Genomic DNA, 229,410 nt, shown 5'->3' with positions numbered 1-229,410 from the left:
ACCATGATTAGAGTTATTAGCATTTGGGAGGCATCTCTGCCTTGGTGGAGAAAGGCAGTTGGAGGTCACTTTTTAGTCAGGGAGGAAAGGTAAGATGGGAAAAGGATGAAAGGATGTGAAAACAACTTCAGAACATAACAGACCATCTGGACAGAGGCACAGTGGTGGTGAGCAATGGGGTTCACAAGATTTCAGCTCTCAGTTTGGAAATGAGAAGCCAGCCTGGTGCCCCATGGGCCGTTGGGTGACCCATCACTGCTCAAGGCAGCCACAGCACCAATCCACAAAAATCAAAATGCAAATGGCAGAGCTCTTCCTCTAAGGAGGCTGGGGTCACTGATGCATTGAGGTGGAGATTTTTAGGCTTTTAGTGGTTCCTTTCTGTTCATAGCACCAGGCAAGGGACCTTTTGGTGGACATTTGCACAGTTGACTGGTCCTTTTGGCTGCCTCATTTTCTGATGCCTTAAAGGGCATTTCTCTTTTTCTGTGGCACAATCTCTAGCTCAGCACACACATCTGGTGCAGCTGGAAGTATAAGGTGAGTGCATTTACACCCCTGTCCACTTCTTCTACCTTTATTACCTCTAGTTCTTTACAGCTAGTGGACACAAGCTCTTGTCACCTGCCCTGGGATGCATGTCACAGCTGGAGAAGGGCAGGTCCATATCGTCACCCACCCCAAACACTGCTGGGATTGCAGGTGGAGGGCTTGGGAGAGGAGTTCTCTCCAGCCACAGACACTAAACAAAGCTCTACACGAGCTGAGTTATTGAAGACAGGCACTGAGTAATCATGTTCCTACCTGTATAAACTGGAATCAAAAGTGAGTTATTCAGTCAGCGGAAATAAATGGATTTTTCCAGCTGGTGTGGCTGACGTGTACTGTGTATATCACATTTATATATCTTCCTTCCACCAACCAGCTCCCCTTTCAATAATCAAGCTCTATAGCTATAACAATTCTACTGACTGGAAAGAAATGTGTGTTCACAACATGCACCAAGAGATAAATCCTGATACAGCACTGGGAACACATTCCGTGCATTACATGTGCCAAAGGAGTAGGATTTATTCGGGTCATTTATGCTCCACTGGAGTGGAAAAAGGAAAAAAAATAAAAATAAAAAAATAGGCCTTGCTATAATGAATCGGACTCCTTGAGTCCTGCAGAGAATAATCCCTATGCATTGGCTAACAGGGATTGTCATCTATCTAGGCAGCAAGGGCTGGCTTTGTAGGACAGGTCTATTTGGACCCACAGCCATGTATATACGGGCCCTGCATTGCTCATCCCAGCAGCAGCCTCCCAGACAACCAGGCCCAGACCCTTCCCATGATTTTGGGTGCACAGGAGCACCCTGCAGCCTGTCATGCCCTGTCCAACATGGAAATCTCTGCCCTGTCTGGACAGGCTGCTCTGAATGAGTTCAATTTTGCCCAAGTCATTGTTCTTCCTGAAAAAATTTCCCAGCAACTCCAGCATGACCACCTTCCCCTCTGTGCAGCCACAGAGCCACAAAGGTCCTGTGATCTAAGCAGAGCAATGGGGAGAAGGAAGGGCAGAGGAAGGAGAGTACAGCAGGCCAGAGCTACAGCGGAGACCAGAGATGGCTTCAAAGCCACTGAGCCATCATCAGCCCCTTCTGCAAAGGAAGAAACTAAATTGTAAACTTCTGGGAGTCGCTGTCTCCTTCTCTATTTATCCCTAGTGCTGTGAGCTCTCAAAGCAGAAAGCACTCCTTGGTGCTACGAGAACAGCTAGCACATCGCAGCTAGTGCTACAACTACAGAGTAACCCGATATACGTGTGCAGGCGGCTGGCTGGTATTTCACAGCTGTTCTAAATAAACAGTGTGTCTATCTGTGCCCTTAGGCAGAAGTGTGCTTTGTTTCTTCATAGCTCTTACAATTTATTGACACTGGGGAGGGAAGGTTGAGGGAGAGGAATAGAGAGCAGGGAAAAAAGGCCACAGTTGCGTGTTTGTGCTTCACCCCCAAACAGAATAAATAAATCCACCAGACACACCAGAAGAAGGAGCAGCAAGCTCACCACAACTCCAACGGGAATAGCATCAAGGGTGCATGTAACCCTTGCTAGGCTGTGACTCCCCAGCAAACACTGAATGAGGCCAAAACAGCAACAAATTCAGACAGAATGCAAGAAATGCAGTTGGGGAACTGTGTTCATGGAGAAAGTATATAAATCCAACCAGGTCTGTAGTTTTTGAAAGGAAAAAATTAAATGTCTGGATTGCTGTCAATGTAGTGATGTACATACATATCCAAAAGGATGCAGTCTTTAGACTTTCACTGAACAGACATTTTACATACACTGAAATGTGGAGTTTTCCTCTTTTTGAGTAAAAAACTGCAGACTTTTAGGCCCATGCATTTCAAAGAAATTCAAGCTACGTAAGAAGTCATCAATTATGTGTTTTCCATTCTAGCTCTTTACTCAACATCTGTATCAAAACAGGGAGGAAGAAACAAGAACTATTACAGTGTGGTTAAAGCAATCTGCTCCTGGAAGAGTGACAGAAATTGTTGTACAGTTCTTGGGTGTTTGGGGTCACTAAGCTTCCCTGGTCTTTCCAGTTTGCAGCACTTCATACATATTTAGCACAGAGTTCATATAAGAAGCTCTGAGGGATGGATGGTTAAACAGATCACACCATGCTGGGCATGGGGAATTTAAAAATTCCCCACTTATGAGCCAGCCCAGACCTAGTTTGGGTTGTCTTCCCATCATCCCACCAGCCGCACTGGTGTGGCCAAGAAAAATGAGCAGGAAATATGTGGGTATGCAGAGGTGAGTGAGATGAGGAAATGTAAAAGATTGCCTCTTCTTTGTCATTTTCTCAAGAGAACAGAAGCGGGAAACCTGTCTGAAAATGTTGTACTTTGAGAAGAGGCAACAAAATGCCCAGGTAGCAGGAAGGAGGGAATGGTAGATGGCAGAGGACCAGCAAAGGAAGGGTGCACATCTGGTGGCACAGGACTTGGAGTGACCTTCTGGGTCACTGACACCAGTTGGTAACAACCCCTGGAGGTTGCATCATGTAATTCCACTTCCTACACAATTTCACTCCATCCTGAAATGTTGTAGGATGCTCCCGTTGTAGAGGAAAGCTGTTCCAGTAACCCCTGGTTCTCACAGTCAGAAACCCAACACTTTTCTGTCTGATCTTATAGCCGCAGGTTGCTATTTGTTCATTCAGATCTCTGCTCTTGCTTATCCTTCCCTCCTATTGCCCTAACAAGTCTTAGTCCTAAAATGGTTTTCTGAGAAAAAAAGAAAAAGAAAAAAAAAAAAAAGAAAACAGTTGTTAAGTTCCCTCCTGCTTGATGCTTCCATTTTCAGCACTAAGTTTTATTGCCTCTGGTCATTTCCTTACACATCCTACAATTTTTCTTAAAAGTGCCTACTTTTTCCCGTTTAACTAATCTGTGTCTGTGAGCTACAGAAACAGATTTGTCACAAAAAAAAAAAAAAAAAGCGAGATAGATGTGACAGACCAATTTCCTATGTCTGAAAATCTGCAATTTTTTACCGAAAAAAAATGGCAACAGTTTACTGTGACAAACCCTGTTACTGCAAGTTGCATATTATGATGCTTTCTCCTACCCTGTTTTCTCCTGCATTCAGTCTTTTTCTCATTCAGAAGTAGTGGTGTTTGTTTGTTTGTTTGTTTTCTTTGCACTTTATTTATTTGTTTTCAGTTTGTTTTTGCTTTTGTTTTAATTTTGCATGTTGCTGATGTGAAACCGACAGGGTAGAGTTGCTCAGGCTACCCCTTCCATTTTCCTTAAATACATGTACTATAGGTTTTTACTTTCTGGGAAGATATTTGAAAGCACAATAATGACAGAGGTAAAGAGACTAACACAATGCAATATACAGCTTTGGGGTGGGAAATGCAGTTGTGAAAACTCACATAGAGGCATACACTGATCTTCATCTCAGGATGAAATATGAATGATATATATCTATACATATATATGCACTTATATATGCATATATATATATATATATGCACTTTATATATGGTTTTAGAGACACAGTTATGGAAACTGTTTAGAAACCCAAGGGGTTTGAAATTTTTTCTTTCCTTTTTAAAGCGAATTAGGATTTAGTCTTAACACAGAATATGCAAAGCCATACAAAAGACAAACTGATTCATATTTCATGATGCATGTCATGCATGTTTATCCTTTAGATGGTAAACATATTACCGTTTATCCTTTAGATGGTAAACATATTACCCAAATCAGTACATTAAAAATAGTTAAAGAAGATTTTGTGAACATTTGTGAACATCCTCATACTTCTGTGCTGCTGAAATCATTAGGAAAAACAGAACAGGAACCTAGAGCTGGGGAACAGCAGTGGCTGCAGCAAAGTCAGCAGAATACAGTTGCACCACCGGAGCAGATGGCTCAGAATAAACAAAAAGAGTTGTCTGTGGCTTCAGATAGATAGATCTGAGTAAGCAGTTACTGATGTATTTTTTCAAAAAAACCCTTCCAGATCTTATAAATATGCCACCAGTGAAGTAACTGTTCCATTTCTTATGCAATCTTAAGCACAGTGTCTTTAATAGCAATCCAGTTCTCTTCCCTAAGGCATTATGTTGAATACGATGACCTAAGAACATCCAAAGGTTGGGAGGAGATCTTTGAAGTTTTCCATGGATAATTTACATTCAGGCTTCCATCCTACCACACAGTTCAAGGTCTGCTCTTAGCACGAGTGTCTCCACAGGCTAGGGTAGCTGAGAAGCATCACTGTCATCAAACAGAGCCCAAAAGTGATAAAGCTATTGTTACTCATGCCATGGGATCCCTCCAACAGAAAAGTAGGGCTCTCTCAGGTGATTTTGATAACAGGATCAATAGTGAAATGTTGTAGTTTTTCTTCTACCACAACCTCAACGCATATATTACCTAGACGAATTACCCCAGTAACAGGAGACTTACACTCTTAATCAGGATAGCATATTAAATATTCTTGATGCTTCTGTGGGGAGGAAAAAAAAAAAAAAAAAAAAAAAGACAAATGTAATTGTCCCAAGCAGAATATATTTCCATAACAATGAAATCTTAAAATCAGTCTCCAGCTCATTTCAGCAGAGGAAAAATTAACATGCCTCCAGATATTTTTGGTCAGTGGGGATACCGTTATAACCTTCTGAATCTGCAAGGACCATTTCAAGCTGTATTGTTTTATGATGACTCTGTCACTGCAATGTGACAAAATGGCACAGGGTTTGGTTTAGATCAGTAGAGGGGATTAATCAAGCCATTATTCTTGCTCTTGTATGCCACCAGTAAAGGATTTCAACTAACCAACTGAGAGACTTGTGAGTGTGGATTTTTTTTTTTATTTTTTCATTCATTACAAAGGAGAATTTAAGAAGGAGAATTGTTCTCTTAGCATCTTTAGCAGAACAGTCTGCAGAAGAGCAAAGAACCAAAACTTCCAGTGGAATCAGGTGAACAGCCTGGTTATAAGTGAGCCAAATCTCTGCCACTGGGAATGGGATTTTCCATGCTATGACAGTCTGGACTGCTCAGTAAGTGGGGGATTTTCCTTGCAGAGTCCCTGCAGAGTTCAAAGGGACAACAGGAAGCATTAGATTTTCTCCTAAAGCCATATAAAAATCAGGTGAAAATAGAAGGATCTACTGTGCACTCTTCTCAGCTGTAACCTGGAGAACATTACCTCTACATCTGGGAGAGAATAAATGTGAAAGAGGCACACAACAATTTATAATCTTTATCAGTATCCAGGATAAAACACTGAAATCCAAGGAAGAAACTTTAAACCGCTGCTGGGAATTTGCAGTTATGCTTTGGAGAAGAAGAAAGGGAATCCAGGTCTCTAAATGAGACAGTCTGGTAGTCAAAAAGTCTGGCCATCTGAATGAGTTGCATGAGATCGTGGCCTTAATAATTAGCTAACGAATAGTCAGCACCAAAGCAAATGTCAACCTATCACGTAGTACGTCTGACACATCAGATGATCAGTGCTCCTACATGATGTGTGTCTCTCCAGCACCTTTAGCTCCCAAACACTCCCTCCTAACACAGGCATGGGAGCATGCTTTTAGAGATCTGAAATTCAGTGAGATAAAGCCACCACCTTATCATTAAATCCAAATATGAGATGAGATCCTCAGAGAAATGGTCTTATTGTGGTCTTTTTTGCAGCCTCTTCCATTGTTTCAAAGACCTGTGCTGAGTACTCCTACAGGACACAAACTTTCCAGGATGGTGTGGGGATGGGGTGTTTAGTGCTGCAGAAGCAGATGCCCTAGACCAAATTCTGAACAGTAAGTGGAAAATCATTGAATTCAGAGATAATTTATGATGAAGACAAGCATTTGTCAGGTTTATACTTTTAAAAATCACAGCTCAGACTGGGCTTTGAGAGTCTCTTTCTTCAATGTCAGTTCCCCTAGGAGTATAATTTCCAGAAATGTTTAATGACTATTTAATAATAGCTGCATAAAATATCTGATCATATTTTAGTATTCCCAGTGATATAATTGTTCAGTGCTATTTTATAGTTATAAAAAATACATAATTCCTTTTTCAGAGAGGTGCCCTTACAGCAAATTCTAACCATGCAGAGTGACCCTCTCCTCCTGGCTGAAAGCGTAGCCTGGGTGCGAGCCACAGAAAAGCAGAGGCAGATGATTTGCTTGTTCATAGCTGTAGGAGCTCAATGAAGCACAGCCTGTCAACAGGTTTTTAGAAAGGCTGGAAAATATTACAACTTCAGCTTTTGCAGGTGGGCATGTGAAGACACAATGTAGGTAACCAAATTCCTTGCTTGAGGGCACCAGCTGAGTGCCTCTGGGGTGCACAGCAAAAATTTATCTCCCTGCCAGCTGCCTGAAGAGCCCAGAACAAATGCAGACGTATGTTACCAGAGTGCTTGGTCTTTCCTTGAAACACAAGTTGTTGCCCAAAGGTGGGATACAAACGTCTCTAGGAGGTTTCCATGCCCCAGCTGCATCTAACCTTTCCCTGGTGAGAAAGCAAGGCAAAGCAGACCATCCAAGACAGTGGGTGCTGCTTACACCTTTCGTTTGATTTGTCTGGACCTGTCAAAGGAGCACAGGACTCCTTGTTACCTCCGTCAGGATTGCTGCTGTCCTCCCAGATCAGACTGTCTGCCCCTAGACTTGCTTTTAATCATGGAGCCAGATCCTTCACCTACACCTCTGCTTTAATTCAGCCTGTGAGAGATGCGCACCAAGTTTATGTTGACTCAAGCCACTTGCCTGTAGAGATGTCATAATACAGTTATGTCTTCAGGACAAGAACTAGAAGGCCAATTTTTCTGTATCCAGATATCGCCTGGATCCAACCGATGACAGCTCCTTGCTCACAGGCTCATAAAGGAATCACTTGGGTATCACTACTGGCCATGTACCCCATTTTGTGTAATTGCTACTGAGGCCCGTGCTTGCTCAGTAGCTAGAAACATAGGGACATCTGCAGTAATCCTGAGTGATCTCTGGTCATAAAAATGACTACCTGAAGGTTACAAATGCTAGCATATATTCAGCCTTCATGTGGATGAAGGAAATTCATTAAAATAATTCATTTGCAAGTGAAATATGTGTGCATGCAACTATATATGCATGTGTGTATAAAATAAAACATAAAGAAAATTTACTTGAGTTTTCAGAGCATTAAAATCCATTTTCTGGCAATCAGATTATCGGCCTAGTTGACTCATATTCTTGGCTTCAGTAATTTATTGCTAGTTTCAACAGCTACCATTCTTCTTATGATCAGGTTCCTGTGAGCTAGGGAAGTAAAATATGTTCTTAAGGCCCTTTGCATTCCTAATGGGAACCAAAGTAATCCTAGACCTTGTTACATTTCCATTTTTAGCTAAATTAGTGAGCTTGTTAATATGTGTAGCAATTAGACTTTTCCTTGCAAATAGAGAAGGTTTCAGGATAATTTTATTTTTTTTTTAATACATCTATCTTCACACTATCAGGAAACCATTTTCTCTACATTAATTGTGTGTACATTTAAATTCTATTTTGAATGGGCTTCAAAAATCTAAGGCCCTTGAAGGACAGCTATCTCCAGGGAGAAAAAACACATAAAAAGTGTCTGTTGCAGAGTATCGATAGGGAAAAAAAATCTGTTGAGAGCCTTGAGGGTTTATGCTTGTTCTTGCATGAATTTCTATAGGGTATTTATGTCTATTTGGAACTGACATTTTCTAAGGTTGTCTTTAAAAACAATCCATAGCAACCTGGAGGTTTCAGTTTATCTATTCTATTAGTTTTTTTGTTTTGTTTTGTTTTGTTTTGTTTTTAAAGGGAACGATGTCTCTTTATATTTACAGCATTTACAGTAAATCTGAGTGTACATACAAAAAGCATTGATAAAGTCATTGATTAGGTATTGATCATTTCACCTGTACGAATGGAAGACTAAAATCTCCCTGGGTTTGAAGTATTTCTTTGTGCACTGTCTGTTTAGTACAAGTTGTATATCAGTTCTGTAGAATTTACTTGTATTTTTCTTTTATGTGAGGTGAGTGATTGATGTGACTGCTGCAATTCATGTAATCCAGACTTCTTTCTTGCTGTGTTGCAGGAAGCAACAGGACATAGAAACCTCTCCTTTTTGTATGTGGAGATGCTTGGTCAGTCAACTGCATAAGGAAGCTATTGTTGTATAGATTCTTAAAATACCTTGATCTATCATCCTTTTCTAATAGCTGTCTGACAGCTTACACTTAATGAGCCTTATAAGACAATACCAAAATGAATATGGTTCTAGTCTCATCCTTTGAGCAGCATCCAAACCACTATGAACAAGAAAATTCAAATAAAACCACAAAGAAGGTTATTCACTGCCTGAACAGAAGCAGGCTGTCCCTGCTCTTGTAACTGAAGAGAAAAACCTGTCTAAGCTGACCTGGGTTTTGTATCTGGCCATAAGAGATAAGATTAGATGAGGCCAAGAGTACAAGCACACCACTTGCTTATTAAAATTCTGTTTTCTACATCATGCTGTTTCAAATGCTGAAGAAAAACGTTTATTTGCTTGAAAAAGTAAGTAAGCAGAATTACATTGTCTCAAAAGTGGAAATAGATGTGCCAAAGCCCCAGCAAGACACCCCCGAGTAACAAGCAGTTGCAGTCTACAGGTGCCAAAAAAAAGAATCATAGAACCATAGAACCATAGAATATCCTGAGTTGGAAGGGACCCACAAGGATAAGTCCCTAGATAAATCCCACTCCTGGCTCCACACAGGACCACCCCAAAAGTAAACCACATGTCTGAGAGCACAGTCCAAACAGTTCCTGAACTCCAGCAGGCTAGGTGTCATGACCGCTTTGCTGGGGGTCCTGTTCCCATGTCCTCTGGGTGCAGAACCTTTCCCTAACACCCAGCCTGACCCTCCCCTACCCCAGCTCCATGCTGTTCCCTCAGGTCCTGTCGCTGTCCCCAGAGAGCAGAGCTCAGCTCCTGCCCCTCCGCTCCCCTCGTGAGGGAGCTGCAGGCCGCCATGAGGCCTCCCCTCAGCCTGCTCTGCTCGGGGCTGAACAAACCAAGGGACCTCAGCTGCTCCTCATACATCTTCCCCTCTAGACACTTCACCATCCTTGTTGCCCTTCTTTGGACACTCTCCAATAATTTTATGTCCTTTTAATACTGTGTTGCTCAAAACTGCACACAGTATTCAAGATAAGGCCACACCAACACAGAGAAGTCCTTCTTGTCTCAAAAGTCACAGTGGCTCTTTGCTCCTCCTTTCTTCCACTTTATTGAGAGAGAAGTTACAGGCTTTTTTTTAGTGGCAGAGTTAAAAACTCGGAGGGTGTATGGAGAGAGGAAGGGAAACTGAAACAAATTTGAGACTGGACAGGATGCATGACCAAACACCTGGGTTGAGTTTAGTCAGATCCAGGAGGAGATGAAAGATTCTTTAACATTTTGATCTCTCTATCACCACATACACGAATATTATCTCTCTTCTTTACTCAAAAAATAATCTCCAAAGATGTTGATTAAATTATGCTGAATTTACTATCTCAGAACCCTCTTCCCCTCTAAAAAATTTTAATGAAATCAAATACTTTCCAAAATTGATACTGTAGTGTGGGACAGAAAATGGACAGGTGAGTGTTTAGGCAGACAGCATGACCTCAGTAAATCACAGAATCATGAGGTTTAAAGAGACCTCTGGAGGTCAACCCCACTGCTCAGACAGGACCATGTCCAAGTAGCTTTTGAAGAGCTCCAAGGAGGGAGACCTCACAACTTCTCTAGGCATCCTGTGCCAGTGTTCTTTCACCCACACAGTGAAGTGTTTCCTGAAAACCCTGAGAAAACACAGGTGTTTCCACACCTTCATAACTGCAGCTGTTACTACAGAGGCAGAGATTTCTGACTTCCCAGTGGAGAGATGGTGGTGCCAATGGATGCCTGTGGTGCAAAGTAATGAGGTACGATAGTGTCTTTGCAGACACAGATGCTAGAGTCTTGCTTGGAGAAACAAAATGAATTGGATGGGGGTTTTCACATACTGAGCAAGACAGGTTTACCTGTTGCTGCCCAAAGCCTACCTGATATCCCTAGGTCCAAATGGTCCTTTCTTCAACGCCAGACCCTGGTCCTATGCTGAAAAGACAGTGTGACCTCCTATGTAGATAGACTGTGGGATCAACACGGGCAACAAGCTCCTTAATGGCTGGCTACAAACCATGATCAAATGATCTTCATTCATCCAGAATGTGCCCAGCATCAGCTATGTGAGGCACACAGACAAGTGTAGAGATGTTTGCTCTGCTGTAGCTTCCGTGTGGCACAGTGATTCTGTGACCAGTGATTCCCTTCAGAATATCTTGTCAGGGCAGAAAGAGCATTTTTTAAGTTATTTGTGAGCCAGCCATCCTTTGGTCTGTTTGCATGGGAGACACATTGCTGTTTTGAAAGCAGCCTAAATGGGATTTATTTATTCATATGATCTCTAAGAGAATCACGAGATAGCTTCTGCATTGAGCCTCCAAGGACTTGTCCTGTCACATTGTCTAAATCAAAATACAGGTCCTAAACCTGTGTGACTTCAATAACCTTAGTGGAGCCTGTTTGGCTTTGATGGAACAAGTGGAGATGACATCAGATGCCTAGGATTTGCTTGTCATCTCCATTGTAGCTTCACTTTGGGATGCTTGCTGAGCTACAGAAATCTGTCACAGACTAATCTGCTTGGGACGTCAAAGAAGCTGGAGCTGAAGCCTTGATGTATGAATCTTCTATGCTGATAACTCTCTGCTGAGCTTTGATGAATGCATAAAGAGTTGGCAGATGAGTAGAGTTTTTGATTAACTGTGCTAGTCTATGCACACTCAAGCTTCAGTGAGATTGTATATTGTCAGCCTGCTGTCTCCTGTGTGCTGAATTCTCATTTAAGCTTTTGTATTTAACTGGAAATTCTGATTTCTCTTTCACTATGGAGTTTAAAATGAAGTTCAAATCAGACATAATTTACAACATTATAAAGACCGTGTAATATTTTCTGTCTCTGTAAGTAGCTTTGAGATGGAATTACCTTTAATGTTTATAACTTCTTGTATTCACATTTGCATTAATGCTTTTTCCTTAACAAGATAAAAATATTTCTCCACCAAGCACATCCATATGGAGTTGTGCTCATGAATATTTTTGTCTCAGGTATCAAGTTCCTGCAAGAAGAAGGTAACTTCTGCTGTTTTAAAGGGTGACTTGAATATAATTGAATCATCCAGACACAGATGAAGATTTAACAATCTCTAGGAAGATGAGCATTTAGATCACAACATGCAAAGATGAATAGATACAACCTTAGCAAGGCAAACAAATATACAGCAAATTATGTATTCCCAAACCTACAAGAGAATAGAAACAGTGAATCCTGCTCTTCTTGTAATAATGTTGTTTACTAAAGCAGTGCCTAGACAGCCACCAATATGGGGAGCCATTAACTTAATCATGGACAAACATAACAGGTTATACAATTTCTGTTCTGCTCTGCTTGCATACAAAAAGTAAAGTGACACTGTAGGAACGAGGGCAGACTTATAATAGAAAACTCAATATAGAAAGGCACAAATATGGTTCCATGGTGCCTTGCTGGATTTTTTATTTTTTTTTTTTGCTTTAATTTTAAAGGCTGCAGTTTTGTTTTCCCAAGTACCAGAGCTGTTCTTACAGTCCTTAATTTTCATGAAGTTTTCATTCACAGTCAGTGGGTCAAATTCTATGCTGGCAAAAACCAGACTGCTTAACTTCAGGGTTTTTCTGACTCATGTTAGATGCACTGCATAGAAACTTTTCAAACCCAATGTCTGATCTCATTTTTGTAGCATAACTATGTTGACTATAGGAGTTAACCCAACAGTCCAGTCATGCAGGCAAGGTGGTACTCTGTCTGTACCTTACAGGCTTTCACTTCCTTTTACTTGACCTAATTTGTCTCTTTGAGGTGATGGATTTACCTGATGATTCAGGTAAATACAGGTCTGATCTACTGTATTCTTAAACACACTCTTCCAAGCTGCTATTCATTTCCTCCAATAAAATCACAATGAAGGTTTCACCCAGAGCTATGTGTGATTTTAAAAATATTATATTTTTACACCGCAGTATCTTGAGACTCCTCTCTCTGTTGGTGTTAAGAAGATTTTATTTGTAGGAATGCCATCTCCTTCAATTATTTTTTGTGTACAGGAAACCTCTAATCTATTATTTTAGTTCAGTTAAACAGAGCATAAAATCTAACTCAATACAACATAAACCATCACAATAGAGCAATTTGTTAAGGCAAGTCATCTTCACGCTATGATAGTCCTGGAGAGAGAGGGACAAGGCAGGAATAGCATGCAGTGGGTTTTATCTGCCATGTTTTGCATTTCTCACTGCACAAGTTTCAGAGAAGCCTTTCATCCTCTTTTTACTCCTTTTCACTGTGGTGGCTAATGGTAGCACTTACTGCCCACACCCTCTCCTGTACCATTTACGATTTCTAAGCTGTGCAGGACTCCAATCAAAATTTATGGTCCAGGAGTGCTAGTGGGGCTTTGCTGCTGGTGTGGTTCTGCAACCTGATGTATTTACAATGCTTAAATGCAAGTGTTTACTGCCTCTGTACATCCCTTAAGCTGTTCTCTCTGAGGAAACCCCCAAGAGGTCTTTAGGACGCATTGGTCACAACTGAAGGTTTTTGAAAACACAATTTCCACTGCCCTTTATGGGGACAGTGCCTTTTACAACTATTTCTGGCAGAATGCCCCTCTGTGCCCAACAGAGCCTGGTGAAATTGATGAGCTGTGGCTGAAATCCTTTTTTTATCACAATGGGGATCTCCAAGTTTGAGGTTAGACTTAAAGCATTAGAGAAAACAATACCAAAACATTCCAAAGCCAATTAATTTTGCCTATGTTGGGATTTAAAAGACATTAAAAGGTCTGTGTCTCCTACAACCAAAGCTTGATAGGCGTGATCCATTTGCTTTTAACAGTCAGTCTGGCTTTACAGAAAAGTATGCTAACCATTAAATGGAACTGGAGAGAGTGAAAAAAGGGAAAAGAGGAAAAATCTCACACACTTTGAGCTACCAAAGGCTTTAATTCACTACTTCTGAGAATAATCTAATATTTCCAATACACCAGTCTTCAGTGATTTTTAAGATATTTTCTAATATGACAGAATTTTCTAATATTTCAGGGCCCAGCCTCCTACTTTTGTGGAGCCTGAGCTCTGGGGACAGCTTTCTTCAACTGCTGAATGTTGCTACCTTACTCAGTTTAAGCTATACTTTTGTCTTGAATCTTCATCCCTTTTTAAAGAGTTTTTAAATAATTTGTGTATTTGTCTACTTAAGCTCTATGCAAATTTTGTGATTTTATACTTTACTTATTTAGTTAATACAGAAAAAAAGCAATAGAAGAGCACATTTTCTACAATTCCCAATGCATTGGTTATCTTGCTCAACACACCTCTAAGGTGAAAACTCACTTCCTTTGTGCAGCACTCCCTTCAAAAGTGTCTCAGTTGAAGTAGCAAATGCCTTTTGTCACCAAGGATGTGATTCATTTTACATAAATTATTGCTCACAAAGTTAGGTGTCAAAATATCATGGCTGGTCATGTAGACTTTATCTGAAGCAATTGGAGAGAAAGAGGCGTCTCTCCAGATTGCAAAGAGACCTTTAACTGAAGACTTCACAGAGGAAAATATTTATAAATTCATGAGATGGTTCATTCCACCTACTTCACATACTAATTTTATTGTAGATGAAAGGACTGCTGAAGGGTTGTTTTTGTGGGCTTTTGGTCTCTCTCTCGCTCTCTCTGTCCATTCCTAATTCTGAAACAGCTAGAGTTATATGAAGTGAGACAAATAAAAATGGTAAAATATTTTTCTATTCTGCTTCATGAGAAACTCTCACAAGTGGTTGCTTGGAAGCTGATTACTAACTGATGTAGTTCATAGGAGCAAGAAAAAGTAACAAATGATGTCAATAGACAAAGAAACAGAAATCTGTTTTCCTGCATTCTATGTCAGAGTATTCTCAGATGTGAGTGGTAACAAAATATGTATGAAAAAGGGAAAATTCAGACAGAGCAGAGGGAATAAATCTTTAGCTATGGTAATGCTCAGAATTAGTTTTTGAAAAAGTATTTGGTACCCAGTGGCTTATATTTTTCCTACCAGCCTTGTACTGTGTTGAATCCTGTTCTCAGTGCCCAAGGTGTTGACTTGGGTGCAGTGTCCGCAGCTCTGACGTGGCATGGCTGAAGGTCTGGGCTATGGGTCTGCCATCCACCACTCATGTACAGATCCTGGAGAAGCAACTTGGAAAAGCAGGGTCATGGTCAGTAAGACCTGTATGTTGGTCAAGGGGTAGCATCCTGGCTATGGGGAGGACAGGGGAACGGTGTAAGGTTCTCTGGACCGATAGCTGCAACTAGGATTTCAAGTCATATTGTGACTTGCCAGGCAAAGTGAGAGCCTTATCTGCTCCTAGGTTGGACCAGATAACTTTAATGGAAAACTCAGACATACAGATGAGAGTAATTCTATGTAAAGAAAAATACCCTGGTGTTACTCATAAGTAAAAGCTTATGTTGATAGTGCAGCAAAAACACGGAAGATCAGCATTTTGCTGAGCACCAAATCCTCATGAAAACCTTAAAAGCACAGCACAAGATTTTTCAAAAGGTTCTTAACTCCACGGGATTTTTGAGCCTGAGGCATTCCTAAAAGCCCTGTTTATAATTATCAAAACATCATATACCATATTCTGAATTCTGAGGGAAAATGCTAGTGTCTATGGTTTCAGCATAACCCATTGTATTTTACACTGTCGGACATATTCATTTAGTAGCTAAATTTAAATTTTTTAGTAGGCTCCTTGTCTTTCTGAAAATATATATTCTTAAAAATTTGTTCCAGCACCCAGAACAAACGCAGTAAACTGTAGGAACAATATATTACGAAAAGAACAGGGCATGTGACCTAACAAACAACAGTGAATACAATCTCATATCAAAGGCCTATTTCACTGTGCAGTGCTACCTGTGCTAAAAGAGTCTGGGCAAAGAGTTTCAGATACCACAGGCTTTGGAATCTTAATCAGACAGATAATTTTTCCAGAAAAATATAAAATAAAATTTTAGTGACATTTTGGATGAAAGGTTATGCTTCATATATTCAGTTTGCCCATATTCTGGAAGCCAAGTTCTCCAACATCAGAAGTGGGTCCCTGAAGTCCACAAAAATATATTCATGTGTCTTGAATGGAACCACGTCCCATTTACAAAACAAATTAATTCTCTTGACATATAATTTTGTCATTAGTTGATTGAAGACACTTTATTTTATGATTGGGTAACACGTAAAAGAACTGGATCAGGTTCATCCTAGACATTTCACTTAATTATTAATTATTTTGGTACTAAGTTCTTAAACATTTGCATAGCCTCTCAGACATGAAGAAATACATTCAGATTTTGAAACAGAAAATTGCTTAGAACTGAGTAACACCTTTTTTATTGCAGCTAAGTTAGTGGGACTCTTTAAAGTGTTAAAAATCTTTTGTTTTTTATTATTTCATTTCGGACTGGCTTCAATATACTTTCTTTCTCAGGAAAGCATTGAACTATCATTTTCCAATGGGGAAAAAAAATATATATATTATATATATATATATATATATATATCATCACCAGTTTCTTAAACAGCCCCATGAAAAATACCCAGGCCAATAGCTTCTGCTGTTCACCATAACCATGGCCTAGTACACAGTGCCATTTAAGATTAAATTAATACAGTGAGACATTTGATCAGCAGGTGTGAACCAGCACAATCTCCCTGAAGCCAACAGAGCTATGTTGATTCAGGCTTGCTGAGCATGTTCATGTAACTGATTTCTCAGTTTTTCCATGATCCTTTACTAGGATCCTTCTGATGGTTAATGTGAATGATGCTTCCCTAGATAGGTTTTCAAGATGGTCGTATTGGAAGACAGCTAGCAAATTCTTTGATATGAGATCTACTATAAAATCCTACATGGACTGAACAACCCACATAATGGGTCAGGCCAAAGACCCACCTCACAGTCTTCTGTCTCCAGCAACAATTATCAGCAGATTCCTTAAGATGAGAGCAAAGATGGTCCTTCAACAGAGGATTGCTTCTTTCTTGGACCTCCATGAAAACTACCCAAAGGCTTTTCCTATGCTTTCGAAATATTAAATATATTATGATAAATTGTATGTTAAATATAATGTTAAAATAATGTTTAAAGTATTTTTATTATAATGTTTAAAAATGATTATGTATAAAACACTAAGAATTGAAAAAAAAATGCAGACAGAAAGTGTATCTGCTGTTTGTCTTTGTTTCTTTTCTGTTAAAAGGCTGGGGCCTGGCAGCAGTGGGAAAAGTTGTCTGCCAGCGCTGAAAGCTGGAACCACTGGAAAATGGAGGGGATCTTCTGCCTTGGAAATAACCAAAGATTTGTAGCTGCTGGGACCTTCTGGAGAACAAGGCAGACAAAGCAGACAGAGGACAGGGAACTTGCAACACCACCAGATATATGGCAAGCTCTGCAATGAGCAGAGGAAAGCCCAGGCCTCAGAAGCATGCCTCTGGCTTTGAAGGAAAGCCAGTTCCCATGAGAGATCCAAAGAAAACTATGCAGTTCAATCACAAAATAATTTAGAATTTAATTCAGAGTAATTTTTGCAGAGAAATTAAGAATGACATCACCTACCTCTGAAGCAGTTCCATCTATAGTTGGGAATGAAATGTGATCTAAAATAGCTTTAAAATAAAAAGGTATTAAAAAAAAAAAAAAAAAAGTAAGGTGCTTTAAAGTAAAATTGTGAAAACTAAGAAAGTATTAACTTAACAGAACTTGGCAACCTCTCCTAGTCTAATGAAACATAATAACCTCTGCTGTTACAATAATTGGTTTATCTTGTCAATGAAGGAATGAAGGAGCACTGAAATAGCATTGTTTAACAGAATGTGAAATGTGTATGGAGGCAATTTCCTTGAATGTATGGATATCAAATGAAATAAATTTAAAAAAAAAAAAAAAAAGAAGATTAAAAAAATAAAAAAAAGAGAGAGAGAGAGAGAGAGAGATCATTCGGATCGTTCAGAGTGAGTTGGAGATGATAAGCCAGAAAATAGCAAATTTTATTCATCAAGAGACTTTGGAAGACCATGATTTTTTAGGAAATTCTACATTATTCTACTGCACAAGTATTGTCTGTATGGAAAGGCACAGAATTTTTCATCAAGTCAATGTTTTTACACTCCATGTTTTTACACTCCAAATTTTTTTAAATTCCATTCTTCGTGGCAGCAGGCACCATGCCAGTGGCTGACTGGGTCTTCAGTAACTGCATCAGATTCAAGTAGTGAGGCACCCTCCAGCATTCCTCAAAAAGCAGGGCAGATTCATTATTCAGGATTCTTCAATGACTTTATATTTTCATTTCATTTTTAGCTTTCAGTTTTTAAATCTGATTCAGTTTTACTGACAAATTTTCATTAATTTGGGAATTATCAATTTTCACTTGTTTGTTTGAAGGGTACAGCCATCTTGTACTTCAGTTTAGATGGGTTTCCAGTTTCACCAGTTTGGACCTTTCCATTTCCATCCAATGTATCAGAATGCATTCAATGAGTAGCAGAATAAAATAAATTTAAACTTCTAGTTTAAGCTATTTAAAAATGAGCTTTACTGGGATTAATTACATTAGCATCACAGACACATGGCAGGGTAATTCTGCCTTGCCTGTGGCAATACAAATTTCACATCTCATCAGTTCGCTCCCAAAAGCAGCTTTGTGCTAGGAAGTGACCAGCTTGAAACCTTCAGGTCTGTTTCTTATTACTTCAGGAGTCCATCAGGAAGATCAGCCAGGATACTTTTGTTCATATTAATTCTAATAATTACTTTGTTTCTGCTCCAAGCAATACCTAGAAGCGGGTGTGATCCAGCCTATTGTTTTTATACAAGCTGAATCACAGATGCCATGATAAAAGAAAGATCCTTCATTCTCTCCTAACACTTATTTTGGGTAGCTTTTCCCTCATTTTCACTTACCTTACTGGACAACCAATAACGGACAGCTTAGTGAAATGAATGAATGAACAAAGACGTGAATCTCCCTTCGTACTGTTAACATGTCTTTGCACCGATTATTTGACAAAGCAGCAGCATCTGCAATACAGAAATTGGTTGTTTACCTCTTAGCCACCTTTCAGGATGATTAATTATACAGTGTTTGAGGGAGAGGCACAGAGGGTACTTGGGTTAAAAGATAACCTACCCTTGGGGATGGTGTGGCTGAACATAGCAAAAACAGTCAAATTAATGCAGACTTCTCCTTGAGAAGTATGCCATTGTACTGAAGAGGGACATTAAATATTGTGGCCTGGGATTCCTGCTTTGGCAAAGAACAAGTAAGAAATTGACATCCTCAGCTGGTGGAAAATGTCACACCACCACTTTCTCCCTCCCAACCCCACCTCTACCCCCTTCTTCTTGTTATGCAGCTTAGTTGTTTGTTTTTTTTTTTGTTTTGTTTTTTTTCCAGCATCTCCTACATTTTGCAATTCCCTGTACATGCTATAAAAATAATTTTCTTGATTCCTTCAAAGAAGCTTGAAGCTTTTTTTTTTTTTTTTCTTTTTTTTCCAAAAGTTAGCAAACAGTTAATCTCAGTATCGACCTAAAATCCATGTTGGCCTTTCTTCATTTTAAAATCGTTGAGTATGCAGTTTAATTGTTATACAGTTTCAATACATTTTGTAAAAATAGTAAGATGTCTTTATAGAGGACTGTTAAAGAAAGTGAATCTTTCATTCCTCTACAACCACAACCCGCATAAATGATGGGTAAAACGGCATGTTGAGTAGTGAGGTAACAGTATATGTGAGTTCCTTGAGTTCCTTCAGAACTCTTAGATGAAGAGTATCTGGCACTAACAACTTGTTTCTTACTAATCATTTTATCCGTTTCTTTTAGAATTTCTTCTAAATTGACAGGACAATTTCACAGAATCACAGAACTGTTGAGGTAGGAAGGGACTTCTGGATCCATCTGGTCCAACCCCTCCCTGCTCAAGCAGGGACATCCAGAGCAGGCTGCCCAGGACCACATCCAGGCAGCTTATAGAAATCCCCAAGGAGGAGACCCCACAGCCCCTCTGGGCAGCCTGTGCCAGGGCTCCGTCACCCGCCCAGCACAGCAGTGCTGCCTGGTGCTCAGAGGGAGCCTCCTGGGTGCCTGGCTGTGCCCATGGCCTCCTGTCCTGGAACTGGGCACCACTGGGCAGAGTCTGGCTCTGTCCTCTCTGCACCCTCCCTTCAGGGATTTACAGACAAGGATGAGATCCCCCTGAGCCTCCTCTTCTCCAGGCTGAGCAGCCCCAGCTATCTCACAGGAGAGATGCTCCAGTCCTTTCATCATCTTGGTGGCCCTCCACTGGACTTTTCCCAGTACGTCAATGTCTCTTGAACATTTGAGTTGTATGTAATCCCCTGTAAGAAAATAAAATAAAAAAATCAGTGTGAGAGCTTCCCTTATCCTTTCTGGAATGAATACTGATTTAAAGAATTTAGTTTTGTATTGCGGTATCCTCTCCAGTATTACTTTTACACCTCAGTACTCTAATAACCCAATACTCATCTTGGCAGACATCCTGCTTCTGAAGTGTTCAGAACATTTATTTTTTATTACTTTTTATTATTATTATTATTTTTATGCCTTAAGTGAGTAGTTCATCTAAATTGCTTTTGGCCTGCCCTGTTATGGTTTTACATTTCATTCATCCATTTATTCTGTGAACTGCTTTGTTTTCCATTGACTTACCCCTGAACTTTTTGATAGCTTATGAAGCAGCAGTAAAACTGAAGGACTTGTAGGTCATTTCTATATGGAGCACAAGGTGGAAAGAATAGAGTGGCGTTATGTTCTGTGATTTATATACTTTGCTTAGAATGATGAACATGTAACTAACCCAACACTCTTTTGTTAAGAGACAGAAGCACAGTATAATTTAGGCTGAAGTGCACCTTGGGAGATCCCCAATAGCAGGATCACCTCTGAGATCAGACCAGGTTGTTCAGCTTTTTATCCAGTCAGGTTTCCAAAATCTTCAAGGGTGGTGACTGCACAGCTTCTCTAGACAACCTGTGCCACTGCCTGACTCTCCTCATGGTGAAAGTATTTCTCCCTGTACAATCGTAACAACCCTTATCCCCTGTCTTCCTGCCATGGACCAATGAGAAGACCTTGGCTTCATCATCTTAATAACCTCCTTGTAGACAATGACAAGCTGCTAAAAAATCCTTCATCACAAACCTCTCTCTCCTCAGGTCTGAACAAAGTGGGTTCCTTAAGCACCCTAGTGGCCTCCACTGAACTGCCTCAAGTTTTTCATTGTCTACCTTGTATTGGAGGACTCAGAACAGTCCAGTCTTTCTTGGGCTAAGCATTCCTGTGTTTCCCCTGCAAGCCGCTGGCTTCCACCACTCCCTCTCAACAGTAAGCCATAATTTTTAGTGTCTGAATGCAGTTCCATTTCTCCCACTGCAGATTCTAAGTATCCCACAGCCTTAGCCAAAAATGGGATCTGTGAAATAGATCTGTGCCTAGGTCAGGGAAGCTAGGAGTGTGCCCTTATTACTGTGTACACATTCCCATTCCCTAGCAGTGAGCATCTGGCACTCTTGCATGCTGATTTCTACAGAAAAGAGCAAGGAACCTGGATGTTGGGTTGCCATATGGTGTAGGTGCAATCCATATGATGTGAAGGGGAGTCGGGACTGTAATTCACAATCCCTGTTTGCAGATGCTGAAAGTACAACTCCAAAAGGTCTAATGAATCAGTCAAAACAGGATGTTAGCTTCTTATTAATATCCTTGTACTGCTTTGAGAGGCAACCATGTCATTGTTTCCTGCTTTTATTTAAAAAATTTAATCATGGGTACCTAACTTTAATGTGTGACTACCAGAAATGAAGTACCTTCCCTTGACAATCCTACTGATGTGTTTGTGTTTCCCTTTTATTATCAAAGGCACAAAAACAATTAACACATTTACTTAGGGTCTTACTTGTTCCTGCTGATCATACTTCATGGAATTCTGACAACAAAGGGAATTATTTGTGTGAGAAGATGTTTCTTTAGTGCAAATGTCTTTATCAACAACAAATTATATCATTTAACCTCTCATGCCAAAAGGAAAACTGTAATCTCTCTTCCTCAGGCAGAACCTGGGGAGGATGGTGCTTCAGGAAGCCCTGTGAAGTAAACCCTAGAGCAAGTCCTTGAGGGAAAAGCTTCTTCAACCTCTACAAAGAGGAGAAAGAAAAAAATAGAAGCAAAAAGCTGGAAAAGAAGAGATGGTCTCATAAAGGTGGCACTGGAACATAATTTGCCAGCATCTGTTTTCATTTAAACTCCACTAAGAAAGTAACAGATCACACAAATCTTTATGATAGGTTTGACTTTGACTCCTTCGTATCCCTCTGTGTCTCATCCCCTCTTTGTCTTTTCTGAAGACTATTTCCCAACATCAGTGTAACCATAGGTGAAATTTTCCTTCAGAGGACATTGGCTAGATGTCCCAATGTGTCATCACTCATGTTCAAGGTGATGAACAAAAAATGTTTCTGAATGGAGGAAAACCAGGAGTGCTTTTACAAGGGACATTTCATGTTTTCCCAAGGCCTGACACAGTTCCTTCCAATGGAGAGAGCTCACAGTGAAACAATTTCAAGTACAAGTATCTACTCTTGAGTACACCTTGAAAATGCTGAAATTGGAGTAAATATAGGCTGGCTTTTGACTTCTTGTCTTCTGACATTTTCTTTGACATACAGTCTTCTCATGATTTGCAGAAATTATTTTTATAGATGCTAAATATTAGTGAGATACACAAATTGTATACCTAATTAAAGTGCTGTCTTCACAGTATAAGTGAGGTATTTGTTATTTTGTTAGAAATGTGCTGGATTCCAAGCACACTTTTAAATTCTAGTTTTCTAAGTTCTCTTAGTTTTGATATGGAATTTTGTAATGAAAATCACAAAGAAAAAAATCACTGTGAAAAAATAAATTAAAAAATTGAGTGGGCAGGGGGGTAACAGTAGATTATATTGGGATTTTCACTCATCCCATCCTTAGTACCCAAAAGATGGAAGCATCACTTCAGAAACCTGCATACAAAAACTGGAAGGCTCAGTATTTTTGCACTTGTCTCACTAAAAGGTGTTTCCTGTTCTCAAGTCACAGTGTTCCTGATACCAGTAGCTTACATGCCTCCTCCCTGTTTCCAGCTATTGCACTGCAATTACAGAATCACAGAACAGCTGAGGTTGGAAAGCACCTCATACTCAAAGCAAGGACATCCAGAGCAGGTTATCAAAGACCAGCTCGAAGTGGCTTTTGAAAGTCTCCAAGGAGGGAGACTCCAGAACCCCATAACCTCTGGACAATCTCTGCCAGTGGCTGTTCACCCTTAAGTGTAAAAAAAAAATAAAAAAATAAAAAGTATATAAAAAAATAAAAGTTTTTTATGATGTTAAATTAATTTCTATGCATTTCATTTTGTGTCCATTGCCACTTTTTCTTTCCCTGGGCACCAATGAGAAAAGCCTAGTTCCACCTGTCCCTCATCAGAAGCTGCTCAAGACTTCTTTTCTTCAGCCTGAACAGTCCTAGCTCCTGAAGCCTCTCCTCACATGTCTAGTTCCTTAGTGACCTTTATAGCCCTTCTCTGGACTCACTTCAGAGTGTGTCCATGTCTCTTTCTTGTACTTTGGAGCCCAGTGCTGGACCCAGAACTCCAGGTGTGCCTCACCAGGGCTGAGTAGAGGGGAAGGATCACCTCCCATGACCTGCTGGCAATGCTCTGTCTCATGCAGATAAGGAGGCTGTTGGTCTTCCATGCTGCAGGGGCAAATGTCTCCTCACTGTTCCTTCTTCCCATGTGGATGCTGAAGACCTGCAGAAATAGCCACAAAGAGGCCAAAGTGGACAGTCAGTGCCTTATCCACTCCCACAACCAAGGTGTCTTTCAGTACTGAGAAATTCACTTAGTGAAACACTTCTTTTTTATTTCTACAAAGAACTACATCACAACTAAGTATAAGCATTTTTTAAGACACAGCTGCTTATTCAGCAGTGCTGATAAGAAAATTTCCTTTGGAACAGGCTGTTGATGTAGTGTTATGTATCCTATAAATTGTCTTTACCTTCCAAACCCCAACTTTGTTTGACTCTGTCTCTTACGAGGGTCTATGCCACAGTACCATCTAGTGGTAGGCGTTGATATGACCTTACCCATAACAAAAAAAAAAAAAAAAAAAAAAAAAGCCCTTAAGTATTGACATTTCTTGGCAATCTCAGTAGAGAGATAATAGGAAACATCTTCTGCCTGGAAATAGTACCATGTGGGATAGTGTGAAAAGAACTCACCTTGTCAGTGAGTGAGATGAGTTAGAGAGCCATGACGATCAAATTACCTATCCAGTAGATTTCATAAGCACAATTACTAATTACTTTTCTTCAAGATGACCTGTTAAGATTCTTCTTTGCTGATCTGAAAAATATACACAAAATTAAGTCAATCTAACAGTAGATAGAGATATGAGGAACAACTCTGAGATTCCTTGTCACAGGACAACCTGGGGGGCTTGCTTTCTCCTGAGATGAAAAGCCAGTAGCACTTCTGACATACTCATATTTAGAAACAGCTCTGTTAGAGAACTTATATACCTGATACTCATCTTAGGCATATGGATATTGCTGTTTAGGTAACGTCCTTTACAGGATCATCAACTTAGAATGAATGACAGTATGTTTACACTGTGCTCAAATTATATGTGCTTTCAGTTAACTTATGTATTGAATGAGAACACGGATGGTTTTGATTACCAAAAGTATAATAGCAATGTAATGTAACACCACTTGAGTACACATTTTTTGTATTGACTAGACTCTTAAAATAGCATCTTCATACCTAGAGTGCCATTCTAGGATCAGACTGCAAAGCTTTCATGAAATTCTGCAGCAATTCCTTACATGTTATTGTTCTGAGGAGAGGAGAGGAGAGGAGAGGAGAGGAGAGGAGAGGAGAGGAGAGGAGAGGAGAGGAGAGGAGAGGAGAGGAGAGGAGAGGAGAGGAGAGGAGAGGAGAGGAGAGGAGAGGAGAGGAGAGGAGAGGAGAGGAGAGGAGAGGAGAGGAGAGGAGAGGAGAGGAGAGGAGAGGAGAGGAGAGGAGAGGAGAGGAGAGGAGAGGAGAGGAGAGGAGAGGAGAGGAGAGGAGAGGAGAGGAGAGGAGAGGAGAGGAGAGGAGAGGAGAGGAGAGGACAATTCATTGGTATTTAAATCTGTAACCTAGGAACTATTCCTCAGGCAAACTGCCGTCCATGCAAACAGTAGTCATTGTAAGGCATTATTTAAGGAATCTCCCTCCTTGGAGATCTTCAAAATCTGCCTGGACATGGTCCTGGGCAGCCTGCTCTGGGTGTCCCTGCTTGAGCAGGGGTGGGACCAGATGGACTCAGAGGTCCCTTCCAGCTTCACCATTCTGTGACTCAGTGATTGTCATGAAGCTGTTCAAATAAGTAACACAGATTTCATTCCTCTAAAACACATTCGTGAAAAGGCTTTCTATATCAAACCTACTGAAAGTGAAAAATAAAAAGTTCTGTTGCTTTTTAAGCATCTTACATAGAGGTCATGAGAATTAGAAACAAAAACCCCAGACTTTCAAGAGAGGCATTCCGTGAAGTACATCAGTTGAGTTCTGCTATAAGCAATTTCCGTGGCTAAAATGAAACGAGGACACAGGAAGCAGCGCTGAGCTGAGGCCTCACACACAGTAGTCCATGAGCTGAGGTGAAAAAGGATAAAACTGGCTGAGTTTCCAAGAAAGTTATTTACACATGATGAAGTCAAGCACAGTCATGATGTTGTACCCCTCAGAGGAGAATGTAGCTTAAGGACTCATAGAGGGTGAGCTTATTTTGTCAGCTGTGACTCAGACTTTGTCTTCAGACTCTTCTACACCTATTTTCTCTTTCACAGCTTTTGTTTTCAAATGATTACAAAATGTAAAAATTAAAAGGATTCAAATATAAATGTAAAACTTCACATAAGGATTTCTAGCCCTAATTAAGCCTGCATATTTTTAGTATGGCAACCAGTATTATGTATATTTTATGTAAACCCACTTTTGTTGCTGAAAGATGCTACATCAGTTTAAGAGGTCGTAAAATGATTCATAAGTGATCCTTTTGAGCATAGTTCATTTTTTTCCCTCCAGCTCTAATCATTATATTGCTGTTTTGGGAGAAATTGCTGCTCTTCTGAACACTGTTCTCTGAAAGCTGAAATAAGGAAATAGGAGGGAACAGCTATTTTGCATGATCGTTTCTATTTGTACTTGGCATAACTTACATAACTTCCCTTCCACAGCAGTTTTTAGATTTCAGTGAAAATCTAAAAATATTCTGGAAAAAAATCTTAAATCAACCTTAGCACTACAGCAATTTGAGGTATTCTATCATAACCATAGGTCACTCACTTGATAAAATTAGCATGCATGCCATTAACCAGGCAATCCACTCAATTACTTTTCTGTTTCTGAAACCTTTCACTGGGAATTCAGTATCTAACATTAAGACTTACAGGCTGTGAAAAGAATTACAAAAAGTAAGTATTTTTCATCTTTTGTAAACTACAGAGAATTTGAGAACAGCTAAAATGTGCTTCTTGTTTCTGAGAAGCAGTTTATCTCAAACAACAACAAGAAAAAAAGACTAGAGTTTGACTCTTCAACAAATGTGCCTTCTGTTTGGGAACATAGCGTGCCCTGTGACAGTAGACTTGTTGTTAACTTGCTAAGTGCACCAAACAGCTTGTCTTCTGACAGATGACAGCACCAATACTTGACAAACACTTGACTGCTATGAAGTGTAAAAGGAGGAAACTGTTTCCTTTTAAATATAAGAGAAATAAATTTGTAATATATGTGTGTATTTTTAAAGCAATATTACAGCAGAATCTTCATTATTTTCACAGATTTTGTATTTACTCGATGAAGGCTTCTTCACTTTGCATTTTGTAACTTTGATTCCTAATGGTAACAATTTGCATTTACTTAAGATATGCCTCTATTTCAAGTCTTCAAAAGAGGGTGTTTGCAGAGCAGAAATTTGTGTTTTCTGAGATCTCTCTATTTTAGGCTTACAAGTTCCTTTACCCTTGAAACTGAAAAGCAGCAGGCTAGTGGGAACACTAGCGAGACCATTAAGGCTTTTCTGATGTTTTTATTTCTTATGTTTCCTGACTCATATTTCTGACTGGCCTGTGTTTCTGATCCAGGTGCACTTTGGCACTCATAAATATTCCACAGTTCTGTCTTTTACTACCAAAAATGCAATCCCTCTCACTTAGTAGCTATAGCTACCTAAAGTATCTTTCATTTAGACTACAACATTGTGTAGAAAGAAAGCACATCATACGATCTTTACAGAAAATAAATATCAAAGAACACTTGATAAATAATCTCTTTTTCCTCCTTAGGTCACCTGGGAGACATCCCAAACATCAGGATTATGTCTAGAGTACTGCAAATGAAACCAGTGAATTAGTCGAAATAGATATAAAACCTACTGCTTAATACACTGTAACTGTATGATCTTGAAAACATACAGGTCTAATTTATTTATTTTTTCTGTGATGATAATATCACTAAAAATTTACTAGATTTCAAGCTGCCAGACTATCTTGAGATTTACTTAACTCAGCATTTTGTCCTGTACTAAAAACTGACACATCAAAGAATGAAATAAAAAAGCATCTAATAAGAGAAAGTCTTTTCTACTTGTAACACCAGCCTGTCAAGATGAGCTCCCAAAGGACTTCTATCCAAATAAAAATACAATTCAGGGATTTAGCCATAGCTAAGCATTAGAATCATAGAATGGGTTGGGTTGGAAGGGAACTAACAAGCTAGAGCAGTAAGAAACAAAAAACAACCAACCAAACTAAACTAAATAAACCTTTCTCCCAATCCACCCTCTTCCTCCTCCTCCCCCCAAGCAGCACATGGGAGCAGCACAGGAGAACGGCAATGGGAGCTGCGGTCAGTCCATGGCGCTTCGTCTCTGCTGCTTCCTCACGGTCCCTCTCTGCCCCTGCTCCTCATGGGGTCCCTCCCATGGGATGCCGTCCTTCCCGAACTGAGCCTGCGGGGGCTGCCCACAGGCTGCAGCTCTTCAGGAACTGCTCCCACATGGCTCTGTACCACAGGGTCCATCCCCCAGGAGCAAACTGCTCCAGCACGGGTCCCCCACGGGTGGGCGGCAGCTCCCCCCAGACCCCCTGCTCCTGCGTGGGCTCCTGTCCACGGGCTGCAGCTCTGGCCCAGGGCCTGCTCCTGCGGGGGCTCTCCATGGGCTGCAGCCTCCTGCAGGCCACATCCACCTGCTCCACTGGGGGCTTCTCCACCCATGGGGGGGCTGCAGCGTGGAGATCTGCTCCATGGGGGACCCATGGGCTGTAGGGGGACAGCCTGCTCCCCGCAGGGGGACTTGTGCTGCCTTGTGCCTGGAGCACCTCCTGCCCTCCTGCTGCACTCACCTTGGGGGCTGCATGGATGGTTCTCACTCCTCACTCCCTCAGCTGCAGGTTTTTTTTCCCTTTCTTCAATCTGCTCTTTCAGAGGCTCATACATCATCACGTATTGGCTCAGCTCTAGCCAGCAGCAGGTCCCTTTGAAGCCAGCTGAAACTGGCCCTTATCTAACATCTACCAGCTGCTGGATTCTTCTCACAGAAGCCACCCTTGCCACCCTCCAGTAACAAAACCTTGCTACATGACCCAGTGCAACATCCACCCTCTAGTTTTTGTTCTCTTCCCCTTTACCAATACTGTAACCCCATAGTAGAAGGCCACCAGGTTTGCCAGGCACAATCTGCCTTGAGTGAAGCTACGTTGGCTGCCACCAGTCACCTCCTTATTTTTTGGTTCCTTGGCATGGTTTCCAGGAGGATCTGCACCGTGATCTTTCCAGGCACAGAGGTGGGACTGACTGGTCTGTAGTACCCGGGTTTTCCTTTTTTTTTTTTTTTTTTTTTTTTTCCACCTTTTAAACAGTGGGGGTTGTGTTTCCACTTTTTCCAGTCTGTTGAGAACTTCACTGGAGTGCCCCAACTTCTCGAATATGATGGACAGCAGTTTAGCAGCTTGTTGTGGTTTAACCCAGTAGGCAGCCCAGCACCACATAGCCACACTCCCTCCCCACCAGTGGGATGGGGGACAGAATTGGGAGGAAAAAAATAATAGTAATAAAAGTAAAAGCTCATGGGTTGAGATAAAGACAGTTTAATAGTACAGAAAAAGAACTGGATGATGATGATGATGATGACAATAGGCTGTACAAAGCAAGGGATGCACAATGCAAATGCTTACCACCTGCTGGCCGATGCCCATCCTATCCCAGAGGAGTGGTCCTCCTCAGCCTGGACAGCCACACCATATTAATTGTTTAGCATGATGCCATGTGGTATGGGGCATCCCTTTGGCCAGTTTGGGTCAGCTCCTGGCTGTGTCCCCTCCCAGCTCCCTGTGCACCCCCAAGTACCTCACTGGCAGGGCAGCACCAGGAGCTGAACAGTCCTTGGTTCTGTGTGGGCACTGCTCTGTAACAACTGAAACATCCCTGTGTCATCAGCATTATTCTCATATTAAATCCAAAACACAGCACCATGCTAGCTACCAGGAGGAAAATTGACTCTATCCTAGCCAAAACCAGGATAAAACTTAATCCGCCAGTTCCCTCATGACCCTCGGATGCATCTCATCAGGTCCTGTGAACTCGTGCACCTTCAGGTGCCTTAGACAGTCTTGAACCTGATCTTCTCCTACACCATGCAGTTCTTCAATCTCCCAGTCCCTGCCTTTGCCTTCTGTGACTTAGACAGTGTGTCTACATTAAGAATCTATCTCCTGTCACTCATGGAAAGACTCAGAATGAGCATAAGCAAGTAAACAGTTTGTTTAGGTAATATCAAAGAGCTCAAAAACAAGATGTGAAGAAATCAAAAGGAGATTTAATCAAGGTGACTAACAGTATTTTCTGCTCACAGAAAGAGGTCACTGACAGAAGGGCACTGATGATTGTCTCTGAAAAGTCTTGGTGTGAGCTGAGAAACATTCTGTAGTTCTAAATCTTGTGCAGTAGGTGCTCATAGATATAACAGGTAAAGAGCAGGCCAGTTCTAAGGAGGTAGGATACTGGTCAGTTAATGGCAAGAAACTCAATTAGTTTGTCATCACAAAATATAAATAGTGTGGTAGGCCTAGAAGAGCTTCTTTTCTATCTGCTTTATGTGACAGGATCAGTTATCTATATACTAATAAAAGTTTTCCTGACTAAATATATAAAACAAGGAGACTTGAAACAAGCGTGTCTAAATAACATGTATAGCTGCATATAGGAATAATAATAATAATTCCCCAGAATATCCTACTGATGTTTTTCTTTCAGGGTTTCTACATCCCACCACAGTATATTTTCTTTCCTATAACAAGCAAGAGAGGTTATCAAAACCACCTACTACATTTCTGATCTCCACTTTCTCTGCTAGGTAGCTTAAATCATTGACTTTTATTTTCCAGACATCTTTGCCATATGTTAGGTAGTTATCTGAATAGCAGTATTTCTCAATCTGTAAAAAAAAAAAAAAAAAAAAAAAAAAAAAAAAAAAAAACAAACAAAACAAAAAAAAAAAAAACAAAAACAAACAAACAAAAAAAAAACACTAGCAACAGCCAATGGACCCTCAGCTTTAAGTGAATTGAAAGCACAGTCTCCCTCACTAAAACTTATTTCCTCTCCCAGTGATGTTTTACCAAGAAAACTTAGTACGACAGAATTTTTGGGGCAGGTACACGCTCCAAAAAATAGAGTGATTTCTGATTTGTTGGAAACATCATCATTTTTTTCCAAAATTTTCTTAACAGACAAGTATTTTCTAAATTTGCTACATTTTATTCTTCATATTCAATTTATCTGTATTCAATAATCAAAAGAATTATCTGAAAAGCTGCAAGGAAATCTATTCTGTTGTTAGACTGGATTAAATTTTAGAAATGTATGTGCACTTGTAACAAATTATTTTAGAACATCTTTTTATTTGGAGGAGAGTTAAATTGGGCATCAGATTAATTGATCTTCAATTAGGAGAAAAAAGACCAAATTTAAGGGAAAAACAATAGAATAGACAGAGAAAAAGACTTTCTTTGGGAAGCTAACCTGGACATACAGCCAACTCTTTCACTGCCTTCCTTCTCCCTCCTTCAAACCACTAGTGAAAGATAGCATGCAAGTGAAATACAGTTTTAATTTAAATGCTACATAAAAAACAAAATACAAAATCAGAAGTGTCAGAGCCAAGACATATATTTTGTTTTCCAAGCAAAATAAAAAAGTGTTTTCATGTTATTGCCAAATAACATATCACAAACCAAGAGCATGATTATATCCCTCTGTTAATCACCTAACAACTGAGTGAAAACCTCTTTTGATCATCGATGGCATTGCCTAACTTGTTAATTTATGTGCACATTCTTACTGGAACTTAGTGCAGTTTCATAAAACGAATTTTTTTTTTTTCAATAACTCCTAGATAACACCCATGATGATAATCTGAGTCTGTAACTTCACATAAAGTTTATGAAGCCTCTGTTATTTACTACCAACACAAAGAAATAGCATTAGAAGTAAAACACCATTAAAACAGAATGAAATATTTATTCTCATTTTTATATTCAAGTAAAACATTCAATTTCAATTAGAACAGGTAAGTTTTATCATATGCTTTTATTAAATGGGGTTTAAGAATTATTACAGGTTGGTAAGAATAATAACAGTTCAGAAAGTATCATGAAAAAATGATCAAAAACACTGGCTTTGCATTTATATAAAATATTTATGGGACTGTACCGGGTAAAACAGTGCAGATTACAACAATTCTGAGAAAGAAATACATTACATTGCAGTCTAAAGAAATAAACCAAATTAACAGCTTGCTTAGTAGTGCTGTTTTAATATTTACAATATCTCATAAAGATACAATGACATTCCATTCAAGTAGAGTTTTACGAACTGTTGCTTTAAAAATCTATAAGCAATGTAACTAAAGGATTTTTTTAAAAACAAACAACTGAAATGTTTAAACAATTCTTAACTTCAAGAGTTACTTTAATGCATATTCAGATTACTGATTTTTTAAGAATAAAGCAGCTCCACATTGAATCCACCTGTCTTGGTTTCCTCCACAAGGTACATCAATATTTGTCACCACACGGTCTCTCTCCATGCTACTGTAGACTGGTAAAGTTATACATTCCTCAGGAGAATATGGACCGTATGCATCCTGTCAATAAACCAGCACTTAGTTATCACTTGGAGAACAAAACATGAGAAAAGAGTAATTTTCAGTGATGTGGTATCCAAAGTTGGATCCTAAGATAAAGTCTAGACACAGCAGCCTTTGATACACAACCCTTGGTCCAGGCTACAAAGGAGAAGGATTATTAACAAAGCAGAGACTAGAAAATTCACTAGACTACTCTGTAACTAAGCCTCTTAAGTTTGCTCTCCAGTTCATTAAACTGAAAACAGAAGAATGTATCTAACAGGAGTGATATTTTAAATTGCATATCAAAATCTTCATTCAGCCAAAAATAAAAAATAAAAGAAAAATTACATGTCATAAGCTTCTGCAAAGCAGAGACAAGGGAACAGTTTCCAGGGGGTAGAAGCTGCTCAGCAGCACCAGTGCTGTACTGCCGGGGCAGTTCTGGGGCACCAGTGGTCTTGGCAAGCCCTGCTGCTCCTCCTGCAATGCAGCCCCAGGTGTGATCTACACCTAAGCTACTTCAAGTGGGATACTTCAAGAGCTGCACCAAAAAAATCTTAAGCCAGTCTTCCCAAGCTACCTTCCGTGTTTAACAATGATTTTTAAAAAAAATTAATCCAAATAAAAAGAAATTATCATCTGATACAGAGCTACTGTACCTTACATCAGAGCCTCAGAGGGAAACTAAAAGTATTAACCACGATTCAGTCAGACAAGGACTTTAAATAAAAATAAAAAGCACAAATTCCCCAATCCTTTCCATATAATTTTTGCTCTTCAAGACACAGATGCATGTGTAGAAATTTCTCTCTTTTTTTTTTTTTTTTAATTCCTTTCATACCAACACTGATCACAGTTGCAGCTGGGGTTCTTTGGCACTTCTGGGGAACAGGTTGTATCCATTAAGTGACTAAACAGGAAATTTTCAAGTTAAATTTAAGCATTCAGATTTGAACATTTTGGCTGAGTTCATTTATAATTTTGTATTCTCCTGTGCATGTACTTTACTACTGCACAGTATTAACAGCACTGCTGCTACAGAGACTACAGCTATGCTGTAAACACTACTTTTGGAAGGACATCAGTTGGAGCCACAGTGTTACCTCTCAGTCTGTACCCTGATACTGCACTCCTGAGAACAATTCCAGTTCCTCTCCACTTTCTGTACTACGAAGTGTGTGCACCTTGGACGTAATTTCCTCCTCAGGCTTCGCATAGGTCATTGTACCTCTGCATGATTATAGAACTGAGTTCAAAGACTGACTAGACTTCCTACAGCATGTAACTCAGGTTTCAACCCATCATGCACTTATTTTGTATAAGTAATGCAAGGTTTCATTCAATTCATATATATTAAGCATGTTTTCCTCAACACTCAAGATTTCCCTTCTTGTCAACAGGAAATTGTGAAAATGTTTTCAAGAATCGATCAATAAAGTAGCACATGTCTCATAAAGGAATCTGACATAAAAATTAGTTGCTTTTTTTAATGCAAATTACATCAAATGCAAGTTAGTTAAGCTCTATTATTAGAAAATAACTAGAAACAGAAAAAGGAGACATGCAAACAATGACTGTTTCGAGCACTTTGCCTTGCATGTTAAGTGTTAAGCCATTTCTGAAGGGTTTTGTTGTTCCTTTTGAAAATCAAGTTCCCTTGTCTTTTGAACACTAGTGTTTAAAACCTTACCACATTTATCCCTTGGTTAACACTACAGAGAAAGACAAAATACTGGCAAATTTGAGAAGAAAATGTCAGCCAGAGAATGGTCTTTAAGTACAGCCAAAGCTGGGAAGCCCGAAGTTGGCAAGACTTCTTTTTACACCCTTTTTGTGTTGAAGTAGCTGCTCACACGCTTTTCTCAATTCCACTGATGTTTTACAGAATCACATTATTTGAGGGTTAAAGCCATTCTGTGAAAGGCTTTATGAACCACAAATCCATATGTCCTTTCCTTACATACACTCCAAAATGTTCTTTGTCTAGACTGCCTCACACATTTTTATCCTATTTAGTCCATTACAGCTTGGGATCAATCCATGAATTAAAACCAGAAAAGGCCCTCACAATTTAATAAGTATTATGTTATTGCTTAAAATACTCCGTTTTTAACATTTTAGCATTTTGAGCCTTTTTCTGGAGAGGTATATCAGAGAAATCCTGCAGACCATTATTTTTATTTTATTATTTCACACAGTTCACATTGTTTTAGTTTGGTTGAAAATGATCTGAAAGTGTTGCTTTATAAATACACAGATTTTTGCTCACTAGATTCCATAAGAGAATTCCATATGGGGAACAAACCATAAGATAGCATGTTCTACTTCATACTCTTCTCCTATGGAGAGGATAATGAGATCAGGGGAAGTACAGAATGATGCCCCAGATCTACCTTTCTGTTTGAAAGCATGATGTTTGATCATGGTCAATTCCTACTGCGAAGCCTATAGCAAAACAACTAAAGGGCATAGAAAATCAGAAATACTTTCCTTAGAGACACATTATATTTAAAATCTGGGCAGTTGACAAGTATTGGCTTCTGTTGTAAAAAAAAAAAAAAATCAAACATTTTTTTCCAACACAAAAACTTCAGCTGCTATTCTTTTCAAGTATGAAGTACATTGGAAGCAGCATCATTCTCTAATTACTGATCTCACTTGTACATCGTTACAGGCAGATCTCTGTTACTGCCACATAATACCTTTGAAGTCTGAAGAATATTGACTTTTATTCAGAAAAACACTTTAGGAATCTGTTTTATCTCTAACAGAAGCTAAATGCTTTTCAAAAAAAAAAAAAAAAAGATAGGGTTACTTATAATCCTCATCTTCAGTGAGCATAAGATAAACATTTGCTGTTACCACTTAAAGTATATTGCCATCTTCTCCCTCCCATCACTGAGTCAGGTTGCTGGTTTTTGTCTGTGTGTGTTTCTTTTTTTTTTAAAAAAACAAAACAAAACAAAACAAACAAACAAAAAAAATCCAGTCTTTGCCATCAAAGCTGGAAGCAGTAATGCAGACATTGGCTAGTATCTACTTGTGTGTTCTCAGGCTAAATCTTGACTGTTATACTTCCAACGCTGTACTAGCAAGGAATGCCGTGTTTACAGTGCTGGAAATAACAGTGAGAACAAAAAAAAAAATAATTGTAGGGATACAGCAGTGTACTAGCAATGGAGCTCCCTACATATCTATTACTAGATACTATAAATCTCAATATCATCATCATTTTTTTTTTATAATTACCAAGCTAATTCTAACTGAAAAGTCAACTACTGGAGTCCAGTGAGCTTTTTTATTTAACATTCTGACCAAACCTAGCATTATCATCTAATGAGATTCATCCCAGGTACTTTATGATGGAATGAACTTCCTGTGATGCCCGTCTTTTTCTGAGACCAAACAGGAGCCTAAGGTAACTAAGTCACATGGGTAAGTAACTTTTACACAGTTGTGTGGGTGAGGGAGCCCTGGCACAAGTTGCCCAGAGAGGCTGCAGGGTCCCCTCCTTGGAGATCATCAAAATCTGCCTGGACATGGTCCTGGGCAACCTGCTCTGGGTGTCCCTGATGGCGCAGGGGTTGGACCAGAAGGCCTCCAGAGGTCCCTTCCCACCTCAACCATTCTGTGATTCTCTAAGTATAGATGAGATGAATTCTACAAAAAGTTTTCTTTTAAGAATGTAAGTATATGAAATTGTAATGCTATATATTCTTGAAGAAGTTCTACATAACTTTTTCCTTTATTTATTGAAGACTGCTATTATAATTAGAGAGTAGAAGCAGTAACAACTTTTACTGTTTGGATTGCTTAATTTTCATCTTACATAGTCCTCCAAGTGTTTGCATTTTTTTATATCAGTGTAACTAGGGGAAAGGCTTTCTTTGGTTACAGACCACATTCTGTTCTCTGACTCTTTATTGCCGTTATGTCTTAGTACTATGTTTAAAATGCTAAGAAAATATACTCTACCTAGATATACTCTCCCAAACTCACGTATACATTTAGTAAATACATTTTTGAAAATGTTAAAATTCTTTAAAAAGAAAAAAGTATGACTGAAATAAAGTTTTGTTTTAATCTGCACAATAAAAATAAAAAATATTGACAAAGTGGTAATAAGTTCTTGTTTTACATAAAAGAAGTAACTTATTAAATATACAGATTTTTATTTTAGGATGAGGGAAAAAACAGGTCAGCAATGTCATTCTAAAAAGCTACTACACAGAGAAAAGCAAATTATGGGTCTTGAAAGTTTAGGGCTTTTAATAATTTAGTACCTGTGGAATCCAGGCCATGTAACAAGGGAGAACAGATGACACAGTGGGAGAATCATGCAGATTTTCTGAAAGTCGATTTCCATCAAAACTGCAGCCTTCCATTTGTAAGCCACTGATCTGCCATGGAAATATGAAATATTGAAACATATATAAAAGACTTGAAACGTTAGTAATGATTACACTGTGCTTCAATAAACAACAATCCTTTTTACTGTGACCAAATTTTTAAATAACAGGAAGGCAATTATTGTAACGTCATGTGTGAGAATAGGAAACATGATTTAAAGGCTCAATCTGCATCATGCTTCGGTGTGAACTTCCTCTGATTTGGATTCACATTCTTTGAAATGCTAGAGAAAAATACCTGTAAATGTCATCACTTATGAAACTGCAGTAGCCTGGCATTAGATTAATGGAAATATGATAGCAACAGCCAAGTCCACAATTATTACCATGTTAAGAATAAGAAAAGAACAATCACTGAAATAAGCATGACTTCCTGCTTGGAAGTCTGAGCATAGCTTTCAAAGAATGCAATGAACTATTGCACAGTTTTGCAGAGGGAAATAAATAATATTCAAATAATATGAGAGAAAATGTTATTTATTACAATTCAAGATTTCTTAGTTAAAGCATTAATTGAAAAAAAGAAATAATTAAGAAACATTTACATAAGTAACTGTGCAATGCTTTAAATGTAACATATTTTAAAGATTTTAAAGTGCTTACTTTTAATAAACAAGTATTTTCAGACTCTGAACTAATTCTTTTTTTTTTTTTAACTGAAGTCCTGAACAAATTAATGACAATGATATCTATTTTGGATTTCTTAAAAAAAATAAACAAAAAAACCATACCTGTTCACCATTTTATTTTGCTAGTACAAATAATAATAGTTTGCCAGTATAAATAATAGTAATAATCATTTTGGCCTGCTAATGTGGTAACTTCAATTTTAGTACTAGTAAGATTTAACTCAGTAATAACTTTCATGCAGCTTTTCAAAAAGCTAAACCTAAAACTAGAGCATATGTCTAATGAAACCTACATCTGAAAATTGCTTGTCTTTTGTAATATCATATTAAAGTCCTGTATTAAATACAATAAAAAATAAAAAATAAAAATGAAGCAGGCTTTCACCAAATACAACGATCATGAAGTGGTGCTGGAACTAGGCTATACAATGCTATTGGAAACTGGATGAGTCACTGTATAACCAAAACAACAGACAAGAAATAGAGAAAACTATCATTTTCTAATCCATTTTCCCCTGCTAGAATTTTTAGAAGTGTACATGGCACAGATGTGTGATGTTACAATGAAAGCCAGGAGTAGACAAGATGCAGTGAAAATACTTTAGTTAGGTAACTACGGTGTTCTAAAATTATTTATTCGACACAGAAATTGCAGATAAACAGTAATACAATGAGGGTTAACTGTCATGCTTCAAAGGCAATGTCTTCCTCCCAAGTGATGGGTGTTATTTCTTGGTTTTGTTTTATGTCAATACTCTACTAACTGTACAGTAACTACGAATACATTCTGCATTTTTAATAAATAATTGTTCTCTTGATTGTAGTTAGACTAATGCAGTCTTTACTTCAGAAACTTGCTTCTTTAAACTTGTGTTTTAACTCTGGGCCAAGGGCTCTTCCTTACAATGTACAGGATATATACACATGTATATACATATTCTAACATTTGCAAATGCATTTAAAAAAGCAATAGGAAAAAAAGCTTTGTTTGGTCCTTGGGCAAGATAGTGACTGCAGTAACATCCTTTGAAGTAACATGGGCTACACACGGAATAAGACTCACAGTAAAGCTTTCAAAACTGTGGCAAACCTGACTCTTAAGAATCACAAGAGGCAAGCCCACAGCAGTATGACTTTTTCTCTATCTTCATTAACTTCTACGAGTGTTATAACAAGGCCTCACTGAAATGAATTAAATTTTTCAGACATTCTGTTTGGAACTGCAAAAACATTTTTTCCTCCCTTCAACCTCTTGTCAAAAGCTTAAGATCTTTTCTTCTTCGTGAAAGTGTGACTCTCCTCTCCCTTCTCCTGCCAAGTTCCTTGTGACCTTTCCTTTGAATCTTCCCTAAGATTTTCAGGTCTGTCACTTTTAAGGTAGTGTTAACATTTGGTATTTTGTACCATTTCCTTTCAAAATCAAAACCTCTCCACGCAGAAAGGCTGGAAAAGGCTGCCTTTATCTAGAAAAAAAGGCAGTTTGGGTGTCAATAGTCTTTAATGATAGCCTATGTACATTCCAGTACAACCTCTTCTGTGTTGCAAGGACAAAGAACATGAAGGAAAACATTATAAAGGCACAAAAGGAACAATATTGTACTAATGATTATACTGAGATTTGCCACAGACTTCTTCCTACTGCTCCCTGTTGTTAACCTTGATACCTAAGGCCTCACTTTATCATATGCACAATTCCTAGAATACGCTTTATCTAACTACACTTCTGATTGACTGCTTTCAAAGCACTTATTTATCCCTATCATAAAAGTATTAGAAAGATTCATCTCTCATGTTTTTTCTTTCTGTCCTTCATGCATTCTGCAGGAAGTTTGGTCATGGACGTTAGTTTGATAAATATGTGTGTTTGGCAGTTATTGAGGGAAGAATGGTCTGATGAAGAGGTTTTACAATTTATTGTTAGTGTGTTCAAAGGTCTGGTCATCCTGAACATCTCTAAAAGAAATTTCTGTAGAATTGGGTCGCCTATTGAAAAATCTCTTTCTGTAGCACACACATTTCTTCTCTTGATATTGGCAGTTCCTTTGACATTGTAGTTATGTAAAATAACATTGCTTGATCTCTTGGAAAGTTTCAACCAATCATAGAAACTCCTTTGAAGCTGAAGACCAAAACTTTGACTTTGATTCAATATTAAAAGCTATCGGAAAGAAAAAATACTGGAACAATGCATTTTCAGATACCGGTTGGCTGAGTACACCCATAGCCACGTTCCCTTTTCTATGATAAATGGTGCAGAGAAACTACAACTACTATGAAGTACCTGGATTTCGCAGTATCTACAATTAGCATGTGTAGTATTTTTGCAGTCCAGTTTGGAGCAATGGCTTAGAGTTGACCATGATTTTAAAAGTTTTAATTCTCAAAAAGATAACGTAATTGGCATTTGCAACTATTAGTGCTAGTTTAGTTTTGAATCAGGCTGTTACATGAAACAGATAATTCTTTAAAATACATTTGTAGAAAGTGTGCTGATACAAAGTTTCAAAAACTTCAAATTCCACACAATTATTTTTTTCCTTAATATTTAATGCCGCAAATTCCCATGAAATTATACAGACTACTGCAGAGTTCAGGAAGTCATATTTTTAGTCCATTACCTCTCCAGGCTTGTATCATGAATTTCCTGATATTCCAGATGGAGGTATACTGTAAAAAAAGACCTCTCAGGAAGCCCTGTAATAGTATTTCTGACAATTGCTAAGAGCACAGCTTTGATATTAATGCTGATGTTATGTATTTGAATATGGTATTCTCACAACGCATTTTTGTTTTTCATTATTTATATTAATCCATATCCGAGCTCCTAGCATTTACTACCCAGAAAGTCTTTTATCATGTGTCTTTTTTCTTTCATTTTTTTTCACAATGACAGAAAATGAGATTCTAGTATCAAAAAGAATGAATACCTGCTTTTGTACGATAGAGCAATCAGTGCACACAGAAAATAAAAGAGGTATTTGCACATCAATTATACTGGAACAGATACACATTCTCAGTACCTTTTGTTAAAGTAACCATAAGTGATGTTAAAGAAGGTGTAATTTCATGCAGATGATTCTAAATAAAATATTCAGCACATCCTACTAGGAGGGATCTACTCTGCATCATACCTCTAAACTATCATCTAAATTAATACCGATACATTAATATCAGGTTTGATATATTAGTCTGTCAGATTACTAGAGCAGTTAGAAACTAAAAGCAAACTAAAAACACCTTTCCTCCATCCATCCTTTTCTACCTCCTCCCCCCAGGTAGCACAGGAGAATGGGCAATAGGGCTGCGGTCAGTCCCTGGCGCTTCGTCCCCACCATTCCCTCACGGTCTCTCTCCGCCCCTGCTCCCCATGGGGTCCCTCCCATGGATGCCGTCCTTCCTGAACTGAGCCTGCGGGGGCTGCCCACAGGCTGCAGCTCTTCAAGAACTGCTCCCACATGGTTCTGTACCACAGGGTCCATCCCCCAGTCCCAAACTGCTCCAGCACGGGTCCCCCACGGGTGAGCGGCAGCTCCCCCCAGACCCCCTGCTCCTGCGTGGGCTCCTCTCCATGGGCTGCAGCTCCGGCCCGGGGCCTGCTCCTGCGGGGGCTCTCCATGGGCCGCAGCCTCCTCCAGGCCACATCCACCTGCTCCACCGGGGGCTCCTCCACCCATGGGGGGGCTGCAGCGTGGAGATCTGCTCCATGTGGGACCCATGGGCTGCAGGGGGACAGCCTGCTCCACCAGGGGCCTCTCCACGGGCCGCAGGGGAACTTGTGCTGCCTTGTGCCTGGAGCACCTCCTGCCCTCCTGCTGCACTCCCCTTGGGGGCTGCAGGGCTGCTGCTCTCAGCTCTCACCCCTCTCTCCCAGCTGCTGTAGCACAGCAGACTTCCCCTTCCTTCTATCTGCTCTCCCAGAGGCCCATCCAGTGTTGCTCATGGCTCTGCTCTGGCCAGTGTCAGGTCCCTTTTGGAGCCATCTGGAGCTGGCTCTGATCTGACATGGAGCAGCTGCTGGGCTCTGCTCACAGAGGCCACCTCTGCAGCCAACCTGCTACCAAAACCTTGCCATGAAAGCCCAATACAACAGATCATAGTGAGATTTCCACCTTCTTTTCCTTATCAAGACAAATTTCAGGCCACAAAAATTTTTATAATTGAAGACAATAAAAGCCTGTAGTTCCCTGTGTCTTCCTTTTTTCCCTTTTTAAAAAGGGGGGGGGTCCCCATTTCCAGACAGCAGGAACTTCACCAGACTGCCATGACTTCTCATATATCATGGACGGTGAATTGACAACTACACCCACCAGTTCCTTTAGGACCCACAGAGGTGTCTAATGAGGTCCTGTCAACTTGTGCACCTTCAGGTTCCTTAGCATGTTTTGAGCCTGACCTTCTACTCTGGGTGGTTCATCATTCTTCCAGTCCCTGCCTTTGCCTTCTGGGGTCCATGCCATGTGGCTGGAGCTCTAGCCAGTGAAGACTGAAGCAAAATAGTCATTAATTACCTCAGCCTTCTCTATGTCTCAGGTGACCAGGTCTCCCATTTCCTTCCAGGGAGGGCGCACAATTTCCTCAGTCTTCCTTTTATCACCAATGTACCTATAGAACACTTTCTTATTGCCCTTGATGTTCCTGGCCAAATTCAACTCTAAAGGGGCTTTGGCTTTCCTAACCTGATTCCTGGCTACTTGGGCATTGTCTCTGTATCCATCCCAGGCTATCTGTCCATGCTTCCACTGTCTACAGGCCTTCTTTTTCAGTTTAAGCTTGGTCAGGAGCTCCTTGTTCATCCATGCAGGTCTCCTGGTATTTTTGCCCAACTGTACTAGGTCTGGCTGGAATGTTAACTTTCCCTGCAGCAGCCCATACAGTGCCATACTCTGTACTTGTAGCTGGAACAGCAGTGTTATCACACCAGTGTTGTGTCTGCTGCTGAGCAGTGCTGGCACAGCATTGGGCCTCTCTCTAAACCTCCTAGGGGGTGGGCAAAAAGTGAGAATAGAAACATCACCAGGGCAGCTGACCTAAACCAACCAAAGGGATATTCAATACCATATGATGTCACACTCAGCAATAAAAGGTGGAAACAGGAAGAAGAGGGGAGGGGTGGGCTCTCGTGAAAACGTTGGTCCTCCTCCCAAACGCCAGCTATGTGCGTTGAGGCCCTGCTTCAAGGACGTGGTCAATCATCGCTCATTTGTGGGAAGTAGAGAGTAATTTCTTTCCTCTGCACTTCCACATAGCCTTCATTTGTTTTATTTGTTTTATTTGTTTATTTTCCTCCCTTTTTTCTTTTTTTCCCTTTCCCCCTCCCTTTTCTCCTTTCCCTTTTTTTCCCTTTAGTTAAATTGTTTAGTTCATAATAATCTTTCTTTAATTATTATTATTATTTCCATTTAATTAAATTATCCTTATCTCAACCCGTGAGTTGTTCTTTGCTTTACTTCTCCCCCTCCTCATCTAAAGGAGGGGGAGTGAGAGAGTGGTTGTGGTGTTTAGCTGCCCAGCACAGTAAAACCACCACACCAACTTCCTCTTTGCTGGGACACATCACTCCTGAGTTTGGAGGAGGGGATCCTTGAGTATTAACCAGCCTTCCTGGTTTATATTTTCATATAATAGAATGACTTAAGAAAGAGAAACAAATTCGAGTTCATACTACTTCAATAGTATCATCTGAACATCTGACAGGTACCAAGAGGAAGAAAAACAGCAGGATTGGGTATATCTGCGTTTATCTTACAGACAGACAGCTGTATAATCAGGCAGGTTCTGAACTGAAATGGTAAATCAGAATGAGAGGAAAATTCCCAAAGGTAACAAAAAACATTTTTCTATGCAGACATGAAAGTATGTCTATGTCCATACACTATTAACTATTTACATTTATAGATGCATACACTATAGGATGCCAGGAAACATTTTGCATTTATTTTTTATATTCTGCACGGAGCCAAAATGGAAACAGATTTTCTTTTGCTTATTAACTGAATTTTCTAAATGGGATAAAATTCTTAGCAGTCCTGTCTGTGGTAAGAAGGCTATCAAATGAGGGAATAACAGTAAAGTGTATGGCTGAGATACACAGTGTCAAATTTGTGGCCCATTTTGGGGATCCATTGAGGATCACATGTATTTAACTAGACCATACATAGCCTAAGCTAGCAAAAGTAGACACCACTTTTTGCTAACACTTTCCACCTTGCTTTCACAGGACAAAACATCCTGTTGTGATTGCACGTTTTATTCTATTTGAGTCCTATGTAAATGTTTGTATTGGTGAATTGCGCTCTGTAAAAAACTGTACATTTATTCTAGTTGGAATTTCCTGAAAAACCATTCCTGCTATTTTGTTACACCTTTTCTTACTACATTAAAGACCTGTGTACTAGAAGAGATCATCTTAATCAGCACTGTTGCTTTTATACAGTGATATAATCTTTATTAAAGTAGCTAAATTGTGCTTCTAATAACAACAATGTATAAGCTTAAGTCTGGAAAGTCTTAAAATAGCTCTTTCCTAAACCCTATGTCTCCTTGATACCTGTTTACTTAAACTTCCAAAATGTGGCAGGGACTTAAAAAAAAAAAAAAAATTAATTTCAGGCAAATGACCAAAATTACTGTGGCAGGACCACCACAATTGCATTCTTTCTCCTGTCGGAGGAGAAAGATGGTTATTTCATGAAAGTGGTTTAGCTACTCTAAGACCTGAATTGGTACACGTCCTTTCCTTGACAAAATACAGCTGATAAATTAAAATTTCTGATTTAAGCATCTAAATGGATGGGATATAATAGGGCCCCAGCTACCACACTACAGCATGTGTTCAAGGACTGATGTATTCTGCTGTCTGAATTGTACTTTTTGAGTCCATGTTCCAAAATAGAGCTTCCCATTCTGTAAGATTAGCCTGAAATCTTGAAACTGTATAAACAACACTAATTTTAGAAGGATTAAAATTCATATTGCTTATGTGAACCAAGCTTAATGTGTAATTCAGAGGATCCTTAGCAAAGGAGACACGTTTCAGAGGATGATTTTTCTGTATCACTGACATTCTTCTGCCTTCATTACAGCACATTTTAAATAAATAAGATGCTTAGAATTTAGCTTTACTAATGCAAAAGTTTGTTCCCAGTTTTTCACGTCCATGTGAGAAAAGATTCATGGAAAGGAATGTTCAGCATGGCAAAGGGTCCCAACACCCTTTTGTACATCAAAGATTCAATGTAGCAGTGAAGATATTGGTGAATACATAATAGTACAGATTCAATGAACATAGCTCTTACTGGGGAAAGGAAAATACTCAGAACAAGCAACACTGACAGGATTCTTACTTTACTAGTATTTCTAAAAAAGTGCCATATAAATTTACACATTAAAAAAATGATAACCTTCAATAAACCTAGATATGAATGTTGTTGACATTGACTTCTGACATTTGTCAAAGGTGGAAGGATGATTTTGAAAAAGTCCAAGCTTCTGGGATCTGCAGTTGTAAATTAACCTAGAATAAATGGTCTGAAAAACAAAATTCAATTTTTGCTCACTTCTATGGACTTAGAAGTCTTGGGTGAATGTGGAACTGCAAAACATGTGATTGGAAGGCTGTCAGACTTATAGGGAGATAGAGTACCCTGAAAGTCTCTTGATTTATTTATCCACAAGTTGTAGGTGCCTGTTTGATTCTCATTAAATGAGGTAAACAACCATTATTATTACTAAAGCAATGATTCATTTTCTAAGTGATATTTCCCAGTGTCAACAGGAAATAATTTGAAAATGTTGAAAAGACTGTACTGGATAAAGGACAGATTAGATAATTACAGTTATCTTTGCTGGATGTACAATCCCTTAATATTTTAGAAACATGAAATTCTCATGCATTTTGTATTAATAATTCTGTATAGTGTCAGCAGCTGACTGAGAACTCTGATATCTCCCACAGTCTTGCATCTGCCTGCGTTATCAGACTAGACAAGGAGTCCTGCCACTTGCTTTCTCTCTCCTAATCCCACAGAACTCTGCTGTAGCAGTACATCAGTACATAGTCACAAGATGAGAGTCCTGCATTATTCACTCATCTTTCTGAAAAGAATGCAGCTGTAGCTTTTGTGTTTCTTTTATTTTTGTCGTGCATATTGTGTGGAGCAAATCTGGAGGACTTCTACAATGGGGTTACAGCATTCGTGGATAGAGGAAGAGCAATGGACATCATTTACCTGGACTTGTGCAAAGCATTTGACACTGTCCCCCACAATATCCTTGTCTCTGTGTTGAAAAGACATGGATTTGATGGATGGATCACTTGGTGGGTAAAGAATTGGCTGGATGGTTGCACTCAAAGAGTTGTGGTCTCAGTGTCCAAGTGAACATCAGTTCACCAACAAGTGGGGTTTCTCAGGGGTCAGTATTGTGACTGGTGCTGTTTAACATTTTTGTTGGTGACATGGACAATGGGATCGAGTGCACCCTCCGCAAGTTTGCTGATAACACCAAACTGTGTGGTGCTGTCGACATGCTGGAGGGAAGGGATGCCATCCAGAGGAACCTGGACAGGCTTGAGAGGCATGAGTTCAACAAGGCCAAGTGCAAGGTCCTGCATCTGTCAGGGCAATCCCAAGCACAAATACAGGCTGGGTGGAGAATGGACTGAGAGCATTTCTGAGGAGAAGGACCTGGGGTTGTGGTTCATGAAAAGCACTATGTGAGCCAGTAATGTATAATGGCAGCCCGAAAGCCAACTGTATCCTGGGCTGCATCAAAGGAAGCATGGCCATCAGGTCAAGGGACTTGCTTCTCCCCCTCTAGTCTGCTCTCGTGAGGCCCCACCTGGAGTACATCATTCAGCTCTGGGACCTCCAGAAGAAGAAGGACATGGATGTATTAAAACAAATCCAGAGGAGGATCATGAAGATGATCATGGGGCTGGAGAACCTCCCCTATGAAGACAGGCTGAGGGAGTCGGGGTTGTTCAGCCTGGAGAAGAGAAAGCTCCAGGAAGACCTTACAGCAGCCTTCCAGTAGCTAAAAGGGGCCTACACCAAAGCTGGGGAGGGACTCTTTGTCAGGGAGTGCAGTGATAGGACAAGGAGTGATGGTTTTAAACTAAAAGAGGGTAAATTTATATTAGATATAAAAAGAAATTCTTGACTTGGAGGGTGGTGAGGCACCAGCATAGGTTGCCCAGAGAAGCTGTGGATGCCCCATCTGTGGAGGTGTTCAAGGCCAGGCTGGATGGGGCTTTGAGCAACCTGGTCTGGTGGGAGGTGTCCCTGCCCATGGCAGGAGGGTTGGAACTGAATGATCTTTAAGGTCTCTTCCAGCCCAAACCATTCTGTGATTGATTCTATGATTCTGTGCTGAACATATCTCTTTGAGCGGTATTATCATGGGCCCAACATATCCACTGGAATCAATACTCAAAATTCCCTACAAATTTAAGCATAAAACAGGTGCAAAGAGATTTGGATTTAGCCAAAATGACAGTGACATCTGAAATGCTAAGAAGCTAAACTAATCATTTGAGGATTCATCTGTACCTTGCTGTCTATGCAATCAGTAGTGACTTTATAGCTGCTGGCTGTAGCCTTAAGTGTTCATTAACAAATCGTTGGAACTTTGTCATATCTAAAGCTAGTCATATCATAGTTCACTTTGTTCTGTTTACTTCCTGAAAAGTCTCATTTCAGTGATTCAAGAGTTGCTGAGACATGGCCTTTGACTTAAACTTCTATATGTATTTCCCGTTGCTATGTGCCACAACTCTTTTAACTACTTTCCGGACAACAGATATTAGCTAATGTAGTATCACCTTCAATTTTATATAAGAGGCCGGTGAAGATAATGGAGCAAGAATAATTTTGATTCTGAAATTTTAAATAAGCAATCTGACTAAGGAGGGATAAAAATATAACCCCCTTTCTTCTCTGCAGAATTTACTACAGAATTTTTGTACTACCATTTTTGTAGCTGTCTACAATTAACAAGCCTTTGTATTCCTGATACACCACTATATCGCTATATATTTATAGTTCACTCTTCCAGAAAGTTTATAGACAGATGACTTGGACTAGGACTACGACTACAACTTGGACTACTAATAAAATATCTCAGTAATACAATACCTCTAATAATCTTTTTTTTTTTTAAATTATTATTATATGCAAAACATTTAGGAGCAAATGAAAAAGATAAATACTGCTAAACACAATACCTTCACTTGGAGTTTGCCTTCCTGTATTCGCCCTTTCCATGATGCTGTAAATTTAAGACTGTCTACTGAACAGCTCATTACTCTGCAAGGGAAACACATATACAGTAAATCTTAGAGACATATAACCACAGAAAATAAAATACAAAACAAAACCAATGTATTTTCAGTGTGTACCATATCATGGATTACTCTGAAGAAAAATAAATTATGAATTTTATCTATTTAAAAATAATAATAATAATAAGCACTTAAACAAGAAACTCTTAACTATTCTACTTCAGTGCAAGTGATAAAATAGAGATGACTAATGACAGTAATTGACATGATTTGTTGGGTATGTGTCCTGAAAATAAGGTAACCATCCTCATGATGTGGAGTAATGGCACATTTGTACACATAAGTAGGTAGATTATTTTTCCCTCACCTTGCAGTCTCCTGGCGTAAGGCATTGAGAAATGTGTCTGGATGAAATAGCTCTGAAAGGTCAAGGGTATCTGACAGTAGTTTCTGTCTCTCTGATTTTTCTACCCAGTTCTAAAAGAGAAAAAGAAAAAAAAAAAAAAAAAAAGGAAAAATTAATCTTGAAGTTATTGCCTGATTTTTCATCATTTTGAGTTGATGTGGATTTGTCGAATGGTATGATTAATGACAAATTATTATGTAAATATACTGTAATGTCAAAGATGAATATTGATTTCCATTACTTCAAACTGGCAAACAGAAAATTAACACAATTTGAAAGAAAGCTAGCAGTTGTGTAATGTGCAATGTGACTCACCTATTCTAAATAAATAAGCTTCTTTTCCATTCTTTGTGCACTGCAGCTTACTTTGTATGATGAAACTTTTACCAAGTTCCTAATAGTCTGTTGAAATGCTATTTCACCTTTACTAAAAAGCAAGTTCATGTTTTCCATAAAAATGGTTATCATTACCGTCTTTGCTTTAATGAGTTCAGACAAATAATTGAGTTCCTTTCAAGCATGCTTTAAGACTGTCCTTCTCTTTTGTGTAAACTGCATATTAAATTCAAGAAGCACTTAGTTTTCAATCTGCAGCAAAAGTTTTTGTAAGTAATAGCCAACAATTTTTTTTGAAATCTCACAGTATTGAGCTGACACTGTCATTTTTAGTGGGTGAACTTTCAAAGGATGTTTCAGATGTACTAGTTGAAGACATGAATTCACAGAATTTCTGATAAGGTAAAAACTGACCTCTTTTACAGCTGGTTGTAAATGAAAATAACAGGAGTGGAGGGAATAACTAGTATCATTTATCCTTACCAAACATGTTGCCCCAGCCTACTTTTTCACACAGCTATGTAGCCTGTCACTACAAACAGCAAGCCTGAAACTTCCCATCAACAACATTACCTTTTGTGCCATTGAGAGAAGAAGACACACACATTGTACCTTACTTTGCAATCTCGATAAACCATGTGTATTAATAAATGAAACCTCAACTGCTAACTCCCACATTTTCTATCACTTTGTCAAGGATGCACTCTGTTTCTATAAGTCTTGTAACAATCCACCGTCTTCCAAACTAAAGAAGCAAAGTTTGCCAAAGTCTGTTTCGCAGCCTTCTTGTAGACCAGGTGAGATGTGGAAGATCTACTCCCATTTTAAACAGTCTATATGAAATTCTTTCCCAAATCCAGAAAGCTAGGAGGATGGGAAGGAACCTCAACCAAAAAAAAACTCAAATAGCTCAGTATACATAAACAGGTAACTTTTCATCAGGGAGGACTATGTGCTTTACTGTCTTGTGAAGAAAATTCCAATGGTTGTTTGTGTTTGCACTAAGGACATGTTATTTTCCCACTCCTGTAAATATGCAAACAGTAAGCTCTAAAAAAATTACCAATGTATATAGTCAAATCATTAAATTTTATTTATTAATTTTCATTTACTTTAAAATACCTGGATTTGGTTTTCAACTTGAAAAAAATTATCACTACCTACTGTTTTCTCACATTTGGCACTCTTATTCTCTATTTTTTTTTTATTTTTTTTTAAAGTTTAATCCTCTAAACACTAACAATCTCAGACTAAAGAATTTGTTCAGACCAGTTATTTATGTACACAAGTGGTATGTAACCACAAGTGGTTACATAACAGTCCACACCCAAAATCTGATGTTTTGAAAGTTTTGAGTCATATACATGTATTGTATATGCTTGGTACAATTTCTTTACAGAGTATACAGCATGGTATAACTGTGGTACTGTAGGATAAACATTAAGTTGCCTCCCTGAGTTCCAGCAAGTCATATGCTTCTGCACAGGTTAACACTTCATACTAAGGCAAAAAATACTCAGATACTAAGTTTCCATGTGCTATCACTGAACAGAGAAAGATAAAACGCTCTTCTCTAAATTATCAGTTACTAGAAGATTATGAAACTACTCTAGTTACTGCATATTAGTGAGGCTATGCTCTCATTACACAAAGCACCTACCACGCATTCATGTCTCATTTGAAAACTACTTTACTATACTCTTTGAACTGCTGATAACCTAATTTAATAGAAGCACCTCAGACTGAAAAAATCATCCAAAATACAAGTGAATATCACACAAGCATTGTGTTGTGGGCTTTGTTGTTTTTGGTGGTGGTGGTGAGTTGTTTTTTTTGTCACTATGTCAAACACATCTCCATAATTTTTCCACCATGCACAAAAACTTAATTGGTGACCTTTTTATCTATCACATCACAGCTTATGAGCCTTCAACTCAAATGATTATGAATCAGTTAGGAGATTCTTGCTTTCCATTTTCATTAGCTAAATGTACACAGTTAATGGTTCATCTGCCTGATTTTTCAGTGAGTTTTTATAACAACAATCTCTTTTATTGTATAGCAGTAAATCTGCTATCAGGTTAGGGCATATTTTGTAAATTGTTTTGTATAATACAAGTAGACACAACTATTTCAACTTGTATTTAATATAATCATTCTACTGCTGTCATCAAATAAACTTTTAATGTAATTGCTAAAGAGAAACACCATCAGGAACATACGTGCCTATGTTCCATCCAATTAAAAGACCAGTATGGGAGATATTAATTCTGAACTCATATAATTAAGTAGCACTAGGAAACTCACAATAGCAAAAACTCTCATTAGATCACAAAAGCAAAGTCTATAATTGCTACTTGAAATGGTCTACATAAAGCAGAAGACATAACTCATTCACATTGTTTAATAAATATTTAAGACAAATATTTAAATATTTAAGATTTAAATGTGTTGTGGGTTAACTCCCATAGGCATCTCAGCACCACAAAGCCACTTTCTCCCTCCCCCCCAGTGGGATGAGGAAGAGAATGAGGAGGGTATAAGGGAAAAAACTCATGAGTTGAGATAAAGGCACTTTTAATAGGTAGAGCAAAAGCTGCATGTGCAGGCAGTGTAAGGTAACGAATTCATCCACTACTTGTCATTGGCAGGCAGTTGTTCAGCAGTTTCCAGGAAAGCAGGGCTCACTACACTTAATAGTTACTTCTGAAGACAAACACCATAAATCTGACCATGCCATCTTCCTCCTTTCCTCCAGCTGTTATTGCTGAGCACAATGCCATATGGTATGGGACATCCCTTTGGTCAGTATGGGTCTGCTGTCCTCGCTGTGTCTCCTCCCATCTACTCACTGGCAGAGCAGCAGAAGAAGCAAAAAGGTTCTTGACTCATGTAAGCACTGCTCAGCAACAACTAAACCATTGGTGTGTTGTCACCACTATTTTAATAAGAAATCTAAAACAGAGCAGCGAACTAGCTAATAGAAAGAATATAACTCTATACCAGTCAAAAAGAGTGTTAAATGCAATAAAAATGATCAGGTTTTGAAGGGGAGGAAGCTTAGGCTGAGCTGTGGAAAGACTGAAGTAAAGTTTCTTGAAAAGGAGAACTCCTTAACTATTTAGCTATATCTTAATTTCCCTCTCCTACCCCCACTGCAACAAAAATACACATTGTCTTCATTTGTCAGATTGACTTCTTATTGATCTTGGATGGCCATGTACCATTTCAGTCTGAGGTGCCTTCTTCTATCACCACTTCAGCAGAAAACCTTGCTTTTCATGCCAGGTAGGCCAAAATAATGCATTTGTCACTTGCCAGCTGGATTACAACAACACTATCATCAGCGCCAACGTGGTGTAAAATTTAGCTAATCACCCCTTTATGGTTCAGGCCATGATCTCCCAACTGCCTCCTCCCTCCCACTGCCCATAGTATGGTCTATAGCGGGTTTGCTGCAACTGAGGATTTAGTTTTCATCTTCAGAGCAGTTAATAGCCGAGATCTAAATTCACTGAACACAGTATTCACCATATGAATTAACAATACAGCTTTTGTTCACTGTGTTATATCTGACAGTTAATAAAGTCTGGGAAAACGCATATGAAAGCTGAAATCAAAGCACTATTGATAAACAGCATTTAGCTATGAAACTAAATTAAATGAATCCCGAGTCTGTCTTGGGAATGGTATATAAGTTATTTTTAAAAGTAAATTCCCATTATATCAATAATTTCCTGTATTCCAGTAATGTGGTCTAGAAGTCTGAAGATCCTAACACCAAAAGCATTTATATCACATGCACATGCAAAAAAAATCTATAATACACTCTTCTTTTTAACTGTTAAATTAACACTATTTTAATATTTCCCAAATGTTTCTCGAAATGTTACTGTTACATTAAGTGAGAATTTAAGTTTGAGCTGTCCACAACAGATTAATATAGGATACGATGATTAGAAATATAGTATCAAAGTTTATCAACAGTACCCAAAAAGCTTTGCAAAGCAATTCGTATCAGAATGTTTCAATATTTCAGTTAAGGTGAGTTTCTGTTTTGTATAATAAAAGGAATTTATTTATTTATTTATTTTGCCACAATAAATCTGTATGCACAGTCTCAGGTGGTTCAAATACTATTTTTTTCACGTAACTTGACATCCAATATCTATTCCATTTTCAGGAAGAAGTCTTCCTTATCTTCTATAATCCCAAAGCAAACTGAGCACTCCTTACTGAGCACTGGAAGGAATAAAGAGGCTGATGGATTTTCACATTATCGTTTATGCAATTTTAGGCTCATCACAGTACTCCTCAACAATGAATCAAGTACTTCTCCTTCACCTGTTTTAATTCATTCTGATTATATTCTCTTCCACACTATTTTTCCCTTGCTGTGATCCCAGAAGAGATTTTTTTTTTTTTATTTGGAAAGAGAAAATAATATAAATCACTACAGAAGTGATTTCATTTTTTGTGCCTAAGCAGAAAATTGTATTCAGTATTAGCCAGGAACTGCATATAGTACAATTCTGTTTTTCCGCTAGCTTTAGAGGGAAAGTTTTAGATTCAAAGTTACTAGGGAAAAAATGCAGCACTATGGATTAGTTTGACAGCAAACGATGTTGAGTAACTCTTGAGTAAGTGGCATACAATTTGTCCCCTTGAGGTAATTTTTTTGTGTGTGAAATCCTTGAGCTGTTGTAATTATTCTTTATTAATTGAACACATGAACGCTGCAGAATTTCAGGTATATGTTAAGGTGTTGGCACACACTACATTTTGAATGGTAAATCACAATGGAATTTAGTTTGGAGACTTAATTTATTTTGGTTTTGGATTTCAATATGCTATTTTGGAGCATACCGACCAAAATTGCTGTTTTGCTTTAAATATTATTTCTTCATTTCAGTTTGACATGCCTCAGAAGCTCCATGTTTGTTCAGGGAGTCTGAATGCTAACACAGCAGCACAGTGTAGAGCATAAAATTTCTGAGTCCATTAGCATCAACATGCGAGCTAACAATGTGCCAGAAGCAGATGTGCACCAAGGCATGGCTGAGGGAAACATTAGCAAAGGCAAACTCATTCTAGTTACTGTATTAATTAATTTTTATCAAAACAGGAACTTAACTTTCCAGCAAGTTGCAGATTCCTACATAAAAAAGGAATACCAAAATGATTGCCCTGCATAAGGGCCGGGACATCATTCTAACAAGTTGATGATCAACATATGCCCAAAATACCTACTGGCAGCTATGTCCTACATGATCACTAAACACAGACTATGGTCCTACTTCTTATCTTCACTGATAAGAAGTTGCAGGACACAGGAGACGGTCACACATAACGTTTATTTGCAGATAACAGACAAGTCTGCCTACCATAGTGCAAGACCACAAGGTGAGTCTTAATTCCCTTGCAGAGCTCTGGAGTAGGGATGCTGAAGTGTATACAGTTTTGATGGTAATAGCATGGCTGTACAGAATACTCCGTGTACTTGGCACTGTCAGTGATGGGATGCACAGCAGTAACTTTTATAGTACCACCTTAAAGGCTATGTTATGATAAAGAGAGCCAACAGAGAGATGCTTCCTTTGCTCCAGTTCATTTTCTCTGGTGAACATCTCATGAGATACAGATTCTCCATTAAGCATGTCCCTCACAGTCCTTGTTCCTCTTCAGAAATAACGACTCCTTGGGCTGCAGTCATCGTTCCCTTGGATTTTTTTTCTATGTGTTTACCAGAGTCATTTGTTTTGTTAACACCCTCTCTGGAGGCTGCCAAAATTAAATTCAAATAAAATCTCTTAACCATGCCTGTGTAATGGAACTCTTCTGTATTAGTAACTATTAAGCCTGACCATACTCTCATGTATGTACAGTAGGATTATCAGACATACTAAAGCAACCTAATCAGAAATTGTTTAACTGTGTGGGGTGCATACCCCAAAACACACAACAGTGTAAAAGCAAACAAAGAAATATATTTTTCTACAAAGAAAAGGAGATCACAGAACAGAAGCTGTGTCAGATGCAGCTCTAGTGTTAAGAAAGGAACCACGTGGTAGCACAGTCATGTTGTGACACTGCGTCCTGCGATGCACCACGTCAGCTCATGTTAATGCTGCCCACACTCCACTGAGCAGAGCTCTGCAACCTGGGATTCCTGCTCAGACTATCAAGACATCGGTTTAACCAAAAATAACTTTGTGTAAACACAGTGATTAAGATTTTTATATTTTTTTACATTATCACAGAATCAAGAATAATTAGAGTTGGAAGACCCCAGTAATTTTCTGGTCCAACTACCCACCCTGAAAGAAGGACTGGGCTGCTCACAGGCTTTATCAGTGATATTTTAAATATCTCCAATGACAGAAATTCTGCTATCTTCTCTGGCTTACCTGTTCCAGTGTCTGACCACCCTCACCACAACTTCTTTCTTTCAAATGCTTAACCAGAGTTTCCCTTTCTGCAAATTCTGTCCATTTTATCATGGCTGATCTTACTAAGTGCCACTATGTATGTCTAAGCAATACGTGAGAAATTTTAAATTTTCAGGGCATATAACTAGCTATACCACTATTGAATATTTAACATTTATGAGAGACATGCAATATTGAAGTGGTACAAATCAAGTGTATATTCCTTAGAACAGATTTGACAGAATTAAGAACTTAGCTGATTCATTAGACAATCTTCTTTGAGGCACTGATTAGATTACCCCTTCAAAAACAGATCACATCACAGTACTGAAAAAAAAACAACAACAACAAAAAAAAACAGTACCTTGTGCAAGATTTGTTGGTGTTGCAGTTAAAAATAATTTTTAAATGAAGTGCGTAAGATCTCTTAAAAGGCATAGTGGAGAGGTTCTAAATTTTAAAATTGCATCAGAATTTAAGTTGGAAGGGGCTGCTGAAAGTCATCAGATCAAACCCCTGCTCAAAGCAGGGCCAACTTCAATGTCACAGTAGATTGCTCAGGGCAATGTCTACTCTAGTTCCATATATTTCCAAGGACAACAACATTTCTTTTTATATACTGAACAGCCAAAAACTGGTCAAATTCTTCAGATGTGGTTTCAAAAGTGTAGAATAGGAAAAACTAATAACTGTCCTTGACCTTTAACAGGTTCCTTAAGAATTTTGCATTTCTATGATATCATGATATCAAGGATGATGCATATTTTTAATAAATGTATGGCTAATAAGCAATACATAATTCTATTTCTATTATTCTAATATGTTTTACTTGATGGGTTCTTCTGTTAATATATTCAAACCATCAATTTTTACTTTCTCAGTCTGATGAGAATGAAATACACAAATACACATAACCGAATAAATCTTTTTTTTTTTTCTAGCTTGATAAGTTACATATCTGAATAACGAACAGTATTTGTTTTAATTTTGAATTATTTACTGCATTTTACCAACTATGTGGATAATTTCAGTTGATTAAATTTATCATACAGGATCATGAAATATTAGACATGGTGTTGAAAATGGTAATTACAGAGGGCCTGCAATAAAATACATTGTCCCTATAAGGAAAATCATATACAATGCTACAGACCTGATGGGAATTTTGAAACTCAAGCCTAGATGTAGAAAACAGATTCCTCAGTGGATCATAAATCCTAGTTCAGAGGTGACTATGTGGAATTAAAAATACAAAAATATTACCGCCTGCAAATGTGCTCTTACTCATTCTCCTCCAGGAAGGGCAAACATTCTAAATTATTTGCTAATTATATTATTCTGATGAATAGACTGAATACTACACTCCCTACTAAAGACCATCAAGGGTTTTATCCTTCCTGCCTGTAAGCATCTCTTAATGCCTAACATGGGATTCTAACCTTCCCATCAGACTTAAGAACTCTTTTCCTTTGACTCAATCTTTTGTCTTTTGTCTTTTGTCTTTTTTCCTCGATTATGTACCTTGCTGAACATTCAGTGACACAGGCCACACAAAGAAGAACACTACTAAGACCAAAAAAAAATAATAAAAAAAATAGAAGACAGGAAAGAAAATGCAAAGGTACAAAGGAATGCCTTTGTGTTTATCCATGTTTTAAAACATAAAGATGATAACAGTGTGGCTAAATACACCTAAACTTGCACCGGTTGCTTCATTTGAAAATGAATTCTCTAGAGTAAAACTACTGCACGCACAACAGATAAACAATGATTTAGACAAAAATGACTCCCATGAAATTCTGCTTTTATTTCAGCAGCTAAATTCCAAATGGCAGCTCTGAAACTTTAAATCATTTTTTATATTTCTATAGGAATACAATATGAAACTTTGCTATCATTTCAAATTCACTTACATGGAATATCCTTCAAAAAGAAAGATGGGTTAACATATAGCTACATTTCTGCTATTTAAGGATGATGTTTGCTTGTGGAATGGCAATGTTTGTCTTAGAAAACTGGCTTATGTTAGATAAATGTATATATACATATATAAATATATATATGCAAATGCTATTTGAGTAGTAGTTATATCATGTTACCAATGATCCTGATGGATTAAAATCTCAAATTAAGAAATGAAATATTTTGTTTATTTCACCAAACTGCCATGAACAAATCTAACTACTTTTTAGTTTCAAAGCTGTCATTACAGTAAAAAAAATATTTCTGTGTATGTATGACTATGAAATCAAAATTATAAATTAAGCAACAGAGGATTTTGAATAGATTGCTAAATACTAGTAGACCCAATATGTGTGGCAATAGAGTGGTAATCAGAAGAACAAGTTACTGCAACTGAATTGCCTAGAAGAAAGAAAAGCAGATTTAGGGAATGTACCTGCAAATTGATCTATTAGCATGTATTGCAGGTTTCTCATTTACTAATGGCCAGAATTTAATATTACCAATGTTTTGGCAGCATTGGAGAGAGAATCATTTTCACATGCAAATGATAATAACCTCTTCTTCTTCCACTTGTATTATAATTAACATTTTTTTTGTTTGATATTTTGTTAGACTAGTCTATCCATTTTATTCTCTTCTTTGTATTTTGCAGCTCAGTTTTGTCCATGATGAAGGAAGCAGATATAGTGAAAAACAAGTTATTCAAAACTGAACAATCTACACTTTAATTTCTATCGGTTTAAATGCATATAGTTTATTTATATTTATCGTTTAATCTGTTCGCATTTTTTCCTGTATTGTGGAAATGTATCTTGCATCTTAAAGAGAAAAATCAGTAAATGCTGTTTATTTTATTACATTTAATAAAGTATATAAACTACATCTTTAAATCATATACATATATATGACTCAGTTTCTTGTAAATTATGGAATATATAAAGAGTAACTTGCACCTATAGGTTGGAAAAAAAATAAAAACACTAAATCTAGGGGGTTATTTAAACTGAGACATTTAAAAAAGGAAAAATAAAAACAACATTTAATTTCTTAGAATGTGCATAGAAACAATAACTTGCCGTTTTCTTTTTTATGTAACACACAAGTCTTTTTATGAGTGATCACCTTTTGCAATCGATCTTCTACAGTCAGAGAGCTGAACTACTGTTTAGTGGTATGATAAAGGATGCTGTTCAAACTTCTGCTTACAAGGTAGTATTTAATAATGAAAAAAGAATAGCCATTCTCATAAAGCATGCTTAGAATTGAGAACTTAATCAACATGAGTTGAATTCTATTGAAACAGATTACATTTCAAAACATTTAAGGCTGAAGTTCAGAGAAAAGCTCATAACTTGTGAAAGTCTCACTTAACAGAGGGTCTACATTTCATTACAATTGAGTTTCAATGACTCACAATGAAAGCAAACAGCATGCAAGTTGAGATATCTTTTCCAATGCTGCTTTTTAAAAACTGTTTTCCCATGCATAAGACCAATATTTTTTCCCAAACTTGGGATAATCCTTGCTCATTGACAAACAAAAAAAATATTTCCATTTAAAACTGCATTGTTTGTAGATTTAGTGTCAAAAAGTCAAAGTAGTCTGCAAGAAAAGTTTAATTAGAAGAAACAGTGATTTCAGATATCTCTGGAAAATAAAGCCTGCAACTAGTGCACAGAGCAAAAAAACAAACAAATAAACAAATAAAAAAATTAAGGAACCCTTCCACCTCAGGCACCAATACATGATCTGTGAGGATATGAACTCTCTGAACATAAAAAAACGCTTCAGCTTCCTTGGAAGCTGGACCTTATTCCAGTGGACAACTTCCTCTGACCTGTAATAATTTGATACTTTCATCCTACATTACATGTATGTGAGGCAATTCACTGCAGCCTTCAGACCTCCAGTTTGGACAAATCACTACTACTCTATACAGTCTGCTACTAATCTAACTGAGCCAGGGATTGAAAAGGGATAGGACGACACAACAGTAGGATCTATTGGAGCTTCAAATTTGGCTACTTCATGAGAGAGAAAGGAAACATCTACATTTTTATTGTGGTGCTATTTCCAATTTTTACCAAGCAGATAGAATTCAGAAAAAAAAAAAAAAAAAAAAAAAAAAAAAAGTCCTTTAAAGCTGAACCCTGTCTGATAAATTCTGAACAAAATGAAAAAAATACATTACTGAAACATGATGAGAGCTGTGGGAACCAATTAAGGCTCGGTTTCTTAGCAGATAATGTTGTAAATGCCTGTGGTTGTATTTTTGTTTTTGTGACAATTGAAAAGAAGTCAAGAGAAAGAACAGGAAAATGTTAATTCTCCAGAATAAAGTGGACTCTTCGCAGCATTTTGAACTTTGATTTAAAATAATGGAATGAGTGGATTTAAAACAATATTTCTATGAGTTTTTGCATTTGAATATTAAATACTAAATCTGAAGTATTCTGCACTGTATAGATACCTGGAAACCAGCTGTTCAATTAGTGAGTGATGAGAGGAACAATGATGAGGTGGGGAATGCAGCCAATATAACCCATCAGAATCAGCTACTCCTAAGATTTTAAAAGGTAAACTATTAAGACATTAAACTATTGTCCCTGCTGCAAAATCCACTAAGGCAATTTATCAGAAGAAACTCTGAAATGCTATGCAAACTAAGCAGGATACTTAAAGGGGTATAGGACTTATGGAGTGCCAGGGTAGGTGAATTTGGGGAATACAACAGTTCTGATATTGTACAGGATTTATTACAAGATACTTAGGGGTAGGAGAAAAGATGTGGAAAAGGGGCAATCAGAGTGGATAACGAATGAAAAAGAATGGGATCACCAGAGTTTGTCCTGTCCTATCCTATCCTATCCTATTCTATCCTATCCTACCCTGTCCTGACCTGTCCTATCTTATGCTCTAACTTAATTATTTTTTCTGCAAGTGTATTTTCTGTTTGCAGAGAGGGAACCCACTAATAAACTTCAAGCCATACCAGCCAGTAAATAGGATGATAGGTCTGGGAGCACCTCCTGCCCTCCTTCTGCTCACAGAGGCTATCCCTGCAGGCCCCCCCCTGCTACCAAACCCTTGCCACATAAACTCAACACAACAGAACATGTTTAAAGGATTCTGCTCTCCCTTCCAATGTCCTGAACCACACACCAAGGCACCAGCTCAGAATCCTTTTCAAAGATACAGTCTCTAATAATGTAACGTATTAACAGAGATGTTATTCATGTGCAATGAATTACTGTTCAGCCATAGAGTGTTTTTTGCTTTGAAGCGGCATTCCCTTACTTTCCCTTCTCTTACATTTGTTTTGCTGTTATGGCAACAGCTGTTCAAACAGACCCATATATATATTTTTTCCTCCCTCATATCTTTTAGTAGGTCACATCACAGAAAACCAGGGCCTCTTGAACTAAAATGGAAGACTAGTATATAATGAACAAAAATAATAGCAGACCAGCCCATGTATCACCATTGTGAACAGTGCAAAACTGTGCTATAGAAATTTCTAAGATGACAAGTCACCACAAGAAAGACAGATAAGTAAGGTGTTGCAATAAAAACAAAATGTTGTTAACCAAATTCATTCATTGTGTAAATTTAAGCTTACAGCTGTAATATTTATTCAAACTGACAATTTGTAAGATACAGAATAATATATGCTTTAATCCTAATTTAGCTATTTAGTACTAGATTCCTAGAATTTTTATAAGATTGGAGAAAAATTTATGGATCCAACAGCAACAAATGCAGTGAATAATGATTTCAAAACATCTTCCACTGGGAATTCCCATGTCAGTTTGGATTTACCTTGTGTTTCAAAAAAGCCTTTGATGCTCACTTTATCTCACTTTTTTCTAACAAATTAAGCTTTTCCAGGAAGCTATCACTAGCAGCCTCTCCAAATTTTAAAACGTCTTCTCAAAGAAACCAAGATATTTAACTAGATATAAAAGAAACCTATTTTTCTCCCCATTCTATTCCTCAGAGTTTATGTGCATATCATCTACTACTGCATTAAGCCTGATTTATAGGCTGGTCCTGAGTTCTTTAACTCAGTGAAAATGGAAATGACTTGACTTTTTCAGCTTTCTAAGAACAGATTTTCTGCCTGTTACTGGTGAATGAAAATTGAACCTCTTTGCCTAGATGCCTTGGGTGTGAAAGAAGAATCCTGTGTCCTTTTTTTTTTTTGCTGTGTTTTTTTTTTTTTCTTTGTTTTGTTTTCAGAAGAAGTGAAATTAAGCTCTGTATTTAGCTGTTCAAGAAACAAAAAGTATGTTTCAATTTGTTGACCTGAAATGTTTGTGTTTTTTTTAAATGTTGACATTCTTCTCACATTTGCATGGGACTGTGTTTTGCCTCATAGTATCTGTACTTCTGAGTGTCTTCTCTCTTTTCTCTTCTGCTGATATCTATAGCCATGAAAAGATGCTATCTTAAGACTGGGATAGACTTCATTTCCATTGTACACTGATATATATTATTGCTGAGCTACAACCACGTACCATGAGAGAGGCAAACCACAGAATATATTAAAGATGCCACTATGAGGAAACTAGAACTATAAGGACCACAAATAAATCACTGTAGACAGACAAGCTGAAACAGAATTTTTTTCAATGTCAGCTTTGCTGGTTTTAATTATTCAGAACACTTCATTTTACAAGAATAAATATTCAATACACAAAATTTCTGCTCTAATTTAGAGGAAAAGCTAACATCCAAATATTGAACCTCCAAATGCTAAAAATCATCTATTTCCATCAGCTCAGTCACCAAAGAATAATACAATGCAAATATGCCTATTTAGCATTTTGTATATACCAATTTGTTCATTTGTTTATATGGGAAAATTTCCTTTAAAAAATAAAAAATAAAAATCTTTTACTGAGTGAATTCAGATCTAAGAAAATGAAACACCTGCTATTTTTCTGCCTGTTGTTATATAATGCTCTCAGAACATCTCTACACTTCTATAAATTCTGCTATAACTATTCTACCATCTGCTCTATATTTTGGGTTCCTCCCCATCCCCGTTCAATTTCTGTAACAAAGCAGATGCTTTTATTTTCCACACTGGCAGCAAACGTCTTGACAAGGCAGCCTTTAACTAATGCCCTAAGTATAGACTTACTGCATCCTTAGCAGATGCAGATGTTCAGTACCACTTTCATGTTTCCATGTCTCCTTTTACCTCTTGAAGTACTAAATCAAACTGTATCAAATAGTGAAGGTAGAAGTCATTATCTTATAGTGAATAAAATAGAGCAAGGTATGAGTAACTATGAAGAAAAATGTAATGATGGAGTTGGTCGTATAAAACTAAACCAATCCAAAAAATGGGGCCTTCATTGTAATATAAATCTGAAGATGATTTTCAGAATGGTGAGAACATCTATTTCTCTTTATTAAATTCCTGAAAAACTAAAGTTATAGTTAAAAAATGATTAATTACAGTTATAAAATTAATAATGAAAAGTCAGGGGAAAAAAAGGAAAGCTAATTAAAAAATGATTAAGGCTAATCAAAATCTTGGTGTAATATGCATAAAAATGAATTGGAATAACATTTAAGGAAAAAGATTATTCAACTTAAATGCTTAATTAGAAATAATCTACATTCTCTGGTAAAATTCAGCAAAAATAAAAACACAGAAATTTAGATGAGATCTGACTAGAAGCTTGAGAAGCAAAACAGCCTGGTTAAGAAATGCTTCAAATAAAACAGTATTATATATTTGACATCATAAAATCATATCAAAAAGATAATAGTCAGTATCCGTTCATCCGCCACTATTTTCTGTTGTTGCTAACAAAAAAACAAACAAAAAAAAAACATAATTCACTGCTTATGAATACAATTAAATATCTACTGTAAAAGTCTGCCTTAATAATCTGTCCCTCCCTTAACAGTAAATAGGTGTTTAAAAATTGTAAACAATTTAATCATAACAGCTTTACAGAAAAACAAGTAATTCAAATGCCCAACATTGTCAGCATTTTGAACAATAAGAAAGAAATATTACTATCATGGTAATAAAATGCAGTGCATTTGTTAATAGTTGGCTGGAGTAATACAGGCAAAATTTTGGAACATGCTTGCTTGAAAACCATCTATTGCTGTTGCTTACCAGTAATTTCATTCTGTTACACTGTGCTACATTATCTGCACTTTGTACGGGGAGGTGTACTCCACACACAAGCTTGTGCTCTAATCTTAGGTTTCTACTTAAAGAAAACTCACAGAGGTAAAGAAAATCTCATGCTACTTGGTCACAACCAAATAAAGCTAGAAGTCATTAACTGTGAGGTACTTTTGAAGGATTATGAGCATCAATCAGAGTCAGAAACAGCAACAAGTGATGCCTTTTTTTTTTCTTTAATAATAATGAATATAAAAATCAATCAAAAGGCCTAGGGGACTATGTCCCAGTTTGAATGTACGACCAAGTAACACCTGAACATGCACTATTACTTATTGCTATAATTTTTTACACTTTATTGTTTGTAATTTGAGCCTTTTTGAGCCTGAGGAAAAGATTTAAAAAAAGTAAAGCCAAATGAAATGGTTTGCATAACAAGAATCTTATGAATACTTTGGAAACATCCAAATCAATAATTTCTTTAGAAAAACATAAGGCCTAGAAAACATGTTCCCCTCTAATCTTCCTTCTAAATATGACAGTCAACATTAATGTTCACAGAAATGTGTTTCATATTGTATTATATACAATATGAATATTGTACAGTATTCATACTGTATTACTAAAGGTCTAACAACTGCTTTCTATTTTTCACCTGGAGGTAATACTTTCACTCCTGAAGAAACTTTCCTCTATCTATATATCCACAATACCGAAATATGTTTCCTTTGACACCACCCCTCATGGCATTCTTCTGGATAACTTGCCCAAGGTTCACCTTACAAATCTGGCTGGCAGCCGATCACTATCGGTGCTCCCCAGGGCTTAATTCTAGGCCCAGTCCTGTTCAACACTTTTATCAGTGATCTGGATGCATGAGTGGAATGCATCCTCAGCAAGTCTGCTGATGATACTAAGCTGCAAGGTGCTGCTGTCTCTCTAGAGGTATGAGAGGCCTCACAGAGGGATCTAGATAGACTGGAACATTGGACAATCATCAATGGCATGAAGTGCAACAACAAAGGTAAATGCCGTGTTCTGCAGCTGGAACAGAGTGGTGCCAGACAGATATAGCCTGGGAGATGAGGATGGAGAGCAGCTCAGAAGAAAGGGATTGTAAGAAGAAAGAAGAAAGGGCTGCCCTGGCAGCCAAGAGGGCAAACCGCATTGTGGGATGCATTGAACACAGCATGTCAGAAGAACACAACCAGTCAGAAGAGGTAATTCTCATACCATATTTAGCATTGGTGTAGCCTCACCTTGAATACTGTGTGCAGTTCTGGGCTCCACAATAAAAAAGTATGTTAAGGTGCTTCAAAGCACGCAGAGGGCCACAAAGCTGGTCAAAGGGCAGGAAGGCATGTCCTGCGAGAACAGGCTGAGGATCCTTGGGGTGTCCAGTCTGGAGAAGAGGCAGCCTTGCTGCTCCCTGCAGCTCCCTGAGGTGGGGAAGCACAGAAGGAAGTGCCGTTCTCTGCTCCCTGGGAACCACTTTCAGGATGTGTGGAAATGGCACAAAGCTGCACCACGGGAGGTTCAGACTGGACACGAGGAAAAATTTCTTTACTGTGAGGTTGCTCAAACACTGGAACAGGCTTCCTAGTAAGGTGATTGATTCCCCATGCCTGTCAGGGTTCAAGAGGCATTTGGATAATGCCCTTATTATTATGCTTTAATTTTTGGTTAGCCCTGATGAAGTAGTCAGCCAGTTGGACTCAATGATCTCTGAAGATCTCTTCCATGTGAACTATTCTAAACTCTAAATTCTCAAAATCGTCTTCTTCATTGTCAGATTCTTGACTGATAAAGTTGTCAGACTCTGCACTGTCTGTTATATCCCCTTGTAAAACTGGGGGATGCAGATGTTATCTTTATTTGCTTTGAAAACTAGTTTTTTCTTAATTTGTACATTACCTCTATTGGAATTGCTTTTCTTTATACACGTTTCTCCAGCAGACCGAAGAGTGTGTCTTTACTTAGATACACTCAAGTATCTTCTTGTCCCACAGTTCATCAGAAAGACTAATGACTAAAATCTAAAGTGCAAGTCTATTGTGAAGTAAACAACACCATTACTCTATCTGGTAAACTGTGTGTAAAGTTAATGACTTCAAATTGATTTGTCTGCTGTCTCCACATATATCATCCATCTTCACATTTCAACATGCCTTTTCACACAGCTTCGAAAACTCTTTCCGATTCAAGTTTGGAAAGGCCTACTGTAATGCAACGTCCATAACATAATATACAGTGTCACTGAACAGCAGTATACAGAAGTAAAATGACTCTTTCAAATTACCTGTATAGCAAGTGCTCGAGCTACAAGGCTTCTGAGATACTGTAAAGGATCTTCTGGACCTTCCCACTTGCTTTGCCATGCGAGGGGACACTGAAATAAAAAATATACTTACTGAAAGTACTTCCAAAATTATTTAATTTTAATCTAGCAATCTGAAGGAAACCAAATAATCTGGAAGTAAAATATTTCTATAAAGAAAAAAAAGCAATACAAGCAATAATTGATTAAAGCATATAACCACTAATAGGAAGCTCTTATTTTTGCAAATTCTTTATGTGGCCCACAAAGACACACTGCTGATGGAAAACTTACAAGACACTCTACTATTCAAAAAAGAAACATCAGCAGATTGCACAAACACTTCAAAAAGGCCTAAATTTATCATTTCTCTGAAGCCATAATATGATCTTTTCAGCTGCAGTCACACATTCCCATTCCTTTGCTGCTGCCTTCTCATACAAGAATAGGCAGGTGTGTGGCTCTGGTAAAGTGAATCTTCATACAATTCCTCTACATGATAACTTATTTATGATCTTAAAGAGCTTGTAGAAAATGACCCAAGAACAAAATCCTGAAAGATTTCAACATACAAATTTCTAATTGACTTAAAAAGAAAACCTTGCAGCATTGTTCGGTTAAAAGAACAAAAGCATTAATTATACCAACTCCACAGGCATCTGTAAAGCACACCGAAATTAACGCTGCAAGATTCTTCTACTTAAAAGAGAATTAGTGTAAATCATTACTTGGTGAATACTGCACAATACTCAAGATGTTGAATGTCTCAGTTTATACTGGTTAAATTTGCAGCTGCATTTTCAAGGAGGTTCCCAATGTAACTGTGTATGTGCTGAACAGATTTTCAAAATCTGACCACAGAAGTTCATAAAAAATATATCTTCCAAACAATCTTTCACATCTATGAAAATATCTATGAACAATAATAATGAATTGATAAACTAGAATACATACGGAAAAAGTAGATAAAGTAGGTTAGCTGCAAACTTTTTTGCAAAACTATGATTTTTCAGAATAGTAAGCACTATCTTTCAATTTTTGCAGACTCTTGCTAGATATTTACAGGCAGCTCCTCTATCTGTCATTTAGAAGGCATTCAACTTAGATTGCTAATATACCACTCCAAGTTACTCTAAGTTTAAAAGAGCTTAGCTAATTATTAGTATGGAAGCATATTTGAGATATACATTAACATAAATAAATGCATAAATAAAGAACATTGTTGAAACCATTAGAAATCATACATTTATTGAGTTTCAAACTTTCATTCATATTCTAGCAGCTTCTTCAGGTCCTATAATCTTAAAAGAACTGCAATTGTGGTTCTTTCAAAATTTATTTTTTTGTAAATAGTCCTTTATTAACCAATGCATGACCGCATTAAATGAAACAAGAACTGTGTATAGAAAATACATTAAACAAATCACTTTAAGATGATAAATTTACTGAGGTCTATCTGCAATGGTTATATGAAACTAAAATTAGTCTCTCTGGAGGGCTGCTGAAAAGGTTGCTTTATGATCAAAATCCAACAAAGTGATCTGTGTCAAGGTAAATGGGTAAGTATGCAGATGAAACACTTTGTTCATTATATCAGGAAGCACTGAATTCATATTTGAGAGGAATAAAAACACAGAATTTTTAAGTACATTTTTGTGACAGTGATTGGCTTCACGGTTCCTGCTGCTTCCAATATAAGTGTATAACTTAAGCACACAAGGAAGCCATACTCTTGCTCAGTAGCAACAAATGTGACTGTAAATACTAAAAAACAGCCATTACATGTATCATTTGCATTCACTGTGACTTATCTGTAGCACCAATTTCTACTACACAGTCAAAACGTGTTTAAAAAGGCAATGAGATTGCTAACACGAAAATGTTAATTTGTTCAAATTGTATTGCAATTTTGCTCACAAATGCTATCTTGCTGATCTAAAAAGACAAAGAATTTAATTATTGTTTTAATTAGAAATTTGACAGATCAACAAATACATAACAATACTTGATACAGTACTTGTTCCGCTCATGAAGATAAACAAAATATGTTAGTAGGGACTACTTTTCATTGTAGGGGCAGTCTCAATATCTATGCATTAGCAACTGACAAACTGCTGCAGGTGAAAAAAACCACTGAGTTTCACATAAATGTTTGACTATCTTTGCATTCATTCCAATTATTTTTCTATTAATGACAGTGTGTGAATATTTGCATTCACTAATTGTACTTGCTTATAAACATAACCAGTTTGATACCAGAAAACATGGAGAAAATGTGTAAATTTTTGATATTTTTCTAATATGAAGAATATAGGGTGAGATTATATTTGATATGATGGCTGCAACTGGTCTGGTGTGATATGGCAATAATCCATATTGAATAAATGCAGAGTGCAAATAGTGATTATGACTGCAGTACAACTTACATTTTAAGAAACTTTAAAAGTAGAGAAAAGGGACAGATTTACATGTTTTACTGGCTAATATATTCAACTTATCTAGCCCAATTTGGTATTTGAAATGGAAATACTATTTAGCAACTTCTAATCTTATCGGATTTGTTCTTAAGAGAAAGCTTGATGAAAGTATAATAGACTCAGAAGCTTCTGCAAATACTTGAAGCAATATTCTTCTGTGTTTAATTCAAAATAATGGTTCTGTTAGTAAGTACATTAAATATATTTATATATATAAATCTTTCACACACATATATATAAGCAACCTTTATATATACAGTTAAATGAGGGCTTGTTTAATGGATAATCCTTTTTTTTTTTAATATCAAAAAAGCATTCTGAAAACTCAATGTCATCTAGAAGGTTTCCAGATAATGAATTTACTTAGCTCCAAACAACATGTAGCTTATCGAGCAGCAACTTGTCAACCATAAAAGCTGCACAGCACATATGCCTAAACTCCAAATCTGTAAAACAGCTTTGTTTAAATTTTTGAAGTTGCTTATGACTGCTTAATAATAGCTGTTTGTAATGCAGACAGTCATTCGTTAAAGAAGACAGAAATAACCTGCTCTGTACAAAAAACGTTGAATATCTTCAGACTGTAATGATTCCTCATGGTACATCTGAGAATCAGTTTTGAACTGATTATAATCACCACCTGGAAGATCCATAAAAGAACAAGAACCTCTGGAACTCACTAATTCATTTTACAGTGACTATCAGTAAAGGAATTTAGAGCAAATGGTGACATGAAAATATGTACCAGAATTTTGTTATATTTTCTTGTTGTTTATTTTTTTCATTGCTTATAATATAAATTCATTAAAAATTACTTACCTTCTGATTTAGCAGAGCATTCGCTAGTTTTTGTACTTCAGGACTCAGTAATGAGGTACCTCTAATAACTTTACTTAAAGAAGCAAGTGACTGATGGACACTTTGCACGAGGCGAATGGCACTGAATTGTTCAAGAGTAATGAATGATGAGATTGGAGATCCTTGCTGCTCCACAGGAAGAGAAACCTTCCGATGAATCAGGTTAGAGTTCTAAAAAACACATGTGATAACCAGTTAATAAACTCAGAGAAACTATTACATTATATGCCACATATTCTTTGTTAATTCATAATACTTCAAATGACTTTATGTTGTCTTCAAAGTAGTTCAGACATAACTCTTGTTTTGGATCAAAACTGTAATAATGCTTTCAATACTGTCCCTGAGATGTTCAGCAAAGGCACCATGCTTCTCAGACAACTCTGTCTACCCTATTACTTTAAAAGTACTGGGATTCCTGAAAATTCTTCATTTAGCTGAATCACTGCTTTTAGTATTGAAGTAATAGTGTGTAGTAATATAGTGTAGTAATTACTGTGTAGTAATATTTCAGTATAATTATCAGTAGTGTACTCAGCATAACATGACTGCATTGGGTACTATACACCATAGCTTTCCCATTGATGAGACTACACATTGATTGTATAAATTATGACACGTAAAGCAAAGAACTCACACACTTCCTTCCAAAACTGGTTAATTGGATCATTGTATCTCTATATATACAATGAAATATAAATATATATATCTTGTATATACAAGATATATACAAGATATACGATATATATATATATATATATACAAGATATATATATATGGCTGTGTATATATCTTGTATATACAAGATATATACACAGCCATATAGTACTTTATTTTAGGTATATACAGTCTATATATTTCTTTTTCTTTTCATGTTCATTTAGTCTCTACACCTGACATTTATTATCTAGAGATAGAAGGAAATGTTTTACTTAGAAAATTACATATGGTAACAGGAAAATGGAAGCAATTGTTTCTATAATTAACATATCTACATGAGAGAAGTGGAAACTTCAGTTACACTTCAAGACAAATCCCATCTCATGTGACAAAAACAGATCCACTGATACTAACTGATCAGCAATTTTAAGAAATGCCATCTAGCAAGTTATTTATCAAACATTAACAGATGGGGAAAAAAAAAAAAAGACACCACACACTCAAAACAACTGATGGACAGGAGCTGTGCAGAGGAATCTCAGTTCAATACAGCTTTTCTGTGATTCACACAGTTGAACCTGTGCTGCTGTAGGGGGACTGCCTGGAGAGGGTGTCCCTTCCTCTCAGTCTTTAATCTGGGTTCCCACCTGCCGCTGAGCCCTTGGACTCCTATGGGGTTGTGATGTGCCTTTGACAGGCTTCTGCGATGGGCCTGGGAATAGTAGGGTACTACTAACAATACTACTAATAGGCAGGGTAAAATTTGAGCTCCGCTACTTGCCGTTGTCTCTCTGTGCTCCTTTGTGGGTGAGTGGATGGGTTTTATCCTATAATTTAAAAATTATTCCTCCTTAATACTATATTTTCTTAAACTTGTAATTTAGCAAATTATTGTTAAGTGAACGTAGTAGCAGAAATTACTCTGCTACAGTTTTCTAAATGTCTTGTTGATGTTTTTTCTTTAACTGTGCAGTGAAACCACAGCACTAGCAAAAACAATACTAAAAAGTGGGAATAGCAATGTAGAAAGTTCAGTATCAGTTGGAATGTGTTGTCTTATCCGTAGTTACGGAGTAACAGCAGGTATTTTAACAAGCTAATATGGTACATAATAGCTTTAGAACACACATCTATTTCACTAAAAATAAAATATAGCAAATTTTACTGAATCTCCAAAATCAAATACCCACTATCTGAAAAAAATGCACTTAAAAACAAAACAAACAAAAAAAACTGTACTGAGTGACTAAAGAACTTAATCAATCTTGAAACAGTTAAACTTTCCTCAAGCACAACCAAACAGAGCGGTGATGAGGACTTCAATGGATAGAGTTTCATGGTTTACACTATGAAACAATGGACATAATCAGTTTATTGCATTATATTGAAATATTTTAAGTATTTTATGGAACAAATCTTACATAGTCAAATTTAATTAGCTTTTGTTTAGAAGACAAACATTTTCAAACCTAGCTTCCACACAAACCGCAAATACTTCTGATACAGTATTATGTATAAATCCTGAGTGACCGAGTAACTAAGACTCTGAGAGGTACTGCTGCTCTCATTTTCACTGCCATTTGTTATTACTTACTAATATTCCATTAGAGCCATTGAAAATCTAAATTTACTCATTAATTCAAAAGCATGATACCATTTTGCAAATGTTAATTCATATGCAGATTACAAAAATATATTTTAGTATGTGTTCTGAAACTGCCAGCTAGATGTGAAAAGAGGCTGCACTGAATTCCATGGAGTTTAAATCTTTATTGAAAAAGTCTGCAAGTCACAAATTGAAAAAAAAAAAATCTTAACCCTGGGGAAAAAGTGTTTTGCCATTTCAATTTTTAGTAATAGCAATTTATATTAGATAGTAATTTATTAAAGATCAATAGTAATTTATTAATGATAAAATCAGATTCTTTCTCTTAAAAATTATTGTTTTTCACTTTTATTCAGATGAACTTCTGAATTGTAACTGAACATCTTGCTTTCCAGAACATAAGGGATGTTTACCTGCAACATCACAAGCACTCTAAGTTTGTCAGAACCTTCATGTGCTTTTCATTTCCAGCTTATGCTGCACCCAACTACCAAACAAAAAATTGAGAAAAGCTAAATGAAAGATTAATAAAGATACTTTCCTTTGCGACTCACAGAAAAGTGAAAAATAAGTCTTCCTTCCTGCACTATGAAAAAGGTATACAACAAACATGATTCAAAGTATAAAATACATACATCGCATTTATAAAAGTAATGTTTTGAATTTTGTCTTTGTATGCACCCTGAAATCACAGGACCAATTGCACTTCAGTATTTTCTGAGACCATAGTTTCAGTATATAAAAATGTAATTAACTCATCTGGGATCCAGATCATATTTGATATCAATTGCTTCTTGTTTCTGTGGCACAATCTAGTTGATTAGTTCTTGTTGGAGTATTTAATTGCATAAAAAGGACAGAAAAAAAAGACATTGCAACTTACATGCTTTGCTCAGTCTTTCACATATACTGTCTTCATTCATGAAAAGCTTACTAAAGGAGGAGTCCTGTAAGTTCCTCAGTACTGCCCTTCACATAAGTCTCTTATGAACTGCATATTCATTTCGTAACGCTTTTTAATGACTTCTCCCGGGAATTTGTTAAAACAACCAATCTGTTGTTTTTATAGCAAAATTAAACATGAATACCAATATCATCTTATACATTTAATATTCTATTACATTTCCTTAAAATCCATTACGTATATAACTCACATCAGCTTTAAAAACATTCTCGTGACCTGCCTGAAAATTAAGATGAAGAACTTCTGAAGTAGAGTGCTCTTCCTAATCATAAGAAACTTGAATATAGATTCTAATCTTTAACATTAAAAATTGTATTATATTACCAATATTAAATTAGATCTATTTTGAAACTTTGATCATTTTCCCTTTTTGACTTCTGTACTTGTTACTATGTCTGTACAATTTTAGTTTTCATACAGCCTCACCTAAGCTGCTCTAAGCTTTTCTTCATTACTTTCATAAACAACTGTTTCAAACTCCTGTATGTTCTGAAAACTGCTCCTCAGAAATGAAATATAATGAAAATATATTTTCTGCATTTGGTTAGTTCTGTGTTTGATTCTAAAATTCTCTTTTGTTGTTTTTTGGTTTTGGAATATGCCACTGGTCTTTTGATACACCTATTCTGATTCTTCCTTCCTTTGCTGAAAATCCCCCCCCCCAAAAATGACCCTATACTCCCATTTTACTGATTTTCTTCAGTGAAAAAAAAGGTTGCTCTTTTGCTAAAGGTGAGGTTCCTAATTTTTTAGATAAAACAGCAGCAACCTGTTGATTTTGAAAACTTCTGCAATTGTCTTTCAGCATTATGCAACTTTATGAAAATAATTGATTAACCTTCAATTTACAAACACAACAGATGATAAGGCAGAACAGATGATGATTTTGGCAATCATGACAGCCTGTGATCTTCTATTCAGCAAATATCATTTTGAAACAGTTTCAACACTTTTAGCATGAGTGGGCCTTTTATATTTCATTAAGGCACATAAAAATTTCCCTGAAACAAGGCAGAAAATGTATCCACCTTGCAAACAAATTACAGCCCTTCCTTCTGTCTCTCTCTGTTCGTAACAGCCATTTGGACATGATGGAACACTTACGCAGCCCCAGATGCAGCCCAAAATGTTTGTGCTTCCCTGAAAACTAAAATATGGTGCCTGCATTATGTTGGACAGTGATGCACATTCAGTTATGTGACAATTAAGTGCTTATATGGGGCCTGGTCTACACTGTCATGGCAGAAGGTTGTGTGGGAAGAGAACGGACTCCAGGACACAAGGTTGCTGAACTACTCTGATGGCCCTGAACTGGCCAACAGGCTCTAATGGGGCATCGCCCTATCAGTTTTGGGACCAGTACTGTTCAATGTCTTTATCAGTGACATAGACAATGGCATCGAGGGCACCCTCAGCAAGTTTGCAGATGACACCAAGCAGTCTGCACCAAGTGGTGCGGCATCCAAAGGGACCAGAACAAGGTAGAAAAGTGGGCCCATATGAACCGAACAAGGGATGTTCAGCCTGGAAAAGAGAAGGCTCCAGGGAGAACTCATTGCAGCTTTTCAGTACTTAAAGGTGGCTTATAATAAAGATGGTGTGATTTTTTGGTCAGTCAGGTAATGACAGGACAAGGGTGAATGTTTTTAAACTAAAACAGGGGAGATTTAGATTCAATGTTAGGAGGAAGTTCTTCTGTCAGAGGATTCTCATAGCTTGCCCAGAGAAGCTGTTGGTAACCCATCCCTGGAGGTGTTCAAGGCTGGATGGGCTTTGGGCAACTTGTTGATCTTGGGAGATGCCCTGCTCATGGCAGGGGGATGGGAACTGGATGATCTTTAAGGTCCAACCCAAACCATTCTATGATTCTATGATCCTTCAACATCAAGGAAGATTTGTTTTAAATTTTGTGTAACAACTGTTTGGCAAGCTATTTAGCGATGCCTTCATTTTATTCAGTAAATAATCTTGAATGCAAGCTTATACTGAGCATCTGAGTGTTTTGTGGGTTTTTCTTGTTTTTGTTTGTTTGTTTGTTTGTTTTTAACTTAATGGCAGGTTCATGAGAGTATAATTAATTTGATTAGTATTAAACTGTTATTAAATCATGCTGAAAGGCACTGCAGAAGCAGTTTTAGGACTGCATTTATTACCAGGATATTCTCCAACAGCAAGAATAAAAAAGTGTATTTTCAAATGACGCTAACATAAATGAAAGTGTCAAGAGATTCTGCATTAGTCCCAAACAGCTAAATAGAAAGGGAAAGTTAACTTGTGTAACTTTGAACACATTGATGTATTGATTTGCACCCGATTATAAGTACCTACTTAATTTGAAGTAAAAATCAATGAAAAATTAATTACAGAGTCTTCATCCTGGATAGATTAATAAACCATTATGAAAGAGAGGCAACTTCAATGATTCTGTTGCTATGGATAGACTAAAAATAATAAACTCCCCATCTCAACAGTTGCAGATTGTCTGAATAAGTGGCAGTTACATTTAACTGGTCTTTGTGAAATGTATGGCACTAACGGGAAAAACAGCCCTTCAAGTTTCCAGAAATATTTTTGGAAACGCTAAAGCATTTAAGATCTCATTGCTGTATTAATATATAATAATGATTTTCTATTCCAAAATATCTAAAAGGTTCAAACCATATTTCCCATTTTGCTCAGTTTGTGTGAGATAGCTCTGAAAACTGAGCAGGAAGGGTTGCTATTCACAGAATCACAAAATATCTTAGCTTCAAGAAACCTCTGGACATTATCTAGTTCAACTTCAAAGCACAGTCAGCTACAGCAGGCTGCCCAAAACCGTGTCCAGTCAGATTTTGAGTATCTCCAAGGATGGAGACTCCACAGCTTCTTTGAGAAGCTTGTTCCAGTGTTTGATCATCCTCACAGTACAAAAGTTTTGTCTTGTGTTTAAATGGCATTTCCCCTATTTCAATTTGTTCCTATTGCCTCTTGCTGTCAGTGGGCATCACTCAGAAGAGTCTGACTCTATCTTCTTTGCTCCCTCCCAATAGCAAATACACAATCTGATAAAATCTCCCTAAACCTTCTCATCCCCAAGGCTGAATAATCCAGGCTCTCATCTGCTCCTCCTATCACAGAGATCCTTAATCACCTTCATGGTCCCAGGAAACCCGTGGAAATGGTTTCCTGGGTTATTTGCTCAAACACCTTCACAGGGATCAAAGTAAGACTAACTGGCCTATCATTCTCCAGATTCTCCTTTTTGTCCATTCCTTCACAAGAGTAAAATTTCCTTTCTTTCAGTCTTCAGAAACTTGCAATAGTCACCCTGATCTTTCAAAGAAAACCAAGAGTGGTTTCACAGTGGAGGCAGCCAGCTCCCTCGGCACTCATGAGTGCATCTCATCAGGGTCTGCGGACTTGTTTATATGCAGTTGGTCTCAACATTCCCTAACCCGATCCTCCTCTACAAAGGGTAAGTCCTCCTTGCCCTGTACTTTCCCATCACTTTTGGGCACCTGGGATCGCTGAAGGCTGATCTTACTAGTAAACAGAGGCAAAGAAGACACTCAGTACTTCAGCCTTCTCCTTGTTCTTTGTGGCCAGGCCCTCATTCCCACTCAAGCAGTGGGCTGATACTTTCCCTAATCTTCATTTTATTGCTGATATACCCATAAAACCTTTCTTGTTGGTCTTGTGGTGGGTTGACAGCACCATTACTGCTGCTAAGGTTATGGGCTGGAAAGTTAACTCCATGGCAGCCATACCTAGTACAGCTTTTTATATCCCTCAACAGATTCAGCTCAGGATACGCTTTGGCTTCCCTAGCCTCATCCTTGCATGCTCAAGACAGCACCTCTGTGTCAGCATTTCCTCCCATGCCAGCTGTCCCTGCTTCCACCTCTTCTACACTTTTATTAATGCTTGAGTTTTCCCAGGATCTCCTTGCTCACCCATGGAGGCCTCCTGCTGCCATTGGTTTTCTGCTTGTTGAGATTGACCACTGAGCTTGGAGGAGGTTGGACTTGATGATCTTTATGGGTCCCTTCCAACTCAGGATATTCTATGATTCTATGAAATGAACCTTGAAAAGCAGTCAGCTCTGCAGGACTACTCTCCAGAACAGTGTCCCATGGGATTCCTCCAAGTAGTCCACTAAACTGTCCAAGGTCTACTTTCCTGAAGCAGGGTTGTAATCCTGAGGGTGCTACTGCCCGTGGGGAACCCATGCTGGAACTGTTTGCTCCTGGGGGACGGATGGACCTCATGGTACGGAGCTGTGTGGGAACAGTTCTTGAAGAGCTGCAGCCTGTGGGCAGCCCCTGCAGGCTCAGTTTGGGAAGGACAGCATCCCGTGGGAGGGACCCCACAGGGAGCAGGGGCAGAGAGGGACCGTGAAGGAGTGGCAGGCACAAAGCGTCAGGGACTGACCACAGCCCTATTCCTCTTTCCCCCGTGCTGCTCAGAGGGAGGAGGTGGAAGAGGGTGGATGGGGGGAAGATATTTTTAGTTTACTTTTAGTTCTCGCTGCTCTAGTCTGTTAGCAGTAAGCAATAAATTACATTAATCTCACTTACATTGAGCCTGTTTTGTCCATGACAGCACTTGCTGAGTGATTTCCCTGTCCTTATCTCAACCCATGAGGGTTTTTTTTCAGTCATATTTTCTTCCCTTGGACTGCTCAGGAGGGGGAACGAGAAAGCAGCATGTTGGAGCTTAGCCAGCCATCAGCGTAAAACCACTGCATTAGCCAGTATCAGGTATAATGTGTGTTTTATGATTGATTTCTCAAATTTACTGACTGCATAAATTCTATCATTCTGTCACAGGCATTCTTTCAATTTGTCTTTCTTATATATTCTATGTCAATTTTTATAGGATGAAGCATTGATGTTCAGTTTAGAAAAATATGCAGTCAATTGCTGTTCATGGTACCACCTAAACTTGGACAGTGTGTCACCACATACAGAAGTGATCACTACATTATATTAAGAGTGGACGGACAAACATATGTCCACACTTGAAGACTATGATAAATTATTTCAGCAGAAATTCTATAGGTCAAACCTTTGTGAAGTGGATATTTTTGTTATGCTTCAGAATCATCAGCACTTAAGTGCTGAATAACTATTTTCAAGGCATTTGTAAGAAAAACTTTTTTGAATTAATCCTTGTTTTATATTCTCTGCACTGGAATAAAAATGTTTAAAACATAGTTAATCTTTGTCTACATATTAATTCTAACAAGCTTCTGTAGCTCTTTTGCCCTTTGGAATAAAAAGTAGCTGATTTTAAAAACGGCTTTGAATTTATAAATACATTAGCTAGAATCAATTCAGATCTATACTGGACACTTCCTGAGTTTCAGACAGTTTGAAACAGACAGTTAATCATTATTCACAACTACTGCTGGTAATAATTACATTTGACAGGTAGAAGACTAACATTTGCTTTTTGTAAATGGAATAGAAGGTCTTTTCAGCATCTATCCCATCTGCTTCTACTTTAATATTATCTGTATCCAAGAGATAAAAGAAAAATGATAATAGTCTGCAGCTACACATAAATGATATGCTTCCAGAATTGAGAAAACAAAAAAAATAAATTTACAGGTTTCAGGAATAAAAAGTTATTTCTGATTTTACTTCATTGTAATTGGGAGATCATTTTAGCTCATATTCTGTACCTATTCATGCATAAATAAAATAATGTGTGGATGTTAACTTGAGTAGCAATTCAACGATTTTATTTTGATTTCTAGGACTTTATTTAAAAATTCTGAAAACAAAGGTGATGCCTTCTTCGAGCAATGAATAAAGAATTAGAATGTAAATCTGTATGGAATATATGTAGAATTTTTATACATGTCCAGCCTTTTCAAAGCTTAAAGCAAACAGCCTATGAAAGCAACTTTTGATGAAGGGCATATTTATTTATATTTTTGAAACTTAGTCAGAAGTTCTCTCCAAAAATGCTACATCAGGTCAGGGGCCATCCTATTCTAAATGAGATCTACAAATGATATATATATATATAAAAAAAAAAAAAAGAGAGAGAGAGAGAATCTGCTAACAGCATAAAAACGTTATAAAAAGAAAAAAGTTCCAGATGATACAGGAGTCTTTTTTTTTTTTTCCCAAAAAATATTATGAGCAATAAAAATGTAGGTCAAATACAGATTCCTTTCTAGATGCATATGGTGCATCTATTTAAAATGACACAGAAGGACAGATAAGCACTACAGGCTTGATTCAGGCAGTCATCTAGTGACATCTGGGATGTTTCACTCTGCCTCTAGATGCTACTCCAGCAGATCACAGGTCTCCTACAGTTTCTGTGTTATACCTGCCAGGCCATAAATATTTGATGGTTTCTGAAATAGTACTGGAAGCCTCATTTTTAGGTAACTAAACTGAGCCCTTATTACAGCACAGATCACAGAGAACATTTTGCATTTCTTAAAAGTTCTCAGGTGCAGTGTAACAAGAACAGAACATCAGTAAACCCAAATGTCAGAGAGAAACTATCTGCTCAGTTCTCTGAACTAGACAAGCTATATGGTAAAGTTAAGTTTTCACATGGGAAAACTTAAGAATGGCAGGATGGTCAGTGATAAGAGATCTTACAGACTGTGTAAATCAGTAAGGTTGAAGCTAATCCTTAGTGAACAGAATGGTTCTCTAGCTAAACCAAAGGTTTCCTGCATCCATAGAAGCACACTAAGCACAAGATTTAATCAATATTTATTTTTTTGTTTGTTTTTTCTGAACTCAAAGAGAATATAGTAAGATTGCAAACAATTGTAACATTTTGTACCCTGTAGTCCTGCACAAATAAACTTGCTGTTGCTAGGAACAGGCCACAGTAACTAGGCTTTATGTTAATAACTGTGTGAGGCCCCAGTACTGGCCTTCTAGTCTTGGTAATCAACCCGTTAAGAGAGCTTGCTGTTTGATGTGGAATTCAGTACCAGGTCTCCTGATATGATGTGAAGTTGAAGCATGGGATAACAGTAAAGGCTATGAAAGTATTGTGCACAGGTTAAGAAGAGTGGTCTGAGACGTATGAACAACTAGCTGATGGTTACCTACTAGTCACTGGGGAACGGCAATGTTAAGATCTGACAAGACTTTTGCTTTAAGACAAGAAGATGCAGTTAAGCAAGAAAGATAAACATCTAAGTCATAAAGTAAGGTACCACCTATAGCTCACCACAGCACTGTGCAGTCCGTAGTCCAGGAACAAGGGTAAAAAGGCTAAGAGCCCTCCTGAGAGTGAAAACTCTTACAAAAGGAGATCGCAGATTTGAGACCAATGGGCAAAACGTGGTTCAGGACCAGCTTTCCTTGTCAAGGAACATTAAGGCTCGATTACCCCCATGTCTGTGACTAAGATCATCAAGGACCATAGCAATCAGCACCAAATATGTGGCTTCAGCTTCCTGGTACTGTATGGTCACAGCTAATTTATGACACAAGTTATAAAGTACAAGTGCTAATGTAGTGCTAATGACTAGCAACACCATGGAACTAATCGTTAGCTATGGGTGCTGTTAATGTATATTTATGTTGTACAGTTTAAAACTAGTCTCATTTATCAATCTTCCAAACACTATAATCAAAAATCTCTAATTTTCTGATTGTTTGTGTATACATATATGAAACTGTTTCATCAGAGCTCTTGTACGGAAGGATTGTAGACTTAAATGTGTAGTTACTAAAGTATAACGGAAAGTGTCACATTGAAATATATTCCTTTTCTTTATAGGATGACAGACCTGGTTAACAACAGCCCATTTCAGGGGCGGCAGATTCATCACAAAGTTATTTAGTAACAAGAGATTATTTTAACAAAAAGTTGATTTATCATACACTTAGCGTGTAATAAAGAAGAATGTAGTGAGCAATTACAAAATGTAATTGTGAATTTTAATGTGTAACTTTTTTGTGTCACTTTTTTTATGCAGTTAAAAGGAAGGTTTTTTCTCATTCTAATGTTTTGTGTAAAAGATATGTTTTTAGGTCATGATGTTTCTGGTCACAATGAATCATCAATCTAAGGGTAATGTACATATTTCAATATCATAGAAGAAATAATTCAATATTTAAAATCATTAAACATTGCTTTGTGAATATCAGAGAAATGAAAAGACTAAGCTAAAGGCTAATATATTACTGTTCTTTTTGTAAACAGATACAAGATGCTAGTCATATCTTGTGCGTGTGGTTTCACTTCCATATGAAGGAGAAAGTGTAGGCTATTACCCCACAAGTAGACTTCATATTTAATTACATACATGTAACATTATACTTCCCATCTCAAATGCATTTCATTGACCTTTTAACTCCCTATGTTTCAATATTCAAGATAATTTCTTAAAGATTACTTTTAATGTAGTTGCTGGGGGAAAAAAATAGTTGTCTTTTCAAATAAACTACTTTCCTACCTGATTAAGTTTCTTCCATAGATTGAGAACAGGAGAAAGTTCAGCTGACCATATTTCTCTGTCAAACTTGCAGCCAGCACTTACTGACCTGCTCAGGATCCGAAGCTGTGAAATGACCTGAGTGATGGGAATACAAAAGCAAAGCTTGAAGAAGGATAAACAAAAATATACAAGAATGCAAACAGCAAATACTCTTAATTTATCTATGGACCACACTTTTCTGCATGCTTAATTACTAATCATGATCTATTTGAAACACAAGCAATACCCATATTCAGATACTTACTAGAGCCTCACTCATAGTAAGTCCATACTTTTCTTATCACTTTAATTGTCTCTGCTCAACTATAATTTAAAAACTAATGAGGTGTATAATTCATTAAAAATCTTATTTTCCACAAAATCTACATAAAAATATTTTTTTAAAAAAGTCAATAAAACAACAGAGTGTGTTACTAAATACACAGTACTTATCAGGCATCAAAACACCAAGAGAATTCTCCCATGGATCTCCTTTTTACTTAGCTACTCATGCTAGCTCAAATTACTTAAATGTATATTTATTCACTTAAAGAAAGAAAGAAACCAATTAAAAGAATAACTGCAAAACTCTCATGAAGAAGAGGAGTGCCCAGCTCATCAGATTCAACTGCCTTTTCTTCTTAGCAACCCTGATAACTCCACACAAACTGGTCATATACATACATATATATATATATATTTATACAGAAATAATACTTCAGTAAAAAATTCTATGATAATGTCCATTAAGCATCTTAGCTATTTTAGGTAAAATTTTAGTTAATTTTCACAGAACATTATTTACAATAAATTTTAGAGAAAGATTTATTAATTTGATTCTCTTTTGCTTAACTTATAAAACTTGATAACAAAAAATTCATTAGTCTTTCAGAACTGTTAGCCAGAATCAGGCACTTGACGTCAAGTTGTTTCTGCTAAGTTTGGACTTATTTTCTATTATTGAAAGATATGCAAATGTTTGCTTTTCTTTTTCTGATAAATTGTTTTCATTTTCTTTAGCTGAAGCAAACAGCTTTTGTTTATCAGCCTTGATAGGGACTATGAAGCACTACAAGATGACAGTACACTGAACTGTTATTCTAACTTTTATAACATTTACTATAATTGATTCTTATGTTAAATGTTTTACAAGACATAAACCAAAAGATATATATATATATATAAACTATAAATATATACAAATCTACCTGTAAAATATACAAACCAATTTTTACAATAAGTTTGAAACAAACAAAAAAAAAGCTTTTAATTAAGCTATAAAAGTCTAAACTTTTTCCATTCCTTCTCATTTCTTCTCTCAAGTGTAACAGGTATGATGGTAGCATAACTTACTTACTTACTTGAAATTTTTAAAAAATAATGGGCTGTGCTGCAACTTTTTATACAGGTGGCTCTTTCAGCCTGAATACTTTCTGAAAAATGTACCTTAGAACAGTCATTCATCTTCAAGAGGTAAATGAAAATGTTTTATGGGTGTCAAACAACTCAGGTTGACCTTCTCATTGAAATGCTCCAACAGTCCAAACTTTTGGTAAGGGACTAAATATGATGGACATTGTTTAGTGTGCCATTTTTTTGCACCCATGAAACCAAAGCCTGTGAGAAGGTTTCCTCAGTGCTTTCAAATCAGTCTCTTTCTGAATGTTATACAAATGAAAAGACAAATTGAGTTTTTACAGTGTCATAGAATAAATCAGTCTGGAAAGGACCTCAAAAGGTCTGTCCTCTTGAAGCAGGGTGAGCTCTAGGATCGGACCAGGATGCTCACTGCTATATCCAGTCTGATCTTGAAAAATCCCCAGTACAGAGACTGCACAATCTCTCCCGAAGAGAGATTGTTCCACACTGCTTTACTGTTCTAATGATGAAAAAGTTTCCCCTAATATCTAAACTGGATCTTTCTCTTTTCAATTTAGGTCCTGTACAAACAAGAGGGTCAAATACTCACATTGGTACAAACAATGTATTAAGATTGGGAATGACCTGACAAAAACTAGGAGTTAAATCTATTTCTGTATTAGTATTACAAGGTATATCACAAAAGCCTTCCAGGTTACATGGTATGTTTGCAGCTCCTGCACAGGAACTGTTTCCATCTCAAGGCAAAACAAGTAAGTTTTGTCTTTTGTGTGGGAGTCATATGAAAGACAAAAATGGGTCTACGATGTGGCAGGACAGAAATGAGTACCTAGCATGAGACCTTGACTCAGTTGCAAAAGGGAATGTGATTAGGAATCCGTACTTACAGATAAGAAATAATTTTTGTGCTGTGAGAGGTCACTATGTATAGACATTTAAATTGAACTTAGAGCAGACAAGTGCAAATTCAAATTTATCCTAGCTACTTTTAGGAACTTACTAAAAGCATCTAAATTGCAAAGATTACCACCTTTGTCTCCCTACATAACGAACAGACAGATATTAAGTGGGCTAAACTGTCCTTCAAAAGTCCTTCCTAGTGTGTACATAGGAAGACTAAGTTCCTTACCTAAGTATCTCAGACAGATGGGTCTATGTTGTAGAAATTAGAATGGTTTTTATTTCCTGGAAACCTAACTTCAAACCTCAAGCAGAACTCAGCTCCTCTAGCTGTATTATAATAATAAGTGAGGCAGTTAGCTCAGCTTGCTTTACAATCAACTTCAGATTAATCATACTTTAAATACAAGATTAATCATACTTTAAAAATGATACTTCTATGACCACAAAGTGACAAGACCCAGATATAGACATCTAGGTCTGTTGAATCATATCCTTTGTACTCTATTTTGGAAAGTTACCAAGCAGTTACAGATGTACTTACAATACTAAGCAATGTGAAAATCTAATCATATTTGTATAAAACAGGGTACTCAAAATCCCAGTACTTTTACAATACCTTTCAATGCTTACCTTTGTTATCTCAACATATTCTTTTAATATATTTTACATTAAAAGCTCTTGTATGTTGTTCTAGTGCAGTCCAAATACAATCTAAATGTTTTGAATAAATGAATAAGGGGGGTGGGGGAGAAATCCACCATAAAGAGGAGAGCAATACCATGACTGAAAATATCATAGAATCATAGAATCATAGAATATCCTGAGTTGGAAGGGACCCTTAAGGATCATCAAGTCCAACTCTTGACACCGCACAGGTCTACCCAAGTTCAGACCATGTGACTAAGTGCACAGTCCAATCTCTTCTTAAATTCAGACAGGCTCGGTGCAGTGACCACTTCCCTGGGGAGCCTGTTCCAGTGTGCAACCACTCTCTCTGTGAAGAACCCCTTCCTGATGTCCAGCCTAAACTTCCCCTGCCTCAGCTTAACTCCATTCCCGCGGGTCCTGTCGCTGGTGTTAATGGAGAAAAGGTCTCCTGCCTCTCGACACCCCCTTACGAGGAAGTTGTAGACTGCGATGAGGTCTCCCCTCAGCCTCCTCTTCTCCAGGCTGAACAGGCCCAGTGCCCTCAGCCGTTCCTCGTACGTCTTCCCCTCCAGGCCTTTCACCATCTTCGTAGCCCTCCTCTGGACACTCTCCAACAGTTTCATGTCCTTTTTATACTGTGGTGCCCAGAACTGCACACAGTACTCGAGGTGAGGCCGCACCAGCGCAGAGTAGAGCAGGACAATCACCTCCCTCGACCTACTAGCAATGCCGTGCTTGATGCACCCCAGGACACGGTTGGCCCTCCTGGCTGCCAGGGCACACTGCCGGCTCATATTCAACTTGTTGTCTACCACGACCCCCAGATCCCTCTCTTCTAGGCTGCTCTCCAGCGTCTCGTCGCCCAGTCTGTACGTGCAGCCAGGGTTTCCCCGTCCCAGGTGCAGGACCCGGCACTTGCTCTTATTGAACTTCATGCGGTTGGCGATTGCCCAGCTCTCCAACCTATCCAGATCCCTCTGCAAGGCCTTTCCACCCTCATTCGAGTCCACAACTCCTCCAAGTTTGGTGTCATCAGCAAACTTGCTCAAAATGCCTTCTATTCCTACATCCAGATCGTTTATAAAAATATTGAAAAGTACCGGCCCTAAAATGGAGCCTTGAGGGACCCCACTGGTGACCGCCCGCCAGCCTGACGCAGCCCCATTCACCATAACCCTTTGGGCCCTGCCCGTTAGCCAATTGCTCACCCATCGTATGATGTTTTTATTTAGCTGTATGCTGGACATTTTGTCCAGTAGGATCCTATGGGAAACCGTGTCAAAAGCCTTGCTGAAGTCCAAAAAAATCACATCAGCTGGTTTCCCTTGGTCTACCATACGGGTGATCTTATCATAAAAGGAAATCAGGTTAGTTAGGCAGGACCTACCCTTCACAAACCCATGCTGGCTGGGACCAAGGACTGCTTTGTCCCCCAGGTGCGCCTCAATACGTTCGAGAACCATCTTCTCCATGATTTTACCAGGCACTGACGTGAGACTGACAGGCCTGTAATTGCTAGGGTCTTCTTTCTGACCCTTCTTGAAAATCGGCACAACATTTGCCAGCTTCCAGTCTACCGGGACCTCTCCAGACTCCCAGGATCGTTGAAAAATAATTGAGAGAGGTTCCGCGATGACGTCCGCCAGCTCCTTCAGCACCCGGGGATGAATCCCATCCGGACCCATGGACTTGTAGGGATCCAGGTGGAGTAGCAGATCCCGCACACGTTCAGGGTCGGTTGGGAGTTTGTCATCCCCACCGTCCCGGTCCTCCAGCTCGGGGCACCCTGGGTCCCGAAGCCCATCATCGGCATTGAAGACAGAGGCAAAGAAGGCGTTAAGCGTCTCTGCTTTGCCTATGTCATCGTCTGTGAGAAGACCTTCCCTGTCAAGGAGCGGCCCTATGTATTCTTTAGTTCTCCTTTTTCCATTCACATATCTAAAAAAACCCTTTTTATTTTCTCTCACAGACACAGCCAGCTTCAACTCTAGGTGTGCTTTAGCCACACGAATTTTCTTCCTACAGACACGAGCAGCATCCCTGTATTCTTTCCATGTCACCTGGCCCTCCTTCCAGTAGCGAAACACTCTCTGTTTCCGCCTAATCTCCATAAGAATGTTCCTGGTCAGCCACGCTGGCCTCCTGCCCCGCCTGCCTGACTTGCGATATTTAGGAATTGCCTGATCTTGTGCTTCTAGGAGGCATCGCTTAAAGAGTGACCAGCACTGGTGGACATCAAGGCCTTCAAGAGCAGCTTCCCAGGGGACCTTGCTGACTAGTTCCCCGAGCAGCCTGAAGTCCGCCTTCCCCATATCTAGGGATGAGGTTTTGGTGGCACTTTTCCTTCTGTCACCGTAAATTTTGAACTCAACCACTTCATGGTCGCTATGACCGAGGCGGCCACCAATCACCACATCTCCCACCAGACCCTCTCTGTTTTCTAGCAACAGGTCTAGGAGGGCACCTTTCCTAGTTGGCTCCGTTAGCACCTGCACCAAGAAGTTATCATCTAGGTGCTTCATGAACCTCCTGGACTTGCTCGTGTCAGCCGTGTGGCACTCCCAGTTAACGTCTGGCAAGTTGAAGTCCCCCATAAGGACAAGGGGAGTTAATCTCGAGGCCTCTCTTAGTTCTGTAAAGAATAAGTTATCGGCGCTATCGTCCTGGCCAGGCGGTCTGTAATAGACTCCCACAACGACATCCCCTTTATTCGTTCTTCCCTTGATCCTTACCCAGAGGCTCTCAACTTTGCCATCGCCGACCTGAAGTTCCACACAGTCCAGCCCCTGCTTCACATACATCGCCACCCCACCACCTCGCCTACCCTGCCTGTCCCTCCTGAAGAGCCTGTAACCATCTATCGCAACACCCCAGTCACAGGACTCATCCCACCAGGTTTCGCTTATGCCGATGATGTCGCAGTTGCGGGACTGGGCCAGGACTTCTAGCTCATCCATTTTATTCCTCATACTGCGTGCGTTTGTGTAGAAGCATTTCAGGTGCGTCTCCTTACACTCAGCACCTTGTGGATCGAACCGAAGGACCTCACTGGCACACAGCCCCTCTGATTCTAGCGTACCATCCCTTAGGTCTTCACCGGCGCGCCTGGTTTTAGCCCCTTCCCCCTTCGACTCTAGTTTAAAGCCCTATCTATCAGCCCTGCCAACTCCTGACCCAAGATCCTTACCCCTCTCCGAGAGAGGCCCATCCCATCCTGTGCCATCAGGCCCGGTGTAGCATAGACCTTCCCGTGATCAAAGAACCCAAAGTTGTGCCAGTCACACCAGTCACGAAGCCAGGAGTTTATGCGAACAGCGCACCTTTCAGCTTCCATCCCCCCTATCGGAAGGACAGAGGCAAACACAACCTGTGCGCCTGAACCTCTAAGTAGTCGCCCCAAATCCCTAAAGTCTCTTTTGATCGCCTTCGGGCTTCTCTTTGCTACTTCATCGCTACCAGCCTGAAAGACCAATAGCGGGTAGTAGTCAGTGGGCCGTACCAGGCGCTTGACCTTCTTGGCAATGTCCCTGACCCTGGCCCCAGGGAGGCAGCAGACCTCCCTACGGGTAGGGTCAGGCCGACAAATAGGGCCCTCTGTTCCCCTAAGGACAGAGTCACCCACAACAATCACCCTTCTTTCGTTCTTGGTGGAGGCAGTCCTGATGCGTGGAGTTGACCTCCTCACCCTAGGAATCCTCCTGGGAACACTTTCTACCTCTTCCTCAGTTGCTGTTGATCTCTCATTCTCCAGGGCCTCAAACCTGTTTTGTAAGGGCACCTGGGAAGGTGGGGCTGGAAGGGGAGGGCATCGCCTGCGATGTCGAGCAGGGACCTGTTTCCATTCCTCCTCAACTCCCAGATCCCCTCCCTCTGCCCGACGGCGATGATGAGGGATGATATGAGAGGGATGGAAATAAATATAATCAAAAAATAAAAGCAATCACAAATAATTGTCTGCTTAAAGAGAGGTGAGAAGATTACTCAGAAAAATCAATCTTCGCAGAAACTGCCTGTTTTACGTAAGGTAAACTAATCATAAAACTATTTATATTTAAAAATTCAATAGAGTAATTTATTTGTGAACAGAGCATCTAATAACTATGGGCAGTACACAGAAACTATTACCTAATACTTTTGGCCTTCTTAGTGGAAAATTCATGCACTGTATGCTTTCTTGCATTGTCAGCATGGGAAAATGTAAATTGCATATATTAGTAAAGGTGGGGTAGTAAGATTAAAATGTCAATATTTATTGACCCGGTTATTAAAACTAATTGACCAACTCAGTTTTTACATCTATTTCACCCTTTATGGGTTTCTCTGGATATAGGCTGTTCTAATATTGACCGCTGTATTATAGTAAAAGAAAACACATTTAGAGAAATTAAGAGAGAATGAACAGAATGGAAAACAATAAAGATAATGAATGATCCCCATGTACCTTCAAATGAAATGACAAGAAAGTCATGTCAGACTTGAAAACAAATAATAAAAATGTGATTGAAAAATAAAAATGAGGTGATGTCAAGATTTTAACATTTCCTTCTTTTAATCTTGATAAAAACAGAATTCCAGGAAAACAGAATTCCAGCAACACAAAATCTGTTTCGGTTCTTTACTCATGCACAACATGAAGAAAGTCTTGGCTTCAGTAATTCACAGCTACTGCAAAAACTGCTACCACAAATTCAATAAATAATAAAAACCAGGCTTATATCTAAGTCTTGTATTTTTTCATAAGCAATTCACTCAAAAAATTATACTACAAAGTCAAATTTTACATGTGGTTTTATAATTTGAAAAAGACAAATGAGTTAAAACCTAAAACATATTAGAGTGGAATCACAGAATGGCTCAGGTCGGAAGGGACCTTGAAGATCATCTAGTTCCAAACCCCCTGCCATGGGCAGGGAGTGTGAAATTCCATGTCAATAAATTAGAAAAATAAAAAAATTCTAGGACACATCACTTCTGAACTTAATACGTTAACAGCTCTAAGAATACAAAGCAGAAAGGATTTGCCAGTCAGATAGCTACTTGTTCTGTTTTTTTGTTTTTTTTTATTTTTCTCCAAGACTACAGAACAGATAAAAACAGTTTTATTCTTGAACAAAAAGCTAACAAACTCTCCATAAATATATAGAAAATATCAAAATAGATACTCTACTGCCATCTACCAGCTTTAAAAGGATGTAGTCTTAGCAATGAAACCACTTATACCTTTAATTTCTCTGAATAAAACCTGATCAAACCTGAGTAAGACTTGTTCAATGAGATATTTAGATTTTTATAAGACTTTACAGCTTAAATTAAAATAGGAAGTTATAACAGTCACCTTGATAAATACTGGCAAAGTAATAACTCAGGGCAATGTGACTATTTTTTCATTGATCATAGTGTATCAAGGCAGGAATAGACTCCAGTTTGATACAGCTTCTGACAAAACTATATGCTTCGATATTGTTCCTTGTAATCTGACTGGTGTTTGAAGTTGTAGAGGCCTCCAGGATACGTTGTTACCTGGAAAATATACATAACTAAAAGGAAGGCTAGAAGAGGTGGATGACCTCAGCTCATTACGTACCCTGAAAAAAAATAAGAAATCCGGAAAGCTGCAGCCTGTTCTTAGAAAAGAACAAACTTTTCATATACAGGGTACAAATATATTCTCATATACACAGTGCCAATGCTGTGGAATTAATAAGGTTAACTGAAGTACTGCATTGTTAAACTACAATGACAAAGGGCTGTGTTTTCCACTGGAGCACAGCATTGTGGGTTCCATTCCATTATTTGGCACAGCACATCTTTTATGCAGCACCATTGATATATATAAAATACTTCCCATATTTTAAGAATTCTAGTTAAGTACTCAAATTGCTCAATTACAGGGTAATAATAAATAGAGTTTGGAATTACTCATCAATTTCTGCTAGAGCCTATTAGTCATATATTTGTGATGTGGGATGCATTTAATAAATGTCAATAATTATATGCTCTACACAGTTGATACAAAAATTATATAACACAAAATTATTTTAAGAAAACAGCTTTATGTTCATCCTGACATCAATAGCAGTAACATAATAAGTTCAGAATAATTTCAATTACATGCTTTGCAGTAATTACACTCATATTACTCTATGTACCATGATTAGAATTATGGGGGTGTAGTAGATAAAAAGTTAAGTACTAATGCTCTCAAACCCTTTAAAGATCCAGAGTTTGAAAAGGAAAATGTAGTCTGCTGATGAACAGACAAGAAGCTACAGCTATCGTTATATTACAATTGCATCTTGAAAAATAACCACAACCCACAGCCCCAGTATTCTATATATAGTAAAAACACTGCAGTTGTATGTATAACTTAGTACTAGGTGGATGTATTCATCTTAACCTCGAGCATGACCTAGCAGTCTCAGAGTTCCAGGTGGCCTTGTCCACCCTCCACTAACCATGTTGTTTCTGCTGCTGTCATTCGTAAGGTAAAAACCAGCACTGAATCTGTGCTACCATCATGAAACTGACTGCAATTTAGGAAGATACCAAGAAGTTAGAATGTAAGCCACAAGGTTTATAAAGAATCGTGGGATGAGGTATAGGATCAGTCAGTGACTTGCTAAAAATGAGAGCAGGGCAGAAAAAAAAAAAAAAAAAGAAAAGAACTAAAGGATAAAATGTTGTTTTCCTGAAGTCAGGGAGATTATTGCAACTACATTTAATGAGACAAGATACACTTCATGTTTCCTGACCCTGGTTCATACTTGCTTATCTTACTAGATTGCTTTTGCACTGTTTTCCATTATTAGTTTACCATTCATTTTAACTCCACAAGTGTTCTCTATAAAATAAAAAATAGCTATAACAAAAGGTTATAGAGTTTTTCAACAAAACTTCTAATTTTCAAGCACAGGCTGAATAGCAACAGTAATTATTTTAAATGAGTATTATATTTTGCAGTTATCTAAGTTGCTATTTGGTTTGGGTTTACAGGACAAGATTTTGGCAAGGAGCTGCAGGGGTGGCCTCTGTGAGCACAGCCCAGCAGCTGCCCCAGGTCAGATCAGAGCCAGCTCCAGACATCTCCAAACAGACCCGCTGCTGGCCAGAACTGAGCCATGAGCGACGCTGTTTGGGCCTCTGGGAGAGCAGATTGAAGGAAGGGGAAATCTGCTGTGCTACAGCAGCTGGGAGAGAGGGGTGAGAGCTGAGAGAGCAGCAGCCCTGCAGCCCCCAAGGGGAGTGCAGCAGGAGGGCAGGAGGTGCTCCAGGCACAAGGCAGCACAAGTTCCCCTGCGGCCCGTGGAGAGGCCCCTGGTGGAGCAGGCTGTCCCCCTGCAGCCCATGGGTCCCACATGGAGCAGATCTCCACGCTGCAGCCCGTTGAGAGGAGCCCACGCAGGAGCAGGGGATCTGGGGGGAGCTGCCGCCCACCCGTGGGGGACCCGTGCTGGAGCAGTTTGCTCCTGGGGATGGACCCCGTGGGACGGAGCCGTGTGGGAGCAGTTCCTGAAGAGCTGCAGCCTGTGGGCAGCCCCTGCAGGCTCAGTTTGGGAAGGACGGCATCCATGGGAGGGACCCCACGGGGAGCAGGGGCAGAGAGGGACTGCGAGGGAGCAGCAGAGACGAAGCGCCACGGACTGACCGCAGCCCCCATTCCCTGTTCCCCTGCACTGCTCAGGGGGAGAAGGCAACGGTCAGTGGATGGGGGGGGAGGGTGGTTTTAGTTTGTTTTCAGTTTTCACTGGTCTAGTCTGATAGCAGTGTGTAATAAATTACATTAATCTCCCTTCCAGTGAGTCTGTGTTGTCCGTGACAGTATTTGGTGAGTGATCAGTCTCTTCTCCCAAGCACCAAGTGATAAGACAAGGGGAAATCAACTCAATTTGCACCAGGGGAGGTTTAGGTTGGATACTGGGAGAAATTTTACTGAAAGGGTTGTGTGGTATCGGAATAGGCTGCCCAGGGAAGTAAGTGGTTGTGTCACCATCCCTGGACTTGTCAGTACTAGGTTAAAGGTTGGACTAGATGATCTTAGAGGTCTTTTCGAACCTGAATGATTCTATCAATCCGTGAAGATCTCCCTGTCCTTATCTCAGTCTACAACTTTTTTTAGTCATATTTTTGCCCTTGTCCTTTCAAGAAGATGGAATGAAAGAGTGGTGCTGAGCTACCTACCACTGGTAAACCACCAGACTACTCCTCTAGGCTTCTAACAGATCTTGTTAAATTGTTTCTTTTTAAGCAATCTCTTCTACAATGCATTCAGTGTGAGGTCTCTATGATTGTGTAATTTCTCTGGAGTACACAGGCAAGACACTTTTTTGCCAGAATTCGTGAATCTGACTTTGTTCAGATACCATAATTTACTTAAGTCATTCTGATATAATATGTGAATGCTATTTTGGTATGTTGAGTTTCTTCTAGAACAAGCTCTTAAATTTTCAAGTGATTCAGCTGCCACTCCTGCTAAGTATGAAATGTCATGGTATGAATATATGAAAATAAGTGTGAAATACAGAGATAGGTCATTTCTACACACTTTTAAATACTCCCTATAACAATGTGCGTTCTACTACAGTACATATCTAAATTGATATTTATGGCAGTGATCTGCAAGATGAGATTTTTACTGAGAAATAAAACACAAGCTTTATATTATGTCAAAGAATCGCATCAACAATTCTTTTATGGGAATCATATCTTAAAAGCCTGAATAAAATTCACAGGAGACCTGCAATTGTATTCAATTTTAACTTGAATTAAGAGTTACCTTTCAGTCAGAGAAGCCTTTTTAATACCATCATTTGTAAATGTGTATCCTTACATTTCAAAGTGAAAAAGCTGCTTATTGTACTCTATTCATTATGACATCATTAAAGGAAATTTCTAAAGCCCTAGTTAACAGACAACTTTGCAAATACGGACATGAATTATTTACTTTTTTATACATATTAACAATGGGCATAAGGTAAACTGCAGAGTTAAGATTTTGGACTTTAAGAAAGCTGACACCAGTCTATTCAAGAAATTGCTATCAAGATCACCTGGGAAGTAAACATAAGGGAGAAGTAAAATCAGAGACAGCCTAGTGGACAACACATGACTTTCAGCTGATTAAAAAGGAGGAAAATGCAGGTTTTTCTGAGCAAGACTCAGAGCAAACCATCTCAATGTGCAGAAAGACCTGGATTTTCAGAAGTCTTAATGGATTCTTGGGAGCTTCTCACTGGAATAAATACTAAAAAGGTAACAGACAAGAACCAAAATCAAAGACAGACAAAGCAGGAAGATAGAAGTACTACTAGAGCACTTTAGGATGAAATAAGAAAAAACAAAGCCTGTCTGTGGCTAGCAAGTAACTTTAATGGTAAGGTGTGTTTCAACACATATGCAAAAATTCAAAGAAAACATTGGGCTTTTCATGAATGGAAGAGACCATAAGTGAGGGAGGGTCTGAAGGTATTCAATGGCCTCCTTGCATGGAAAGAAATGGATAGCAAATACTGGAAGAGAAACAATACTTAGGAATCATGAATGTATTCAAATCGATGAAATCTAGATGAGATTTGTCTATGGCTGCTGACCAAAGTGATGGAAAGGCTGCTCTGTACTGCACATGAAAAGTCATGACAATCAGGGAAAATCCTTACTCATGGTAAGATGGGTAACATGCCCAACTCAAGAAATTGGAAGGAGAATTCATGGAACAACAGCTTATTTCACCTTATCTCTGTCCCTTGAGAGATCAAGGAGAACATGCATGTGGAATCCACTTCCAAACACCAGAGGGAAAAAGAAGAGAATAAGGAACAGTCAAACATGGATTAACCAAGAGCATAGGATGTTTGATCAACTGAAATGCCTCTTGTGATGAAGTGACTGACTATGTGAATGAGAAGAGTGAGGGATAACACTAATAAAGCTGCTGACATCCTCTCCTACCATGTTTCTATTTGGAAGCTGAGGAAGCACAGGCTTGAAGCATGATTTCAAAGAATGGACTGGGTTTAAAGCTGGCTGGAATGCTGGAAGGAATCAAGGGTTGGCATCTGGCTTGCAGTTAGTGAGAAGGAAATGTGCAGGCTGATACTTGAGCCCACATTGTTCAATTTCTCCATGAACAACCTGGACGATGGCATACAGTAAATATTCGACAAATCAGTGGATTACACTAAATTAGCAGGAGTGCACAATACAATAAATTGAGAGCTTTAAAATCAGGTGGTGCCAATCTTTTGATGATATCCTTCATAAAATGGAAGGCTGAGGATATTATCCATTTCTACTTATACAGGCAACATCTGAAAACCATTGTTCACTTTGGGGATCCCTCATTCAAAAGGTATGTTAAAAATCTGGAAATAGTTTGTAGCAGAACTATCAAAATAGTCAGGATCCTACTACATGTGAACCTGGAGAAGCTGAAGGGCCTGTTTATTCTAGCAAAGAGGATTCTCATTTATAACATGATAGTTGCCTAAAACTATTTGCAGGGAAACTGCAAAGCCTGTGGAGAAAATCTCTTCTTACTAGTTTCAGACTACATAAAAAAAGACAATGGCTATAAGCTGTGGCTTGGGAGGTTCAAACAGGACATGAAGAAGTGTTCACAATCTGTGAAGTGTAGCACTGGCACAGACTGCCCAGAAAGGCCGTGGAAGCTCCTTCCTCAGAGGTCCTCCGAGATGTGCCTAGACAAAGCTATGGTCAGTGTTGGCAACAGGTCCACTAAGGGAAGGAGATTGGACTACATAAACTCCAGAGGTCCCTTCTAAACAAATTTCTCTGATTACATGATCTAAAAAACTTTCTATCCCAGACTCCAACCTTTCATGCCATTTTATATCGGTATGCATGGCTTTCCCTGTTTCTCATGCATCAATTTCAAATTAAAGTGTCATTTACATTTTTTTGAAATAAAGTTTTGGAAAAAATGTGTCAATCTTAAACTTCACTCTAGAAAAGTTCCTGACAGTGGACAGGTATCATCAGGTCAGTCTCAAAGGCCTATTCTCTTTCGACAATGTGAATGATGGCCTTGCCTAAGGATGCCACAATTAGTTGAGTGAACCAGTCACTTGCTTTGGTAGTTTGTCCTGGTCTTGGCTGGGATAGAATTAATTTTCCTCCTAGTTGCTGGTATAGTGCTGTATGGTGCTGGATTTAGGACAAAAATAATGCTTACAACACACCAATGTTTTAGTTGCTGCAGAGCAATGCTCACACAGGGGACTTTTCTGTTTCTTGTGTTGCCTTACCAGCGAGATATCTGGGGGTGCACAAGAAGCTAGATGGGGACAGAACCAAGACAGCTGACCCAAACTGGCCATAGGGATATTCATATCAGGAGTGGATGCAGCATCCCACGAGTCACAATACCTGTTTGCACAGCTGGGATGTTTCCACAAGGCTTGTTAACCTAATAATTAACTAGGTTTGTCAGGCAGCAACAACCAAAGTCCAAAGAGAATGCCAGAAGAAAGCACTCAGAGAATAACGTGATGGGAGAGACATTCCTTTAGATATGTCAAATGTAAATTTGTCTCTTTTGTTAACAATAGAAAAAAGCACATTAAAATTACAGGAATTGTTCAACTCAACCCTTTTTAATGGTGTCTTCATGAATACCAAATGGATTCATGAAGACATTCTGAGGTTATTTAGATGGGACATTAAGGCAGAGTCAATAATTACCAAAGGAGCTGAGATAAGTATCTCTGATTAAAAGAAAAAGGAGTATCTCAAGGAACCATCCTTCTGCAAACACCTTCAGATAATAAAGATAATGGAGTGGCTAACTGGGAGCAGTGAGAGTGATTCGCATCACTCTCTCTGAAACAAAATAGGTAAGACAAATCTAAAGCTGGGCTTGAGAGAAATGCATCTGGGGAAATTAAATTATCTTATATTCTCTACCTTACCACAGAAAATGCTAGTCAGATTTGGACGCTATGTAAGACTACAATATTTTTCTGAAACTGGTTGTTGAAGCAAGCTATTGCAAAGCTATTGCAAAATCATTGGCTAGGTTCAAAGCCCGTAAAATGAAGAAGTACAAAAATAGCAGGTGAAAGACTTCCAGCAATGTCAGTTTAAATAAATCAGAACCCAATTATTTGAAGTTTTAAGTATTCACAGCTCAACATTTTTAATTGGTATATAAAGTGTCAAATAATTTTATAGTATTTCATTGCAAAGTTGGCAAGAAACTACAGTCTCTGGACTCTTCAACAATTTGAAGCTCAAAAGATTGTTTAATTTTATAAAGACCTTAAGCACTTTGAAGAACTTTAAGAAGTCAATTATGCATATACAGCCCTCCCAACTCTGCTCACTAAAGTTCGTAAAAATTGAACTGCAAAGCCACTGACTTGTCCTCCATTTGCTGTTTCTGAGATGGCGAACACAGAAGATTCAAGATGCTGTACTAGTGTATATGGAGAGACTGTAATTATTCTTTCTCCTTGTATGATATGTGTAAGAAAAGTGTACTCACTTGTCCATGAAAATATGTTCTTCAACCTCACTGAGATCTGTCTCATGAGATATGATGGATACGAAATTTTGGTGAATAAAAAAACAAACATGAGCCAGAAGGCTGCAGCTGCAGCCCAGAAAGCCAACCATGTCTTGGGCTACATCAAAGGAAGCATGGCCAGCAGGTCGAGGGAGGGGATTCTCCCCCTCTACTCCACTACCGTGAGACATCACCTAGAGTACTGCATCCAGCTCTGGGGCCTCCAACATATGAACAGCAGCATGGTCCTGTCGGCGAGAGTCCAGAGGAGGGCCACTAGGACAATCAGAGGGCTGGAGCACCTCCTCCTATGAAGAAAGGCTGAGAGATTTGAAGTTATTTAACCTAAAGAAGGCTCTGAGGAGACCTTATAGCAGTCTTCCAGTACTTAAAGGGAGGGACTCTATCAGGGTTTGTAGTGACAGTGTAGGAAGAAATTCTTCACTACAAGGGTGTTGAGGCACTGGCACAGGTTGCCCAGAGAAGCTGTGGATGCCCTATCCCTGGAAGTGTTCAAGGCCAGGTTGGATGGGGCTTTGAGCAACCTGGTCTGTCTGGTGGGAGGTGTCCCTGCCCATGACAGGGGGCTGGAACTAGATCATCTGTAAGGTCCCTTCACATCCAAAGCTTTCCATGGTTCTATGATAAAGCCTAACTTATTTCTGTGAAGCATAATGAATCTACACATGTAAAAGAATCACCATTCATCAACTCCTGATACAGAGATATTATTATTATATACAGTATTCTATGAAAAAATTAATAGTAAGTAAACTAAATGCTAGCTGTGTTGATTATTATTGGCTGTCATATCTGAGGAGTCTTGGATAACCTGCTGGCTACTGGACGTGCCTTTTTGACAAAGTGATTTACTATATTATTAAAGAGTATTTTGATTAACCGCTCAGCTGACCATATATAGCTACTGTGTAGGCTATATTCATTTGCAGGCATAGCCATTTGACAGGATTTGATGGACTCATGAAACAGAAGACTTTCTCCTAAGAGTGCCTGTAACGAGTAAAGTCTGCTGTCCAAAGAAGGGAAGGAGACAGAACAATGTCTCTGCATTTTCATTTCATCTGCCCATGGTGTTTAGTGGTGATAATTCACACTTGTTTGCTAAGTCCTGCACTGAACAAGGTAGCTCTTAATTGCTTTTCCAAGGTGTAAAAATACGCACAGAGGCCTGTACATTTCAGTATGGAGAAATTCTATTTATCTCATACAATAAATGGTGTTTTGTTGAATGCACTTCATTATTATTCTATTAAAATTACAATAAAGAATTAAATAGGTTCATAAGGATTCATAAAAATGAGAAATATAGTCCCAAAATAAGAGACTACAATGGAGTCAAGAGGCAGCTCTGTAAGAAGGTGACTAAAGAAAGATCCAAATTATGGGACCTTATACTAAGCAGACCTTTACATAGTTTAATAGACTGCTGTAATCATTAGTTATAGGTTAGACATTATAGGTTAGACTGGGAGATTAAACCATCTGAATACAGGCCAATACACAGGCAAAAATACAGTGTTCATCAGATCACAAGAAAGGAGCATGACAGTAACCTAGTGGTAACTACTCCTGGTGAGCGTGAGGGAACTAGAGTTGCAGCTGTGCCTGAAGTCTCTGCCTGAAACAAAACAGGATGAGCTATGATGACTGTTGTAGCTGCATTGTCAGTTGAGCTGTTTTCTATTTTGCCTGCACTGTTCTGCAGGAAAAACATCGCAAGAGACAGGAGATTACTCGCAGTCATATCCAACCTATGGGATGCTGTGTCTTGTAACAGTACGTGAGGCAGAACCAAAGAGACACAGTGAACTCTAGAAATACAGCCACTAAAAATTAACTTGGCTCTATCTACAGAAAGCAATTAAGCACAAAATCTAGAAAAACATTTTAAGTCATGCTGCTGAAAAGATCATATATATACTTAAGTCAAATATTTTCTAAAAAGAAAATGGCTCTTACCAGGATGCTTGCAGTATTAATATGCTCTGAATTGAGCAGAACAGAACATTTTAAGACATAACTTCTAACAATTAAATGAGTAATGAGCAATATTAAAATAATATAGCTAGTGTTATTCTGGTCTTAAGTTAGAATTGAAGTTTCTTGTTGGAAAAACAAAAAAAAACAAAAGCTATAAATATATTCAATAATTGTGTTAATAATTGTGTTTTATATTGCTGAAAAAAGTCCATTTCTTTTTAATGCTATGGTTTAGGCTTACCCAAACACTAGCAGTGCAGTAGGAGATCTCTGCATAACTGCAAAATGCTGCACTGTGCTGCAGCAAATTTCTACTACAGCAGAAAAATGTGATGCTGTAGCAACATAAGTTATCATTCATATGCACGAAACATAAATAATATTCATAGAAAGTCTATGGCAAATGTACATGTCTATTATCTAAGCTCTCTGTCCTGTGTAGTGAAAAAAATGATAAAAAGAAATTAGATTTCTTATCAAAGAATTGCATTAGTACAACTTCACAGTTAGTAACATATATCAGTGTTAAGTATTTTAATATTTATTTTGAAATATTTTGAAACAATAAAAGACTGCTAAATGCAATTGACTTAAAAACAGTGTACATCTGAATAGTCTCTGAGGTTTGAAGTAAACACTTAGATGAGGAAGTCACAATTGCTGTCAGTTGGTTTAGACAAATGACTTCAAAGTATGTCTGTTTAAATAAAACTGCCTTCTATAATCTCCAGCTCAGTAGGATAGACAGTACAACTCCGTGCATCTCCACATAAGGAAGAAGATGTTAGTAAAAATATAGACTGAGATAGGATAATGTCTTGTACATGAGAACCTATATGGGATAGTAGATATAAATTATAAGAGAATACACCACATATTTAGCATGGATTTGGTGAAGCACAGGACACAGAAGGTATTAAATTCAGTCTTTCTGGTGTTAGTAACAGGGTGATTGTTTGGGCTGGTGCCAATTTATTTCTCACTTCTGTAATTCATTCAGCTTTTCTCTGCTCTGGCTTGCTGACCAAAAAGAAACCAACCATCAACCAACCAGGTTTTAGAAGGCAATCATCCAATTTTACATTGTGTGCCATGGAATCATCTGTGGACCTAGGACTACCAAACTACCAGAAATGGAATGGCGGTACAATGATAGTTTTATAGAAACTCAGTTTATAAAAAATATCTCCCAGTTTTGTTACTTAAATTGCATAAGGCTTAAAGAAATACAACAAACTATTATTGGAAGGATGAGAAAATCTCTCATTTTATCTACATCAACAATCTCATATTTTCAAGATTACAATCCAGAATTTATAAATTATAATCCATGCTTCAACAGAACAGTTCAGTAGAGTACAAATTTGGATGTAAGGGAGAAGTTTGCCTTCTATTTCCCTTCACACAGTAACTCTGAATGTATTCTGATTTTGTGGAGGTTTACTAAGGATTTATTTTCAAATACCAGCATGTTTAACAACTGAGAAGTTTAACAAGTTATATAAGCATAGCTGCAACATATAAAAAAATCAACAGTTTATAGCGTATCTGACAGTATTCGAAGTTGATGTCTATGTAAATGATTTTAAGAAGCTTTTAAAACAAAATCTATTCACTGTTAAATATAAAAGAAGAAATATTTAGAACATTTAGTCAGTTTTTCAATTTGACAGCATTTTTGCTACCACATTGTCTTCTGTAGTGAAGATTACCAACCACTTCATTTTCAATACACTGCATTAGAATCTAGGAGAGCAGCTACATCAAGAAACTTTCTTGATGTTCTAAGTAAATATTTAATATTTGTCCACTTTGTAGTGATGCAGCAAAAAAATAGATACTGTAACTGGTTTTGTGTATAAAAGAGCCTTTCAACTCACTCTTGTCAAGGGCTTGTCAATAGCAGTAGTTCTTGGATTCAGTATGTTTAGAAATAAGGTGTAAAAAAAATTGTTCTTAATTTAATAAGCAGATAAGCAGTTGAATAACCAGTACATTTTCTCACTTTTTTTTTTTTTTTTTTTTTTTTTTAAGAGGGGCAAATGTTTTAAATTCCATAAATTCAGTGCTTCCACTACATAGCATAGGCACTCTGAAATTGCATCTAAAGGCTTAGGATGCAAAGCTATCAATAGAAATACTCAAAGAGAAATATTAAAGTGATATTGAATAAGCCTCTCAGAATCGATTTAATGCTAGCATAGGTATAGAATAATCCAGGATATAAGGAAAATATTTTCACGTGTTTTCAAATTGCATTAAAAACCACTGTATTTTGTGGTCTGTGTTCCATCTGGTATGAAGGCATTTTTCTAACTGAGGAAATGTTAAATACGATTTCAAAGAACACAGATATTTGAAATGGGTATTATACAAGATAGCATTTTGAAGTCATAACACTTTCTATCAGATAAAGACAAAGCACTGAGGTACATTGAGACTCTGTGCAAGTTTTGGCTTTGTTAACAGAGGAGGAGTCCTTGAGCTCAATGTATTATCCTATGCACCCTGATTGTACTGATATCTTTGTGAAGCTTTATAGTACCATATCCTAATAATAAAACAAATCATTTGAAAACATAGCTTTCCATGGACACATTTAAACAAATTTATCAGTGATATATTTGGTATTCAAGAAATGCAATACTCAAAGGCAAGATTTATTTACTTATTTTACAGTTAAAAGGTCTCATACCAATTTTAAGCAAATGCGAGCAAACATTTTTTATATATAACAAAGTAACTTTAAATCTTTAAATAATAGGGGATGCACTGTACTTCCAATTAATTTAATCTTTTTTTTTATTTCCCTGTAACTTTTCCCTATAAAAGACAACATGCTATGGATATGCAGAAAATTAAAGTGAGTCTTGATATACAGACCAGGTCTCTTCACAGCTCTGATAATAAGATTCACAATTCAATCAATTTTCAATGTTACCTGACATAATTCATTTACCAGGCAAATAAAATACTCTAATCACTGACGATTTGTACTTATGCAGTAATTGTATGCTCTCATCCATATTTTCTTCAACAGAAAAGCAATGAAAACAAAAATTATAGAACAAAAAATTAAAGCTTCGTCTCAAAGTGCAAAACTTTTTCCATATTGGAGCTGAATATTACTGGAATTTCCAGCATACCAGAATAAGCAAAGGATGGACAACATTAATTTGATCTGCCTATAAGTATTGCCTAACTTCAACTCAGACTGAGGTACAGCCACTGTTAGTCAAACTCCTTCCAAAACTAAAGGCCTTAGTGGCTTAATCCAACTGTTACACATACTGCCATTCGAGTCTCTGTATGTTGTCTAAGAAAATGGTGCGGATAGGCAGATAAAACACAGGACCTGCGGAAGATCCATGCTCTACTGCATTATGGTACCCTAGTAGTGGGAATCAGATGCTTGAACACTAGCTATTACTGCCATTTTGGCCTTGACTTCCCACTGCTGGTACAAGAAAATGTATTCCCTTGGGTCCTGTGTCGTATCTAGGAGCTCCTATATATTTATGTCTTAAATACATAATCCCTCCATTTAGTCTTTCCTATGGAAATCCACGTTTATGAACAGGTGATTGGATTCTCTAGTTTACATTAAAGGCAGAAAAAAATCAGAGGTAGATGAAAAACATAATTTTACCTGGGAACTGATCATACGTTGTGATGAACGTGCAATATTAGCAGGCAGGCCAAAAAAATCTGGTTTATCATCTTCTGGAAGGCTTTCAATAATATGACGATAATCCTACATTTGAAATAACAGAATAAACATAACTGAGGATATTGTTTTTTTCATTTAATGAAATTAACAGTGTACGTTAACAAGAATTTTGTTAAGTGCTGCATGACGCAAAGATTAAAGTGCATGTAACCCATGTATCTTGGATTTTTTTTCGTTTATTAAAAAAAATTTTTTTAACAGTGTTTCTTTTTCTAAAAGAGCAACAAGAATTTAAGCATTTAAAAAGCAATTAAGAGCATTAATGACAATATAAAACAGAAAGAAAGATTTCAGCATTTGGAGTTTGAATAGCCTATAAAAATATTTATATAATGAAGAACACACTTCTATTTAAATCTCTGTGAAGATATTATCATTCATATAAAGTGAAATAATTTGACCTCCAGAATACTGCATAAAAAATTATTTTTATCTCCAAATAAAATGTCATACGTTGTCCACAGCATGCCAACAAATTATGTCAGAATGTTGATATATTTTGTAAATAAGGAGATACATTAATATTTTCCTGTTTCATTCAGAAGTTGTAGGAATGCCTAACAGTCCGTACAAGGTATATAAAAAGTTATATAAATTTATATAATAAATTTACTGAGGTCCTTCTTTGTCATAAGATGACCCAATTTCTTTTATTTAGTTCTCCATAGCTATGCTGCTTTGCACCACAGTCCAATCAGGTATCATAAAAAAGTCTGATTGAACAGACTAGCAGAATAGTTCTGACAACTTAGGAACTACTGATATGTGCAAAAGAATCTCAAATAACTGGAGAATATATCATATATATCATATCTCTGTCCTTCTTTGCAAATACAATGGTTCTTGAAAACAACTTACTTCAATGCATATATAAGATAACAGGAGATGTATACATACCAAAATACTGCAGGAATTTGGTAAAGAGATTGAATGTAGGAAACTAATCTTCTTGCCTCTAGCATTTAAACTGCCAATGACTCTTGAATTGAAAAGCTGCTCCAAGTAGGACCGAAGAACTCTCATATCAAAGTAATTGTCTACACGGCCTCCATAAATTGCATTTTCAAACAAACCGTGCACAAATTCCCACTGAAAATCTTTGGAACCTATAAATATATCAATATTAGTTTGGTATCAATTAGAATGGCCTTATAAATACTTCTTTCTGACATTGTAGTTATTCAGTGAAAAAAAACTACAAAAACATGTAACATTTCATTTCTAATTGTTCTTCATCTCCATTGCCAAATAATAAAAGTTGCAGAAGCTTCAATAAGTTTGTAAATATTTGTAATTGATATAACATTTGCTATGTTTCAAAACATACTAGAAATATTACATAATTCTTGCAGTATTTTTTCTTATAATGCGCAACACAATAAATGATAAACAATACACAATAAAATACACAATAAAAAAATTGATTTATTCATTTCAGAGATTATGCTATTCAAGTTTTAATTATGTGCTCCTTTGCTGTAAATAATATATTTTCTTCAAAATTTCTACACATTGATCTCATAAAATAAGCTCATTGAACCAAACCCAGATCATGTGTTAAATAGATCGCATTGTTGGAGATGTCATCTTTCAAACAAAAAAGGTTCAGTTTAGGTACTTTTTATATCATTATAAATCATACCACATAGTACATAAAACTAACCATGTTGTAATTAATTTTCTGGTCAAACTTCTGTTGCAATTACATTTTTCAGGCATAGCTGTATCTCCCAACTTCAGAATAACTTATTTTGGACAACTGTGATAAAAAGAAGGAAAAATAACTACATCTATACCCTATAGCTTTCTAATATGAAAGCTTGATCAGAAAGGTACTTCTCAAAATCTCCAGAAAAAAAAAAAAAAATATTATTTTAAGTGTTTTTTGGTGTTGTGTTTTTTTTTTTTGTTCTTGTTGTGGTGGTGGTGACTGGTGTACTACTACAAGCACTTTGATCATTCCTTTATAGGAAACCATATCTTCTCAGCAATAGTTAATGATTAGATTAATGATTATCATTGATAGTTAATGATTCAAGCTTTTTATAGCATTGTACATTTCAAGTCTGTGTAGCTAAGGTCCAATTCCAGAATTACTAATCGTCCATAAATCTCATTTAAGTCAAAGATTGTAAACTTTCTCTAAATATCAGTTCCTAACTATTTTTTTTGAAATTATATAAAAACTAAATATTAATCATTAACTATAATGAAGAATTACTAAGCTACTTAACAGATAAATGACTTGGGTTCCGTTAAAGAATGAATTTCATTACAAAGGAGTTCATGCTCACTCAATTTACACTCATTCAACGTATGGAGGAGCTCATACTGGGAAGGGATGGAGACAGATGACTTCATCTACGCATTTCCTACTTATTCCTTTGGACTTGGGAGATTAAGTGAATAGTTCTGGGTGTTTATATTTTTGAAATGGTCCACAAGTGTTCCAGTGAAGATTCAAATGCAAAATTTAAATACTTCCAAAATAGCCTTTAAGCAGAAAAACACCACTCCAAACAAAACAATCGTACAAAGAAGCCAATCTATAAAAATTACTGTGAAAAATTTTCACATTATAAAGAATTCTAAATGAGAGACATTCAGAAAGGTTAGGCTAGAAAGGTGAGAAAACTTTCCTTAATAAGTGACTCACCCTCAAAGAGTCCATCAATAATGTCAAAACCAGCACGGAGATCAGATAAAGAAAATTCATAAAACTTTGTCCAACCCTGCCATTTAAAAAGAAATATTAAGAATCAGTTAGTCACACAATGATGATCATAAAGTAAAATGCAGACATGATATGGCTTCTGAATACTGTATAATGCTTAGTGCTAAGTGAAAAAAGGAGAGAACCTAGGTCTTATAAAGTGCATCTTTAGAACATTAAGTGAAGTTATTTAAAAAAAAAAGAAAAAAGAAAAAAGAAAATAAGATAATGCTACTATTTCATTTAATTTTACTAGAATCCATGAAGAATAAGGAAGGTAAACTTAGGATTCTTTTCTTTCCTAACAGTACTTAATGCAGTTCAAACCTGCTGACAGCTTTATCTAGGTCACTCACTGAATTATGTCTTTATTTTATTTCTGAAGACTTCTTTTTATTTCAGTTTCATTTAGATTTCAATAAAGAGGTCTGATTCCTCAAATACAGTCTACATTATACTTTAATCATCTTACTCCATATTTCACATCACTTCTCTACTGACAGAAAAAATTGTAAGGACAAAAACAATTACTGCTACTATTACAGCAAGAATGCTGACCACTGCATGCATATTTTGATCACTGTCAGTTCATACTTCTTTTGGTTCTTGGTGGCATTATTCTTTATATAGCATTACCGTGTACAGTGTAATTCTGACAAAAGTCTTGCAATGTGAATGGATAACTACACATAAATATTGGTATATAACAAAGAACTTAGGAAGTCCAGATCTCAAAGGCATCTCCTGTTGCTGTACCTTCTTATGGTTGTACTTTTGCATATTGATCTTAGGAACAGGTGTGTATGACTTATGATGAGAAAGGTTCTAATACATCAGGTAACACGCACATATGCAGTGAGATTAATTCAGTCTCAGGTCAAGACTTCAGCTGCACCACACATCACAATTTAGCTATCAGCCAATCACCCTAAAGGTCATAAACTGCCAAGATGCTGCAGTCTCTCAATATTTTTATCACATTTGATTTGACAGATCTGTATATGAACCCAAAACAAACTGGTAATCTTAGGGAGAAAAAATAAAATAAAATAAATGATAAAATCATCACTAAGTCTGAATGAAGCAAACATAGTTATACATTATGGAAAGAGAACTAACCCTATCTTGCGTCAATTGGAAAGCTTGTGGTAAATTAACATTAATTTGAACAAAGACAACGAGATCATATAACAGATCACTACTTTAAGTATTTTCATCTATTCTTCTTTAAACACTATGTTCAAAGCCTGTTCCTGCAAGAGGCAGACAGCTCTATAATTCATAAAGTTAAAACAAACAAAAAAGCCCAAACTCTTAAACATTCCAGGCTCTGTCAGACTGAGTCTTTTGAATGACAGATTACTTTCATCACTAGTCTAAATAAAATAAACAAGACATAGAATAGTTTGCTGGGTATATTTGTTCTTTTTTTTTTTTTTCCCCTGTTTAGCTTAAGTGTGAACAAAAAAAAAATGTTTGTTTAAAAAAAAAATCTAAGCAAATTCCCTTGTTCTTCCTTTGCTCTGAATAGGATTTGTGTGCATAAAGAGTAGAAAACATTGCATCCTCCTTTCCACTGAAGTGTCTCTTTTCTTATGACTTTCATTCATTTGTTTGTTTCCAAATATTTTTTCTATTCCAAGCAAAAAAGATTCACAGGATATTTCCAATGTGACCTCACTCCTCAGCATCCATTAGTATACAAATCACACAATAGTTCCATGCAGACAGTGGCAATTTTCAGAGGAACAGGAATTTAGGCTACTAAGATGTTATTCTGAAATTAATTCAAAGACAATAATAAAAGCAGGCACCAGAAGTATCCAAGTTTTTCTCATCTCTGAGCATGATCCAACATATACAAGATGAAAAACACTTCTCGATATAAAAAGCAGTAAATGGGGTAAATTTTTAAAAAGCCATCAAAAAAAAATATTACCTGAGGAATGTAATTTCTTCTTTCTTGGCACACAGCATGAAACCATGCTAAACAAAAGAGAGAATGGGCTCGAGACAAATTTCCCTTTCTGTTAATTTGCTCTGGTGTCCAAGATTCATAGGTTCGCAAGAGGTTCTTTTTAAGGCCTGGAGGTGACTGCAAAGGAGATAAAAACACTTTGTTCTAATAAAAAAATTATTCTTTTATGTTTTATTTTCTTAAACTCCAAGTTATAAATTATAACTTAATGATATGACAAGTAGTACTTAATCAAACAAAATTCAAGATAAACAACTGCCTATAATAAATCACCTAACAACAGAATCTTATACTGAAAATAATGTAAGCATACTCAACTAAATTATAACCAGAACCAATTGTTAGGAGGACTGAACTACAGTAAAACAACTTAGTAGAAGGAATAGTAATGTACCAAAATATGTAAATTTAAATATTAATTCTTTTTTTTCCCATGCACAGGAATCTTTCTTCTGTTTTACAAACTCAACTACCAATTACTATTTTTGTGACCAGAGCCTTATGCCATCACAGCTCTCTGCTAGCTAGCATATGGTAGATAAATATGATAAAATGTTGGTCTTCTGACTTAATATTAGGTAGTGTTTTTAGAGATTTAAATCACATTTTCTTGTTTATAAAGATGTTTTTTTCTTTTTGGTTTGTAAATAGACCACATTATCCAAACTTCAGTCTATCTGAATATATAGCTTACTATGCATTAAAATTTATTCTTTTTAAACATCCAATACAAGCTTTCCAAACAGATCTTACTTCATAGGTTATTTTCAGACTTGATTGAAGCAAAACTGGAGTAAATTCTGGATGAACTTCAGTAGTAAGCCAAAGGCGAAAATTTGGTTGAGGCTGTAATGTATTCAGTTCCTGTCAAAGATAACGTTATATATTGAGGTAGGTTTTGTACTTTGTTTTTCTTTTAATACACAGAAAAGCATTTACAAAATGATATTTTGAATTAAAAAGTTATGCTTGTCTAAAAATTACTTATTTGTTTTTTATAAGTAAAGGTTACTTAAAAGACTACAGTTCAAGGTGTGTCTCCACATAATTTATGTGCTTGCTATTCTCAAGTTCAAAGTTCATCCTAGCTGTGTCAAAATATTTGCAACTCCATCCTAGATTCTAAATTCAGAGCATAAAATATATATATCAGTTCTTTACTTCTCTTCAGTAAAGAACACCAAAACGCTAGGTCTCAAAAGAAGGCTTGGACTGTCGGTTGCGTATCAACCACAGATCTCAATTAATTTCAGTAACTCTCCACCTATATTAATTTTGGTTGTTGTTTAAGTGTTTATGTTATATGCATACTTCATGTATTATGATTCACAGAAAACTGCGAATCACAGATGCGTTATGTATGAAGCCAGCAAAGTTACTTGACGAATGCCTTGAGAACAAAGGCAACAGTTCTGTGCGTGTGCCTTAGGAGATTCATATCTCAATAAACACTAGCAGATTTGCTTAAAATCCCTTCATTTTGGTAATCTCTAGGACATAACTGTTTTGTATTCAGTATTTTAGCAAAGAATATTCTCTTAACCCATTAATCATTCTTCTCTTTAGGCAAAACAAAAACACCTCTATCTGGTATACTGAATGTCAAAAGGAACCTCTGGAGATTGTCTAGCCCAAACGCTGCTCAAAGCAGGGTCACCTACAACAGGTTGCCCAGAACTGTGTCCAGTCAGGTTTCCAATATCTCCAAAGACACCTCCACATCTCTGGGTGACCCGTTTCAGTGTTTCACTATCCTCACAGTAAAAAAAAAAAATAAATTAAAAAAATATCTCATGTTTAAACAGAAATTCCTGTACTACTTCTGTATTTCAGTTTGTGCCCATTGCCTCTTGTCCTGTCATGGAACACCAGTGAGAAGTCTGTCTGTCTCCTTTAATGTCTCTCTGATACACACACTGATAAGATTCCCCCAAACCTCTCTTCTCCTGCCTAAACAGTCCCATACCTTGTAACCTCTCCTCAGATGACACATTTATAATGCAATCATAGAATCATCTAGGTTGGAGAAGACCTTCAAGATCATCAAGTTCAACCATCAACCATCAACCTCAACCTCAACTACTTAGTCCCAAACTACTTAGTCCCATCACTAAATCATGTCCTCTAGTGCTGCATCCACATCTCTTAAATACCTCTAGGTACACTCTAGTCACTTCATTGCCTTCAGGGCCCTTTGCAAGACTCACTCCAGTATGTCCACTGTTTCTGTTGTGCTAGGCAGCACCAGAGGCTGTTGGCCTTCTTTGCTACAATTGCAACTGTTGGCTCATAGTCAGCTTCCTACCTGCCAGGACTCCCCCCCTCCGGCTGTCCAGGTGGTTTAGGATTTTTATGCCCCAGTAGAAGCACTTGACTCACTTCTCTTTGCTAAATTCATGATGTTCCTGTCAGCCTGCTTCTCCAGCCTATCAAGGTCCTTCTCAATCCCTCCTCCCAGTTTTGTATTACCTGTGCTTACTGAGGATGCTCTCTGTCCTATTATTAATGTAATTAATGAAGATGTTAAACAATGTTGGCTACACTATCCATCTCAGGAGGGCACCATTGGTGACTGGCCTCCAGCTGAACTGTGTGCTGCTGACAGAAAGCCCCTTGAGCCCCATAGTTCAGCTACTTTTCAATCTACCTTGCTGTGGTACAACTGTATTTTCATCATCTTGACTATGAGGATGTTATGGGAGACAAACTAAGATATGAAAATGATCCACAGCCTTGGAAGCAGGAAAGAAAGCATTTAAGAAAAAGGGGGGGGGGAGAGATTTATACGCTGGTTTAAGTGAAATTGTCAGCTGCATATATCCTCTGGTATACCGTGTTTAGCTAGAAGACAGCTGAGGGCGGTCAGCTGTTAGCAGTGAGACTTTAACCTTCATATTGATAAAGCTCACATTGACCAGTGTGTTAGAAGATATATTTCATCTGCTCCAAGGGAAAGGCTGTGAGAACTAAATTTAAGTACTTGGATGGAAATGAATTACAAATAGGCAGATCTCTCTTAAAATGTTCAAATATATGAATAAGATAGCCTCACTTTGTTAACGGCGTGCAGAACAGAAAAGTGGCTGTGCTGAGTCAAACCTCAATGAATCTCAGTCTATATTAAGTTCAGCAGAAACTTTAACACCTTCAGAATTTTGTTCTTGTGGAAGGAATAATTTTTGATTTATAACCATATGTAGTTATAAGATTTAAAATTTTACTCTTATAATTAGTAAGAGGCTTACAAACACTTCCTTGCAATTCATTACCATATTCAAATTAGATTAACACACATCAACATTATCTTGCTTTGCCTGTCCATTTTTTCATAATGGATTATAAGAATGTTAAAGGTACTTGCACATTACATGGTTCTCACTGGACACAAAGAGACTTGTAGCTGATGTGCATGGAGTACACTTTATGAACAACTGTTAGAAATAGGACAAGTAAGATTGTAGTAATTGTTGATAAGAAACCTCTTTTTTTGTTCTGTCTCTTTGGATTTTAGACATATAGGTAAAGCTAGCAAGTCAATGCACTTTTGAGTCAGTAAGTGCGTTTTTATAAAAAAAATAGTTTAATTTCAAATTTGCAAACACCTCTTAGTGACTGAGAAACAAGCTATATTTAAAAATAACAAGAAAAGAACTAATAAGATAGCTCTAGAACTGAAGCGTAAATATATGTATAAATTTATAAATTTTACTATATAAAGAAAAAAATAATCAAGTATACAAGGATTCATCATTCAGCAAACACAGGCTGCATCCTGTAAAGTATCAGAAATCCTAACAGAAGCATTTTTACACTCACTGTGGCAGAAATACTCTATGTTGTATGAAGATTAAAGCAATCACACAAAAAAAGCAGTTGCTTAGATATGAAGCATTTCACCTTATTCATGACTGAGAAACCTGCAAAGGTTTATTTTTCAATTGCTGAAATTCTAAGCATCACCATGGAAATGCATGATTGTTTCAAAATTGCCTCCTAATTTTGTCTTGTTTCCAAAACATTCTTGTCTAGCCACAATTACCTTTTCCAATACAGGAAGCCAAGGTATAACAAGATGCAGGTTCTTTAAACACAGCCATTCTCCATTGCGTGCACATTCTTTTAAAGTGTGAATAGCTAGGTCAGCTTGACCTTGGCCCATTGCAATCTGAAACAGAAAAAAAAAAAAATTGTATCGGGAATTTATCATGACTCATTTAACAGCTAAATACAAAACAGTTTTTCCAAGTATGTGTATGTATATATACTGTATATGTAAAAAAAAAAAAAAAAAATTAAAAAAATGATTTAACCATAACCATAATTTTCTCTAATGTAATAGGGTACTAAAGTAGGGAAAAGATTGATGAAAGTGTATTTTTTTCTTTGCAGCATATCTAACCAGAGCTTCTTAAGAAACAACATTACCTAACCGTTTTACGGAAAAATACATACATCACTCAGTGACAGTGATGGCGTTCCCTGGGAACTCAGAAGTAATTTAAATATCAGTGACTGAACTATATTACTGTAGAACTGCTGATATGATAAAAATGAAAGATAAATGGGAACAAATTTCCTTTTGACTTTAAGTTAGGAGTACTTCCTTTGAAGAGAAACTATCAATTTCATATTGACATGACTGAAAAACTAAGGTTTTTCTCTTTCCAGCTGGGAGATATGAATAACTTAGCAAGAAGTCTTTTCTTCATATTTTTTATAGCACAATATTGCTGCTAGAATACATTTGGAAATCAAATGGAAAGACAAAGATTCAAAACTGAATTTTCAGAGAAATCAGTGAAAACTGGAAATAATAAAAAGATTTGTTTTGCAGCACAATTACTGCAACAATTAATGTTGGACTAATAGTATGTTCACCTGTTCACCTTAATTCTCCCCTAGAATTTAACTGGAAGCTGTACATAACAAAAAACCCTGAATGAAACAGGTTGAAAAGAAAGTGGCTTTAAGTGATATGAAAAATCTTGAATTGGCATTACTGCTATAACAAAATAGAACCGTTATGATTAATATAACTTTACCAAATATCTTAACAATAAATCCATTACATCTTTTTATCAAATAACTCCACTGAATCAAAGAAGTTTGTGGCTTTAGCTTTACATGTTGATACAGGCATGTACTCTGCCTACACAAAACTGAGTATCTTGAAATCACTTTAAATAGATAAAAGAAGATAACTGAAAGAATAAAGTCACCAGATTTGTGTACCACACAAATTTAGGTGTCTGTTCTTTATACCATAAGAGACATTATTCCAGAGAGAAAAAAATAAATAAATAAAAAATAAAAATAAAAATCAGATACTATACATTCTATTCAAAATGCATGAGAGAGTACAGGAAAAAAATACCACCAACAAAATATTCTCATTAATAGGAAAACTTTCAGATGAGTACCCCTTTGAGTACCCCTCCTTAATCAAATACTGTACCATGTTACATTTTACATGTTGAATATGTAAAGGACATTTAGACATAAACACAAAGACTTGTGTGGCAAAGTAAGAAACATGCGTTCTTAAACACTCACAAAACTAGACCCAATGGCAGTAAGATGTAAATCTTTACTATTTGATGGTAAAAACGTATTTTTCATCAATGCACTTTCCAGGAAAAGAACAATTACAAGTATCTAAAAGCAACATTAAACTTCCTATTTCTATACTAACCAGTGATCAGCTAGGTAACTCCCCTCCCACGAGTATTTCAAATGAAAGAAGGAAAGAATGTTTTATTGACAGGTATACATTCAAGTTGGAATGGATCTTGGAAGATCCAACCTCCTGCTCGAAGCAGGATCAGCAATGAGTGATAAGACCAGGACCGGCCTTAAGGCTTAAGGAAAATTCCAAGGGCTGAACCAGACAATCTGACTGTCATTTTTTCCTGACTGAAAACATTTCTCCTTACATGAAGTCAGAACCAGTCGTTACAATTTATGCTCAATGCTCCTTGCCTTCCCATCATGCCTTACTGCAGAAAGTCTGAATGCATTTTCTCAGTGACCTCCTTTGCAAGTATTGAAAGACTGTAATTAGGTCACCACAAAGATTTTCTGCTGCCAAGGCACAGTGCTGGCTCATGTCCGGCCTCCTGCCTACAAAAACCCTCCAGATCTTTTTAAGTAGAGTGGCTCTCCAACCATTCAGGTCACTGCCAATATCACTGCAAAGGGTTCTTACTGTCGAGGCCAGGACTTTGCTCGTCCTTCTTGTTGAGTTTTGTTCAGTTCCTTTCAGCTAAGGAAAGCTAAGGAGCATTGTGAGCCCATTGCTCAGCCAGCATGACACTTAGTGACAAGGCACACGGAAAAGGTTGAGATACTCAATGGCTTTTTAGCCTGAGTTTTCACAGGTAGGTCCTGTTCCCAGGCCTCTCAGGTTTCCCAAGCTTACTAGCAGAGTGAAGCACTGCCCACAGTAGAGACAGAGAGATTTAGGAGTCACTCTACACACTTAGAAATACACAGGTCCTCAGGAAAAGATGAGATGCATCAAAAAGTGCTGGGGGGCCAGCTAATGTCATTGCAAGACTACTTGGTATAATCTTCTAAAGGTCATGTTGATTTGGGTGTTTCCTGATAAAAAAGCAAATGTTACGTCAGTCTTCATGAGGGATAAGATGGAGGAAGATCTCGTTAAGTACAGGCCAGTACTATCAGGCTTCCTCTTAGAAATTGTTTCCTGGATGGTCAACCTTAAACATGTTTTTCAACAGACATGAAATGTAAGAGTTCTGTTCAGGAACTCCCATCAATTTAATTGGTTAACATTTACTTCCAAAGTTCCTCAAAATATTTTCCAGAATTTCACAAAATACCAAGATATTCACAAATACTTGACGTCTTATTTACATGTATGTTTTCTGTCGAAGAAAAAATACATAGGTTCTATAAGGAAATTATGAAGTCTTGTTTTGAGTGGATTTTGTTTCATGGTTCGATTATTCCACACTAAAGATTCTCTTTTGTTCTCTTCCATCTACCTTCTCACGTTTCCCTTCTCCAAGCCAGAGAAATGCCTCTGATGTGGATTCTGTTTCTCTGAGTATCTCTGACGGCATTTCTTTTCTCTACCCTATTTGGCCAATGGATTCAGAAGGCAGAAATAACAAACACACAGACACCAAACTATGATTTTACATAATAAATTGGGGAGGGAATGTAAAACAGATATTACTACTGTAAAATTTTACATTACACATTGTGTTTTTTAATCATTTCTCCCGTTTATTCTCATCTAAGACTGACCTGGTGGTAGCATTCAGTATCTCTTTCAACACTGGCAAGTTCTTGCAGCTCTTGAGAAGGATCAGCACCAGGAGAAATAATAATCAATATGGGCTCAATTTCTAGAGTCTCTTTATACAGACGTTTCAGATTCAGAGGTGAAGGAGATAATTCTTTTATTCCTGTAATCAGAAATATTATGAATATAAAGTGACTACACAGGATGGAGTGCTCTTCAAAAGACTTTTTCTACTATTCAAATAAAATCAGCTAGCAAATTGCTGGAATTAAGTCAGATTTCTTCGAAGCTCTAAGACTTGTACTGTTTCTGCTTTGTTTTTTACTTGATTTACAATTCATAAAAAAAGACCCTTTTGGTATACAAATGAGAATATTAATTGACTATCAAAAAATTAAACTGCAGTATGACACATAATTAGGTATTATTATTATAGATCCTGGCGTGCCACGAATCCACAGGCCAAAATTTTGGTTCTAAAATTCCATTAATAATCTATTACTTTAGTATGGTTAAACAGTAATATACATGTGTACATACTCAAATAATTCAATTATCAGGATCTGAGTGAGGACAATCCGAAACTTTCAAAATACAAGCACATATACAAGCTTTAAATTGAGGAATTACATTACTTGCAAGGGAAAAAAAAATTGCTCCAAAACATCCTGATGTTGCTAAAGTTGTTCTTTAAGAGTTTAGAAATATGGATGCATTTTCAGAAAACAATGGTCACTGCAAAAGGTTTCACTACTGGTGTGTGATGTTCTTATACTCTTTCCTTGGCATTTATCTTTTGTCATTGCCAAAGATGGTAACATGCTAGACCAACCACTCTTCTTCATTTGTTCAATCATCCTTAAGTTCTTATTCCTAAAACTGCTTAGCTTCTATAAACAGATGCACAGAATATAATACAGCCAAAACAAACCAGAAGTTAATGGCAGTGCTACTATTTTTAGCAGTGGAAGTAGATGCACCCAGATTCCTGAAAAGCTTCATTGATAAGTTTTGATATCTTACATAATTTTATTTAACTGGAGACTAAAACTTGGCCTTGCATTAACAGAGGAATAGCATAAAAAGCCATGATTGGGCAATGGACTGGAATCTGCACACCTGCAACTTATGTTATTACGTAATATTAATGTATTCCACATTTATGGAAATGGTGATAATTTAAAAGAGGTGCCTTGTAAATGAGTAACTGCTTAGCCGAATATGTTGTAGCACTTTTGAGATGCACCACTTATGAAAATAAATTGCCTAAGTATTCTTCCATTAAAAAGTTTGGGTTTTAGAAAGTTGGACACAACATTTAGAACACTATGCTTTAGCTTAGTGTTCAAAAATAAATTCATCTCACAGATTCTTAAAATCACAATGCAGCAAAAAACAATTTTACAAGTACTTTGCAACAACACTTTACAAAAACAAAAACAGAAATTCCATTTACAACCTATTTTTAAATTATAAAACTTCTGTAAGAACTATAAAATAAAATGTATGACCAAAATAACCACAGTATTTAATTGCTGCGTGGAGGCACCCTGGTGAAAAATGAACTTACCTAGGGTTTTACATGCAAAAAGAGCCATAGCACTCTGTAGTCTATCTGGTCTAACAGCCTGGACCACAAGTACCTTAAAATAAAATATATTCAGGAGAAATTTGTTTATAAAAATACACTGTAACAATTAAAAAAGCAAGACTCTTCAAAGAAAACTTTAACTTCACTCTAGAACTAAGTTATTTTCTCTTTCTATATACATGTATAGCTATCCAATCATTCCTTTCCAATATAACCTAATACAAACATCCTTTGTAAGCAGTTTGTCTTCTGAATGGAACTGGAGGGTAGTTCTACATCAAATGCCTATTTGTAAGCTGGAACTTTTTATATCATGTTTTAGAATAAAGGTATACACCATGTGGGTAGCAGGAACAACAAAAACCAAACTTGACAACTTGACTTTATACAGCTCTTCTGAACTATAATTTTATACATATATTTACACCGTAAATCCTTAAATGGAACATCAATGTTTCTGATTTTAGTGCTGTAATAGAGTAAAATAATTAATTTTGAAATAATTTCTTTTGTTTAAGAGCAACTTTAGAGCTTCATATTTCTTTTAACTTACTGAGATACTCAGACTTGCAAACCTCCTACTTAGGCAGATGCTTATCACAGAATCACAGAATTGTAGGGGTTGGAACATCAAGGGACCTCGCGTCCAACCCCCTGCCAAAGGGAGGTTCAAAGTTCTTCAAAAGAACATTGGGTTCAAAAAGAACAAATGGGTTCAATGTTTTTCTTATGTTCTTCAAAAGACTACAAAACACGAACACCTAAACAATTTGGATAAAATTAAATTAGCAGTTTCCCCACTAGCTACCTCTTTTTCAGCAACTTCCATCAGTACAGGCAACACTTCAGTGGAAATGATTTGTTAAAATCACCACCCCTTCTCCCACCCCTTTACTTATCCACAGACTTGTACACAAAACCACAATTCTGACCCAGCCATCATATTCCAGTTTCAAAATTTGGAATACCTCTTGTTGGTTTTGAAGGAAAACATACATTTTGTTAAATTTTTAGGAAAGCACTACTTTTTAAGCTTGAAACTATGCTGAGTGTTCAACATACAGTTTGGAAGAAAATAACTTATAAGTTGCACATAAATCTGTACTAGGTTGTTTCAGTAGACTTCATCATGACAAACTTTCTTAATGCATCCTATGCAAGGAACTAGATATATACTATGTCGATCATTCCAGACTTATTTTCCTGTATGTAGAACTTCAATGACAGTACATTGCACACAAAAGACTGTTTTGCACTTCATCAAATCAAACATAGCTCAGACAAGAACCTTTGCAAAATGATTCTTCCTACATTCTGTGTACAGTATTTTAAAAATTCTCTGTTTTCCTCCACAAAAATGACCAAACAGAGAGCTTTCAATAGCTAGCCGACATGAAAATGCATTGTCTTGTACCCCCATCCCTTCTTCAGATTGAGAAGGGCAATCATTCTACATGGAGTTTCTTCAATAGAAAAATGACTGTAAGAAAATTACTTAATTTTGAAAATAATTAGCAACGCCCTTTCTTTCATAAACGCAAGAGGGATAACATTTTTGCCTTCCTGGGAAGAAGGATCCTACAAGGGAGTAAGGAACCTGTCTCTCCAACATTCTAGGTGAGTTTTTTAATCAAGGAAGAGTAGTATTTCAAGACTACTTTTCTAATAAGCAGTGGCTGCTACAGCATTTTATGGGTTTCAGTCAGGTGACTAAGTTTGCATTTAATGACAATCTAAATTAATGATGCTCAACAAGCTGAGAAATTTTGCAGTAACAAAGCAACTATGAAATAATTTCAATACCTATTCATAAAATCAATTCTGTGTGTATTAACAAAGATCTTGTTACCCTGCAGGGTATGCTCAGCTGCAGCCAATACACTAACACAAAAAAAAATTAGACTTAGATATGAGAGAACTAGATATATATTGTAGAAATAAATCCTTAGATTAAATAAACTATTTGAGCTATAAAACAGCATAGATATTATCACTGCTTATAATTCATCCAGGTCTGAAGCCTAAATTTCTGAGATGTAAAACTTACATTCAATGCTGAAATCACAATTATTTTTAAATAATTTAATATGGTATGTTACCTGCTGAAATAAAGAAATTCTTTTTACAATAGTAGATGGAAATTCTTGCTCGCAAACAGAGCTCTGAGAAAAAGTATGCCATAGACCTTCATCTTCAAGGCAAAGTGTCTGATAGAGACCTGGGAGAGATGTCTACAGAACAAATAATGAATATTTAACAATAAAGAATAGTCATTTAGACATCATATATTTTAAGTCATTCACAAATATGACTGTGATCCTAAACCTGTAAATAACTGTGCATATCACATAACTCCATTTAATTTTAATCTTGGAGTTCAAAAACAAAAGGTTAGAACTTAAAATTAACCATTTGTTTACCTAGTTTCTGCGAATGCTAAGTCTGTATTTGCTCTGTATTTCAGTTTTTAAACTTCTAGGCTCAACTTCAAACTTTGGGCCCTACCTAAATTTATTCCTTCCTTTCATCATGACAAGGTTCTTTTTCTATTAGTGCATGTTATTGATTGACCTAGTTAGGGTTTAAAAAAAAAACAGTGAGCACCAATCATGCTTGCCACACTGTTATTGTAATTGTTTTGAGTCTGGTGAACAGAACTGAAAAATAATCATCTGTAGATTTAGCACCAAAAGTCCTTGCATACTAGAACAGAATTTCAGGGACTAATATTTTCATTTAATTGTCCTTAGATGAAGGGATTTCAACAACGACCATTGCAGGATGAATCAAAGCCAAGAAAGTGTTGTATTGTTTTAATACGAAATTACTTGATCTGAGCAATTACAAACTGTGAAATACGTCTAAATGTTTGCATGAAAATTTGGTAACTACAAAACTAGTTTCCCAATTAAAGACCTATGGATTTTAATACAATATAAAGTGGTTTCTGAAAAGACATTATACAAGAGAAACCTGTAACATAAGTATTCTTTGCAATTTTTCCTTTGTATAATTTTCTATTTTTACAAATTATAATATTTTGGGTAGGCTTAAAATATTTTCTAATCTAAGATGATATGTTCACTCATGTATTTCATTGTGAAATTGGGTAGAGATGCACACAAAAGATTTCAGAACAAATGAAATAGCAAATCAATTTAGAATTTTGTTCAAAGAGATATATCACAATTTCTGTAAGATGTAACAATTTAATATAACAAAATGCTTCCATTTGACAAATGCATACATGAGTACTCAAGTCCAAATTACATTTGCTAAAAGCAAAGACATTTAAGGTAAATTCAAACTGCTATGTGATGTATACCTTCAAAGTTGCTACTGCCCAGGCTCTCTCCTGTTCTATCCAAGAAGGAATCTGGTCACGAGCACTTCTTTGTGAATCCTTATTGAGACAAGTTACATTGGACAAATAAGTTACACTTTTTTTTTTTTTTTGTGAAACACCATATTCAGTAGCAAGACTGCAAAAAACACACTTTTAATAAAAAATTTTGCTCCTAACAGGAGTCTTTCTGTGGGCTGTTGCTAAAATCATAAATGGCATAAGGAAATAAAAGCTACCAATTTAGAGATACACTGATCACATCAAGTTTTGCTTAACTGCTTGAGCATGAAAATATAATTATTTAGTGTATCTGTAAGTCCTGCTCAACCCTAAGTAGTTTTCTTTTGTATAAAGACAAGTGACCCAAATGACTGACTATTTGCATATGCACTCCAATCAACTGACTTCAAAAAATAACTTAATTACATTTATTCACAGTCATGAAAAGGATGGCTCTTCATACAAAGGGCAATTCTGGGGTAATTCACCATGCAAAGTATCATTTTGGACAACTCTGCACTAGTAAAGTTTGGCCACAGCTTTATGTTTCTATTTCTTAGTTGTTGGCGATGAAGGAAATGTTAAGGATGAACCACAATATAGTCTAAGCTGCAGTGGAATCTCTTTCATCAGGAGGCTCTTTATTCACTAAAGGACAATGCCACCATATGAGTCACTACTGTACCCTGTCACCTGACCCCACAGATCTCCAAAAGTATACATCAGAACCAGAAAAGATGCAAAAAAAAAAAAAAAAAAAAAAAATGATAAGGAAAGTTATGGTACAATTCCTGTTAATAACTAGCTGCATAGTCCTCATATAGATATGTAAACAAGATTAAAGGTTAAAAGTAATTGGGAGTAATGAAAACTGAAGCCAAGACTGATAGAAATAAGCTAGCCTGACCCCAAGCAAAAGAAAAGAGATTAGCAGCAGCAGAGGCGAAGACCAATCTCTAGTTTCTTCACACCCCTTTCAAAACTGCGAGAATATCTGGTTCAAAGAATGTCTATAATGGTTAAGTCTAGGAAGTGCTAGCTTTTCCGTTTCTCTACCATTTTCTAATGAAGGTTATTTTGAAAATATACAGCTTCTGTAGAATTGAAAGACGCTTAATAACTGTAGAATAATTATTCAGGCAAGAAACAGATGCTTCTAGCTTATGTAAACTAGGTGTAGGTAAGTATATCTTCAGATGCAAAACTGAAGCTCTGGAAAAAAGCTAATCAAACGTAGTAAAGTGTGGACAATTGCATTAACCCATGCAAAGACTACAACTCATGTATAACCCTGTAGAAAAGAGGGATAAAGAAACACTTATTTTAGTTATAGAAGAGGGTTTAAAACCTTTTTAAATACACAATTGAATAAAATGAATAGTAATCATGCTAACAGTAATAAAAAGAAAAAAAAGGCAGCAAAGACAAAAAAGATATGGATAGAAAACAAGTTGCCATATTCAGATAGGTTTATAATATTACTACCTCAAAGGTTATCTGTTCCTTTCAAGTATTAATACAATTAATAAAACAATGTAGAAAGCACATAATCTTAACTTCTCTGGATTTAATTAGATGTTACTTTTTTCAAAAAAACACAGAAAAAAGTAGCTTACTGATTTTCTTATGGTATCTCCAATGATCACACCTGTAAAAGTCTCCCATTCCTAGGGGGAATAAACGAACGACTCAGATAAATGACCAGACATCTTCAAGAATAAAAAAGTAATGCATAGTAGCATGTAGGCAAAACAGAAATAATTCAGAGGATAAGCAATTAAAACCTAGATTCTGAAAGAGTTATACAGCCTTTTTTAAACTCCACATAATAGTAACAGTATGCCCCTTTTGCAGAATTCAAGCTAAGGGACTGCAGTGCTTTACAAGCAAATAAACCAAAGGAGAAACCTTATTGTTTCCAAGACCCACAGCCTCCACCCAGATCATCCATGTACAGACTCTCGAGGAGTAACATGCCTGGCTTACAAGGACACGTACTGCCTGACTGGTTATTGTCAGGCCCATAAATATGGGCCTCATGTTTCAGTATTGTTTCATGTTATTGCAACCAAACGATGCAGTTACTAGAACAAAAGGAATACTTAGTAAAATAGATTGGTATTATGAACCCCTTGGTTACATTAAGAAAGGGGTAATGTCAAGTGAGGCACACCTAGCAGCACAGTTCAGAGACTTCTATTCTCATCACATTAAAAGCTTTCAAAGAAGTATTTAGGAAGAATTTCACCTTAATTTTCCTCAATAAATATTTTGCACAAGAACTCTTTTCTTAGCAATTTTAATGAAAATAATTTCTACCTTTCAGTGAAGTAAGAGGATTATTGATATTATTTGTTTTGACTTTTGAGTACTGAGATACTTGGATACTTGAGTACTCAGGAATGTGCATTACATGTAATCTGTATCAAGTGGGTTAAGAACTCTAACAGTTGATGGAAATACATGCTCAACAACAGCAATCAACAAAAAAAATCAGTATCTACAACACTTAAGAAGTCTAGGCAGTCAAGCTTTAGTTTAGTCAGAAAACTACTTGCAAATTGTTGCCTTCATGACTTTATAAAGTCAAGGATTAGGAAGATAAACCAGTATTTTCAGAAGCTGAAGACAAGTAATGTATATGAATTAGGAAAGTCCTAATAATAAAAACCACAACTACCACCAACATGACAAATTCAAGTTAATTTTATCAGGCAGCTTCACTGAGGAAATGAATCCCACAGACTATGGGATTTCACTTGGTCAATCCATACACCTTCAATAAAACTAGACTGCATTCATAACATCAAAAAGTTTCAACCTTGCTAATTACATCCACATACTTCACATAACAAAGTTCCATAACTTGCTTCAAACGTATTATCTGGTGTTTACATTCCTCCCTTTACTGAGTTGACTCTCTAGCAAGTTGGTATCTACTAACATTTTGTACTCCTTCTGGCCTTCAGCTTCTACTATAAAAAGCCATGGATGTCCTGTACGCTCTGTATCTCCTTTCTGCATAGGTATTTTGGATAATTAAATGTTGACTTGTGCTAATCAGCCATCAGCGTTAATCTAACACCCGAGGAGAGGAACATGCAGGTCTTAGGAAGAGCAGCTGAGGGAACTGGGGGCTTTTCTTCTCTAGCACTTACATTCTCTTGAAATAATTCAGGGTGCATTCCTCGTACAAAATGCAGAGCAAACATTAGTTGATCAGCCTGAAACAAAAGCAGAAAAAATTGCATTTGTATGTTCATCAGACATTACCTTTATGCTTTCTTATTCATAACGTAAGAACATTTTATTAATAAACACCTCTAATTCTATAGCAGAGACTTAATTACACCTCTTAATTCCAAACTGCTAATTATTTCCGCAACTTAGAGACAAACACTGACCTGAAACCTGTATCAAACTACATCTAAAATTCAAGGGAAGAAGAAAAAACAGGTATTTGTAACAAAGCAATCATACTAAACAGAGTACATTATTTTTGAAACCATAGACAGTAAAGGCTTCAAAACTGCCAGAGAAGACAGAAATTTGGAAAAAAAAAAAATCCTAGATCTGTTGCATCACTTAAATTTCTGCCAGTTTTGAGCACTGGAGCAATAAACCAGGAATAAGGATCCTTTGGAACTTTTGGATACACCACACAAACACTTAAAACAATATTTATGAAAATAATCTTGGCTTATTAAAACTGGGATTCTTATGTCCATAGACAGAAACATTCACAAAAAGATCAGTTTTTCCAAAGCGGTACTGTTAAGCACAGATTACCACATAGTGAAGTTGATGTGAAACACTGAAAGTAAATACTCTTTAAAATCAGGAGCACCCAGAAACCTAGATTGAGGCCTCGAATTTCCAAGGACTGTCCTGTAACCTGGAAGATGTATTTTACCAGACAGTAGAAGATACACATATTTTCTTTCATTAGAATGTAAGTTAGCATGAAGCATATTGAAGCTGATACTTCTTTTCATTTTAATAAGGTGAAATGTAATTAAAAATACAAAGCAGAGGTGACAGGAAAGAACAAGAGAAGGAAACAGAAAACAACGCATAGCATTGTATTAAAGCTGCAGAACTTAGCAGTCTCAGCGGATAAACACAACACCCCTGCACTCCTGTACAAATTAATTCTGTTCTTGACTTCTAAACAATGCTGTTTGAATTTTCCATAGTGTGGTTTCCCACATACCATGCCTTATGTGTACCTCAAAATGACAGCTTGATTGTCCTTAGCTCAAGGGCATCTACATAAGAATCCTCTTACTTTCTCCATGTAGTCCTTAAAACAATAGGGCAATAGTGTATACTCAACACCTCTGGAGTCTTTTGCTGTTGAGCTGTAAAACCAAATCTCACAGATTCCTGAACAGGAATGGTTACCTGCATCTTGTGATGGCTCTGCCACTTGGTGGACACCTGGCACTCAGATCCCACAAGGGATCTAGACACACCAGAAACACTGCTACCCTGGACCCAGAGGTGCACACTAGTCATGTCTTGTCTGCATATCAGAGAGTGCCTTAAACATTTACCACTCTTGCACGCTGGTTTTGAGAAAAAAAAAAAAGATGCCTGAATACATGAATTGAACAGAAAATCCACTATGATGCCTCCCCACAACTGAAGAAACCGGTCTGTAAGGTTAAACCACATCATATTCCGGTTTGTAAGGCTGAAGGAGCAGACCACTTCATCATATTATATTAGGGGAAGAAATAATAGCAAGTATTTCAGATGACAGAAATTCTGATAGTGATGTCAGCAAATGAACCAGTCTCTGCAATCTGTAACAACTCACCACGTTTGTAAATGACATCAAACTGGGGGGACCAGTGAATACATTTAAGGCAGGGCTGCCATTCTAAGGGACCTGGACATGTTGCAGAAAGTGGCTGACAGGAATTTTGCAAAATTCAACAAGTGTAAAGTCCTGTCCCTGAGAAGGAAGAAGCCCTTGTAATGATACAGGGTCTTGAGATAGGAAGCTGGAAGTAATGGAACTAATTATCCACTCTTCACTCAACAGATGCTAGACCTCATCTCTAGAATGCTGCATTCAGTTTTAGTCCCTCAGTACAAGAAAGATGTTGATAAACTGAAGAGTTTGCCTGATGGTCACCATGATTATCAGGGGATCCATCTCAAGGAGTCTCCCTTCTTGGAGATCTTAAAAAGTCACCCAGACATGGTTCTGGGCAAGCTGCTCTGCTTGAACAGGGGGTTGGACCAGATGGCCTCTAGAGGTGCCTTCCAACCTAAACCACTCTGTGATTCTGAAAACTGCATTCTTTTTTTGTGTATCTTATCTATCAATACATTGCAGAATGTAAAATTATTTGTTTAAATAAGTGAACAACATTAGGCTGAAACTTGAAGACAAAAATCTAAAATGATTTCTTATTTAAGTATCAGAAAATAGTTTAATAGCAATGAGACTTACAACTCCAAAGAATATTAGGTTCCCAAGACTACTACTGAAAAATGAATTGCATGAGACATCAGAAGAGACAGGACTAAATTTGAGACAGCATAGTCTGGGAAATATTACTACATGTTATGAGGTATAAGACGAACTACTTGACTGATACTGTCTTCCTCATTTTAATGTCTGTTACATTTTTAGGTTCAAAATTACACAAGAGGGCCGAACTATTTTTGTTTTCATTATTACTGTTTTCTCATCCAGATTCTTTTTTTATTAGCCTGATACATCATGTCAGATACAGATGTAAAAATTTTATCAGCTATGCAATGTATGAAAACTCTAGTACAGCCTCAGTGCCACAGTAATCTTTAAAAACATGAATAAAAGGCTGAATTAGTAGTAGATTGCCGATGGCATGAGGAGCTTATTATTTCTCTAAATCCAGTATCAGAGCAGGATACTAAGCTGATACTAGTCTGATACTAATTCAGACTATTAGTCTGAAGCTGCATCATAACTCTTACACTTCCAGTATCTTCTAAACCTTAGCCTGATCATTCATGGTGAAAATCTTTCCTACTAGAAATCTATCTGCACCTTGTTTTTGAAATCTTTCATCTTTTCTGACATATAAAAATAGCTTGCCTTCCAACATTGAAAAGATGTGATGACTTACTGGAAGACTTCACAGAGTCACCACTTCAAACACAGACATTAAATTATTATGAGAATATTACATAAGAGTCCAGCTGAACTTTGATAAATCAAAATCCTTAGAAACGTTGCCACTTCTGCATCCTCAATGTACTGTTGCTAGATTTTGAAGGGGTAAAATCTTCCAAGATTTATCCATTTTTTTTCACTTACCAAACTTCAGTCTTGCATAATTTCTACTACTGCTCATATGGTCTATGCAGACCTACTGTGTCATCTTCATCCTAGTACTATGAGACCTCCTGTTATAATTGCTCCTTGTGAAAGTGAAAATGAAAAGTGGAAGTGAAGAGCCTATCTATCCTAGGTTTTCACCAAGAAAGCAATAAGAGAAAAGCCATCTGACAGAGATGCAGAACAAACAATAAATACATTAAGAACATTGTATGGAGAAAGAGGAGAGAAATGGAAAAACAAACAAGCTATCCAATAGAGATTTGGGTCATGAGGTGAAAAGAGGAAAGAAAATATTACAATTATTTTTTATTGTCGTTGTTTGTTTGTTTTTGCTTCCTTTTTTAAAAAAAGTAGCAAAGATCATACACAACCTTACCACAACAGCTAAGTCAAACACTCATACTTTGGAAATGCTAGACATAAAACTGAACAGAATGAAGAGTACTCTAAATACTGAGTAGCCTGGAACTGGCTATGTGGACAGAATGATAGAGAGATGAGAAACCGGAGGTAAAGCAGAAATATGACTGCACTGAGAATAGCCTCACCCATTAGAACACTGCTCTGTGGAAAAAATGTGCATAAGCAAGCTTAATTTTGTCGTAGTCTAAATTTCTGTCCTCATTTTTTTATGCTAAATATTACAAGTGCAAGTTTTTTATATGTATTGCATTTGTACTGACACAATACTGCTTATCTGAACTAGATCAGTGTTGGTTGCTGAAAGAATACTTTCAAACCCAGTGCACTACAATCTTACCTTAAACAAACAGCGACAAACATATTCATACACTGTATGTTTCAATGCATCAATAAGCAGCTTGATTCTTTCTTCAGTATTACTTGAATCCTAAAAATAAAGTTTGGATTTCTAAAATTCATGTGGAAGTAAAAACACTTTTATTATCGAGTGAATTTCACCAGGGGAAATAAAGGGGGGGTGGGGTGGAGAGAGAGGAGGAAGAGAAACAGGAGGGAATAAAGGTGTCAGGAGGATATAAAAAGGAGGTTTACAAGGGGGTTCAAAGGTACTGTGACGTTTATCTGAAAAAAAATTCCTTTCTACCTTTCTGGAGATTATAAAAGAGGGTAATGTGGATTCACAAGCTGATTTCATTAACCCCTTCCCTAAGTCTGAAAGACAGTGTAGGAAAAATGCAGAAGTGTATAAAGGAGGAATAAAAAGGAAGAAAGTAAAGAAGGACATGAATAGCAAAGACAGAAGTTGAGTTTTAAATAGGTTATCATAATAGGAAGGAAGGAAGAAATTATGAAAAGTTGTGAAAGTAAGAACAAGAAGTTAGAAATTTCATGTTGTGGAAAAGAAGGAGTAGGTAAAAAACCTTAAAGAAGGCAAGTTTGCATAGTTGGAAGGACATTTCTGCGAGTGATTGGAGCTGAAGGAATCTTGTAAGCATGGACATGAGAATAAAGGGCAATCCAAAATGACATGATAAAAGGCATGTGAATTCATTTTTGAAGTGGAAACAAACAGGAAAGAAAAAAAAGATGAATTTTGGAGATGCTCAATAAAAAAAAAAAGCACATCATTAGTCAGAGTGGGTTTTTTATGTCTAAAGAGTGAGGTGACAAAGGATAAATCCATAATTCTGCACTTCGGTAAGAAAAATGTAATGGCCGTGAGAATACAGAAAAGTAAAAGTGACATTTTCCTAAGACATGCATGCTTACAAACTGTATCAAGATAGTTTTTTGATCTTCCTTCCAATAACTGAACCATGTAGAAATATAGCTCTTTTCTTATTCTAACCCTTGTTGCTAGAATTAATTGGATATTGTTTAAATAAAGCCTGCAGTAATGAGCTGAAGTTATAGTCAAACTTGCATGTCCTAATTCATTTACCTCAGACAAGGCGCAAGCCTGAAATAACAAATAAGAGCAACTTTGGATTTAGATGGCTTAGCGATTTTACAATTTATATGTAATGTAAATGGCAAAAAAAAAAAAAAATCCATGTGTATATATTCTGAATATGTAAAGCACAACAGTTCAGCATCACTACTTATTATACGTTATTCCCTAAAAATGTTCAGAGCAACTAAAAAATTCAGAAGATCAAAACAGAGTGATTCATCTGCAGCACTCACAGCTTTAGAAGAAGAGAAAATACCTGTTCGCTTTGCAGGGCCCTTTGAAAAAGCCGTAGGAAGGCCGCCAAACTAAAACGGTACATATTATTAATTTTGGACAAGTCAGAGATAATAAAATACATCTTGCTAGCACTCTCAGCTAAAGGGAGATAGGCATCCCTCTCCTGTGGATAAAGAAAAAAAAAGCATATATATATGTTGTGTATATATATGTTGTGTATGTGTGTGTGTGTGTGTGTGTGTGTGTGTGTGTGTGTGTGTATAAATAAATCAAAACAGTACATTGCTGCCATCTACTGGATACTACACAAACATTTTTTCACCCTCTTGAAAAATTCAGATGACTCCCACTACTGCTTGAGAAAACACAATCCCTTCCAACTTTTCAAACTGACGGCCATGTACTCAAGACTTCAACACTATCTTTAGGTTTTAAACTTGGCAGAAAACACTTTGGTAAAAAGCTTTTTAAGTTATGCAGAACACCTTGGAAATTAATTCTAAGGGCACTGAGGTCTCCTCCCACCACAAAGCACTTCCCATAACTCAGCAGCAAATTCAAAACATAACAAATAGGACACAGGAGAAAAATTTGTAAAGTGTTACAAAACCCAGCCATGCCAGATGAATAACACCACCAATTAATTTTTTTTTTTTTTTGCAATAGCGAGGGATTTATTAAACAAGAATGTCCATTTGAGCCTTGAAAATCAGTCATATGCAATAGCTGATGGTTAAAGTAAAAAAACAAAGTCAAAACCTAATACCCGCCGATAGGTCCTTGGGAAAAAAACAAAATTGAACTCAAACTGGCAGGCTTTAAATTGTGTAACATTCGCCAAATGCAAATTAAAGACATTTAAGTACTGAAAATGCTTTCTGTACTTGCATTATGCAAGTATCTCTTACTTCAAAAGATGAATTCAGTATGTTACTGATCTTTCTCTCCTGCAGATGTACATATACTCTATTTACACACACAAGATAACTTTTCTCAGCAGGAAAAGAGCAGCAATAAAAGATCTTTTTTTTGTCTACCTGATCAAGGGAACTCTGAAGTCTGTGAGATTCAGCAAGTGATTCTTGGATGAGGGCACTACTTGCTTTAGTCTGATTCAAAGATTCAATCAGATCTTTATTTTCTAGTATGTTGCCTTGTGATGTTGCAAGTGTCTGCAGAAAAAAAAAAAAAAGAAAAAAAAGGTCACCTATGTTACATTTAAAAAAAAACAACTGTGAAGTAAGCATTTTAGAAGCTGACATGCATATTTCTGAATAGTGAATGCAGGTGGTTTACTCCAAAAACTCAGATGATGTATTAATGAAGGTTGGAAAATAAAACTCAGGACCAAGCTCTCAGAATGCTGATTGACAAATTCTGAAACACGCTGTCATTAAGCCTTTCAGAATGATTTGTATGATCAGATTCTTCTGCACTAACATCCCAACAGCAAATACAAATCAGATTTTTTTTTTCAATTTCACTACCAATTTAGCCTGAAATTGGCTTCTTGCAGTAACTTGCTGTACCTGATCAATCATAAATTTGTCTTCCCTTGAAACAGTAAAATCCAACATTCCCATACAATTTTGTCCTCATTTCCAACTGAGAGATAAATATTAATGACTACAACATTCCAAGTTTTGTAATCAGAGATCCCTTCAAAATGCTTTTGATTGCCCCACCTCTTTCCTGAGTTCTCCTGTACAAATACTTTCACTTTTAATAGGAAGAGGGAAAATGAGTGATTCCCTGGCATTTAAGGTTTGCTTTTTTTTTAAACTAGCTCTCGGTAAACACATTTCATTTTGTGGTCAGACAACAACACAAAATTGGCTTTTTTTTGGTTAATTTTTACTCTCAGGTTTCATCTGAAAGTGAAAACTAAATGGGTTTTAAACACAGTAGACAGTTAATTTAAAGTTTTATCTTAAAAAAATAAAAATAAAAATATACCTGCAACTATATTAACTTACTAGGCTATGAAAATACCTTAATATGCAAGATTTGTAAAGACAGACAAGGGAAAAAAAAGAGCCATGAGCTTTCCTCATCTTAATGCAACACACACCTAGTATTTTAAAATTAAAATAGTTACTATATAGTTAAAAAAAAATCAGAAAGCAATGCACTTTAGACACCACATCAAAGATTCAGATCTGCTTAACTGTCTGCAAACTGTATTCCAGATCTGCTTAACTGACTGCAAACTGTATTCCCTATTTCCATATTTTAAGTCAAAATCAGTATTGAGCAAAATGTGATGGATTATTTTGTACAGCTGGTTTACAGGTTGTATATCCTGGCATGTTTTGAGAAGTCAAACCAATACTTCCTAGGATAGCACATCAGGATGTTTGGATGCAGAGATTCACCAGCTAGAATAGAAGAACGCACTAGGTTATCTAGTTGAAAAGAGTAGGACAGGATCATCTTGGTACAAGTACTAAGGGAGCCATCTAGTAAAGGTGACTGATGTACATATTTATATTTCTTTCTTACCAACATGCCCAAGTAAATAATACTTTTATTTTCTCAAATCAAAAATTCTGAGGGGTCATGATTTCGGTACTTTCTTTTTACATTGAAACATATAAAATATCAAATTTATCTTATTGACCTAACAGATACAGCAGGTAAATTTATTTTTACCTCCAAAAGAGATTCCTCCAGCTTAGCTAGTTGTATCTTCTTATCTTCTTCTTGTTGCAACAGCTTTGTCTTCTGCTCTTCCAAATTGGGCTTTTCATGCTGAATTGTTAAAGCCAAAAGCTAAAAAGAAAGGAGATTGTTTAATGTAGTAGAAGATATTTTAATATTTCATAATATATATCAATTAATCATATAGCATTCACTGTATACCAGTTTATAGTCTACTTTTGAAAGTAGACTTCTGAGGGTTTGAACAGAGAACAGGAGTGTAGCAATTAATCTCGTGTAACTCAAATCAATGAGTTTCTATTTTCATTATTGGACTTGCTCTTTGGTTCCAAAGTGCATAAAAACAATCTTCTAAAATTTTAATTTAGTATCAGCGTTGATTAGTATAGCGTTGATTTTTCCATTTATAGTTGTGTCCTATAAAACATCTCTGTGACCATTAACACAAACTGCACCATGGGGCTTCTACCACAGGCTGGATGTATCTATAAAAACCTATATTATTTTTACTCTAAATGCATACCTGACCTCTTAAGCCACTTCCTGTTGTCGTAAAGTTTACTTCCGTAACGATAGAAGAAGCATCAGGTGGAATGAAGGGATTTGGGTTCCTCGTTGATAGAAAAAGACGGAACTCTTCATTATAATCTATAATTTTTTCACCTATTTGTATAGCATAGCGGGGTCCTGTAGATAAAAAAAATATATGTATTATAGCCACTCTGATTTGAGATTCTAATCGTTCTAGAATTATCTGAAAATAATGGTATTTGTGTTATACTTTATACCAATAGGTTAAAAGATACTTTACAAATAATTTATAAATTATTTTTATAAAGAATAATAAATAAAAACGTAAGAAACATAAGCTATTCTGCATTGCTAGACAGAAAAATGCAATAGTGTAACAACAGTGTGTGAAAGTTATATGGTGAAAATTGACGAGTTTCATTTAATTATCACCCCCAATAAAAACGCACAAATGGCAAAAAATGGACTTGATGTAAAAGTAATATGAATGAATATTTGAAATCTTCTAGCAATGGCAGGAGACAAAACATCACAGAAGACACACTAGATAATTCTGCTTTTGTCTAAGAATCCTGTCATTATTTAAACATATTCATTTAATTTGCCATATAGGTATACCACTCTATAAAATCACATTTGCCATAAATACATATAGGCTAACTAAGATGGTGCAATATTTTCTGAATGCAACACCAAAACATCAGTCTTTATTTCTGAATCTGTTACATTTACTTGCAGAAATGTGATGCTTCTCTACAATCATAATTCCATTAAAATACTATTTTCTGTGATATTGTTATGGAGAAAGACTATAAAACTGAAGATGTTGGAATATCTAGTTATTAGATTAAAAGAAAACTGTTCCATTAAGAAATAATGTAAATTCATTAATTACTATAAATACACTTAATTTACTCACAGTGGGAAAAAAATAATTTATTCATTTTTGTTGTCATGTATTCAATCTATTTTTATACTATTGAGATTCTGACATTTCTCAATACACTTCTCACAAAATTAAACCATATATATGGCTTCTCACCACTCTCCTTCCACCACAGAAAATTTCCATTACAGCCATGTCAGAAAATAATAAAGTTTAACCGTCACGACTAGAATAAGATTTTTGCCTCCTGATACTAAACAGAAGGAAGAAAGAAATGGAACATTAAAAGTTTCAAAGTGAAAATTTCTCTTCCAGAGAAATTTCTGAGGTGGCAGTTAGGTACTTCTCTATTATTAGCACTAGGAGCAGAAGATCAGAAATGTTCCAAGTATAAATCTCTTGCTAAAACACTGGTACAGATGAAAAGCACATACCAATTTTGCTTCTGTGCCAAGGATCAGAATAAATTTGAGGCTTATGTTGTAAAAATGTCAAATAGAAAATGGAAGCTGTACAAGGACAAAGTAACTGCAGTATATAAATTCACATTTTTTCTTAACTTCATTTCATTCCAAGTAGTGAACAGATGCACAGTCATCACAAGCAAAATAATACAGAGAGGCCTCCACTACCACTTCCACATTTTGACAATTGTGCGCTTCATAGCCAAATGACTGAAATGGCTCAAAGAATGACCAGCTCTCCCAAAGAATGACCAGCTCACCCATTTCAAAACACAGCTCCCTGGTTTGGACTTGCACAGATCTAGAGTTAACGGAGTTCATATGGAAGAGGCTGCCTGAGGTATTATGAGCAATTTCCCTGAATAAACTTGTATTTTTGATTTAATCTGCTTTCTCCACAGTTCTGCAAACACATTTATCTCTTAATTTGATTCCTTTTGAGATGTATCTCTGATAATACTGTATCTCTGCTTTCCAAAATTCAGCAGAAGCTAGTGAAATAAAACAATTGTCAAGATTTTCTATCTGTCTCCTACAGAACCTTGAAGTCGCCACTCAGGTAGTGCTCTCAACTCTTACTGAGGAGAAAAAAAAAGTAAGCACATCTGTAATGGAAGAATGATCTAAACTAACAACTTGTTATTTTACAGACCTGTCCCCGTATAGGGGATAACTACATCTAAGAACTCCACAAATATTTTTATTCTGCTTCACTGCATCAGTAAAGGGGACGTATTTCACTGAATTCTATGACCCCTTACACTCCCATTCTAAAGTCACATCAGGCATAGATCTGAGCATCTTCTTTAGTCTTCAGACAAACAAAAGACAAAAGGCAACATCAACTTTCTATAATTCTGATTTCTAACTGCATAATCAGTAGTGTAATTTCTGGTCTATTCATTGTCAAAATTCCTAAGAAAGACCATGTGTTTGAAATTGCCATTAGAAATTAAGTTAAAATTTAAACTCTGCAAGAATTCATAAAGACGTTTTATTCTAATTCCAGTTGCAAAAAATCTTTAAATACTTCTCAGTATTTTTCAATTTAGCAAACAAGAGCATAACTCCAACATAACTAATGCACTGAAGTGTTAGCAGCATGTATAGTAGCTGCATATTAAAGAGGAAAAGACAACGGAATACTCATGGTTTCAGAAAAATCAGGTATTATATGATGTATATGGATCTAACCTTCACAAGGCTTGAACAAGCATTTTTAAAGATTTTGGTTTTTTACCTTGGACTACAAGATCTTTTCTTAGCAACGGATAGAGTACAGGTTCCACTCCATCCATTTCCTGTATAATAAGTGTTTTCCCAAACCTCACTGCCAGCTCAAGAGATGTTAGGAAGTTGGTGTCCTATGCAAATGAAAACAAATTTATTTGATTCATGTTATTTTGAAATATCAACACTTCGACAGCAGTGTTAAAGAGTGAAAACTCTATAGACACTTTTAATTCATTTTAGGAATGAACAGTAAGTCATTATACCAGGAATCTGAATATAAATATCAGTAGTATAACCAAAGAATTCTACTACATGCATCATATGGTAGCCACAAGTATTTAATTTAAATTCGTTTGATACAACTAAAGGATTGCTTCAGCTACTGGCATACAAGCAACCAATTTAACATGCCTAGCTCTCCTTGTGCTACATCAGAAAAAAGCAGGTCTGCAACAGGTCTTGTGTCATGTCTGTCAGGTGTACCTGGCTAGTTAGTACATCTCAAATATTAATAGGTAGCTGTGCCTCAAAAGGGAATCAAGACCTAAAGCCAGGATTCACAGATACTAGGATACCTAAATGCAGGCTTTTGCCTGTAGGTATCTAAACACACACTTGTTTTTTAAGATTCCATTAAAGTCAGTGGTGATCCTGGATAATGCAGTCAACAAGCCCAAAAGTTAATCAAGCCAACCTGCTAGCAGGTTAAGTATTCAACTCTTAACTAGTATTCTGTGAGTATCCAAAGTGCCTACATATGACTGGCACAGATCTCTAGAAGACACACATTCTGCTGAAGCAATACTCTGAGGCCAGATGGGATCCAATAAGGGACTTTAGAATGGCACCACAAGTTCGTCTATGTTTGTGCAAATGAAACAAGCCTAGCCACTCATGTAAACTGACATGGTGTCTTAATCTTGAACTGAAACCTATCCAAGTACTTCCAATGTAGATAATAAAACACAAAAATCACAAGGAAGAAGCATATACATACTCCCAAAATCCTATGAACTGCAACAAATAAAAAAAATATATAAATAAATACATAAATAATCTATTTTTAGAAATCTTTTACTATCTCTCTCCCAGCAGGGAATACTGATACTCTTGAAAAGGGCAGCACAAAGGGACAAGCTTGTAGAAATAAAACTACAATAATGCTGACCCTCAACTTTAAATACTCTGATTTCCTTCTTGAGTAAATGCATTATCAGTAGCATCTGATAGAATCACCATAAACAAAAACTGTGAGAAATTTAATGCTTCATGAAATATGACCTCATATTTGGTGATAGCTTTCACAACAAATAAACTGCTCTCTAAAGTCTGGAACTGAGGGTAACAAGCAGAAAAATATTGTAAGACCAAGAGTAAATACTGGACCTGCTGGTTAACAACTTCCAAACGTGATTCCTTCAAATGTGTCTTCAACCATTCTGTAGCCCGGAAAGAAGGGTCTATCAGAAATGGGCAAACTTTACTCTAAGAAAAAAATCAGAAAATTACATAAATCTATTTTAAGAATTAAATTGAATGGGTAAAACAAATGAATACTGCACAATGAATTAAGTCCTCTTTTATTTCCCCAAACTGATGTTATGCGCATTTTAATATTTTTTCATTAACAAACTGTTTAAAGAAACACTAATGACCTAACAACAAAATGACAGTAAACAACAACAGTATAAGAACAGTATAAGAACATTATTTTCTTGTCCTTTTTTTTTATTTTGTAAAATATTGTGTTTAATTCCAGTTTAAAAGATGCTGAACAAAATACATGCACAAGCAAAAGGATTTGAGCTGAGGAAGGGCTTGAAAAAGTTCTTAATGCACAATGAGATTTTTAGGAGCTCAATCTATTTAACTAAGAAAAAGATGAAAATAAGATTTGATTACAGCATATAAGTACTTTTGAGAGTAAAAAATCATATTTGTTGAAGAGCTTTTTAATCAAAGTGAGAAAGTAATAGCTAGATCTAATATCAAGATGATAAAGCAAGACTTATTTAAATTGGAAAAAAGCTGTAACTGGTCTGTGCGAATTATTAATCATCCAAGCAAACAACCACTGGCAAATGTAAATTCTCCTCTCCTAAATGGTATTACATTTTTATTTTCTATCAGATAGAAGAAATAACTACATTATAACTGCAGTATTATGTTATATAAATGTGCAATTGCATAATATGTGCATTTATTGTCATATATATCTATATGCTATTATGTGGTAATACTGAATCATGGTTATAAGTACAGTATTATAATTTATTATAATTATTCTATCTGGTATTAGCAACTGGCCTTAAGTGAATGGCATTTTATGTCCTATATCACAGAGATAAGCTAATGATTAGCTTTAAAGATTTCAGATCTAGATATTTTGAAAGGCATCTGCATATAGCTTTTTACTTTTTCAAGACCAAAAAAGTATGAGAAATGATACGTCAAGTGCACACTTATAGGACATAATCTTCCTTGTATTAGTGTTTATGATTAGTAATAGACTAATAGCAGGTCTTGTCTGTTCAACATCTGGAAGAAAACCGTAAAAGCAGAAAAATAAAAAGGATGTTCTTTCACTATATATTTTCCTTTTGGTACGGAGTACCCAGAGTTAGATAAATATTTGTTTCTCTGTGCATGTTTTATGGTGCTAATAAAACAATGAAAATGAAATTGTTCAAAATTCCAGAAAGCTATCATGTTACTGAAATTTGTAGAAATTGAAATACTTCTAAGATAAGATAGAAAAGCAAGTTTACCTGCAAGATAACAAGAGCATTTTCTATTGAAAGGTCATCTGAAGGTAAGCCTTCACTTTTCCAAACTAACTCCTCACTTTCTGTGCACAGGAACCGCCGTAAATCAAACTCTGATAAATGAAAGATCATAAGTTTGTGCTAATATTTATAGCTTGCACATTTTAAGCCTTCATCACTTTATATACAGTGGAGAGTCTGCCTTAAATCAGTGCAGGTCTGTTAATTGCCCTTACATTATTTCTTGAGTGTACTGCTATTTTCTATCTGATGTTTCCAAAAAAAATGATGCTGTTAACACAGATAAAAATGATTACTGAAAAACAAGAAGCATTCAGAACCCATAGGCAAATTTCCAACATTTAATGTGAATACTTTCATTCATATAAACTTTACTTTTTAAGCAAGGGCTATGGAACAAAATCTTAAATATATATATATATAAGTAGTTATAATCTTAAGAAATAACAGAACAATCCTAAGAAATAGTTGTATCTGTATGTATAACTACTTCTTGAATAAAAATTAATGTTGTCATTTTTCATATGGGAACACCAAGACAAAGGAGTCTGTTCATCAGAACTCACTGGCATTTCTCACTTTCTCAGTCAAGCTGACTTACACACCCACACCCACACAAATTACTTTCAAGGCCTGCTGATTTGGTCCATTCATCCAATCTGGTTTTCCTCTGATCCTCAGGAGCAGCAGAAAGATAGGTAATAAATGCAGCTGCTAACTGAGCTCTCTTAGGCAACGTAGACAGTTCATCTGTTATCTCTGACACCTTCAAAAAAAAAGAAAAATTACAAAGTGTGTATTATAAATAAAAACTATGTTAATATTTCTCATAATTCATTTAATAGTCAGAGTTACATTGTCTGCCATTAAGAATACAACTGAGAATGAGTTTCTCTCCTTGCATTTAAAGTATCTGTATTTAGCTAACTCACTGCAAAATATAAGTGAAAATATAAGTGAAAATGTGAGGAAAGATTTTTAACTCTCAACTACAATGTGGACAGATGTTTCTAAGAATTTAGCTCCTACAAACTATGGATTTGATGAACACTTCAGGTTGTCACTTGTGAGCAACTGGATAAATCATAACATTATAAGAAAAATAAGAATATGTGATCTTATAGTATCAGCTAGTGAATGCTACTCATAATACGTATGTACATACCAAATACCGTACTCAGAAATTTGATTCACTGAAGACTCACAAGATAAAATACATTTAACATGTACCTTTGAATAAGCTACCTGCAATTTACCGCCTATGCTTTGAACTCTTCTAGTATTTTGGAATAAAAATACAGCATAGCAAAACAACATAGAAGACTGCCATAATTGCCTTGAAAAAGTAATGTCACCTTTGCGTCTAATCAAACTGACCTTAAAAATAATAAAAAAAAAAGGCTTACACACACAAGAAACTTTTTACTACTATCTCCTTACTTTAAAGGGAGATGAACACAGCATTTTCAGCACTAAATAAAGCACCATCTTCAACATAGAATGACTACCTGACTACCACCCACTATTCTGCTAGGTATGCTAATATATCTACACCATACCATTAATAGAGCAGGGTATACTTCTAAAGAGAGGGATAATGTACCAGGGTGAAAAATGTGAAGGGTCATTTTTAGAACTCAGGTTCAAATATGCCCATACCTTACTGCAGCAGATGGAGTATCTAAAAGGCTACTTGCAAAGGAAGATCTTCCTTTTCCTTCAATCCTGCTGGTCATCCTGTGAGAGTATTCATCCAATACTAACTCTAGTTCTTCAAAATGAAGGCATTCAACCTAAGCTAATTGTTTATGCTTTTTCTAATGTCTATGAAGAGACAGGCAACTGTCTCTCAGCAGGGATATTTATCCCATCTTAAAGTACCAAAGAAAGCTAGGTATCACTTTCTGGAGGTGGCAGCTATTTTCAGCTTATATGTATCTTGGAGTTTTCCTTTTCTGCTTCTGACTGAAGAGTTGTGTCCAAACAGTTGCCAATTTCTCCCAAATATAACATGATTTCACTTTAAAATAGTTATCAACATATCAGCTATAAGAAGTATGCTATGAAAATTTTCACTAACCTGGGTGCTCCATCTTTTGTGTTCCCTATCAAGTTGATTTATCAGTACCTCTGCAGCTTTCAATGTTTTCTGAGCTTTACTTAGTTCTGCTTCAAGTTTTGATGCTTCAGTTGTTCTACACTGGAACCTGTAAAACAATTACTGTTTAAAATTGCTGTCACGAACTACTAAATTTATGGACAGTTACTTCAAAGGCAGCTTAATTGACTGAACTTGTGAATCCCTCACTTATGGTTCATGAAGAATACAACAACAATTGTTCTTTATACCGTCTTCTACTCTTTGGTAAATGAGCTTGTTAGACTTTCCACTAACAAAATTTAGATACACAGGTATAGACTATAAGGTCTGAAAATCATTCCTTCATCTACTTAAACAGCATGACTTTATTTTAGTGGTTGATATTTTGTTCCGCACATAGTCAGAACAATAGCAAACTCAACAACATGCTACAAATCTGTAACTCTTTGGTAAATATTCTCCTCTAAAGGAGAATATTGTTTAACTGTTAAATTTAAAGTCCAATACACAGTACTCTATTTTGTGAACAACTCTAAAACAGCAATATGCCCCACACAACAAGCAAGGTTTGGATATTATGTTGTAACATTTAACACCTTAATAATTTAATACTTATTTACATTAGGATAACTAATGCATTTAACACATAATCAAAGCTTTTAAAATTAATGTATTTAATTATAAATAGATACAGCATCTGAGACATCATTATATAGTTGAATGACAAGAAGAATTGTTTGGGTTGGAAGGGACCTTAAAGATCACCTTCTCCCAACACCCCTGCCATGTCCAGGGACATCTCCCACCAGACCAGGTTGCTCAAAGCCCCATCCAGCCTGGCCTTGAACACTTCCAGGGATGGGGCATCCATAGCTTCTCTGGGCAGCCTGTGCCAGGGCCTCACCACTCTCTGAGAAGAGAATTTCTTCCTAATATCTAACCTAAATCTCCCCTTTTGTAGTTTAAAACCATCACTCCTTGTCCTATCACTACACTTCCTGATAAAGAGTCTCTCCCCACCTTTCTTGTTAGGCTCCTTTTTGGTACTGGAAGGCCACTCTAAGGTCTCCCCAGAGCCTTCTTGAGATGGACAAGTCTAGTCCTAAGAAGACATTGAAGTCATCTCAGATTTAAAAGGTGAGACACACACTACTCTATTTTTGATATCTGCTGTGTCTACACTGGAGGCTTCCAACTCAGTAGTAAGAAACAAGTACTTTGAAAGAGCATTCCATCTGATCAATGAGATGACCTGCTGCAGATAGCCTAAGTATGGCTTCTTCTGATTTATACATCTCACAGTGTAGAGAGGTGCATTTCATAGAACCAGAGAATCATAGACTGTTTTAGGTTGGAAGGGACCTCTGGAGGCCATCTGGTTCAACCCCTGTTCAAGCAGGGACACCCATAGCCAATATCTCAGGACCACATCCAGGTGGCTTTTTAAGATCTCAAAGGAGGAGACTCCACAGCCTCTATGCCAGTGCTCCATCACCTGAACAGCACAGAAGTGCTTCCTGGTGTTCAAACAGTACCTCGTGTTCCAGTTTGTTCCTGTTGTCCTAGCACTGGGCACAACTTACAAGAGCCTGTCTCAGTCTTCTTTGCACCCTCCCTTCAGGTATATATTGACATTGGCAAGATGCTTCGCAGAGCCTCCTCTTGTCCAGGCTGAACAGTCCCAGCTCTCTCAGCCTTCCCTCAGCCCCTCAGTGGTGCTCCACTCCCTTCATCATCTTGGTGGCCCTCTGCTGGACTCTTTCCAGTATGTCGGTCTTTCCTGTAACGGAGGCCAATAACTGGACACAGTGTGGCCTCACCAGTGCTGAGCAGAGGGGAAGTATCACACTTGTCAATCTGCTGACAACACTTTGTCTAATGCAGCCAAGCATGTTGCTGACTCATGTTCAACTTGGTGTCCAACAGGACTCCCAGGTCCTTTTCTACAGAGCTGCTTTCCTGCTGAGTAGCCCCCTGCATGTACTGGTGCCTGGGGTCATTTCTCCTCAGGTGCAGAACTCTGCACCTCTCCCATTTATTTATAATAAATATCATTATTCATACTGTAAATTCATCAATGTTTTTATTTATATCTTGAAATAAACAAACACAACATACTTATCTTTCAGTTCTGATACTTTTTGACCAACAGAGTTCAGAAGATCTTCCAACTTTTGTTTTCTGCTTTCAGTTTTCTTGAGATTACTGAAAGATATAACGCTTATTTTAAGAATATGCATCTCGAAAAAAAAAAAAAAGGGTGGGGACTGTAGCAGAAAAATTGTTTATATACAGATAGTCCAGAGATAATTCTTGTGATTTGTATTAATAAAAATCTGTTTTCATGTTTAAAAGCTTTGAGTAATTCTTATCACATATCTTTAGAAATGCAAACCAACCACATGCAAGTGTATTCTTAAAGATCAGATCAAATTCTTCCAATATTTTATTTTAAGACAATCGGTATATATTTCTCAAATTACAGATGGTCGTAAGAATATTTCATATCTTTGTAATTACAAGGAGAAACCGACACTGATTAGTGATGCCTGAGGGAAAAAAAAAAAAAAGAGAGAGGAACCACACTTCTTATAGCATAGCTTTCATTGGCAGAGTACTTTTTAAGCATATCTGCAATGTTCACATCTCACAGACGTATTTCAGCATAGACTGGTAACTAGTGATTGGCAAGAAATATATATATGTTACACACTTTTTACTGTCTCAGCATGAATATTTTAATACTTGTTATTGAGCTACAGTTTCTTATTTTTAACTAACTTGAGTCCTCTTAAGTCTCTCCTGTCAACAATGGAATTGAGAACATTTATCCTGAAATAGTGTCTAACTCACGCTTCCAAGCCAGCCTTTTCTTTTTCCAAAGGTTGAATTCGCTCTAGGACATGGGAATACTGGACATTGGCATTTACCCAAGCAGCCAATGGAGCAGCTGCAACACTGGCTCGTTTAGCATTCTGAAAAAAAATCAGTAACAGTAAAAAGCAAGTCTTTTAAATATGATGTACATGAGAAATACAAGATAAATAATTGCAACAGATTTACCACTTATCAACTTTAATATGCCAGTTAGCCAACTCCTCTCTTAAACTTATCTTTTATATTATATAAATTTATATAAGAGATTATATTGTAGGCCATCAATCTGTGTAAAGAAAATAATGTGTATCTTTACAACTGTGAAGCTCCACAGGAGATAAGGAAGTTCTAAATGAGTGCAAACTCATTGTGTTCCTTCCCAGGGAACAACTGTCCTCTTAAAACTAAGGAACTAGTATTTAAGAATTCTACTAGCTAGTGAATTCCATATAGCTACTCCCAAATTTGTTCTCAAAGATCACCAATATATTAATTGTCATTAGCTCACCTTTTTAAAAAAAAAAACAAACTGCATGTAATGTTAAGACTTAAGAGTTTTTTTGGTGATGGTGGTTGTTTTTGTTGTATTTTTTTGTTTGTTTATTTCATTTTATGTAATGCAATAAAGAATTACCTTAGGATCAAAAGATGATCTGTTTTTGTAAAGAAGTTCTTCAACACTCTCTCGGATTTCTTTTGGAATGTTACGGGCATCAAAGGTTGCTATGTCCTCCCTCACTCCTCTTTTGGCCAAGAAACTGTAAAAAGTAAAGAAAATACAAACGTTCAAAAGATTTTTTCCATATGAAATATAAAGAATTCTGCACACACATAATTCCTGAATATAACAGAAAGCATTTCATATTGCAAATTACTGTCTAAGGTTGAAGCTTAAATAAAATCCTCACCTCTTCATGCTCACCCATGATGTATCAAAAATCCCCATCAGCTGTAAAACTCCTTCTAGGATGTCTCTGATTATGTCAGGGGGCATCCGTAATGACCGAATTTCTGACAAAGACTCTGGTTTTATATTTCCAACTGCTAACTTAGCTTCATTAACCAGTGGCTTGAAACATAAAAACATATCAAAAAATGTATGAAGATACGAGAAACCGAAAGTTTGCCATTTTGGCTTTCATACATTTTCATGTTAGCGTTAAATATTTCATTACCTAACCAAATACTGTTGATATGTATTCATGTACACAAGTTACTAAAATAAAAATGCTACCTGTGATAAGTACGGTTCCATATAAAACACACTTCAATCCTAGCATTCTCTAAATTTACATTCAACACTGTATTTCATAAATATTTGTATATAATACCATTAATTATATTTGTTCTTCCACTGCTTAAAAGTTCATTGTGTTGTTGGTATGGTTTAATAACGATGTCAATTACTGTTTGCAAAAGCACCTAAGAATATCTATGTACAAGAAGTACAGTCACAAGAGCTTGCTCTTTTCAGTAGCTAAGCAAATCCAGGCACCTTTTACCCTTACCAACAAAGCCAAAAAATAATGAGGAAACAGAAGTTAAGGAATTATTAAAGATTGTGCACACCCTGCACATCTTGCATATTTATCAAAGTCTAGAAAAAGGGTTTTAACCAAACCCTTTAGTTCTATGTTACTTTAATAGAATCATAGGATCACAGAATGGCTTGGGTTGGAAGGAATCTTAAAGATCATCTAGTTCCAACCCCTCTTCTCAGGCACAGAGGAGGGGATCATTGGTCTGTAGCTCCTTGGCTCCTCCTTTTTACCCTTTTTAAAAAGTGGAGTGATGTTTCCATTTTTCTAGTCACCAGGGACCTCAACTGCCACAACTTTTCAAATATGATGGAGGGAGGCTTAGCAACTACATCAGACAGTTCCCTCAGGACCCAAGATGTGTGGCATCAGGCTCCACAGACTTGTACTTTCACTGCAAAGATGTGATCCCTTGGTACCTATGATATTCAAAAGTAAAGAAAAATAATTTGCTGTACTTTTTTCTTATTCTTTAGTACAATTTTAAAATGGATGGGATGAAAAATAGAGACTAAAATCAATGGCTCGAGACACATACCTCTACCAAAAAACTGATGCATAAAAGCTGTAAAGTCTCTTAAGAACAGTATGCAACAGAATCACAGAATGGTTTGTGTTGGAAGGGACCTTAAAGATCATCTAGTTCCAATAACCTTGCCGTGGGCAGGGGTGCCACCCACTAAATCAGGTTGCTCAGAGCCTAACCCAACCTGGCCTTGAACACCTCCAGGGATGGGGCATCCACAGCGTTTCTGTGGCAAGTTGTGCCAGTGCCTCACCAATCTGAGTAAACAATTTCTTTCTCATAACTAATCTACATCTATCCTCTTTTAGTTTAAAGCCATTACTCCTTGTCCTATCACTACACTACCTGACAAAGAGACCCTCCCCAGCTTTCCTGCAGGCCCCTTTAGGTACTGTAAGGTTTCCCCAGAGCCTTCTCTTCTCCAGGCTGAACAACCCCAGCTCCCTCAGCCTGCCTACATAGAAGACCACCCTTTACCATCTTCATGGCCTTCCTCTGAACTCATTCTAATATGTCCATGTCCTTCTTGTGCTGGGGGTCCCAGAGCTGAATGCAGTATTCCAGGTAAAGGAGATATAGGATTTTATATATATATATATCTATATATAGTACATATAATTGTTAGAATTAAGTAGTAACTGGAAACTCCCTCATTAAACCATTTCCCTTCAGCTCATAGTGTAAGCTTTATGATATTACCAGCTTCATCAAGGAGAATAAATACAGTAGGTCTAAAGAATAGATTAGTAATTCAAAAATATTCCATTAGGTCTGCAGAGATCAGCTGTAGTACACCATGGCACCACAGAAATAGCAACTGGAGTTGACCTGAAAAGTCTTTCTTCAATTAAGATCAAATATAATGCCAATTTAAATGCCAAAGTGACAATCTGCATTCTGACACACAAAATTAACTTTTTTCTAATACCAAAAGGTTTTTATATTCAAATAATTTAACGCAAAATTTAAGAAATATTAGGATAAATTGTACAGAATCATTTTGCGTGGCAGAACTTAAATAAGCCAAATAAAATCTCACCACAAAATATTACTTTTCTGTATTAGTTCTTACCTGAACCTCCTTTAGTTCATCTTCAATTTTTCTTTTTCTTTCTTCTATTTCTGCAGCCTCTTCTGCTATCCTTTGTTTTATTTTTTCCATTTCTGTTTTTTGCTCACTAGCGCTCTGTAAAAAATATCTTTACTTTTCAAATTTACACAGATTTTATCCTACATTTTGTTCTCCTTTCTTTTAGTCTTCATTATAATACCATAATACCAGTCACAAATAGTATCTGAAACTATTTGATAAGAGAGAGGTAGTTTCAAAAACATACATAAGCTTTAAATACATACATAAGCATTAAATATTAATAAGCATAAGTATTAAGCTTATATTAATGTAACTAAATGATACAGAATAAGCACCTTTTACTTTTACTGCATCTCCTTCTTTACTGTACCACAGACAAGATCTGTACCTGTTTTTTATGCTTATTATACCTTTGTCCCCTTGCCTATGATTCTTCATTCCATATGAATATGTTAGACCTTCTCTAAAAGTTTAAGACTGGCAGCCTCTAACATACTTAATGCATTTGGGAGTAGCATCATCCTGTCTTTATTTTTGTAGCTGCTCAAATTTCTACTTCTTTCATGACACCACTGAAACTCTCCTTCTCTGTGACATTCATAAAAGCAGCAATTGTTCTGTTCATGCTACAGCCTGTTAGCCAAAAATACTATTGCAAGATTTACTTGTAAAGTTTCATTTATTTGTTTGTAAGGATATTTGCCTGACATCCTACACATATATTATAAGCTGTTTAGGTTTATATCTTTTCTGTTTTCCTGAATTTGTATTGTGCCTACCACAGAGGGATAGCAACCATTAGCCAACTCCAGAACTCCTAAGCAAAAATAAATACCCAATATATAAACTAAAAAAAAAAAAGTTTACAGCCTGCAGTAAACATAAAAACAGGAACTACCAAAAACAGTCATAAAACAAATAATGGAGGATAAATGCATAAAATAAATATATAATAAAAATAATTGATATATATAATAAAAATAAATAATAAATAAAATAAACGCATTAAAGTGTAATATTCTAGGCTTAATTCAACTAACAGATGCAAGACATCGAAGCCCATAGTTCATATTTTTATATATTTTCCTGTATGCAATACAGTATTTTAACCAGCAGTTGTTGATCTGAGTTGAACTTGAGCATAAAGTAAGAAATGTATAAAAGCAGAGAAAACACTGAGATTAATAATAATCTTTCTGAGTGCTTAACCTAAGCTATAGACAGTATGTCACTGAAATCCATAAAAGTATGTCATTCTTATCCAGAGAACATTAACTACATAAAACTAGCTTAGATATTTCATGCAAACGTACATGGACTGATAGCTCTGAGTAAGAAAACCTTAAAATTCAGTTGTAGGTCAAAAGCCTTGCTCTGAAAGAAGATAAAAAGTGCCTATGTATTAAAGACCTATCTCTTACACAAATTGGAACATTTGAAGTGACATTAATATGTCAGAGGGCACCTGTACTTTATGCTACCCTGAGCCACAATTCTATCATAATTTTTCTGATATCCACAGGCCCATCACCCATCATGTTTCATTGCTTTTGGCTTAATCCTCACTTTTGTTCCACAGCGTAATAGATGTGCATGGGTAGCAGATTCCTCTACTGAACAAAAGCAGATACAGGTTTAAAAGAGAAGTCATGAGAAATGGCACAAAAATTCTTTGAGGCCAGCAGTGAATATATACCAAGCCAATCATCACTATTCAAACACATATACAGTAAACAGCCAGAGGCTAAAAATATTTAAAAATTGCTAACAGGAAGTAGGCTTGTAAGAATGGAAAGTAATGCACCTTGTAGAACAAATGGTTTGAAAGAACAGGCATTTACTTTACTGCATATCTCTTTCATATCTCTGCATATCTATCAAAATACCTCTTCTTTGAGGTTATTTATTTAAGCTTGTTTCAGACTGACAAGACTAAACCAATGCTAAAACAAACACAGTGCAATGAGATCAGATTCATTATGGCTTCACCTACATTTATTATTTCTGGAAGTATCAATGTAGAGATCTACTTTCTACACAGTTAGTGTATTTAACTGAGAATGTACTACTAAACAAAATCACCTCCTCAAAGAAAAGGTCTACCCTTGAGCTGAAGGATAAAAATTTCAAGGAGTGAAAAACACTACACAATTACTTAACTTTATCTGAGGTTAACTTTGTAAGACTGAACCTCATGAAATACATACTTTATCATAGTCTACAAATTCAACAGGATTTTTTACTTAATTAGTGCTACTTGTCAGTGTTTTCTTGAAAGTTCCTATTTTTAAAAAGCATCAAAAAACCTATCAGTTTGGATTTATGATCTTCCAGGAAACCTTACAGACTGATCTACAGCAGTAAATGCTACTCAGGAAGTGGTAGTGTTCTCTTCCTACTCAATCAGTTCAGAACTGATTTAAGGTCCTTTGTTCTGTTGTTGCAAATTTATTCATACCCCAAGGCTCATGCAGTCCCTTAGGCAACTTCTTGTAAAAGCATCATGTTTAGCACTTCTTGAAAAGAACACCAAGCACAGGCAGCTATGGAGATGGAAAACAGAAAAGCATTTATTTTTTTCACTTTTTATATGATCCTACCTGCATAGATACTGTAATTTCCTGAAGGGCAGCATCAGCCTCATCCTGCTTAGTTTTGAGTAGAATGCTTTGTTCTCCGGCTTTTCTGTTCAGTTCATCTACAAGGGCTTTAGCTTCATTCAGCTTTGAAACACCTGCCTATAAAAGTTTATAAAAAGCAATTGCTTAGCAAGGAATTTTAAGTGGATTTAAATGAATTTTGGTTAGAAATAATACATACAGACTAAAAGTGATGTAGACTAACATAGTTCATTTTTAATTTCTTTATAAAAAGATGTGTTTACTTCTCACCTGTAAACTTTGAGTCACAAATAACCCATTCTCTCTCATGTTCTCAAAAAACATGATTTACTTTTTAATTATGTCAATAAAAAATTCAACAGATTTTAGGTTCATTTGTCATGTTCAACTTTTCATAAAATTTATATTCCACATCATCTCACTATTGTTTACATTTTCCTGGTATTAATTAACTCTAAAAGGAGAGTTGACAATCCTAGATGCGTCAGTTTAAGGTATTTTACTACATCCGAAAGTTGAAAATGAAATCGTCAAAACAACTAAGTTTTGAAGAATCAGCAACTTGAACCCATTTTTTTTTTTATTAAATTCAGTAACATTTTGGTTGACTTATATTAACTCCACACTCTTTTATTTCCTATAATAGCAAATCTACAGTAATTAAACAAATTGAAACAAACTATATTATCCTATTTCTACATATTTGTATGTTCTCTAAAGAACTTAGATGAACATAAAACAAAGCCTCAACCAATTATGTTTATTTTCTTTATTCACACTTTCTAAATTATGTACTTAAAGAAAACAGAATTATTTCAACACATCTGAAAAAATATTAAAGATAAAATAAATATTTGATGTAACATGGACATGTAGATGATTACTTTTCTCTACCCAATGAATTCAACTAGTAAATAAAGTAAATGTGTGTTTGTTACAAACAAATCAGTGCTACTTCCTTAAAACAAAAGTTAAGAAAAAAACTTCCTATCTTTCTATAAATATAAAAGTAATTTCTATCACTACAAACTTAAATTCTTTGTTAATATGCTTACTATGCAATTTGTAAGCTATGGGAAAAAATATTAGCAGACAGAATAAAAAGAATATAGAATTCAAGGCAAGAAGTTGCAAGTGTGATTTCAGAATAGTACCAGGGATTACTAGGAAAAGGAGCTGAAAGTGAAGGGGAAAGGGAAAAGCCAAAAGTATTATGTCCTAAAAGATGGGAGGGAATATTATGAGGGAAAAAGAAAAGGGAAAAACAAGCAAACAAAGAAGAAAGCATTAATGAAAAGATAGCAAATAATTTTTAAAAAATAAGCAAGTTACTCATCAAGAACAGTATTAAAGTAACATCTTTGGGTGAACTGTATTTGGTCTAGGGTTGCATAAAAGTTTTGATGTGTGGAAAAGTTTGAAACCAATTCCAAAACATTAAATGAGGGAAAAACACAAAAAAGGGAATTTTGGCCAAAGCTACAGAAGTAACCACAAAATTGCAGAGTTTACAGCTTATTAAACTAGGAGGATGCAAGAATCACACAAATTAAGTTGTTGTAGAGATATAAAGAAAGGGATGGAGTAGGTAGCTACAGGGAAGGAAAAGTATACAAGCAGAGATATAAATTGATCAAAAGATGGATGTGTTGTTTGCAACACAATTCCATAAAATTGTGAATAAATTTAAAGTGCTTGTAAGTCCTTTTTACTTTTACAAGAAAACATACCCATTCTGATACATGCTTGAGATAAAATATTAATGAAAACAAGTAACAATTCTAAACCCTAGAACTTCTGAACAGAGATTTCCATTAAGATTCATTTTATTCCTCTTTTAGAGTCACAGCATGAGTACAGGCAAACAGGAGTCACCCCACAGAACTGTGTTAGTAGCTACAGCTCATAATACACAAGGTATTTCCAAACGGTATATTGAAAGATTGCTTGTTAGGAATGTTTTAAATACATACCTGCAAGTGATTCTGCCTTTTTATTAGCTCTCTTCTTTTACTGTTATTGATTGAACTGTATATGTGAAGGAATGTCATATATCTGCTAGGTGTTGCTCCATACATTTTACATGATTCATGGATTGCCAGAAATGACTTAAAAAAATCTGAATCACCTGTACAAGAGAAAGTGTCATACAGATAATATAATCATTCTTACCTCATATTAAAGTAGGGATGAGTAACAGAAGGGTTTGAGATATGAATTAACAACATTCCAAATATGACAGAGAGTCTTTCCATGAAAGCAGTTTGCAGCAGCCAGAATAGGCTTCCAGATGAAAAAGATACAGAACAATTCTTAACCTAAGCACTATCATAGTCAAAGGAAAACAGCCTCTCTAATGGGAAAAGTCAGTATTACACAGATCCCTTTAGGGCTCAAATCTTAGATTTGTAACAATGTCTCCTCCAGAGGAAAAAGACTGGGCTTTTTCCACATGATCTGATTTTCAGAAGTAAAAAAATTAATTCCAGAAAATGGCACCACAGCTTGGACAGTACCATAGGCTACAGTGAGCACTGAAATCTATACAAATAAAAGTAATATCTGCCATAAAAGAAATTAAAGGTTGCTTTTGAATGAATTATGAAGAAATTACTGACTCTCAGAGAAAGAAAGAAAAACAGTAGTTAGTTGGGTAGTCAGAAGGTTGATAAAGTAGCACCTCAACTCACCAGAAAACTGGAAAGAATTTAAATGGTATCACATGTGATCTGCCTTATAAATTCAAATTCTAAACATAAAGGTGGTTAAAGGTGGGTGAAAGCCAAAAAATCAAAAATCCCACTCTTGATGAATAAGGAGCTTATTATCACACTTTCTGAATGGAGAGTACATGGCGACTACTGCCCAAAGATACTAGTTTAAATCCTTATCTGAATTTTTAATTATTTGCTATACTCCACTTGGTGTGGAGTACAGGGGAGATTTCTTTTACTTCATCTTCTGTCACTGTGCATAAAGGCAGTTCCCTGATTTATTCATCTCAAGCCTATAAAAATGCAACTTCCAATTATACATAGTGACAAATTAAAAACTTACCTCTTCACAAAAGTTGCTGTTTGATGGTAAAGTCTAATGCTTCTCACCTTTTGATAAATGATTCTGGACGTTCTACTATATTCATGAATTCAATACACAAAAACTGTTTCCTTCTCTCTTCCTATATATTTTTCCCTTCTTATGTTCTGCAAAGGTATCTACGACACCATGCCTTTTCTTCTAACTCGTTTCCATTTATTGTCAGCAACCAGATTCTCACTGACATTCCTATTCCTTCAACATGTTTAAAATCTGAACACTTCTCTCTAAATTCCAATCCTAAAATAGTATTTCACCAACTTTTTAATCCTTCAATATTCTACCTTATCTCCATTTATAATTAATAACATATATGTCTGAAATGGGTTTGGTAAATTGCTTTTGTCTTTTATGAGTGACCACAGTAATATGGTTTAAACATTGCACCCTCCCTTATAAGAATATATTTTTGTCCTGTGTTTTTTTTTTCCTGTGCATTAGTAACTTCTTCCCATCATCAAGGGGAACACTTATCCTATCTAATTGTTCTCTGAGGAACCACTTAATTCTCCATTCTATCACCAGTATTAGCACCATCATTAACTTTTCCTTCCCTAGTTTTGCCACCAAAGTGTAACCTTTGGTACTGTTTCTGAAATTCACTGTGCACAAACCTGTGCATTTCTCCACTATTCCCAAGGCTCACAAGAAAGCCATTAAAATAAACAGAACAGTAGAGTTTAAAACTTGACTTGTTTAGCCCGGAATCACAAAGATTGAGAGGATGGTATCTTTTCAGCTCTATAAACCTCTCCACTGCTAAGTATTCTGAAAGGAAAATAATTATTAAAATATAATGAACGTCTGGAAGCATGTCTATGCTAATGAAAAAATGAAAACATATAGACCACAAAGTATAAAAGCTTTCAAAATGCCTCAAAATTTGAGGCTTTGAAATACCATCCACACAGAAGGAAGATGCAAAACATAGCAAGTTATAGTTTAATCAGTTTATAAAATTGAGTATAGAGTGGTTTCTTGTGAAAGAGGAGACTACGTTTGGTGACTCAGAATGCTCTCTCCAAGTTAATATTCCTATGTGAAAAATGCCTCCCATGTGGACAATACTGAAGTTTATGAATATGCTGGCAAAATCCTACTCAAAGTACCTATGCTATTGTCTATGGCCGACAAAGACCTGAGTAAGTGAATAATAAAAAGTTGTAACAAATAGCTGATCCACCAAAATATTACCTGAATGTTTTTTCTTAAGTTCTTTATGTGCTTTTCCAGTCTTCTCTTGTTCATCTGAATCATACAAAAGCATTTCAGGTATCTAAGAAAATCAAAATGATTTTTTGTATGACGTTACATAAAATTAAAATTTGAATTAAAATTAAAAAAAAAATCAATTTAGTTGTTAACCTAAAAAGACTGAAAATTAGAAATGTATTCAGAATAAGGGATTTATAGAATATTTAGAGCCTTCTATAGATCAATTCTACAATTGCCTGCAATACATGACTTCCTGTTATGTCTGGCAGAAGAGTTTTGTTGGCTGTAAGAAAGAACAATTAATTCTCAGAGGACACCTACAACAGCACAAATTTCAAAGATGTAAAAAGCTACACAACAGAAATTATAGAGTAGCTTAAATACAACTGTTGTGGTTTAAAGGTGTCCAGAATTAAACAATTACTAAGAGTTAAACAATGCCTTAGTCTAAGTCTTTAAAAACATTACACTCTTAAATCTTTACCTTTTTCATACTGTTTTCGGACCAAGTTTCCATCCACAAAACATGACATTTCTTGTACAGTGCTGGGTTACTTTCACAATTTATTGTAAAATTTAAATTGGTAGAATCCATGATCAGTACAACATGCAGATTCTGTTGGATCCCTAAGGAAATGCAACATATATAATAACTATCAATCTGACTACATGACAGATTTACTTCCAATACAACTGTCCTTCATATACTTACCAGAAAACAATTTCTGAAAAAAAGACACTATCGGACTACAACACAGTAGGGCAGGAATGTTTACAAATGGAATTTAAATAACTTAATATAGGATTATATATTCTCATTATGCATATTACAGAGTATTTTTTAATTTAGAAGAGCTGACAGTATTTAAATGGAAACCACCAGTTTACATTCCAATCAGTACAAAAACAATTAGAACTAGTTCCAAGGCCCTTGACTATGACTGACAATTTCTGTATTCTTTCAGTCACATTAATTTATTTATTTGTAAACTACTTTATCTTCTTGTTGGTCCAAGAAGAAATACAAATAATTAAAAAACCTATCTATGAACTTACTTGTAAGTACTCAAAATCCAAAGAGAGTTGTAGGTAAAATTGACAAATAGAAGGAAACTCTGTTATGATTTACATAACCTAATCAAACCAGAAAACAATGGAGAAAAAAGCTTTCTTCCTTCTAATTATTTTCAACGGCAGAATTTGCAATACCTTTGTAGAACATTCATGGAAAAAAAAATCAGATAGAGGAATGAATTTTAAGCTAAGAGTTCTGTATCCTCACATATCACACTGTAATCATTATTCCTGCCTGGTTTTTAATAATTACTTGGCTGTTCAAAATATACACAAAAAAGACTTAGTAATTATTTTTCCATTATATCGCTTTTGTAACCTTGTAATAAATTATAATTCTGTTCTCTTACTATATGTGAAATAGTTGAAAATTGGTCCTGTAAATCCATCTTGTGAAGCTTGATCCTTTAGAGGAGATAGCAATGGTTCTAATTCTTCTATTTTATACAATCCAGGAACTTCTCCTATTAGAAGAATGAATTTAAAACGTCAGATCAAACACACTAGAATTATTCAAATTCATTTGAACAGCTTGCATACAAAATTTTAGTATGGCAGTATTTACCACCATTTTTTCATGATTTTCATCACATGAATTCTATCCTTTTCATATCATGAAAATGACCAATTAAATGATAGTAATTCCATTTAACTTAAACAGCCTACTTTGTTAATATTAATGAAATATACTTCTACAACTCATTCAAGCTTACCCAAAGACAGTGATTCAATACTACATATAAATCAAATTAAGTGTTCCTCTGATCAAGGAACAAAGCTAGATAACAAAGTAAAGTCACTCTTGTTATTTGTTATTATTTATCACATTGTTACTTTTAGAAAAGGGGGCTTTGCTGATGTTAGTCTAAGTGAATTACTCTGTACAATCTAGCAAAACATTAGGACACCTCTCAATTTTGAATTTGATTAGAAAAAGGGAAATTATAGAGCTGAATACATTATTATTTTGTTATTATATTATTCAAAAAAATGCTTTGAAATAAGTTGCTTAATTTGCAATGTTGAGTCAAAAGCACTCATATTGCAGGGTAGGCTAAAGGATAGCAAAGCAAACTTCAAATCATTTCCTCACTCTAGCCAAGCCTGACCTGAAAGCTAATCAGCTATCTGGTATGGAAATAAAGGTGGAAAACATCATCTAATTCTGCCTTATTGAACCAACTCTGTGTTAAAAGCAGAACCAAATCTTTTTGGATTCATCTCACCTGAAGACAGTAAACTGTTGATCATCTCAAGGAATGTGGAATGAACAAACTGATAGTCTTCGAGGAGCAAAACCACTTGCTGTGCTTCGATGCCAGCAAGCTCCATCACCTACAAGCAGAGAAGGTATTTTAATCTCAGTATACAGAGTATATCTTGTTAATAACAGAATGGCTATAAATCACAGTTTTGTTTTGTTTTGTGTTTTTTCCACAGCATCTAAACTGTGATACATTTACAAAAGATTACTACGTTGTTCAGTTATATGAGATCAAATATAAAGAACAGTCTACCCTAGACGTACAACTTGGTAATATGAAAACAAAACAGACTTTTTTGTAGGGTATATTTATGCCCTAGATGTGACTCATTTCTAGAGTTGCATCACTTTTTGTGGGGGCTTATCTGTAAAGTTTTCTTTAGCAGTTCTGAGCTCCTGTTTCAAGGTGCATTTGTTTTTAAACAGTGTGCATCCTTTCATCAATCATTAAAATAACACTTGATTCAGCTACTCTCTTATGAACAAGCAGAGTATGAAAACACACTCTCCTATGAAGACAGGCTGAGGGAATTGGGGTTTTTCAGCCTGGAGAAGAGAAGGCTCTGGTGAAACCTTACAGCAGCATTCCAGTACCTAAAGGGGGCCTACAGGAAAGCTGGGGAGGGACTCTTTGTCAGGGAGTGGAGTGATAGGACAAAGAGTGATGGTTTTAAACTAAAAGAAGGTAGTTTTAGATTAGATATAAGGAGGAAATGTTTTACTATGAAGGTGGTGAGGCACTGGCAAAAAAGTTGCCCAGGGAAGCTGTGGATGCCCCATCCCTGGAAGTGTTCAAGGCCAGGCTGAATGGAGCTTTGAGCAACCTGGTCTTTTGGGAGGTGTCCCTGCCAATGGCAGGGGGTTGGAATTAGGTGTTCTTTGAAAAAATAAAAATAAAATCCAACATTCGCATAAGCCTAGAATTATTATGTTCACAACACTCAGAAAAACTGCTGTAGTATTCAAAACAGTAGAGTCTCAGGAAAGTGCTATGAAGAACAGCATGCATTCTAAACACTAAGACCTTCTAAAAATCTCTTACATTTAGACCATTGACATTATGCTTTTCCTAAAATCTCGCTCTCACACAACACTCCTGTGTCCTTCAAAATTCCCATATTCTTTTCTAAATACACACTTACAAACCTTCAACTTGTAAGACATTGAGTGACTTACGTATTTAAGATCATTTTTGAAATGCTTCAGCTCATAGCCTCTGGAAATTTTGGGAGTAATTAGAACAGCTCCATGCATATGACTAACTAAAGAGGTAACTGTTCGACGACCTACACCACTCCGTCCTGCCAAAAGAAGTGATCCTCCAGGAAAACTTAGCACTCTGTCCACTCTAGACATATAATTGAGGACTTCTTGGAACAGTAAAACCTCTATCTCTTTTTTGTCTCGCCCATAATGAATAACACCCTATTGAGAACATTAAAAAAAAAAAAAAGAAAGAAATGAATTAATTGATAATAAATACAACCAGTAAGATATGAAAGCATCCAATATTTAAAAATTTAGAGAAGAAGGCCTAAGAGGCCACACTAGTATTTATTACAAATAAATTATTTATATGATAGAATTTATATACCTTGTTTGCCCTTTTCCAGCAATGGGTAGATCCCATTACCTTAGCAAGGGTATCATGCAACACCCCCTGCAATGGTATCTCCTAGTATTCTTTCATGTATTGGAACAGAAATCTACCACTGAATTCATTAGAATTAAATAATGGGTCAGAATAAAGTCTGATCTGTGTCTCTGACTACAGATGAATATTAGCAAAACACAGAACGGTGCTTTAGGCAGCTAATTGCTGTGTAATTGCAGATTATGAAATTTTCTACTCAAATACATTTAATAATGGATCCTAAGATTAAATTCAGGCCTCATTATACTCAGCAAAACTTTATCTTCAATGTATTTGTGGAATTGGATTTAAAAAAAAACACACACACAAATAAAAAAAAAACCCTTTGATTACTATGGCTACTGAACTTCATCATTTCCTATATAGTCTATTGGTCACAAGTTGGCCATTAAGGAGAGGGAGCAGCTTCCCATCTAGAAGACCAGTCCATCAAACACTACTAATACGGGGCAGATGACCTCAAGGGTCTTATGAAAAATCAATCAACCTAGCAGAGGTAACATGTTTGCATTTCCTCATCAGTTTTATTTTTTATACTTTACTGTTTAAAAACATGTGAAATATCCAAACAATGTATTTGTATTTCTTCAAATAGAAATTATGTTTGCAAATCACAAATTCATAAAGAAAACATTTAATAAAACACTTTAGTACTCAAACAAACTTAAGTGTACATCAGTGTTTCTCAAAATGTTGTCTATTAGACTGCTGTAAATCCTAACGGACAGCAAATGTGACTGACAGCCATTTCTTAAAACAACCTTGTTATAAGATACTACTGCTACCTCCCAGATAGCATCACAGACTTTCCCTCACTTGACCAAATGTCAGAAATAATTCCTTAACCAAGTCTTCACCCAAGCAGAATCCACTCTAAATCTTATGTAAGCTTATGTATTTAATCCTGAAAAAAAAAAAAAAAACATCTTGGAATCACTGCTATGAATCATTGCTGTGTACATTCTTTAATCTTGTCTCACTTTTTTAATAGTATCTTTCAGGTCTGTTGAGTTTAGTCTGCCAAGTGGTCTCCCGTGTGGTGGTAGTGCTTGTCCTGGAGTAGTGAATGCCTCTTGACAAGCTCCCCAAGTTACATAGAAGATATCTGTGAAAATAAAATGAAACACGCTTAAAACGTCCTCAACTGATGCACTATCTAACTTGATTAAGGTAATTTTATTAGGCAATTTCTTATTTAATATTTCAAGCTCATGTAATATACCTCAAATGCTTTACCTGCCATATTGTCCAGAACGTCTGAGTCCCAGTCACTTTGAAACACTTTCATCAAAATATTATTAAATACATGTAGATCTTTCATGCCTACAAGCTTGTCACGGAACAAACGGCATGCTTCATAAGCAACGATTTCCAATACATAGTCTGCAGTTTGTGTAGATGGTCCTACAAAATTTAGATAATGAGAGATTTGATTTTATATTTTTTAAAATAATTTTACATTTCTCTAACTCCCATTTCAAAATATGAGATTGAAAATGAGTAAGTGAAATTACATACCAGCAGGAGAGCATCAGTGAGGAAGAAATAAGAGAAAGAGTAAACACGTTAGAAAGTGTTTTTAAATAAAATTTTTGTGTGTCATTACAAGATAAAATGAAAAATATTTTATTAAAGAAAGTTCTCCAGTTTAGTGCCACCATTCTCATTAAAACAAACAATGTGTTGCACACAAAGTAAAAGATAAAATTCCAGGTAATTAAAAAAAAAAAAAAAAGATAGAGAGACTTTTAAAGGGAAAGACTGATAACACACACTAAAATAAAAATAAATCCCCCAAATTGTTTGTATTATAAAATACCACCAGAGAATACAAAGATCTTCACAGAAGAAGGAAGGTGAGATGTGGTATAGTAAATTACACGCCGTATTGTTCATCACTGAAAAAGCATCAGCATTTGTCACCTTCAGATACAACAATGTAGTTTTTAAGAGGCTAAGATTACCCATTCCTTCCTACCGGTGTAGCTTTTCTGACTTCATCCAAGCTCCATTTATACCATTTGATGATCAAATAAAATAAACAGAACACAAATATAACATTCTTAGCTCTTTTATATTCTTTAAGCAAGCCCTTTATGTAAATCTTTACTTTAATTAAGGTAAGAGCTAAACTACAGTAAGGAGGAACTGCTCATAACCTAGTAATAATGGTTATTTCAAAGGAAAGACAAAGATGAGACTAATAAGAAGCTCAGGCTGGCTATTTGGAACAGCACACAAAATTGAATACCTTTCAAAATTTCACGCTTTCCAATTAGAAAAAAAAAAAAAAAAAAAAAAAAGAACTTTGAGACTGGACTGTAATTATCAAGCATTCACAAATTGTGATAATATTTAGGCTTTTATATTGATACTTGTAAGTTTTCATATAAATGATACAGTTTTAAATATGTTTAAGGGTGCTTTTATTCACTTATTAAGTAGGTCATAGATGGCGTGTAGCAGCTGTAGTTCCAGTGACATCACTAGTTCTATACAACCAGCTATAAAAAGAAAAGCATGGGAGGCAAGCCTATGGGAATTCCTAAGACAAGATATAGTCTCAGAAAAAAAAATATAAATAAGTGGGGAATAGGAGGGACACTATAAGATCCTTCAGAAGAAAATGCAACCCCATGCTGCTTACTTCCCTTAATCTACATATAGATGCCATATGTATTTTAATACATCATACTTTAAAAAAAAATAAAAATCTGTACTATGTTACAGAATGAACTGTTAGACATTTTTCCTCTCTACTGAATAACAGAATTTACAGTTTAGAAAAAGTACCACAGGTTTACAAGTTGCAAATGAAGTCAACAGTAAGACTAACATCAGTAATATTTTAGGCTATTTTAGAACTGCTGTATCAATGAAAATCAAGTAAATGCCTTACCATCTGTTAAACTGTATCTGAATAAACCAAGTACCCACTGAGTAAGAATACATGGTGTAAAAAGGTAATGACTGTGATCATCAACCGTGAATTTTGCTCGTACCTAAAAAAAAAAAAGAAGTCATTAAAAAAAAGTGATATTTTAAAATTTAAAGCACTTGGAAACATATTTTTCAATTTTTCTAAAATACCAGGGAAATTAGTCTATTATGGCTACATATTCAGATATCTTATTATTATATTAATATTTATGAATAACAGCAATAGAAATTATGTCTTACAGAAATACTGTCTCTTCACCCAGAAGGTGTATTTAAGTTTACAACTGTATCTTTAATGCAAAGAATAACTGCGATCATCACTTATTTGGTGCCAGTATGATGAAATTTAGATTTAGATTTCTTAGAATTCATCAGTAATATTATATGAAAATCATGTCAACTGGTGCATGCCAGCCAGTGACTATATCTACATTCCAGTCATAAAGATAGGCTTTGTTTCATGGTTCTGTCTAGATAGGGGCATGCATACATTCTTGGAACATACAATGAGCATTTACATTCCTCCCCTACCTTCCCTAGTTAGGCTATGCACATGATTAAGAAAAAGAACTACTTAAATGTTTTCCTAGACAGAAGATCCTAAAAATTTAACTGGGAGGATAAAATAAACTTGTGTGCCTAAAAAACAGTTTATACAGCCAAAGACAGATGATAAATACACACTTTGATGTGTGTAAGGGACTCCACCGTCACATCTCCTATTAGCATTCTTAAAGCTTGTAATGAACTTGTCTGTTAAAGAACATTATCTCTTGATCCAGTGAGTAGGAAAATAGTATTATCCACATTTTATAAATCAGGAACTGAAAGTGTAGATAGGATAAATACTTACCAAAGTCATACAAAGCAAGAGCTCTTACCACTTACTCAGTTTGCCTCTAGTACCTACAAATCTCTTCCAAAAAGTAGCTCTAAAATTGGTATTTCATGAAAAAGATAAAAATTTAGATTTTAATACTTATCAACCTTTTTATTCTCTTGTTAAAAACCTGATTATTAAAAAATATATTTCTGATTTCTCCATCTCTATGAAAAATTTAAATTTCCATACCTGTTCATATACTTGAACCATAGATCCTGCTAGCTGATGTACTTTTGGTAAAGAACCCCAAACAGGGTGATTATTTAGGCTTTTCTGTAGTACAGGTTCCAAATAGGCACTATAAATAGTTCGCAGTTGGTCTCTCTCTGGATAGCTACACGGAGATTAAAAAAAAAAAAAAAGAATTGCTATTCACTATCATTTTTATTTTCTTTATTAAAAAGATTGAAAATTATACCCACTGTTATGGATATATTTCAATAAATAAGATCTCCATCCAGCAGCTAAGTAACATTATTGCTACCCTTAGATTTTTATAAACACACCTATAAATGTGTTCAGACAAAAAAAAAAAAAAAAATCAATTTCTGTAACTCTGTAGCCAAAAAGCACTTTGATAGATGTAGAAAGCACTTTGAAAGATGCAGAAAGCAGTTTAGAAAAGTAAGATAATCTGATAGGAAACATATTTTAATCATTTCACTACCAACAGGTAGCTACAGATTGCTCCTTAAGTGGTTTCTAATGCAGAGATACCAAACAACACCAAATCATAGAATCACAGAATGGTTTGGGTTGGAAGGGGCCTTAAAGATCATCTAATTGCGACCCCCCTGCCATGGGCAGGGACCCCATACAACCTGGCCTTCAACACTTCTCTGTGCAATCTGTTCCGGATTGCACAGAGGGTGCCTTACCACCCTCTGACTAATGAATATCTTCCTTATATCTAATCTAAATCTTTTTTAGTCTAGGCCCTCTTTAAATATCGGAAGGCTGCTATAAGGTATCCCTGGAGCTTTCTCTTCTCAAAGCTTAATAATCCCAACTCTCAGCCTGTCTTTGGAGGTACTCCAGACCTCTCATCATCTCAGTGACTCTCCTCTGGACCTGCTTTAACAGGTCCATGTCTTTCTTATATTGAGGACCCCAGAGCTCAATGCAGTTCTCCAACTAGAGTCTCGCAATAGCAGAGTAGATGGAGAGAGTCACCTTCTTCAAACTATGAAGAACCCAAAATGTTAGAAAAGACTAGAACAGCCACATCTTCATAAAGAGTAAATTCAGCAAGGCCCCGTGAACAGAGATTGTATCTAAGTTCTGAGAGTCAAACCTACTTTCTCATACTTACTCAACTGCACAAAGACGAACTATAGAAGTAAATCTAGAGGTAAGTTTATTTCTTCCTAATGTCCCTCCAGCAGTCATGGAACCCACAATCTGGATGTTTTCTAAACCAACCCATTCCAGATTTTCATCGTAGAATCCTTGATATGTCAGAACCTTTCATAATTACATAAGCATTTTATTAAAAGAAAGTCAACAGCATAACTTACAAAAAATACTTAGTGACAAGTATACCATTGTTATTACATTATTACATTCTTAACTGTCAGTGGTATGTTCAGTACTGTCATCTTTTTCGATAATAGAGTCTGAAATGTAAATTCTTAACCAATTATAAAATCCTGTAGAGAAAAATGAGTCACGTGCTGTGAGGTCAAGGGAAAAGTCAGTATTGGCTAAAATTGTCCATAATTACTTGGTAACTCTCCATAGAGAAAAGCATCGACAATAAGGTACAAATATAGGTTTTCTGTCTTTAGTAGGAGATTAGAAAGTTTATTGGTGGTAAGAAGGCATTAACTTACTCCAGATCTTCAGTATTGGAAGGTTTTATGTCTAAAAGTATACTAGAAAGAAACATATCCAGAAAGGAAATGGATGACACACATGGGTTATTCCAAACTAGGCATTCAAAGAAATGTGGAGGAAAAGAAAGGGAATGTGATAAGCAGGAAAAGATATAAAAATCCAGATAAAATTGGTTTTAAATGTTTCATTTGAACTTCCACTTTATCCTGACCAAAGTATTATGTCACATAATAAACTTAAATTGTTGAGCATTGCTTATGTTATAACTTGCTGAGGTAAGCACTGTATTGTTTACGCATAAGCCCAACATAAATGGTATTCTATTTCCTGCTGATATATACATATTCTATCCATGTACAAATAAAAATAATGTCAATACAGATGCAGGATGCTAACTCTGAAAATAATCAATGTAGGTACCTACATTAAACTATTTACAGTATACCTAAGTCTCTTAATAAATAACAAAGACCAAAGGGTTTACCTGCTGCAGAAAAGCCACGAGAGTTATAGTTCCCCATTTATCAGGTTTGGGTAGATTGATATCCTTTAAATACAAAACAAGCCTTTCACAGTCCTTTGGTCTGAATACTCGTCCAGTGTTTGTACTGATTACAATGCAAGTTTGACTGAGTTTTTGTACAAGATGTTGAGAGGTAGTTTGTGCACTGCAGTGAATGGTAGCAATCTGAGTGGATCGGAGTTGAGAAAATGCGTAACGAAGCAGCATCCTAAAATAACAAATATGTACATACATGTAAGCATAAATAATACATAAATGCATTAAAATACTGGGTAACCAAAGATAGTTTACAGCTTTTGAATTAAAATGAATATACTGCATACTATATTAATATTAGAGGTGCTGCATGAGGTTTGCTGAATTAAATATTCTTACCTTTTAAATGGTATAATTTTCCATTCAAGAAAACTAAATTAAAGCAGAATATACAGCTACACAAAAAAAATATCTAGTCTAAATACCTTGTATATATTGATCCAACCCATCTAAATAAGAAACCTAAAATAGGCAACATAATGAGTTCAATTCAGTCGCCTACACACAGGCGCCTAGATGAGACCAGGTTATCTCATGTGCTTTTCAGTTGTTGCCCCATGATGTTACAGGTGTTTCAAAAGGTCCTGTTTCACATTTAGAAGTCTCATGCAGATGTCTTAGCTACACAGTGGCAGCTTGAGCTTTCCCTGAATTTATCTATTTGCCACGATAGAAGATTTCATTCCATTGATAAATGATAAATAAATGATATTCTGTAACTAAAAAATAGAAAAAAAACACAACATATCGACAAAACCATTAATACAGCATACAAACATGATAAACCATTAATAACTAAGTAATAAAAATAATTAATGAATAACAAAAATTTAAATAATTAAAGCCATTAATACAACATATACAGCATGATAAACCCATTAATACAACATATTACGAACTTTTTCAAACAGGTAGTAGAATATTTTTCTTAAAATAGCAATTTTTTTTTACCCCTTTCCACATCCTTCAGGACCGACAAGAAGAAATGGTTCCTTATTGTTCAAGTCTAGCCAGGGTCTAAAGTAATCTAACCCCCTCTGCATGTCAGGGGTTTGGATGACAGGAAGTGTTTGAAGATTACTGAAATTATCAGCTGTTAAATTTTCATTTTTCTTCAGCTGATATAGCATTAGTTGTCCAGTGTCAGTGTCATAATACGTGTCCAGGGGCTTTCTTGGATTTGGAGGAGATTCTTGTGCCCAAGTGAAGATCTTTAAATAAAATAAAATAAAGTAAAATAAGGTTTCTGTTAATTCCATATTCCAAATGACAAGAGCAATGAATTGAAATTCATATAAAGAACGTATGAATAATAATTGTATAAAAACAAGCGTTTCATTAATCCATTTTATAATTTTAAGGCTGTTTTTGAAACTGAATTCAATCATATTATCCATGCTTTATAATGAAGACCTTAATGAAACAGTAATATATTCTCTTCCACATATTTCTTTTTTTGGAAATATAAAGAATCATCAACTCATTGAAATCTAAAGATATAAAATAAAGTGTATTTAGCAAACCTTTATATAAACTTTTTATTATTATTATCACAGAATCGCAGAATTGTCTAGGTTGGAAGAGACCTCAAGATCATCGAGTCCAACCTCTGACCTAACACTAACAAGTCCTCCACTAAACTATATCGCTAAGTTCAACATCTAAACGTCCTTTAAAGACCTCCAGGGATGGTGACTCCACCACTTCCCTGGGCAGCCCATTCCAATGCCTAACAACCCTTTCAGTACAGAAGTTCTTCCTAATATCCAACCTAAAACTCCCCTGGCGCAACTTTAGCCTGTTCCCCCTCGTCCTGTCACCAGGCACATGGGAGAATACATGTAGACCAACCCTGATCTCACTACAGCCTCCTTTAATGTACTTATAAAGAGCAAAAAGGTTGCCCCTGAGCCTCCTTTTCCCCAGGCTGAACAAGCCCAGCTCCCTCAGCTGCTCCTCATAGGACTTGTTCTCCAGACCCCTCACCAGCTTCATCGTCCTTCTTGGACCTCCATGTCCTTCTTGTACCAAGGGGCCCAAAACTGAACACAGTACTCAAGGTGCAGCCTCACCAGAGCCAAGTACAGGGGGACAATCACTTCCCTAGCCCTGCTGGCCACACTGCTTCTTATACAAGCCAGGATGCTGTTGGCCTTCTTGGCCACCTGAGCACACTGCTGGTTCATATTCAGCCGACTATCCACCATCACTCCCAGGTCCTTCTCTGCCTGGCAGCTCTCCAACCACTCTCTCCCAGCCTGTAGCTCTGCTTGGGGTTATTGCTCTCCAGGTGCAGGACCCGGCACTTGGCCTTGATGAACTTCATACAGTTGGCCTCAGCCCATCAGTCCAGCCTATCCAGATGCTCCTGCAGAGCCTTCCTACCCTTGAGCAGATCAACACACGCACCTAACCTGGTGTCATCTGCACCTAACTTGGTGACATCTGCTTATTAGGCAATATTCATAATAATAAGATAAAAAACAAGATAATTCATTCCCATGCAGGAACAGCTAATTCCAGAAGCTGAGTCCATCCTTGACCATCTGTCCTGCATGTAAATTACAAGCTGTCTTTTGGAAATAAGTATTTTGTTCTTTCCAACACAAAATCCAAGTGTGGTTGTGGATATAACTCTCTCCGGAGACAGCCTTATGTCAGCACTATGGACCAGTATGCCACATAGTTTTCCAGCACCTGTGCCCTCAAGTGTGCAGAGACAGAACCATACCCCAGTGCATATAATATCAAAGTAATGCTTGTAAGAGCACATCCCTGTTAAGGTGCAAAGCCCCCGTGTTATTATTTCACATATCATGAGCACACACACACACACAAAACACAAAATATATGTGTTAGAGATGCAGTAAACACAATGTGGACCCTAGACGGTTCTTGCACAAGACAGTATAGAAGAGACTGTTCTGTATGACTTGGTGCTGCACCAAAGGATTGCTGTCTGGGCTTGGTGCACTTAGCAAGGACACACAAAACATTTATTTACTTCTGAGCTACTTCCCTATAAACAACACAGACTGCAAAGAAATTAGAGCATAGATATTCTATTATTACAAATTTTCATTGTCAGCAGACAGAAAATCACTATTGCTTTTAACTGTACTGAGAATTTTTTGATAAACTTGCTGAAAAAGATTACCTCTTTTGCAAATTCTTGCCGTGACCTCATGTTGAGATTGCCACCAAGACCCCGTAACAAGTTAATGATAAACTGTCCATGATCAGTACACCCACGAAGATGAGAAAGTCCATTCATCACAGTTCCAACCAAACTTGTTTCTACCACGAAGTCATTCTGTAAATAGCAAGTTGTAGTAGATTTAAGCATACTCCTATTAATAAATAGGAGATGTTTTACTGTCAAACTACCCCTCATTGCCCAATGACTCTTCCAGAAATGATCCCAACCCTGCTCTTCTAGAGAATTCACCTGATGTGAAATTACTTTTAAACACTGATTTGTAAATTTTAATTCCATGTTTAATTCCATATTTAATTATGTATTGATGTAATATACTAATCAGAATTTTCCTATGGATTTTGAGACTCTATAAGAAACCAATATAACTGTATACCAGAAATCTCTCTCATGAATACATTCTTTATGGATTTTGTTATTTAGCACCACAGGATTTGCAGCCTCAAGATCAATATAATGTTTTTTGTTGGTATCCAGCTGAAGATACCTTTAAAGTAGAAAAACATCCATGGGTGAAAGAACCTAGAGGGAAAGTAGTATTTAAAAAACAACAGGACCATCTATGTTCCCTAAGATGACATAACGCAGGTGTCCCAAATACCAGATTATTGGCTACAACAGTGGGGATTTCTCCTTAATAATACCGTGTGCACCATACAACATTTGATCAATACAAATACAACTCCTTAATATGAAGGGGAGGCAGGGAAGGATCTAGACTCTTTAGAAAAAAATAAAGCACATACAGAACAATTATCCTGGTGCATGTCCTCGCATCACAGAAGCCAGATAATGTACAAGGTTTTGGACAAAATCAAATTAAATACACCCTTAAGGAAAATCCTTGTTTACACTGTAATTGCAAATTACCTTCTGCCTATTAAAACCTCTTCCAGTCAAAGTTTTGAGTAGAATTTTAGAGAGCTGATGTTATATACTTAAATGCAGGACAGGTTATTGGGAGCTGTGAAGATACAGCATTCTGAACAATCAGACTACTTTTTTAGATATCCCTCTATCAATCTTTTTAGGTGTCTAACTTTATATTGTCCCCTAATCCATAGCTCTATGCTATGCAATGTTTCAAATTTTAGGTTTTGTTGTTGTTGTTGTTGTGACAGACAAGTTTATAAAAAAATTCTTTAAGATTTTTCTTTTTTAGTTTAGACATTCATATCTTTCATATATTTGAAAACATACAAATAAAAGTCCGATGCAGAAATCTGAAGACAAATATTTAAGTTTCACAGGAATACATGAATTTAACCAGTTAAAGTTGTATTAAACATTTCAAAAATTTAAATACGACAATCAGGTGTTAGAAACTCACAGAGACTAGAATGGTTACAGTACTAATCTTATTAAGAAAACAGACAGCAAAAAAGCACTGTTATGTTTGTTTTTTTTTTTTTAACTTTATATTTAAGAATATGAATGATCTTGTCAGCATTAAACTTCATAGATGTATCACCTTAACAAAAGCTGAAAAATGATCAAGCATTCAGTTACCAACCTGCTTCACAACCCAGTTTAAAGCCTTTTCAAAATAGTCTCCAATCCAGTTTTCAAGATTGTATCTGTATTCTTCAGGCTGACTTCTTAGCCAAGACTTTATGAGAGAATTAAGATCTATATCTTCATCACTAAATCCAAGCAAAAAAAGAAGATTTAAACCAACACAGTATTTCCACATCTTCACATAGACAGGTTCAAATGGAACAACAAAATTCCAGGAAAAGTTCAGAAAAGGAAAACTTCCAACCAATATTTTGGCTTTCCAAGGGTCACACACAGTGTTTCTCATTCAACAAGTATGATTTATTAGCCAAAATGTTTTAACAGCACAGCTTAGAAGGGGCATGCAACCTAAAACAAATGGTCCCAGTGATTTGCTTTTAAGTGCACAGGAGTAATTGAATTATTCCATACCATTTAGACTACCTTTCTATAAAAATTAAGAATATTTGTTTACTTTAAGAGTATGCAATACTCTGTAACTTACCTTAGAAAGATCATTCCCATTCGAGATATTGTAGCAGGAGAAGCACAGCTAAGATCATGAGTCTCAAATATAAAGTTGACATTTGAGCCAAACTGAATTCTTTCCCCACTAGGCATAGTCAACAATTTGTTGTCATCCAAAACAGAATTCAAGGATTCAATCCATTCAGGATCAATATCACCATCACAAATTATCCATGAAGTAGTATCTATTTCCAGACACAAAAATAAAATATCAAACCCAAGAAAACTTCTTAGGGAATACTGCCCCAGCTATTCTAACATTATTTCTTACTCTTCCTTCATTATAACTTTAAGCTCTTTAAAGATATTCCTCACATTACCTTCTGATGTCTAATTTTGCTTTCTTGTCATAAAAACTAGAAAGCGCACACCAGTGTCTGTTCTCCAGTACAACTGTCACCAAAAGTTTTACTTAACTTACAACATCCACAAATTATTAATAACATATTGTAAAAATTTAACTGAAAATAAACAAACAATTTCAGTAAATTAAGCACAATAATCCATATACTCCCTCATAAACATACCTCGGGGTTCTCGTACCACTTGTCGAGCACTATTTGTGAGCACACCATCAGACCACTCCCTTGTATCCACATCAATATGGCCTAGCAACTGATGACGAGGCATAGCTTTTGGATTCATAGTATACTGTTTCACTACTTTGCCGATTTTACCAAGTGCTGTCTTTAACATCCGCCAAAGCGTTGATTTACCTGCACCACTTGGACCTACAATAACTACACCCATTCTTTGACGTAGTTGTTCATATAATTCCAAAGCCTTCTTGATCTAGATAATAAAAGAAATAAAGGTTATGTAAAGTAGTATAGCTAAACCAATCCAATATATTTTGCAGTCACTTTTTTTCTATAATCTTGAAATAATAGGTATTCATGGGAGTACTTCAAATTCTGATACCTAAAAGCAGCAAGAAACTTACTTTTAACATTAGAAGCATTTCACTGAATTACTAATATGAAAATATCAGCACTGTTTGGATACTAATTTTTCCTGAAAAAAAAAAACTTTCACAAAACTTTAGCTAGCTTTAAATAAATAGATAAATAAATATAGCTGAGATAAAGAAATGACTGTTAAAAAATTGTTCACATATTTAATTCTTTCATTGTCCAAAACATTCATAGGAATTTCTATGTGGCTTGAACAAAACCGTGTATCACATGTTCACATCTTTAAGTTTTCTTGCACTGTTTTTCATTCAGTTACACAACAAATCCCATTCTTCAGCCATACAGATCTGATTTATACAGTTGAAAACAATTTAACTTTCAGTTATTCTTTTTGCTTTTTTTTAATAAAAGATTTCATTCAAAAGTAGAAAGAAATTAAACAAATGTAATATTCATTAGTCCTAATTCTGAATAACTAGTTTTGTTTTGCTGTTGTGGTTGATGTTTACCTGAGTGTTTATAATTTCCAGGTGTGCTTCTTCAAAGACTTGTTTCAAAGCTGTAGTTAACTTGACATACTCCACATCTTTGAAGTCAATGCCAGGGAAGACGTCTTTAACCAGTGCATCAAATCGTGCACAGTCTGCAAACGTAAGCTTTGACATGGTATTAAGCCGCAAAGCTTGAACCACCATGTGACTTTCATTAACTGGAAATAAAAAGAAATAAGTCAGATTAATTTAAACAGCTTTTTGTTTGTTTGTTTGCTTTCAACGTATCAGTGTTTGAATCCGTACAGCTAACACACTGAAGGCAAAATCACAGTGGAGACTACAATCCAGTCTTTGTAACACTCTACATGAAAGTTAAATGAGTGAGTAAGCATCCTAAGTATCATATGCTGACAAGTGCATTCTGTGCAGACAGGAGATGGTTATGATACTGCCTAGATATTACATAATAATTAAAGCAGCACTAAGAACAGCAGTGCACAATAGCCTACTTGTTGAAGGATTCATGTAAGAAATGAAGGACCTGGATTTTAGATCTTCCTCTGCCAGAGGCAGTTTGAAGTCACATCTCTCAAGTGCATCCTAATTACCTACAAATACTCCAGAACTGAACACTCTCCACAACTCCTCTCAAATATGAAGTACCATGGACATGTAAATGTTTTGGGACTAGAAGAACAGCCACAAGAAAGCTTTATTCTGCCAGAAAAATAACGATTTTCATAACAGGAAAGGCAAAGGGCTCTCACCTCTGTTTTTTGCTTTTCTAATGAAATTACTATCTCATGTAAAATGTCTCTTTGTAGAGAGTGGGATTAGAAAATACAGGTGAAAGTCACCCTTTGTTTCTGTCCTCCTTCTGAAAGCATGATTGCCCTAAAAAAAGAATGCACTCTAACCTAAACTCAACCCAAGGGACAGAAAGTGTCTGTTCCCTAATATCCCTTTCCTCTGTGTCTTTCCCCAAAATGTTCCGGAAATAGGCAAATTTTCTTAAGTTCTTAATGTCAAGATTTTTTTTATTTATCACAGTATTTAGAAAATTTGCCTATAGAAATATTTGCAATAAAAATGTTGTCCAGGATGAAGAAGCTTGAACTTCCAAATCCTGGAAGAATATACTAGTTCCCAGACTCCGGAACATTTTGGGGAAAGACAGCAAAGCAAGCAGTACAAAATTTAAGCAATGCTTAAGGGCATGGCCAAGATTCTGATATGTTAAATGATTCTGGCTGAACAACACAAGTAAACATAAAGAAAAAGGAAATTCCATTTGACAGAAATACTTTAAGTTTCTGAAGCAAAGACATGAAATTAAACAAAAAATGCTGGGTCTATATCATAAACAAAATCTATCCAATTTGCCTCTCATGGAGATTATTGAAAATTATAACTTAAACTAAACAAATTTCAGGAAATTTCACATTTCTAAACATGAAGCTAAGAAAAAAGTTATAGAAGGGAACATTGATAAAAATGTATCCTAAAACACATCATTGGTAATCCTTTAGCAGATCCAAGCTGAAGTCAATTACAAATTGTTTACCACGCACTGTCAGACTAGTTGTCATGGCAAGATTTGTAAATCAAAGCTGTTTAAAAACTACTAGTATAGGCTGGACAAACATCCTCAGTAAATTTGCAGATGACACCAAGTTAGGTGCATGTGTTGATCTGCTTGAAGGTAGGAAGGAGGATCTGGATAGGCTGCACCGATGGGTTGAGGTCAACTGCATGAAGTTCAACAAGGCCAAGTGCCGGGTCCTTCACCTGGGGTGCAACAACCCCAAGCAGAGCTACAGGCTGGGAAATGAGTGGTTGGAGAGCTGCCAGGCAGAAAAGGACCTGGGAGTGATGGTGGATAGTCGGCTGAATATGAGCCAGCAGTGTGCTCAGGTGGCCAAGAAGGCCAACAGCATCCTGGCTTGCATAAGAAGCAGTGTGACCTGCAGGGCTAGGGAGGTGATCGGCCCCCTGTACTCGGCTCTGGTGAGGCCGCACCTCGAGTACTGTGTTCAGTTTTGCGCCCCTCGATACAAGAAGGACATCGAGTTGCTTGAGCGAGTCCAGAGAAGGGCAACAAAGCTGGTGAGAGGTCTGGAGAACAAGTCTTATGAGGAGTGGCCAAGGAAGTTGGGGTTGTTCAGCCTGGAGGAAGCTCAGGGGCGACCTCATCACTCTCTACAGGTACCTTAAAGGAGGCTGTAGCAAGGTGGGGATTGGTCTATTCTCCCACGTGCCTGGTGACAGGACGAGGGGGAATGGGCTTAAGTTACGCCAGGGGAGGTTTAGGTTGGATATTAGGAAGAACTTCTTTACTGAAAAGGTTGTTAGGCATTGGAATGGGCTGCCCAGGGAAGTGGTTGAGTCACCATCCCTGGAGGTCTTTAAAATATGTTTAGATGTAGCGCTTAGTGATATGGTTTAGTGGAGGACTTGTTAGTGTTAGGTCAGAGGTTGGACTAGGTGATCTTGGAGGTGTCTTCCAACCTAGATGATTCTGTGATTCTGTAAAATGCTCATCCACCTTACATTCTTAATTACCACACATTTAATACCCAAACAACAATAAACAACAAAAAAATCTAAAAAATATACAATGTTACAGTCTAATCCAATACTGTGAGGAATGTTTTAACAATTCCAATTCGTGTCCATAAATTTGTGTCCATAAAGAATAATTCTGTTTGAATCCTGTCTGCCTCTGGGCCCTGCACTGGCAATTTAATTCTTGAACCACAGATGCAGTGTGTCCCAGTCTCCCCCTCATTCTAGTCAATTTATCACGTCTTCAGAAAACACTCCTTAAATTTATGAACCTGTTTGCTTTTGTTATTCCTGACTTCTAGTTCTAACAGTTACAGGTTTTTTTCTGTCTTCTTCGAGATTGATTTAACACTGCTATAGATGTTATGTAGATGACTGTAAATAGCTGGGAAAGAATGTTTTAATTGTTCGTGAGTCGTCAACCTGTTTGGGAGTTTCAGAACAACTGATAACAACTAGTGACTGTTATGGGATACTATGAGGATCCTTGGTATCTGGCCAGGGGGGCCAAGAGATTAAGAGGAAGAAAAAAGAAGCTGAAGGACGGTTGGGAGACAAGACCTGTGGAGAGCGTACAGAGAGTGTTCCATAAACTTGGAATAGTGCCGAGTGAGTACAAAGGGTGAGAGGAAGACTACGAGCCTTCAGCATGAAAGACCCCTAGAGACCCCCAGAGGAGACTGATGCGCATGCTCCAGTAGGAGGGACTGGACCCCAGAAGCTAATTATAATAATCTATTTTTTTAGAAGTAGTAATGAATATGTATTAGTCTAGGTGCATAAAAATCAGCTGCTTGATGTAACTGGTGTGCGTCCTGGTGGAGCGGAGACTCCCGGTGCACCCAGCGCTGTTTGCTTACCTCTATTCCTTTATATTCTTTTAATAAATCCTATTTTTTTTATTTAATCCTAATTTGAATCCTGAGCCATTTATAACAAATACTTTCTGCTATTTCTATCTGTCCTTGTATCTACTACTGTCTACCAATCTGCACCCAAGTAATATGATCCTTATTTTTTGCCATGTGACAATTACAGCTAACCTCAAAATCAGAATGGTCCGATGACTAATGAATAATGACAGCATCAGAGGATCAACACTCCTGACCTAAGCAAAGTGAAAACAACAGTTTCTGAGAATTATTTAGAATCATCCCAGAAAAAAAAATTATCTAACTATATCCTTCTCAAATAAAAGCTCAATCTAGAATATGACATCAGTCTTTTGTAATCTCCTGACAAAGAAAGACTTTTCATAGGTGTTTTTTTCCTTGCTAAATCCTTCTAGATCCAAGCCATGACTTCTCAAAACTTCAGTGATTAAGAAAGATATAGAGAGTGGTATCTGTACAACATCCTAAATAATTGTAAGTTTGACATGGTCAATCTTACTTTCTTGCTTTACTTCACTTTTCTTCAGCTGACGAAGAAGACTGCCACAGCCTCTCAGAACAGTCTTCAGTGCTCGTAAACCCCAATCATAGTGTTGCTGTGGTGTCAGAAGCTCCCTAAATTTAAAAACATAAACGTTGTAACAATCATTAGGCAACAGCACTGGAGTATTTTCTTTTATGGCCAATTACTATGCTCACAACATGGTTTTGGGCAAAAGAAAAATAAATGAATATCTGTAGCACTATCTGTAATGCATTTCAGAGATATACATGTAAGTAATGTTACCCTTAAATCTTCAGAGAGAGCATATTTAGCAGCTAATGTATTATTATCTCTAACCGCATTAACTAAAACCTCCAGTAGTTTATAAATATGTTCTCTCTAATGTGCATACTTATAACCAAATAGTCACTTGCATTTCAACTACCTCAATAATCAAAATACACAACACTTAATCATGCAGTCATGTGCTTATATTCATATTTCATGAGGGGAATAGGGAATCAGTACTTTGTCACCTTGAGATTTTTATGCATTGAGATTTTAATACTATTTAAAAGTCCATTTAAAATGCTATTTTCGTACCTGAATTCCCAATATATTGCAATATTTTTACTCTAAAAGTCTTTTAAAGTAGTAGCGACAGAGCTTTGCATGGAACACCACTCAGATTTAAGGGCTGTATTGAAAGTAAAAGTTCATATGATTCCAAACCTGCACTTCTATGGCTAGCTTTGTTTTTGACACATAGCTTTCCACAATTTCTAAGTCATAAAATATTACAGAAAATAAAATAAATATGTGTAGATTGTATCCCTACATTCATAATTTGGCATATACTGCACAGAGAAGAAACAGCATTTCAGGAAAATAGCCATAACGACTGATGCAAAAATAAAAGCAGCATGGAACAGAACTACAAACATGCTAAGAAAAAAAAAATAAAACACGCTTACCTTGCTAGATTAAAAATAGCCACTAATTTTCTACCAAGTGTTTTAGCATCCTTAAAGCCCTCTGAATACAAAATCACTTCTGCTATGAGTTCGTTGTCTGGATGAGTCATAGCTACTGGCCTAAAAAGTTGTTTGAGGTTATCAGGCAGTTTTTGTCTTCCTCCATAACCTTTTCCAGCAGGATTCATAGTGATAAAAATTCCAGAATTATGATCCATTTCAACCTGGCATTAGACATGCAAATGTAGTAGTATATTGTCACAAGAAAGCATTGAGAAATGTTGGGTGTACTATGTTTAGTTATGGTAGCCATCTTTAGGTTAGTAGAGACCCAGTTCCTTAAAGACTGTTTTTATAAGAAAACAATAAGTAAGTTTTGATGTACCTTTTTGCCAAGCAATTCACATGAAGGACTATGTTTCTTCAAGGCATGTTGAATTGTCTGAATCTGCATGGATACTGCAGATAGTACAGCTTCTTCAAGTCTATTGAATTCATCAAAACAGCCCCAGGCTCCACACTTCACTAAACCCACAAATATGCGCCCCATTGACTTCACATCAATGCCCTTAAAATTAAAAAGAATACTATTAAAATTTAAATAACAAAAAAGTAATAGAAGACTGTTCTCCCAACTATTAAAAAAAGAGTCAAAAGGAACCTGACAAATTATTATTTTTAGAATGTAATATTGTACTATGAAGTACATGAATAGATACCCATTTAGTAAATCATGCAGGACTATATTCACCTCATCACAATTAAAGACTAATACTTGTCTTCCAAGAAGTCCACCCAAGGCCTTTACTGATTCTGTCTTTCCAGTTCCAGCTGGACCATAAGGATTTCCTCCAAGGCCCATCTTCATGGCCTGAGTAAGAGTTAGGTAACATTTATCTGTCAAAGGTGTATAAACAAGTTTTGGGGAATTACCCTGCAGAAACAAAAAAAATTATATGGACTGGTGCACAGAATTTAGTTAAGATGTAATTTCATTAATTACATCCGTTAAAAAAATAATTTGAAAACAGATAAACAGATAGCACAATTGCCAAGATTATCTCTAAGTATATTCTAAGTATATGCATTTGTTCACAGTTATGAAGTTCTCCTGACATTATATAAAATGCCAAAGCATTATGCTTTTTTTTTTTTTTAAGAATTACAGAAAGTGTATTTAAAAGAGGATGAAAAATGGGTCAAATCAAATGTATCTATGTATCTGCCCTTTAATCAAAGTAGCAAGCATATTACAAAGTATTTACATGATATTGTATTGGAGATGCTTTTCACACCACCATTACATTTATCCCATCAATATCAAGAGCTAAAAATGGACACTATGGATACAACAAAGTTGAAACAAATATGGCAACAGTTGGAAGGCAACTAGCAGCATGTGTGAAATGAGAAAGTGTGTGGTACCTATTTAAAAGCCACCAAACAAAAATTAAGAATACCACACCTGATATTCGTACGTATATTGGAGTTCAGCATCTACCATTTGTACATAACATTTTTGGTCTTTCATATAAAATCTCAGCTGTTTTTTCCAAGCCCAGTCTTCAGCACTGTGAACCTGAGCTTGATTTAGCTGCTTCACCAAATCAATGTTATGAATAATATCAAGAATCAAAGCTTTCAGCTTGAGCTCAAGGATCCACGATTCTGCCAACAACCACAAAAAAAGGAAAAAAAAAATCATAACAGTGTACTAAGGAAGATACATTAGGCATTCTCAAGTGCATTGGGCTGCTTTCTATTATCAACTGATTTTATTCAGATCTTGTTTCAATTATACATAGAAAGATTATTAATCAGCATAAAATGAGATCCTGACAGAAGAAGAGAATCATCATATGACTTCACTTGATAGACAGGTGACTATCCTAATCCACATGATTTTTGTCTGCCTCTATGCTCAACAGAGATAGAAGCTTTTCCAGAAAGCAGTTTATTCCAGAAGCGTTTTCAGCTATGTCCTCTTTAGTAACCAGTGAGCATAATCTGTTAAGTGATATGCTGAGTCTCTGAAAACTGATGCATCTGAGCCTTCACCTCAGAAGAGCAGGATTGCAGGAAGGAGAGAAGGAGCGCTCTCTGTATATACAGATATATTAATTTTTATATTTAGCTGATATATATATATTCATTTTTATTATATAAATTAACTACGTTAGCAAATATGAAAAAGCTCCAAGATAGTTTTTCATCTAAATGAAAATCCATTGTTTGCTGAAATATTAAATACATAATCTTGGCAAAAATAGGTGGATAACTTGTAATTTCCTGTTTAAATAAACAGGATGCTAAATGCTAATGAACTATAAAGCCATTATCAGGTATTATATGTTAGAGATCATTTTTGTACCTGTATTGCCACTATCTTCCATACTAGTATCGATGCTAGTATAATGTTCCAGTTTAGCCATGAGTTCTAACTCTAATTGTTGCAGATTGTGGTCTTTGATAGCATTTTCAACATCTTCAGTGAACTGAATTTGCTCTGCCAAGGAAAGAATCTTCCAAAGAAAAAGTTCAAATTATATTTTATAATACAGAAGACAAAAAGGAAAAAAGTGTTTCAGTTCGCTTATTATTGCTTATTATAAAAATATTATCAATGTTTGAAGTATTTTACCACATTTTTAAATGAAGTGATAAATTTGCTATGTTCTTAAGAACAAATACAGGCACCTTTAAAAACTTGACAGAATTTAGCAAAACCTTGCAATGTAATCTAATGTAGCAAGTTCCTTAGCTGTTGCACAACACATAGCACCAAAACTGTCAAAAGCTTCAATTCCCAACAACTGATGTGCAATACAGAAACTAACACTTTTTAGACACACTGAGGCCACAGTCAACAGGCTCAGGAGCACCTCTGACTTCCTGTATTACTGACCAGCTAACACAACTATTTTGTCTTCTGGTTTCTACACACCACTTATGTTTCAAGTACTTTAAGTTCACTGGAAAAACACTGTGAGAGCTATAAAGATTCAGTCAAACTTGGAACTGGAAAGAACTGTATCACAAAATTCCACCAATTATATCAGTTGGAAGATTTGTAACAGTAACTAAGTTACATGTGCTGCTGGTCCAAACAAGCATAAAACAAGTCCATTTTCATGACTACTTTTGTTTATACGGGTAATATTTAGAAACTATACTATACTTACACTCAAAAAGTGGTTTCTTTTTAACATTACAACATCTTAGTAGCTCCACATCTAACTATGATCAAGATTTACATAAAATTTAATAAATTGGATGTTAAGTCAAGTGCCATGTAAAAGACTTCAGAATTTCAAATGTTTACAAAAGAATTGTAAGAAGGAATATTTTAAAGAATTTCTCTATATGAATAAATAGAATTTGGGATTTTTTTGAGTTTTCCTCCAAATCCATATGTATACTTCCTTATAAGCCTTCAAAAATAACTTATTTGGCGTATCTAAGACTACACAATGGTGCTATTGGATCATCTACTACCTGGGAAGGAAAGAGTGATGGATCAATTGAACCTTGTGATTTTTTTCCAGCATCAATACAGTCAAGTAACATTTTTTTTAGGGTCTCCTTCATCTCCAAAGCCAAACCATTTAGCCACACCTGAGAAAAAGATAAAAAAAGAAGCTCTAGTTACATAACAAATTAACTTCTCAAAGATTCCAAGAAATATACCTGGATCAAATTTTCTTACCTCCACATCACTTGACAGAAGAACTTTATTTCTAAGTGGCACAGTTTCTCCTTCTACTGACTTCATGGCAACTATGTATTTAAATTCTTCATCAAAGCTCACACTATTAATGCCTATTAATTAGAAAATGGCAATGAAGTCATATATCATTAAGGTCTTAAACATTAATTCCTTAAAGTCTAATTAAGGGAGAAAAAAATCTGCAAGAAATTAGTTTTGAAGAAACTTATAGTTTTTTGAAGAAACTTATTTCTAAATAAGTGCATTTCACAAATGAAGAGTAACTGCATTACCAGCAAAAAGTTTCTTGAGATGAGACTGGATAACCGAAGGATTCATGGATTGTCCTAAAATTTCTAATAAATCATCATCTCCAATGAAGTAGAATCTTGGAAAAGCTGAGCGCTTTTCCTGTATAAAAACAAAAGATTTTTTGTTGCTGTTGATTTAAATTCAAACTTACTTTCTCTACAGAAAACTTTATTAATGTGAGCTTTACCTCCAAAAACTCATTCAAAGATCTCTGACACCTCTGAAGCTGGTCAAGCAGGGCGATTAAGGTACTTCTTAATCCTGTCCGGGCATTCAGTGATATTATTCTATTATCCCTTTTGATATCTGACATAACAGATCTTGACAGAAAAAAAAAGGAAAAAAAAGAAAAAAAAATATTAATTCATAAAACTACCAGTTTTATATTCAGTTTTAATCTGAATAGAGTATGCACTGAATTATTTAATAAAAATTAAAGCAAAGGTAAGCTGTACAAATATCCGACACAACTTTCAGTTTTCACTATCTATGATGAAATACTTCAGAATTTACATCAATGTAAACAACTGTATTTTGTTAAAATATCTCCATCCAAAACCAAGAAAATTAAATGTTTGACTTTTATCTCCTTCTATGAAGTCATTTTAACCCAGAACAAGTAATGGTACATATCTTTTTACATTTCTAAAATCTCTTCCTTACTTATCTTCATGAGTTGTTCAAAACAAATAAGCTTTCTGTTTCACCTATTTCGCCCATCTGTGTACTTTCTTAGCAAATAAAGAAAACGTTTATTTTCAGCAAGAAATGATTCTTGAAAAACAATTTACATCACTTCTGCTTCATTTCACAAGGCTAATCGTTTGTTTGCATGCCTTGTTCAAGATCTTTGATGTTTCACGCAAATCCTTTATATGTGAAACCCATACTCCACTAAACAAAATGTCTTACCCCTTCTGTTCAGACTTACGCACTGTCGTGCATCTATACCTCCTGAATTTGTCCCTGAATTTCTTCGCCATATATATTACAGATGTTCCTTATATTTTCACCATGAAGAACACTGTAGCCTGCATAGTGCAAAAGATACTGAGCTGCATTGCATATCACTAACCTAAAGTCTTCATCAACTCTGTTAAAACGAGCCTGTTCTTTGGGTAGAGCTCCACGACCGAATATGGGTTCTAAATACACCCATTTCCTCTGAATTAGGTTTAAATTCTGCAAAAACTCATCCAAATCAGCCATTTTTTTCTCCCAGATGGACACTTTATCTTCAAAACCTTTATAATATGGAGAATCCTTGACGGACTGTAAAAGACAGCGATGATCTCCAACTTGGTTGACTATGTCTTTCCAGTCCTTAATAAGCCTGATTGTCTTGCCTTGGCTATCTTCATAATCTGTTAACGTAAAGACAGCTCCAACTCCCCAGAGTTCAAGTTCACGTAATGCTTCTCTGATTGTAACTTCTCCTTGGGCCCGACAATTCAAATCCTATTTATAAGCACAAATACATTTAATTTTAAACTACAGAGCTTGCAATAAACTTTTCATTCAAAAATAAAGGATAAATTCTATTTCTACAGTAAGAGAAAAATATAAATATGCGTATAGAACAAGATATTCCATTAAAAGATGCTGTTGCATTTACAAAAGACCACTAGATAAAATTTAAATTAAAAATACAGTGCCTTTACATGTCATTATTCCTACCTTAAGTTCCATTGCTTTTTCTATAATGGCATCAGTCACTTTAAGCAGATCTCCGAACAGCAACCCCTCAAGTGTAGTACCTCGCGGAAGACCCAAAAGGCGAAAGAGATCCAGCCAATGGTCTGGAGAAAGATGTTCTCCTCTAATGTATTTTAGGATTGGAATTATCATCTACAGGAAAAATTCATATGTAAATCTGTCTTGTGTTTATGCAAATTGTTAATTTTATTCTCACTCAGTAACCATTCTTCAACTAAAGCACTTCTTTTTTACCCTTACAATTCCTAGGTTTAATTTTTATGAATTTGTTCAAGAAAACTCATTGTAAAGTGTGTGCTCATGTAAATTGTAATCCTCATAGTAAAGAATTTCTTTTTTATCTAATCCAAACCTCTAAGTTTAAAGCTTTTAATGAACAACACGTTGAAGTATGCTACCCAATAATACAATAATATTTTTATTATTTTTATATACTTTTTTATAGTTAGCATCTTACCTTATATCTGTCCACTTCTTTTTGCAGCTTTACTGTCATTACAGTATGTTCTTCCATTTTCCTAATTTTTTCATTCCAGTTAAACAAAAATTCTTCAAATAGGTTTGTTTTACTCCTGCATTAAAATCAAATACAGAAACAGTCATAATAACACAGCATTATAACCACACATAAGCGTCCATGAAAAATAAAGTAGCAAGATCATACCTAAAAGTTATCCAGTCTTCTTTGGCTTTCTCATGCAAACCTTGATAAAACTCCTCATACAAAGCCCAGATTCGTGCACAACTGTTAATATCCTGACATACAACTTTTGACAATGAGAAGTCAGGCTCTTCCAATTTAAAATGATGGCATTCTTCACTGAATAAAAAAATAATTGCAACATACACTATGTTATTCCATTATACATGTTTATAAAGCAATAATAGGGATAACCTTCTTACACAGCAATCTTTTCTATATTCACAATTATTTTCCATAAAATTTAATTTCTTTATTTATGAAATTAATTACTTTGTGTCCCCCACAAAAAGGTTAAAATAAAATGAGTTTGAATGGATTGTTTCTTCCTTTTAGGTAGAAAGAACATGCTAATTTTATTTTCTACATATTTAAATACCAAGCTAAGAATTTAAATAGAAAACTTTGTCCACTCAGGATATCCAATGATGAACTTACTGAAAAGTAGGCACTCAGAAAAAAAAATCTTTCCTTTTGCGCAACAGTCTAGTGGTTAAGACACGTGCTCAAGAAATGAGACAGGTGGGCTCTAGCCCACTAAAGTTATAAGTGGACTGAAGCAATATCTCCCCCTTCTTGGGCCAATATGGCAAACCTCCTCTTGGTGAGAAGTTTGAAAGTCAGAATCCACCCTTTGCTTTACACATTCGTTTAACTGGAAGCCTACTACACTTCTCAATCTTTTCATTTCAAAAAAAAAAAACAAAAAAAAACTTCAACTCAAGAAATTCCTGTTATATAACAAACAAACAGAACCCTAGAAAAAAAAGAACAAAAACATGTAATAAGAAAAAAAATTCAATTACCTATATTATTTGTTGTGACAAAATTTAGATATTTTCTGAAATACAATTACTGCAAAAGATCCACACATTAATAAATAGCATATACAGGGAAATAAACATACATGAGTTTTTCCTTTGTGGTTTCAAGTTCATCAAATTCTTTCTTTTTTTCCTTTATGATCTGAGCACTTTTCTCAAGTGTATCATGATCACCTGTTTCAATGACATCATCATTTGGCTTTAGTTGATCCCAACGAGCTTTAAATTTTTCCAGATCTTGGAGATATATATTAATATGTGACATCACATTTCCCTTCATAATTTCAATCTGTAAAGCAAGTGTTAAAATGGAATTCCTTCAATGGGTCTGAACTACATGAAGTATCCAATCAAAATCAAAGTAATCGCATTGTTTCAATTTCTTTTGTAATACTCTAAGATAGGTCAGCTTTATTCTTCTGGTTTTGTTTCAAAAAAGTGGTACTTTTTATGCTGGTATTTAAGAACTATGTATTTGGCCTATACTGCCTATTTAGCCTGGACACACAAAAACTGCTGTATTTCTATCACATATTGGTATCTTCAGTAATACAACAAATGAGTTCAGTGGTATGCCAATGGACTGGCACTTACAGGGCTGCACACAGTTTAGCCAAGTTGTGGGAATAAAAATAAAAATAAAATAAAAAAACACCTAGCATCAGTACTAAAAGCATGATTAAATAATAGATGTTAGTTTTTAACTATTATTCTGTTTTCTTCAGTTAACCATTGCATTCACTAAGCCATCTCTGTCTTTAGGTAGCTCTTTGAGACAGAAGGACAGGGTAATATTCACTTTCGCATAGCTTCTATAGAAATTTCACATAGCTATTGTTTAAACGGTATTCTTCCCATAAAGGCTGACACCCAAGTCATTAATGTTGGTGTAAACACTGAACTGAGAATATTTATGGATTTTATATAATTCAAGAAAAAGTATTTCTCCAAACTTATTTACTCTAAGTTCAGAATTTTTACATAAAATACTAAACTTTCATTGTTACCTGCTCTGTTATCATAAGCTGGTGGCTTTCCATCATTAATTCAAATTTATCCCATGTAGCTCTCAGGTTACTGATGGTGTCCAAACCTGCACCAGCCACAGTTCGCAAAAGTTTGTTTTTATCTTCAGCTTCTTGAAACAGGAGAAAAACCTAAATTCAAATGGATTAAAAATACATATGTGTACACATAAAAATTCAGTAAAATCTGTTTATCCAAACAATGGATAAAAACATAAGAATCATGGCTTGTGTACACCCAGATTATTTGTCTAAATGCATCTGATTTTTAATACTGTTTATATAATAACAGTAAAGCACTAGGAAAATGGTATCCAATGTATTTAAAGAAAATCTTGATCCTGAGACGTGATACACAGAAGTAAGTGCTTACCATGAAACAGATAAATGCTGTTTATTTTTTTGCAGATATCCTATCAACCAGATTCAAGAGCAGTATCAGAGCAACAGAAATTCAGTAAATAGATACATGTACTGGGTCTGGCTGAGGAGTTAATTTTTGCCATGGCAGCTGTATGGTGCTATGGTTTAGATTTGTGGGCAAAACAATACACTTAACAAGCTAATGTTTCATCTATTGCTGAACAGTGTTTGAACAGCATCAAGGCATTTTCTGGTTCTAACTCTGCCTCCCCAGTGAATGTATTTGGGGTGTACACAAGGTTGAGAAGGGACACAAGCAGGCAGATGACGCAAACTAAACCAATAATATTCCATACCATATAACATCCTGCTCAGCAATAAGAGAGCAGCTGGGAAGTTAGGGAGGTTAGTTATCTTTTGTATGGGAACTGGTTGGGCACTGCTCTACCCAAGAGAGGTGGTGAGTGATTGCCTTTGCATCACTTCTTTCTTTCTGCTTCCACTTTTCCTTTATTAACTGTTTTGATTTCAACACACATGTTTTCTTGCTTTTACTCCTCCTTTCCTCTTTCCTTAACCCAGTGGGTCGGGGGAGAAGTAAACGAACAGTGAGTGGATTGTGTGTTGTTTAGCTGCCTACCAAAGTTAACCTACTACAATTTGGAAGAACAAAAAGCTAGAACGGAGACACTTTGAATAAACAGATACTATCTTCATATAAAAGAGAGATATTTTTTTTCTCTGATAGTAGAAAATAAAAAATCAATTCTTTTTCCACATGATAAGAGCCAACCAAATTTAAAGAACAAAAATTAAACTTTTAAAAGTTGGAAGAAAATTAAATGAATGCATAGTTTTTTTATATATTTTCCAAAATGTCCTGTTATAACTGCTTTCCTTTAAAAATTAAGTGGTGACAACAAGCCCTAATGCTAAGGGTCAATACTGTTTTATAAATTACAGAAAATTAATTCTCTTCAATATCCAACAGTTCTCCCTGAGAGCTGCTATAAAATCAAAATACTTACACTCAACTTAACGCAGACTTCACTGAGTTAAGTAACATCCAAAAGGTCAAACTGCATCCAAGATAAAGATTGGGCTAAAATTATATGTCAGTATATGGACTAGTTAAGTAGGCATAAAAATCTCATTATTGCTAATGAAGATCATTGAAATCAAGACTGCCTCATTTAATGACAGAGGTTGGCAGCACTACCTGAGATTCCCTACTCTATCCCATCTTCTTTAAAGTTGCTGCCACAAAAGTTATGGGTATTCCATATGTCTCCCAGCCACATACAAAACTCTCAGATATGCCAGGACATCCTCAAAACAGTAGGCACCTACATGTATGCCTGAACAACTGCTCTTAATGGTGCTAATAAATCAATTTGGGAAATCAACCACAAGGTGTCTATTTTAAGGTGAAATTGATTGCTCTCTACAAATGGATTGGCTGCATTTGCCAGGGACTTGATTCAGTTTCGCATATACACGTTTAGGGCCATTTGAGATACCCAAGAACACCTGCGTGGCCTCCAGCTCTAACTATAGAAAGGTAAAGCCTCCAAGTGCTCTTCTGTTATGTCAGCCAGTCTAGCGCAGATATTGAATACGCATCTCAAGTAACTCTTAAAACTGTACCTGTGGACAACTAAACCAGGGTTCCACGATGTGCATAAATAGTGCATGCACTATGACCACAAGCACAGAGACACCTACATTCAAGATGCATTAATTTAGAACTGAATTCTATTACGGACATACATTGTCCAGTTGGGAAGTGCAAATATGGCAAAACTGTGGAATTCTACAAGAGTTCTTTAAAGGCATTAGTAAGGGTATGGATAAAGGAGATTAAAATCATATTGGATTTCCAAAAATCTGGTAACACAATCCCTCTCCAAAGGCATTTAAGGAAACACATTAATCTCAACATGAGAGAAAAGGTCCACCCACAGGTAAATAATTGGGTAAAAGATAGAAAGCAGAGATGGGAGGAAATGGGTAGTTCCTGTGATTGAAAAAAATTGTCCAGTGTTGGACTGCTCCAAGTGTTTATGAGTTGAAAAAAGACACATTAGTAAAATTATAATGTTTATTGATGACAACTGTGTTATTTAAGGCATTAAACCAGTACACGTGAAGAACAGGAAAATGATCTTAGAAGAAATAGTGACTGACAATACCAGTGGCAATATCATGAAGTGATACATATATGAAAAAGCAATCCTAATTTCACATAGACAAGTTGTGTTCTGAGTTAACACCTGTGCAAGATTGATATCTTCGGTCTACGACAGGCAGTTTTAAAAAACACCAGCTTACTCTGACCAGTAGGAAGTAAATCAAATTTTAGGAGTCAGTAAGGAACAAAAAAAAAGAATAAAAGATATAATATTGTTATATCATCATATAAATCTATGGTTGTCTGCATCTTACAAAAGTGCAAAACTCTTCTGGCGCCACACAAAAATATTATGGCAAAACTGGGAAAGGCATACCAAAGAGTAACAAGGATGATGAAAGTTATGAATATGCTTATGTTTAAGATGAGATAAACTAAAACTCTTCCATCTAGATAACAGATGGCTAATACAGTATACAACAAAGAACAATACAATTGTGTGTCCTGAAAAGTAAGAATATGGAATGATTGCTCCATATCTCTTCTAACGTAAGACATGAATGGTATGAATTTAACAGATGGCAGGTGAAAAAAAATAATAATAAAAGGAGGTGTCATGTATTAGGGTGACCAACCTACACTTTTTCAGGGGATATTTTGGATGTAAAGGGTGTGTTTGCTATCAAGAGGAGACTAGGTAAGGCTGTGGAAGAGAAATCCTGAGTGTTACTATACAGAGAGGAACCACATAAAGCTCTAAAACATTCTGGTTAAGGGCTAGAAGTCTGGGAATGCATCATACACGCTGTCCTGATTTTGTATTTTTTCCCTACATAGTCACTTTATTCTATTGCTCCAGACAAAATACTGTGCTATATGGACCACCGCCCTGACCCTATAATGCCACTGCATGTTCTAAACTAGTTATATTAAATATAAGTTTCCAGACCAGAAACCAATTACATTTTTTGGTAGTTTTTGTATTGGATATGATAAAATAGGATCTTACCCCTCCTTTTTGTTCATGTAGCTTTAAGTATTTTAAGTTGTCTTCTGATATTTCCTCTACAGTCTGAGGTCTAACCACTAGTGTTTCCATGGCATCAGTAAGAAATGAAGAAACATCGTGTAGGTGAGCTATATAAAGAAAGGTGGAACATGAAGTTATTATGTAAAAAAATACTTGTAATAAATATCAGTCAGACAAATGTACTGTGATACAACACTATCATAATTTATGATATTGCACACAAGGTATTAATTTTAAAAATTGATGACCCCAATATTACATGCTGCTTCAACAAAGATTGCGTGTTTGTGCTTACACATAGATTTTTAAATTTAATCCACTACTTTCAGAGTATGATTTATAATGTAAGTATCAGTCTCTTCTGAGAATGAAACATTAAGACCCAGTGCATTTATTTGTACACTTTCAAAATATGCATGTCTTTTCATGGCAAAAAGAGAAAAACACGTGAAAATTGTTTTTGATTTGGGAGTTTTGGTTTGTTTTAAAAGAAATTAACTAAATAAAGCACCTTGCATTAAACAGTGAAAAGATTCACAAACAAAAGCCTGACTGAGCTATAACATCGCATTTTCCTAACAGCAAAAGCACAGCACCTAGCAAGGAAATGCACAATTGCAGGAAATAATGCATCTTCCAGGAAACAATTCGACTTCCAGGCTACGGAACTAATTCACTCTCTGCATGACCCCTGTTCTAAGTTTCCTGTGCTGATTGGTACATTTAAAGCATAAAACACTGGTATTGCTCATCATCTGTACCCAGATCACAAAAAAATGGGGAAATATTTTGCACTCTTCGATACTCTGCATTTTGACAATCTAACTGACAAGTAATTTTACAGAATAAGCCTAGGTTATTTAAGACTCCTGGTGAAGTATTTAAATTTTTAAAAGAAAAAACAAATGCTATTTTTGAATGCAACATTTTGCGGCGCTTACTTCAATTAAATTCAAACAACTAAGAAATTATTCTCCACATAAAAGAAACAATCAAAAGAATATCCATATGTATCCTGTTTATTCTGTTAACATCTGGAACAGATACTGTCAAAACAAGTGAATGGAACAGATGCATATGGATACCAAAGGGTCTGAGATTAGGCATGTAGTGAAAAATTGTTGAGAGATTATTTTTATTCCACTGTGATTTCTGCAATTCACTATGTTCAAGAATAAAATATTTCTAAAATAAAAAGTATTTAATAAATACAGTAACACTAATGCCCACAGCAGAAATTAAAAAAAAACTACTATTCATCGAAGTTATTTACCTTGTATAGATTTTCTCAAAGAAATGACAAGAACATCGTAGAACTTCTGGATAAAATCATCAATTGCAGTTTTCACAGGGTTGCAATTAACAGTTAAACAATCTATCTTGATGGTGCTTCAAGACAAAAGATTTAAAAAATAGCAAATATTCAGAAGTATATATATATGTCTCAACAGCTCTAATATCAATGCATGTCTACAGCTTACCCTGATTTTACAGCCTAATGGGAAAAAAAATCCCACATAATTCTACAAGTAAAAGTTGCAGCTTATTGGACAAATAATTGTGTTACTCATAATACTGAAAGGCATATTAACCGTTAGGCATAAACACCCAATTTTACAGAGACTAAGGTCTAATGCTTCAGTCTTCCAAATAGTTAGAAAATCACTTGATTTTATATAATTAATGTCACTAAATTCAAAAGGGCTATTTTTATACTGAAAAAGAAAAAAAGAAAAAAAGGAAAAAAGGAAAAAAGGAAAAAAGGAAAAAAGGAAAAAAGAAAAAAAAGAAAAAAGGAAAAAAAGAAAAATTATTTGCGCAGTCATGTCCTTAAGCCTCTAATTTCCATGAGAATTTACTAACCCAGGCTTTAATAGTCCTATACAAATAAGAAAAGCCACACTGAGCTATATCAAGGCCCTGCATCTTATCTCCAACAGTGACCATAAGCAGAAGACTAAAGGACACTATCAAAGTGTAAGTGTACCTTACTTTATACTTTCCTGAGTATCCTGCCTCAACACCAATTATTTTTTGTCTCATGCCACTGCGTAGCCATGTGCTTTCTGGCTATAAGATCCATCACCTGATTTCTCTTCTACTCACCCTGTCTATCCTCAAATGTGTGGAAATGTTTACTACTGAGAATATAATTTTGCCAGCAACTTCCACCAGAACATCCACCTGCATGAAACATGACTACTTGCTCTGAACTTGCTTCCCTCCAGTATCATTTGATAACACTAACCATGCAGCACACAGAATCCTGTGTGAATGCATTTAAGAATAAAAGCCTAAACTAGCCTACCTTACTTGCAGGATTTAATCAAGTGCTTAAATACATTAATTATGTAATGTATAAACATCTGCTAAGTCAGTTTCCAATGGCCACATATACTGTAGGTATACATGATTTAGCTTAAAGAATTGTTAAAATATCCCTGTTTTGCAGTACCTCAGAACCAGCCCTGAATTTAGAGGGAGGTTCCTGTCATAACAAAGGAAGTCATTAAAAGCTTTTTGAGAGGGCTCCATGGATAAAAGGGAGTAAATGTCTAAAAATAAAACCAAAGAACAAAAATCTATACCTTTAAAAAGTACAACTGAATTTAAGTAACATTTGAAATTCTGTTTGTATCTCTACATAAAAACAGTATTTCTATTTTATTACTACCTTTATTATCTGATGGAATCCATTATTGAAACAAAGGAACACAGTTGCACTGTACCTTGGAAGCCGTTCTGCTTCTTTGCCTCTCACTTTTAATGCTTTGAAATTTTTTTCCCAGTCTTGTTTGCTAGAAAGATGCGTCATCACCAGAGATTCCATATCTACTTGCCCAATTACAATCCATTCCTTTTCAACATTGTTTTATATTTCATGGAAAAGAAATATTTAGTAGATTAAAAAACTCTGTTTCTCAATAATATTAAAATATTTTAATAATGTTTTCAAGCTGCATTTTCTTTAACCATTATGCTCCTTCAATTACCTACAAATTCACTTAATACAAAATCCAGGAGGTACAGAATGGTTTGATGTATCCACTCATTTAAGGAAGACCAAAACACATTTTGAGCAAGGGTAATAAGACTGCTGTAATACAGAGATTTCAATAGGAACTGTATGCATGCTTCAAGCTAGGCATGTGCTTGAGTAGTTGGCTTGATATGGATAGAATTAATAAACTTTTGCTTACATACCATGCAGAAAAGGACAATAATGCACAGGTTTCATTGCTCAGTTACTTCTACAATGTCTGAAGCCTAATAAGATAAAAATCTACAGGAAAAAGTATGGGTCCAATACTGAAAATACCTTGAATTGATTAGAAACTTCTGCCAGCCTTCTGAACAAATCCTCTGCTTTACTAAAAGCAGTCAGAAGTCCATTTGCATTTCTTTCAGTCATAACTGTGAAGATAGACTCTTCCTCTGTTTCACTTACTCCCCTAAACCGATTTGGAATGGAGATGAATCTCTTCATTTCTCTGTAATATCTAGCTCGTACTTCTTCAAAAGGAGGTCTGAATTGCAACTGGCCTTGCCTGAAAAGTGGAACAAATAATACAAAAAATAAATATTTGAATACAATTTGAGCCAGAATATTTTATTTTTAGGAAAAAAAAAAATCTTACTTGAATATTAGATCTATATTTATTTCTGGTAAATTCTCATTAAGTGCTTCTAAGCCCATCTGATACTGATGCTCCAGAGCTTTGTAAAGCTGATGATTCCAGTGTTGTCTCCAAGCTTTCATATCACATGATTTGAAACCCTAAAATATAACATTTATTTTGTTATTTTACGTAATCTTTCTCCTCAAACTGTAATTAAGTGAAACTGAGATTGAAGATAGTGATTGTAGTAAAATGCAAAGCAATATTGTGTTTGACTATTAAGAAGATACAGAATGTATTTCAGATGAACATAGGAATAAAAAAAGAAAGGCCTTATCAAAGCAGTCTCTGCTTCAGGATAGTACATAGTCTGTACTTCAGGATAAGAACTTCACCAACTTTATTAGTCTATTACAAGATTCTTCACGATTACCCTAAAATAATGGAATTCAGCTAGAAATAAGATGCAAGGATGACTGAATGAGAGATCTAAATATGTATCACACCTTTTACTTCCCTGTGATACATAAGCTACCTTCTAACCCTGTATTTCAGAAAAAAAATTCTTGTGTGTTTCCACAGATAAGTATTAACTAATAAGTCAATACAAGACTTTTATCTTAAATTAAAATTTCCTTGGAATGTGCTACATTGAACATTCTTAATGGAATGTGCAAAGCAGTACCATACACTTAAGTCTGTAAATGGTCACTGGTAAGCCACCCAAGCATTTTCAAAATGGCAATACAAGCCAAAAAAGAAATTGGAAACATCTTTCAATTTAACAGTTTCTCTTATTTATTTGGACAGTAATTTTCAGTCAGGGCTTTGGAGTCAGACTAAGGCTGCTAAGGAAGCCATACATTTAAGGTCTGTCCAGCAATTTGAGACTGCCCAATGGAACTCTTCCAACAGAAGTGTTTCAGAAACAAAGGAAACTTGAAATTGTCTCAATTAAATCTTAAGACAATTACAAATACAGGTTTTAGATAAAAGTGAAAAATTCTAACAAATTGACACCTGTATGACAACAAGGACAATGTAAGGAAGAAACCTACAGAAATAGTAATGTTCCATCATGTACAACGATAATTCAATCAGTTTCTTCTAGCTCCTTTCTTCCAAATGATGTGTCTAGTGTTAATACAAACATGCTTATAATTCTTACATAGATAAATCCAGGCACTTATTCTCCCTATACTACTACATATTCTGTAGATAGAGCCCTGAAAACTTTGTCAGCTAACGCAGAATTTTAACAGCTTGATGGCAACAATTAAGTATATTAGCAAGGTATAGACAGACGATAATAGCTTGCAATTTTGGATGGTGGAAGCAGGATACACCTGGTTCAGTTTTATCAGTTCTAGTCAAGGATTAAAAAAAAAATAAGTGATTTAACAAAGGTTAGTTCCATTTTTCATATACCATATAAAAATGCCATACCATATCCTGCAATACTGAAAACATTTTCAAACTGATTTAAGAGCAAATAAAGTATTAATTTCTTAAAAAATAATTTGGATTCAAGATAAAAATTCTCAAATTACATTTCAATGCAAATTACTAAGCATTACTAACCAATAACTGAAGGAAAATACACATACAGATAAAAGTCCATTTACTTATATTATCTGAGAAATGGAAAATTGTATTAAAAAAAAATACAGTGAAACTACTGCATTTATTTGACTAGCAAATACAATTAAAATTATTCAGATCTCTATTAGAAAGACCAAGGATACCACAACCCCCTAAGATTACAGACCCATTACTGTTGAAGGCAACAGGAAAAATTAAATTGACTAATGATATATCAACATAAAATAGGTGATACTAATATTCAGAGTTACTTTGATAACATGATAGTCTTAATCAAAAATTGGCAGTTAATAGATGAACAAGTAATCTTCATTATTTCATTCAGAAATGCATTTTAATTCTAAATTTTATACATTTATTTTATTCTGCCTGGAGATAGCTGTATCCATTTCTGCATTTCAGCACATGTTGATGGCTCAGATACAACTGTTATACAAGACTTAAGGTTCTCCCATTTACTCAGCTAAGCCCTGGTACCTGACTAAGTGTTTTTCTTCTCCCATTACTAGCATGACACCAAAAAATATTATCTTGAGTAATGAGCTATTAACTCATTAATAAAAATTAATTAAATCATAGTATGTTTGAGTTTTAAATCTTGATAAGCATTGAAAAATCAGATGTTTGCTGCTTGGAATATGACAATGAAACCCTGCCTGTGACTCGAGGCTTGCAAAACCAGTTCTGAGTTCCTGGAGTCCATCTTTCCAACGCTGCTGCTGCCGGAGTAGATCAATATTCATAAGAGATACAACCTGTTAAAAAAATTGTAAAGGATAATAAATATGCTCATAAATGTTAAAAAAAGAGTAAAGTAAGTCTAAAAAACACAACTGTAATTTCACCTGGAAAACATACCTTTTCAATGAAGTTTGTGTGCCACTTTCTCAGTTTCCTGTTTTCAGTGGAAAGTCGCTCAGCAGCAGCTTGGAGTTTTTGGATATAAGCTTCCAATTCCCTGGGATTATCCCATGTCATTTGAGCTTCTCCTCCAGGACCAGACTTTGAATGCTTGAAAAACGCATTTATTTATCAGTAAAAATAATATTTCCGCTGTAAAATTCCACTGACTCAAAAGCAAAAATTACAGCTTTGGGGAGCTCCTTTTCATTTGTTTTTTAATCAATATTATATTTTTTTTTTGGTTGGTTGGTTTTTTTTTGTTTGGTTGGTTGGTTTTTTTAAAGGTATTTTGCAGTTTACAGTAGAAAATAGTAACACAAAAGCATTTAAAATTCCACAGCTGGACCCATTCCTAAAAGATACAGCACAGAAATCATGCCAGGGAGAAGACTATGTTGTGGCTCAGAACACTTCTGCACAATCACAAGCTTATGGTCTGCACACTAAAAAAATATTGTGAATATTGTGGCACGATCAGCAGCCCAACCAAGGAAAAAGTTTGCAAAACTTTTCCAGAATATTTCTGAACCTACAGTTTGGTTTACACCATTTTGTATGAAATAACCCCAACCCCAAACTTCTGTTCTACCTTCAGAAACAAATGTATTCTGTTTTGCAAAATGGTTCTCAGGAGCATGTTTCCAACAGTTTTTGCAATGCTTTCTCTGGAGGCATTTTCTTGCCCAATAGAGTTTGTGGGAATGTTATAATTCTCCAGCCATTTTCACATCACAGAGTGTTGAAAGAGGTTAGAGTGCTTGAAACTGAAATTCATGATTTCAAAAAGAAAGGCCTGCTGATTTCAACAAATGCTAATGAAATGGATGGTGTTGCTTGTATTGGAATACTGTACTTAAAAAGTGCAGTAAAAACACAGAAAAAGCATCACAGAATATGCAGATACCACTGAAATTCCAAATACAAGGAGGGGAATTCTTTCACCTTAATTAACTGTTCAAATGCTAGGGCAGACTGTAACATCATTGGCTTCTGACTCTCAATCATTTGTTGATGAATAGAATTATAAAAATGTGCCACCTGTAAAAATGAACAAATTAAACTTGTAAATAATGTAATCAGTTCTTGTATATCAGTACATTTAACATTCACAGAGTATTTCTGAACATAATGTGAAATTAATGCAACTAAGAAATTAGAATTGACCATAATAGTAAAATGTTCACCAAAATAATGTACATACTCAGTGGTAATGTCATCATATCTTCTTCTAGTGATGAATTCTATTAGCTAAAAAACCCTACTACTTACATGTCTGCAATTATACCTCACCTTAAGTGCAATGGCTTCAGTCTCTAGTTTATTGCAAGTGGAACAATACCACTGTTTTATGCAAACGTAGGCATCTAGTACCATTTCAGATGCCTTCAAGTATCCATGACATCCTGCATGGACACAATAAAAGACCTAAAACCAATTTATTTCCTTATACATTGACAGCTGGACTAACAGGGATATCCTACAACTTGCTTCAGCTGCTGACGCATAGACTGCTAATACCTTTTAAAATGCCTAAGGTTTCCAATTGAACACCTGTCAATGATCCAGATGCATGGGTATCTTGTAGGTGCTGTGCCACCTCTGCCCTAGCTGTGCAAACATCTCAGATATCAATGGCATTTTATTTAAAAATAAAACACAGTATCAATGAATTACCTGTTACTACATTAAATATTATACCTGTTTGAGGATGACCGCCTGCTTATAGAACTTTTGTGCAGTGTTTGCAGCTTGCTGTATTTTAGCTGGTATAGCAAAACCAAGTGCCGACAGCTGACGTACTTCTCTTAGGAGAGTCACCAAACGGTCTGAATAGAGTATGTTTAATGTTCCAAAGACATGATCCAACTCCATTACTGGACTATTAGCTTGGATGCTAAGTCAAAATCAAATTAAGCATATTCATGAACACAATTTGATATTGGTCCTTTCTTAGGTGCACTGTATAATAATCTAATAAACAATTCTAACAAAAAACATCACTATCATTAGATTTTACTCCAATTATTTTTTTGACTACAGTAATGCTTCTACCATCATCCTCCTAGGATTCCTTCATAAACACTTCTGCTTTACTAATTTTTTTCATTTTTTTTCTTACCTTTCTCTAGTTCACATATCTACTGCATTCCCTTTTACAGTGAGCTACCTCCTTTCTCTTCCTTTCAATTAATCTCTTTGCAGAAAGCTAAAAAAATATTTTTAAAAAAATTCTCACAAAAACAAATTTTTATGGTACTAATCAATAATGTCATTTCTATGTACTGCAGTTCTGAATCTGCTAATTTGTTACATGATTTTTTTTCATAAAATAAAATTTGGCACAGCAGTAACAACACTTGTGTCCAGTGGAACTATGGACAAACCCTCACTTTATTCGAAAGAAGTTTCACAGAATCAGAGAATCATTGGTTTTTCCTAATATGCAACCAAAACCTTCCCTGGCGAACACTTTGCAATACTTGGATGCAGACAGAAGCTATGTGCCCAATTAAAAAGCAAACAAACAAACAAACAAAAACCAGTAAATTAAAAAAAAAAAAAACAAAAAAACCTATATTTGAATTTCATTATTTTGGTTGATTACAACTTATGAGATTTAAACTGGTTTTCCTACCCTTCTTTCATCTGCTCAATTTAGACCACAGAATTTCTTGTGAATAGCAATTTATTTGTAACTCTACTTGTGTGATCTGTATATCAACAGTTATATTCCTGTCTCATCTGGTTTGTAGACATTTTAACACTATGGATAACATATAGTGACAATAAGCCAAACAAACATACTTCATTCCAGGTGTCAGTAGAAACTGCAAGATTAGCCATTAGCATTGTCCTGTGTGCTTCATCTTAACAACCAACCCTGGCAGAATGATGAAATGATCATGAACTGCTTCTCTTTATTTCTGCATTCATTCAGTAAAATCTGTACTTCTCTAATCAGTCAAACTGCCTACAGCACAGATTTCAGCGTTAGCATTATTCAAATGAAATTTCAATGCTTACCAAAGTCCTGACTTGGGATTTGATAATTCTGACTGGATATCCCTAGACCAGTCATCAAATTGTTCTTGTTCATATACTTTTAACTGTTCCAGAAAAGAATCTGCACTTTGATGAAAACTTTGAAATCCAGACAAGTCAGAGAGGAGAGCTTCTGCAAGCTTGATAGCATTATCCACCTTGAATACAATCACAAAGAAAGGAAACTTAAATGCTATTAAATTAGAAAAGAAGAATCACCACAATATAAATCAGTCCTATAACACATCCTAGTGGGATTCAAAAACAGATTAGAAAAAACAAGTGAATACTGAATTGTGTCCTATGTATTAAAATTCCCATTACAGTAAATTGAAATAGTTGGCTTGAGTAAGATGTCCACCACAAGTGTCTACCACTTGTGGTAGACAGATATCCTGGGGTATCTTGGATATCCTGGGGTATCCCACGTGGTCTTTTGTTCACTTTCCATACAGTTTCAGGTCTCCTATCAAATGACAACACATCGTGTGCTGTATCCTTAAGGTTCGTGCCAATGCTCAAGGGCATTTCAAATAGGATTTCACACCTATGTGTGGACAAATGAATCAAGACCCTAGTCGATTGAATCAGTGAAGGCATGAGAGGAATTCAAAAATTCAGCTCAGCTTAAGGTAGACACACAACTCACACAGATCAGCTGAGTTGCCCTCTGAGATGCTTTAGCAGACCAGGCAGAAGAAATCATTGTGAAACCTGATCTGATGCTTTACCCACTGGAGGACGCGCGCGCGCACACACACACAGGCACAAAAAAAGATACTTAAGACCTCCACTTCTGCCACACTCAGCTGAAATGGGCCCTTGAGTTTCTGCAAATCATAGGTGACCCAAAAAAATGTACTAATTGTTATTTGGGAATGGATAACAGCTATTCTCATTCAAATACGTAGTTTTTGTCAATGGCTCTTAAGTTTACAGGAAACATTTTGCTTTTAATCAGCTCACACTTTTCCAAAACAAAGGTCCAGAGTTTCCAACTGAAGTTTTAATACAAATGGATTAAAATAACAGAAGCTAAGACAGAATCAAGTATGTCTTAAACTCATTCTGTGGTAAGAGAACAGAGAATTGCTTGCCATTTACCTCTACTACACAGAAATAAACTGCAGTCCTTAATTTAGCAATGTAAATTCCCTGTCAGACACTGACTCAAAAAAGTATTACCAAGAAATCCCTTTGGTTTCAATGGGACACTGCAGAGGCTAATAATAAATAAGAATTACGATATCAGAATCTAGCTATATGTAAATCTTAAATAGAACTTTAAAATGCAAACTGGAGGATAAAATTTAAAAGTCATCTCCATTCAGAATTTTTTTCTGCTTTGTTTTGTTTTGCCAGAAAACAGCAAGTCATTAAAAAAGGTTTCAGTTTATTATGAAAAGACTGTTTATTATGAAAAGACTGTTTATTGTGTCAGTTAATAAAATTCAACATAGCATATGGCACCACAGATAGGGAATCCCGATTCTATAACTCCGGAAGTCCATGATTTTTTTAATATTATTTTTCTCCACCCTCTCTTACAGCTTTTATCTCCACAATCTCTTATGTATGATTTATGTTCATATAATAACACTATATATAACTAGGAATGAATTCTGTTTGTAATGGAAGCTGTTACCTTCAGCTCCAGCTGCCGCACCCATACAATATTATTGACAACTTCAGAAAGGTTTTTGCCAGACAGAGGTCCAGAAACATCACCAGGAGCACCGTGGCATCGAGTTTCAAAGTCTGTCTGATAATCTAACATGAGAAAAAGATTCATGTTAGACCAGAAACCTAACAGAACAAGCTTAAATGTATTATTATAGTTATAAAAACATAGTAGGTATAATGACATAATTCTAAAGTAAATAAACAGTTATATTATTTGCAAAAATACCGAAGTGGTTGAACAGTTAAACAATTTTTACCTTTGACATAATCTTGAAGTCTTGCTAGCAATGTTTCCCTTTCTAAAAGTAATTCTTTGCTTATATTTGGATGTTTTATCAGTTCCTTGTGTTTCTGAAATGTCTGAAGAAGCTAGAATATGAAGTTAAAACAATGAAAAAAATGAAACATATTCTGATACCATTCTTTATGGCTGTTCATAAATAGTCTTCACCTGTAAGTTTTTATCCCTTTACTCAAAACTGACTACTTAAGTACTCAGTAACTTTTTCCCATCAGGAAGTTTTCAGACTGTAAAAATGCCTGTACCTGTTGAGGGCTGTCTTGAATGTCTGAAATAAATTTCTTTAGTTTGCTTGCCACCTTTTTTTCTGCTGGTGCAATAATTCTTTCAAACTGAGAAACTGCTGCTTTCCATAATGGCTAGAAGACAATCAGCATATACATGTTACTTTAGGACTGCTCATCTAAATACTAAAAAGTCACACAGGGAGTATCAATAAATTAAAAATAAGCATTATACCTCTGTGTAAGGATTATAGTGTACAGGATTTAGGCCAGCAAAGGGCTCAAACACCTGGGCAACATGTAAAGCATTTTGTTCTCCAGATGGCAAAAAGAATGTGAGTTTTTCATGGAGTGTTCTAACAGTTAAGACCTATAAAAGAAAATATGATATGTCAACATGCTTTTACATAAAACTTACATTTAAAAGCAAAAAGCACAATCAGCACATGACACCCCTCTACTTTTTACAGAAAGTTTTTGAAAGTTTCAGGCAAGCATTTGAATTACAGAATGCTCACTCTAAAAAGGCTATAAAAAGTGTTTTTGCTTTCCTTTTATGACTTTATTTTTATTTCCTTTTAAATAACGGTGCTTAATTCTGTTTAATGAAATAGATAAAAATAAATAACAATAAATAGTAATTATTATTCAATAATAGTAATACATGATAAATAAATAATGAATGTGAATAATACCTCATCAAGACGTTTTCCAAGTTTGACTAAAGATTCAGGGAAATACTTTTCATTTTTCCACTGATGCAGAGTATAACGCTGCCACAGTTGTCCAGTTAAGTACTCACAAGCTGATGCCCATTGCTCGCAAATCAAAATGCCAGCCTTCAGATTTTCTTTAACAAGGTGAAAAGCATCCTCCCATAGGTTCAAAGCTGCTAATTTTCTCTGAACAAATCTACCTAGACAGCTCCCTAGAATGCAAAAATGTATATGAAAACAGTATACAGTTTGTTCAAAATATTTTTATTTAAACTCCACACCAAGTCCCAACAATATTTTTGAAAAACTATTATAAAATTATTATTTAAAACAACACAAATATGTCAGCAACTGTTCACATTGTTTCAGCTTCAACAAATCTCTTAAACATCTCCAAGTTAGTCCAACTGGAGGTTGGCTTGGTGTCAGAAACTGATGGATTTTGAATCTGGAATCCACGCACAAGCATGATCTGTATCAGCAGTGATGGCAGCTGTCTGCCCCCAGCCATCCTGATACAAACAGCCGTCCTCCTCGTGCACGCAGAAATCTGACAGCAGATAGAAAGCTCCGCTGTCCTATGTCTGTCCCAGAACACAGGACTGCTGTAATGAGAATGAGGGAAGCAGTCTCTCTGTACGTCCTGCTCTCTTCCATACAAACTAAATTCACTTTCAAATGGGTTTTTATGCAAATAACCATTCTCCTCTAGGAAAAAGATAAGAAGTGAAACAAATCTAATCCACAGGTTCAAAATGTATCAAACTCCACCTTGGTGTTACCTATCATCCTCCCAGGCATGCCTGAAGGCATCGACCTGAACTGTCTGAATTGCAGGACACCCCAGGGCAAGCAGTATTAACGGATCATAATTACAACAAGCAAGTACTTTAATGCTGGAGACTATCAACAAAGTCTTTTAGAGGAGAAAAGAGAAAAGTCTCTGCTCCAGGATTCATTTTACTTTTTTTCAAATGTTCATTTAATAAAGACTGCATCAAGCTTTACCTATTACATCCAAGAGATTATGCATGCGTGGCTGTGGATAAGGATCATGTTCCGTTTGTCTCCACACACTGTCAACAGTATCCCTGGTAGTCTCCACTAAATCCACAACTTCAAACAAAGAGAGACTATCCAAGTTACAATAATCCTAGAAAAAAAAATTAATACAATCACTTTGCAACTCATATTGTAGAAACAACGATACTTCATGGAAGCTAGCAATTGCTATGTATCCTTGTTTTATTGCTTAAAAGAATATGGAGGAATCCTCTCAAAAAATGTTAAATATTAACTTTATTCATGTGAGGAATGCATTGATATCTGTAGTGCTATTCAAGCAAGTGCTGTCCACATGCCTAAAATTTTGCACAACAGAGTCAGTTCTTATCCTCTGCATTTTCAATTTCCCTTTTAACAAATTCATGATTAGCAGGAACAAACTGTAGCATACATTTCCACAGCAGCTCTTAGGATTAAATGGTCAAATCTGTTCCCCATTAATTTATGGCACTCCCCCATATCATTGTCACTAGGAACTACTTACATGTCATTTAAAGTAAAATTTTGCTATAAAATAGCTATATATTCATGTATTTTAAAAAGCATGTACATATACTGATATTCATAAGGACATATACTGATTTCAAAAGGACAGAATTTGTTTTTTTTTAAAGCCTACAAATACATCACTTATTACACAGAAGAAAATATACTTTTGCAATGTCCTCAAATAGGTCTTTAAAATGAGAAGCTCTCTCTTTACTATACAATTTCGTTCCATGCCGAGCACATTCTATCCAGAACTGAAATTCATCTGTTGGTGTGAGTATAGCTGCAAATAAGAACAGAAAATGTTGACATATAAAACACATGAAAGGTAACAAAATATTTACAGGTGGAACATACTTTCTAAAGCAATTTTTTGCCTTCCGATTATGTGATTGCCCTTCGACTTCTGACTCAAACTAAACGTAGTATCAAGTTCATACTTGAAGAGACCAGAGACGATCATCACCAGGCCCAGTCTACTCAGCACAAGCTGAGTCTACTCAGCACAAGCTGTTGTATTTCACACTCTGCAGGCACTGGGATCACAAAGACTGGAAATTCAACTTATAAAACACTGATTTACTCCTAATTTAAAATTAATTGATTATAGTAATATAATTTATAAGGTTGATTGTTATAAAAACATAACTGCCAAACAAACCTTGCACGTCATCTTCACTGAACTTTTCTCCCATGCAATTAGGATCTGATCTTCTGAGAACAGTACTCAAACCAGTCTCAAGCTCACTTAGAAGCTTCTGGAGTTTCGGATCAAATGTTTTACTCCATGTCTCATCCTGCAATGAAGATTTCAAAAAATATGACTCACATGACTGAACCATTACTATTTTCCTTCCATTAATCTAAATACACACACACACGTATTAGTGGCAGTTACCCACATGATGGGACACCATAATATTTTTCTTAAGGCCACGGAAAAACGTTTTCTGCTTTTTACTTCTCAGATCAGAATAATACAGTGTAATTTTTTTAATCACAAATTCATAGGTCAGTTGTTGGATTTATAAAAGGACTTTGAGCATGTTCAGAATTCTTTAATAATTGTCTGTTACGAAGAATGAATTCCAAATCTAATTCTAGACAAGAATCTGCAAATTGCTATAATCAAATATTGAAAGTTGTGTTTTCCTAAAATTACTTTATTAATGTTGTAATGTGCAAGAAATTAAAAACATGCAACTGCTGAAATTCTGCTTGTAAAGATAATGAAATATAGACATGATAATTGTTTTTGACAAAAAAAGTCCACAAAAGAAACATGTTCTTTAATGGAAATGAAGCAAAAGCTTAAGAACATTTTAAAATATCAGATCTATGAAAACTGCCGTTGTACAAACTAATCCAGAGGCCAGGTGTTCACCTATCTGACATTCTGTAGGAATCATACTTTGCGTGATACTGACATACGCATTTTAGATAAAATATAAAACATCTAAAACAGAAAAAATATACAAAATCAGAATTACTGGTGGAAAGGGAGGTAAGGAGCCCTTGTCTCCAAAAACCACAGCACTGTGTATTCCATGTTTCTAGTCTGGCACACGCATATCCAGAACCCTCCTGTTATCCTCAGTGAGATGATATGATAAAGCACCTTCTTTAACTCAGAAATTAGAAATATCTTGCATTATTTAAGAACTTAAAATACTTTATTTTTATAATATAAAATATTTTGTCAGAATAAGTAATACAGACAGTGGAACTCTAATTTTTCAATTTAAATCTATAGACCATTTAAATCAGTATATTGCTCACCTTCAGTAATACTGGTGCAAAAACTTGTCGAACAGCTTGATAAAGGGTGTTAATTGGTGAGTCTAGCATAGATGACACAAGGATATTACTGTGAAGATTATCTTCGGTAATTACATCAGGTCGCAGCTTAAAGAATACCAACACATTATTCTTTGAATCGGTAGCTTCAATCTGTAATAATAAAATCAAAAAAAAAAATTATTTTTCTATAAAACTGTGATTGACTGCATATTACACTAAATTACCATTTACACAAACAATTTACATCAAGAAAAAATGATAAATTACCACATTATTCCATGTGTGTTCTGATAACATTCTGGTAGTACCTGATTTGCACAGAAAATCAAAACTTTTATTACACTCATTCTTGAGTTGACAGGAACCTGATATGTAATTTACAACATTGAATATGTAATGCCTTTTTCATCATAAACCATCCACAAACACCAAAGTTACTTATTCTATTTTGAAAGCTTTGCTTACTGCTTTGTGAGGACAAAACAGAAACTCGCGTGCCTTGAGAAGAATAAATGTGAAGAATGTAAACTTTCTTACAGCATTTTTATACAGCATTACTTTGGAAATAACTTTCTCAGTATTCAATATTGACCTTGTAAGTCTGCAGATACAGAGCTCTACTGTAATTCATTGACTATATAGGGAAAGAGAAAGGCTTGTTCACCAGTAAAATCTGCAGATGTCAGAACTCTTGTTACTTTCACAGTCCTACTTGTGGACAAAATTTTAAACGTTACCTTAAAATCAAGTGCAGAAATTATTTGGGGCAAAGAAGAATCCATGAAACAAAAGAACATTATTAAGGTGATAAAAAAATTAGCAAATGATACAGTAGGTGAAATCCCAAATTCTGTGGAATTGTAAACACTTGTGAACTTTTTTTTTTTTTTCTTTTAAAAGAAGTGGAAAGCTAGCAAGAACAGCTTTCAGTTTGACCAGACAGTGCCAGGCTTACCTTCTTATCAGGTCCTTAAATGACTTTTAAGGTCCAACGCCATGTCTTTTCCCCATACTCTACAAACATCATTTGAGTGGGACAACAGTTGAATGTTGTGGCCTCTGTACACACCTGATGTTGTACCTTCCACAGCTGCTGACAGTGGCTTTGTACATTAGACAGTGGCTAAGTAGCACGCTCCAAGCTGTTATACGTACACATCCCCTGCATGAACGTAGTGTGCACTAGACCTCAAAGTCTGAAGAGGTGCTGACACCAGCCATATGTAAGCCACTGGTCCACAGAGCAGTTCACTTGTTACCAACTCCTGACACCACCTGCCACTACACGAGGAAGTGTCACTGAGGCAGCAGCCACCATGGCCCTGCTCTCACCGCAGAATGATGGGACACAGAACTCGTCTGGCACCCAGCACAGGTCACTCTGCACGGTGAAGCTCAGGTGCCGCATTTTGGGCTGTGTGTGCTGCATGGGTACTGGCAATGTGGTCTTTCTTCCTTTCACCTGCCTGCAGGGTCACCTGCAAACGAGCTGTGCATCAGGCTTCCCCTGGCACCTGCGAGACAACAAGCCATCCCACAGGCCGCCATACGCAGCACCCTAAAACTATCTATCACCCTACAACTGCGCAGCACCAAACAACTGCACATCACCCTACAACCGCACAGCACCCTAAAACTACGCAACGCCTTACAAGTGAGCATCGCCCTACAACTGTGTATCGCCCTACAACTGTACAGCACCCTACAACAATGCAGCACCCTAAAACCACTCGTCGCCTTGAAGCTGCACATTGTCCTACAACTGCACAGCACCCCAAAACTGAGTATCGCCCTAAAACTACCCAGCACACTAAAACTGTGTATCAACCTACCAGTGAGCATTGCATTACAACTGTGCATCACCCTGCAACTATTACCCTAAAACTATGCAGCACCCTAAAGTTAGGCAGCACCCTAAAACTGCTTGTCACCCTACAACTGTGCATTGCCCTACAACTGTGTATCACCCTAAAACTACCCAGCACCCTAAAACTGTGCATCACCCTACTAGTGAGCATTGCACTACAACTGCGCATCACCCTATAACTGAATATTACCCTAAAACTACACATCAGTATTACCCTGAACGTTATTACTACCCTAAACATACGCGGTATTACCCTAAAACTATGCAGCACTATAAAACTGCTCGTCACCACACAACGGAGCATCGCCCTACAACCGAGCATCACCCTAAAACTCCGCCTCACCCTAAAACCACGCCGCACCCTACAACCGCTCCTCGCCCCACAGCTGCGCGGCACCACCCCACGCCTCAGAGCCCTCCGCGGGGCGCAGCGGGCGCCGCCGTTACCTTGGTGGCCGCGCTGAGGCCGCCGTCGGAGCGGCGCAGGGCCAGCAGCTCCTGGCTGCTGTCGTCGAGGAAGCCGGCCACCTCGGGGCGGCCGCGGAGGGCGGCGGCGGCGGCGGCGGGCTCGAGGCCGAAGTGGTTGGCGGCGGTGGCGGCGAGGAAGCGCTGCCGGGGGTCTCCCGGCGCCGCCATGTTGCAGGCCGAGCCTGGCGGCGGTTCGCCGTTGCCAGGCCCCGTTGCTATGGTGACGGCAAATGGCGGCACCGGGCGCCCCGATGCCCCGCACGTTGGGGGCGTGGCCTAGATTAGACCCCGCCCCCTTGGTGCCGTGCCGGGGAGAGGCCGCGGGGCTGAGGGCGGGGCGAAAGGGGAGATGCCCCGCCCCGGCGGGGCCGTCACTTCCTGCCCAGCGGCGGCTGTGTCCGGGCCGCGCACCGTTCCCTCAACGGCCGCCGCTCGGTTCCTCGCTCCCGGCCCGTGGGGCCTGCGCGGCCCGGGGGGAGGGAGGGAGGGAAGGGGGCAGCAGCAGCAGCGGGGCGGCGCGGCGCGGGGCTCCTCTCTCCGCACTCGGCCGCCGCAGCGCTGAGCCCGGTGGGGCCCCGGCCGCGGCCCCCGGCAGCGGGGCGGCCCCCGCCCCGAGGCAGGACGATGCCGGTGAAGAAGAAGAGGAAAGCCGCGGCAGGGGCGGGGGCGGCGGCGGCGGCGCAGGAGGAGGCCGGCTTCAAGAAGTGTAAACTCGGCAGGTACCGGCGGGGCGGGCCGGGGCGGCCGCTTGTGGCCCTCAGCACGCCTCAAAACAAAATCAAGGCGTTCTTCGTTAATAAATTCCACAGCCCGAAGCATCTCGAAGCTTTTCGTTGATTAAAATGCGTAGGAAGGCCGTTAATATCTGCAGCGTTTTTATTAATATCATGGTAATTGTGGCACTCTACAGATACCTCGAAGGAGGCAGTAGCAAGGTGGGGGTTGGTTTGTTCTTCCACGTGCCTGGTGGCAGGACGAGGGGGAATGGGCTAAAGTTGTGCCAGGGGAGTTTTAGGTTGGATGTTAGGAAGAGCTTCTTTACCGAAAGGGTTGTTAGGCACTGGAACAGGCTGCCCAGGGAGGTGGTGGAGTCACCATCCCTGGAGGTCTTTAAAAGACGTTTAGATGTAGAGCTTAGGGATATGGTTTAGTGGGGACTGTTCGTGTTAGGTCAGAGGTTGGACTTGGTGATCTTGAGGTCTCTTCCAGTCTAGATGATTCTGTGTTTCTGCACCTGAAATGGCCATTAGCATGATAAAGCATTGGCACGGTGTAGCAGGAGCTTCCAGCAGGGCTTTCCTCAGGAACTGTTGCCTCCTTAATCTATTAGACCTTTCCAAGTATGTCAGTGAAATAGTGGTTACGACAAACATCCTGAGGACATAAGAATACAGAAGACTTACGAAATCAATGCTGTGGGAATGGCTATTGCAAGAAGCTGTGGCGTGTGCCCTTCCTCATAGGTTGACCTTAGAGGTTGAGGTTAGAAGTCCGTAGGCATTTATCTAGTTATGACTGATTACTTTGGGTAACTGTTCCGGAGCTCACTTTTTGCACTTGTTAATGAGCTTGTAGTTTCAGTCTAAGGTTATTCACAGCCAGTGCTTGGTAACCATTCTTGTGTCAACATTATTATGGAATCACTGAGTATTCCAAGTTGAAGCAGATCCCCAGGATCACTGAGTCATCCTATATCTAATCCTTCTTCCTCATGGTTCTGCCTCCATGTGAGTTTGGAGGGAGTGCTTGCTTGCTTTTTTTTTTTTTTTTTTTTAAATTAAGCCAAATTCTTCTGGTTTCTAAGAGATTTTCAGTTTCCTTGGCCATCCTAGTCCTTCTCTGCAGCTGTTCCAGTTTCAGTTCATCTTTCTTGACTGTTGCTGACCAGAACTTTATTCAGACTTCTTTTGACTCTACAAAATGTTTTTTTTTTTTTTTTAATGAAAAGCTTTACATGAAAGTAGTAGTCATGGGGCAAAAACTATGAAGTAAATAAGTCTCTGTTAGCTAATAACAAAATATTAAAGATAGAAGCATTTTTAATATAACATTTTTATATAACTATATAATGTTTTTTTAAAATAAAAACTGATTACAGATGGGTATACATGGTTATATACTGGGTGAAAGCATCAAGCAAAAGTATGGCTCTCTTTCTTTCTAGTGACTTGTGTTTTTAATGGCAGTTTAATGGATGGTTGTCTGTAGTACATGTTTAATTGCAGGTTTCAGCACATATGGCTTCATCTTAGAAAGTGTTGCTTTTCCTTCTAGCAAAGCTTAAAACAATACATGGGAAGTGTTAATTTTCACCTCATTCTTAGAAATTTCAGCATGCTGTAAAAGTATGTAATTTGTATTGAGAGGAGAGTATGTTGTAAAGGTGCTGTAACTCCTTACTGAACAAAGATGCTTTCATGAGTCAGTGTTTTACTGGAAGAAATCAGTTATTTTCTCTATTCTTTCAAAGAATAACAACAACAAAAAATCACTTCCTAGGAAAATGGGATTGTATGTCACATAAGGAAAATAATGTGGGGGGTGGGAGCTGCCTTTGCAGAGCAGTTTTGGTCTTTCCATAGATTGCATATTGCTATTCCGGTATGTGTACCAAACAGCTATAGAATTTGGAGATTTAGTTACATGTTTAATGTAAATAAACTGACTGAATTTTCTTTCCAAATTTGGATGCCTAAATATAAATAGCCTGACTTTTATGTATGTCAAACTCTGCAGCTCCTGTTGACCTAAATTGGATCTGTGCATATTCAGCACCCTTGAAGATCATGCTGCTTATTAGAGACCTGACTTTAAATGCCTGCATATATTAATATAAGTAGATAATGGAGCATTTGAATTACTGAGCAGTGATGTTTTAAATATCTGCATGTGGGGATTTTGGCTTAATATCTACAAGGTGACAATATTCTGGCAGTTCAGGAAAAGTAATATTTGCAGTAAGTTGGACTATGAGAAGGTTGCATTTCAGGGTAACTTTCTGTTTCAACAAATGTTGAAATAGGATGACTGACAGTTGTCTCTTAACAAATTCAGCTTTTTATGTATATTGACTTTGTGAAACAGTTTACCTAGTTTGAACTAATAATAAACACTTAGAATTTAATTTTATTTCCCATTTCTCAAGATAACACTTATTACCCTTGTGTTTCTCTAAGCTATTGCAGATCACAAGCCCCTGGTAAAGTAATGAGTGGAGAGGAACACTTTTCAAGCAAGAAGTGCCTAGCTTGGTTTTATGAATATGCAGGTAATAACATAGTGTATTGGTAATTAAACTGATACGGCTTTGTCTAAAACGAATTAACACAACATATTATTTGCACTTTTGTGCTCATGTAGGCCCAAAAGGTATGTCCATATTCAATTCCTTATAAAATGCACTTAAATTGTTAGTAAAAGCTATAGTAATTCTCAGTATTTGTTTTTCTATATTTTTTTTCTTCTTTCCTCTGTGCTTTATAATTTCCTATGGTGTTTTTCAAAATGAAATAACTGGTATTACACTTGAACTGAATGATTCGGCTTCTGATTTTAAAAGGACAATGAGAGAGTTGGGGCATAAGTTGCCTTCAGTAAACATCCAGTGTATACTGCAGTTTACTTACTAAACTGTTACTCCATTTAACTATATGCTTAGAAATTCTTCATCTGTGAACTGTTAAGAGTTTCTTGTCTAGTCACTAGTTGAAGTTCACCATACCTAATTGGAGGCTAAAACTCATTATTGACCAGTTCTTAGTATGAAATGATTTATCTGCCAGGAATTAGTTTGGATATGTGAATCGGAACTGATACCTTGCTGGCAGTCTTTCCAGTGTAATGAACTACTGCTGGTTCTAGTAATCTGCTTTCTAATTTGCATTTGAGGCATGCTCTTTTGGAATCAGTCCTTCCTAGGAAAACTTTCCTTTCTGTTTTGTTGATTTTCTTCATTTAAAGTTTGTAGGTATTGAGTTACCTGCACATAGTTTTTAATGCCTATAAATATTCTCGTTGAATTAAGAACTGAGTATACAAAATTATACATATGACATATTTAGATTATCAATTAACTAACATTTTTAGCATAAAATGGGTTTCTAGTGAAATTATACAGTTAAATATATATATTTCCATATACTCAGCAAGTAGAGAAATCAAATCTTTGTATTGAGTGTACCTCTGTGTGTACATACAGTGCATAATGTCTGAATTGTATACATGATTTCTGTGCCAGAAAACTGATTCATATTTTGACGTCATTACCAGAGAACTCCTCTGTGTGTGTAATAATTCATAAGTACGTCATACCTTAAACTTGCAGGCTGTTTAACATGTTCTATATAAGGGCTTTATTAGCTAGGTTAAAAAAAAGTTGTGCAATGTTTCTGAAGAGGTAAGGGTTCGTGATCTTAAATGTCAGTTGTTTTATTTTCCTGTAATACTAGTCATTCTCAATAACTTTTTATTTAGCATGTTCTTATCTTGTAGTGAATTATTATTCCAAGTATATTGTCCAAACTCCTGAAGAGTTCTGCTTAGAGTAACAGCAGATGCAGATGAAGGGGAGACAGATATCAAGTTTAAAAAAATAAAATAAAATAGGGTTTTCTGTTAAGTAGCAACATTTGCCAAAAGTATCACAAAATGGTATTTTGGTGTGGAACATATAGCCTTTAACTTTTACATGGGTTCGTATTCACTAAAATCATGTTAACATAATGATCCAAAATATATCAAAATAGAATGTCAGCAAACCTTTTGATAATACTTGGATGCTGAGCAGGAGTCATTTTGCAACAGGCTTAACAGAACTAACTGAAACCAGAGGGATTCAGAGATACAACTGAATTGTACACCATGTCCGTATGTGCTCTTTAAATATGCTGTATCGCTGCTTTTTGGAAGTATTCTTTGTATTAAAAGGGAAAAGTGACAGCATTCTAACTGTTGTGGCCCCAGTCAAGGTAATTTCAATATAGTCAAGATTTTTTCTGCTTTATACGTGGTTAAGATACATAGCATTTTTCAGATTTACTCCTCTCCCTATATAATTTAGCATCATAAAGAATTTAACATAATTATTGTTAGATTCATCCTCTGCTGTGTTAATGTAAACCTATAATGCTAACACTGTTGAAAGCTTAATATCCGTATCAGTAACTCAGACAGAAATAGAGGTTTTTGTTGTTGTCAGTATAACTATTTGAAGAATGTTATTTTTAGAGCAGAGATACTCACTGAGTTTTGCTGTGTCAATGTGAAGCTCACTGGAGGCTTATGAAAACTCACATAAGCAAAATGTTTGCTGTTCTAGGGAGGTAGTTCACAACAGTTCTATTTCAGTTTTGCTTATAGTCCATATTGTTATTTCATAGGTAATGTACTCACCTCCAAGTCGTAGATGACGTAATGGTTCTAACGCAATAGTTACTTCATAGAATAATTAATTGTTTTTACAGATAGCTTATATGAAATGTAGTTTAATTCTTGTGTGTAACCTTTGCAATGATGCAATTCAAATGTTACTTGCATTTCATTGAATGTTACTTATATTTGTCTGGTTCCTTTTGTTTTGAAGGTCCTGATGAAGTTGTGGGGCCTGAAGGAATGGAAAAGTTTTGTGAAGACATCGGTGTTGAGCCTGAAAATGTACGTTTCTACGATACTAGCAACCCTTTAAAAGGAGTTACTGCATTAGTAGATTTAGTTCTGTATACAAATCTTAACTTCGTTAAGCAAAGCGTCGTGTATCTGCGTTCAGGAGTTCTAAGATTTTGTCTGAATACATCAATTATGTGCAGCTGTTGTTTGTTTATTTTATTGTAGCAGCACTTTCATCTTCAGAAAAATTTAAATTTAAGGGCATGATTGCACATGGCTGAATTATTAATTTATTACTAGCAAGTAAAGTGCAAGCATGTACAATTGCTGGAGTGTTTAAATGCTTGGAATTTTCTTCATTGGCGTCTAAAAATCAGTCTTACATATTAACTCATTTTTTTCCCCTCCAGATTATTATGTTGGTTTTAGCCTGGAAGCTAGAGGCTGAAAGCATGGGGTTCTTTACCAAGGAAGAATGGTTAAAGGGGATGACTTCGTTACAGTAAGTGGTTTTGGCTTTTTTGCATGTGTGTTCAATTTTTCTTTGTAGCTTAATGATTCTTGCCCTCAGTTTTGTCTCAGTCACCAACTGGAAATAACTGGTGTGTTTCATCAGATTGTGAATCCAATGCATTCACTCAGAGTTTTGTCTAATGTTAATTAAATCAGGCTTTGGTGACATCTTATTAGAAAAAGGTATGTCACAATACCAGGCTGGTTATCAGACACATGTAAGCAGATCTGGATATGTCCGTGAACATCTCAGCATTGGTATTCTGAGAAGTTTGTTACCGATTTCCAAGCTGTATAGATAAGGACTGTTGATGATAATCTTTGATCATTACTGTTATTTATTAGATACAGGTCAGAAGCAATTCTTAATACATAGGTAAAATAACACTTTTGGTTTATAAATACTCCTCACATCATTCAGTGAGTAGGAATTCTTGGTGAGATAATGTTCTGGCTAAAGAGCATGATTCATGAAACTGATCTGCTTTGGTGAGGCTTGGTTCAGCCATCACATTTTGTCTGTTTTTCATGAAACTTATGATACACAAGTGGTTTTAAGGGTGACTTGTTATGATACTGCATTCAAGTAAACTTGGATGCATGAATTTTTGGATGCAGTGTGTAAATGGATATGATTGAGTCACTTCTCTGAAGTACTTAGTTTTTCACCCAACTAGAAGGCTTCAAAAGTCAGACAAGCTAGCAAGAAGGTAAGCACAAAAATGCATGAAGTCTGGCAGCTCTTCAGAGCCAATATTGTAGATTGTATTTCTATCTAATAATCTGCCGTAGCTAGGAATATTCATTTCAAGACAGAGCTTGTCATGCTTCACATTTAATGTGTTTAAGTGAGAAAATGCAGTACTGATGTGCGCTCTTACATAAACGGACATGTAATCAGAGCAACTGCTAAGCCTAAACAGTTACTCGGGGGAGCAAAACAATACAGGTTGTGCTAGTCATAGGTTTGTAGACTAAGCATCTGGATAAAGCTGTGACCTTCATATGAGGGAACTGAAGACTGAGTATCTTAAAAAGAGCATAAATATGTAGGCTTGAATCGTTTAATATTGTATGGGGGGGAAGGGGAGGGAATCTATTTTCCTGTGATAGATTTGACAAATCTTTTCAGAGAGAAGGATTTATGCTTAAAGCAGTAGAGTATTATTACATTCTTGCACAGCATTGTTTCAGTTTTGCCTGAAGAAATGACATTAGAATGCATTAAAAGCCCCGTGTGTGTTCTAAGTCTGACTTATATTACAGAATCCTTATTCTAAAACACATGGAATTCCGCATAATGCAAGTGCATGAACAGTGCTGGATGGAATTCAGTTCCAGATTAACAAGTGTGGTTTGTATGCAAGAGCTGGATTTCTTAAGCTCTTTTTGCAGACTTTGGAGATCCAGTCAGTGTAGCAGAGCCTAGGGAGGTATTCAGTGTATGCTAAGGCCTAGTGACTGGTCACCCAAATTGCTTTTAAGGGTTTCTTCACTAGAGCTCTGTGAATGGCAACACCTAAATCTGAAGTCTTACCTACGTTTAGATGCCAACATTGGGTGCCTGAATCTTAGTGACCACCAAACTTCGTGTTTTTTAACCTGTAGCTTTCTGATATGCTGATGAGACTTCCACTTCAGAGAGTAGGAAAAATAAGTATGTGATATACCATCAAAAATGAAGGTGGCTCAAGCAGTAAATGGCAGCTTATTAGACTTGAGTACATCAGTGAGGATTCTAGTGTGTTGTGTTGGTAGCACTGTCCTGTACATATATATGAGAACTGGTTGTCTCAAACTCTTCTGAGAGAAACTTTTCTGAGAGAAGTCAACGGGCAGTGGGAGGGGGGTGCACAGCGTAGGAAAGCCAGGTTTATAATTTGTCTGTTTGCAATTATTAGTAAAAACTTACCTGGGTTGTTTTTTTTCTTGAAAACCTAATACCAGCTCATTTTTGGCTTTTGAATTTTTGTAGCTATTGCCTTTTTCTTTGTTGCTGTGCTAACGCAAAGCATCATGTAAATACTTACTTAGTGTATGCTTTAGTCTGATTTCTGGTCTCCAGACCTATAGATCAGTTTACATAACAAAATTTTGGCATTGTCAGGACATGGGGGGAAAAAATGCACCCTTGCTCTTTAAGATGATACTTCCTTGGGCTTCTCTGTGCTTCAGTTACTATGTAAAACCTAAATTTCAGAAGATCCTGTGTCAGAACATGAAGAACAGATAGGCAAGATGATTCGTTAATTCCTTTCCTCTCCTAGGAGGGCTGAATGTCTTTCAGGGAGAGAGGGGGAATGGCTTGTAGACTAATAGACTGTTCAAACTACTTATACATTACCATTACTAGATGCTTTTAGATTAATGATTGCATTCCTCTTAATTTTTCTTCCTAATTGAACAAAAGACAAGTATGTGTGAATAAATGTGGGAATATTTGAGTAGGAGATTCTCTACCTTTACTCTGCCCATGTCAGCTATGCCTCAAATGAGCTCTCTACCTCAATAGAAGCGAAAATAGGACTGCTTTGTGATGCTAATTTAAGTTCTGTGTTATAAATACTATATAGGGGTGTGAAGAGAATACGGTAAGCTAATGTCATTGTGTTGTTCTTGATGTGGCTTTTAATGCTGTTTTCCATCAAAGCAAGTTTGAGAACTCATGTATTTTTCATGTCTCTGTACATTAGTTTGCTGTCACTTTACTTATGCTAAGTAAAAGGCCGTTGTGGCTTTTTTTAAGTTATGAATATGATTCTGGGTGATCTCGGTCATCTTGTTCATGGTGCAGCCACCCAAATTGCTGTATAAAAAAAAAAAAAGATAGACTATTCCTTAGTGCACTGGTGTAAAGAAAATCACTGCCTGGGTGTGGGAGTGCCTTAAATGGCTTTAAGAGATTTGTCCTGAGAGTAGTGCATGTCTGAATATGATCAGTTTAACTGATCAGCTTTAAATAGGTTGACAACAGCTCAAGAGTCTTGAGACATGGTAATTAGCACACTTTCACACTAATTATGTCAAGAAAATCATTTGTTATAACACATATTACCAGTAGTACAGTAGACAGTAAGTTTTACTTACAGGTCTCCTGCCTCTCGACACCCCCTTACAAGGAAGTTGTAGACTGTGATGAGGTCTCCCCTCAGCCTCCTCTTCTCCAGGCTGAACAGGCCCAGTGCCCTCAGCCGTTCCTCGTACGTCTTCCCCTCCAGGCCTTTCACCATCTTCGTAGCCCTCCTCTGGACACTCTCCAACAGTTTCATGTCCTTTTTATACTGTGGTGCCCAGAACTGCACACAGTACTCGAGGTGAGGCCGCACCAGCGCAGAGTAGAGCGGGACAATCACCTCCCTCGACCTACTAGCGATGCCGTGCTTGATGCACCCCAGGACACGGTTGGCCCTCCTGGCTGCCAGGGCACACTGCCGGCTCATATTCAACTTGCTGTCTACCACGACCCCCAGATCCCTCTCTTCTAGGCTGCTCTCCAGCGTCTCATCGCCCAGTCTGTACATGCAGCCAGGGTTTCCGCGTCCCAGGTGCAGGACCCGGCACTTGCTCGTATTGAACTTCATGCGGTTGGTGATCGCCCAGCTCTCCAACCTATCCAGATCCCTCTGCAAGGCCTTTCCACCCTCATTTGAGTTGAAGACAGGGAAAATGCCTTCAATTTTACCTAAGTTTTTTTTTTTGAACTGTTCTTAATTTAATATATTCTTATTGTAAAATGTTAGCTCTTGTCATTTAACTAGGCAGCCTAATTAGCTAATAGCCTTATTTATTTAACACTGACCTTAGTTTGGACTTGGTGCTGCTAGAGTCAATAACAAAAAGGCCCCACCAGCTCAAATTGCTAAACACTCTCCTTGCAGCTCTTCTGATAGAGACAGCCTTAGGTGCATGCACAGGCTAGCAGAACTGAGGAGCAGGAAGCACAGCAGAAGTGCAGCATCTTAGCAATGTGCTGCAGTACTCCTGAAGTGCCCTTGGCTGTGGGTTTGTGTTGCAAGTCCAGAAGGAGCTGTGAAAGATGCAGTGTTCTCAGAGAGGCAAGCTGCCAGCAGAGGGACATGTGCACCAAAGTAAATACGTAGGCATGTTTGCATCTCCCCTGTGTTACTGAAAGCATTGTTTCTGTCACACAGGACAAGGTGGAAGTTAATTTTTTTTACTCAAAGCATCCATTATCTTATAAAAATAAAATGTGATCATAGTATAATACCTCTTCTTTTGAGTGAGCCTTTCCTGGAGGATTTACATGTGTAAGTTATGTTCTCCAGTGCCAGTGTTGGTGAAGTTAACAGATTTTTTTTTTATTTGGAAACAGAAGTCATTGCTAAATAAAAATACGTGAAGACCTTTATTTCTGGGATTAGAAATAATTTCTGGGCCCAAAAAGGGCAATATTTTGGCAAAGGATTTTCATGCCAACTAGCAGACCTGTAAATTGTAGTACAACCGTGAGTTTTCTGTTGAATAGCTACTGACTAGTCCAGGTGATAGGCTTATCAGAGCTTGAATTTATCAGTCATAAACCACTCACAGACCTCTAAGTTTTTGCAGAGTGCTTCCTCAGTCCACCAGGCATAAACATGCACAGATTTGAAGTGTTTTCTACTGTTTTTTTCAGAGAAATATGACAGAAAATCCAGCTATAAATAAGGATTTTGTGTATCACCTTAATGTACATTGAATATTCTTGTCTGCAAACTTTCAAAATGATTAAAAGATAAAATAGTTCCGGATATTAATATAAACTGCAGAGTATGGCATAGAAAGACTATTTGAGAAGTAAAGTTGAGACTGTATTATGATGCTGATAAATTATTTTTTAAACTTGCTTATAGTATTGAACCGCAGCATTCATCGTGTCAGTAAAATACTGAACATGTTCAGCGTTCCAGTCACTTTCAAGGTATTACTACTGTAAGCCTGATGATTGTATTTTGGTGATTTTAATTGATTTACACTTTCTGGAATGGTTGAAATGTTTTGCTTTGAAATTCTAACACATTTTTCTTTATTTTAAGGTGTGACTGTACAGAAAAGTTACAGAGTAAATTTGATTTCTTGCGGTCACAGTTGAATGACATTTCATCGTTTAAGAATATCTACAGATATGCCTTTGATTTTGCAAGGGTAAGACTACTGGAACGTTAAAGAACTTCTAATTTAAATTACTTAATGAACTTGTACTTCAGTGTTTTTTGTGCTTTCTTTATTTGACCTTAGGATAAAGACCAGCGAAGTCTTGATATTGATACTGCAAAATCCATGTTAGCTCTTTTGCTTGGAAGAACTTGGCCACTGTTTTCAGTATTTTATCAATACCTGGAGGTACACATTTCCTTTACTTTTTTGGATGATGGCATGCTTGTTGACCTGTTTGTCAACAGGTCTACACCTGTGACTGTGACTACACCTGTGCTGAACTTAAAGTTTGCTTTTTGTGTGATATGTAGGTGACTAAAGCTGTGGGTAGCTCTGGAAGATTTTGCTCAGCAATAAGCAACTTGGTAGTGTGGATGTGCATACATTGAGGAGCATGCTTGGCTTGATACTATTCCCTGGCTTCAAATCAATATTAACATTGGAAAGTGTGTGTCTTTATGACCATGCTATATGTACTCTGGAGATTTCTGTAGTTATTCATTCTAGAAATGTCTTCACTAAGTACACCCTACTTCAGGGCAAAATGGCAATCTGCCAATTTTTAAAGCATCAGAGCACTGAATCGATTTCCTGGTATTTCAATCTTGCTCAGATCTTCTTTTGAGAACCTATTTTATGTTGTTCTAGAACTACCAAATATGTACTGTGTAGTGAAAAGGTTGGAAAAACAAGGGAATAGTAGCCATTGTCATCCACTGAATTGTCTATTAGGAACTGACAGAAAACAAAATGAGAGAAGCTAGAAATAATATACAGTATTGTCAGATGTCATTTGACATTTTCAGTTTTGTAAAATTAAATTGTTTTCCCTAGCAATCGAAGTATAGAGTTATGAACAAGGATCAGTGGTACAACGTGCTAGAGTTCAGCAGAACTGTCCATGCAGATCTTAGCAATTATGATGAAGATGGTGCATGTAAGTATTAATAACTTTGTTCATTCAACTGTTATTTTTAGTATTTTCAGTTGGCATGTAACATGAGTACATTCAATTCCTGTAACGGAAACAATATTGTAAGATATAAAATAATGCTTCAACAATACATAGAGAAACTGTCCTAATAATCACATGCTTTCAAACTGCAGATATTAATTTTGCTCATAGGGCAGTGGCAGAGTGCACTTGTATCCAGTTCAAAGATCTAGTGTAGAGACTTGCTAGGTGAAACTGTAGACTTGGAAACAAAACTATAAACATCAACTTGTATTTTGCTATATATGTATTAAATTCTTGTTAAATTATAAAGTCCTCTAGCTACTAATATGTGACAAATGACTTATGAGGATGAATCTCCACTTAGCTGATAGTCAGTCCTACTATGACTGAATTGCTTTAGGCGTCCCATTGTGTTCTTTGTTTTTAATTATGTGCAATTCTGAAATTTGGACGACAGTGATGGCAGGCGTATTTAAGTACTTCGTATACTTCGTAAGTATTTAGCTATAGTGGTTGACATGGATGTTACCTAGACTAATGGTTTTAACTATCATACATTAAGAGGAAATGTTTGAAAGACACTGGTAAATATAACACCAGGTTTTGTCTATTTGCAGGGCCTGTGCTTCTGGATGAATTTGTTGAATGGCAAAAAGTTCGTCAAGCGTCATAGCAAGAATTTAAAAGAAAATGCAAGTTTTTTGGTGCCCGCCTGTACACAAACTAATGAGAAAAAAGGATTGCATTTTCATTCTTATGAAAGACTTTACAGTAATTTTTTTCCTTTTTTAAGGAAGTTTTCTTGTTACATGTGATATGGGCATTGAACAACACCTCTTCTGAGACTGAAAGCTGGAGTTCTTGTTTTAAGTCTTATGTTTATAGCATTTATTTCAGAACAATAAAATTGGTGACAAAGGCCTAAAAGTGAAGAATGTCCCTTGAATGTGAGTGTGGTGTCTATTTTTAAAACCAAATCTTTAAGATTATTTTTCTCGGAAGTGCCCTTTGCTATGGATTGTTGAGACCTTAAAAATGCTTAACTGGCACTGTTGCTTGCTGATTGGTATGATTGTCTTGTGCAACAAATGTTAGAAAGAATGACTAATTATTTGAGCCCTGGGTGGGGGTGTGCTGTATATTAAGTATTGGTCATGGGTTGTACCACAACTTTCAGCTCCTTGTGGAGATAAAGGCCTTAAACTCTTTTGTTTTGTTCAGTACCCACCCAGTGGCATGGCGTTCAACAGCAGACACTTTTTAAGCAGAAAGGTGTAGGGCATATGGCTCTACAAGCAGAACAGCTGAAAACAAGTTGCCTGTACTTCAAATGACAAAGAGGTACTCTGTGGTACAGAAAAGCAGCTTCAAATTTTTACTGCAGTTTAGACTTCGGATTGCTTTGTATAAGAAGTGCAATTTATATTTTAAAAGGGAAATCTGGAAAGACTTGGCTTCAGGCTTTGCTTCTTCCGTGTTTTAGACCGGAAGCATTCACAGCATGACTTCTTTTTTTATCTCCCTGGAAGTTTTTCCATGATGTAAGAGACTATTAAATCATCCAGTTTTGACCTGTATATAACAGGCTAGTAACTTTTACCCTGTTATTCATGTACTGAGTCCAATAACTATTGTGATTGCCCCTTTTAGGCACTCAGTATTTGTGGTAACCTTTAAATACAGTTGAAGTTTGTCACTTAACCTTTCTGCACAGGGAACCGAATGCCATCCTTAAGAAGGAAAGGGATTTTAATAAGTAAATGTGAGAAACCAAAATAGAAGGAGAGAATGAAACATTTGTATCTTCTACTTTACTGTATAATTATATTATTTAGACTGTGATAATGCCATGAGACTCCAGTCAGTGATCAAGGCCTCATTGTGCCAAATACTTCAGCAGCTTGAAATAAGAATAGACAATGTAAGATAGGCATGACTTGAAGATCTTTGCCTCAGGGAAATGACTTCTGTTTTGCACATCCCTTACTCAGACTAACAAGCATGAGTTTTCCTATCACTAAGGAAAGCTTTATTCCCAAGATGATGGATTTTTTTTACAGTGGGACTTGGGGGGGAAGGGTAATGAGAAGGGAAGAAATAGCAGAAAGGAGTGGGACAAAGTAATTGTGTGCCCATGCTCTCATTCTACTAGGGGATCACCTTTGCTACTTACTCTCCAAAGCTGCTTGCTGCAGGTGGTGGCGCTGGTCAGTGGTGTTCCCTGAGCCATTCTGCAAGTCACCTGATGGTGCAGTTGAACTTTGTAAGCTTTTGGTTTTGCCCAATCCAAAAAAGCTTTGGGAAGACAAAGAGAGGGGAGGGAAGATGGGGAGGAACAGTTGAGATACTGGCAGATCACTGTGCTTGTACAGTGGCTAGTGTCTGTGCATGCAGACACATGCTCTATAGCCGATCTAAATATCTTTCCACCTTTTTTAAGGAAAGTACTTAATTTTAAACCTCATGTAGACTACAACAGTTCTCTTAAGTATGTTACAAGTTGTCCATTTGCATTGTTGATAATTCTGATTTCACCCATAACAGAGTGCCTTTCATTTGGAAGTTGCCCTAATCTACAGAAACTCAGTGCCAGAATGAGAGAAACCTCAAGAATCCTGAGATCAACTGATAGGGTAAAGCCCTAAGATGCACAGGATAAAGATACGCCAATTGACTTATTTCTAGAGAAGTCCTGCTATATATTAAATCTCCGCAAGGACACTGATTCTGAAATGACTTTCTAAAATTCACTTCAATGGCTTTCCTTGCTTAGTATGTTCCTGTCATAACTGGGCGATTCTCTTTCCCAGTGTTGAAATAAAGGTTAGAAATTGAACATTTTATAGTGTGATGGGGGGAACGGGGAGAAATGATCCTTTTTTTTTTTTTTTTAGGTAATTGCAAACTGTTGTGAATTCAATTTAAACCAGTTGGTTCTAGAGGATGGTATTAGTGTCTAACAGTAGGAGTGATGCATCTACCAATTCAACATAGTCAAGTACTTACCATTAAGGTGTAAGACACTATGTGATGTATCATTTGTATCTCTGTTAAGGTTTTATCAGTATTCCTATAATAAATCCATGTTTCAGGGATTTATAACTTGGTTGTGTGTGTGATTGAAAATCATCAGTTACTGTAAGACTTTGACTGGGAATGAATGTATTTAAACTACTTAAAATCAATATAGTTTTTCAAATTTGAATAAAATAGGATTTTAAGTTATGTTCTTGTGCTCTAAACTGCAATCAGATTTATTGTTTAAATGTGAACTAATGGCTTGTACAGTTTCATTGTGAGCTGGTCACTTTTATTAGCTATCTTTTATTAAATCACCTTACAGCTTAATGTGGATACGTGCCAAAAACTGTCATTTTTGTTTTATTTCATGCACATCCACAAGCCAAAACTGGCTTCAGTTAAATGCTTTCTTTAGCCTTTCAATTTTAATTTTGCTTTGTTCAGGTGCATTTTAGTCTATCAAAAATAACACCTTATTTTCCATTTCTTATGCTGAAAGTTCACAGGTGAGAAATGCTGCCATAGCTAAGACAAATAATAAAAGCGAAGGTGAAATGTCTTCCAAAAATAAATCATAGTGGTGTCTACTTTGATGTTAAAAACTTCGCTTTAATCTCACTTTCATTTCTTGGTACTAATTCTCCCTAACATACTAAATTTTTTTTTTTTTAAGTTCTTAGACAACTAACAGTTCTGGTTTTTTAATCTGAAAACACCCACCTGTTTGTGGAAAAAGCCATACTGGTAGATCAGAATGTAATATTTCTTCTATGTAAAAATGTGATTTTGAATTAAACAGTCATGTATGTTTACCTGTGTCTTTAACTGTAACTGTAGTTTTGATCCAGTTTATCTTTACTGTTTAAACATCTAATTCTTTACTAATGGCTGTAATTTCACATTTCTATATAGTGGAATTAGGATTTTGCATTTGAGATGTAGATACAAACTTGGTACCAATCACAGATCCCCCAAAAGGGACCCTGTAGTCTATATTTCAGTTAATTTTTTTCATATCTTTCGAAGCTTTGAGCAGATATATTGATATTGACTGAAAAAAGTTGCGAAAGGGACCATAAGACTAATGTTTCTGATGTTCTGAATTTTTTTTAAGCTGGTGAACAGTTCTTTCAATGCAATGTGTACAAACTTGTACAGGTTTAGTTTTGTTAAGTATGATGAATAAAAGTGTTATGTAATAGGGCAGAAAAGTTTTGTCATGCTGCCTCTTTTCTTTTTTTCTGTTGTGTATGTATCTGTTCTTGATTGTTGAGAGACTTAATTCCAGCAAAATGGAATAGTCTAATTTCTAATTAGAAATAGTCTAATTTCTAGACTAAACCTGAATGCTTTCTTCACTGCTATGTGCACCTGCAGATACTAGAACCTGAACTATCCCTGAATTGGAAACAACATACACCATCCTTGGTTATATCCATGTTAGTATCTATTGATAGAAGGTGAGGGTCTTGATAAATAACTGCCATGAATTTTGCATTGGATCAGCCCTGTTCCAACAGCCTGTTAAAATGCATGTGAATGAAGAGGATGAAGTTCTTTCTCCCCCCCCCCCCCCCCCCCGCCCTTGTCTTGGATCTTCTGTTTATGTTTTGTGCTAGGACAATGGGCATGTAGAAGAAGAAAACTACAATATTTTATTAACACAGGGATGAAGAAATTGTACTCAGATCATTGAGATAAAATTCTGTCTACTACTGAGGCCTATCAAACATTCCTTAACTTACACCTCCTGCCACTGTTATGGTTGTGAGTTACTTTTCAAGAATAACTTTCACCTGGAAAAGAAAAACTAAGAGGGAGACCCTAACCTATAGGGAATGCTGTACTCTAATTAGCCTAAAAACATGAACAAGATTACATTTTGCAGTTTAGATTAAGTGGTACACAAATTTGTAAAACTAACTTCATTTTTCTAAGTGTTTTCTTTGTTGTTTTTGTTTTGTTTTGTTTTTTTAAAAAAAGGCACTAGCCAACATTGTGCAGTATATTGATATGTAATTTTTATCAGCTTGATAGTGAATTAGTGCTGATAACAAAAACATCTAAAGGTATTTCTGGCTGATTTAAATTCTAAATAATACAGAACTTAATTCTGAAAAGCATATAGAAATAATTATGTAAGTTCTATTTGCACTGTGTGTCTTATTATAACAAATTTAAGGGCTACAAAACAGTATTTCCAGTTAGTTTAAGTGATTGGTATACTAGTCAGGTGATTTAGTTTTTTTAATATTTAATACTTCAGAAATGTTTACTATTGCAGTATTTTTAATTGCCTGTTACAGTAATTGCATCTAAAATCTGTTACCTCCAAATCCTTCTTTGAAAGCTGAAATATTACCTTATGATGCAATGCCTCTGCATAATCATTTTTAAAAGAAATATGATTAAACTTTTAACAGCTAATATCATATCTATCCAGCCAAAATAATTTGAGCATGTGAAATTGTTGGTCAAGACACCTGCATAATTCAGAACACATCTGAAATAAATCATCTGATAGTATGTAATAGTAGAAAGTAACAAGTACATAAGGAATAGGTCCTCTGTGTATCTGGCACTTGCTTCTGAGTTACTCTTGTGTAATTTGGAGTACTGGTCCTACCTGCATAGATCTACAAAATGCAGCAAGTTCCCTCACATGCATTTGTTTTTTTGCATAAGGGCTGGAGCTGTTATATGAAACACAGCAGTACTGGAGTGCCAAGGGCTGGGCATGAGTCATGACACTGATCTTTGATGTAAGATACAAATCTCTCTGGCATGCAAGGGAAAGAATAGGAAACACTTGAAAATAAAATATGGTCATATTCTACCACTTTTCCAAACATTTCCATTTCTGTTTGTGTAACCAGGGGAATGCTTTGTTCCTGTTTCAGAGTTTAGTCTGTATACACAAGATTTTATATTAAAAAAAAAAAAAAAAGTGTTCCATCTGGTGTTTGACCTAGGAGAAGGAGAAATAGAAAAGGTTTCATTCTCCTCATGCTTTCCTATAGCATATATATATATATATTTGGGGGCTGCAGGATGGGGCTGGTTACCTTTCTGACCTAAGCAAATCCCAAATGTCTTCTGAGGGGTCTGACCTCAGAGTTAGTTTAAAGTTTTGATAGTGAAATGCTGCACCCTTCCTGAATCTTCCAACAGAAGCTTGTTCAAGACCCATTTACTTTCATGTTACCTTTTTTGTTTTCTTTTTTCCCCCTTCCCCATGGGATGGTGATCCATTGTATAAGGAATGAACAGCCTGCTGTGGAAAAATGCCCTCATAGAAATGGAGATGCCAAGCATAACAGTGTTTGGTGGAAGACAGTAATTGTTGCTGACACTTGAGTGAACCACCAGGATACTTACGTGCCAAGACCTACCCTTAGCCTGTTTCTGGTTTAGGTTGTTTATGGAGCTGTGATTTTGGGCCAGGTATTAAATTTTGCAACGGTATTATTTTACCTATGCTGTACAACTGAGTACTGAAGTTCATCAGTGTACAATTTGAAATGCTTACAGGTTTAAAGATACAGGGTTAGTTTATTATGGTTTATGTATTTTTGATATGTATGGAAGATGATACATAGCTCAATGAATCACTGGTTTCTGAAATCACATAAAAGTCAGTAGCTATGAGTAAAATAATTAAGTTTCAAATTGTGGCCACCTTATAACTACTACAGAAGGAATAAATGCTAGTTTTGTAAACTTCTAATTTGGAATGCCAGGTTCACAGCACACAGGGAGTGCTCACATTCAGGTTGAATTGCTGGCCAGGTTCATATGTGCATCACTTTGAGCTACAATTTGAAATGGGTGTGGAATTGGTTGTATTTCTGTTGTGCTTTATATATTTATATATATATTTATATATATATATATGTTTCAGAAACAAATAAAGATTGCCATGCTACATTTTTCAACCTCTTAGGTTTAGAAATGGTGGGACATAGAGAAATAGAAGGAAGCATACAGAAGTGTCAGGCAGTGTATGAGATGCTTAACTTTTGGCTGGTATAGTGCATTATGCAAACAAAATCATCTGGTATAAATTTTTAGGTTTTGGATGTTTCCTAATGCAGATGCCTAAAATGCTACACAGAGGGCCTGTTCTTAAGGTCTGGGTATCAAAAATCATGGCACTTTTCCTTTGCACTCATGTAGCCCCTTTATAGCATTCTGGTGACTGCAAGGAAAAGGAAACCATTTAATTGCTTAAAGTTTCCCAAATACGGCAGAGCCCACGGGGGACATAGGACCACTGGAATCCCGTTCCTCTTCACTTGCACATTTGTTAGAAATGTCATGTTGGATATTTGAGGTAGATGCACTTTGGCTGTCCCTAGCCACGTGTGACCCAGAGACAGTGAGCTTTTGACAGATCTGATCTGGAGAAAGGAGTCGGTGAGTGACGCACCCAACAGAAGTTTCCTGAAATGCCTGTGTGCTGTGGAAATGTGACATGACAACGCTCTGTAGCTAATCTAAAAGCAAGAACATTCAAATACCCATTTCAAATCTAAATGAAGCAGAACTAGATTTAACCAGCAATAGTGTGTTTCAGTTTGTTTGTGGACTGAAGTTGCATTTTTGTAGTTCAGAAAGTTCCAAATTTTTACAGAGTTAGCTCTGTGGGTTTTCAGCTGGAAATATTTCCAACGAATATACAACAGATTTTGTAAACAAGGAATTGATCATGGTTTTCCATCGTGGTGCGGTGTCAGTAAAATATAGCTGAAGAATAGGTAGACATGGTTTTACATCCAGAACTACTTTTGTTGTCAGAGGGCAGCTTACATAGTTGATTTATTGAATGGTGCTAATCTGGTTTTAGAAGTCATTTTTACATCACTCCATTAAATTCACTTTTTGCTCAACACAAACCAGAGTTGCACAGGTAGGTCCCATGAAATCAATGAGTCAACACCAACACACAGAAGGGGAGCAACTGATACTAACTGAAATGTTAGAGCAGAATTTTGTACACAGACACAGAAATTCCCATGTAACTGTTTTCTCCTGCTTTGCCATTGTTAATGGTAAAGCTGGCTGTATTATCATTGCTCATGGAAATAGTGCCAGGAGTGCAGCAATGGAGAGCTTGCTGCAGGCTAAGTAACCGAGTTGTTCTAGTGACTTGCTCAGGCTTTGTGGCATGCAGAAGTGCTTACAATCACGGCCAAACAGCTAAAGGTCTCAGCCCTTTCGTGGAACGTAATTTGAGTTTGTCTACACTATGCTGTGGTCACAGTCGCTGCAGCCCAGAGATGCCTCAGTCGTTTCCATTTCAAAAGGATTTATGAATTAGTTCCTGATAAAACACAGATTGCTTTATCACTTTATCTCACTTTTTTGTTCTTATTCCAGAGACATTAGGTGACTTTTAAATGTTAGCATAAAAACTAAGCACATCAATACCAGAATGTACTCAGTTTGAAAGCCTTGCACTAATAAACTTGTTAAATGTAGCCAAAAGTTCTATACAACTACTAAATGCAATGAGGTAAGATGGGTTTCTTCATCTAAATGCATACATTTTCTGCTTATATAAGATACAACTTTATATACACAGAAGAAAATAAAACAGGTTTCTGCTAAAGCCTATTTTATTTTGGATTTAGATAAGCACTTACAGAATGCCTGTCATATACTGATATGAAAGCACTTTATAATCATTAATGAGTGGAACCTTACTGCTCACAGTATTGTAGCTACAAAATTATTTGGCATTTAATAGACTGTGCTGTGCCAGAGGTCATAGGGCAAGTCACTGGCATATCACCTGCTTAACGAACCTTTACCATCCTATCAAAGTTTCATTGGCTTTATGCTTGTAGGAAAGTGAAATGGAGGGACTTTGATCCAGCCATACAGGTGGAATTTGTTCTGCATGTGTACATCTATTAATTCTGTAACTTTCAGCACCACTTCACATAACGGTGCCTAAGGAAATAAAATAGAGAAGCAATTATGGTTAGGAATTTGTTTATTCACTTACCTTCTCAACAAGCAGAGAGGCTTTAAATCGTAAGATTTGGGGGCAAAATATACTGCATGTATGTGCTTACAGTTGTTACTAAATGTTCCTTACTGGTATAAACATTGCCAGTATTTGCTGTTTATAGCCAAAACATAGTGAATAAGCAATAAGTTATATATATATATATATATATATTACTATTTTAAACACGAATTTACACGTAAACAACAATAAATCCTCTGTCCTTTTTTCCTTTCCTTTCTGGTTCTTCACCCTCACAATCATGCATCTTTCTCATGTATAGCTTCCATAGAATGGAAAAATCCTCAAGAAAATTTTCAGAAGGCTGAAATAAACACAAAAGTAATTAGACTAGACTAGAGAGTTTTATTTTATTTATCATTTTACTGAATACTTTGCTTGAAAGACTACAAGTTTGGAAGCTAAGCTTCAGAAACAAAGTGTAATGAACTACAGTTACAGTATCACAATGCATAGCATTGCTGGGTGTTGTAAACATCTGGGTGAAGTTACACAGAATGGTTTGGGTTGGAAGGATCACCCCTGCCATGGGCACGGACATCTTCCACTAGATTAGGTTGCTCGCAGTTAATATTAAAATTATATTTTGCTTCACTGTTTTAGTAACAGATATTAGTGGATCTCATCTTTCAAGTTTGTTTTTGTTTGTTTGTTTGTTTTGTTTTGTTTGAATTCTACTGTTATCAAAGCAAAGAATGAGTTTTTTTGTTTCATCAGAAATTGCACCATGGATCTGGTCTTTCCCAATTTTCCCTTGCATAAGCAATCTGAGGAAAGTATGTTGTAAAAACAAGAAAGAATGGTTTCTCACCTAAGCAGTATGATTGAATATAAATGTGAAAATCTTATAGATACAATTCAAGTAAAGCGATCTGATGCAGGAGTCTGAGAGCAGGGATGGTTTTAATTGGTATTTGGAGGAATATTACAATTGTTTTTTTTTTAGCTAAAGCAAGTAAAAAAAAAAATCCACAAAAAATCTTTACTAATTCTTTATGCTATAAATTTTTTACAGTACTTCATGCTTCCACCAGTGGCATTATTTTGACTTTGGACAAACATTTCACATTTATTTTTAAAAATGAATTGAGATAGGTTAAAATATATTTTATATTTTTGTTCTGAAATAATATTTTTCCTTCTTTTTAAACCATAAATTCAAAATTTGTCCAATTAACTTTTTTTTTTTTTTTTAAATCTCAGTGTGTTAAAAGAGAGAATAATTAGGTCTAATGCAACTATCTTGCTTTCTACAATGGGTTTTATTATTTCTGCTATCAAGGCAAGCTATTATTGTGACTAAATTAGAAATTGTCATCACCATTCTCTGTCCTATTTATGTCTTCAAAGAGAAGTGTGTGAAATTCTTTGGAACAGTGAAATATAACAGGTTCTTTTCAGTTTTAACAAAGAGGGAGAATGTGGAATTTTAAACAATACAACAGAGCAAATCAAATTTTAGGTAGATCTAACCAGAGAAGTTGCAGTGAACAATCATCTGCTGATTAAATAATATGCATTAAACAAACATCTTGCACTTACTGAAGGACATTTGCCTGTCTGCATTTTTAAAATTGTCTGCTTTCATTAACAATCAGATTATTTTTAATAACAGCGTAACCTAGATTCTCATCAATCTAATTTCTTAATGGGACAAAAGCCTTCACGTTTGTCTTCTTGCAAAAAACATCCTAGAAAAAAATGAGTGATGACTAGCAGAGTCCTGCTACAAACTCCAAGGAGCCACAGTTAGAGACTTACCAGCAATGCTAAAAATTTAAATATAATTTTTCAAAGAGACCTGGGAATGTTATCTTTATGCAGAGAAGCAGAAATTCCTAAAATGACCGATACAGGAATACACGTGGGGCAATATTCTCAAAGTCCACTTCTAAATCTGTTAATACTACAAATGCACTAAGCACGTGTAATTCTTCAATTAATCTAGGAAAATTTAACGGCTGAGAAAGGTTCTGCAGAGAATGAGTTTACTATTGAGAAAGAGTAGCTTTGCGTAAACATTGGACTGTACCCACATTGATTTTTTTTTTTAAAAAAGATAAATTTTTAAAAGATAAAAACAACTGCTATCTCAGAGTATTTACAAACATGGGATTTTAGTGCCTCTTTCTAGCTCTTTTACAAGCTCTTTTCTAACTCTTTTTAACACAGCTCAGTTATAAGAGTGTTGCTTTAAGAAAGCCCATCTAAGCATACTAAATTACTGTAAGTAAAAAGGCCATGATTTGTTATTCAGCATTACCCTTTGTCAAAATTTAGCCAATGTTGTTGTTTGAAGAGTAGTGCTAAAGAATATAGTTGCAAACCTAAGCAAATATAGAACTATTCTATATCTATTTGGTGGTTTTATTTCAAAGTAAAACGCTGATGTATGGTACTCTACACCAAAAAAATATGACCTACCAAAATATACCCTGACATATTTTTCCAAGTGTCTATGCCTCCTTCCTAAAATCCATTGCTGTCTGCTTTCATCTGTCTAAAATCTCCATTTGAAACAAAATGACTACTTAGTTTTATCCTCTCGATGACACTGGCAGCATGGTAGTAGAGTTTTCTCTAGTGATTCTTGCTATGGATGTAAATATTATTTTACCTAGTTCTTCAAGGGTAACATCTGATCTTGAATTTTTGATATTGGAGCAGTGTTGAAGTTCTGTGAATATTTTCAATAAATTAATTTTTCAACTGTAATAACAATAACATTGTAACATTAGCGGAAAATTAGTGCCCTGTGAAAGAAACTAAAACAGCCTTGTTCCTCCCCAAACTAACAAGTAGCAGTGTGCAAGGAGCCCACTCATGACAATTTGTTTCATTAACGACATTTTAACAAAGATGCTACCACTAGGGGTCTCCTGGACTTCAGAGTTCAGACTCAACCCTAGAGAGCAGACCAAATTTGACTACCACGTAATTCAGCTCTAACTGAACTCTCTCAGTGCCGGGAGATGGCGTCAATGAGCCCAGGTAACCTTATTGTTATTTTTTTTTTTTTTGTAAGTCACTATTTTTTCCCCTTTTAGTTCTAGTCTAAACAGGAAATAAAAGCGTAGCACATAGCAAGACTACACATCTAGATATTTCTGTCTATATTTGGTGGGGTATTTATTTCATAAGGATAAAATGAATAAAAACAGAATTTTAAATAATGTTTATCTGTAGGACAAGCGTCACTACAACACTTCAATGAGTTACTTGATTAAGTCTCATTTTGAAATGTAATCTAGACACATGGAATTCAGAAACATATTTAGTACTAGGTTAAAGGTTGGACTAGATGATCTTAGAGGTCTTTCCCAACCTGAATTATTCTGTGATTCTGTGATTCTGTGATATTGAAGTATCTGATTCTGATAGCTCTCACTAGATAAACCAGTTTTAGGGCTCTTCTGGGTTACTCAAGGATATGGATAAGGTCTTATTTTTGCTATTTTGAGTGCATAGCAGCCTCATCTGAAAGTCAACAGAAAGTAATCTTCAGTGATCCAAAGTATTTAGAGCAACACAACACAAAAGTGGATGTTTCTCAAAGCATCTTGGTATCAAAATTCTTAAAACATTTGCAAATTTTGCCCTAGAACAAAACAAACAAAGAAACTAACTAAAAAGTTGAAAATAAGGCTTAGGGTGGAAGTTAATACCAATTTTTACCTATAACTTAATGATAACCATGAATAAAAATGATACTTTTTGGTGTTTTGTTTGTTGATTTTGATTTGATTTTTGGTGGAGACAAAAGAACTATGTTATTGCAAGGCATAATAGTAAAAATGTTTTGGATGTGAGATTTATTTTACAGTTTTCCGAAGAGAGTAGCAGAAGCAACTTTGCAACATTTTAAAATAGCATGAAAAAAGTATAATAGAAAACTTACACAAAGAAATCCCAATTATCTTAACAATAAAAGGGACTAGAAATTTAATAACGTGTTTTAAAGGCTGGTTTCTGTGATTACCATTCTTGCTGTATTCTATCTACCTTTATAGACAGTTAGTCAGTAAGTCAGGCAACAAGTCATGCCTATTTGTTGATTTGGTCTCATATTCCTGCAATGGTTTCCTCAAAAAATAAAATAAAAGAAAAAAAAATATAAAAAAAATAAAAAAGAAAAAATCATATATTCTCTGTTATAACAATATGACAATATCATGTAGGAGACTTATTCTTACAAAGCTAGAGAACTGTTAGAGAACTGTCAGTTAAGCATAAAGACCATGGAATGTTACAAATTAGTCTAGCTGGGCATTCTTGGACTAACTGGGTGTTCAGGGAGCAAGAAAGGCATAATGCAGAGCCTGTTCCTGCTGAAGTCAATAACAGCTATAATAGCCTTCATAACATAAAAAGAAATATAAGTGCAGACTTTAAAAGCCACTCTATTTTCATACAGACATTCTAGCAAGAAATATGTTTTTCCTGGAAGTTCCAATTCAGTAGTTGTCTTAAGCTGGTAATTGAGTTGTTGACCATGTCTTAAAAACATGCCAGTGCTTAGCTTGCGACTTGGTGTTAAATATGTAGAGAACCTGAATACCCAGCACCCCTTGCTGACTCCATATTTCTGAAAATCTAGTTAGATGGATGTCTGAATTGCTAGGTACATTTGCTGAAGTGACTAATTCTCCTGTAACTGATAAATAAATAAATGAAAGGACATTGAGCCATGTTGATTAAGCCCAATCCTTCCAAAGAACAAAAGTTTTTAACACAAATGTCACAAATGTCAGTGCTTATTCTTATCCCTATCAGCTCAGTATCTTGGGGCCTGGAGCATACAACCAAGAGTACAAGTCCTGGTGAGAGCTGGCTAATCAGTTCTTGAGGAGTTTATTTTCATACCATTGAGAAGACTGAGGATATTTGGACATTTTACAAGCAATCACCCTAGGATGAATTGACAATGACATGACAAAGTTGAAAACTTAAGCTACAAAGTAAGTAAATTTGATTTTTTTCCAGGGAAAAGTCTACAAACCTGAGCTCAGGATTCCTAAAAGTTACTTGGCACAAAACTCTAGTTTGGGCACAGTAGGTAACAATCCTGTGTTGACAGGAAGTATGATTAGATGACTTGTTGACAACAGGCCTCCACATTTCTTGTTTCTATGATTTTCATTATGATTCTGGCAGAGGGCTGCTTTTTGTTGGCAGAGAAGAGCAGAATATTGGATCCAAATTCCTGTATCTTCCTGTACCTCTAGGTACTCTATAAACAGAATGGTTTAGCCCAAGCAAGGTGAAGGAAAACCAAAACCACTCACCCTCTTGTGGCGGGCAGCAGGGCTAGGCTTTGGTTTACAGCCTGGGAGTTTGTCTAGTCCCTTGTTTACTGTTCAGTCACTCCACCAAAAGCTTTCCTAATTTGCAACCACCGTATCTCCTGTTTTCTTTCTGCTTTTAGAACTGGTGGTGATCTGGAGCACTGAACAGGGCAATGAACAGACAAAATTAGCTCCGTACTGTAAAAGGCCAGTCAGGACTACAGTCAGATTATTCTATTTCTGTGTTGAGTAATAGGGCCTAATCAGTGATTCAGGTTAAAATAATTCCTGCTTTGTATTGTTCAGTTTGGCACAAGTTCATGTGATAACACTCCAGTTTGAATGTCAGTTATTGCTTTGCAATTCATTTCCAAATGTTTATAGCAGTGCTTAATAACAGTTTTGTCTGTCCTTCTGTAACTGGAAAAATACTTTTCTTCTGAATTCCAAGGAGTTGCAAAGTCACAGCTCTCTGTTTAGGGAAAAACAGTTAGAATTCAAGGCTTATTGCTCATTTTACTCCCCATTCCCTTTTTTTTTTTTTCTCGGATGTAGTATCACTTTTCTTGTAACTTGAATTGAACATATAAAATAAATAAATTACTTCTATCATCATTTTCACTACTTTGTATTATTTTCTGTCTCTTCATCCTTTGCTTGTTTGTCCTCTCCAGACTGGGAACTGCAAATCATATTAGCATGGATTCTCCAAGTACTGTGAATGACAGGATCAGACTTTGAATTTGTGAAGCTCAGGGAGAAGGATCGCACCCTTTTGCAGAACCATATAGCTGTGATGACACAAATCTCTCCTGGAAATACATTAATAATATTTATTGTTTTTTTCAGAGGCTGGCATTGCATCAAGCACTACCTGATCTGAAGTCTCTTAACTCTGAGAAGAGCTGAGACCAAAATTATGTTCATTTTCATCTAGAAGTATGACAGCAAATCCTTCAGAGCTTCCCAAAGCACAGCAGAGTTACTGAATAGCAGCACCACTGGGCAGCTCTAAAGACATTAATAAACACACATTTTAATACTTTTATGGTTATTCTTAAATCAGAATTTAATAAATGTTTGTTTTCTAATACAAACCCTGGACTTGTTTCAAATGTATGCACTGAGAAAAGATTTTAGAGAAAAAGTAGAACAATGGAAGCTTTCAGCAGAGATAGGCTAGAACTAAGGTTTGCAGTATCTACTGCTAAATCTGAAGTGTTCAGAATGAGTCTCATTTATTGGAGTGCTATAGGTGAATAACTGAGGAGAAAAACACTCCCTCTTGCATTTCTGTCCTCTGTATTCATTACTTTCAATCACAGTGCACATAAGAAGGTGAATTAAGGATTGACTTTTGGATCCATGTTATATTGTGTATGCAGC

At 36.4% G+C, this 229,410-nt stretch overlaps 2 protein-coding genes and 1 long non-coding RNA gene across 6 annotated transcripts; 1 reads left to right on the top strand and 2 right to left on the bottom strand.

Annotated features, from left to right (window-relative positions):
- Positions 1-14,744: 14,744 nt before the first annotated feature.
- On the bottom strand, positions 14,745-24,255 carry LOC137849980 (uncharacterized). Its single transcript, XR_011092209.1, has 5 exons — positions 24,034-24,255; positions 23,343-23,560; positions 18,652-20,090; positions 16,642-17,354; positions 14,745-14,881 (listed from the first exon to the last, which is right to left on the bottom strand). It is a non-coding gene; the product is annotated as an uncharacterized lncRNA (long non-coding RNA).
- Positions 24,256-31,356: 7,101 nt separating this feature from the next.
- DYNC2H1 (dynein cytoplasmic 2 heavy chain 1) lies at positions 31,357-201,734 on the bottom strand. Of its 4 annotated transcripts, none has more exons than XM_068670205.1 (89): positions 201,432-201,734; positions 199,097-199,267; positions 197,979-198,114; positions 197,482-197,600; positions 196,772-196,916; positions 195,743-195,975; positions 195,283-195,417; positions 195,069-195,182; positions 194,780-194,891; positions 194,485-194,609; positions 192,822-192,997; positions 191,496-191,691; positions 190,740-190,835; positions 189,753-189,905; positions 189,551-189,649; positions 187,311-187,450; positions 186,992-187,220; positions 186,402-186,529; positions 184,946-185,061; positions 183,652-183,779; positions 180,131-180,280; positions 179,207-179,412; positions 178,264-178,419; positions 178,057-178,171; positions 177,561-177,731; positions 176,959-177,341; positions 176,071-176,203; positions 175,865-175,982; positions 175,572-175,684; positions 175,361-175,480; positions 174,237-174,387; positions 173,331-173,533; positions 172,617-172,799; positions 172,251-172,433; positions 171,866-172,089; positions 170,907-171,022; positions 166,965-167,164; positions 166,069-166,333; positions 165,519-165,726; positions 165,030-165,159; positions 163,457-163,612; positions 161,251-161,510; positions 160,225-160,471; positions 159,217-159,368; positions 158,094-158,238; positions 156,981-157,083; positions 155,318-155,485; positions 155,062-155,186; positions 153,604-153,852; positions 152,390-152,498; positions 151,514-151,627; positions 150,574-150,716; positions 150,069-150,150; positions 147,752-147,906; positions 145,758-145,895; positions 143,137-143,250; positions 140,909-141,069; positions 140,635-140,758; positions 139,977-140,098; positions 139,242-139,328; positions 137,103-137,229; positions 135,647-135,788; positions 135,005-135,114; positions 133,623-133,721; positions 132,244-132,367; positions 129,646-129,809; positions 129,114-129,233; positions 127,499-127,633; positions 126,481-126,624; positions 125,109-125,198; positions 121,167-121,232; positions 119,625-119,675; positions 117,988-118,065; positions 116,762-116,893; positions 114,642-114,714; positions 113,074-113,234; positions 109,841-109,966; positions 106,555-106,665; positions 105,763-105,918; positions 103,767-103,842; positions 102,008-102,216; positions 101,030-101,134; positions 79,908-80,024; positions 68,211-68,420; positions 64,897-64,986; positions 47,676-47,785; positions 47,252-47,333; positions 36,275-36,391; positions 31,357-32,006 (listed from the first exon to the last, which is right to left on the bottom strand). In XM_068670205.1, exons 1-89 carry the CDS (start codon positions 201,618-201,620, stop codon positions 31,848-31,850), a joined length of 12,906 nt encoding a protein of 4,301 aa, XP_068526306.1. In that variant the 5' UTR covers positions 201,621-201,734; the 3' UTR covers positions 31,357-31,847. The 4 variants fall into 4 exon arrangements, with proteins under 4 accessions (XP_068526306.1, XP_068526317.1, XP_068526326.1 ...); XM_068670216.1 differs by having other exon boundaries at positions 155,318-155,464; XM_068670225.1 differs by lacking the exons at positions 31,357-32,006; positions 36,275-36,391; positions 47,252-47,333; positions 47,676-47,785; positions 64,897-64,986 and adding an exon at positions 70,852-70,928 and having other exon boundaries at positions 68,256-68,420.
- A 127-nt stretch (positions 201,735-201,861) lies between these two features.
- DCUN1D5 (defective in cullin neddylation 1 domain containing 5) lies at positions 201,862-214,630 on the top strand. Its single transcript, XM_068670269.1, has 8 exons — positions 201,862-202,171; positions 204,629-204,720; positions 207,034-207,104; positions 207,467-207,558; positions 212,606-212,714; positions 212,808-212,912; positions 213,561-213,663; positions 214,302-214,630. The coding sequence occupies exons 1-8, from the start codon at positions 202,077-202,079 to the stop codon at positions 214,355-214,357; spliced, it is 723 nt and encodes a 240-aa protein (XP_068526370.1). The 5' UTR covers positions 201,862-202,076; the 3' UTR covers positions 214,358-214,630.
- The last annotated feature ends 14,780 nt before the right edge of the window (positions 214,631-229,410 follow it).

Source organism: Anas acuta, chromosome 1, assembly GCF_963932015.1.
Source record: "Anas acuta chromosome 1, bAnaAcu1.1, whole genome shotgun sequence".
In the NCBI taxonomy this organism is placed as follows: Eukaryota; Metazoa; Chordata; class Aves; order Anseriformes; family Anatidae; genus Anas; species Anas acuta.
This window is presented reverse-complemented; position numbering and strand designations above follow the sequence as displayed.

Excerpts from the sequence above, each read along its gene's own strand:
- DYNC2H1 (XM_068670205.1), bottom strand. The coding sequence starts at position 201,620 with ATGGCGGCGCCGGGAGACCCCCGGCAGCGCTTCCTCGCCGCCACCGCC. Across the intron at positions 197,601-197,978 it reads CAGTGAAGATGACGTGCAAG|CTATACTCACACCAACAGAT; the intron begins GTTTGTTTGGCA and ends TCTTATTTGCAG. Across the intron at positions 125,199-126,480 it reads GGGCCCTGCAAAGCGAACAG|GATTCAAGTAATACTGAAGA; the intron begins GTATTTTCTCTT and ends CTTTATTTTTAG.
- DCUN1D5 (XM_068670269.1), top strand. The coding sequence starts at position 202,077 with ATGCCGGTGAAGAAGAAGAGGAAAGCCGCGGCAGGGGCGGGGGCGGCG. Across the intron at positions 202,172-204,628 it reads AAGAAGTGTAAACTCGGCAG|CTATTGCAGATCACAAGCCC; the intron begins GTACCGGCGGGG and ends TGTTTCTCTAAG. Across the intron at positions 212,913-213,560 it reads TATTTTATCAATACCTGGAG|CAATCGAAGTATAGAGTTAT; the intron begins GTACACATTTCC and ends TGTTTTCCCTAG.